Source organism: Gobius niger, assembly GCF_951799975.1.
Source record: "Gobius niger genome assembly, chromosome: 10".
Lineage (NCBI taxonomy): Eukaryota > Metazoa > Chordata > Actinopteri > Gobiiformes > Gobiidae > Gobius > Gobius niger.
In genome coordinates, this window is record NC_136861.1 from 30,643,711 (window position 1) to 30,859,177 (window position 215,467).

Sequence of the window (215,467 nt, forward strand, 5' to 3'; positions counted from 1 at the left end):
TATATTTGACGACTAAAATTGGACTAAAACTAAATCAAAAGTTTTTCATGAGACTAAAACTATGACTAAAATGTCCAGATATTTTAGTCGACTAAAATAAGACTAAATAAAAATGAAAAGGAGAGACTAAAATCATCCAAACTTCTATTGAGCGTCTGAAAGAGCCTCAGATCATGTAAATTCTCTGCCAAAGGAGCAACTCTGAGCTTTGTTCATGTGGAGCAGCTCCATGAAGCAGAGGAACAAGATTAAATATGATTATAATGAATATTATCAATGCAAAGTCGACTAAATTCGTCTTAAATCTATTCGACTAAATTTACTTGCAATTTTAAATCGAATTACATTTTCGTCAAAAGACTAAGACTAAAACTAAATTAAAATATGTTGTCAAAATTAACACTGCAGACCAGACCTACTGAGGCACATTTTAAATTTCTATGCAATACAGTAGTTCTATCGCCCTATTTCTCGCGAATAGTAAAATGGTCTCAACTTATATACCGCTTTTCTACCTGCATTTATAGCAAGGAACCAGTCACCCATTCATACACCAATGTACAGACACTGGAAACAAGGTAAGTGAAGTGTCTTGCCCAAGGACACAACGGCAGTGTGAATCCGATCATGAAACGACCCGCTCTACCAACTACGCCACTGTCGCAAAAACAAAAACAAAAACAAAAACAAACTTTCTCCCTATTCTGTTGCAGTTGAAAATTAACACATAGTAGCGCACAGCGGATTTACACTGGGGGATGTGCTCACTGGCCAAATGGGCATTTCTTTATTTTTCTTTCTTTCTTTTTTTTTTAGTCTCTAATAAGTTCAACAAATCATTGTAAGCTAAGACCAAATTTAGGTAATATCTAAGTGCATAAAACAGAATATCATATCTAATATCTAATAAGTTTGATTGGATAATTCTAGTGTTAGGCGCTAGTCAGTCTTTAAAGGAGCATTATGCAACTTTTTATGCAGAAAAAAGTTTCCATTACAATCGTCTCGACAACGATCCAGGATCAATTGTTTGGAAGGTTTCCACTGCTGACGGAGCCTCTCACCAGAAAACATACAAAACAATTGATCCTGGAGCATTGTACAGACCACCATGATCGAAAGTAAAGGTGCCATGCTGACCTCTCCTACAGCCGCTGGGTCACTACAAGGTCAAATACGAAAAAATATCAACTTTTCCCCCCCCCCAAAAAAGTTGCATAATGCACCTTTAATATGATCCTCATAAACTACACCCAAAAAGTGAAATCTTATGCGTCATATGAAGTGGCTCGTGAGCATACACAACAGACACCACATTTGTCTGGTTGGTGTTTATGTCAAATCCTGGCTTTATAATGCATTTAATTACTTTGCACATGCAGTTGGGACAATTCAGACAGGACCGCCATCATTTTGAGCTTTTGTAATGGCTGTAAAAATGCGATATGACCTTGAGAAATGAAAATCCTGCTGACAAAGCATAAATAGTGCCCTTATATTCACCGAATCCTGACTACTAAAGGGCTGCCGATGCAAATAGTAAATATCTTTCTTCTGCATCTGCCCTGTCTCTCTGCTGCACGCTGATTGTTGCTATGCCTACGTCATTTTGCCGGGAACGTTTTGGTACGTATATATATTTTTTGACCAATCATGTTCGCTGTTTCTACAGAAAGTCCCGCCCTCCCGCTGTTTACCGCTGTTCCCATTGGACGGTCTCAAAACGGAAGTGTTCCCCGCACTTGGGGGACAGTGCACAAATTGAAGAGTGGCGGGAGCTCTTGTCAAGTGGGCTCCTTTGTCGAAAGTAACTATTTACTGATCCCGTTTATTTTCTTGTGTAGTAAATAACCGCTGGACACGGGTGCAGAGGTTGTGCAGGCTTCTTTTTGCTTTGATCAGAGAGTAAGTAGCTTGTGGTTTCGTGTGCATGCTAGCTTGTTGCTATGACAGTTTAGTTATTTCGGCGTCTGCTGGAAATGTTCGTTTTCCTGTTGTTGCACATGTCTGCTCGAGTTAATATGCTGAAAACAAAAGTGGATATAATTTAATATTTGTTTAGTTTAGGCGTGTTTACATTGTGAGCACACCACCTGTCCTGGTTATGCTAGTTGCTGGAAATTGAGTTTCAGGAAATACAAAACCTACATTCCATAGCATGGTATCAACAACCTTTATACTACTTTTCTGACAATCATCCAGGCGTCATTATGTTGCAGTATGGTGGAAAAATACATTCAAGAAAGAAATATCAGATGATCATAGGTTTTATTTCCATGGTTTGAGAACAAGTTCACAAACTAGGAATTTTTCTCGATGCGAATGTGCGATGCAAAACATATAACACATATAACAACATATAACAGCGGGATTGCATTTACAGATGTGTAGGCGTATAAAGTGATAGGGTGATTGCAGTGGATCCAAGTGTGTGTGCTTTTTCCACATATGCACCTTTTTGATGAAATATATAAAAAAAAAGTGCTGCAAAATTATGGAAGAATTCTGTAAGTTATTGGACAGGCACTATTGCAATTACATTTTATTTTTCTAAACAGAAAATTCAGTTCATACACATTGTATTTTAGTCTTCTCTCTCTCAGATGTTAATGCTCCTCAAAGAATCTCAACTAGACTTCTACGACAGGTTTTATTTTTTTTTATTACCCCAATACCTTTATATAACCCTGAGTCTATTTTTCTTCCCCCTTTAAGAGAGGGGTACGGATACTTAAGAGCCCAACGTAGTTTTAAGCAATGCATATTATGTTTTCATGACTCTCTTTAATAATGTTCACATGTCTACCTAGGTATGGATTTCAAAAAGCGTAATGGGGGACCTCATCCTGTCGGCGGGTCCCAGGCCAAAAAGGGCAAAGCCGGGGGAGAATGGGAGGACAGCCCGTCACAGTTTGAAGAGGAGCTGTCCATGTTTGATGATGCCGAGATGGACGTGGAGGAAATGGAGGGACAGGCTGGACACGATGTCATTCCAGTTGGTGGGTCTCATGCTTGAGCATTTGCTGTTGCGGTCGTTTGTAAATTAATCTGTAAATTAATTAGAAATGTCTACTCTATATTGCAAAACATCAGTCAGAATGTAAATGTATACACAGAGACAAAAAATATCACCACCCTATTCATTTGGCATTGCAAGTTGGTTTTGCTGTACAAGATTTAATGAGTTTGTTTAATGTTCTTGCCTTCAACATAACGGCCAATTAGTAACTAGCCTATCATATCTCGAAACGTTTGTTATTGATCCAATCACTGACAAAGTTGTCACAATGGGGAGACAGAATTAACCACTAGTTCAACATTTTCGTGACAGTAAATCTTCACTGTCGCCGTTTTTGACAGTGTTGAGCTGTTGGAATTCTCTGACAATTAAAAATCTGAACCGAGTTGCTGATGACCCCGTGTATCCTGAGTCTAACGTATGTTTTTGTGGCAATAACGACATAGATGGTTCACATTTGTCTCCGCTTTACTGGCCGATGCATCATAAAACCGCTCACTTCCTTGTTTACAAACACGCAGCATGCCGCCTGCGTCATGTCCGGCTTTTCTCTGATTGGTTAAAGAAATCACGCATGGTCCCAGACGACAAGTCTTTGTAAACAATATGAAACACGTGTACCTAAATAGCAATATTACTGGCATGTGTTGTATATTTGGCAGTCAATACATTATATCTTGATCACTGTCTTGATCCTATTGTTGGACAACTTTAAAGCCATAAGGTACGGACAGCCCTTCCTGGTTGCATTGGAAAGGAATACGGGGGGTAATTGGAGGAGCAATGTATTCGAGCAAGCGTCACGAAACTTGGAATAGTTGCTGCGGTAGATTCAAAGATTATGAACACCTAGATTATTGGCTCAAAACACAACTCCATTTTTGCACAATATACCCCTTAATAAAACCCCTCTCTCTCTTCATTTCTCTGTCAGGCGACTTGTTCTCGGCCGACCTGAATCCTCGCTGGAAACGACCTCATGCTCCTAACTTGGACCCGTCTTCTGACACTTTGGTCTTTCAGCAGATTGACCTGGACTATTATTTAGGTGAATATTGTTTTTGTTTTTTTTGTGTGTGTTTAATGCCTTGTCTAAGATCATCTAGTATCAAATTGGTCTTTTTATGCATATACTTTCCAGACACCGCTGTGCCAGGCATGCCCGGGCAGTCACAGGGGAAGGTGCCCATCATCCGGATGTTCGGCGTGACGGACAGTGGCAACAGTGTGTGCTGTCATATCCACGGGTTTGCACCTTACTTCTATGTTCCTGCGCCAACTGGTGAGTGTTTGCTGATTGTGGGTAAATATTTAAAGATAGACCTAATTGTCGCCTTAGGAATTTGACTTTTACCCTTTTCTACAGAGCCACTGGGGGATACTCTTGCACGAAACAAATGTTTAATTATTTTTATTATCTTTTGTGTTTTCAAAGGGTTTAAATCGGATTACTTGGGCGAATTTCAAAGGGAATTGAACTCTGTGGTTCTGAAAGACATGCGCTCCAATAAGGACAACATCTCCATCACAGTTTTGGCTGTGGACATAACTCGAAAAGAGAGTGAGTAAAGCGGGAAAGTCTCGCGTTTTTAAAGCACTATGTTGAAATAATTTATCGCGTCTGTTGCCCTTTAGGTATGTATGGCTACCACGGGAAACGCATTCTTGATTTCCTGAAGATCACCATGGCGATGCCCCGTCTCATAGCCCCAGCGAAGAGGCTGCTGGAGCAGGGCTTTAAGTTTGGCCACTTTCCCATTCAGGGTTACCAATCCTACGAGGCCAACATAGATTTTGAAATTAGGTAACAGTGTAGTAGGATTTGAAGATTTTGTGCATACCACTCAGGATGGAATGTATAAATGTAACGTTGTGGACAAATTCTGTTGGTAAAACGCTACTGACAACACTGTCCCAATCTCTATTCCTTATCCATGTCTCTTCTTTGTCAGGTTTATGGTAGACTGTGATGTCGTGGGCTGCTGTTGGATTGAACTCCCCAAAAACAAGTTCAGAGTCCGGAAAGAGAGGAACCCGGGGGAGACGTCTAAATACACTGGCAAGGTTGGTTTCATTATTAGCTTTATTCTCGTATACTCCTTCTCCTGACCTGGTTCTATTGTTCAGGTTTCCCTGTGTCAATACGAAGTGGATGTGGCCTGGAACGATTTGATAAGTCACCCGGCCGAGGGGGACTGGCAGCGGATCGCGCCTCTCAGAGTCCTCAGCTTTGATATCGAATGTGCTGGAAGGAAAGGTAGGCCGTTGATGCATAAGAAGACCGTTACCTTCTGCACTGTTACTTACAACTGTGTGACATCGCCTCTTGTATGTAGGAATCTTCCCAGAGGCGGACAAGGACCCGGTCATTCAGATCGCGTCGATGGTTCAGCGACAGGGAGAGTCGGAGCCGTTTATTCGCACGGTGTTCACACTGCAGTCCTGCGCCAGCATCGTGGGCTCCCAAATATTGTGCTTTACTCAAGAAAAACAGATGCTACAGGTATTGTGCGGTCATAGCTTTGCGTTTTCACCATAGTACAAAATGGAATGTTGTAGATTTAACTTTACTATAGAAATATGCAATTTTTGGAGGCACTAGCAAACTTTATCCATTACAATATGGACTAAAACATGATTAAAATATAGTAAAAAGTTGTAGCGGTTTTGACAATGAGCTCTGTTAAGCCGATGTAGGTGTATAAACAAAAAACATTTGAAACTTTTCCTGTTGAAGCTGGGGTTTTGTTTATAAAAACGTAATTATGAACAAAATCTCAGTGTATAGAGCCAGGTTTGAAATTCTTCATGTAAAGATGCACTACACAACTTTTTATGTAAAAATAAGAAGTTCAAATTAGTGCGTAATTGACCTTTCAGTGACCCAGTGGCTGTATGTGGTTAGCTGAGCGTCTTAACTTTCCATCCCAGTGGCTCCTGTGATGCTTCAGGATTAATTTGACTTCATTTTTTTAGGATTTCTGGTAGGCTTTTCGGAATGTAATGTATTTGTAACCATGGATCCGGTTCAATCAGCAGTGAAAACCTAAATAATAATTGATCCTGGCGCCTCGAGATGGTTAGTAAAGGTGCTATGCTAAACTCCCAAGCATCTGCTGGGTCAATGAAAGGTCAAATACGAATTAATATCAGCTTTCTTTTTTACATAAAAAGTTGCATAATGCACCTTTAATTTGTGGACATCACAAACCAAAGTTATTGGGAGTTTTGTATTTCTTCGTCTTTGAATTGTGCCATTTCGGGCGGTCGGCGGTCCAGTCAAATGTTTTGAAATATATGTATAAGAAAAGTTGCCACTTGAAGCTGAAAATGCAGCGTCGCGACTTGAACCAATCCCGTTTGTTTCTGCAGAGCTGGGCGGAGTTTTTGCGGACAGTGGACCCCGACATCATCACGGGCTACAACATCCAGAACTTTGACTTTCCGTATCTGCTGAACAGGGCAACTGCTTTAAAGGTGCGCTGGGCTGAGCTCATTATTACCACTTCTGTTCATTGTTTTTTTTAAAAAGACTGTTTTCTATAATGAACTTCCATTGCTTTAGGTCAACCTGTTCCCGTACCTGGGCCGAGTGCGCGGCATCAGGTCTGTTTTGAAAGATCTCAATTTTCAGAGTAAACAGATGGGACGACGAGAGAATAAAACGACAAACATGGAGGGCCGCGTTCAGTTTGATCTCCTCCAGGTACATCATTAAAGTATAGTTTAATAGTACTACTTTTACTAGTACCACAACTGCCATAGAAATACAAAGGGGAAGCAGCGTTTGAGGCGGACAGTTGGAAAGCCAGCAACTACTTTATCAGCGCTCTCATCCCAAATTGTTATTAACGGCCCAGATATTTTTAGCCAACCACATTTAGGTGATCCCAAAGTCTAGTTAGAAATGATCAATGAATGTACGGATCTTTTGAGAGCTGACTTTATATAAGAAGATACATATAAAAGTGGCCTCTCTGTGAAATGCTGAAGGGATTTAAGACTCTACTTTTAACATATTAAAACAAATGTGTAACTGAGGCCTTACTAGGGCTGGGTAACGTTAAACAATACCATTATGGTTATGAAAAAAAAAAAACAGTTTAGGTTCATGTTACGGTACCCAGCCCTAGGCCTTACACAGACAGGCTTTTACTTCTTAACCCCCACCTGAACCGAGCACATTTTGTCCAGTTTGGCTTTACTTAAATCTAGAAGCTTCTTTAAAAAAAGCATCAAAAGAAAAGCAACAAAAACGAAGTAAAAAAGTGATGACAAAGCCAGAAAAAGCTACAAAAGAAAGACAAAACATGGCGAAAACACGCAGATGACAAAAAAGTTCTAATCAGCTTTCTAGGCTGTTGCTTTCAAATTCAACTTTTGGATTTGGGTAAAGCCGAACTTGTTTAGATGGAAAGGTTAAATTCAGACAATTGTAGTTTAAAGCAAACATGTGGCTCAATTGAATGAGAAATGAGACATGAGAAAAATCTGAAATGGGCTGGATTTGTGGCTCAGACTTGGTTTTACATAAAGACAGAAAAACTTTTATGCGATTATAATTTATGATGCGACTGCTACAAATCGTTTTGACTTGAAGTTTGCTTTTTGCGTCTCTTAGGTTCTCCTCAGGGATTATAAGCTTCGCTCGTACACACTGAATGCCGTCAGCTTCCACTTCCTGCAAGAACAGAAAGAGGACGTCCAGCATTCTATCATCACTGACCTGCAGGTAGCCGACACGAGAAGCCGTTAAAAATCAAACACACTCCGTGAGACTAATGTAAATGCTTGGGTGCAGAATGGGAATGAGCAAACCCGTCGGCGCCTGGCCGTGTACTGCCTGAAAGATGCCTACCTGCCCCTGCGGCTGCTGCAGAAGCTGATGTGCGTCATCAATTACATGGAAATGGCCAGAGTGACGGGCGTGCCTTTGACTTACCTGCTCTCCAGAGGACAGCAGATCAAAGTGGTGTCCCAGCTGCTGCGACAGGTAACTGTTAGGAGTCTCTGGTAGTTTTTTTTTTTTTTTTTTTTTAAAGTGGAGTGGATTGGAACTGAAGGGTGTTTGTGTCGATAGGCCATGAAACAGGATCTGGTCATGCCTGTGGTGAAGCCTGAGGGAGGCGAGGATTACACTGGAGCCACTGTTATCGAGCCAGAAAAAGGGTCTGTATTCCTATGGAGACGGTTATATCCATTCATTTTATTGATCTATTCATAATCTTCATTGCCTAATCATTATTTAAAGAGGGCTTATTATTCTTTTTGCAGGTGTTTGGTAATAATAATCTCAATCTCATCTTTATCACCGTTTTACACTTTCATCATCTTTATTTATCAGACTCGAGGTCCATATGAAGACACAACACAGATAAAAACTGTGAAATGCAATATTGCTTTAAAACCGCTAAATATCCAGAACTTTCACTTCCTGATTTTCAAGTGAACTCTCCGTTAGGCCCTCCTCTTGTTCCCCTTCACTGTGCAGCTGTTTCAATAGAGAAGTAAAAGAAGGAAAAAAGTAAAGATGGAGTGGCCCATGTGGCTATAGTGAAGCTATGGCGAAAGATTTTACTCCGTGATGAAAGGATTAAGCTTAGACTTTAGCTTTGTAACATTGTAAAAAGCTCTAAAAACAAAAAGGCTATTTGTACAATACCCATCTTTTTGAGGCTTTTGGGAAAACTGTGAGGGGAAAAAAAAACTACACACGCTTAAGGAACCTTCAACAGAATGCAGAATGAATTAAAACAAAAAGTGAAATGGCCACAAATCGCATTAGTGTACTTGAATCTTAAAGCAGTCCGTAAGATTGCGATATTTACATTTTGCTCCCTCCACTGTGGGTATGTTTTAGATTATTACTTCTTGTAGAATATCATACACTCCCTTAACCTGTTGTATCCCCCTCTTGTGTTTGCAGGTATTACAGCCTCCCCATTGCCACGCTGGATTTCTCCTCCCTGTACCCGTCCATTATGATGGCTCACAATTTATGCTACACTACGCTGCTGCAAAGAGGCTCAGTGGAGAAACTCAAGTAATACATATTTCTAATCTGTGTTTCTTTAATGATGCTAATGCTAAATGCTAATAATGAAACGTTTGACTGTTTACAGCCTCTCACCTGAGGATTTTATCAAGACTCCAACCGGGGACATGTTTGTGAAGAGCTCCGTGAGGAAAGGGCTACTTCCTGAGATCCTGGAGAACCTGCTGTCTGCCAGAAAGAGGTTTTTATACAGTCATTTATCAAGTCTGCCTCACTTTTTAAGAACATATTCAAGACTTATTGTGTGTCCGCAGAGCAAAGACCGAACTGAAAAAGGAAACCGACCCGTTCAAGAAGCAAGTGCTGGACGGTCGACAGTTGGCGCTGAAAATCAGTGCTAACTCTGTGTACGGCTTCACCGGGGCACAGGTTGGAAAGCTCCCCTGCTTGGAGATCTCTCAGGTGACGACCGCGCTCTTCTTTGTGTCATTTACGAACACCACGGATAAGATTTGACCATGCTGACTGTGTTGAATTGCTTTCAGAGCGTGACTGGATTCGGACGACAGATGATCGAGCAAACCAAGCAGCTCGTCGAGTCGAAATACACGATCGCCAATGGATATGAAGCAGATGCTAAGGTAGGTTTGACCAGATTAGTTGATTTACAAATATTCCGCCTTAACCGAGGGCATTTTGTACAGTTGAGCATTACAGTGTATCGCCTCATTTGAAAGCTAAGACCTACAAAACAAATCTAAGCTTCTTCCTCGTTATGATTTTCACATTCCGTCCTTTTTGGTCGTGTTTTCATCACGTTATTGTTGCTTTTTTGACATGTTTTGGTCACATTTTTGTGGCTTGCTCGCGGTAGCATTACACGAACAAAACTAAATGCGGCTAAAACGCTACAAAAAAGCAGTGAAAACATGCCAAAAATGTGAAAAAAAAAGCACACACAAAAACGTGACCAAAAAGCTCTCAAATGAGGCGTTACACTGGCCTATATTTGTAGGAGAAATAGTGCTCAGTTAAGGCGGGGATTAAGGGGTTGAACACGTCTAGGAGCATTTACCTTTGAGCGAAGGATGAACTGCTAGATTAGCACCCAAGAAGCAATGCAAATGTGAATAAAAAGGTTTGGAGATAGAAACACAATCTCTTGGAAAGAGACTGGATATTTTGTTTGGCAAATTGCAAACTGTAGTCATTTAGGCAACTGAAGGGCATACAAATTGCGATTTCTTTTTTGGTTCTTTTTTCTTTTTTGGTACGAATGCCTATACTAATGGCGTTCGAATGGGGGGATTGCCTTAATTAATGTCAATAATTGTCATTCTTCACAGTTCTCTTATTCATTGAAATCCTTACAAATAAGGTTTCTGCTGGGCGCTGTCAAAATTGTGCTTAATTGAGTTTTTGGAAGGGCTGGGACAAAATATCGTTTTCAAAACTTGTATGAAATATGTTTAAAGGAAGAACCAATCTAAATAGTCCTAGTTCATGTTTAGAGCTGCAGTTTTTGCACTTCCAGATACAATGTGCAGATGCTTTTCCTCAAAGCTGTGGTTCCGGAAATATTTTATGAAATGAGAAGCTCAGTTCTTTGTTCTATTTGCAACAGGCCTCTGTTCATGCTGCTTTGTGTTCGGAGGCATTTTAGTCTTTTCTTCAAGAACAATATTCAGCACTTTGTTATATTTTGTTTTGGACACATGACTGTTTTCTATTTGCACATTTATTTACATAATATATAACTTACCATAATTACTTACTGTATCGCAGTATGCATCGGATCGGCCCCTAAGTATCGTGACACGTATCAGATCGTGACAAAAGTGTAACGTTCCAGCTCTCCTTTTTAGAGAGTTTTACCATGTTAGAAGGTTGTTCTCTCATCAAAACTGGACCTAGTGCTATGTTTTGTACTTGCACATCTTTGAGTAGTCTTTTGAATAATCAGTGGCTATTCTTGGCAGCTCTCAAAATGCTCCTTCTGTCCCCGAAGTTGGTCAAAAATACAAAAAAAGGTCTAAAACACATTCAACTGCAGTTATGAGTGAAAGTGTAAACATGTTTTTGACCTTGTGTCCAATTTGCTTTTGAATATTAAAACGTAGCCTCACTCCTCTGTTTAAAGTTGGTGCTAACCACTGCCCTAAACATTGGCCAAATAAACAGTGTAATGACTTCTGCAGGTCATCTATGGAGATACAGATTCAGTCATGGTGAAGCTCGGCGTCGCCACAGTGAGCGAATCCATGAAAATCGGGAGGGAGGCGGCCGAGTGGGTGTCCTCCCACTTCACTGAACCCATCAAACTGGAATTTGAAAAGGTAACTTTGACTAAACTTTGATTTAACATCTTTCAAGCTGTTGACGTTTCCTGCCTTCCTTTCAAAGGTGTACTTCCCGTATCTGCTGATCAACAAGAAGCGCTACGCCGGGCTCTACTTCTCCTCCAGCCCAGACACACATGACAAGATGGACTGCAAAGGGATTGAGACGGTGCGGAGAGACAACTGCCCCCTAGTGGCCAATCTCATCAACACATGTCTACAGAAAATCCTAATCGAAAGGTACAAAAAGAAACCCCAAAACTGCATTACCCTTTTCCCTCCAGTTAAATGAAAATGGTCAGCTGTGCCCCCAGCTCGTTTCTGGCTCTCACAATACCTCTTGCACGTCCTGATTGTATGTGTGTTCATTATTATTGACAAACTCTCACGGTCTCTGTCTGAGCTCCAACTGAAACGTGCATTCAATTAACTCACATGAACAATAAGATGTGAGGGAGGGTCTGTGAGAGCGAGAAACTCATTTAGGCTGAAGCCGAACTCCCTGTAACCTCTGACTTTCACGGTTTGCAAACAGGGTCATTCATGTAGTGCACCTTTGTAAAGTGATGGTCTGTAACTTTAAATGTTTACAGACGTAATAGTGTTTAACTGATGCCCTTCGCCGCAATTTGATGCAACATAAATAATGATAAATAATGATATTTTGCTGATCCAAGACACTTATCAGAATCCCTGGTGCCATCACTTTGACCAATGAGACGAGCTTTCATGTGAACCGGCCTGTTGGGTCCAATCAGGACGGGTGGGGAGAGGGCTTGATCATTTACTTTAAACATTTTCCTTCTCTCTACCCATTTTGCAATCTTACAGACTATCACTTAAAGTTTGTTGCATACACCAGGGTTTCCACGGGGCATTAAAAAGCAAGTAATTAAATCAATTATGCCAAAATTAAGGCAGAAAAAAGGTGATTGAAATGCATTAAATTGGATACAAACTAGCATTAAATAAAAAATTCCAAGAAAATATATAATTTTTCTTTGGAGACAGAACCCACTCAATGACATTGCTCAAATATTTGTACTGCATGCAGTTGTCAAAAATATAAAATACAAACAAAAATCAATCAAAATGTCCCCTCATTCCTGTTTTTAATGTTTACAAATCATTATAAACATGAAATAAACCAAGACTTTTTGCGTATGTGGCATTAAAATGGCATTAAAAAGCATCACCTTTAGAAACCCTGATGCAAGAAAGAATATGGCCACTTTGGGTTGCCAGATACTGACTTGAGGACCAACTAGAAAACCAGAGCATAGACAGGTAAAGATAAAGAAAAAAATCACACATACCCTGCCTTAAAGAGGCATTATGCAATTTGACCCAGCAGCTGTAAATGCTCACATTTATATAGCGACTTTTTACCTGCTCACCCATCCACTCTGTCATTCATTCATACACCAGTGTCTGCAGACGCTGGAGACAAGGTGGGTGAAGTGTCTTGCCCAAGGACACAACAACAGCGCACGACCTGCTCTACTCTACTGTAAATAAGAAAAAGTATCTCCTCTTCTGCGACAGGGACCCTCAGGGAGCAGTGGACCACGCCAAGGAGATCATCTCAGACCTGCTGTGCAACCGCATCGACATCAGCCAGCTGGTGATCACCAAGGAGCTGACGCGCACGGCGCAGGAGTACGCCGGCAAGCAGGCCCACGTGGAGCTGGCAGAGAGGTGACGCCAAACACAGCGAGTTTACAATTATAAGTAATACATGTGTTTCTTTTCCCTAACATTTTGTTTTATTGTGGCAGAATGAGGAAGAGAGATGCGGGTAGTGCGCCCAATTTGGGAGACAGAGTTCCTTATGTCATCATTAAAGCGGCGAAAGGAGCCGCCGCGTATATGAAGTCAGAGGTGTGCACTGTCACTTTACTACACAAAACGATTAAACAACGATTTTTCTGACCAAGTCTTGCTTTTCACTCCAGGATCCTATTTATGTGCTGGAGAACACCATCCCCATCGACACGCAGTACTACCTGGACCAGCAGCTCTCCAAGCCTCTTCTGAGAATATTCGAGCCCATACTGGGGGAGACCAAAGCCGAGAGCGTCCTGCTTAGTAAGCCGTCCAGCTGATGATTTTACGCTAAACGTTTTGCAAAGAACTCAAATAAATGTGTTGTACTTGCAGAGGGCGATCACACGCGCTGCAGAACCGTGCTGACCTCAAAGGTTGGAGGCCTCATGGCGTTCGCTCAGAAGAGGAGCACCTGCATCGGCTGCAAGGCTGTGCTCAAGACAGACGGTGGGTATTGTTTTTTTTGTTTTGTTTTGTGATAACATGTGTGGGCTTCTAGGGCACACAGTGTGGTTTTGTGTGACATCTTTTTCTGTGTTATTGCAGCGGCTGTGTGCGATTTCTGTAAGAAGAAAGAGTCAGAACTTTACCAAAAGGAGGTGAGAGTTGACTGATGTGTATTCGGTGTATTCTTTGGAGATAATGTCAGCCAGGCTTTGTTTGCCTGTAATTTCAACAGGAGCAGTGTAAACTAGTCGGTGCGTAGACGGCTGTAGATCACTCCCAAAATCCAGGAGCATCGCAAAAATAGAAAATAAAATTTGGAGAGATAGTTAGGACAGAAGGACAGAAGTAAAAGTCGGTTTTGTTACTTCAATAAACGTCCAGATACGACTGGTGAAATATGAATCTTTTAAAAGTAAGAGGTGCTCAGTTAAATTATTGAGTGAAAGTACTGAAGTATTGGCAGAAGAAAAAGTGTAAATCAGTTTAAATAACTGTCAAAAACATGAAGATCGTGCCCAAGTTGATCACCCGTATGGCAACACGACGGGGACCAAACTTCTTACTTGTTGGGAGTCATTTGTATTGACTGTACATCTGCACAGCGCCACCTGCTGTTGTGGAGTGTGCATTTTAAAGCGTAAGATTGGCCAAAATATGCTGTCAACTTTTACTTTTTACTTTGGAGCCTTAATAGAAATGTAGTGCCGTTGTGAGTTTATTTCTCAACTGCGACTCGAGTAAAGCACAGATCCCCAGAAATGCTGCTAAAGTGCAGTGCTTGATTCATTTGACTTTGTTACTGACCAGCTCTGAATACAATTAACGCTGAGGAAATCAAACCCCTCTCTGCTAACTCGCTGCACGTCTAATGCTCATGTTTTGTTTGTTAACACACTTCATTATTCCTGAATTCAGATTTTCCACCAAAACGCTTTGGAGGAGCGCTTCTCCCGTCTGTGGACCCAGTGCCAGCGATGCCAAGGCTCTCTTCATGAGGACGTGTTGTGCACCAGGTTTGCTCTTCTTAGTCCACTTTTTAATCCTGATAACTGTCCACACAGCACTTCTGAATGAAGCCTGAACAAACTTTTGTTTTTTTCTTATTTCAGCCGGGACTGCCCCATTTTCTACATGAGAAAGAAGGTTCAGAAGGATCTGGACGACCAGAGCAAACTGGTGTCTCGGTTTGGCTGGTGAGAGCGGAGGCGAGTTTCCCGGTGTGCCTACTCTATTTACTGTGCTGTACCTCTTTTGTAATGATGATACCTCACTATATTTGTACTCAACACTCAAGGACACATTTTTGTAAAATAAATTATATTAAAACTTTTTGTAGTTTTATTTGTAATGTATATATAAATCCCTGCATTTGACTGGGAAGATTTTGCTCAGTGTAGACTTTGACATTTAAGATGTTTTTTGATTTACAGCACAGGGTTTGATATGTCACTAGCAGGTGACATCACAGCATTCCAAAGGCCTATACTATTATATGGAGGAAAAATGTTTTTGAGGAAACCTTTGGTCTTGTACAGAGAGATCATGGACCCAGTGACTGATATTAATCATTTTTTTTAATTCATATATTTTCTTTTTAGCTACGACTTCTGAAAGTGTAATGCTGTTAATAGGAAAAACTGGCTCCTGCCCCCCACTAGGTCCGATGACATCATATTCTAGAACCTGCAACCCAGCTATACATCAGGGTCCGAGCTCTTTGGTCCTTGGAATATGGAACACTTCGTCCCTTCGGTTTTAGATTATTTTAACATGTTCACCGCTCCCCCACTTTTAAAATGATTAATACTTGTACCATTCCTTCTGCTTTGTATCGTGAGTCTTTACTTCCAGGGACAAATCATTTAAAAAATCCTTTATTATCAAACAGACAGGATGTAAACGGTGAAAATCATATGGTACAGTGTGCATTAAAAAAAAAGCACTGGAGCAAATGTGCATTTAAATACAAAGACGACTAGTGCTGCATTGATCTGTGGGCTCTACAAAAGTTCATAATTATTTGAAGTCACTGAAATTAACCATTTCTTTGAATAGAAACATTACAACAAAGCAATCCATTGTGTATTTCATTCCCTTTTTCTTTGTAATCCTGAGAAAAGTAAAAGCACAAACGAAATTAATGCACATGAACTAGTACACAACCATTTAGAACAGCTCTCGTTCAGGAAAGTGGGGGAAAGGTAACACCTGCTTCCTATCGGGTTTAGTCACTTTAAAAGGGCTTTACATGGGACATCAGTGGCCTACTGCACAAAACAATGAAAACGTACTGCTAAAAATAAAGACATAGCTTAGACTTAGAGCATAGAAATAAGTTGTAAAAGTCTCGTGGCGTCAGGCAGATTTTTGTTTTAAAGGTTGGAAGTAAAAAAAAAAAAAAATGTTATTGCTATGGTGACCGTACAGATTTTACATCCATTTTGAAACCCATGGAATGATCCAGAACAGGATATTTTGGTTAGGGCTTATTTTTCACTCAATGTTGCCTGTAATGCGCAAAGTGTCCACCAGGGGCTGCTGGGACGCCCTCAGCACCCCGGGTTCCCATTACCTTGGAATTCTGACGCAAAAAACAGAAAAATTAAAAATGTCGAACACACCCGAACATTTTTATGTTTTAATTTGTCCGTAACAAGGTCCAAAAGCCTGCAATGTTACCCAGATATCTGTAGCTGAGAAACACACACACACTCTTTGATATTATAAAGGATTCGCATATGATATCACGGATATATCGGATATATCGGAAAAGCCGAAAGAGAACAGACACTGAACTTTTAGTCAGTATTTGCTTCATATAGAAGGGCCTGGTTATTACAGAAATATTAACCATATATCAAGTCAAAGCATCTGCATTCTGACGATTAAAAGGATATATTTTACCATAGAACTCTGGCCTGTCCTTCTCCATAATACTAAACTAGACTCTGGTGTGACGCTACATGATTTACTATAAACAAACAGCGTGGATTTGGTCGTCAATGCCACAGACTTATTTGACAATGTGCAAAAAAGTTGGAAAAAGGTTGCAGTGTATCCGGCGTAGAAATACGAGATTACGAGAAGCGCGGGCCGCTATAGAATTGCGCAACGTCTCTGTGTGTTCTTCTTGCTCTTCTTGTTGCTGCGGTTGGTTTCCTTGTATCGCCTTATCTCTCGTACGAGCGAATAGAACGCCTCCTCGACGCCCTGCAAGAAAACCGAGACAGGAGTGCAAAGTTGAAAGCAGAGGAAGGAGCGATTTTGGGAGGATTATAATAACAGCAGCATTCATTTTAAACCTCCAGGATCACTGTTCAAGCGCATGTACGTTCAATATCTCCTGCGCTACCTGTCTGGTTTTGGCCGAAGTTTCCACAAATGGGACGCTGTAGCTCTTGGCCAACTCCTGCGCCTGTCGCGTCTCCACAGTGCGGGAGCTCAGGTCACTCTTGTTGCCCACGAGCACCATGGGAACGCTGTCGCTGTCTTTCACTCGGTTGATCTGCTCTCTGGGGAACAACCAACATAGTAACGTTAAGTTCCAATACTTCTCTGTTTGATAGACATAAACTTAAATATTTACGGCTGCAATGGTTCAAGGATCGCTGTTTGTAAGAGGGGCTTCACAACACGTAACTTTAGACGTGAGAGATGGGATTTTATGTTGACATTCTGTAAATAAGTGCATTCTTCGTGACTTAAACTGTCGCAATTTGTCATTTTTAGTTTAAACAACATAGTTCAATTACTGGCAAACTTGCTGCCTGGCTAACCTTGCATATATTAGAAATGCTGTCAATAAAGGAACAGATTTCATTTACATTTGTAGTACAGACAATGCTCCTGCTGTTTAAATTGCTCACTTAGGAAGTACCTGTAGAGGTGAACGTCTTCAAATGACTTGGTGTTGTTGATGGCGAACACGCAGAGGAAGCCCTCCCCCGTCCTCATGTACTGGTCCCTCATGGCGCTGTACTCCTCCTGACCTGCAGTGTCCAGGATGTCCAGGAGACACGTCTCTCCGTCAATCACCACCTGCTTTCTGTACGAGTCCTGGGACAGACAAGGATACATACGTTTTTAATCTAGTTTACTATTTTTAAGATAAGGCGAAAGTGGCGCAGATGGTAGAGCGGGTCGTCTCATGATCGGAAGGTCGGGGGTTCGAATCCCACCTCCTGAAAGTGCACATTGTCGTTGTGTCCTTGGGCAAGACACTTCACCCACATTGCCCCCAGTGTCTGCGTACATTGGTGTATGAATGAGAGTATGAATGGGTGAGTGGATCCTTGCTGTAAAGCGCTTTGAGTTCCTAATGTAGGTGGAAAAGCGCTATATAAGTTGAGACCATTTACCATTTACCATAAGAAAAGAAAAGCCTTTATTGATCTCACAATGGAGAAATTCACTCGTTACATTAAGCTCTCAGAAACACTCAGGCTGTGCAGAACAGACAGGAAATGTGCAAACAATTAAATAGTAAATAGAGGTATTTTATATACAAAGTCCACCAAAAACTTTAAGGGGGCAAAAAGTATAAACAGTAAAAAAGAAAATAAACAGATTATATTAAAAAATGTCAGTATTAGCAGCGCAGGTTTACAGTCATAGTACAAGTGGTTGAAGAAGTGACGCAGATACAGAGATTATTGCAGGTAGTTTTGCATCGTGGTTGCAGATGCAGATGTTAGTAGTGTTGTACAGTCTGACAGCAGTGGGGGTGAAGGACCTGTGGTAGCACTCATTCATGCACTGAGGGTGTGACAGTCTGCCACTGAAAGAGCTGCTCAGCTCCTCTACAGTCCCGTGCAGTGGGTGGAAGGTGTTGTTTTAGCAACGGCAATCCAACAAATATAACAAAGAACAATGTAAACATTGTGATGTTTCCAAAAAGAATTACCATAACAATGATGATAAACAAGGTGCAGTGTAACAATACTTAGGTCATAATGGCAGTTTCTTCCCTCATTATGACCTAATTGGTCAGGATAATGCTTGTTGTAAGTCTTAATCATAGTCTACACCAGTGAAGTGACAGTTTTATAAGGAAAAAATGTATATGTAATGTTCTAGGATGTTGGTGACACAGAAGGATACTCATTTCTGGTATGGCATGGTAACAGTTTGGAAAATTCTACCTGTGCCTTATTTTCTTTGCACTGAAAAATGTATTTCTTTATTTATATTTCTGATCTAATAATTTATATTTAGATTTATTTCTACTTCTTGCTGTTCTTTTGTTTCACTAATACACCTCTATTCTATCATCATTACTACTTACTATAGCACATTTACCTTGCTCTTCTTTGATTGCACATTTTCTATCTGCACTCCCCTTTGTTCATAAGAGCTTTCTCTCCATTGTGAGATCAGTAAAGTACGAACAATCATTGATAAACATGAGTAAAGTAATACATTTGCATCAACTACGTCCTCATGGAAATGTTATGTCATCTGCACTTTAATATTATAGCCTCTAGATGTAAAGTAGGAGGCTTTGGGCTATGATGGCCGCCTGGTGCACATAATAAAACACATCCCCTTTCTTCATTGCTCTTTAAACAGGTCATAGGGCCGTGCCTCACCTCAATGGTTGGATCATATTCGTCCACAAAGTGATTCTGGATGAGCTGGATGGTCAGGGCACTTTTCCCCACACCTCCTGCTCCGACCACCACAAGCTTGTACTCAGTCATACCTGCAAACACACACACACACAGTAGCATTAAAACCCTACGGCTTTTAAAAGTACATCAGAAAACTAAATGATCCTAAAACCTGCCTTGAATGAATGAATGGCACAGACAGACAGACACAGTGACCCAGATTTACTCACACCCTACTACAAAAACATTAAGAAAGGGAAACCGATCCTTATTAAATGGCTGCTGATACACACACAACGTACAAAGTGTTTAGTTTTCGCTGTTGTGAAGTGGTTTCTTAATGTTCTTACCTTCAGTTCTGTCAAGATGCGAGAAAAACGCTGAAGAAATGAGATTAGCCCGCTACGTTAGCATGCTGCGATTTCCTTGTTGGCTGACATTTGCCGGGAGGGTCTCATTTCTGTGTCGAAGAGCGGCGTCACAAACGTACGGGCTTCCTTCGCTGGGGTTGTGGATTATATAAACGCGGAGTGCAAAAAAGTTTGTCATGAATATATAAGATAAAATCGTGTAACTTCACAATCCGCTGCTCATTGGGGCGAGCGCTTTTGCGTAATCCCTCCCTGAACCAATGGGGGAAAAGAGCGTGAAGAGATTGACAAGGTTAGTATCCAATCATGTCAAGCTGTGAATAGCGTCCCCGCCCATATCCTGAAAACTGGCCAATCACAAGAGAGCAAATATGCACTCCTTAAATGTCGCGGACCAAGCCCAGCTCTTCCCTTTTTTTTTTTGAAGACGTTTTAAAACATTGACTTTGACGACAGCACTGACTTCTTTTTGCTTATGGCGAAAACACTGCCGCTGCTCACTATGCGTTATTTGTGTTTAATTGATGACACAGCAGATAATTCAAGAAATACCGAGGAAGAGTTTATCAGTTCTCGCCGGGACACGTCTGACCTCTAGCGGTCATCAAGTGTAGCGTCAGTGATTACGCATCAATGATGAAGCCCCACCTGAACCGAGGGCATTTCATAGAAATATATATCATTTAATATTAATATTATTTTATATAATGACACTTTCACCAGTTTGGCTTCATCCAAATCTAAAAGCTTATTGGGAAAAATAACAAGAATGAAAAGCAACAAAAAAGTGATGAAAAAGACACAAAAGAGTGACAAAAAAATGTTTGGATAAGCTGCAAAATAACCAGTGTTGTAAGAATAATAATGGAAAAAAAAGACAACATTCCTTCTTAACCGAGCACATTTTCTCCAGTTCAGCTTTACCCAAATCCATAAGGTCACAGCCTATAGGCCAGGGTAACGCCTCATTTGAGACCTAAAAACTCATCTAAATGGATATTTTTTCTTGCGTTGCCGTCACTTTTTTGTCACGTTTTGTCGCTCTTTTGTCGCATTTTATCGTCGTTTTTGTCTGATTTTTGTCGCTATTGTGTCACTTTTTTTCAAGAAGCTTTTAGATTTGGGTAAAGCCCAACTGGTTCAGGTGGGGATTAAGAGGTTAACAAAACTACTCTATTAGAAGTAGGATACTGTTGCATCCAAACGTTCTACAAGAAAGTACATGTAAAATTGTAGTAATACAGTAAGAACATGTAATAATCACAGGTGGGTAGAGTAGCTCAAATATTTACTCAAGTAAGAGTAACTTTATTTTGAAATAATTTTACTGAAGAAGAAAGTTGTGACTTAAATGATGACTCAAGTAAGATAAAAAGTAACTGTTTTTTTTTTACTCAAATAAGAAACAGATACTTCATTATAATATTACTCAAGTAGAAATAAAAAGCACCATATGGTAGAACTAAATGTAGTGTCTAACATTATTATTATTGTGTTATTAAGCTCATAGTTAATCATTGTCTGACAGCTCTTTAGGTGAAGCAGGTTTAACACGCTTGATTTGAGATTCATCACTCCACAGGACACACACCGTCACGCGTAGCGCAGGACGCAGTGCCCCTCCCTTTGGTCCACGAGCTTGGCTTCCCTTGTTCCTCTCTCACGTTTCTCTCTCACTCTCCCACTGAGTGCATCTGCTCTCCACCTAATCTTTGCCTAAAATCACACAGATAATCCGGCATCCATCTGTCCTAGAGGCGGAGACAGACAAGTGACAATGCAACCACAATGTAAGGGGAAAAAAAACAACATAACGCTGCTTTAATTCGTCATCATCCCTTTGTGGGGCTTTGCGGACCACGTATGTGACTGAGCAAATGACATCTATATATATCGCATACATTTTATTTTACAAAGGAATATTTCACATAATACATCATTTGTACAAGTGAGCCACCTGTCTCCACCGTCTCCTACCAAAGGAGCACATTTTCTATAATGAAGGAGGACAACATCGGCAAGACACGCACAGTAACGACACATTAGAAATGAAACAGATCACTTGCACTGTCATTCAGGTTTAAAACATTTAATAAGTGGCAGTGCGCCTTTCGGTAACTTTATCCATAGAGCAAAAGGAAACATTTAGAGATGACCTTTCGGCATCAGTCGAGACCCGCATTCATCTTCCATCACATTTGGTCACGTTTGTCATGAAGGAGTTTCAATGTAAACGCTTGTGTTGATGTGCTGCATGTGGTGTGTGTCGGACAATAATAAATAATACTCTTGTATGAATTAATGAACATACTACCCCAAAAAATACTGTAAATAAATATTTATATAAATATGTATCACTATATTCATCTAACAATCTTTGTACACACGTCCATAACACCGATACGAATACTGTTTGTGTGTACCGCTGAGTTCAGGCCACTTTTCTCCATGTTTGTTTGTAGGTAACATCCGAGAGAGAGAGAGAGAGAGTGGGGTACTGCACGGCTAAGCTCATTTTAACATGCTCACTGCACAATGTTCAGCACCTGCACCCCACACCACATACTTACATCTAAACAGAAAAAAAAAAAAACATTTCAAAAGCTCTGACCCACCGGCTCAAACGTTTCACAACATTAAGACAGCACCAACTCAGAAACGGCAAGAAAGAGACAACAGCGCCCTGTTGAAGAGTGAAAACATGGTTAGGACAGAGAGGAGGTCACACACAGAGGAACGGACCTGCACATGCTCATCAAACTCTGGATAGCAGTGTATCATATTTAACGCTCGTCTCTCTCGCACATGATTCGTCTGATGTGCGTTGTGACCCACATGACCTAGTTAGGTCAGACTCAGGTGAGACAGCGCTGTAAAAACATGCGCTGCACCACGAACATGTGCACATTCATATGCTTATAACAAACACACGCTTCACACGGCCACACCGCCTCCAAGCACCTGCCCTGGCTCTGGAGAAAGGGCTGGCATCAGTCAGTAAAGTGTGACGACTGAGGGACACGCACTCACACTAAATGAGCAGTTAAGTATTGCAAACAAACTGCATGGATTGCAGTAACGATTATGGCCTTTTCCTGAAGTATTGTTCTTTCAGATCTTTGTCAGATCACTGTCATTGCTTTATTATATTACTAATCACCTCCCACCACATTTGTACATATATAAAATCTGCGTCTGTGCAATAAGTTTCATTGCACTGTTTATTCTCCACTTGTTTGTTCAAGCTCTCAGTCGTACAGGAGTTGTCCATTGTAGAGAAGGGTTGTCAAGGCGGAGCCGATGACAAGTCAGAGCCCAATTAAAATCTAGATAGAAATAGAACCTTCAACATTGCAAGATTCAGGGCCGAAGTGAAGAAGGACACTACAGACCTGCCGCTCAGTTTCCTGCTGTTGCCGTGATGGAATGCTAACTGCCATGCTGTTGCTATGTTATGACATCACATCACATGCATAACCTTCATAAATGACCCAGGTTGTGGCTAGTTATTTCAGAAACTGTCCAACAAAGGTCTTGAACAACCCTTCTCTAATATTTTCTTATAGTTATTATTCCCTTTATACAGGGTATGCACATGCATTTCTTTCATCCTGAACAAAACCAAACTTTGCATTTGGCTTCTGTTGCCATGTCAGAAAGTCATCTGCATGACCTCTATATAAGATATATGGTAAGATATGATATGATAAGATAATGAGGATTTTTCTTGATTGCACATTTATTTGTGTTCTTTGATTGCACATTTTCCTGCATATCTGTAACTTACTGTGCTTTTAAGAGCTACTGCAGCAAGTGAATTTCTCCACTGTGACATCAAGTAAGTCTGATCATCTTAATTTGTTCTAGCAATTTTTCTCTTATACTATAAGTGCCTCATATTATAATGCACTGTTCAATGAACATGTCAGCTCCTCTAAAGTACATGTAGTTTAAAATAAATACTCGAATCATTCTCACGCATAAGCCAGATCACACACGCACACTCACACGCACACTCACACGCACACTCACACGCACACTCACACGCACACGCACACGCACACGCACACGCACACGCACACGCACACACACACGCACACGCACACACACAATGTAACGCACACGCTGGATATGTGCAATTATAAATACTAAAGGACTGTCCATCCCATTCTGTAGCGGCAGTGTCCTGATTGTACAAAATCCCTCTTCTTTCTTGCTGTTTCGTCTGTGAAAGGCTCCATAATGTCAGTCTGTCATCTCCCTCTCCTCGCTGCCTTCGTACATTAGGACCTGTATCCAGGTGGCTGGACATACTCCTCAGCCTTGTCCCAGTCCGACACCCAGCCGCTGCCAGCTCCGCCCCCTCCGTTTGAGCCAACTGCTTGGCTCATGGCCCCGTACTGCCCGCCCCCGCGGTACATCTCCTCCGTTTCATTGGCCAGTTCGTCCTCATCGATTATGCCGCACTTCTCTTCACTGGTGTCCTCGATGTCCGCCCAGGGCTGCTTCTCCCCGGAAGCAAAGAGTCCTAACAAAACACAACAGTACATGTAAATAATGATTAATAATGTGGAAACAATTCATGAGAAGGTTCATCGCAAGAAATAATATCTGATTTAATTGGTTTGTACTTCAAAATAATCCACATTTTGACAAGATGACAAATGACACCTGCCTGAAGATCACAGTCTCAGTTTGAAAATGAGAAATGTGTCTCAGACTAAACTGCCATGACCTGTGGCGTTCCCCAGGGGTCGATCTTGGGACCCCTGTTATACACAGCAATAACGTGTCCTACCACAACTATGGAGATGACACTCAGATCAATGTTTCACGAATGGCAGGTGAACACTCTGTCACTGCATCGAACAGGTCAATGTGTGGATGCAAAACAACTTTCTCCAACTAAACTCGTTACTATGTTATCAGTCACTGCGAGTCTCTCTCTTTAAAACAACCCCAACAAGTTTACGAATAAAGCCATGATCATTGGCTCAGACCTGAAATGAAACAGCCACTACTACTAATTTTAATGTCATTAATGATGATATTGTTGTTTTATGGATTGATTTTTATCTGCATTCTTACAATTCCATGTAACTATGAAGGACATTGAATTGCCTTGTGCATGATCGTGCTCTACAAATAAACTTGCCTTGCCATCATCATTGTCAATTTGTATCAAGTTAAACAAATAATGTCTGATGCTTTGTTACATTATTCATGAGACTAATTGCTCACCATAGAAAATCACTCCTCCGTAGTGGACGAGGGAAGCGATCAGGAACACTCCCTGCCATTCCTCTCGGGTCTGAAAAGGGAAATAGAGTTAGATTTATAATAAACTTTCATGGACTCAATCCTTGCATGTAGGGCCTAGGCGTACCTTATGTTTGGTCATTGCGCCCACGATGAGGGGGCACACCATGCCTGATAAGGTGCCCACCCCGTTTGAAATGCCCATCAGGATGCTGGCGTATCGAGGGGCGATATCCAGGTGGTTTACGTTAAATCCTGTTCGCACAAGGGAAACTCAAATTATATAACGGCAAAAATGTCCGTCCGTCAAGCACGCTGGCTGATCCAAGTATGAAAACATGAAAAATAACTAATAAAAATCACACAGGAGACAGAGAAACAGCACCATTTTCTGCCAAATTATTAAACGAGCCACAAATCTGGCAGGCAGACATATCCACACAGGTCACAGCAACGATAGGCAAACCTCACTACGGGAACTGAACCATCAACTATTGAGTTAATTTGTCTGTTCTTTCATAATAGTCGCATTATACTGCATATATGTCTTATGGTAGATGTAGTGCACTAATTCTGTTGCCGATTCATACTACTTCTTACTGCTACTTGAGCGGTGTATCCGAATCTATATAGGAAATAAAGAGTTAGGGGCGAAGGTGGACAAAAAAACAAAAAACAAAAACTATAACAGAAGTGAGCCACTGTTTGCACGTGAAAGTCTGATTTACATGCGTTGATGTAATGTGATTTGAAAACATATTGCTCACCCGAGATTGCAAAACCGCTGAACCCCACGGCGAGCACCAAGAAAGAAATGGCAATGCCTTTGGTGTGCGAGTATCCCACCACGAGTAGGAGTGTGGCTTCCATCCCAAATCCTAACACGTCCAAAAAGAGAAAAAGAAAAAAGAAAACAAGTGAGAAATGCAACAAGAAGACAATGCCCGCACTGTCCAACTGATCTTGATCTGCGGAGCGTTCGAGTAGTGGCACAAACCTCCGCAGTTCATCATCTTGCGGACGTTGGTGGTGGTCATTAGGTTGTGGGTTCGTAGGTAGTCCGCCAGCTGCCCTCCGAGCGGCACGACGATCGTCATGACCAGATGGGGCAAAGCGGACACTATTCCCACCTAAAGGGAAGGCGAAGTGGCCAAAAGAGTAGTCAGGCAAACAGAAGGAGGCGGTTATGTCATCTGCACGATTCAAACAAAGAGTACAAGTGTGTGCAAGGCGGCGCGTCAAGATTTGTTAAAAACTTTGTGGGGCTGTAATAACGACGGCTCGGATTTATGCTGCTCTTTGTAAGCCGAGACAAGTTCATCCAAACACTTGACGGCAGTTTATTACTCATTTACTTGCTACGTGTTTGGAGAGGTCGAACTTACAGGATTAGCTGGTTTTGTCACGGATAAGAACCCATTTTATGTTAGATTTTGTTGTTGGCAAAGTATTCTGTACTTCCTAAACATTTGCAGTCTTTGCCACGGAAATTGAGCTTTCAGTTTGTTTGTGAATAATCTATTAATTATAGTTGTCCTGGGTGAGTGAGTTGTGGCTACTATTCTAAAACATGTATAATATGGTTTCCTCTGTCAGGTCTGGACTTTGCTATGAAAGAGATTCTGAATCTCAGTGGATGATTCATTTGTTGAATAAACAAAATAATATGGGGGATCATTTATCAAGACAAGTGCAAAAAAGGGAAAATAGCACATAGGTATTTGTGGGCATGTTGCACCTAATTTATTCATTTATATTTTAAATTGCCTGTATTTCGGGTGACCACCTCAAACAGTAGTGGAAATGGCATGTGATGATCAGCATTTAAGCCTTTCCTTTGCTGTTTTGGCCCAAAATCACACATACAGATAGAAATAGGTCACAACATATTCTGACCTGGAAAATTAATATTGAACATTTTATACAAAATACAAATTGAAGGATTTTTTAATGCAACAAATCTATGCATGTATCAGTTCTAAAAAATAGGAAACATTAGATTAAGCAGAAAAATAGAGTACAATTTGATTACTCTGAAAATGATTATACTGAAAATGTCATCATAACATGCAGTTAATTGTGCTTGGGATCATACTGGCATAAAAGACCACAAAATGAAGATTTAATGCCGACTTGAAACAACTGAAATGCTTTTCAGTGACATTTAAGGCCGTCATTTTGGCCCAATTCCTTTAATGATTCAATTAAATGATTTAATAATGTGTTATTCTCTATGTAAATCTAACTTTATTGAAAGTGGAACATTATCTAAAGGCCTCAAAGACTGTGCAGTGGGACCAGAGGGATAGGTGGTCACCGTACCTGTATTACAGTTTTAAGGACTCCAAATCTGATGTGTTCATGAGAGACTGCTGTGTGAGTGAAAATGTGTAAATAACTCTGCTGCTGATCCACTTTTGCAAATGCTACTTGTTTTGTGCATAAGCAAACGCTTGGTAACCCCTTAGTGTCTATAAATCACTCTTTGGAGACTAATAAAGTATAATTATCCATACAAGCTTGCAAAGCTGGGAGCTGCAAAGATTTAAACTTGTAATTTTCAGGTGCAACTGCACTGACTAACAGTCAGACAACTGCAGTGATCATTTCAACGTTAATGGACAGCAGTATAATACACAGAAATACTTTTTTGTTTACCTTGCTGATCTCAAACCCAAACACTTCTTCAAAGTAGGCCGGCTGGCTGATGAGCAGCAGGTAGAAGGTCCAGCTTCTGCAGAAGTTGGCCACAATAATGGCGTAGACAGGCATGGAGGTGAAAAAGTGCCGCCAAGGGGTTTTGAATTTCTGCCACACAAATGGGACATACAGGAGTCAGAAAGTGCAGCACATTTGTCACAACTTCATCGCTGTAGATTCCACGGACGCATTATCCCGACTTTTGAAACAACTTACTGCCAGAGGGTTGAGAAATGAGGCGGATTCTCCAATAGCATCCTCTATGTACTTCCTTTCCTCAGGAGTGATGGTGGGATGAGCTGCAGGACTTTCATACGAGACCAGAATCCAAAACAAGTACCAGAAAACACCGAAGCTGCCTGCGTGAACACGGACCACTGTCAACGTCAAGGAGGTATATGCAAACGAATAGATTTTTATTCAGTACCGTGGACACTTACCATAGACATAGAACACAGAAGGCCAGCCGGTGTATTGGACCAGTATTCCAGCTAAAGGCATGGCTACTACCGCCCCCGCATAGGACCCTGAAGGCACCACACACATACACATTGTCAATCACTGGCTCAGACCATGATCAATTACTTCACTGTTAGAGTTTGGTCCAAGGACACCTCTCGTGCTTCCCATTGTGGACATTCCTTACAGAGTGTAGAATGCTATAAATTCACTGTTTCCATGGAAATCTGGCATGATAAAAAAATATATATATAAAGCAGAGAAAAGAAGGAACAACACTGTCAGCTGCCAAGTCAATACTGGTAAATCCATCGAATACACTGTAGTGTGCAAATGTATTTGGCAGTACACATTATATTTCCATAGTAAACTAATGGCGGCTATCGTTGCATTTAGGCAGTGCAGTTGTTCCATGGCTCTTTTCTGTACTTTTTATATAGTTTTTAGCTAATGTTAGTCTTTAGAAACAGATGGCATCTTAGGGAACGCCCACAAGTGGAGGGGGTGGGAAAAAAAACAACTCTTTCACCTATTGCTCCACCACTACTTTAACAAATGCTGATTTATGGATTTGTTTTCTACCAAACAAAGATACATAGACACGGAGAGAAGCAAAGTGGTTCCACGGCCAATAAATACACAAATAACGGAGAATGCTAACCATAAAACTAACATAGTTTAGTTTATTCGAGCAATTCCAAGTTCCAAGTTGGACAAAAGAAACACAATAATGCCCAGAAAGGAGTAGACTTTGTGTGTGCTAAATATGCTTCTAGAGCTTATGTGTGTGATGTCATAATATTGAGTTGCTATGTTTGCAATGTTACTGTTGTGTTATTCTTTGATCTGTCCATTCATTTGAGTTTCCTTTTCTATTTAGATGTAAAGAGAGATAGAATCTGCATACTCTCGGCCAAAAAACATCTACAAAAAAAAAGGCAAACCGAATGATTTCCCCCTCCTGAACAAATGGTGCGTTCAAAGCATAGGGTAACTGGTGTTTTTCCAACTTGAAAATGACAACTTATAACCTCAGAGCGTCCAGCTGAATAAACTCGTATGTAAACAAAACGGTTAATGCTACGACAGTTATCTAAAAATGTGCTAACGTTGTGCTACATAAAGTGACTTGACAACACAGTGGTTTCGTTAAAGTTTTATCATTAGCTGCACTTCTCCACTATTACTGTCCTGATCTCGCATCTGAACTCGGAGCATCCTGGACATATCCGAGTTCACATGTTGTAATAACCACTTGGAGCCTTTTTCCAAGTGGGAGGTCAGAAGTTTGCCGGTTACCAGTTGGCTGGAACGCACCATAACTCCATCGACACCCGGCTTAGTGTTGTATTTGCCCCTCACAAACACTGTTTCTGTTTCCCATTGCATACCATAACTTTATGCAACAATGTGCCTTGGCCAAGTCGTTTCATACAAGCCATGATAGCATTCTTGTCTCTATTCAAAGCCACTCTTAGGACTATTTAAACCTACTCCTGTGGAAGCATGAACTGCACCACAATGTGTTGAGAGTTCATGTCTCTGGGGTCTTGTGTTGATGGTAAATGCACTTTTCCACTAGGACTCTTCATTTCACTCACCACAAAAGGCAGTTGTTGCTAACCGGCTTCTTTCTAAAGGAGGGGCCCACTTTGCCCAGATCCCATGGCAGGCGGGGTACGACACACCCTAGGACGTGGAAAGAAGTTGTGCATTTTATATTTGAATCTGTCCAATGACTGCAGGTTACAGACGCGTGCAGACACTCACCTCGACCAGCCCCTGGCATATCCTCACCAGGATGACACAGCTGTAATGGCAGCGCGCAGCACTGGGGATCAGCATGTTGAGCACTGACGTGGCCACTATTGCAAAGCCAAACACTCTGAGGAACATGACACATAGAAGTTTAGGGTTTAACAATGTCAAAGAATGTGATTTTTGTGAGAATAAGTGGCACCATGAGCGAAATCCTTTTACTACTTGTACAATATTTACATTCTAATGGCTTTTTCTGATTCATATTTGGTAAACAATCCAAACTTTTTTTTTACCTGTTGGCAGCAAATTTTTGACATATAAATCCTCCTGGGATTTGAGTGACGATGTAGCCCCAGAAAAAGGAGCCGTGTATCATTCCCACTGTCTCTGGGTCCCAAGAGAACTGTGCAGCCTGAAACAAGACAAGCATTAGATATCACCAACACATCCAGACAAACAATACACACGCAAACTATTCTACTGTAATCTGCATTTTTTTATTGGTTTATTACCCCAAAGTAACAAATAAAAATGTAAAATGTGCCGTGCTGTGTGTGAACATTTGTACAAGTTTAGGTCTTGTAAACGAATAAAGATATTAAAAGGGATTGGGATTTTTGTCCTAGTCAAAAGATAGAGGGTTGGCCCTAATGTACAAATGGCAGTGTTGTTCCCCAAAATAGAATGAACAAGGGCTTTCTCAATCTTTTTGCACAATAATCCCAAAGGAAATTACAATATTTCAACTGTGAGATTTTACAAAATGTATCTGGAAAAATGTATCTATACTGGAAAAGTACTACAAACTGAATCCATTAAAATGACAGTTGCTGAATAGAGCTGATCATGATTTTTGGCTTTATTGGCTGATTTAATCCAACAAACACAGGTGAGAAATGCAGTATTTTACATTATACTGTATATAAGAAATGAAATTGTTATTTGGGGTTGATGTTGGGTCCCGATGACACACCAGTTCTGTGCAATCTTATTTCTCAAAATCATCTGTGGGGCTAAGGGATATACTATGTTGGAGGGCCAGATTTGGCACTCAGGTCTGACATTGCCGACACCTGGTCTGCATTTTCAGTGTCAGACTTCAGCATAACAGCGCAGCGGTAAATGATGTGGTATGGAGGGAAAACCGTCAAACTCACCACCAGCACTTCCTTGTTGCCTTTGTAAACCGTGTGGTCGTTCACCATGCTGACTATAGCCACGCCGAGGTTACACCTGATGCCGAAGGAGATGCAGAAGCCCAGGCCGGACAGGATGGCGATGATGTAGCGCCGCGGCAGGCCGAAGCAGGTGCAGTCCACGACGGGCAGCTCCTTCTCCTCCACCAGCTCGGGACGGCCCTCCGCGGACAACTCGATGGTCTCTCCATTGGGCTGGCGCTTCTCGATCAATCTGAGGGCGGAAATACATTGGCATTATCCATCTTTATTCACTTTTGACATGCAGTTTCATGTGCTTTCGAGCGTCCATCTTTGAATGTTGACAGTGGCCATGCTCCTGAAATGTCTTCCGAAGCAATTCAGGCCAACGATGTCAGACACCTGATCCAAGAACTCTCCGTAAAAATGAGATAGGACAAGTTTTTCATTCACACATACATCGATTTCTAGTTAAAAACATGCAGCAAAGTGTCCAAATGTATTCAAAAAGCATCATAGTATACTGTATCTAGACCTGCCCACAGCACTATTTTAATCACTATTCTTCTTCTTTACACGTCCAAACCAAGCCAACTATTCTACATCAATCGGAAAAATCTTTTGAACTAAAACTGCACCCTCACTCGCCCTGTCGAAGTTTGCCGCTGTGCCAGACGCAAAACAGGGCTCCCCGGAGATCAGCGACGCTCACTTTTCATGTGTCATTTGAACAAAGACAAAGCGATAAAAGACAATTCAAAATAGCCCGGAATTAAAATAGCCGTAGTGACCCAAATATGAGGCGAATCGCGTTGTATGTTGTTTAATTGGTACAGAACGACTGGAGTCAGTTTTTCCGCAGGAGTCCAACAGTGAAGTCGGTGGAGCAGCCATCTGTGTGTTATCGCTGAAAATAGCACCCCCCACTACCCTGGCACACCGAGCAGTAAGCAAAGAGCTACTATGGTTACACAATGTTGGAAAACAATGCATTATGAGGTGAATGATGCAAAACGCAAGAAATGAAGGCTTTGTCGTACACTAATTCTGTACAATTACTAAATCATGTACTAAATTATTAAACTAAAATGACACCTGAAATGAACCTGACCATAGCACTACTGTAGAAATAACATTCCTTTAGGTGATTTTTCTGTTATGAACGGTGGCTGTAAGAAAATGGTCAACAGGGCTGCTCGATTAATCACATTTAGATCAACATTTGAAGGGTGACATTAGCAAACCACACACAATGCAATTAATTAGGCAGTTACAAAAAAAAACCTTTCTACCGCACTTCATTTCTAAAAAAATACAAATATCAACAAATATCAACTCTTACACACTACTGTAAATATAAGATTTTAGCTTTAAAAACAGTAGTACCTGTGTTGTTTATTCTAGTTTATGGCTTAAAGTATAATACCTGCGAATCAGACCATTTGTTTTTTTTGGTCTACTTTTTGTATTTGAAGAAAGGGGCACTTAGCATAAGCGTTGTCTTCATTGTGCTCCTTTTCAATCATGTATATATATATATATATAAAAAAAAAATCATGTATAGTTGTTGAAATGTGAAAACATGTAACTAACATAACTGAAATAAATAAATAAATAAAAAGGCTTCAAAGCAAAAAGTAAATTCGTCCATGTGTTTTGTTTATTTTAAAAGCCTGATAATGCACACTCCAGAGCAGCAGGTGGCGCTGTGCAGATGTACTGTCCAATGCCACTGACTCACAACAAGAAAGAAGTTGTGTCCCTGTCGTGTTGCCGTACAGGGGGTTAATTCGGGGAATAATTTTCATGCTTTTTAAGGGCTAGGACTGGGCTGGGTATTAAAAAAAGGGGTTAGGTATCAAAAGCAGGTACCGAAGAAAAATATATATCTTTAAAGGTCAGGTTTTGTTGTGTCCAGGGACAGCATCAGGGAAAATAAATGATACAAATTTATAAGAAATGTTTTAAATGGTTAATCTTATAGCACTTTTCTACCTTGATTCGGCCCAAAGCGCTTTACAGCAAAGAACCAGTCACTCATTCACTCGATCATTCACACACCAATGTACACAGACACTGGAGGCAAGGTGGGTGAAGTGTCTTGCTCATGGACTCAAGGACAACAGGAACCTTCAGGAGCTGGGATTTGCACGTTTCACCTCTTTTAAGAAGCAATACTGTCAACAACAACTGGCCGGTTAGTTCACCATCGATAAAAAGGCTATATAATTAGTTGACAAAGTGTTCTTAAAGGGGCTAGATGCAAGTTGGCCATTTTATACTCACTACTGCCACCTCAGGTCATACGCGTATCTGCGCCTTCTATATTAAGCGTCATATCGTGCATGACGGCAAATCGGACCCGAATTAACAGGTCCAAAAAAACAAAAAACAAAAACTATTTCCGTTCAAACATGAATGAATTACTGCTGTGTCTCAATACGTCCAGTCTTTAGCTTTTGAAATAAAAATCTGGAGTATAAGGCATCTAATTTAGGTCCCACTGGTGATCAAACCACAGCACGACATTCGTTCACCGCACAACAGTAAAGCCTTGCTCAGATTTTCGCAGGTAACACAGGCCGCCGAGTTACTTTCCAGTGATCTGTGGTCGTGTTTGTATTTGTGCGTGTCTGTTGTGATCCAGTTACTCAGTGAGCTGGAGAATCACAGAGAGACAGGCATAAGCCGTTCCAACGCTAGTCTCCGAGCAAACAACGTACTAACTTCTTTGGGTTTGCAGCCTTAAGACCTTCCTCGCGCTTCCTTCGCACAAGGCCGTTCAGACGCTGACACTGGTCAATTATTGATGTGTTTTTTCGGTCAAAATGAATAATTTACAGCAGCTTTTACACTATATTTTGGCACTGTCCATCTAAGCACTGGTTTTACTGCAGGCCACTGCCATACATGCCTGTTTAGAGGGTTTATCTAAAATCATAAAGACATTTTCACTTATTATTTTGCCTCAGAACATCACAGAATCACTGAGGTCTTCCACCTGACTGACGTGTACACATTTTTGCTAACACAGCCCAAAACAAAGAAATGAATGAATACATTGTGATTTTGATAGCTAGAAGGTACAGCAAAACCAATGATGAGCAGCCCTATCAACATTTAACACAAAAACTATAAATTATTCGTTTACAGCCCCTCGTGTCAAGCAAGAGTAAAACAATGCTGCGGAATGACTTTATAAAGCCATGGGTTTGACATTTGCCAGAGATTAGAGGCTGAAGCGCGTCTCTCTCTCTCTCCCCTTTCCTCTCTCTCTTAATCTGTCACAACATTCAGATTAGGATTACAAAAATGATTTACTTCCGGAAATGAATATGGAATGGGCGTGGCACGACATGGGGGCTTTAGGCCAGAGCAGCGATAATTTTTTGTGTCAAATTTTACTACACACGTTTTAGGATGTACCGTGTCCTAAAATGTACCGACTTGCCTCCTATGTTCAGTAGCATAACTGTGAAAACAAGCCGCGGGATCCTCATTAGGCCTGGAAACAGATTGTGTCATGACACCTACACTGCTACACATATGCTAGCAGCTAACGAGGCTAGCCCGCAGCAAAGAGGGCTGGTAACTGCTTCCTGCTAAGCATTGCTTTTTATTCATGTGATGGTTTTAAATAAATATGAATTCATAAAATACAACACAGTATAGTTAGTTTATTTTCTTCCACAACTATTGCTCAAAACTAAATTATTGTGCACAATTACAGTTCTTAATTTCTTAAAAAATAAATAAAAATAATGTTGTGATATTATTTTGAAATGGCCATTTTTTGCCAGAATAAAGGCCATCGTGGAACATTTCAGGATTCATGCTACGTCACAAATCCCGAACAAACAAGCTAGCATCAACCAAAAACAATGATGTCCTAATGATCTGCTTAACTGCCTTTGCTCTGCCCGATGCTAAGCAGGGACGGGCCTGGTCGACTGGTTGTTATGGTTATGGAGTGAATGAATAATGAAAAGCTGACAATGCTATTGTCTTGTCTGGTTGTAGTTTTTTTTTTAATTGAATTTGTTATGTGAACGTTTTCCCTGTGTTTTTTTATGTGAAGCACTTTGGTCTGACATGTGTTGTTGTAAAGTGCAGAAATAAACAACATTTATGTTATAATTGTACATGGTCCATTTTAAATAATAATAAATAATAATAATAAAGCAAGCAAAAGGACCTGAATAAGTTTAAATAATTTAAATATTACATTACAACCAAACCATGTAACCATGTAAATGTAATGCAGTCAAAACAAGTCAGTCAGGTCAGGTCTGAGGAGAGGCAAGCTCGGTCACATGAAAGACATGAAGACATTTAGTTATTTTACAAAAAACACACATAATTACATAAATTCTTGTATTTTCATCCCAACTAATGAAACCATGTGATTACTGAAAGTCGGCATTGAGTCTGCCAGTCATGTGACGCCGGTCTTAGCTTATCAATCACAGTCTGATACAGCATGGAAACATTGTGTCCGTTGCGTCCCTTGTCCCCGAATATGACGCCACCATTTTTTAACCGATTGGGTGATGTGGTATTCAGTGTGGCTTTAAGTACAGGAGTCAACTGACTTTTACATTTTGATCAAAAATCATGATAATAGACCCAAAAATGTCAATAATAAAAATATCCAAGTAAAAAATGACGATTGATACCACGCTCTAGCAATCGTGTGTGTTGATTGTCTAACATTGGCCCCCTCCGCAATGGCTATTACCAAAGGTTCCAGCTCTCATATTGACATGACATGGGTCTATATATATGTGTCACGTATATGGCGAGTGTGCAGTCCCAGGACAGTTGCTCTGCGTGAACTTCACCTGGTGCGGCCGCCTCATTACTCCTGATTGGCCTCATCTGGCAGCCATTTAATGAGAAGGACGGGGGGTACACAAGCATAAGCCACCGACCCCTGACCCGCCCAATACTCAGACAATAATCCGATAAGACTCCAGAGATCTTTACAAAAAACACACTTCTGCATTAAACATCTGTACATTTCATGCATGATCCCACCTCCCTCCCACTCAAAGCATACATTATTAACATGTATGGCAGAATGTACACGCATGCAGACTACTTGCTTACAGTGTGGTCAGAAAGGCTATGGCTGGGTTTCAGAAAACAACCTAAACTAACAAAAAAAACAAAAAAATCACAGCACATTCATTTAATTTTAGAAATGTGTTAAATGGAATATGTGGTATGTGGTAAATAGCATATACTGTATAGCTGGCAGAAAGAAAGGTTTTCTTCAGGATTCAGGATGGTATTAGTTCAATTCAACTAACGTCACATCATGATATATTCGACCGGCTCGTGATGCCATACTGGTGCGGCTGTGTCAATCACCAATCAATCGACTTGGGATTGATTGGTGTCATATGACTTTAGCAGTCGCTATTCACATGTCTGAAAAAAATCAGATGTGCCTGTCACGATAACAGAATTTGAGGTTTGATATTTTGAGCCAAATTAATATTGTGGGAAATTATATGATTGAAGAGGTTTAACGCCACAGAAACTAACTCTAAAGCTTCAAAATGACAGTAAAGCTTTGTTTAAAAAGTACTTACTCTTAAGATATCCGAGTAAAACATGACAGGCCAAGGCAGGGGCCACTATTCCTTTATCAATGATATGGTATGTTCATAAGAAACAGAAAGAAACATCTTGAATGTCTGACTTATACATGTTCATTATACTATTGTGTATTAAAATATAATAACAATAGACAATAGGCGAAGCATGGCTTGGACTTGGGTTAGTTAAAAATCCAAGGCATGACACTCAAAATATACCTCATAAACTACTTTTTGGTCGAACATACACATGCACGTTTTCAGACACTTACACAGTATTTTTCATTTGCTAGAAGATAGTAGCTTTTGTATATACTGTAGTATTAGCATCTTAGGCTAAACACAATAGCTGTATTTTATCGTTTTACATTGGCCAAACATGAGTGACCACTTTTACTCGCAGTTCGTCTCACTCTCTGAAAACCTTCTTGTAACTGGATTTTACGATGGCACCCCCGACACCTCTGATGCAGCCGATGACCGGTGACAGTTAGCCTGTGCACTATATTAAATTCACCAATTCAGCGAGCGCTCTGTAATCCGCTCATAAGAGGATGATGGGACTGGAGCATCACACAGTCTATGAAGGGTACGATATTACGTAACAGCAGACGCCGTGGCCATTGTTAAGACTCATTTCATTGACTTCAGTCTTGGATGGACAGGACGTGCAGGTTTCCATGTTCCGCAGCTGTGTAGGTTCGGATTATCATGTAAAAATCGACTCATGATCAAACCCTGTGAGCACAATCTAGGGGAGAGATGGTCATAGCTGAATCAAAAACATAAATCCTTACATTTAAAGCCACACTGCGGAACATTCCAGATTATAAGATCAAGTGAACCGTCGTGAAACTCAAAACCTTCATCCCAGCGATGCCGATGTGCTTCTAATGCTCAGCTTCATGCTATTCATTTTGCACTATTGGTTATCATAATGTATATCAACAGTTCCCAACCTTTTCTGTCCCATTTCAGTCGTTCATTTAGACTACAAGTTCTTTTCAGATGATATGAGTGATTACACAAAGAGTATTTTTTCACTCAAAGTTAGTGGTTGTGCGAAGCCATTTACGGTCAAACAACTGAGTTTGCTCTTTTTAAATCATAATGACAAAAGTGATCAAAAGTTTACACACCCTTGTGATCTTGGCCTGATAAAATGCACACAAGTTGACACCAACGGGTTCGAATGGCTACTAAAGGTAAGGATCCTCACCTGTGACCTGTGTTTGTAATTACTGTGTCTGTATAAAAGGTCAGTGAGGTTTTGGGCTCCTGACAGACCCTTGCATCTGTCACCCAGCGCTGCACTGGTGTTTCTGGATTCTGAGGCCTGAGGAAATGGGAAAGGGTTTTAAAAAGATATCAATCAGCAGTGTTGAAACTCTAAGTGGAAGATGCAGGATTTTGTTGAAACCAAGTTACGGCCATGTCGACCAAACAGAAACTGCATTAACAACTGCCAGGAAATCAAGAGATAACTTCAGCTGGAATACTGGACTCTCCGAAAAAAATCTGGTGTATCTGTTTCACGAATAAGGAGGCACTTGAAGAAACATGGGCTGCATGGTTGAGTCGCCAGAAGAGAGCCATTACTTTGCAAATGCCACAAAGTATCCGTTTACAATATGCCAAACAGCACAGAGACAAGCCTCAACATTTCTGAAACAATGTCATTTAGAATGATGAAACCAAAATGGAAGTTTTTGGCCAAATCCATAAACGTTACATTTGGAGGAGTCAACAAGGGCTGTGATGAACGTCACAACATTCCTACAGTGAAACACGGAGGTGGATCACTGATGTTTTGGGGATGTGTGAGCTTCAGAGAACTTGGTCAAAACTGATTTCAGAATGACAGCAGCATGTTATTAAAGAATACTGGAGGAAAAGTGTCACTCATCAGCCTGGAAGCTGCACATGGACGCACTTGGACGTTCTAACGTGACAACGATCCAAAGCACAAGGCCATGTCGACCTCTCATTGGCTACAGCAGAATAAAGTGAAGGTTCTGGAGTGGCCACCTCAGTCTCCTGACCTCAGTATCATTGAACCACTCGGGGGAGATCTCGAACGTGCAGTTCATGCAAGACAGCCCAGGAATTTACAGGAACTGGAGGCTTTTTTCCAAAAAGAATGGCCAATTTCACCATCCGAAGAAATAAAGAGCCCCATCCAGAACTACCACTAAAGAATCCAAACTATCATCGATGTTAAAGGGGCATTACACAGTATTAAGTTAAGTTAAACTTAATTCATCTCTGTAGAGAAATTTGTTGTACTGGGTTATGGAAACTATTAATCAGGGTAATTTGTTGTTTTGATTTATAAAGAGTCAACTCAGTTGTTTGACCATAAATGGATTCACACAACCACTAACGATGAGTGAAAAAGTTCTGTTATCATTCATATTCTCTGAAATTCTGCCAGGGTACGTAAACTTTTGAGCACAACTATATAACCCTCATGGAGGCAGGCCGGTGATGTCCCGCTCCCAGCAAAGCTACGAGTCTGATTTGATGGGAGACAAACCTGATTATAGTAATGGTATTTTTTTCAACGAAAACTCCCCTTAAAACATCACTTCTTGCAATTTCATCTTTTTTGAGAGTAAAATGTTACACAGTGTGTCTTAAAACGCATAGTCTATTGTAGCAAGTAAAAATACAGTAAAATAGAAATTTAAATAGTTCCTCTGACACAAACTCAGGAGGTAACTGGATTGTTGGCGGTGCCGTCCCAGCTCTGACCAGTGTGCATACTGTTATTGTGTCCTTGAGCACGATACTTCACCCACTTTGCACGGTGTATTGTAGTGGGAGAGGATATTTCGTGGCGCAGTCAGCGACATGGCAACGGTAACTTAGTAGTAACAGTAGTAAACGAATAAATTCAGTGTGAAACGCATCGCAATATAGTCATTAGTTCTATAGCGTTCCTGTTTGCGGCGTATCATTTGTCCGTAGCGCTGCGCTCTACAGTGGTGATTCCCCTTCCTCCAGCCTCCTCTCCCTGAAGTGAACAGATTGGGTCTCGGTGGGACTGTGTCACCCAGGGAGACCCCCACCTCCCCAGCCAGTCACGAAGCACTCTCTGCCTCTGTCCCGGACACACATGTGACCTTCACGAAAACAAATGCAGTTTTATGGTCAACTTAATATCAAATCTCTCTAGAGCTGCAAGATAAAATAAAAACTGAACAGTCGCAATCAGCAAATCTGCACTAGTTTAGACTCTAATGGCATGATTGTGGAATAGATTGAAAAATCAAGATTCATGTCATAGCACACGTTATACAGTAGGTCATCGGCCATTGAGGAGAGACCAACAATGTGATCTAAGCTAAAACAAAAAGCACAAGATTTTCTGAACATGTTTGGGAAGTTTTCCTCATTGTAGGAACTTAAAGAGACAGATATTTTTTTCTTTGCAAAGGATTTTTAGCTTGAGATCGTTCATAACAAATATTCAATCTGCAATTTGATTTGTTTAGAATTGATTGTGCAGCCCTGGTTTCGATTTACTTTGTGTCAAATCTATCTTAGGGTGGCACAGCGGTTAGTACAGGTGCCACACAGCGAGAGTGGCTGAGAGAGTGGTTGGTGGTTGGAGAGGCTGATGGTGCTGTGGCTACAATAGTAGATTACCACCACTGAGTATGGCGTGAATGAATATTGACTAGAATGCGGCAATGCTTTGAGACACAGCCATTATTATTATTGTTATATAGATGTCAAACATGATGTCAAATCCGTTTGAAGCATTCTCTCAAACCTCAAATGTGTCTAAGGTGTAAACACATGGTTGAGCTTCAGCATGTAATATTATCAAGGCTAAAGACCAAAAATCTGACTGATAAAAATAATAATAATCGTAATCTATTTGAGATAGATTTGACACCGTGTGTAAATGATTTCAGATGGAGGGCAGGGGCCTTTATAAGGATTTATTTAAATGATTCACTCATATAAATCTGGTCGCCTAAACTGAATAATGTCACCACTTTTTACAGGATGTAAAGAGGTGTGGACAATCAACCTTTTTGAGTTAACTAAACTCATAAATTGTGAAATATCAATGCTGACTGTTGAGGTGACCAAAAGCAGGTTATGCATGAACAAAAATAAAAATAAAATCACTGTAGCTCCTTTGTGCTAATAGAGAACACTTGAACTTTATGCTAGTTTCTGTTTCATGTGGGTAGACTCAGTGATTACTACAACAGAAATCTGACATAACCTCTGTCTTGAATTTAAAGCATAAGAAAAGAATAAAAATCTGTATATTTTGATAAAGCAATGCAAAAATAACATTGTTTCTGCTTTGAATATAGCATAAATGTGCTGCTCTTGTCGCAGAGCAACATATAAAAAGGAATGTTCCACATTGTGTCTTTAGGCTCATTGCCACTCGAAAACCACCATCTCGTGATTTGAGGAAGTAAAAACTCACTGCCGGCCGACTCCGTGTTAAAAAATCAGAGGGGGCAAGAGCGCAGTTGAACTTTGTGCCGCTGAGCATTTTTGCTAACTTTAGGAGGTTGAAAGTAGAAACAAGAGGGCGAGCGTTCATATGGAGAAATGCCTAAATAATGAATAAGCTCTTGGCTGCTGTCATCGTGGGGGCTCACAGTTTGTCTGCGCACAGTCTCTTACTCGCACCATGCAGGGATGCCCTTTCACAGGCAACACTGTATTAGGCTGCAATTATTTAGGCGATAAAATGCCCTCTACAAAGAAGAATATGCTGTTTCCATCAGGGTCAATTATGTAGGATTTGAATGGTCAAAATGATCAAAGGGTGCAATTATTTAGGGATTATAATGTCCTTCAAATACAAAATATAATAATAATAATAATTAAAGCCGCAAGCGGCATTTAGAGGCCCTCGCGAGCAGCGTTGGCCGGTTGGCGCACGCCGTCGCACGCCACCGCAATAACCGGGGGGCGCTAACGCGCCGTACGTCGTTATGCCATCCCTGCCACCCTCGGTTGAGTTTATAAAAGAGCAAAGGCAAGAAATGCGCCTTCGGCGCCAGATCACGCAATATTTCCCAAAATGGCCGACTTTGTGTGGGTTGCCTAGCAACCACGTAATGTACTTTTTTGTTCGGAAAGTCATGACGAAGGTGTGTACCAATTTTGGTTTGGCTACGTCAAACTTTATTTCGGGTCGTTGCCATGGCAACACGGTGGAAAAATGGGCGTGGCCATAATTTACTTTTTGATCGGGGTCACGTGACGGATGTCTGTGCCAATTTTTTTTTGTCTACGACAAAGTTTACTTTTTTTCTCCATTCATTTTTATTTGGTGCTCTGCAGGGGGCGCTATCGCGCCCATTTTCCAAAATTCCTATATCAAAACATCCGGGGTCGGGGACTGTAGCAACTAATAATTCAAGTTAACTTTTTGCTTTTGCTTTTTGCCCACTGAACTTCTGATCAAAGCAAGTACAAAACAGATCTTGTGCAAATGTGTCGCTAATAAAATAAAACTTCTTGGAGTTTTATGCCACTTTTTTATTTTTAGTCCTAATGCCACTGTTTTTTCCCAGCTTGATGGCATTTCCGTTTCAAACCATTCACTGATAGACCCAGAGTTACAGAAAGTAACTGAGCACATGCATCAGGGCCAGAGGCCACACACATTTATTTTTGTGTAAAGTCAGATATTTGCTCCACTGACACTAAGTCTTTCTGTGAAAGTGACTCTGCAGTCTGTGCAGTGAAATGCAGCTGTGAACTCACCCTTGTGAAAAATCAGGATGCTACAAATATGTTATGTGTTTAATATGTTATTCAATATGAACCACATATAGTGGCCTCCTCTTCCATTATTATTATCAAAAATATTGGGTACTGTGGCTTTAAGGCACCGCGGTGTAAACAAGGAGGCCACGCGGAGGATTGTCACGAACAGCTCTGCACGCGGAGAGAGAGGGAGAGAGAGAGAGAGAGAGAGAGAGAGAGAGAGAGAGAGAGAGAGAGAGAGAGAGAGAGAATCAAGCGTGATAACGTATGTTTTTATATGGTTTGACCTTTCAGCCTATCAGCACTATGAAACGTGAGTGACGTCACGCGTGTGGACCGGTATATAAACTCCGCGGACCCGCCCCTCTTTGGAAGTTTTCAGTTCTTCAAGAGCCGATAACTTTCTCCCTCTGCGTCTCTGAGCCTAATCCTTTTTGGACCAAGCCCCGAGAAGCCCTTTTCAGCCCTTTCTGAGCCTTTTCCCTGTGGATTACTTTGACTATTCTGAGTTGATTCTTTTTTGGATTCATCTCTGAAAACGTCTTAAGGTAAGAACTGTTTTTCTTCTCTGTAGTAGCTCTGGTTTAAGCTAAACGCTGCATTAAAGCAGTAGCCACATGTGTATGCTCTGCCCGGGGCTGTAATAAGTATATTTTCTGTATATTCGAGTGTTATTAAGCGTACATATTGAGCTCTATCGTGGTGACCGTGGGGAAAGCTTGGTTTTGTGCGCTGCTGCCACAGCCAGGCTGATGTAATGTCTGAGAAATGGTGGAAATTAAATGGTTTCTTTGAGCTGCTCGTGTTATTTAAGTCCGTGGCTTGAGAGCATGTGTTTAGATGTGTGTGCCTGTGGTGGTTTTAGTCACATAAGGTGATTGTTAGTTTTATTTTATTTGTTTTTTATGGGTATAAAGAAAGCTAAATACTGAAAAGTCCCGGAGAGTGTGTGCGGGAGATGGTGCCGCGCGCTCATTGGCTGTGTGTGCGCGGGAAGCTTGGGGGACAGCCAATGAGTGGCTCCGTTGCTATGCCGTTGCTATGCCGTTGCTATGCCGTTGCCATGCTGTTGCTGAGAGCAGGGGGAGAGACTCAGGGAGCAGGTATACTGTGTAAGGCAGGACTTTTCTGTTGGAGTTCTAGGTTAGACCAAGTCTTTCACTGTTAGACCTCATGTAGTCCTGGTTTGGTTCTGGTTCTAACTTGTTAAAGCTAATTATGACTTGTTTCTGGTAGAAGTGGCTATTGCATGTGCAGCACAGTTAGTGTAGAGTGAGAGTTTAGAGCCAATCAGAGGAGCTGAGGGTGGAGTCAGCCAATGAAGTTCCTCTGTCCAGCAGCGCCACTTTTGAAGTTCTGTTGCCGTGGTGACGAGTATAGACTGTAGGGGCAGGAAAAATATTTGAAAAATGCACCTGAGGAGGCGTTTCCTAGAGGAGCTGGGACAGGCGGGGGAGGGGGGTGTTTATGTGTGTGTGAGGCTCACAGCAGAGCCAATGATTCAAAATTAAAACAAAGTATATTTTTAACCATAAGAGGGAGTTTCAGGTTAAGACAAATACTCAAGTGCCAAAATAATGACACATGTACACAGTACTGTTAAACACTCATTGTACACAGTACTATTAAACACTCATTGTACACAGTACTATTAAACACTCATTGTACACAGTACTATTAAACACTCATTGTACACAGTACTATTAAACACTCATTTATACAGTTTATGAGCCCAAAAACATTGATTTGGTCATTTACATAGATTATATCTTTGCTTACATTTTTCTATAACATGTTAAATGTTTTCTCATATTTCAGATGCCTCGTGGAAAGTCTTTCCGTCGTTCCCAGGCAGCTAGGGAGAGGTTGGCAGAGCGGACCCCCGCTCCTGTGCAGCCTCCCACAGCTGATGATGCGGAACTTTACCGTAAGTGTTACTCATTTGTGTCACTATCTTAAGTGTAAACTGTACAGTCATATAAAATAAATACATGTACAACATAAAGATTAATAATTGAATTCTTTGTTTTCTTTTCTTATTAGCGAAAGGAACAGGATTCCGTCACAAAGTCCGCCGATGGCCAATGTCCAAGCTGACGGGAAAGCAGCACAAATTGGCCATCCCTCCTCCGAGCCCCAGCAAGAAGGTTTGCCTTTTTTTATTATTAAAGAAAAACATTACAATAATCCTTATGAACTGAAATGACTGTGCATTGTGATATTATAGGTCTAACTGATTTTCCTCTATTTTAAGTGTAAAAAATTGTACTCAATTGGCAGATGATTTTATCTATCTACTCAAATCTATGTTACATCGTATTATTTAAAGAAAATTGGACTTGGTTTAGTAACTTTTCATGTTGTTGTTATTAACTGCTATTATTGTGCTGTGTTTTTCCAGTTTGTTCTGATTGTTGGGGCCAGCCATCTGCGCCACTTCGTAGATGGCTATGTCAAGATACCTGGCAACAAGGTATCGTTTGGCATCAGCTGCACCCCTGGAGCGAGCGCCGCGCAGCTCGAGGTCGAGCTCGCGAACGACAGCCGCCATCCATCGCTCATGGATCGCAGGCCATCGCTCGTGGTCGTGACCGCTCCCTCCAACAACCTCAAGTCCAGCCGTACCATCTCTGAGGCTGGTGTGGACTTTGCCCACTACCTGGCATCCGTCTGCAGCCGCTGGCCTGAGGTCTGTGTCCTGGACTTTCCACCTCGCGGTGATAGTCCAGTTTACCTGCAAGAGCACCTGCGGCAGGAGTACCACCGTGTTGCAGCACGCATGGGTGAGTGTTATAGGGATACATTTAACTATAGAGTCTGATCACCATATATGTTTAATTTTATTTGAGCTTTCATAGACATTAATACTATGTTTGTATTTTTATGTTCTAGGTATCAAGTTCTACCCTGCGGCTGAGTACTTCCCGCTGAAAGAACAGCACTTGCGGTGCCATGACGGTGTAAGTTCTCTGATATAGTTTGAATCAGATGCAAGTTCATCTGCATTACAAGTCTAGTAGAAATAATTAACTCAGTAAAATGGTGCCCAGAATGACTGTTTTTGTCCCATATCTTTCACAGGTCCATCTGAGCGACACTGATGGGGGGATGAAGCTGTACGCTGACCTGCTGTTCCAAGTGTCCTACATCCACATGGAGACACATCCCAGTCCACCCCCTGTGTCTCCACCCCCCCACCCACCAGTCATCAGTGATCCAACACCAGATCCTGATGCCTTCACCCTGGTGGAAAGGAGACGGAGGAACAAGGTGAGACTTGCCTCTACTTTCAAAGCTTCTGCTCCATCAGTGCATGTTATTAAGACTGTGGATACTGTCCTTACAGAGGAGCCAGCTGGGGAGCCCCGCGCACTCCCAAAGGGGTCCCAAGAGGCGGCTGGTTCAGCAGGAGGTTTGTAATATTTCTAAACCATTTGGCATCTTTGTATTATTGAATTGTTATATATTAATGATTGTGTTTATTTTTATTCTTTTAAGGTGGAGTCTGTCTTCTCCATCCCGCTTTCCCCCGTTCTCTTCAGCAGAGCCATGCTTAAGAAGATGGACAAGCTTGTCCCTTCTGGCTCTGTGGAGTGCAAGGTGAGCTCTTGTGCTTTGCAACACAATGTTGAAATAATTGAAGTAAAAGTGGATGATTTGCCTTGTGTACAAATATGAAGTATTTATGGTGTTTTTTTTGTTCTTTAATTATTAGGCGTCACGTGCGAGACGTCAGAAAGCTGCTGCCTCAAAGCCAAGCCAACCCCAGCGGAAGGTTTGTACCTTTTTCTGCTTGATATATTGTATATTTAACCTCTTAACCCCCACCTTGACTGAGCACATTTATTCCAGTGCACCTTTACCCAAATCTAAAAGCTTCTTGGCCAGTGTAACAGCTCATTTAAAAGATCTGCAAAAGTGATCATAACTTTTTTGTCACATTTTTACCCCGTTTTTTTAAGCGCTTTTGCTGTGTTTTCATTGTGTTTTTATGATTTTTCACAGCTTTTTGTCATTTTCATTGTATTTTTGTGGCTTCTTTGTTTCATTGTCATGACTCTTTAGTCGCCTTTTCAGGCCTTTTTTATTGTGTTACTGTTGCTTTTCCGGCATGTTTTTTCCAGTCTTTTGCAGTTTTTTTGAACACTTTTTTTTGGTTGCGTTTTCATTCTCGTTTTTATCTCCATTTTGACACTTTGGTCAAGAAGCTTTTAGATTTGGGTAAATGTGCTCAGTTCAGGTGGGGGTAAAGAGATTAAAGACTGAATATTTAAATACATTTCAGGTGAAGGCAGCAAAGGCAGTGAAGGTGAAAGCCAGTTCACCTCCCACTCCTACAGCACCTGCGGTGCCAGACCTGGTAAGTGTTTTAGAATGTAAACAATGTGCATGTTATTATTATAAAGCCTTTCAGACGTGAACCACAACATTCTTTTCATTTTGTCATTTCTTAAGCGGCCCCCCGCCGAGGTCGTGGTGGTGACACCTGCTCCGTCACCCACCGGTGCCGTGAAGATCCTGGACTTGAAGCTGAAGGACCGGGTAGGTGTCTTTAGTGTGGGCTTACATTATTAGTATATAAGTATTTGTCTCATCGTATTTTGTTTATTTACTGTCCAGGCGGTGCCAGCTGTGGAGGTGACGCCTGGAAGGTCATCTACCAGTGCTGATGTGACCGCCGTTTCCCCTGCTGTGATGGAGAAGGACCAGGTTGGTGTCTTTAGTGTGAACTTATTTTATTACTACCTAATACTGATGCGCAGGTCGACCCGACACCCGCAGTGTTTTGTTGAACGTTTAGTTTTATGGGGTAAATGTATCATTAGTGTTTTTGTTTAGATGTCACCTGGCCTATCACTTCTGTATAACTTTGATCACCACTACAAATGCGGCACATTAGCAGTGCCCAAGCACATACGGGAAACACACATGTGATTAAAATAATGCATCAACAAGACACAAGATAAAACTAAAATAAAAAAGACACAGCATCTTGTTAACCTGAGGAGAGCAACACCTTGTAGCGTTAGGTAAAGGCTGCTCCACTTTAGTCCAAACTCTGTTTAGTTTGACGGAAAGAGATGTTCATAACGTGATAGAAGTAAAGCCTCATGATAGTTTCTGCTCCTTGTTTCATGATAAGCGATTTCAAAGGTTCCTCAGCGGTGCAGTAGCAAAACAAAGCATCAAGTGTTAATTCTCCACTGACGCGCTCCTGTTTAAAGGAATAGGCCACCGTTTTTACATACTGAGATATGTTCTTACCTTAGCTTTGACGAGTTCTTTAGGACCTGTCTGGTCTTCACCCGTGCCTTCAGTCACGTAAACACAGCTCAGACGGCGTTAGCATTTAGCCTCTCTCCCCCTCTCCTCTATAGCTCCAAAACTGGTCAAGATAGAAGCTACCAAGTTCCCAAGGGGAACTATATTGTAAGGCGTAATAATACCAGGGGTAGTTTGGCATCCGCGCAGTAAAGTGAAGATTACTGCGCGGATTTCGAACTACTCCTGGTATTATTACGCCTTACAATATAGTTCCCCCTTTTATCCGCTTAGAAAATCCACATTGTTTAATTTTGTGTAATTATACTTTGTAGTGTAACACTTCACGTAACCATAATTAAATAGGGAAAACGTGGAAGAGCTTGGTAGCTTCTATCTTGACCTGTTTTGGAGCTATAGAGGAGAGAGGGAGAGGCTAAATGCTAACGCCGTCTGTGCTGTGTTTACGTGACTGAAGGCACGGGTGAAGATCAGACAGGTCCTAAAGAACTCGTCAAAGCTCAAGTAAGAACATATCTCAGTATGGAAAAACGGTGGCCTATTCCTTTAAGTCAGAGCAGCTGCAACGTGACTCATGTTGCAGTTTTTCAATGTGTGCGGGTTCGGGTTGGGTTGGCAAACTCTTTTTTTTCGGGTCGGGTGGGTCAGGTTTGATTTACAGTGGGTCAGGAAAGAAAACGACCCGTACTATCTAAATATTTGTCTCATTGTGTTTTATTCATTTACTGTCCAGGCGGTGCCAGCTGTGGAGGTGACACCCGGAGCGTCATCTACCAGTGCTGATGTGGGCGCCGTTTCTCCTGATGCGATGAAGGACCAGGTTAGTGTCTCCAGCATGACCTTTATCCTCTTAACCCCTGCATTAACCGGGCACATTCTCTCCAGTTCAACTTTACCCAAATGTAAAAGCTTCTTGAAAAAAACATATCTTAATAGCGACAAAAACACAGCATAACAGGTGACAAAAAAGTCACGGGTTATGTCCACAACACAGCGGCGGTTGTGTCCACATTGGGAACATTTTAGAGCAGTTTTGTAGGTCTTTGCTTTCAAATGAGGCATTACACTGGCCTACAGGCTGTGAAGTCTCCAATCAAGAAGCTTTTAGATTTGGGTAAAGCTGAACTGGAAAAAATGTGCTTGGTTAAAGGAATAGGCCACCGTTTTTCCACACTGAGATATCTTCTTACCTGAGCTTAGGAGTTCTTTTGTAGCTGTCTGGTCTTTATGTGCGCTCAGTCACGTAAACAGAGCACAGATGGCATTAGCATTTAGCCTCTTCTACGGGACCAAACAGGAGTGAAGTTAGAAGCGACCAAGCTCTTCCACGTTTCCCCTATTTACATACGGTTACATGAGCCTTTACACAATCCAAGTATAGTTACACAAAATTAAACATGACGATTTTGTAAGCGAATAAAAAGGGAACTATATTGCAAGGCGTGGTGATATTACTACGCCTTGCAATATAGTTTATATATCTTTTTATCCGCTCAGAATATGCACATGTTTAATTTTGTGTAACTATACTTGGATTGTGTAAAGGCTCATGTAACCGTATGTAAATAGGGGAAACGTGGAAGAGCTTGGTCGCTTCTAACTTGACCTTCTTTGGAGCTATAGAGGAGAGGGGGAGAGGCTAAATGCTAAAGCCGTCCGTGCTCTGTGAAGCACCTGCACCTGTGAAGACCAGACAGCTACAAAAGAACTCCTAAGCTCAGGTATGAAGATATCTCAGTATGGAAAAACGGTGGCCTATTCCTTTAAGCTTATGCTTGCCTATATTATGGTAAAAATCTGTTTTCATTAACAAAACTTCCAGCATCTGTACATGCAGTGTGATTTAACCTCTTAACCCCCAACATAACCGAGCACATTTTCTCCAGTTCGGCTTTACCTAAATCTAAGCTTCTGTACTGTAGAGCAACAGTGTTACGCCTCATTTGAAAGCCAAGGCCTACAAAACTGATCCTGTTTTTGTCATGTTTTTGTTGCATTATTGTTTCTTTTCTGGCACGTTTTCGTCGCTGTTTTTCTCACTTATTTGCTTAGCTTTTGTCACTTTTTCATGGTCTTTCTTTTTTGTGTGTCCTTTTTCTTATGTTTTCATCGCTCTTTTGTCACATTTTCATCCTCGTTTTTGTTGCTATAACTTTTCCCAAAAGCTTTTAGATTTGGGTAAAGCTGGAGAAAATGTGCTCAGTTCAGGTGGGGGTTAAGAGGTTAAAGCCTGATGTACTAAACTGAAATCTAAAGTCTGTCTGTTACATTTGTTTATCAGATTTGCACAAGTAATATAAAAAGGTTTCTACTGATGAATAGCTTGTACCATTCTGTGAAATGTCCCTGTTTCAGTTTGAAGTAGTGCTTGCTATTAACCTCCTGCATTAGTAAATCATCTTTTGTATTAGTAGAGGTTAATTCACTGTTAATACAGAATTAGTTATTTTGTAGTATATTCTCAACCAAACATAAACTTTCAGGCCTTTGCCATGAAGGAAGCCTGGTTCCCCTCTCAAGTTTTTCCCATAGCATTATGAATAAACCAAGTATTGTTTTTTTCCCTATTACACATTGCTGTATCATTATGCTTTCCCCTATATCTTTTATAGGGCAGGAAGAAGAGGAGGAAGGGTCACAACCGCGGTCCAAGGAAACTCCTTGTTAGGACCAAGAGTGACCAGTCACCCACTGATGACCTGAAGATCCTGGACTCGTTGCTGGAGGACCTGGTCGGTGTCTTTGATGTGAACTTATTTTATTACTATATATTAATACTATGCTCATTGTGTTTTATTCATTTACTGTCCAGGCGGTGCCAGCTGTGAAGGTGACCCCTGGAGCATCACCTGCCAGTGCTGATGTGGGCGGTGTTTCTCCTGCTGTGATGGAGAAGGACCAGGTTGGTGTCTCTAACTTTAAAAGCATACTTTACATGCATAACCTGTCTGTGTTCCCAAGTCTGTTTAAAGCAAATATAGGCTTTACTGATGACTATTGTGATATTATTTACAATTACAAAAACACTCTACACGCTAATGTTTTACATATACTTTTTTTTAAGCCCTTAAAGACATTTATTCAATTGTAGTTCACAATAAGCCCAATCAAGCCCTAATTAGTGCTAGTGCAGCCGAGAGTTGAAGCTCAGTGAGTGAATTCTGGAGGTTATTGTTTTGGTTAATTATATGACTTTATTTACCACATAGACGGAGCCCGGAGCTGGGCCACTTGGAACACCGCCTGCCAACGACGCTGATGTTCTGGTGAAAGGCCAGGTTGGTATTGGAGTGTTCATTTGAGTATTATCATTATAGGTATTATAAGTCAAAAAGTGTTATTCTTGATGAACGTAAAAAGGGTCTGTATAGTGTGAATGTTCTGTGACTTTACCTGATAGCCAAGTGCATTTTCTACAGTTTGACTTTACCCAATTATAAAAGCATCTGTACTGGAGAGCAACAGTGTTACACTTCATTTGAAAGCTAAGACCTACAAAACTGATCCCAACTGCTTTGTCGTATAGCCGCATTTTTTTACACTCTTTTCACTTTTTGTGTTATTTTTGCTTTTTTGGCATGTTTTTGTTGCTCATTTATTGCTTCTTTGTCTCTTTTTTGGCACATATTTGCTTCATTTTTGTCTTTGTGTGGCCTTTTATTTGTAGCTTTTTAGTTTCTGCTTTTGCTGTCGCATTTGTTATATTTTTGTGAACGTTTAATCATTTTTTCGTTGTATTTCTGTCACTTTTTTGTCATATTATTGTTGCTCTTCTGTAACATTTTTGTTCCATTTTCATCCACTTTTTTGTTCTATTTTGACACCTTTTCCAAAAAGCTTTTAGATTTGGGTAAAGTCAAACTGGAGAAATGTGCTCAGTTCAGGTGGGGGTTAAGAGGTTAAAGCCTGATGTACTAAACTGAAATCTAAAGTTCAGGTGCCGTTGTCTGTCACACTCATTTATCAGATTTGTGCAATTAATAATATAAAACAGTTTGTAGTGAGATATCACTTCAAACTTACTATAAAATGACATGTTCTAGATTTAGTTTGAAGTAGTGCTTTACCACCTTATTTGGAGGTAATTCCCTGTTAAAACAGAATTAGTTATTTTTACTATATTCTCAGTCCAACAAACCTTTGTGATGAAGGAAACCTGGTTCCCCCACACTATTATCTCATAGCTTTATAAATATAAATCAAGTATTGATTTTTTCTTTGTATTATACATTGCTCAAGCATATTTATTGTCTTTTTTACAGAAGAGGAGGAAGAACAGGAAGCGTCACATCCGCAGTCCAAGGAAGGCCGATGGAAGGACCAAGAAGACCAGGAGTGATGTTGTTGTCGATGTAGATGATGGTGATGTTGAGATTGTTGGTTTTGGTCTTGATGTACCGGTTAAAGCAGGTTGTAGAAGAGAAGAAGACGGCCCCGGTGTTGCTGAGGTAAGTCAAGGTGAGTCGGTGCCGGTCACTCTTCCACGGAACATCCGTGGCTCCTTTCACCAGGGGAGTAATCGGTTCGCGTTTGCTGGCTCTCAGTGTATGGGGATTGCACTGATGAGTCTTGCTAAGCACACTGTGGGTCGTGTGTCGTTGTGGCAGAAGCAGGACTTGGACCGGACTCTTCTTTTGGGTGATGAGTTGTATAGATACTGCAAAGTTAGTGGCAGGATTGCTCCCGGGTCAAGTATGTTGTTGGTCCCAGAGCTCCCACATGAGTGGGACATTGAGGGACAAAAGGTTTGTTTTGAGTTCACTGAAGGTCTTCCCGGTGCAGTTGGTGTTGACAGTGGGGAGTTTATTGATAACATGATCATTGTCAGCCTGCGCAGTGGTTTAGAAAGAATGTTGGCACTGTATGACACCTGCCTGTTCACCATGTGTGGCAGCACTTGTGCCATCATTCATGATAACGGTGTGTACGCTGTGGTCGACTCTCACTCTCGGAGTGTGAGTGGGATGGTCGATGCTCATGGCAAAAGTGTTGTGGTGTTCTTTAGGTCTATTGAAGATCTGTATGGGCACTTTTGTCGTTTAGCACGTTGTTATAAGCGTGCGGAGAAACAGTTTGAGCTGACTGGTGTTGTTGTAACTGTTGCATCTGAGGATGTTGCCATCAGCGAGGATGTTGCCATCGTCGAGGATGTTGCCATCGTCGAGGATGTTGCCATCGTCGAGGATGTTGCCATCGTCGAGGATGTTGCCATCGTCGAGGATGTTGCCATCGTCGAGGATGTTGCCATCGTCGAGGATGTTGCCATCGTCGAGGATGTTGGCATCAGCGAGGATGTTGGCATCAGCGAGGATGTTGGCATCAGCGAGGATGTTGGCATCAGCGAGCATGCTAACATTAGCGAGCAGATGCAGTCAGTTGGTTGTAGTGTGCCTAAGGTTAATGCAAAGCCTCCAAACACCAAGGGCATTCACACATCAAAGAAATCTAAATCTATCCTCTCTAAAAAGGTTGATGCTGGTTTAGAGTTTATTAGCCACACTCAAAGGACTAGATATTTCAGCCCCATAGATAAGGATATTAGCCAATCTTTGTGTAGAAAGTTAGAAATACAGTTTGAACATATTAATATGTCCCAAATTACCACCAGTAGGTCATTAGGTGCCCCATGCAAAAATGAGTCCATTGTTGCTGATGGGAATTGTTTTTTCCGTGCAATCTCCCTTGCAGTAAGTGGAACTCAAAAGAATCATAGACGAATTAGGATTTCGGTTGTAAAAGAACTCGAAAAGAATTCTTTGAAATATAAGAGTTTATGGTGTCACTATTCCCCCTCAGTTTATGAGTATATTCAAACTAAAAGAATGAAATATGTAGGTAGTTGGGCAACAGAGGTGGAGATACAGGTAACGGCTGACCTTTTAGGGGTAGGTATATTTACTTTCTTTGATGGGAATTGGCTTGAATACACATGTAAGGGTAAAGCACAGTCAAGTCAATCTATTTACTTAGAAAACTGCAATCGAAATCATTACGAGGTAGTTATATGTGTTAAAGATTCTGGAGGGCAGGGTTGTTGCGGCGTTTGCCAAATCAATGGTAATAAAACCGGGTACAGACTCCGATTTCGTAAGGACTCTCCATCAAAAGCTGCACAGGTAAGTAGTCCCAATAAATATGAAGAAAGAGAGAAATTTAGAAAACGGTATGCACAGGGAGGGTTTAAAGAGAAATTTAATGAACTGCGTAGGATAAAATATACACAGCAATCTGTGTATAAACACTATAAAAAAGAAATTAACAGAAACCGGTACCGACAGCAACTTTTGTCAAGAAACAAGTTAAAGCAAAGAAGTATAGAGATGTATAGGCAAAATATGTTACACAGAGAAAAACTTAAGGCATTGAGCATTATAAAATATAGAACAAATTTGCTGCACCAAGAAGGCGTTAAAGCTTCCAGCAAAGAGAAATATACTCAAGATAAGCTGCATAAAGAAAGCGTTAAAGCTTACAGCAAAGATAAATATAGTCAAGATAAGCTGCATAAAGAAAGCGTTAAAGCTTACAGCAAAGACAAATATAGTCAAGATAAGCTGCATAAAGAAAGCGTTAAAGCTTACAGCAAAGAAAAATATAGTCAAGATAAGCTGCATAAAGAAAGCGTTAAAGCTTACAGCAAAGAAAAATATAGTCAAGATAAGCTGCATCAAGAAAGCGTTAAAGCTTACAGCAAAGTGAAATATAGTACAGATGAGTTACATAGAGATAAAAAGAAATCACTTAGTAAGGACAAATACAGAACAAGTCTATCATTTCGGGAGAATTTAAAAGTAGCAAGTAAAAGTAAGTATGAAAATCCAATTCATAGGGAAGGTAAAATAGTGAGCAGTAAAACAAGATATCATACTCAGGAAAATAAAAAGCATATTCAAGAGACTTCTAAAAAACAGCATAAACTCAAATTAAAGGACTTTGATTATGTTGCACAGTGTTTCTTGGCAAAAGTTAAAAAAGGGCCAGAATACATCTGTTCTGTTTGCCATAGGTTATTCTTTGAAAAATCTGTAAAACCTTGTAGCTTAAATAACTATAGAAAGAATGACAGAGTTTTAGATGTAGCTAATACGTGCATTAAAGACACATATTTACATAAATGTAGCAAAGCCTGTGCCCGCCCATGTGCAGTAAAGAAAACGGCCAGAGGTAAGTTGTGGATTTGTTTCACCTGTCATCGTAAGATACTTAGGGGTTGCATTCCACCGGAAAGTTCTTTTAACAACCTGGAACTTGATCCCATCCCAGAAGAATTGGCATTTTTAAACGATGTGGAGGAACTTTTGGTCTCGCCCAATGTAGCTTTGATGAAGATGGTAGCATTACCTAAGGGAGGCCAAAAGGGAATTCACGGGCCAGTCACCTGTGTCCCTTCAAATATAGCAGAAACAGCCAAGTTATTGCCCCGTTCAGATTTGGGTGGAGTTGTGTTGCCAATTAAACTGAAGCGTAAGCTAACATATAAAGGCCATTATAAATATAGGTTTGTCAACACAATGCGCATTAAGTTAGCAATTCAGCGTTTAAAAAGCATTAATAAGTATTTTTCTGATATTAATTTTGATGAAACTTGGATTAATGAATTTTCTAGAGAAGATCAGGATCAATCTGACATTGAAGAAATGGATGTTTCTTTAGATGAAGGTAAGGACAAGTCATCAAATTCACATCAAGAGGATGGAAAACATCCTGAGGTGAACCTTGATGACGAAGTCCTGCATGACCAACAGCGATACTGCATCTTTCAGGATACTTGTTCTTTGCCCGTGAATTTAGGGCAACACATTTTAGATCAGTACTTGGATGGTGTTTTAAATCTAGCTCCTACTGAGGGTAACAACCCTATCAAATTACTTTCAGATAAGGGAAATGAAGCCAAATGCTTTCCTTGTTTGTTTCCACAAGGCCGCGGTACATTTCTTGACAAAAGGCTGATTCGTATAACTTTATATCGTTATTTAAACAATCGTATAATGCATGCCGATGGCCGATTTGCGCGGTGTTTATCGTTCATTTTTTATGCATATTATTTATCGGTTCTTCAGCAAGTGGTCTCTAGTGTATCCATCGCACTTCGGAAGGGTGATACTAATCCTAACCGACCTCACGATCGCGGCAGCAATGATTCGGATCTAAAAGAATCACTTAAGAAGATGGTAGAGCGCGATTGTGGCTATCGTTTTCTTAGGCCGATTAGAGGCTCTCCACCATATTGGGGCGGTGGTAAGAGACACATGATGGCATTGCTGCACAAGCGCGAAAACCCGACCTGGTTCTGTTCTTTTTCCAGCGCAGATATGCGCTGGAAAAACTTAATTAACACTGTTCTTAGACAGGAAGGCCGTGATCAAACTTTAGAGGACTTAGAGTGGGCAGAGCGTTGTGAACTCTTGCAGCGTAATCCGGCTACCGCGGCTAGGATGTTTGATTATCGCTGGCGTATATTTCTCAAGGAAGTTTTAATGTCCCCAGCACATCCTGTAGGAGAAATAGATGACTATTTTTACCGCGTTGAGTTCCAACAGCGAGGCTCCCCACATGTCCATGTACTTCTGTGGATTCGAGGAGCACCTAAATTAGATGTTAACACAGATGAAGAGGTGATCGCGTTTATAGATAAATACGTCACCTGTGAGCTGCCACCAGAGGACGATGCGTTACACGAAATCGTCACCTCTGTGCAGAAACATTCAGAGAACCACTCCAAATCATGCAGGAAAAACAAAACTGTTTGTCGTTTTAATTTCCCCCGTCCCCCGTCTGCGCGCACTTTTATAAAACGATCTAGTAAACCTAGATGCCCCAAGTGTCACAAAGATAATAAAGATAACCCCCAGGATGAAGCCCGAGAAGTGCCATGTATATGCCATAGGACCATAAATGCTGAACGAGCTGCAGCGCTTGTGGCTGCCGTCAAAAAAGCTAGTTCTGCCAAAGATTGCGCATATGTCCTCCCCGAAGATCTGTTTGATTCTCTGGGGTTTAATCAGGAAGTATTTGAAATAGCGTATTGTTCTTTGGGTGGTCGTACACATATTGTTTTGATGAGGAAAGTCAACGCGATTTGGATTAATAATTTTAGTAGGGGGATCGCCAAATTGTGGAATGCAAATTTTGATATTCAATATGTTTGCAATCCCTATGCTTGCATTGTGTACGTAATATCATATATGGGCAAATCGGAACGGGAGATAGGATTATTATTGGCTAACTCTCAAAAGGAAGCTCAGAAAGGGAATCTAGACGCCAAGGAGGCATTGAAAAAAGTGGGTACAGTTTTCCTCCATAATAGAGAAGTATCTGCTCAGGAGGCCATTTATTTATTAACGGGGATGCATTTGATGGAGTCTTCTAGGAAGCTCGTTTTTATTCCAACGGGAGAAAACATAGTTAGAATGAGCAAACCGTTAAGCACCATTGAGGAAACAGATCGAGAGGAGGACATATGGATGCTAAACATTGTGGACCGGTATAAGAACCGTCCTGACGATGGCGCGTTTAATGATATGTGTATTGCGACGTTTGCGTCAGAGTATCGCGTCCTTTCAAACAGCCAAAGATCTAAGAAGTCCATTCAACTTCAAAATGATTGCGGATATATTGTTAAACGAACGAGATCTGAAGCTGCCGTAATCGATCATATGCGTCCTTCAAAAACCAAAAATCCAGAACTGTACTATAGGGTCCTGATTGAACTGTATTTGCCCTATCGTACAGAATTGAAACCGGATACTTGCGAGACGTTTTTGCTGTTTTATAAAAATGGCAGGATTGAGTTCTCCGACGGTTCAATACATAGTGTACGTTCAATAGTTAAATTGAATAGAAGCAAATTTGATGTCATAAAAGAAGACATCGAAAAGCTCCAGGAGGAAATCGTCTGTGACGAAGTCCTGGAGAGCGGATGGGCTTCGTTGTGTCCCGAGCAGGAATCTGAACGTTTAGACTGCATCGAGGAAATAGAACAGCAACGAGCCCAATGCCCTGAAGAAGAGGAGCCTCTTCCCATTCCTGAGTTGGCCGTACGCCACGAGGAAATAGCCCATATAGAAAGACAAAATAATATCCTTAGTAGGCAAGAGGGTTTAGCTTTAGTCCGTTCATTAAATGAACAGCAAATGGCCATTTTTTACAAAATCCGGGCATGGTGTTTGAACAAAGTAGCGGGTACCAAACCAGAGCCATTTCATGTATTCATTACGGGTGGGGCGGGAACCGGGAAGAGTCACCTGATTAGAGCAATACAGTATGAAGCGACCAGGTTGCTGGCACCTTTGTGCCGGGATCCTGATGGCATCAGCATCCTACTTACCGCACCAACAGGGGTAGCAGCATACAATTTAAAAGCAGCTACTATCCATAATACTCTTCACATTCCAGTCCCCCCAACAAAGCCAGTCAAAACATTATTAGAAGACAAGGCAAATACTGTCCGTGTCAGATTTAGGGATTTACAGATTTTGATTATTGATGAGATTTCCATGGTCGGCCATAATTTAATGCTATATATTGACAGTAGACTGACACAAATCAAACAATCAGGTGACTCTTCCCGGTTTGGTAATATTTGTGTAATAGCTGTAGGGGATTTTTATCAGTTAAGGCCAATTAAAGATACAGCCCTCTATAGAGATGGAGACAGTTCAGACTTGTGGGCAAAATTCTCATTTGTGGAATTGACGACGATCATGCGTCAGAAAGATGAGGATTTTGCCCAATTGCTGAACCGTTTGAGAACACGATCTAGGACTACATCCCTGCTAAATTCAGATATTGAATTGTTAAAACTTTGTGAAACCGGGGAAGAGTCTGAGGCTTTGCATATTTATTCCAGAAATAGGCAAGTTGACGACTTTAATCACCAGAAACTTTGTGAAACCTGCCCAGATTTTGTAAAGATAGTTGCAAAGGATTATAGTCGCAATAAGAAAACAGGGAAATTGGAGGATAGAATGACCCCTCTGTTAAATACCGAGCATACATGCTTGCCAGAGGAGGTATTTTTGGGTAACGGAGCACGCATTATGCTATGTAAAAATATAGACGTTAATGATGGCCTTGTTAATGGCATATGCGGTACAATTACAGACATTATTTGGTCAGGTAGAACATTCCCAGTAGCAGTTTACATTTTGTTTGATGATAGCGTTGCTGGTTCTCAAAAAAGGCAACGTTATAGACACCCGTCCCCTGATCTAGCTGGATGTACACGTATTGAACCGGAGGAGGAACGTGCAAACAATCAAGGTGGCATTCGGCGTCAGTTTCCACTTAGACTTGCGTGGGCCTGTACTGTTCATAAGGTCCAAGGCATTTCTGTTGATAACGCAGTTGTGTCCCTTGATCAAATTGATTCTGCTGGTCAAGCATATGTAGCATTAAGTAGAGTAAGAACCCTGTCTGGTCTCACCATCCAAGACTTCAAAGAAAAAGCCATTTATTGCAATGATCAGGTTAAATTTGCTCTACATTTTATGCCTCCCTTCTTGACAGAAAGTGTGTCTCGGCCCATCTACAATGAACCCTTTTTTGTGTTGTTTTTGATGAATGTTCAAGGTTTAAGTAGGCATGTGTCCGATTTGACACGGTGCACACAGCTTTGGCGGCCTAACTGCATTGCTGTGACAGAGACATGGCTAAGTGCTGACTCGTGTTTAGACACGGTGCAAATAGATAATTTCCTATTTCATAGTCGGTCCCGTAGTGATAGTTACAATAGTAGCACCAATCCAGCACTTGTAGAGTTATGTGGCCAACAACATGGGGGAGTTGGCGTGTACTGTGATGTAAATGGGGCTTATGATGTCACAGTACCTCATTTTGATTTGGAATGTATAGCATATAATAATCAGGCTTTCAATATTTTAGTTGTTGTGATTTATCGTCCCCCATCTTATGCCATGTCTTTGTTCATCAAAAACCTGAAGAGGCTATTTAATTGGCTGCAGTCTAAGAGCGGAACCATTGTTATTGTTGGAGACTTTAATGAGGACATACTGAAATCTTCCAAATTGTCCAAATTGATGCTTGATAGAGGCTATATTCAGTATGTTGACTCTCCTACAACCGAGAGAGGGACCCTAATTGACCATATATATGTCAAAACAACACAGTTTGAAGTTCACTCTGTAGTTGTGCCAACATATTTCTCTGATCACGAAGGGATTGCCTGTTCTTTTAAGTATTTGACTGACTAGATTATGTGTTGCTGTTGGTCATGCATGATGTTTGAGTTGTAGATATTGATTATATTATCATGTTTATACATAATCATGTTTATACATTATCATGCAAGATCATGTTTGAGTTGTAGATATTGATTACATAATCATGTTTATTCATTATCATGTTTATACATTTTCCTGCATGATCATGTTTGAGTAGTAGTCACTGATTACATAATCATGTTTGTTCATTATCATACATGATCATGTTTGAGTAGTAGATACTGATTATGTCTAAGGGCTCATTTATACTTCTCAAGACACAAGAACTTCTTGTTCTTGCACTCTGAGCTGCAGAACAAAATGAAGTCACTTTTGCCTTGCAACCATGGAAATGTTTTCTAACTGAGGACAGTTCCACGGTTGCAAGGCAATAATGACATCATTTTGTACTGCAGCTTACGGGTGCAAAAACAATAAGTTCTTGCGTCTTGTGAAGTATGAATGAGCCTTTATATATCATGTTTATACATTATCATGCATGATCATGTTTGATTAGTAGATACTGATTACATCATCATGTTTATTCATTATCATGTTTATTTATTATCATGTTTATACATTATCATGCGTGATCATGTTGGAGTAGTAGATACTGATACATTATCATGTGTAAAGGCTCATTCATACTTCACAAGAGGCAAGAACTCCTTGTTCTTGCACTCTGAGCTGCAGAACTAAATGAAATCACTTTTGCCTTGAAACCATGGAAATGTTTTCTAACTGAGGACAGTTCCACGGCGACAAGGCAATAATGACATCATTTTGTTCTGCAGCTCAGGGTGCAAGAACAAGAAGTTCTTGCATCTTGTGAAGTATGAATGAGCCTTAATACATTATCATGTTTGTGTATTATCATGCATGATCATGTTTGATTAGTAGGTACTGATTACATTATCATGTTTTTTCATAATCATGTTTTTTCATTATCACGCATGGTGATGTTTGAGTAGTAGATATTGATTACATTATCATGTTTATTCATTATCATGTTTATAATTATCATGTTTATATACCATCATTTTTATACATTATCATGTGAAAGCCTTTGGAGTTTGGTGCTTTGAAGGTGATGTTATCTAGATTTTGCCGATTATGGACAATTTTTATTACAATGAGGATTATGGTTGGTTTGATTTGATCAGGGTTAGAGTAGTTTTGGTGTAATGCTCGTTTTGTGTAATGCTTGTTTTGGTCTGCTGTTGTGTTCTGCTTCTGGTCTGGTGTAGTGCTTTTTGTCTAGTCTGGTGCTTGTTTTGGTCTGGTGTAGTTCTTTTATTCTGGTGTAGTCTGGTCTGGTCCTGGTTTTGGTCTGGTGTAGTGCTTCTTTTATTCTCGTGTTGTGCTTCTTTTAGTCTGGTGTAGTGCTTCCTTTTGGTCTGGTGTAGTGCTTCTTTTATTCTGGTGTAGGGCTTCTTTTAGTCTGGTGTAGTGCTTCCTTTTGGTCTGGTGTAGTGCTTCCTTTTGGTCTGGTTTTTGTTTTGGTTTGATCTGATGCTTGTTTCGTCCTGGTGTGGTGCTTCTGTTAGTCTAGTTTAGTGCTTTTTTGGTCAGGTGTAGTTCTTTTGGTCTACTGTGGTGCTTGTGTTGGTCTGGCGTGGTGCTTGTGTTAGATTGGTGTAGTGCTTGTGTTGGTCTGGCGTTGTGCTTGTGTTAGATTGGTGTAGTGCTTGTGTTGGTCCGGCGTTGTGCTTGTGTTAGATTGGTGTAGTGCTTGTGTTGGTCTGGCGTGGTGCTTGTGTTAGATTGGTGTAGTGCTTGTGTTGGTCTGGTGTAGTGCTTGTGTTGGTCTGGCGTGGTGCTTGTGTTAGATTGGTGTAGTGCTTGTGTTATGGTCTGGCATGGTGCTTGTGTTAGATTGGTGTAGTGCTTGTGTTGGTCTACTGTGGTGCTTGTGTTGGTCTACTGTGGTGCTTGTGTTGGTCTGGCGTGGTGCTTGTGTTAGATTGGTGTAGTGCTTGTGTTGGTCTGGTGTAGTGCTTGTGTTGGTCTGGCGTGGTGCTTGTGTTGGTCTGGTGTAGTGCTTGTGTTAGATTGGTGTAGTGCTTGTGTTGGTCTGGTGTAGTGCTTGTGTTGGTCTGGCGTGGTGCTTGTGCTAGATTGGTGTAGTGCTTGTGTTGGCCTGGTGGGGTGTTTGTGTTGGTCTGGTGGGGTGTTGTGATGGTCTGGTGGGGTGTTGTGTTGGTCTGGTGGGGTGTTGTGTTGGTCTGGTGGGGTGTTGTGATGGTCTGGTGGGGTGTTGTGTTGGTCTGGTGTGGTGTTGTGTTGGTCTGGTGGGGTGTTGTGTTGGTCTGGTGTGGTGTTTGTGTTGGTCTAGTCGGGTGTTTGTGTTGGTCTGGTGGGGTGTTTGTGTTGGTCTGGTGGGGTGTTTGTGTTGGTCTGGTGGGGTGTTTGTGTTGGTCTGGTGGGGTGTTTATGTTGGTCTGGTGGGGTGTTTGTGTTGGTCTGGTGGGGTGTTTGTGTTGGTCTAGTGGGGTGTTTGTGTTGGTCTGGTGGGGTGCTTGTGTTGGTCTGGTGGGGTGTTGTGTTGGTCTGGTGGGGTGTTGTGTTGGTCTGGTGGGGTGTTGTGTTGGTCTGGTGGGGTGCTTGTGTTGGTCTGGTGGGGTGTTGTGTTGGTCTGGTGGGTGTTGTGTTGGTCTGGTGGGGTGTTGTGTTGGTCTGGTGTGGTGCTTGTGTTGGTCTGGTGGGTGTTGTGTTGGTCTGGTGGGGTGTTGTGTTGGTCTGGTGGGTGTTGTGTTGGTCTGGTGGGGTGTTGTGTTGGTCTGGTGTGGTGTGGTGTTTGTGTTGGTCTGGTGGGTGTTGTGTTGGTCTGGTGGGGTGTTGTGTTTGTCTGGTGTGGTGCTGTGTTGGTCTGGTGGGGTGTTGTGTTGGTCTGGTGTGGTGCTTTTGTTAGTTAGGTGTGGTGCTTTTGTTGGTCTGGTGTGGTGCTTTTGTTAGTTAGGTGTGGTGCTTTTGTTAGTTAGGTGTGGTGCTTTTGTTGGTCTGGTGTGGTGTTTGTGTTGGTCTGGTGGGGTGTTGTGTTGGTCTGGTGTGGTGTTTGTGTTGGTCTGGTGGGGTGTTTGTGTTGGTCTGGTGTGGTGTTTGTGTTGGTCTGGTGGGGTGTTTGTGTTGGTCTGGTGTGGTGCTGTGTTGGTCTGGTGTGGTGTTTGTGTTGGTCTGGTGTGGTGCTGTGTTGGTCTGGTGTGGTGTTTGTGTTGGTCTGGTGTGGTGCTGTTTTGGTCTGGTGAGGTGCTTGTGTTGGTCTGGTGTGGTGTTTGTGTTGGTCTGGTGGGGTGTTTGTGTTGGTCTTATTAGATCTATTTATTTCCTCTTTAGTGTGGCCCTATTTAGACTCTTTGGTCTGGATGGGTCGGCTTTGACCCTTTGGTCTGATGTTTGTTTGTTTGTTCCTGATTCAATGTTGTCCTTTCTTCTTTTTAGACTCTTTAGTCTTCTTCAGTCCTTTCTCTGTTTCCTTTCTTCTATGTGGTCCTTCTTTGGTCCAGCTTTAGACCCTTTGGTCTGTCCTTGGTCGAGACAGACGACCTACCTTGAGCCGGGGTCTGTCCGAGGTTTCTGGCCGTTAAAGGGAGTTTTTCCTCGCCACTGTTGCTCAAGGTTAGCTTAGAGAGGGATAAATTAGTTCAATAAAACATTTAGGTTAATCTAATACTAAATTTTAACACGTTAATAAAATAATAATAATAGTTATAGTAGTAATAATAAAAATAATAATAATAGTTCTTATAATAATAGCTATACTAGAAATAATAGTTGTAATAAGTTTCAATAGTATATAATAGTAACCGTAATTATAATTGTTCTAATTTAAATTAATTGTAATCTACTGTAAAAAAAAATACTTTGATTAAATATGGTGTTCTAAAAGACTTTAATTGATTACTATTGATGTTTCTTAGGTGTATAAAATAATCAACTAAATTTTGTTCTCTTTAGTGTTTTACTTAAATCTCGTTCCATTTTCCAATTTACATGTATTTACAATTTAGATGTATATAGTTCATATTGTTTGGGTGATTTATTTTGTTAAAACCAAAATTAAAAGTTATTTGCAATCAATGTATCTTTGTGTTTGTTTTCTAATTCATACTTTTTTTTTAATTAAATATTGCTATGAAAACTATATAATGTGTGTCTTTTCTTTATTTTTTCATGTGCTGTATTTCAATTCATTACCTGAATGATAAGTAAATAAATCTATAAAAAGATATGTGTCTGTGTAATTTTGCTCATGTTTTTCCTCCTTTTTTAACTGTTTTGTTGAAGGTGTAAAGCTAAATGATCATTAGTTTATGTCAGGGGTCCTGAATTAAATTTAACTGAGGTCCAGATAAAAAAAAAAGTCAAGCTATGGTCTGGAACATACAGGGTTAATTCAGTTATGTGGGAATTTTAAGCCTTTATTTAATCAATCCTTTACATAGAAAATAATGCCATTCATTGAATCCTGTGTTGTTACTCTAAAGATGTGTATTGGCTCCGAAATATCAGAATTTGTATTATTTAAGCAATGTGCCAATGCAGTGATGTGTTTCTTTACTCCTGGTTATGTCCAGGAAAACAGCCACGTTATTTGCACAATTTTTAGAACGATTATTAGATTCTCCTTGGTTTTGAGCCATATTTCAATAATTTCAGGTCTGGACGGGTTGGCGCATATCAGCACATTTTCATGTTATTTGTTGTGTTTTTATTATTGCAATGTAAAGATTTCAAATTAAGATGTTATATGAACAATCTGGGAAACAAATACACCACATTGTCTTGTGGTGCTGAACTGGACAGCGCTCACATTTGTAGCTTAAATGTCTGTCAGCATTCAGCACCATGGACAGTTCCTGATTTCTTCTTGACAGCAGAAATCAAGGCAAATGACAGGATGCCTCTGATATAATTGCTTGCACCAAACTTGACTTAGATTTTGGGATGTTACCATGGCAACTTATTCAGGGATGGGGCGTGACCATAATTGTCCATCATGTCTGTGCCAAGTTTCATTTGTCTACGACAAACGTTATTTTTTAGTTTTGTTTACTCTCGGAGGCTGGGAGACCACTCACCATCATCTTTTTGCATGGATGATGTGGAGTGGTCATAATGTCACTGCCACCCAAGGATGGGTTTATTAAAGAGTAAAGGCAAGACATGGTGCCTTCGGCCAGGTCGGTTGATTTACCCAAAATGGCCGACCTATTAGTTGCCTAGCAACAATTTGATATACTTTTTTGTTCAGACTGTCACGAGACCCGTCTGTACCAATTTTGATTTGGTTGTGCCAAACCTTAACAACGGGTTGTTGGATTGGCAAATGTTGGTTTGGAGGTCGTTGCCATGGCAACACAATGGGAAAGGTGGCATGGCCATCATTTACTTTTTTTATTGGGGTCATGTGACGGATGTCTGTGCCAACTTATTCCTGTCTATGACAAAGTTCATATTTTTTAATACTGAGGTAGATGATCTGGACCGACCATGGAAGTTGCTGCGTTCAATTCCCCAAGGACGAGTTTGTTCAAATGCGAGGATTTACCCGACCTCCTGTTGGTTGCCTTGTAACCATGTAGTGTACTTTTTTGTTCAGACAGTCATGGTGCACGTGTGTACCAATTTTAGTTTAGCTGTTCCAAACTTGATATCAGGTCGTTGCCATGGCAACACTCTGACTTTTTTGATCGGGGTCACGTGACGGATGTCTGTGCCAAATTTTGTTTGTCTACGACAAAGTTCACTTTTTTTCTTCATTCATTTTTATTCGGTGCTCTGCAGGGGGCGCTATCGCGCCCATTTTCAAAATTCCTATATCAAAACATCTGGGGCCGACGACTCGACCAACGATTCAAGTTACACTAAAATCGGCCACAGTATGTGCGAGTTATGACTCTTCGAAGGTGACGGCGAGCGCCGAAAACGAACGCCAAATTCATGACGTTGCCATGACAAAACCGGAAATCCTATTAGAAAGTTTTTAATAACTTTTAATGCCCCACATGTGTAGATGATCTGGAGCGACAGGGGAGTCGCTGCGTTCAACGCCCTAGGACGAGTTCGTTCAAATGCGAGGGCATGAAATGGCGCCTTCGGCGCCATGTCGCTCTTCTGGCCAATATGGCCGCCCCAAGGTTGGTTGCCTAGCAACCGCGTAATGTACTTTTTTGTTCGGACAGTCATGGTGCACATCTGTACCAATTTTGGTTTGGCTATGCCAAAGTTGATATTGGGTCGTTGCCATGGTAACACGGTGGGAAAATGGGCGTGGCCATAATTTACTTTTTGATCGGGGTCACGTGACGGATGTCTGTGCCAAATTTTATTTGTCTACGACAAAGTTTACTTTTTTTCTCCATTCATTTTTATTTGGTGCTCTGCAGGGGGCGCTATCGCGCCCATTTTTAAAATTCCTATATCAAAACATCCGGGGCCGACAACTCGACCAACGATTCAAGTTACGCTCAAATCGGCCACAGTATGTGCGAGTTATGACTCTTCGAAGGTGACGGCGAGCGCCGAAAACGAACGCCAAATTCATGACGCTGCCATGACAAAACCGGAAATCCTATTAGAAAGTTTTTAATAACTTTTAATGCCCCACATGTGTAGATGATCTGGAGCGACCGGGGAGTCGCTGCGTTCAACGCCCTAGGACGAGTTCGTTCAAATGCGAGGGCACGAAAAGGCGCCTTCGGCGCCAGGTCGCTCTTCTGGCCAAGATGGCCGCCATACAGATGGTTGCCTAGCAACCGCGTTATATCTTTTTTTTTTTGGTTTCATAAGACCAATCACTGTGCCAAATTTTTTTCGTCTGCGACGAACTAAAATTTTCGCGTTTTTCGGGATTTTGGGGGGTCTGGCCATAGGCCGCAATGTTAACGTCGTTTTTCCAGGGGGCGCTGACGCGCCTTTTTTTTTTATTTTTGAAATTTGGAGATGTGAAGTTTTTTCTTTTCACCAAATTGAATTTTGGGCAAAAATTCAGGACTTTTCGTCGGTGGGAAAGTGGATTTCTGGGGGAGAGGAAAAATAATAATAATAATAATTAAAGCCGCAAGCGGCATTTAGAGGCCCTCGCGAGCAGCGTTGGCCGGTTGGCGCACGCCGTCGCACGCCACCGCAATAACCGGGGGGCGCTGCCGCGCCGTACGTGGTTAAAATGACGCTGCCACCCTCGGTTGAGTTTATAAAAGAGCAAAGGCAAGAAACGGCGCCCTCGGCGCCAGATCACTCGATGTTTCCCGAAATGGCCGACTTTGTGTGGGTTGCCTAGCAACCGCGTAATGTACTTTTTTGTTCGGACAGCCATGACGAAGGTGTGTACCAATTTTGGTTTGGCTACGCCAAACTTTATTTCGGGTCGTTGCCATGGCAACACGGTGGGGAAATGGGCGTGGCCATAATTTACTTTTTGATCGAGGTCACGTGACGGATGTCTGTGCCAAATTTTATTTGTCTACGACAAAGTTTACTTTTTTTCTCCATTCATTTTTATTTGTTGCTCTGCAGGGGGCGCTATCGCGCCCATTTTCAAAATTCCTATATCAAAACATCCGGGGCTGACGACTCGACCAACGATTCAAGTTTCAGTAAAATCGGCCAAAGTATGTGCGAGTTATGACTCTTCAAAGGCGACGGCTAACGCCGAAAACGAACGCCAAATTCATGGCGTTGCCATGACAAAACCGGAAATCCTATTAGAAAGTTTTTAATAACTTTTAATGCCCCACATGTGTAGATGATCTGGAGCGACCGGGGAGTCGCTGCGTTCAACGCCCTAGGACGAGTTCGTTCAAATGCGAGGGCACGAAAAGGCGCCTTTGGCGCCAGGTCGCTCTTCTGGCCAAGATGGCCGCCATACAGATGGTTGCCTAGCAACCGCGTAATATCTTTTTTTTTTTGGTTCCATGTGACCAATCACTGTGCCGAATTTTTTTCGTCTACGACGAACTAAAATTTTCGGGGTTTTCGGGATTTTGGGGGGTCTGGCCATAGGCCGCAATGTTAACGTCGTTTTTCCAGGGGGCGCTGATGCGCCATTTTTTTGAATTTTTGAAATTTGGAGATGTGAAAGTTTTTTTTTTCACCTAATTGAATTTTGGGCAAAAATTCAGGACTTTTCGTCGGTGGGAAAGTGGATTTTGGGGGGGAGAAGAAAAATAATAATAATAATAAGAAAAACCCTTACAATAACAATATGGCGCCGCCTTCGGCGGCGCATCTTCCTATTTTCGGAAAGGTCTCACGTCCAGTAATCCACCCGTGAGGTTCATTTTCAAATACGAGCGCGTTGCGCTCGTTTTTTACCTCTTCTTTGTCAATGTTTCTTAATGCGTTTTTTTTTCATATTTTTTTGTGAGCAACTACAAATATGCCGCTTTCGCGGCAAACACCTATATCATTGGATAGGCCTTAATGCCCTGAGTCACTCTAGTAGTGTTTTGGGCATTGGGGAGTGGCCATGGTCGATGACGAGCGCGTTGCGCTCGTCATCGACTACTTTCTTGTCAATGTTGCGCCTTCACTGGATTTTTCACCTTTTTTCACACGAGCAGTTACAAATGTGCCGCTTTCGCGGCACACGCCTATTTCACCGGACAGGGCGTGGTGCCGGGAGTCCCCCCTATTACTGTCTTACATGGGGAGCGCTCCGCGCTCTGTTTCTTGAGCGCTGCGCGCTCTTTTCGGGACGTGCGCTACGCGCACGTCTTTCTTCAGTGCGCTCCGCGCACTGCCGTACAATTACAATAGGCCCGAGCCCTGCCAGGCCGCTCGGGCCTAATAATTAAAGCCGCAAGCGGCATTTAGAGGCCCTCGCGAGCAGCGTTGGCCGGTTGGCGCACGCCGTCGCACGCCACCGCAACAACCGGGGGGCGCTGCCGCGCCCTACGTGGTTATGCCGTCCCTGCCACCCTCGGTTGAGTTTATAAAAGAGCAAAGGCAAGAAATGCGCCTTCGGCGCCAGATCACGCAATATTTCCCAAAATGGCCGACCTCCTGTTGGTTGCCTAGCAACCACGTAATGTACTTTTTTGTTCGGAAGGTCATGACGAAGGTGTGTACCAATTTTGGTTTGGCTACGCCAAACTTTATTTCGGGTCGTTGCCATGGCAACACGGTGGGAAAATGGGCGTGGCCATAATTTACTTTTTGATCGAGGTCACGTGACGGATGTGTGTGCCAATTTTTTTTTGTCTATGACAAAGTTTACTTTTTTTCCCCATTCATTTTTATTCGGTGCTCTGCAGGGGGCGCTATTGCGCCCATTTTCAAAATTCCCATATCAAAACATCCGGGGCCGACGACTCGACCAACGATTCAAGTTTCACTAAAATCGGCCAAAGTATGTGCGAGTTATGACTCTTCGAAGGCGACGGCGAACGCCGAAAACGAACGCCAAATTCATGGCGTTGCCATGACAAAACCGGAAATCCTATTAGAAAGTTTTTAATAACTTTTAATGTCCCACATGTGTAGATGATCTGGAGCGACCGAGGAGTCGCTGCGTTCAACGCCCTAGGACGAGTTCGTTCAAATGCGAGGGCACAAAAAGGCGCCTTCGGCGCCAGGTCGCTCTTCTGGCCAATATGGCCGCCGTATAGTTGGTTGCCTAGCAACCGCGTAATATGTTATTTTTTTTGGCTTCATGTGACCAATCACTGTGCCGAATTTTTTTCGTCTGCGACGAACTAAAATTTTCGGGGTTTTCGGGATTTTGGGGGGTCTGGCCATTGGCCGCAATGTTAACGTCGTTTTTCCAGGGGGCGCTGACGCGCCATTTTTTGGAATTTTTGAAATTTGGAGATGTGAAAGTTTTTTTTTTCACCTAATTGAATTTTGGGCAAAAATTCAGGACTTTTCGTCGGTGGGAAAGTGGCCGAAACGGCCTTCGGGGGGGAGAGGAAAAATAATAATAATAATAATAATTAAAGCCGCAAGCGGCATTTAGAGGCCCTCGCGAGCAGCGTTGGCCGGTTGGCGCACGCCGTCGCACGCCACCGCAATAACCGGGGGGCGCTGCCGCGCCCTACGGGGTTATGCCATCCCTGCCACCCTCGGTCGAGTTTATAAAAGAGCAAAGGCAAGAAACGGCGCCTTCGGCGCCAGATCACGCAATGTTTCCCAAAATGGCCGACTTTGTGTGGGTTGCCTAGCAACCGCGTAATGTACTTTTTCGTTCGGAACGTCACAACGAAGGTGTGTACCAATTTTGGTTTGGCTACGCCAAACTTGATATCAGGTCGTTGCCATGGCAACACGGTGGGGAAATGGGCGTGGCCATAATTTACTTTTTGCTCGAAGTCACGTGACGGACGTCTGTGCCAAATTTTGTTTGTCTACGACAAAGTTTACTTTTTTTCTCCATTCATTTTAATTTGGTGCTCTGCAGGGGGCGCTATCGCGCCCATTTTCAAAATTCCCATATCAAAACATCCGGGGCCGACGACTCGACCATCGATTCAAGTTTCACTAAAATCGGCCAAAGTATGTGCGAGTTATGACTCTTTGAAGGTGACGGCGAACGCCGAAAACGAACGCCAAATTCATGGTGTTGCCATGACAAAACCGGAAATCCTATTAGAAAGTTTTTAATAACTTTTAATGCCCCACATGTGTAGATGATCTGGAGCGACCGGGGAGTCGCTGCGTTCAACGCCCTAGGACGAGTTCGTTCAAATGCGAGGGCACGAAAAGGCGCCTTTGGCGCCAGATCGCTCTTCTGGCCAATATGGCCGCCATACAGTTGGTTGCCTAGCAACCGCGTAATATGTTTTTTTGTTTGGTTCCACGTGACCAATCCCTGTGCCGAATTTTTTTCGTCTACGACGAACTAAAATTTTCGGGGTTTTCGGGATTTTGGGGGGTCTGGCCATAGGCCGCAATGTTAACGTCGTTTTTCCAGGGGGCGCTGACGCGCCATTTTTTTGAATTTTTGAAATTTGGAGATGTGAAGTTTTTTCTTTTCACCTAATTGAATTTTGGGCAAAAACGACGAACTTAAATTTTCGAGTCTCTCCATAGGCGCAATGTAATCCTGATTTTCCAGGGGGCGCTGACGCGCCATTTTTCAACATTTTTTATTGGGATTCATTGACACTGTGTATCGCCGGGATTTTTAATTTTGGGCAAAAAATGGTGAGTTTTCGTCGACGACTCGTCGAGTTATTCCAAAAAAACACGGATAGATGAAAAATAATAATAATAAGAATAAGAATAAGAAAAACTCTTACAATAACAATATAGCGCCGCCTCCGGCGGCCCATATTTATATCGTCGGAAAGGTCTCACGTCCAGTAACCCACCCGTGAGGTTCATTGTCAAATACGAGCGCGTTGCGCTCGTATTTTACCACTTCTTTGTCAATATTTCTTAATGCGTTTTTTTTTCAGATTTTTGTGCGAGCAACAACAAATATGCCGCTTTCGCGGCAAACACCTATATCATTGGATAGGCCTTAATGCCCTGAGTCACTCTAGTAGTGTTTTGGGCATTGGGAAGTGGCCATGGTCGATGACGAGCGCGTTGCGCTCGTCATCGACTACTTTCTTGTCAATGTTGCGCCTTCACTGGATTTTTCACCTTTTTTCACACGAGCAGTTACAAATGTGCCGCTTTCGCGGCACACGCCTATTTCACCGGACAGGGCGTTATGCCGGGGTCCCCCCTATTACTGTCTAATGCATGGGGAGCGCTGCGCGCTCTGTTTCTTGAGCGCTGCGCGCTCTTTTCGGGACGTGCGCTACGCGCACGTCTTTCTTCAGTGCGCTCCGCGCACTGCCGTACAATTACAATAGGCCCGAGCCCTGCCAGGCCGCTCGGGCCTAATAATTAAAGCCGCAAGCGGCATTTAGAGGCCCTCGCGAGCAGCGTTGGCCGGTTGGCGCACGCCGTCGCACGCCACCGCAATAACCGGGGGCGCTGCCGCTCCGTACGTGGTTAAAATGACGCTACCACCCTCGGTCGAGTTTATAAAAGAGCAAAGGCAAGAAATGCGCCTTTGGCGCCAGATTATGCGATTTTTCCCAAAATGGCCGACTTTGTGTGGGTTGCCTAGCAACCGCGCAATGTACTTTTTTGTTCGGAACGTCACGACGAAGGTGTGTACCAATTTTGGTTTGGCTACGCCAAACTTTATTTCGGGTCGTTGCCATGGCAACACGGTGGGAAAATGGGCGTGGCCATAATTTACTTTTTGATCGAGGTCACGTGACGGATGTGTGCGCCAAATTTTTTTTGTCTACGACAAAGTTTACTTTTTTTCTCCATTAATTTTTATTCGGTGCTCTGCAGGGGGCGCTATAGCGCCCATTTTCAAAATTCCCATATCAAAACATCCGGGGCCGACGACTCGACCAACGATTCAAGTTTCACTCAAATCGGCCAAAGTATGTGCGAGTTATGAGTCTTCGAAAGTGACGGCGAACGCCGAAAACAAACGCCAAATTCATGGCGTTGCCATGACAAAACCGGAAGTCCTATTAGAAAGTTTTTAATAACTTTTAATGCCCCACATGTGTAGATGATCTGGAGCGACCGGGGAGTCGCTGCGTTCAACGCCCTAGGACGAGTTCGTTCAAATGCGAGGGCACGAAAAGGCGCCTTCGGCGCCAGGTCGCTCTTCTGGCCAAGATGGCCGCCATACAGATGGTTGCCTAGCAACCGCGCAATATGTTTTTTTTTTTGGCTTCATGCGACCAATCACTGTGCCGAATTTTTTTCGTCTACGACGAACTAAAATTTTTGGGGTTTTCGGGATTTTGGGGGGTCTGGCCATTGGCCGCAATGTTAACGCCGTTTTTCCAGGGGGCGCTGACGCGCCATTTTTTCGAATTTTTGAAATTTGGAGATGTGAAAGTTTTTTTTTTCACCTAATTGAATTTTGGGCAAAAATTCAGGACTTTTTATCGGTGGGAAAGTGGATTTTGGGGGGGAGAAGAAAAATAATAATAATAATAATTAAAGCCGCAAGCGGCATTTAGAGGCCCTCGCGAGCAGCGTTGGCCGGTTGGCGCACGCCGTCGCACGCCACCGCAATAACCGGGGGGCGCTGCCGCGCCCTACGGGGTTATGCCGTCCCTGCCACCCTCGGTTGAGTTTATAAAAGAGCAAAGGCAAGAAATGCGCCTTCGGCGCCAGATCACGCAATATTTCCCAAAATGGCCGACCTCCTGTTGGTTGCCTAGCAACCACGTAATGTACTTTTTTGTTCGGAAGGTCATGACGAAGGTGTGTACCAATTTTGGTTTGGCTACGCCAAACTTTATTTCGGGTCGTTGCCATGGCAACACGGTGGGAAAATGGGCGTGGCCATAATTTACTTTTTGATCGAGGTCACGTGACGGATGTGTGTGCCAATTTTTTTTTGTCTACGACAAAGTTTACTTTTTTTCCCCATTCATTTTTATTCGGTGCTCTGCAGGGGGCGCTATTGCGCCCATTTTCAAAATTCCCATATCAAAACATCCGGGGCCGACGACTCGACCAACGATTCAAGTTTCACTAAAATCGGCCAAAGTATGTGCGAGTTATGACTCTTCGAAGGCGACGGCGAACGCCGAAAACGAACGCCAAATTCATGGCGTTGCCATGACAAAACCGGAAATCCTATTAGAAAGTTTTTAATAACTTTTAATGCCCCACATGTGTAGATGATCTGGAGCGACCGAGGGGTCGCTGCGTTCAACGCCCTAGGACGAGTTCGTTCAAATGCAAGGGCACGAAAAGGCGCCTTCGGCGCCAGGTCGCTCTTCTGGCCAATATGGCCGCCATACAGATGGTTGCCTAGCAACCGCGTAATATGTCTTTTTTTCTGGCTTCATGCGACCAATCACTGTGCCGAATTTTTTTCGTCTAAGACGAACTAAAATTTTCAGGGTTTTCGGGATTTTGGGGGGTCTGGCCATAGGCCGCAATGTTAACGTCGTTTTTCCAGGGGGCGCTGACGCGCCATTTTTTTGAATTTTTGCATTTTGGAGATGTGAAAGTTTTTTTTTTCACCTAATTGAATTTTGGGCAAAAATTCAGGACTTTTCATCAGTGGGAAGTGGCCGAAACGGCCTCCGGGGGGGGAGAAGAAAAAAAATAATAATAATAATAATAATAATAAGAAAAACCCTTACAATAACAATATAGCGCCGCCTCCGGCGGCCCATATTTATATCGTCGGAAAGGTCTCACGTCCAGTAACCCACCCGTGAGGTTCATTGTCAAATACGAGCGCGTTGCGCTCGTATTTTACCACTTCTTTGTCAATATTTCTTAATGCGTTTTTTTTTCAGATTTTTATGCGAGCAACAACAAATATGCCGCTTTCGCGGCAAACACCTATATCATTGGATAGGCCTTAATGCCCTGAGTCACTCTAGTAGTGTTTTGGGCATTGGGAAGTGGCCATGGTCGATGACGAGCGCGTTGCGCTCGTCATCGACTACTTTCTTGTCAATGTTGCGCCTTGCCTGGATTTTTCACCTTTTTTCACACGAGCAGTTACAAATGTGCCGCTTTCGCGGCACACGCCTATTTCACCGGACAGGGCGTGGTGCCGGGAGTCCCCCCATTACTGTCTAATGCATGGGGAGCGCTCCGCGCTCTGTTTCTTGAGCGCTGCGCGCTCTTTTCGGGACGTGCGCTATGCGCACGTCTTTCTTCAGTGCGCTCCGCGCACTGCCGTACAATTACAATAGGCCCGAGCCCTGCCAGGCCGCTCGGGCCTAATTAAAGCCGCAAGCGGCATCGAACGGCCCTCGCGGGCCGTGCCTCCTTTAGCGCCTCTATCTATCCGTGCCACAACCCTACCAAGGGCGCCAGACTGCATTTTATTGTCCTGATGTGCCATTAATCTTTGTGCGTAAACATCTCAGCAACATTTTTAGCCACTCCATGTGAACAATGGCTCCAGCCTGCAGAGGGCGCTAACGCGCCCGTAATCTTTTTAATTTCACAATTAGCATCAGGCGGCCCTAACGGGCCGTACTTCCATGACCACTGTCCCCAAGATCCTGACAGGGGGCGCTAACGCGCTGTAATGTTGTATTATGTGAGATTCATGTGTCAGCCCCATTAGAATTACATGGGGGGCCCTGGGCGTCACCATAGCAACACCGTACAAAATACGGTATGGGTCTCATTGGCTTTTTGGATCGGGACACCATCAACTATTTTTGTACCGAATTTCATCCATTTCCGACAAACTAATTTTTTTCCCATAATGCAATTTTTCTTCTGCACCTGGAGGGGGCGCTATCGCGCCCAATGGCACTTTTTAACAATTGGTGCGTCCAGGGGTGAAAGGTCAAGAAAATGTATATTTCCGATTTTTAATCGGAGTTTGTTTGTGCGAATGGGAGCGATTTTTAGTTTTTGATGAATCGCAAAATACTTCGGAAAGATTGCGGCTTCGCCGCAAACAAACCGTAAGACTTAGCCAAAAAATGTGGATAACTTTTGATGCCCCACATCTCGAGATGAGCTGGAGCGATTTTGAGCTCATTTTGTCAAACGCCCTAGGAGGAGTTCGTTAAAATGCGACGTCAGCGAAAACCATGACTCAGCATTCTCCAGGTTTCCAGTCAAAATGGCGGACTTCCAGTTTGTCAGGTGGCGTGGCCACAATAATATTTTTTGTTTGTCGTCACATGACGAATATCTGTACCGAATCTCGTCGCTCTACGACAAAGTTGACGTTGGCCCCGGTTGGTCCCGCCTCCATCGACGCAATGTATTTAGATTCACCATGGCAACACCGTACAAAAAACGATATGGGTCTCATTGGCTTTTTGGATCGGGATGCCATCAACTATTTCTGTACCGAATTTCATCCATTTCCGACAAACTAATTTTTTTCCCATAATGCATTTTTTCTTCTGCACCTGGAGGGGGCGCTATCGCGCCCAATGTCACTTTTTCACATTTGCTGTGTCCAAGGGTGAAAGGTCAATAAAATGTATATTTCCGATTTTTAATCGTAGTTTGTTTGTGCGAATGGGAGCGATTTTCAGTTTTTGATGAATCGCAAAATACTTCGTAAAGATTGCGGCTTCGCCGCACACAAACCGTAAAACTTAGCCAAAAAATTTGGATAACTTTTGATGCCCCACATCTCGAGATGAGCTGGAGCGATTTTGAGCTCATTTGGTCAAACGCCCTTGGAGGAGTTCGTTAAAATGCGAAGTCAGCGAAAACGCTGACTCAGCATTCTCCGGTCTTCCTTTCAAAATGGCGGACTTCCGGTTTGTCAGGGGGCGTGGCCACAATATTTTTTTTTTTTTGGCGTCACATGACGAATGTCTGTACCGAATCTCGTCGCTCTACGACAAAGTTCACTTCGGCCCCTCCCCCATTGGCGTAATGTATTTTCACTTTTGTAGGTGGCGCTGTCGCGCCATTTTTTTTTTCCCCAACATGAAACACACATTTTAATTAATTTTTCACCGGACCTGAATTTTGGGCAAAGTTTGGTGAGTTTTCGACTATGTTCAGGGGGTCAAATTCCTGCTCAAAGAGCAGAAGAAGAAAGAAGAAGAAGAAGTAGAAGAAAGAATAATAATATTTTTTACAAAAACAATATCGTCGCTTTCGCGACGATATCATATTATACATTTTTGGAAAGCTTTCAACGATCCGCACGCACCCGTGGGGTTCCTGGGTGGATGACGAGCGCTTCGCGCTCGTCATCCACTATATACCCCCATTCACACTATATACCCCCATTCATTTTAATGCAATAATAAGTATAAAGGGCCCACACCGCTGGTGTGGGCTTCACTGTTTTACATGGTGAGTTTACGGTTGACATGGGGACAGCGCTTCGCGCTGTTTTTGTGCGCTCCGCGCACTTAGGTTCAGTGCGCTGCGCGCACTGCGCTGTGATTACGATTACAATAGGCCCTTGCGACGGCAGGCCGCTCGGGCCTAATAATAATAATAAGAAAAACCCTTACAATAACAATATAGCGCCGCCTGCGGCGGCCCATATTTATATCGTCGGAAAGGTCTCACGTCCAGTAACCCACCCGTGAGGTTCATTGTCAAATACGAGCGCGTTGCGCTCGTATTTTACCACTTCTTTGTCAATATTTCTTAATGCGTTTTTTTTTCAGATTTTTGTGCGAGCAACAACAAATATGCCGCTTTCGCGGCAAACACCTATATCATTGGATAGGCCTCAATGCCCTGAGTCACTCTAGTAGTGTTTTGGGCACTGGGGAGTGGCCATGGTCGATGACGAGCGCGTTGCGCTCGTCATCGATTACTTTCTTGTCAATGTTGTGCCTTGCCTGGATTTTTCACCTGTTTTCACACGAGCAGTTACAAATGTGCCGCTTTCGCGGCACACGCCTATTTCACCGGACAGGGCGTGGTGCCGGGAGTCCCCCCATTACTGTCTAATGCATGGGGAGCGCTCCGCGCTCTGTTTCTTGAGCGCTGCGCGCTCTTTTCGGGACGTGCGCTACGCGCACGTCTTTCATCAGTGCGCTCCGCGCACTGCCGTACAATTACAATAGGCCCGAGCCCTGCCAGGCCGCTCGGGCCTAATAAGAAAAACCCTTACAATAACAATATAGCGCCGCCTGCGGCGGCCCATATTTATATCGTCGGAAAGGTCTCACGTCCAGTAACCCACCCGTGAGGTTCATTGTCAAATACGAGCGCGTTGCGCTCGTATTTTACCACTTCTTTGTCAATATTTCTTAATGCGTTTTTTTTTTCAGATTTTTGTGCGAGCAACAACAAATATGCCGCTTTCGCGGCAAACACCTATATCATTGGATAGGCCTCAATGCCCTGAGTCACTCTAGTAGTGTTTTGGGCATTGGGAAGTGGCCATGGTCGATGACGAGCGCGTTGCGCTCGTCATCGACTGCTTTCTTGTCAATGTTGCGCCTTGCCTGGATTTTTCACCTTTTTTCACACGAGCAGTTACAAATGTGCCGCTTTCGCGGCACACACCTATTTCACCGGACAGGGCGTGGTGCCGGGGTCCCCCCTATTACTGTCTAATGCATGGGGAGCGCTCCGCGCTCTGTTTCTTGAGCGCTGCGCGCTCTTTTCGGGACGTGCGCTACGCGCACGTCTTTCATCAGTGCGCTCCGCGCACTGCCGTACAATTACAATAGGCCCGAGCCCTGCCAGGCCGCTCGGGCCTAATAATAATAATAATAATAATAATAATAATAATAATAATAATAATAATAATAATAATTAATAATTAATATAAGCCTTATATAGCGCTTTTCCAGATGCTCAAAGTCGCTTTACATTTTCGTGCATTATTCATTCACTCCATACTCGGTGATGGTAAGTGAGGCACCAGTCTGTGCCATCAGCCACCACTCACTCACTCACTACATCGCCAGGCTTCCTGGTGTTCCCAAACACTCTCCCATCCAAGCACCAGCCTGGCTCTTCCCTGCTTAGCTTCCGAGGCTCGTGCAGAGCAAAGGCGGTATGGCAACACCATTGAGTTACTGATCAAGCGATTTCACTCATGGATGAATAAAATTTGTCGATAAAACCTATGTCCACTCTAATTGCAATACTTGTAAATAAAATGCAATGCATCCAGACTAAGCTGAAGAGCCAAGCTAAACCAAATCACCAATCCCTCCATGACACTAGACACGTGGCCAGTGGCCGGTCAGAGATCCCCCTGATGTGATGTATTAATCTGGCCCAGTTCTGGCCATCACCTACAGGCTGCTGCTCATGCCCTGTATGGTGGTGATGTGACGTTCATCTTTCGATGATCTTTCGAAGGCTGAACACAGATCTTTTTGTGAAGAGATGCAGCAACACTAGTGAAAGCTCTTTGTACCAAACATGCTAGGTATTGTTCAGCAGTTCCTGACGTGAACTACTGAACAATTGAATTGTGGGGAATAATAAAATATCTTATTACGATGTTTTCTGATAATAATGTGATTGAGTTTAGGAATGCGATTTAAGTTTAAAATAAAGATTCAGTTCATTGTGCACATTTTTAGAACGTTTTGAGCTGCAGGCTTTATTTGCAAGAACAAGGAGGTGAAGAGCAGGGAAACATTCAGAAAGCTGTCAAAGCTCTGAACACTGTTCTGTCATATGCGGAGCAGCCTTAACCACTAGACTATTGGCTGCATGGACATTAACATAATATTCAATAGAAGATAAAAGCATAAACGCATCCTGACTGCACTGTTCAACACCAGCTGACCCAGTGAAGCACTCCAGTCCTTCTGTCTTCTGTCAATTCCTTCAAAAGCAACATTAGGTCACACAATACACACATCGCAAAATTGTGCAGCCTTGCTCCCAGCGATTATGTTCTCAGGTAATTTGACCAATCAGACCAGCTTTACCACTCCCATGAAAGAGCCACGAATCCCATCACTGGCTCAGTAGCCGATACCTACAGGCTGCTGCCAGTGCCCAGAGCAGAGAGGGAGTGGAGGAGGGAGGGAGGGTGGATGGAGCGTCCGGAGGAAGTCACAGTCCCGGGATGTTGCGAGAGGGGCGGGGCCTGCGCGGGGATTTGCCCGGCTGACAGCTGGACTGAAAAACAGGCTATTTCAGGACGGGATTTATACGTTAGTTTCTACCTCAAATCCTGAGATAGAGCTTAAAGCATGGGTTATCACACGAGGCTCTATCAGAGAGTTAATCTGTGGTTTCACTCCAGTCGCTTATTACATTACACGTATGCACAATTAACTGCATACTCATTCATGACAAGGTGCAGCACTTAAAATGCATTGTTTAAGTTGACAAAAGAACTCAAATACTTATTTCCAAATTGTAAATTTAATATCTGCATTCAACAAATTCACAGGTAGGCAACAAATGGCAATGATTTTGAATAAGACCTGCAAGTTTAGAGATCTACAAACATGTCATGAAATTATTATTGTATTGTGTCGTCTCTCGATGGTTATTTAAAATGTGCACTGCAAACTTAAATCAATATTTGAATACACAGATATAATCATAATCGTCAGGGGGGAAAGAAAATCTCAATTAGTCCGTTTTCTAACACAATGCAGCCCTAATATATATAGGTTTTATGGCTGGTTAATAGATTTGAAATAATTTGTTAGTAAACCACTTCAACACAGTACATTCAATTTGGTTAAATTCAATTGATCTTAATGGAACAAAACTAATTCAAAACCAAAACAAGGCTGCAATGGAACGAATCCAGGGAAATCGTGACTAAAACAGAAAAAAATGAGTGATCACAGTTTTTTTCCTTAGTTTTAGGATGCGTTTGCGACAAAGCGTGTAAATCTCAGCCAAAAATAACAAGCAAAAAAAACGACGGGATTTTTGTGATATAATTGCGTCTTGCGGTACGGATATTGCATCACAAATACGATCACGATAATTGGGCGATACATCGTGCGGCCGTGCAAGGTTTATAGCCTAGGTGTTGAATAAAATAAATTTATCAAAGGAATGCTCTATAATTACATGGCAATAACAGAAATGTACACGGGCATGGGATAGTTCGGATTTGTCATATAGGCCAAGAACGTAAAACGAGTGGCCCAAAATGCGCACGCCCTCAAAAAAATACTCCCAAATTGAGCAAAACCTGTCAATACTTCAATTCGTCGACTTTCTTTTTCCCACAAATGCCTCACCAAAATGCCAAACTGCAAACTTCGCCCAGCAATAGCCGAGCAGAAATAAGATCTAAAAGCCTGCTGCCTACACGCGCTGAGCCTCAAGCTGCTCTCCCCGTCCGGGCACTGCCAACATCTCGCATCAATATTATGTAATGATACATGGTCTCACGCGTCTCCTCAATCCACTTTGGCCAAATGCTCAAATCGACCAGAGCAAGAAAATAAAACACCACAGACAACGTTTAACAAACAAAACTTGTGAATTTTGGTGAATAAAGCTGTTTCTCCAAGGAATTGCACAAAAATTGGCGCATCACTGACCACTGCGCTCGTTCTACTGCAATTTTTCCCCATGCATTTTCGTTTAAATATTATTAATTGCAATGAAAAGTTTAGACCATTTAAAATCGAATCCATCCAACTTTTATTTTCTGATTTTGGAGGGAGAGGCAACGGCAGAAAAAAAACTATCCTAGCCTGGATAGTGGAGCAAATTTGACACACACACAAAAAAAATCTGATAAAAGTAAAACTTTGGCAAAAAAAAGTGCGCGTGAAAAGTGCCTACCTGTGAATTTTGCCCAGAGTTTTGGCCGCAGAAGCCTTGAACCTGTCCGGTCGGATCTCCATCGTTGCAGCTCCTGGCCCCGGCCGCTGCGCACCGCTCTCTGCCGCCCTCCCTCTCTCTCACCACGGCTTACTTCCTCCTCCTCACGCCCCCCCCCCCCCCACCACCACCCATCACCCCGTCCCTCCCACCACCACCACGGGCCGCTACACTACTCACAGATGGATGAATCGCAAAAAGGTAGGCTGCTACAGTCTTAATGATGAATATTTTATGATTTTCGGAGGCTGCCGGTGACACGCTAGACATTTTCTTCTCCTCACCTTATTTTTTCGGGAATGCTTTCCCTCCTATTTCCCAAGTCTTCGAAAACAACCTGCAAACTCAAATAGGGCGTCATGTTTTAAATGATCTCCTCTAAATGAACAGGTGAGCACAATACCATTAGGTTATCCATCTTAATCATTTGAAATATTATATCTTATTAGTTGAACATATGACCTAATCCATAAATTCACATTTGTAGGTTTATTTATTTATTTACAGCTTTTTGCTTTGCTCATATAAGGCAAACTAATACTAAAGTATCATACAAAATGGTGTCCGTTAGCACAATGAACATTTACAAATAAAAACACATGTACATGTTCGTTCATCTGTGCCGTCACAGTGAGGAGCTCTATACTCAGATGTGTCCATGCAAAACTGTACATGCTTTTCAGCTTCAAAAACTCAGAGTAAAGCTTGTGACATCTGGTAGCTGCATTTCAAATGGCACTTATTACAACTGATATGACGATATGGCCTGGAACAAAGTTTTGTGCTTTTTTCCCTTCAATGCAGCTTGGCAATTCCTTTGGCAAGTTCAAAGTATAATAAGCAATAGAAAACTGAGGTAGACTGAGATATGAATGCACTTAATGCTGTCAGGGCAGTCAACAGTATTGGCCTTTGTGACACAGTGCTCACACCCCTGTGTCCTGCTCCTCCTCGTCCTCCTGCTGGGGCAGGAGCCGGTACAGTTCATGGCCCACAGGCAGAAAAATGGGGCCCACCCTGGGCCCCTCCTGCTCCTCCGTACGGCCCTGATGAGGGAAGTCCAGCTGTTCCACTGAGCCACACTTGGTGTACAGCTCCCTCTGCATGTCAGGACTGTCTCTCTCCTCTGAGTTAAGGCTGCGGATTTTGCGGCTTTGCCACAGAGCGCGGATGTAGGCGATGGGCACAGGCAGACTGGCAAGCACTATAAGCATGACGATCATACCGAGGGCCCAGCCGGGGTACTCCAGAGTCTTCTCAGAGGCCTGTTCCAAAACAAACTGTGTTATAAAAGATCTCTACACACAAAAGTAGTCATATCTTACAGTGTGTTGATTCCAGGACGTGTATGTGGGCCCTTTGAACACCATACGTAGGAAACTGGCAGCCAGAAGACCCCCCATGGCCAGAACACAGACGTATTTCCACAGGTACTTGTAGACCACTGGAGGGCGCCACTTCAGCATCACTTCAATATCATCCATGAAGCTGGAAAGGTATAGTAGTGTGACAATATGTTCCATGTTACAGAATTATCAAACGAATAGACTTCTTACCGATCTGCACCATAAACCCAGGACACGCTGATGGCCTCAAAGATGACCACAATGATTAACGGGAGGGTGGCAGAGTAGTCGTCAAACATGGTGACAAAGTAGTTGCCAGATCGCTGTGTAAACAACAGTCCTATCAAGAAGCCCAAAGCACAACTGGACACTGAAAAACAAATAAAAAGGGCACAACATGGCCTCATGAAATCACCTGAGCAAACTGGAGGTTAGACTGACATACAATACGTAATAAAAATAGTACTCATGCCGTCATGACTTGGCAGAAGACAGAGCAGGGCTGACTGACTGGAAAATAACTAACTGCAATTTTTATTACAAGCATTAAGATTGTTAGAAGATTTTTAATTTTTTCCCCCTGGCAAGACACAGTTCAGATGTGAGACAAACAAATTATATATTATGTTATATTAGTATATAAATAAAATATAGATTTCACTAATAACAATTGTAATACAGATTAATGCACAGTAACACAAACATATTTTATGTGATAAATGTTGCTTATCTGGACTTTTTTTGTTCATGAACCCACCCATTGTCAACTGTCCAATCAGAAATCCTACGGCGCACCATGCTTTTGGGTGCCAGATCCTATGACTAAAACTAGTAGGTAGTGCTATGTAGTAGCAGGTTAAAGTGCATATGACTGATTTTCATATTTTTCTATTTATTATGAGTTCTCTGGGGTAAGTATTTCTCATAGTTTTACATCAGTGAAGTGGTAATCTCACAAAACACTTTACTTTCATGCGCTCTAAAACGGTAGAGAAAAAGGAGCAGGACAAACTTCAAAGAGAAAATGTCCAAATGTTTTCCCTGATCATTATTTGGAAGTGATTGGATTCACAAACACACATGATTTTGAATATTGTCTACACTTTTGGACGCCTTTATGAGACAGTCATGTGACCTTAGTTCATATGTGCTGAGAGAGAAGATGTTGAACTTTCTGACAGTTTTTGTTTCATGTGGATAGGTTCCGCCATTACTGAGATATTAGCATTTTGACAGTTACCATAGTTACCACAATAGAATTTCAAGCTGCACAACCTCAATCTTACATTATAGCCTTTTTAGAATATTGTGAGACCATGGGAACACAACCCACTGGTACAATAAGGTTGAATGGCAATCGTTATGGATGTCTTTGTATGTCACTTCCTGTGCTCAAGGATCATTATAATAAACATCACAAAAATGTTAGTCCAGGAAAAATCTACCTCTTTTGGAGAATCTTTGGAAAATTCTGATGTTTGTCTAATTTGCCACATGCACTTTAGGCAGTCCAGTTTGTTTTTACGGCACCATTTTAAAGGTGCATTCTACTTACCCTACTTAGCATTTGACCAAAGCCTGAAGCATCAACATCTAAGCTAAAGCAAGAAGCATTAGCGAGCGTCATTTCTTCACCAGGCCTGGAGCTCGTACCTGTTAGCAGCGTGCGGTGGCGTCCCAGCAGGCTGAAGTTGTCCATGAGCGGGGTGAGGATGCCCTGCATGGTCCCGAACATAGTGCTCATGCCCAGGTTGAGGAGCATGAGGAAGAACAGGGTGGACCAGAAGGGGCTGCCTGGGAATAGAGCCATCACCTCTGTGAAGGCAATGAACGCCAAGCCGGTCCCTTCCACGCCCTGCACTCACAAAAATGAGAACAGAAAAAGTATTGAGAAGTTAAAAATCAATATCATAAACAGTCCATGCAACAGTAAAGGTTTGGGTTAATGTGTTTGCTGGTGCCTATATTAGAATAATGATTAACCTGTTGGCCATGTTCTGGGGCTAACAGGAGAAACTGAAACTTAACTTGCTGTGACATTGAGCATTATTCGTGCAGTAAGATATTACTGCGTGGCCGTCGAAGTGCTTCTAAGGTGTTATGAAGCCTTACAATATAGTTCCCTTTTTATCCGCCAACCGGTGGAGGCAAAATTGTCTGACTTCTTAAGAAAACGTCCCAGGTGTGTGAAAGCAAAAGGGAAAAGCACATTATGGACTGGGATGGGGTTTAAAGTAAGTTAATGTATGTAAGTAAGTAAGTAACATTTTCTGATCTCAGCAACTAATGGCAGGGTTCATCGGTGTTTCTCAATTGCCTTCCTCCATAGTGCACTTTGTTGACTTCCTTTGGAGTGGGCTCCTCCAAAGCAGAGCCAGGTGTCGCATTTGAGCATATTTGGATCGACCTCCGGAGCGTGCGGCTGCGTCATGCCACATGATCAAATCATATGATAAAATATCAAACTATACTTAGGACAAAACAACTGTTTCTTGAATAAAAGAGGCCATAAAGCTGTTTATAAACTCGCTTTGGTTGGATTTCTAACTAACTTGGAATGTATTAGGTTCAGGTTATCGCTAAGTGTCCACAATTGCAGACTTACGTTAACCATAACCTAATTTTTCAATAAATATAGGCCTATCTATCAGGCCTTTCATTAAGATTAACTTAAAATAAACGAAATTTTTATAGCTTGACTTGCTTACAACACTTCTCTCTTAATGTTTGCACAAATGTACCAGGTGCATCCACTGCAAAAGAGCCAAATGGAGGAGTAGAGCTACGAGGCTGCGATGGGTCCAGGAGAACTGGAACACCACTTGGCGGCGCTGTGATGACGTGAATCATCACGAGGATCCTCAACACTGAGAAACAGCCAATGAGATGAGCTTTCCTGTGCACAGGGAATGAGGAGGGGCTTTCATGCCCAATCAGGAGTGGACATGGAGGGAACTAGATCGTTCACTTTTGAATGTGTCCTCCTCACTTTGCAAACCAGGAGTAGCTTTCAAGTCCGATCAGGAGGGAAGGGGAGGTACTTTTGACTTTAATCTTTCTCTCTTCCCTGATTTTGCAGTATTACAGACTATCACTTTAAATCATTGGGATGGAAAACAATAAACACCGTCGCTGGAATAAAGAGGCAATTGTAAATTCGGAAACGTGCCACTGGGACAGTTAACCGGGATGACGGGTCTTTTTGCCATTTCACACACTTATATACTAAATATGCAGAAACCTGAACTATGTGACTCAAAACACAGTCCCGTGTGTGTTATGGTGGGAATGCAATATTATAACACGTTTAAAAGACCCTTGAGCACATACGATAAAACACATATCCTGTCTTCAGTTGTTTGTTTAACTTTCCTGGTCCTCCTTTGCTTCAGCTTGATGCAATGCTCTGTGGACACCTACTGTATCCAGTAATGTGTTTTCAAACTCCTGTCTCTGGAGACTTTCCATTGCTTTCACAGTCCTGTTTTTAAACATTTTTCCATGTGTAGAATAATATTGTGTTAAAGTAATATGAACTCGCGATGGTGTCAGCCGTTAATTATATTGCATAAGATTAACGTAGACTATATTGTCCGAGGGGCCCTTCTACTCCTCCGCTTGATGTGTTTCCCTCGCGAGGAGAGCCCAGCTGGAGGGTTAGTTTACTGTGCATGTTTTTGCTCGATGGAGAGATCTCACCCGCACACACAGAGAGAACATGCAAACTCCACAAAGTTTATGCATGGTTTGGAAATTTAACTGCGAGGTACCTTTCCCACCATGTGCATGTGAAATCAACGACAGAAGCTTGGAGAAAAGTCAAAAATGTCTAAGGAGTGAACAGGGATGGCATGTTAGCGGAGTGGTCTTGAATGGTCAAAAGAAGTCACTGAAAACTGTAGCCTGGGAATACCCAGACTACTGTGTGCACTCAAATCATTGACCATGGCCGAAACTTTTGCATGGATTTGGGAACCAATCACAGAACGAGGAGGGACGGCAAGACGATGACGCGCTATTCGACATAAGGAAGCTTGTAGTTTATTTACGGATAAAATATATTTTTAAAGTTTATTTACAGATCCAGCAGCGACTCCATATTTTAATCAAGCTTTAGACCATGTTCTAAATAGTTTAGCTCAAAAGTTTACAGCAGGTACATCATACGTCATCTCATACGATGATACGATTGGCTGTGGCTACTTGCAGGTCATGATACACATCCGTAGTGCCCAATTAACGGCTATGGACGATCTTAAACCACACCTCTCCTACGAGAAAATGAATTGGTGGTCCCCAGACTAAATATAACTTGTGATATTTTGTCTGGCGATAGCCAGGCTACCTTAAAGGTGCATTATGCAACTTTTTATGTGAAAAATAAAGGTAATTTTTGTGTGTATTTGATCTTGTAGTGACCCAGCATCCTGGAGCTGGATCACTGCAAGGTCAAATAGGCACAAATATGAACTTTTTTTTCTTGCACAAAAAGTTCCATAATGCACCTTTAAGGCAAAAGCTTAATCATCAAGAAAAGCGTCTTAGTGGCCTATTGAAGCGCAAATGACCAAAAAGGTTGACCAAGCAAGTCAACAATATCACTACTTTGGTAATAACATCAGATAACAGTATGTCATGCTCCATGGGCCCTACCTTGTTCATCTCCGCCTCCAAGCTGCAGTCAGTGATATTGGGGCCCACCATGCTGCTGTAGTGACTGTACCACTCTCTGTAATCCGCGATAGCCACGGAGCTGGGGTCCGTAATGTTGAACCAGGGCCACCAGTGCTGCGTTGATCCCTGTGACGCCATTACGTTGAGCAGGCCGAGATTACTGAAGATTCATTAAAAACGTGAGTTCAGAAAGTATTTATAAGCCTCTTTTTTCCCCAATATCATTATGTGGAGGGATTTAAGAAATTGCAACTTAAAACAATTGCAATTCATTTAAATCCCTCTGCACTCATTGTTCTCGCCGTGAATATTCTTACTTTGCCACACAGCTTTGCGCGATCGTCTTGGCACGGAATCCCAGAACGACGAAAACCACCAGCGAAGCCAGGACTGAGGTCATGAAGTTGATGCCGGACACCATGATGGCGTCCCTGTGACAGTTGTTGTTGACGGGGTTGTAGGAGGAATAAGCTATAACCGAACCGTAACCAAGACCCAGCGCAAAGAACACTTGGGTAGCAGCCTGGCGCCACACCTGCACGTTCCCCCAGATCTCCAGCTGAAAGGAACCACACAGACATTTCAGCAGCATATCAAAATGATCAAATTGGTGCATATTTGATCACACAATTTTAGAAGGAAATGTTCCGATTCATGCACATGATGAAGTACATGTATGTGCGGTGCATTTCTGAAGCATTATCTATCGAGGGGGCTAGTTGTTAGTGTTACTGTGGGATTAGAACTCTGCTTTGCTCCTTGAAAGTTGTAAAATGTGCTTATAAACTTATCCATGTTATAAATGCTTTGGGGGAATTAGGATTGAGTTTGGTCCGCAGCTGAACTTCTCTGCATTCTCTCAGAAAACTGCCACAGGCTCCTTAAAGATGCACTTTTTATGTAAAAAAAAAAAATATATTAATGCTTATTTGACCTTTCAGTGACCCAGTGGATGCTGGTTAGTGCTAGATCGTCTGCTCCGGAGGGATAGTCTGCTGTGAAAACGTGAGATATCATGACACAAATTAAGGTTAGGGCCAGGGAAATGGTTAACCTCTTAACTCCCGCCTGAACCGAGAGGATCTTTTTCCTCACGTCATCAGATTTTTTTTCCAACATTTTTTTGTTGGGTGTTCAACTGATTTTTGTAATTTTTTATCACATTTTTGTAATTTTTTCGTCAATTTTTAATCAATTTTTTGTCACTTTTTTGGTCACATTTTTGTAATTTTTTTTTTGTCACAAATTGTCACATTTTTGACATTTTTTCATCAATTTTTCGTCAATTTTTAATCAATTTTTAATCAATTTTTAATCATTTTTTGTCACATTTTTGGTCCATTTTTTATCAATTTTTTGTCATTTTTTTGTGACATTTTTGCCACTTTTTCATACATTGTTCGTCACTTTTTTGTCAATGTTTTCTCACTTTTTTGTCACATTTCCATCATTGTTTTATTGCTATTTTCACAGCTTTTTTCCAGAAGCTTTTGGAGCTTTAAAGCCAAACTGGAGAAAATGTGCTCGGTTCAGGTGGGAGTTAAGGGGTCAAATTTACGGATTAGGGTTCGGATTAGGATTATTTGCATTTTTAGACAACCAACTCATAGATCTATACAAACTCACAGCAGACCGTCCCTCCGGAGCATACGATCTAGCACTAACCGTGGATGCTTGGGTGGCTAGCATAGCGCCTTTACTTACCATCTCGCTCCAGGATTAATTGTTTTTTTTAGGCTTTCACTGCTGATTGAACTGTATCCATGGTTACATATACATTCTATTGTGAAAACCTACCAGAAATCCTAAAAAAACTGAAATAAAATGTATTCTGAAGCATCATAGGACGGAAAGCATCACCAGGACGGAAAGGAAAGGCGTTAAGCTAGCCACCCGTACAGCCACCGGGTCACTGAAAGGTGAAATACGCGCTAATATTAACTTAAAAAGTTGTGCACCCTTAAATTACTATTGATGTTTACCCTACTTTTTATAGCTTTAAACTGTACAAAAAAAAAGTCAGCTCTAATTTCCATACACACACGTCAACAGTTAGTATGTTAGTATGATCAGTTGAAGGCATTGGCGCTCTTGAGGAGACGTGCAATCTGACTACTCAGTGAAACCAAACACATCCCCATGACAACAGATCATTGAACACGGATACAGACGGTCTCTCTGGGAACGGCCACAAATAATCACGCTCGAAGCTGCCAACTACTACTACTCTATGACTACTTAAATAAATGCTGAATTATGGAGATATTCTCTACTAAATAAAGATACAGAGGTATGCAGAGGAGCAAAGTGGTTCACTGGTCCATAAATACATAAACAGCAGACAAGGCTAACCATAATCCTGACGTTAGCTTCATGCTACATGCTAATGGGTAGCTTGAAGTGCCGCTTTTTCCACTTCTATTGGAAAAATGCTTCCTTTTCTTCTGTAATATTCATAAGGACCCAGTTTTATTTCATTTGTGTGTGCTAAATATGCTTTTAGTCCACCAGAAAATGTCTAAAAGGAGTGAAAAAGTTTGGCTCCTCCTTGGCTAGGCCACACCGCTAGAACTCTTTAATCTCTTAATTCCCGCCTGAACTGAGCACATTTTCTCCAGTTTGACATTACTCAAATCTTAAAGCTTCTTTAAAAAAAGTGTCAAAATACAGACGAAAATGCACTGGAAAAGCGACAATAACAAAATAAAACAGCAACGAAAAAAAGACAAAAGGCATCAAAAAAGAGACAAAATATGCCAACAATGCACCCAGAATGTGAGGAAAAAGCAACAAAAAAATGTCAAATACACATACATAAAAGAAAACATGAAACACAACACAAACGTTTAAAAAATGTGACAAAAACGCAGTGACAACGCAACAAAAATGTTATGTAGGTTTAGCTTTCAAATGAGTCGTTGCACTGGCCTATGAGCTCCAGTCGAGAAGCTCTTAGATTTGGGTAAAGCCAAAATGGAGAAAATGTGCTCAGTTAAAGGGATATTTCAGAATTCTTGACATAGGGCCTCATTCGCCTAGTTATCCAGAATGTTGCTGATTTCTGGAGATATTTTTTTGTTGTAATTCATGCAGCTCTTATATTTGAAGAGTTTCGTGGCGCTAGGCTAATGCAAGGCTAGCGCATTTCTATGGTATCAGCTAGCCTGCATTAAAAACAGTCTGACACACTCCTATACTCCACTTATAACACCATACTAACCATATAAATGTCTGTGTCGATAGAATATTTTTTTGGAATATAGTAACTGACCTGCATCACATGAATGATCGCATTTTGAGGGACTATTTTCTAGCAGATCACTCCGCCGCTGCGTAGCTTATACAACCACGAAGCTGATGCTGCTCAAATATAATGTCTTTTAAATGCAAAATGGTTAAAATTACTCTATCGACACAGACATTTATATGGTTAGTCTGGCGTTATAAGTGATTTGCCTCAGGTGCACTGTGGAGCGGGTCACACTGTTTTTAATGCAGGCTAGCTGATACCATAGAAATGTGCTAGCCTTGCACTAGCCTAGCGCCACGAAACTCTTCAAATATAAGAACTGCATGAATTACAAAAAAAATATTTCCAGAAATCAGCAACACTCTGGATAACTAGGAAATGAGGCCCTATGACAAAAATCCTGAAATATCCCTTTAAGGCGGGGAGTAAGAGGTTAAAGTTAAAGTAGGGCTGGGTGATAATAACACTTATTTTTATTATGATTATGTGTACTCTTGTTTAACTTTATATTGCCTGTATGTAAATTGTGCTTCTTGTGAGAGTTCTCCTCAATAAGTAAGATTAGTTTTGTTAATAATGTTCTAACTGAATATGCATTTGCCACACGGTCCCTTACTTTTGGATAAAACATGTAGGTGACCCCCTCTATGGCGCCATCCAGCATGAGCCCTCTGATGAGGAAGATAAACAGCACCACATAGGGGAACACAGAGGAAAAGTACATCACCTACAACACAGGGAGAAACTTTAGAAAACTTTAATACGCAAATGTGACGAAAACAAAACTAAAACATACCTTTGCAGAAGACTTAATTCCCTTGATCATGGCCAAAGAGACGAGAGCCCAAGCAGCGAGCAAACAGCCCGTCATGATGGGGTTAAACTCTCCTGATTCGTCGATGGAGTTTGTGATGTTCAGGGCTTTCCGGAACCAGAAGTATGACGTGGGTGAACTTTGGGCACATTCTTTAACTGTTGGCACAAAAATAACACCGTGGTGAGGTGGGTTTTGATCTCGAAGCTGCTGTGAAAATAAGAAACTATAGACATTTTACCTGTTGTGTTGGTGTGCACATCGATGGGACACTGGTGCCACGGCAAGGGATACTGGAAGGAATTGCCCAGGTAGTACAGGCTCCAGGCGATGATGACGTTGTAATAGAGAGCCACATAAAAACAGACCTAAAATAAGGATTTTGATTTGTTAGTCCTCATTGATAACTAGTTTAAACATTGTTTACTCGTACATTAGAAATGGTTTAGTCCTGGTGGCACTCCAAAAGTCAAATATTTTCTTTGGTACTACTTGGTGTTAAGATTTTGGGAACCACTTCTCTAAACAACGCAGTTCCAGAACCATAAAGCAGAATGATGGACTATTTGTTTGAGCAAAAGCATATTTTCATCCTTTATTTGTTTTCAGGGATGATAACTTTCTATAGGGCTGTCTCAGAACTTGATATCTGCTCCAGTTTTCAGTTTCAACATGTTTTTGTCCTTCCATATTGGTCATTTTGTTCAAACACACACAGTCTCGACCTCAGATTTTTGATTTGTTGCTTTTTCATGGTCAATGCTGATATAGCTTTTCAGAATCCAGATAGATGTGTGTCTGAGTCTTGGTCATTTTGCTACTTGTGGATGATTCTACCACTCCTTGGCAGGCATAAGGACGGAAATGCTATGGATATATTTCATTCCCCAAAAATAGTAGTATGAGTTCTGAATAATGTGTCATAGTAGCTCCAATATTATTTATAATTTATGACGTATGGATTTGAAAAGTGGTTTTATATTGGAGCACGTCTTGTCCCTGGGTCCAGTTTTGGACCTTCAACCCACCATAACATTGAAGTCAATGTGATTGTTCAAAATATTTTTACAAATGGGGCAACATTTTTAAATTTAAAGGGATATTTCAGGATTTTTAACCCTAACCCTTCATTTCCTTGTTATCCTAGTTAGAGTGTTGTTGATTTCTAGAGATATTATTATTATTTTTCTTTAAATTCATGCAGTCCTTATATTTGAAGACTTTAGTGGTGCTAGGCTAGTGCTAGGCTAGTGCATGTCTATGGTAACTAGTAGCCTGCATTAAAAACCTCTTCAAAATCATGGGGTCGTCCTCCAAACGTTGCCATATTTGTGAATTCCACATGTAGTAATGCCGGCCGCAGGTAAACAAACTACTGTAGATCCGGTAACCGAGCAGATCACTCCGCCTCTGCGTAGCTACAACCAGGAAGCTGATGCTGCTCAAATATAAGTTCCTTTAAATGCAAAATGGTTATAATTCAAGAATTATTCAGTCAACACAGACATTTATATCAGTGGCCTGGTGTTATAAGTCATTTGTAGTATTAAACTCTTCAAACATAAGGACTGCATGAATTTAAAAAAATCTCCAGAAATCAACAACACTCTGGATAACTAGGAAATGAGGCCCTATGTCGAAAAATCCTGAAATATCCCTTTAAGAAAAAAACGCTTTGTCATTTGCAAAAGACTCAGTCACTATGTATAATGTTTAATGTGAACGTGGATTTTTGCATGCTAGAAGAAATGTCATGTTTTGCAAAAGGTTTAATGTGTTTGCACCTTTAATGACAAACACATTAATGGTGCATTATGGAACTCTTTATGCAGGAAAAAAAATCACAGTGGCCTCTACAACGCTCCAGGATCAATCGTTTGGTAGGTTTTCTTGTGAGAGGGTCCGTCAGCAGAGAAAACCTTTCATACAATTGATCCTGGAGCGTCCTAGAGACCGCTGCGGTGGAAAGTAAAGGCGCCATGCTGACCACTCACACAGCCACTTGGCCACTGCAAGGTCAAATACACACAAATATCAACTTTTGTTTGCTTAAAAAGTGACATAATGCACCTTTAAGAAAAATGCCTTGAATTGGCTCGCATCACTTTGAATACGGTTACACAGGATTCAATATAAACATCCTTTTGGGGGAGATTTTTCATTTCCACAACACAATGCCATAATTCCATGATTCCGTGATCACAAAAAAATTCGGCATAATTTAAAATGAATATTAATACATATACAGTACAGTGTGAAGCTTTTAGAATGTTTTGGGAACATTGAAAAAGGGTTCTGTTTGTAGAGTGTGATGGAAAATACGGCAAAAATAATATCGTATAATATACTGAAGGTAGGAAACAGGCTAAAATTGTCCATAGTGGGAGATTCACCCTTAAGGCATTTGAGTGGGTGGGAGTTTTGGGGCCTGGCATGTTTCCATGGGGGGCTTCATGGGAAAAAAAAAGGTTGATAACTTTGTCCTGATAGTGTCTCTACAACAAGCCTCTAAGAATACATGCAACCACATCCACTGCCAGTGTTACGGACGAGCTCAGTTAGTTTCTTTTGGGGGCACTGAAGCTACACAGACTTGCGCTGAAGTGTTCGGACTGGTCCTCATGCCTGAAAAAGCGCCGAGAATTGGTGCAAACAAAAACCTCGGCTCAAATTGATGCGTATCTCTTTTTATGATCTCCAAAGTAGAAGCTTACTGAAACTAGCCAACTCCGCATGGGGAATAATATCCTTTACGGAAAAACACAGAGCTTCTGACCGAGGTATGGGGCGTCCAAGTACTGCTAGTGCTGGCTGTACGGAGAAACTGTTATGTAACCCGCTGCCCGCTCACACAGCCGGCTTGAATGTCATCATCACCCCTTCTCCTATGTATACACACAGGGGAGCTTCCAACACTCACTCACCCCCCCTCCAAGTCGCCTAACTGCAGCTGTGCAGCTTTGGATCATATTAAACTTTTGGCCTCCCTCCGCAACACTCTAGTAACGGTGATATACGGCCTGGAAGGACAAAAAGGCCGACCGATGTATTTCACTGGTTTCCTTAGAAAAATAAATCCCTCGCCGTGCTCCTACAGATGTGCATATGCGGCCCAGCCACGCGCAAAGTAAACAGAGACGCAAGAACTCCTTACCGCTAGGGCTGAGTGAGTTTCCTAAAAACATGGCAGTCTTTTTGGGGCGGCGATCGAGATTAGGTTTGCAATTTACATATTTATAAAGAGCACATTTTAAACACGTCAAGGAGCGTAAACATTTGAGAGAAGACTGAAATGTGAACTGCAAAAGTAATAAAAGAACCACACACACTTGTAGAGGTCTAAACTACAGGGTGAGCAGCTTTAGCACATACAGTGAGTTTTCTGATGGACTATTTAGCACACACAAATAAAGTCAAAAGCGGATCCATATGGATGTTTTCACACAATAGTCCAGTAGAAGTGAAAACCGGCACTAGAAGCTCGGGTTGTTGAACGACTTTGCTCTTCTCCACATCTTTATATCTTTATTTAGTATCAATTATATTCATCATTCAGGATTTGTTAAAGTAGTTTTAGAGCATGTTTTTGCCTCTGGTAACGTCGAACATGGTAATTTATGGCCAATTCCAGAGTCTGTATCTATGGTCACGCTTTCCCAGCAAGTGAAAGTCTATCTATGGTGCAGACCTTTCCATCCGAGAACCTTTCTGTTCCCGGACAGAACCTTTCTGTGTGGAGTTTACATGTTCTCCCTGTGTCTGCGCAGGTTTCCTCCGGGTACTCTGGTTTCCCCTACCATCTGTCTTTATCAGACCATATTTTAACTGGAATATGAACATACATATGAACCACAAAAACACTGCACTAGGCTCTCTTTTATACATTATTTAAACATCTTTACATGTTATGTATACATCATTAATAAACATTTTTTTCTACAACCATTATTTATAATGCTGACTTCATTGATCGAAATTAAAACCTGGGCTTGGGAAAACGTATATAAAAGTCGAATTTTCATAATGAATGAAAATCACAATAGTCTCTCATTAGTTTACTTTAGTTCTTAAGTGGAATGTACATTGATTACTATGCTAATATCATATCTAGAGTTTTATTACAGACCTGTGGCCAGTTGGCCTGCCAAGTGTTACCATGGTGCTTACTAGAGTATTTGACCTCGGAGAAGGTAACATGTAAAACATACTGTCTCCGTGGGGCTCTATTATGCACAGTATAAAAGCTGCTAAACCTCTACCTTTACCTGCGATTCTTGTGTTTGTTTAGCAGATTGTGTTTCAGTCTCTCTCCAATGTAAATGCTCCCCCAGACATTATGTGCAGCAAATTTAATCTCAATTTTACGTACAATAGTCAGAAACATTGTGAATACATATTCATTCCACAGGCCAACGTACTATGCAGCTGGAGTAGCCGATCCCGGCCAGCTTTGGAGAGATGTGCTTCCACACGCCGATGCTGCCCTGGCGAATGCTCTGTCCGGCCGCCAGCTCCATGAAAAACAGAGGTACTCCCACAATCACCAAAAGGAAAACATACAGCAGCATGAAGGCGCCTGTGAGAGCGGGGCAAACATGTAGGAGGATTAGGTCATTTGCTTTACAAACACATCGCTGTTCTATTTTAATCTTGTTTGTTTAAGTAGAGCCAAATACTATACACATTCTTTGCAGTAGTTACTTATAAATACATGTATGTACAGTATCTCATAATAGGGCTACAATATTTTCATTTACCAAATTCAGATTGTTAGAAATTCTACCAACAACACAACAAGAAGTCCAAATGGGACTTTCCATTTAGTCTGCATCTCTCATACTGTCTAATATCTTTGTACAAATGCATACTGACTTGGTTGGGATATTTGTATTTTGAATTTATTATCCTAGCAGGGTTGCCAGGTATCAATAGCCAAAAACTCCCCCCCAAAAACAAACAAACAAACAAACAAACAAACAAAAAACAAAAAAACAAAAAGTAAAAATAAAAAACAAATCCAATGTACTTCAGTGCACACTCCTCCCATGAAGGACCCACTGCCTTCTCTCTCCCCTCACAGAAAGAGCAGCTCTGACTAGACAGACTCAGAGTTTAAATTTGATCATTCAACTACTGAATTAACAATTGTTAATAACATAATTTATGTTATTAACAACATATTTTACGTGGAAAAAGGCACAGCCAGTACACATGGAAACACTCAAATAGCCGGGCAACAGGTTCTGTGCACCACAGACATCACAGAAATACCTTCAATTCCTCCTTGAAATTGTATTTAGTTACTGAATACTTGCCATAAAATGCGTATCTCAATACTTTGAATACTTTTAGAATACTTTCACATTGATTGTCATTATATTCATGTATTTATACATGAAAATGGTATGGAAAGGCAACTTTATTTATACTGCTCATTTCATACACAAGGCAACTCAATGCGCCTTGAATTTGAGTTAGCATTGAGCTCAGCGGACACTTATTCACTAATTTGCATCTAAAGTAAAATCTCAAAATGTCTGTACATTCATGAATGATTTCTACCGAGGCTTTGACCTAAATGTGGTCGATGTTGACAACAGCTGTAAACATCTGGACCGTTTATAATTTGCGATGTTTGGTAGCTAATGCTAACGGCTATAGGGACTAGCTGACTTGCTAACTGTCCAAATACGTTACGATTACGTTACGCCGCTTCTCCTGTTTATGCTGTGCACGGTATGTTTTTGGCTAACTTCCTGTTGGCTAGAGTAAGGTAAAGACTATTTCTTGTTCACATTTTAAAGTGAATAAAAATAAAATAAGGTTAAAAAACTTAAATAAACACTGTCTTTCACTACAATTAGTTAGATGGTGGTGTTATTTTACCATTTGTTAGCATTAGATTAACCTTAGCCTTTAGCTTCAAGGCTAAAACACTAACAGGTATAAACACAGAAGTCTCCCCCAGTGATGCATTTACATCGTTTTGAAATGTATTTTTTATTTTAGCAAGACACGGCGGCTAACTCTCTATAGGAATAAAACACAGACCGGAAACAGCTGTCACTCGGACGTTAGCATCATGGTACAATGCAACATTTCGTGCTGAAAGCCTATTATGGCGGAATACCACAGACCTGGCAACCCTGCTTCGTAGGGTTCGTAGGGATCCATATACTGGAGGGTTAGCATTTTTGGTGTTAAATGATGACGTGGGAAACTAAAAAGGAAAAACCAAGACAAAAGGAGAACATGCATACTCCATAAAGAAATACACCTCACAGTCCCTAGATCCTGGGAACTTCTTGCTGTGAGGCGAGAGAGCTATCACACTGTGGACACTGTGTTTTTGCCTCTTGACAGCACCCACCTCCTCCGTTCTGGTGGCACAGGTAGGGGAACCTCCAGACGTTGCCCAGCCCCACGCTGAAGCCCACTTGAGCCAGCACATACTGGATCTTGGAATCCCAGGCTGGGCGGTCGGCGGAGGTGACCTCAGCTCCATCTGCCTCCTCCTCATCCTCCGCGGCGGTGAGCTGCGACTGAGACTGGCTCTGCCCCATCCACGCCCGCTCCTCGCCGTTCAGAGAGGGCTTCTCCATCTGCACATGAGATGATAGTGCCAGTTACAAGTGAGTGGCATGCTTAATGATTTAGAATTCAAAAGATGGTATTATGGGATAACATTGGTTTCTTTCTTTAGGTAAACGGTTAAGATTTTTTTTGGTTAAAAAAGAAGAAGAAACTATCTGGTCAATTGAGGATGGTTGCAATGACCCAAAAACCTACCAGATTATTTTTATGGCTCAAAGTCCTATATACTGGCCAACATCACACACACTTTTAAGCATCTTTCAGTCAAGGCATTGAACCTTAGTTTAAACCTGTCAAGAGAAGACATTGAGCTCTGAGACCATTTTTGTTTCGTGTGGATTGCTCCTGTAATGACAGAGATATTACCGTCATAAAATTCTTACCTGACCAGCGCCTTGATTTTAAACTATACGTTCTGTCGAATGTCCTGATGTCACTTGAACGCAACATATTGAAGGTTCCCGATTTTTGCAGTGAAAAGAAATTCATCCCTTACTTTCCAACACATTTCTAGCATCCCAATTCTTCACACTGATGCCTAATGAGCACATGGGCTGCAAGGTTTATCGATATCAAAGCGCAATCGAGGTTTTGACTACTGCAATAATCTAACCCCAAGAGGCTGAAGGGTTCTTTTTCTTCTGTTTCTGGTATTTGGGTGATCGGTGTCACCAATCAGAAATGTGGAGCCTCTGATCTCAGGTTCAGCTGCAACAGATAAAGGTTCGTCTGTTTCCTTGAAGCAGATCCTCTACGTGATTCCATCCCGGAATTCTCAGGTATAGGGTCTAAAAGGGTTTATGATGAGTTTCTAGACAACCGTGAAACACACACTGCGACTGATTTGGTTCGTACCAAAATGGCACTTGCTCAGTGGCACCAAACGGGGTTCAGCGCTGACCTCACTGTATCGCCTGACAACGGAAAAGTGTAGCTGTGGCCAGTGGCGTCTGATCTAGGGGAGGTCATTGGCGACTGGCTGCACTCATGGTTCAGCAGGTGACTTTCGAAACACATACGTAGATACACAAGGCAAGGCAGCGGTATGAGAGTTGGTAAAAATATGCACGGACACAAACAGCAACCAGGGCAAATAGGCAGGTCGGGGGGCGAGGGAGGGGCACGGGAAAGTGTAGGGATCACATTGGTTCACGCAGTGGGTGGTGCTGAGGTGTATGGGGGGGTTATAGTTGGTAACAAGGCTGAAGAAAGGCTATTTCAACATCGCAGCTCTCCGTCTAGCCGGAGGGAGTGATGTCTAGCAAGATTTTAGAATATAAACAAGTGGATTCATTATGTCCATACAAAACCATACACAGAGGAAAACACATTTTACAGGAATTGTCCCATCTAAACAAGTCCACAGGCAGATTCTTCTCATTCGTGTCTCTGAATGTTCCTTACTTCCCTTCTGTCCCTTTTCTACCATGCTACAAACGCCCACATCGCTTTTCTTTCACATCGGTCAGCCGAGGTCCATCTCTTGGGAGGATTAGAAAACCAAACAACCGCACAGTTTAGTTCTGAGTGAAAAAAAGAAAAGAAAACCATATGTGCTAGAAAATAACTTTAGCTAAATATGCTAAAAACAGTTCTGACGACTGAAATTTTGACAGCAGTACAGGGGTGATAAATGATAGTGACATGTTTTGTAAGTAACAGGGATGTTGTTGTGTGGAGCCATAGCGCCTCAGTCCTACTCTGACCACAGGAACAAAGAGGGCCTCTATCACAGTATCTGAACAGGCTCAAACTTTACATGTCACTGACATGTTTGAAAAGGGCTCTGTGTCTTTGGCAGTCTGCCAGTGTGGCACTTTCAAGATTTTAACTTATATCCTTTTGTAGTATACACACACGTATATGTATACTTATACACGTATGGCTGTATAATACAAGAGCTTGTCAGGACCCAGCTGCTGACGCTGGTCATGTGTGGAACATGACACTATCTGTGTCACTGTACAATCAATCCTCTTCTTTTTGGAGACAGATAGACCAGCAGGAGTGTAACAGGGCATTCAACAGTCGTAAATCAGACCAGGATGGTTGCACAACATATCGCAACAAATGTTGTATCGCGATATTGAATTATGCAATGTCCGTATCACAAGAAATCAACAACAGCACTAAAGCCTTTTTTAAAACTTTGCCAAAAACAAACAATGCATTAAACCTACAAATGTGTGGAAGTTCAGTTTTAGTTAAACATGTCCTCATTTAGGTCAATTTTAGTTTTTTGTCTCCTTTTTACACAATTTGCTGAAAAATGAGTTAGTTATGATTTGTGTTCGATAAGAATGGAGCATATCGTGTAGAAATGGTTTAGTGAAATATCGCAATAATATCATTATCGCGATATTGCACAGCCGTATCGCATATAACAAGTTACTTCAACATCGTTCAGCGATGGCTGCCCAGGGCTGCTGGAGAAATCACAGAATAAAGACTGAAGCACATCTGCCCTCAGTGGTTTCGAAATCTGTGTGTGAGATGTACAACCTGGATAGATAACATAAATGTATCCGAGGGGAAATTAGCCAAGTCTCCTGCAGGTATACACATGCATTCACACATGTCAGTGTAGCCTCACACAGACACCACTGTTGCATAATCCTGACTCTGAGGAGCTATGTTCAGCACCTTCTCATTCTTATACAGGAAACTGATTACACATAAACTATCTTGATCACACCAAGTTACTACTATAGGTAACATGACACTCACAGCTCCAGACCACAATAGAAAGTGCTAAACACACATGGTCAGTTTTGCATTTTTACTGCTGACCTCCACGTGCTTTGCGTATTCATCTGTTGACTTTAACAACATATCTGATCAAACATGGGAGAGAGCCATCTGCAGAGCGGAGATAACCATGACAAAGGCTGTATGAAAACTTATTGTTGCTCTGACATAGCACCACTCATGCAAAGGTGACTCAGTGGCGAAGCTCAGTCTGGTATAATAAGAGCATACAAGCGCAGTGTTGTGGACATACCACGCTGACAGGGCTCTCACAGCGGAGTAGAGTTTCCAGAAGTCCTGGCTTTCGCTCTTCTCTGTGCTCGCCACGTTGAGTCCCGTTAACAGAAGAAGAACAAAACTTTCCCCTCTTTTTTATTCTTCTCTCGGCGTTAACAACTTAGCAAATCCTCTTTAGAATAAGTTACGTCCAAATCACGCCTGGTTATTGAGGGTGAAACAAAGCGCGTCGCTGACCAGGAGCTGCAGGAGCTTGTGGACAGTTAGAAGCAGAAGCCAATGAGCGCCGCGAGGGGCTGACCTGGCTCCCCTTAAAGGGCGTGTGGGGCTGCTTGTGTGAACACACTGTACTCCTCTGCGCGACGCCCGTCACTCTGCGCGTTTCCAAAAAAACAGAAAACAAAAACGTGCTCAAACGTGCTTCGGTGCCAAAACGCATTGGAAACACGGGTGTAAACAAACAGAGGCGACTCCGCTCAAGAGCTGCTACAGCCTATAGGCCTGTTTTTTTTTTGGGGGGGGGGACGGACATATAACTTGGCCATATCATGCGCGTAAAAATAACACCACAAGAGACCGGAAGGATTTATGGATGTCCTTGTTGGCACTGGGATCGTAGACTTTGGTGTTATTTGTTGTCTCCATCTGTTGATTCCAAAGCAAACAGATGAGCCTGATGTGTATTTGTCGTGAACAGTGTGTGTGATGATGACGCGCTACTAAGTCCTTGGCCTCTTCAGGATTAAACGGACTCTTGATAATAACAAGTCAAGTGCCTGTTTTAGCCTGTTCGTTTGGGTTAACTGAGCATTATTTGTTGTGCTAACGCGTGCGTCTTGAGTGGAAGCAAGAAAAAAAGACAGATTGAGCTGGTTTAAGTGCGACTCGCCCGTATAACCAGCGGAGGGCGCTGTTTATCTGTCTGCAAAAAACACACCTTTCCCTTTTGCGCGCGTTTGCTTCTTCGTTTTCTAAATCAGAGGTGTTTACGCAAGTTGGAGGAAAAAGCTTTCGCCCCGAAAATGATTCAAGTAGAAAAAAAAGTGTGTAGGCCTAAGTGTTGGCCTTTGCCCTTAAAGCCACACCGAATAACATTTCTCCCAACATATATGCATATATGTGATTACAGATACTTTTATTGCTGAAAAATATCTCTCTTCAGCGGGTTCATTTTGACAACATATTTCTTTGACGAAAATTTTGTTTTAATCAAGATTTAGGCACCGTAAAATAATTATCTTCAATTTTAGTCCAGTTTCATTTTTTTTAATGTGCATGTAAATAGTTGACTTAATCGAATATAGTTCAACTTTATAATATTTATTAAATTTACCATATTTATTAATCGCTGTCCCCTGCTTCATGGAGCTTCTCCCTCATGAACAAAGCTCAGTGTTGTTCCTTTGGCAGAGGATTGAAATGTGAGTCTCTTTGAAACTGTCACTGGAAGATTTTAGTCTCTTTTCATTGTCATTAATTTTTGTCAACAAAATTATTTGGAGATTTTAGTCTCCGTTGTAATCTCATAAACTACTATTGACTTATTTTTAGTCAAATTTTAGTCAGCAAAAATATCACTTTTAGTCTAAAATTAACACTGCTCTTCAGACCTGACTCTAACTTTACTGAGTGGGTGTCTGGTACGGTCATCTTTGCTCTCGGGTGTAATGCAATTGTACACTGTCCTGATAAACAAACAAACAAACAAACAAACAAACAAACAAACAAACAAACAAACAAACAAACAAACAAACAAACAAACAAACAAACAAACAGAAAAAGTAAAAAAACAACATTGTTTTGTTTTAGTGGCAACAGTATAATCAAAATATTACACTGTGTGGCTTTATTCTGAAATTAGTACCTCAAATTCTAGGGAATACAACCTATTTAAAGAGGGGGTATTCTGCTTTTTTCAATCCCATTGCACCAGTCTATATCACGCTACAATGATGACCAAACCTTCTGTTGGTCTGTAAATGCAGTAAATTAAAATAACTGCCTTGTATAAAATGGCTCTCCCAAAATGGCTGTAGTGAATGTCTTGAAATAGGCCTCTGTCTCTTTAAGAACCTCTGAGCCTTTCCGACACGCCCCCTCCACACACTGTCTGTGGCATCAGTGGGGAGGGGGTTCTGCTGAGGAGCAGTGGTTGGTTACTGGGCTGGTGACGAAAGCTCGGAGGCATCTCCAGGAGGTGGGGGCGTTCCTAGGAGGACTCAGGCGAACCTATCCCTAAAATGGCCGCCATCAGAGTTTTTACAGATTACTCAAAAATACGTGAATGTGCCAAGGCAACACTTCAGGCATGTTTTTAATGAGGGAATGACATAATAACATGATGCAAAGATTGAAAAAGTCGATTTTGCATAATAACCCCCCTTTAAAAATAAACAATATTGATGATCTAGAGAAAAAATATGTTAGCTTTTGAACCTGGCAACCCAACGCTCATGGGGCTCATTCTGATTTTTGAATGGATTATCAGCTTGAGAACCAAAACTAAAATTGTGAACATAAACTAACATCATGACAAAAATTACTAATTTTCAAATTTTCAAAACATTTCAGAGTGTGGTCCTGTTTTAGTATGTTTAATATCAAAATACAATATTTTCTCACTGAGTCGTGTTAATTCAAGTGATAAGACTGACTATCAACTTCGTAGCAGTAAAATTATAACTGCAGCTTTCACACCATCGAATGCATTGTACAACTAAGTACGTAAAATAAATCTTTCAGTGCATGCGTGGGGCTGTACACTTTGAGCACAGGCACATTACTTTACTGCAAAGGCATGTGATCGCTGTCAGAGGAAACAGCAGGAGAAGCTCCAAGCTCCTGTTCAGACTTTTATCATTTAAAACAGCCCAAAACAAACTCAGTAATCCGGGAGCAAGTCTGGTGCTTTCTAGCAGGTCCTTTAAAGATATGCTATATGTTAGAAGTTCTGTTTAACCGAAAAACATTTGGAATTAAAACACCTTTTTATCAACAGACTTAGCCTCGAAATGAACTCAACCCAAGTTGTCACTATGTGACTTATAGGGGTAAACCTTTTGACACAGAAGGACGACCCTGACAGTAAGAAGATTTTGACTACAAAGATCTTTCCTCCCGTCAAAATAGCCTTGTAGTCAAAATCTGACGACGAACAAAACCAATTCTTTGGAAACAGCAGATTTCTCATATTACTTTTAAATGTTTTGACTGCCCTCAGTTACTCAGTAATATTTACACCACATACTTTTATTTATACTTTAACTTTTGACACAAATTTTTTAGCTTAAAGGTACACTGCGTAACATTTTGGACCATAGCCTACTGTTGCCATCAGTACAAAACATGCTCCTAATAATGCTATTTCTGTAGTGGGTAATCAAAGAATGGATTTGGATGAGAACCTAACCGTTTTAAATAAACAATTTGGAGAAAAATCTTAACTTTCTCTAATTATTCAAAAACTACTTTAACAAACGCTGATATATCGATGTAGTTTTCTACTAAATAAAGATGCAAAGACATGGAGAGGAGCAAAGTGGTTCAACAGCCCATAAATACATAAATAACGGAGAATGCTAACTTGATGCTTCATGTTAGCATCGGGCTAATGCAAACGGTTAGCAAGCGCGAGCTACAACTGCCGTTTTTTCACTTCTACTGAACAATCTGCTGTGAGAAAACATGACTTTATTCATGTGTGATAAATAAGTTCATATTTCACCAGAAAATGGCTAAAAAGAGAAGAAATAAAAGAAAAAGAAAAAATATGTTTTCCAAAAGATTCTATTTTCCCCCCTGGCAAAGCCACGCCCCCTTCTATGACGAGATCCCGTCTGTATAGATCCACTCTCGGTAAAGTTACAGTCATGTCTTAGGAGAGCTGAGGCGCTCACAGCAAAAGCACATGTGAGGTATTTTTCAATGATGAAAATAACCATAATAAAATAAATGCTTGTGTTTCAAATGTATTTATTGGGTAAAATTCTACGCGGTGTGGCTTTAACTTTTTGGAGCTACAGGATTTGAGAAAAAATTTATTACAATGTCAAATAATTGCTATGATGATATTATTCTGATATTTAAAACTATTTCAACACCATATGTGCCATTAAATTAAACAAATATGATAAGCCTTTTCTAATATATATAGTAGCCTATCAAACTGTGTCGAAACAACTTGAAGACTTGAAAATACTAAATCCAGACCAAAACAAGGCTAAAAGAAGAAAAGAAAGAATCAATGATTTTTGTGGCTTCTTGCGATCACCGAATATTGCAATAATCATAAAAAAAACTTTAGATTTAGTACATTTAGCACATACTTTTTTCCTGTATATGGTTAGGGTTTTTGTGCTAAATGGAATTTGTTTCACTAAATACATTTTTTATATTGCTTTATTTTGGTAACATCTATAGTGTGTAAGTGCTGTACCAGAATATATGCACAAATTAATATTATGCTACAACCAGTCTCCCCCTAATTGTGGACACACGGGCACCAGGATGGAAGACATTATAAACCCTTCGGTAAACAATGACCCGATTGAGCCAAACCGATATAATTTTAGAATTCAGCACATGAACATTGTCCTAAATCAGCTAACAAAACCCAGACACCAAATTTGTTGTAAACCAGTGTAAATTGCCCATATATTGTGCCGGCCTTATCCCTCAGTAGCGCTTTAAGATGCCCGCAGAAGAATTGGTACGGGGAGGGATTACTAGTATCAGATAAGTAAAAGGGGCAGGCGACGTACCAGCACCAGGACTCGTTTTTCAGGTTGTTGCAAATCTCGGTAGGAGGTAGGCTGGCCTCTTGCGCACACACAGCTCAGTGCGTGCAGGATTGGGCAAAAGGCTGGTTTCTATGCGCAGGGTTTGAACACAGATAAAGAGGTACAGTGATGTATGGATCTTATGTTTGCTTCTTGCTCATGTGCTTTACTTGTGTTTGTATAGGTTTATATAAAGATGAAGTGTATGTGTCACATGTTTGCCTTATGATGGACCAAATATTTGTTTGTATTTGCATGTCTTGGGGTTTTAGCAGAATAAGTTAGAAAGGAGTGTCAAAGCAAAGAAGATCTATGCAAAGTTGACACTCATTTTGCTTCCGTTGCCGTGGTGTTTCTATGCTGTGACATCACCTGCATACGCTGCATAGAATGTGCAATAGGGGAAACTAAACATCCTAATGGGCTCTTCTTATAGGAAACCTGGAGTTCAGACTTCAACAAACATTATTCTGAATGCATGAGGTTCTTGAATAGGTTGCGTTCATGTGACACTTCAGAGCCTATTGTTTAAAATGAATGTGTAAGGATTCTATGGCGGTAACTATGGTGAATGTCAAAATGGAGATATTTTTGTCCTGGTTCATGGCTCATATCTCATTACTGGGACAATCCACATGAAGCAAAAAATGTCACAAAGTTGTCACGATGTCTTCGCTGTCTGAAAATATAAACCAAATTCAAATTACTTTCTCATGATGGTGGTCCAAAGAGTGGTGACAAGTTTGTGAATCCAATCACTGTCAAATTTTTCACATTTGTCAATTTTCTTTTTGAAGATTTCTTTCAAAAAACATGCATAGACTTGTATGACATCATCAAATTCTAGAATGTGAACGCAATCTATCAGAACAGTATAGACATGCTTTCAGAGGTTGCAACAAAATCAGATTGTCGTGTTTTTCTGGGCTGAAAAGACAGTTTCCAACTCCCCAAATGTTTTTATTTTTTTCTATCTTAACTTTGACTTTTTTTGTTTTAGCACATTTGTTATTCACAGCAGCCCACATGATGCAAAAAGTGAACACATGTTTATCTGCAATGAGCGTTTCAGGGAAAACACTCTGAACAGTGATTAGTGTTTTGCTGCAGCATCTGATCTGTATATGCGCGACAAAATCCATGTTTTACTTAAAAGTAAAGGCTCGTTCATACTTCACAAGACGCAAGAAGCTGAGCTGCAGAACAAAATGAAGTCACTTTTGCCTTGTCGCCATGGAAACGTTTTGTAACTGACAATAGTTTCAAGGCAAAATTGACTTCATTTAGTTCTGCAGCTCAGGGTGCAAGAACAAGAACTTCTTTAGTCCATGGGCCAAACCCCAAAATCTGGCAAATCGGTACCGAAAAGGTGGCAAAGGCTATCGTTGATTTTTAAGTAGGTCCATGTCTGAGGTTTATATTTTTGTATGATAGCCTTTTCAGAGTTACAGCTTTATCATAGTTTTCAGCTGTTGAAGTGAACCAACGCCATGTCAAAAAAGTCGCCTTTGACACTGGTCCATATTTTGGTTGAGGCCATTTCCAGCCCATTAGATACTGATTTACACCATTGTGTTTGGTATCATTGTAAAGAAGACATTTTCATGTTTCATTTGAGCCCAAATGTACTACACTGTGACTATTACCGTGGTAACCATAGCTCCTCAAACACAAACCTGAGGACATTTTTTCACCATTTTCATAAAAACAGTTTTACTATGTTTAACGCTGTTTCTTCAAAGAACATCACAGAGACAAATGTTTGATACTGGGAAACTCTCTAGACTCTGAGGATTCAGGAAATGTATAAAATGTCAGTACTTTCTCAACTTAAAGCCTCACAGTGAGCCACGAAGTAAAAGAATGTCCACTTCACATGAGCCTCTCCCATTGAAATAAGCCTATATCTGCCATTCTAAGGTTGGAACAGCTGGTGAGACTTTCTGTCCAGGACAGGCCAATGCAACTTGAAATTACATTTATAAAAATTACAATTAATCTGTATTATATAACCTGATACTAAATTGTAAAAACAAAAAAACAAAAAAAACATATTATGTAGCCTATACACTGTTTATGCACTCACTCAATCACTTTCACTCATTCACTACTGAAACCACATAATTCTACATTGGTAATTGGCAAATAAATAAAGTTTCTAGCGATATAACATTGCAGACACCATTGTCTTTTGCTTCCAGAGAGTTGTGCAGTCGAATAGCCCTCGGGACAAAGGCAAAAGGGGGTTAACTATTGCTAGATTTTGAGCCAAAAGCTAGGTTAGAAGTACCAAGGTGTTCTACCGTACTAGAAGTGGATTCTACAGAAAATTGACTCAGGGGACATGAAACAAAAAGAAGAACATGCAAACTCTATACAGAAAGGTCCCACATGGCCTGGGATATCCAACCCAGGAATGTCTTGCTGTGAGGTGACAGCTAGACATTCAGTCACTCTTGAATCCCCTTGTACAAAAAACAAATTGTAAGTTTAGCTACAGCTTAAACACAGCCACAGTTCTGTGTCCTGCATAACTCCTGCAGCTGAGGGAGATCTGGGAGAGCTGTCTCCCAGAGACACAAACTGTAGTTGGTTAGACAGTTGGTTATGCAAGAACCAAGCTTTTCCTGCAACAGTTGACAATGGCGACCTGTGGCCAATAGCAATGTTATGTTTTCTTCCAACCAGACTCTGCGACTGTGAAGGGGCAAGGGAGAAGTGGGGGTGAATTTCGGCTGAGTACAGACTGGAACCACAGCAGGACCGGCTTTACATCTTTTTCTCTCAGACACGGACAGTGGTTAGCTCAAGTTTTTTGTTTGATCTGATAGAGCTTATAGAAGCCCATAACTCTAAAGGAAGAACATGAGGCAGCACGATGTAAGCTAGAAAAATAATGTGGGTCTTCTCTTGTTTGGAGCAGCGCTGTCCTTGCGCCAGGTGGAAGATCTGGCCCAAAAATTATTGAATGCGCAGGAGAGATTGCATGCCCTCAGTGGTTAGTCTTAGTGCTTAGCGTTGTCTTGCCTCTCAGTATGAAGCTCAATGTAGGTGTTTTTGTGTGGAGTTTACATCCTCTGTCTGTGTGGACAGATTTTCTTTGGATGCTTTGGTTTCTTCCATTAACATGAAAGATGCTGGTATTGAGATAAAATGTGCACAAGAGGCAACAAGAGCTTTCAGAGGTGGTGCCTGCTGAGCTCCCAAGAGACAGTTTTCTAGTTGCATTTGACTGAGCTCGATATAACTATTGTCAGCCCGAGGTGATGCTGAGCCCTGCAGAGGTGGCTCAGCGAGGGGAGGGTTCTCTTGTAAACGCGGAACATCCATGATGCAGCGTGCAATCTTTAATAAACATGAAAGAAATAAAACTGTCCCTCCGCTGCTGCAGCCGCTCGCTACAGATCCAAGCTGAGCGAGCGGGACAGAGAGGCAGCAGCCTCACGTTGGACACTGTTCGAATGCGCAAAGTTACGAAATTTACAGGGTTTAATTGATCAGAAACTATCATATCGGCTGTAGAGGGGTCAGAGTTATGCAGCAGTTGCAAGAAAACTGTAGCGTATTGGAACATTTGCGCTACAGCTGCAGGATTCTTGGAGCGGCTGAATTGAAAAAAAAAAAACGTTGCTATGCGCCCTGTAAAATGCGCTTCTTTCTTTTGGACTGAGCTGTGGCTACACAAGGAGCATCATCAGGAGGTAAACACTGACACAGAATGGAAATGTCTCCTTAAAACTCAGATCAGACCTGGTGTTGTGGCACTTGAGGCATGAGTGGTTTATTTGTGGAAAACTGTTGTTGTTTTGGTGGTAGGGGTGTGTTTGTTTGTTTGTTTGTTTGTTAACTTTATTGTCCCCGTGGGGAAATTTGTTTGGTGTTAGGGGTGTGTGTGTTGATCTACTGTATCAAAGTAGGCCGTGCGTAACCTACGCTCAAACAGACTTTTCAAGGCAATTTCCCTTTTGTTTTCAATTTGATGTAGAAGAAGACAAGGCAGCGTGATGTAAAGAGGAACATATTGTGAAGGTTGCCATAGAAGAGCAGCGCGAGTGCTGCTTGTAGTGAACCACGCCTCAGCCTCTTTTTCTTAAACAACGCCCTCTCCCTAGCAGCACAGCCTTTAGCGCAAAACCTGCGCCACATGCAAGATCGCACGTGCACCACGTTGCGTTTAGAGTTGCGCACGGACTGTGCCAGTCACAAGATCTGGCCCTTGAACTTTGTACACGGCACCAAGGATTGGCATCGGCAAGTCTGAGGTCTGGGGTTTTAGAGGAGGCATGCTTTGAGTGGTCAAGTTAAAATATCTTGAGATCTAGTTCATAACTAGGGAAGAAAGGATAGAGTATGAGTATAAGGAATACTCTTCACATGAGAAAAGTCGCCCAAACGAATTCATTCAGTCCACACATGGTGGTAAGATAATTAACCCATGGTCAGGTCATGGAGGCAGCAGCAAAGCAGAGATTTCCAGACATCCCTCTCCACTTCCTCCAGCTTTTTTGAAGGGATCCCGAAGCTTCCCAGGCCACATAGAGACAGTGTGTCCCCGAGCCACCTAAGATGGCTCTCCCCGATGGGAAGAAGCAGCGGCTCTATTCCGAGCTCCTCTTAGGTGACTGAGGAAACTCCTTTCGGCCGCCTGCATCTGCGACCTTGTCCTTTCGGTCATTACCCAGATCTTATCACCATAGGTGAGGGCAGAACATAGATCGATCAGTAAATCAGCTCCCTCTTCACCACAACAGTCCGACACAACGATCACTACCGATGTCGCACTGATCTGCCTATCGATCTCACGCTCCATCCGTCCCTCACTCGTGAACACGACCCTGAGATACTTGAACTCCTCCACTTGAGGCAAGGCCTCTCCACCGACCTGGAGAGGGGAAGCCACCCATGGCCTCGGATTTGGAGATGCTGATACTCATCCCACTTCACACTTGGCTGCAAACTGCCCCAGGGCAGCTGAAGGTCCTGATTTGATGAAACCAACAGAACAACACCTGAGATCCTGGGGTTCCCAAACCGGACACCCTCCGGTTCCTGGCTGTGTCTTTCTGTCCATAAAACTAATAATTCATTTATACAGCATATTTCATGTGCACAGACTCAATATGCCTGGGAAGAAAATAAATAAATTACACAACATAAAAAAACTCAAATACATTAATACAGCACATACACAAAAAAACAGAAAAGCTGGAGAAATTCCTCTGTGATTTAGTTCTGGATGAGGCTAAGCTTTAGTTTTGAGTTGACTCTTCATGTCCTGGTTATAATCTATAACACCTCACACCTCACCATCTCCATACTACTATATTTTATTTATTTGTAATGAAATAAAACAACTTTACTGAAATGACCTTACAAAATGTTTTACTTTATTAACTTACTAATCAGTAAAAAAAGGATGTTGTTCAAACGTGTGGTTTATGAAAAATTCAAATTCAACTTCAAATTCAACTTCAATTTCAAATTCAACTTTCAAATTCAACATTAACAACTAAGTTAGTGTCTAGTGTACAATATGGTATTTTTTGGCACAACCATGTGGTGTCTACAAAGACACACTTTTGGAATTATCTTGGATTATTGAGACATTTTAGACAAATGTACAGGACTATGTATAGTAGTGAAAGAAACAGAATGGCATTGTGTGTATATAGCATATTATATGATAAATATCTACAATATATAAAATAGATAAACAACTTTTTGTTGAAAATACAGAACTGTTCTTCTCCACAAATGTAATTTCAAGTTGCATTGGCCTGTCCTGGACAGAAAGTCTCACCAGCTGTTCCAACCTTAGAATGGCAGATATAGGCTTATTTCAATGGGAGAGGCTCATGTGAGGTGGACATTCTTTTACTTCGGGGCTCACTGTGAGGCCTTAAGTTGAAAAAGTACTGACATTTTATACATTTCCTGAATCCTCAGAGTCTAGAGAGTTCCCCAGTATCAAACATTTGTCTCTGTGATGTTCTTTGAAGAAACAGCGTTAAACATAGTAAAACTGTTTTTATGAAAATGGTGAAAAAATGTCCTCAGGTTTGAGTTTGAGGAGCTATGGTTACCACGGTAATAGTCACAGTGTAGTACATTTGGGCTCAAATGAAACATGAAAATGTCTTCTTTACAATGATACCAAATACAATGGTGTAAATCAGTATCTAATGGGCTGGAAATGGCCTCAACCAAAAAAAGGACCAGTGTCAAAAGCGACTTTTTTGACATGGCGTTGGTTCACTTCAACAGCTGAAAACTATGATAAAGCTGTAACTCTGAAAAGGCTATCATACAAAAATATAAACCTCAGACATGGACCTACTTAAAAATCAACGATAGCCTTTGCCACCTTTTCGGTACCGATATTTGGTCTGGCCCATGGACTACTTGCGTCTTGTGAAGTATGAATGAGCCTTAATAGTGAGCAGTGTTTTGGAGAAATGTGTGTTATGTGCAAGAAACAGTCTAAAAGCATATGAAAATGATGTCCAAAATGATCCTAAATTCAGTTTCAGTCTTTCTTCATTTTACTTTACACAAAAAGAGATATTCGAATGTGACTTTAAATTGGAGAATGTAACTATGTGAAACAGCAGTTATTATTCACCAATATGTCAAAAAGGGCCAAAAAAAAAAGTTTGGCTTTACATTGCATCAGAGTTCATTTTCCGAGCAACCAGCGCAGTTTCAGTCAGGTTTGGAGGATTGTGTCACCTGCATACCGCGCATAAAGTGACAGTGGTTTTTCCTGTAGCGTGGAGCGCGTGTCAGAGTGAGGCACTTACCGGATACTTGGCATTCTCGAGGGGAGCTGGAGGAGGAATATCGAGCTCATTCCTCAAGCTCAAACAAATGAGTCAGAATGTGTAAATCATGGGTCTTGTTTATTTCACAATTGGAAAATCAGGGTTTAAAGCATGGTGTTTAACTTACAGTAAATGGCTTTAGAACTCTACGCATGTCTATTCTAGTGACGCAGTGATACACACTACAAGCCGTTGGTTTGAGCTGTAAGTCCTTTTTTACCCACTTTAGGACACCTTAACCTGGGTGTGTTTGTGGTACAGATTAAAAATAATGGCTGTGTCAAAAAAACATAAAACTCATTACAGATTTGGTGAAAATGTAGTTATGAAAAAAAAAAAAATGAAAAAAAAAATGTAGTTATGCAAAATACCAGCAGAGGGCGAAACGCTGCTTCTACCACTGCAGTGAAAACACAAAACTAACTGAAGGTAAATGTTCTGTGCAGAGAGCTATATATCGTGTCTCCACCATGTCTTGCAGCTGTAAACCTCTACAGATAGTTTCACATAGTTTCTAAACTTCGACGTGTGATTGCCTCATGTACGTTCAGCAGCTCGTCTGTACAGTCTTCACTCAAGTATTATGTTCCTGGACGTAAATGTAGAAAACACACCCACACAGGCGGGTGATTCCACGCATCCATCACACGGTCTCAGGTCCCGGTCCCAGGCCAGGTCCAGCTGACTGAAGGGCAGCTTCATCACCAAGCTGTGAGGAAGCTGAACTCTCTCCCTCCCCATTCACAAACAGTGGATCTCCTACAGATCACTGAGCTCCGTCCCGTGTCCTCATTGTGTGCATCTTTTAGGTAATGCGCCATATTGTTTTCACCAAACATGTGTTGCAATAGGCTCAGTGCGCAGAAAGTTTTTGGCTAACTTCCTGTTGGGTAAAAACTACTTCCTGTCCACATTCTAGCTAAAAAAAAAAAGATTTAAAAGATGACAGAAAACGTAAATAAACGTGAATCAGGTGTGTTTAATAAAAATTAGTTCAGATGGTGGTGCTATTGTACCATTTGTTAGCATTAAATTAACATTAGCCTTTAGCTTCAAGGCTAAAACACGCATGTTTTATGACTTATAACACTTTTATAAACACAGAAGCTTTAATCCTGAGTAACGTTTTTTAATGTTTTATGTTGATGTCTAAGAAATTATCCAACAGCTGCTTGATTTCTGCCATATACTGTTTTAATATATCATTATTTTAGCAAGACACGTCTAACTCTCCATTCTCCACTCTCTCTAGACGGGAAGCAGTTGTTATAGTCGAATTTTTATGAAACACACCCTTATTGACGTTTATTTAAGTTTTCGTTTATTTTTTAAAATCTTATTTTATATCTGATTTACGTTAAAATGTGGACAGGAAGTACTCTTTACCCGACGCTGGCCAAACAGGAAGTTAGCCAAAAACTTTCCATGCACTGATCCTATTCACCTTTTTTCTGCCCCGCCCACTTTCACCTCTTTTTGCCATGTATCGGTGCTGTTTGCCGCTAAAATCTGAGGCACTGTAGACTGTAGATTTGTGTAAAATGTCCAATATTGATTTGCACCAACAAGTCAACACTGTTTCTCTGCGTGTTCTAAAAACAGCTTTGTGTCTGTGTAGAAACTGATTTTATATTGACATCTCCAGTCCTATGTAAACTAATAGGAGTGAAGGGGCACAATTCACGTCGGTGGATAAAGGTGAATAAAGCTGACTGGTCACAACTACTTTTCCTGTTTACAGATGTCTGCCCCTCCACCGGTGGTCCCCAGGAAGCCTTCAGGGGTCCGAGTCATGTTGGGCCCAGATGACCCACCACTGCCCAGTGTACTGCCTGTTTACCCCGTCCCAGTCAATGGTACACAGCTACGCATTTCGCACAAGTTATTCACGACTCAGCAGCTCTTGTGTTGTTGTGGATACAAGTCTCACTGTATCTGTGTCCGTCTCTAGAGAACGAGAAGGAACCAACCAACAACAACGGACAGTCGTCAGTCAACGCCGAAAGAGAAGTTGTACGTGCTTTGTGAAATCAAAAACAGAATGGTACAATTGCCCCTGTGATATAACGGTTGTGAATTGCACCACAGGAGATTCTGAATCACTGTTTTGATGATGTGGAGAGGTTCATGCTGCGCCTGCAACAAACTGCTGAGGCCCAGAGCGTCCTCAACCAGAGGAAGAAGAAAAGGCGGAGCAAGAAGAAAGTGGACCAGGGAGGTAAGACGCACAGGGTCTCTGGAAATGATGTGACCCGACACACCACACTTTTACAATTGTGCAACATTTCAATAAGTCTAATCAATATGCACTTCATTTTGGACAGATAAATCATGTCTATGAAGTCCCAACATATCTTTTAGACACAATACCAAGGAGATAGATAGATAGTGACACACAGAAAATGGATGAGTAAAATTTTACTGCACAACAGGAAGATCAAGATTTCAAGATGTCAATTTCTCAGTACATGCTGACTTACAAGGAAACCAAAACACAGTTTCAATCCCCATAGACAGTATCTTAAAGGGGGGGTGTTATGCAAAATCGACTTTTTCAAGCTTTACATCATGTTATTATGTCATTCCCTCATTAAAAACATGCCTGAAGTGTTGCCTTGACACATTCACGTATTTTTGAGTAATCTGTAGAAACTCTGATGGCAGCCATTTTAGGGATAGCTTTGCCTGAGTCCTCCTAGGAACGCCCCCACCTCCTGGAGACGCCTCCGAGCTTTCGTCACCAGCCGAGTAACCAACCACTGCTCCTCAGCAGAACCCCCTCCCCACTGATGCCACAGTCAGCGTGTGGAGGGGGCGTGTCGGAAAGAGTCAGAGGTTCTTAAAGAGACAGAGGCCTATTTCAAGACATTCACTACAGCCATTTTGAGAGAGCAATTTTAAACAAGGCAGTTATTCTAATTTACTGCATTTACAGACCAACAGAAGGTTTGGTCATCATTGTAGTGTGATATAGACTGGTGCTATGTGATTGAAAAAAGCATAATACCCCCTCTTTAAAGTCTTACACATTCAAGATACATGCATAATCAGTATAAATATAAACATGTAGTATGGGCAAAGGGAAAAAGCGTTTACATAGAAGTAAACAGAGTAATATATAAGTTGTGCTTATACGATGCTTCTTTGTGCAGATGAATTGTTGACCATGAAGGCCTGCCCTCCGCCTGAGGAAGAGTTTATGGACATTTACCAGAAGTTCAAATACGCCTTCAGTTTGCTTGTAAGGCTGCAACTGGCTTTCCTAAACAGTTTCATCTGAACTAACCCCCCAAAGTCTTTTTTTCCACATATTGTAACCAACATTGTTCTGTAGGCTGGCAAAGTTTGACTATAGATAGACTATAGATGCTAAATCTGTCTGTCTCTCTCCTCATTTTTAAAGACTACAGCTTTAATCCTACAGTGTTACTTGGATATTCCTTTATAACATGGCCTAAAATCGCACTGTATGTTGCATTTACAGGATCGTCTGAAGTCAACAATATCCAAACCCAGTGCCCCAGAGCTGCTGCACCACATATTTGTTCCTCTCACACTCGTATGTAACAGACACACTTATATTGTGCTTGTCTTTGTTATTGTGTATCATTACCAGTGTTTGTGTGTGTGTGGGGCAGATGGTGAAGACCACAGGCCCAGAGCTGGGTGCCTCTGTGGTCAGTCCTGCTCTGACCTCTGGAGCTGTGTCTCTGCTCCAGGACCAGCTGACTGCAGACGAGAAGGAGCTGTGGACCTCTCTGGGACCCAACTGGACTTCATCACAGTGAGTCAAAGGGAAAGGATTTTGTCACGGTCACACAGGTACAAGATCCTACAACAGACCCGCCAAAATAACAAAAGTGTTGGCATTTTGTTACTGGAAATATTGCGCTAAAAACTTGATTTGAGAGGACCGCTCAAATAAACCCAGGTTTAGAATAGTCGTCTTGTTTAGTTTATAAATTCAGGGGCGTGTCTAGAGAGCCAGTAGGGGCAGGCCACTAGTGGAATATGATCGGCCACTCCACCCAGAAGGGATGTGGGAATCAGTAACAAGTTAATTTCATTTTAACATTTGTAAATGTAAAAATATGTGGTTCACAAACTGGGGTCCAGAGGTTTTCCTATTAAAGCGGTCTGTACTGCACTTTCTAAACTTCCTCGTAACAACTGATATAACAACTGAACACAGCCAGGCTGAAACACAATGGTTGCTTGACAGAATTTTGCACAAACAACAATGATGGATGATATCTCAGGGCCTTGACACCCCTTTAAAAATGTGCCAAATGGTTCAGCCCACGCACCAGCCTAGAGCAGTGTGTGTTTGGAGAAGGTGAGCTACGTAATGCAATGACACAGAGCTGGGAAAGAGAAATATTAAATATTGTTTGGCTCTTACAGCTGTTATAGCTGCGTGCATATGCTGACTTGCCATTATAAATGCGCAGCTTTAATCAAATAAAAAATCAAACTTTTTTCATAAAGCACTTTTCATGCCGAAAGGTATCACAAAGTGCTTTACAGATTATAACATATAAAACAAGACTCCTCTGATTATTATACTATTCAAGATTTGATAGAACAAGAATTTAAGATATAAACTGTGGCCTACACCTATAAATGTAGGATTTGAATATTAAAGATTGAAGATTTTTTATTTGTCAAACCATGTGAATGGTTTGAAATTATATTTCTCTCATCCTTGGAGCGGGAGGTGGGGGAAGAGGGGTGGGAGGGAGGTTTAGGAAGTTCAGCTTCCTGATGGCCTTGGAAATGAAACTGTTCTTCAGTCGACTGGAACTGACCTGTAGATTCCAAAGTCTCCTCCCTGAAGGCATATGGTGAGACCAAAACAGGGTGAAGCATTGGTTTTCTTGTACATGAAGTAGCCACACCTTGGAACACACAGGCATGAGGCAATATATCCTATAATGAATCGTCTAATAGAAACTAGCATGTTAAAGCATGTTAATGCCTATTTCAAAGACTCACATCTGATATACCAAGCAAATATTGCCTGTGTGCCCATTGCAGACCCCTGTGTAATGTGATATCATTAAGGTCTACATAAAACTAATAATTTCAATATGCCTACTAAAGTAGAATGTTCTACTACCAATTTAAACATCTGAACAGCATCACAATTAAGGTGAAAACAGACCTTTACGTTTTCGCAGCTGCAGCCAATGCAGATGACATTTAAAGTCATCGTTGTCTCTTCTCAGACCTGACTGGCAACTGTGCTGGAGTGGGACATCACCAGCTCGTCTCCATGGAGTTGTTGCTTTAGTTTGACAGCAGAACATTAGGTTTAATACGGTTTATACTGGTTTACGGTTTATACTGAAATGCTCCGCAGTGTGGCTTTAAAATTTAAAACTGTCCCAAAACATTGAAGATTCTGAGTTTTGCCTAAAGCTCATCTCTTGGCCTCATAGGGCAGACGTGGGTGTGTCCGTTCCTCCCTACTCCCCTGTCTTTCTGGACGGGTGGCACCCTCAGGCGTTTGACTCGTTTGGTCAGCCTGCGGAAGATCCCATCGAGTCCCAGCACAAGCAGGACGTCCTCACCAAGAGTCTAGAGGCGCTCAAAGTACAGGCTCCTGCGGCACAGACTGAAGGAACAGTGCCCACCGATGAAGGGTGAGTAAATGGATACAAATGTCTGTACAATGTGAGTAATCAACTTCTCTCTGAGCTCAAGACAGCATTATTCCATCATTATTTTGCACTTAAATGAATAATATTTGATGTTTGTCTTTTCAGAGATGGAAATGGTTTGCCAGAAGAAGAGCGACTGTACTGCTGCAGTTATGACTTTGTGGCGAGGAACAGCAGTGAACTCTCTGTGCTCCAGGGGGAAACATTAGAGGTACACGCACACACAGGCCTACATTTGATTATTCATCATGAGTAATTCTTTGTTTCAACAAATCTATTGGTTCCATACCGCAGGTGGTGGATTCGTCCAAGCGCTGGTGGAAGTGTCGGAACCGCTTTGACCAGATTGGCTTTGTTCCTCACAATATTTTGGAGCCTTTGTCTGAGCTAAACAGGAGCGAGAACGACGTGACTGTGATACGGAGGGAGACAAAGGTAAAGAAAAGCATATTTAGCTTGATTTTGTTTGATATTGAATAGATATGGTGACTCTCTTTCTGCAGACAGCCCTGGTCCCTCGCTCCAAGTACTACTCCTATGCCCCCACAAGTCTAGGGGACAGCAGCCCTACCTCAGAGATTCAGCCAGCACGGCCACACAGCATGGTGCTATCTTCAATGCCCCTGCAAGCAGAAGACACTAACAAAGGTCTTTTCAATAGACTATTCTCAGTCTCTTTTGGCAAATCAGCTGTTTGGAACTCTGCCCAACACTAGTTAATTTCATTTGTCGTTTTGAGGTTCCAAGTGAAAGTTACATATGTAACTCTGGTTCTATGACAGACAGACAACTCAAAAACAAGGATAGACTATTATGCAAAACAGCAACAAATCCAACAAAGCCCTAATTTCTAAGCATACAAAACAGCTGGACTCAGTTGGTACAGAGAAGAATTAAGCAATTCCTTGAAAAGGCGAAAAACAAAAGCTTTTATCTCTTAGAAAGACAATTTAAGTCAAATGAAGGGCTGAACTGAGTCATGAGGAAACAGCATTATAACATGAAAGACTCTAAACAGTTGCTGTATTAGCAGAATTTGGGTCCAAGTAAAACTTTGATGACCTCTAGTGGTGCAAGGTGCAAGGCAAACAAACAAAATTCCCACTAGAGTAAATCTCTTGTGTTACAAATATATTACTGTTGGCCATCAATTGTTGTTGCTGTGCAGTGTTGATCATGAACGACGAGCTTCTGGAAAGACTGGCCGAAAGAAGAGGTTCCACGCGCCCTCCGGTCCTCTCCAAAACAGCAGACCCTACAGCCCCGCTGGACTACCACTCCGCTGCTCCGGAGGTCAAGACCTGGCTCACTACCAAAGGCTTCAACGAACAGTGAGTGACCGACCGCTGCGGCGACACACGTCACCCACCTTTGCCTCTGCATGCACAGATACTTTTCATGAGATTCTTGGAGATCAAGAGACTGTCAAATGCCATGATAGCACTTGGCTAGCTAGTTAACTTTTGCATAGTTTAAAGGTGCACTATTCAACTTTTTATGTTTACTGTTTAGTGTGTATTTGACCTTTCAGTGACCCAGTAGCTGTATGGGTGGTTAGCTCAGTGCACCTTTACTTTCCGTCCTGGTGGCCCCTATGATGCTTCAGGATCAATTTTATTTCAAGTTTTGTAAGATTTCTGGTAGGTTTTCAGAATGAAACGTGTGCGCAACCATGGAGGCGGTTCAATCAGCAGTGAAAACCTAAGAAATCCTAAAAACAACTGATTGTGGAGCGTCTAATGGCTGGTGTACAATGCAAATTTTTTTGGTTTAATACTATTTTTAGATTACATTGCATGATGTGGGGATTGTAAAATCATGAGCTGCTCTCGTCTCCACTGTGCGATGGTTCAAAGAGACGATCGTAGCTAAAAGTTTTGGCGTAGCAGTTTCAGTAGTCAGACGGTGTGTGTTTAACTGAGGCGAGTGCCGCATGCAAGCGTGGGTTTATTTTTGCAGAACAGTGCAAGTCGGACCTGATCATGCCTGGCATGTGTTGCTTGTGACTCTGGCAGCGTGTGGTGTTGATGAGACTCTTGACTGAGGTCCTCGTTGCAGCAAGAGGAAAGCTCACTCTGCGACTATGCCGATGTCGTTTGTAGCTCATCTTTGGCTGTACGACGGTTCTATTTTATGTCTTTGTCCCTGTCTCACTGTGCCACCTAAGACCTGCGATTTTGAGCTACAACCTAAGATTTTCCCCACAACGGGTGATCATTCGTCACAGACGGCCAAAATCGCACAGTGTACACCCGGCTTAAGGGACCACTGGGATGGTGAGTAAAGGCGTTATAGGCTCGATTCCACATAGCGCGACTCGTCCGCGCACGCCAAATATGCATTAATGCAAGTTTTTATGTAAAAAGAAAGTTGCATAGTGCACCTTTAAGTAAAACAACAGTCTGGGCTTTGTTTTTAAATATAATCAGAAAGAACTGTCCAAGAAATGCAATCGATTTGCTGTTGTTAAATATTGTATATGTTCCACCATCAGGACAGTTGAGAGCCTGGGCATTTTGAGCGGAGCACAGCTGTTCTCTCTGAATAAGGATGAGCTGTGCACAGTGTCACCACAAGAGGGCATCAGAGTCTACAGCCAAATCATGGTGCAGAGGGCGCTACTGGAGGTGAGGTTACGGTCTGTTTGCTTGCCAGTGTTGGCTTACGCTCTCACATAAAGGTAACATTTATGTAAACCATTCAAAAGTGAATTTAAAAACCCCAAAGCAAAACATATTTTTAAAAGTCAATGCTTTAATTTCCCGTTTTTTCTTTTTTTATAGGATGAACGCAAAGCTTCTGAACTAGAAGCTGCCATGGAGAAACAAAAGCTGAAGATTGGGGCCGTGGAAACGAGCCAGGTGTGAGAGAACAAAAGCTAAAGCCATAAACTTGCCTACATATACTGTGAAAGTGAACTTGTTTAATTTCCGGATTGTTATTACGTCACTCAAATGCACCACCATGGAACTGGTACAATCACAAAGATGATGAAGTGCATTAAGAAACAAGAGACAAGACTGTTTTAAAAGTTGTTGTATGATTGTATTCAGGTTGTAGAATGTGCTGGTCCCTCTCTCAGATGGAGAAGGAGCCAGTACTGCAGTATTGAATATATGGTATTTTAATAAACAGAGTCTGTTGAATCGATACAGCTGCACATTTTCTTTATAGAGCTGGTTATGTATTCTCCAAATGAAAAATCCACAAATATTTGTTTTTGATAATAGTTAGATATAGATAAAGTCATTAGATAGATATCTGTGGTATCAGCAAAACATTTATAATAGTCCTTTTTCCTTCCCACACTTGAATAGGTTATATTATAAGCGAAAAGAATTGTAATATCATCTGGAATCCAGCAATGAGGCACTGGCTCCATACAAAGTGCACTTGTATCAAGAGACATAATAAAAATATCTGTTGGCTCATATATTTTAACAATTACATTGCAAATCAATACTTAAAGCCACACTGCATTACATTTCACCCTGTAAGTACGATAAAATCAAGCGTTTATTTCCTATTTCTGAGGTTTATTTATTTTAGATTCTCTTCAAAATGTTTTGTTTTTATAATTCGAAAATAGCAAATGTCATTGTCTATCTGAGTTTTAGGAGAATGTTTGCTTATGTTTTGAGTTTTATTTGTCGTGATGTAGCCACATATAACCCGTAATGTTTCATAGTGCGGCTTTAAGAACGGAGATGAAGCAGCAGGAGGAGAGGTAGAATTAACAGTTTCTCTCTGCGTTTGGCCTCGGGGCCCTCACAGTTCACTGGTAACACTCCGGTCAATGCAGTCCCACTTCAGAAGATCGTGTCCGTCAAACCACAGCGTGATCTCCCTCTGAGCCCCCTCCGGCGAGTCGCTCGCATGGACCACGTTCCTACACATGCAAATCACAAAGGGAAACACTGTAAAAGTGGGCAAATTAGACTTGTTGTTGGATTTGTGTGTTTGTGTAAGCCCTCAGTCATCCAGAAATGTTCCTTTATGGTATAGGTTGTCTAAGATATTGAGGTGAGGACATTTTCACTCTAAAACAAAGGACTTCTTCAGGAAGTCAGAACTGCTAGCTAAAAACGTTTATATTTGTGTGTATTTGACCTTTCAGTGACCCAGCAGCTGTATGGGTGCTTAGCTTAGCGCCTTCGGTTTTCATCCCGGTGGCTCCTGTGATGCCTCAGGATACCTTTTTTTCCCAGGTTTTTTAGGATTTCCGGTTGTTTTTTTCCGAAGTGGAATGTATACGTAACCATGGATACAGTTCAATCAGCAATGAAAACGATTGATCCAGGCCATCGAGATGGTAAATAAAGGCGCTATGCAAACCACCCAAGCATCCGCTGGGTCACTGAAAGGTCAAATACGTATTAATATCAACTTTTTTCCCCACATAAATAGTTGCTTAGTGCCCCTTTAACCTAACATTTTTACTCCAGTTCAGGACAATGGTTTTGTTAACAGGTGAAAATGTCTTAGGATGAACATGGTCGGACTTGTTTGTACCTCAACTGAAAACAAGCCAGTCCTGCTGACAACTCTGTAAAACTCATCTCCTATGGTTTCATAGATTTGGGCATCATTGTTTGTTTTTCACTTAAAACAATATATCATTATAGAAAAGGCTTGCTTTAAACTAGGCATATAGAGTCAAACATGTTGATGAGGATTTGAATGAATCACATGAGTTTGAGTAAAACAAAAAGTACCAGATGTTTCTGAGATGATGTGATACAACATGAACCCACCGGCTGACGTGAAGACTAAAGTCTGCTCTGATGGTGCCAGCGTGGGCCTCCGCTGGGTTGGTGTGACCCACCATCATCCGGCAAGTCTGCACTATATTCGGGCCTTCCCACACCTACAGCAAATTCACAATGCGCATGAGAAAGACGCTACTAAAAATAAGTAATATATCAGAAATATGTAAATGTGAAAATTGCCATATAGCCTAAAACATGCATTGCTGAATCATACTTAACACAATTATATCTAAGATTTTGCACAAAAAAAAAAAGAAAAAGTACAAATAATAATCATCACCCAACTATCTTTAGTTTGTAATTTCTTTTGTAATGTTTATAGTTTCACTTCCTTATTGGACACTGACAGGACGTGACATAGATAGAGGCAAACTGTTTAATCCTGTTGCCGTGTCAACCATGCTATGTCGATACATTTGTTAACATAGAAATAATTTAAATTATGAGCGAGTCTCACTTATTTATTGAGTCAAACTGCTTTATATCACTTCCTGTCAGTAACTTATTTTTCCGGCCAACATTTCTTTATTCAGTTGCTGCTTCACCGAAATAAAATGACAATTATTACTTACAACAGATGTTATCCATCTAAATAAGTCATATTTTCATGTCATATGCACTTTAAGGTGGCAGTCTCGTTGGTAGTCAGTAGTTAATATAGTAGGATTTGGTGTTTAAAAAGGCCCTCACCATCGCGACCACAGGCCCAGAGGTCATGTACTCCACCAGGTCCGGGTAAAAAGGCTTCTTGGTCAGCTGGCAATAGTGCTGAGACAGGAGGTCCTTGGAAACCTTCACAAAATACAGACGACCACAGTTAGGAGATCTTCTCACGCTTTTGGGCAGGTAGTTCTCACTTTAGCTACAAGTTATGAGCACCTGCAACAGTTTGAGACCGACCAGCTTGAAGCCCCTTCTCTCAAATCGGTGGATAATTTGTCCGACGAGGCGCCTCTGGACTCCATCTGGCTTGACCGCAATGAAGGTCCGCTCGTTTACGCATGGGACACCTGCAAAAAACAAGCGACAAAGCTGACACTGTGTAAAAAAATATCATTTCAAAGTCGCTTTATGGATAAAAAGAAGAAAAGACTTCGAACTTGGCAACATGAACTTAATGAATGACCGCGCGCAATCAATAAATGGGTCATGTGACGCAGCCTGACCCACAGGACAGTCCTGTCCTAGTGTCCCGCGTCTGTCCTCACGTCCTCTAACCTACATTCAGTTCGTGACCCCAGGAGAGCAAGCAAACGGGTTGGACTGCAGACATTGTTCTAAGCACTGAAACACTGCAGGTCATTCGCAGCCCAGAGCGCGCGCGTAAGTTCCGTTGCTTTAAAGTTGTCTCTGAAAGGCGCGCGTGGGCATACATTCCTGCAGCTTTTAATTAAGATGGAAAACTAGGGCTCTAGGGATAATGAGACTCACTTGAATGATTCCTGTATCCGGCCGCAGCTGCAGTCGCGCGTCCTCTCAGCCGTGCGCACTGAGCGGAGGTCGGTGCCAGTCCCGTAGTAACGCCGGCTCCTCTGGTTACCGAGCACACCTGCTTAAAAAGCCTGTGGAGAAGGCACCGCTGGAGGACGATCATCTCTGGACGCGTGTGGTCAGTCACTACAAACACGAGTCAACTCCACTCAATCAAAACTCACGAGTCACCATCCGCCTGGCCCCCGTGACGGGCCCTCCGACTGTTTACGTAAATCTGAGTGAAGTTGTGTTTGCTTTGGCCTTGTTATTTTTTAAATCGGTCTCAAATTCCACATCAGGTTTGGAAACCAAAAAAGGTCACCTCGGGAAATAACGATCTGTTGTGTAACCTAAATGTTGAATCAAAAACTGCATGTACGGTCTTAGCTTAGTAATAATTTGACCAAAAGCCGGGCAAATGTTGTCAAAATAACCTTAAAGAATGCCAGGCCCTCGCTCTAAGTCCCCGGAGACTCTTTAAGCACTAAACATTTGGCTACAGTCAAACAAGACGATTAATGAGGTAATGACTCCATCACACCGGATTTTTACTAGAAAAGCATTTTATTTATTCAAGCAGTTTGTTTTCATGGAATGATAAGAAAGATCTTAAGTTGACAGTGGTCTCCTTTGGAGATGAGACATTTGAAGGCAAATTAATAAAAGCAGACATTTAAAAACTCAGAATGAGTTGAAAGTGCTCAGTCCCAGCCCAGCGCGGTGCAGAGGCATGATGGGACAGAAGGCCTGGCTCAGACTGCTCCAGGTCCACGGCAGACCAGGGTTCTGCCAAATCACCATTGGCAACACGAGGCGGGTGCGTCTTCCGCAACACCCCCTTCTACAGTAGAACTCAAAGACTTATCAGCAGCATCCTGAACCTCCAAACTCTTTTCAGTCCCTTCCTATTTCTGGGAATAGGTCAAGTAAAGCTGAATTTGGAGTGTTCGGCAAAGTGGTCAGCACTAGCAGTCCATAAATACTATCGAGTGGTTCAGTCTTTGTGCTATAGCTTGATGGTGCCGGTGGGTAAGCTACTATTGCACAGTCTGTAGTAGCGAAGGTCATTCACCAGCCGCTGCACACTTTGAGTGAAAGAGGGAAGATCCTACAAAAACAAGTAAAAACAGAAATCATTGAATATACATAGACACATTGCATGTATTCTTATCCAATATATTCACTTCATTCCTCACCCGCTCAAGTTTGAAGTTGCGTGCCAGAACCGCTCGTTGGTTGGTGTCCACCCCCTGACAACTGTTGAGAAACTCTGGCATGAAGGCCGAATAAAAGGTGTCAAAGTCAACTGAGGCCATGTTGTAAATAGCCAGCGTTATTTCCTCCTGGAGAAGATCGTGACTTTTGTGCAGCAGGACCTGCAGCAGCACGTTGATGAAGTGGAACAGCATCGAGGTCCGAAAAAGCTTCTGCGCCAACACAACGGCAAACACGGATTAGTCACTCTCGATTTTTAAAAGAAAGATTCGAAAGGAAAGAACACTTACTCTGTGATACAGCTTGTGCTTGCTGTTAAGAGACTCTAAATAGGAGACGTTCTGTTTGAAAATGTGGATGTCAGGCTGTAGAAAAGACTGACCAAACGCCTGCCGAAACAGATGAGAACATGTCAGAAATCAAGTACGTTTTTGAAATAGTCCGAAGTGGGCACACACACACACACACCTGCATGGCGGCCGTGAACTGGGCCTCATTCTCCATCACATCCTCGGAGGCTCCTTTTTGGACTGTTGTTAAGACTGACGTTTTGAAGAAATATCTCCAGTTTTGGTGCAGAATTTGGTAAAGTAACTCGAACATCTCTGCCTTGACATCTGGGGAGGAACGCTACACAGGAATACGGGGGTCAGTAGTACTTGGGTGAATAATAATTGCCATTTTTCCAACAGACATTGCGATTGGATTTGTTTCAAAAGACCATGCTGATCAATTTAACCAATCTAACTACAGCGATAAATGGCCGTGAGTGGAGGTTAAAGTGGACCAGACAATCACCAACACCAAACAAACAGGAGAAGCGCATGGAGCTTATTGTTACTGTGCCGAATTTGTGCTGAGTAGAAGGCACAAAGGGAAATTGTAGGGATGATCATATAAGAAGAACGGCAGCAGCAGTTCCTGTGCGGACAGTGAGCGCAGAAGCAGCGTGAATGCACCTCCTCGATAACAGCATTAAATATGAAATTAAGAAGTCTGCGAACAGAAATTAATCCGTAAGGTAGTCTACCCTTCTCCAGCTTTTAGACACTTTTTATTTGTCAACAATCAGCCTCACATACACGGTTTAAGCCAAATGGAATCAGGCTACATTTATTTGATAGAAAAAAGAATAAAAGTAATACAAACTTTGAAAGTGTTTTATAGTTATAGTGTTATATAGTTAAACCGATACCGAGAGTTCTGCCGATATCCAATATCTGAGTGAAAAAGTAAATGTTCCTCTCATCTCCATTTTAAGATCAATAAAGTCTTTTTGTCATGATTTTAAAGATCAATTATCAGTCATATCTATTAATAAATAATAGATATAATAATAATATAATAACTTTTTTTATATCCTTGGCTACATGTGCGCTCGAATCATTTCAAATGGCTTTGCAGCCTGGAGACCATGGTCGAAATCTCTACATGGATTTGGGACCAATCACAGAACGGGGAGGGACGGCAAGACGACGACGCACAATTCCACAGACGGACGCTTGTAGTTTGTTTTCGGATCCAACATGACAGCAGCAGACACGAAGCCATCTTTTAATCAAGCTTTAGACTGTGTTCTAAATAGTTTAGCGCAAAAGTTTATTTTAATTAAAAGAACAGCAGCATTTGGCTTTATAATTTATACATGTGTCATCAGGTACAATTGACACGATTGGCTTTGGGCTACGTGCAGACGCATGATAGACATTTGACTATGGACAATCATAACCCACACCTCTCCTACGAGAAAAAAAATGGGTAGTTTCCAAACTAAATATCACTTGTGTATTTACTTACTTTACTTTTCCAGCAGTGGCCAATTTTAGTTTGTTAGGCTACTTAAGGTATTTCATCCATAGTTTTTGATTAGTTTTTGTTAGTGTTAGCATACTGTAGCTAGCCGCTGCATTTTGCACAGCGATTAATAATATGTTTGGAGAGGGTTAACACTACTAAATTCTCCTTAGCCTCAAATGACACACCACAGGCCCATATTCAGGGAGGTTTAGATGGTGAAAGTTTTTTTTTTAAAGCGGTGAGAGCCAGAACAGGCATCGGTTCAGTATTGGATATTTGGAGCCGATACCCAATGTCGTATTTTTTCCAGTATCGGCTCTGATATCGGATACCAGTATCAGATCAGTGCATCCCCAGTTATACTATATAAAGTTAAGAGTAGATTTTTTGAGTTTAGAAAAAAGTAATCATAATGTTGAGTTTATTCTGATTTTTATCATTGTGCAATAAAGTTAAGACAGAAGAAGGTCACCTAAAACACAACACTAAATTATCACTAAATAATGCATAATTTATATGCATAACCCCGGATCCCACTGTTCCCTCTTTACCTGCTAAACAAAACATTCAGGGGACATCTCAACAAGAGCAAACACTTTGTGACAAGCGGCACAAAACTTTATCCTGTATATCGACTTAATGTGGCGTACCGAGTCTTCGAGACCAGAGCTCCACTTTAACCACTGGCCATACGTACCTCGGCCACCACTGGATAAACTTGCTCCATGCACAGAGCCAGAATGCTGGGCAGGAAGGGTTTGAAAGCCTGACCGGGCTCCTGAACCACCACCTGCAAGATCTTCAGGAACTTCTGCACCACCCTGCACCCCGCGCTGCCCTCCTGCAGAATACTCGCCGCCAGCTGTTCCCTGAAACCAAACACACAGCATTTTACGGCGACTCTACCAAATCTTACTTCTAAAACGGAAACACAAATCTAAATTCAAAAGCCTATATGTTTGCGTACCTTGTAAACATGCTAAGAAATGTGTGGATGATCTGCCCGGTGAATGCAACCCCCATTTGCACCCTGAGGGCCTGGAACAGAGTCAGGAAGAAGGCCAGCATTTCGTCTGTCACGTCTAAAAAGGAACAGGAGCAGCAGGTCAGACCACATTCTATTAAATATTTGAGTGAGTGACGGAGGCCCACCTGGCTGCTGGATGAAAACTGGGAAGAGGCTCAGAGACACTTGGACAGACTCCTGCAGACTCTGGTAGCAAATCTGCCGGGATTTTGTGGACTCTCCGGAAATGCTGTCTACAATGTCTCTGAGTACGGGGAGGGTCTGCTGGATTACCAATTTCACTGCAATATATATAAAAAAGGATTGGTTCAAAATGCTACAACCACACACGACAATCCAGGTCATATACAAGAGCTCCAAAACTGAATCAAGTGTGTTCGACAAAAATATTCTGAATAATCAGCAAGACACACATTCAATGACACTTTTGCACCGAGCTGTCAAAGTTATGGGCGGCACGGTGGCGCAGTGGTTAGTGCTCGTGCCTCACAGCAAGAAGGTCCTGGGTTCGATCCCCGACTGGACGGGTCCTTTCTGTGCGTAGGTTTCCTCTGGATGCTCTGGTTTCCCTACCACTAAAAATATGTAAAATAGGTTCTCCTCTGGGGCCAAGACTCCCCTTGAAAGAGAGAGATCCTTAAAGGGGCACATTATGCAACTTTTTTATTGGGAAAAAATAATTAACAAAACATATATTTTATATTTTTGACTTTTACATAACCAGGAAAGTCCCACTGAGATTAAAGGTGCATTATGCACTGTTTGTGGAAAAAAAAAGTTAATTTTAGTGCGTATTTGACCTTTTAGTGACCCAGCGGCCGTACAGGTGATTAGCTTGGCCCCTAGGATGCTCCAGGACTAGGGCTAAATGACAGCAGTATGGTATAAATAAATATAAATACAAAAGTTAAGGTATTAGTGGCATCGGAAAAAACAAATTGGATCTAAAGAGAAATATTTCTTTCGATACCAAAGTTTTGATGCCTGGTGAGTCCGGAAACGGCACCAGAGAAAGTGCCTTGGTTGTTCGAACTGAAATACATGATTAAAACATGAAAAGAAACACTCTTTAGTGGAATAAAACAACATTATCTAATTGTGTTACGGTTCTAGATAATGAATAATGTAGAATATATGCCATTTAGAGACCCTAAAAAAAAGGGAAATAAAATTGGTCCTGGAGCCACCGGGATGGAAAGCAAAGACGCCAAGCTAACCACCCATACGGCCGCTGGGTCACTGAAAGGTCAAATATGCACTAGAATGTACTTTTATTTCCCACAAACAGTGCATAATGCATCTTTAATCTCAGTGGGACTTTCCTGGTTATGTAAAGGTCAAATATACTATATAAAATAATGAAAACATAGGAAGAGGAGATAATAATGTGGTTGATTAATAGACGACGTCTCTCATCATGTGGCCTAGCGAGGGAGAAGAAAGTCTATTATGGAAACAATAATTTTTTTGTGCTTTTTAAAGATGATATGAATGCAGCCACTGGAGCTCCACACCTCCAGAGGAAATGACATCACTTCCACCTTTCCCCCACGCAATTTTATTTAAATGAATCTCAATAAGACGCCGCTTTTTGTTCACAGTAAAGATAAGTTTTTTTTTTTTTTTTTTTTTAGAGATATTTTTAAAGATATTTCTCCCTATTATAACCACCAATAATGAAATGTTACACCGAGTGACTCTGCAGGTCAGTAGATATGCATAGATTTGAGTTTTCTGTCATTTACTGTTGTCATATATATGTTTTTTTTAACTTGTGACATGAAAACTGAGAGGCTAAAGAAGCAAACAAGTCAAAATCGTGAAAGACAATACTGACCGTTATCCGGTTGAGGCGGCGTGACGTTCACAGTCCCCCGTAAGATCCGATACTCTCTGGTGAGCGCGGCCAACAGGCTGGCGTGGTTGCTGGAGCGGGACTGCCACTGCTGCTCGCTCTCGGGCAGGTTTGGCCACGGCAGGAGGAGCGTGTTGGACAGGGCGCGGCACACCAGCATGTGAGCCTGGAGAGTCAAAGCACGACATCAGCTCCGGAGGCGACGCTTTACTGCGGACACGGGACACGTACCTCCTGCGGCAGCCTGCGGGCCTGGTTATCCGTGATGAGGTTGAAGATGTTTCGAACGCCGGGCAAAGTCACCAGGAACACGGGCCGTACGGTGGAGGTCAGGGACACCATCAGGTGACAGGACGACAGCAGCAACTTCTCCGGCACCTGCAAAAAGCACATGAACTGTTAACCTCTGAACCCCCGCCTTTATCCAGTGACTTTTCTCTAATCTTTATATCAGCTTTATCCAAATCTAAAAGGTTACGGCCTGTGTTATTTGAAAGATAAGACCTACAGACCATCTAAATGCCTCTTTTTCCTTGCGTTGTTGGCACATTGCCACTTTTTTTAACGGATCTTTTGTTGCGTTTGTAACTTCTTCGTTTTTTTTGATCACTTTTTCAAATCACTATCACTTTTTCGTCCAGTTTTTGTGACTTTATTACTTTAGAATCACTTTGATCACTTTTTCGTTCTTTTCCAAGAAACTTGATCACTTTATCACTTTTTAGAATCACTTTCAAATTACTTATTTTTTTATCACACTGTGTCACGTTTGTCCTATTTTAAAATCACTTTTCGTTCACTTTTTATTACTTTTTTAACCTCTTAAACCTCTTTAACCTCCCACCTGAACGGATCCCATTTTCCCTAGTTTGGCTTTACCCTAATGAAAAAGCTTCTTGGGAAAAAAGCACCAAAATAGCCACAAAAAATGAGAAGAAAACAAGGATGGAAATGCAACAAAAAAGTGACAAAAATTCAACAAAATGTGACAATAATTCAACAAAAAGTGACAAAAATTCAACAAAATGTGACAAAAATTCAACAGAAAAATGACAAAAATTCAACAAAATGTGACAAAAATTAAACAAAAATGTGACAAAACGCGAGGAAAAAGGTCAGTTTTGTGGGTCTTAGCTTTCAAATGAGGTGTTACACAGACCTATATATTAGACAAAGAGGACAGAATGCATTTGGTTTAGGCGGGTGGTAAGAGGTTAATCACTATTACTTTTTCAAAATAGTTTTTTATCACTTTGTCATGTTTTCGTTCACTTTTTGGCCCACTTTATCACTTTGACAAATAACTTTTTCTCTATTTTGACACTTTTTTTCAAGAAGCTTTTAGATTTGCGTAAAGTCAAACTGGAGAAAACGTGCTCGTGGGGGTTAAGAGGTTAAACTAATATATACACACGCTTCCTGTTTCCATTTCTAATGATCGACACTTGAACTTCTCCTCCAAATAAAGTGATCCAGACTCTCCATTTACCATGATCACGTGTCTAAAGTTTTATTTACTTTGAAGGTAGTAAAGTCCTTGCCCTTTGTGCGTCAACAGTGTAACAGTAACAGTGTAATTTAGTGCTTTTCCAAAAGAAATCACAGTGTGCACCTTAGCTGTGATGAGAGGGCTACAGGCGTCTATCGCAGATGTGATGAGGTTGATGAACTGGCTCTGGCTTTGGCCGTGGACCTCGCTGTAAAACTGTGCGAGCCAATGGGAGTAGGCTTGCAAGGCGGCGAGGGCCTGTGCGTGTCTGGAGCAAAACAAAACGGCAGACGCAGAAGTCAAATCCAGTGAAACGCAATCAGCCCGGGTACTGCGTTTGAAATGCACTTTAATGGTGGCAACACTCACACATCGATGAGGTCTGGTTTTAACACAGAAGGCACAGCGGTCTCCAGGTCGTAAAGGCTCGTCTGGGAACCATAGCAAGTCACTTCAACCAACCTGTACGGGAGAGGACAGACATTACTTTCTTAGCCAAAAACAAGTGAATGCACATGGGACTTAAAATAACACCCCGTAGAAATGTACCCAATAAATAACATTGAAATACAAGCATTTATATCATGACAGATATTTTTATAGTTGAAAAATACCCCAGAAATGAACAAACAGTTTACTTTGCTGTGAGCGGCTCAGCTCTCCTAACACATGACTCTAACTAGTTTCTCATCCAAATCCTTTGATTACCCACTGCAGTAACAGCATTTTCTGTGTTGAGCTGGTCATCAGGAGCATGTTTTGTACTGATAGCAATAATCCAAAATGTTACACAGTGTGCCTTTAAACTAGTCCTAAAACATTGGCTGCATCTAAAAAGTGGCAAGATGGCTTCTTTCTTCTCCTTTCTCCTGTTCCTTAACCTTTGAGGACAACGTCATGAGGTCGACCTTGAGGAACCTTTTGCATCTATAGGAACAGGAGCTTCAGCTGCTCCTTCGGCCCGTCAGGACAATCTGAACCTTTCTAACCCAGCGAGAACAATCAGGAAGTTACGTCGGACAATAACGCTCCATATCCTCCTGTAGGGCTACGAATTTAACGACAATTACCATCCAGACAAATATAACTGCACAAATGTAAGGAAATGTTAAAATAAACTCTCTTTAAACCAGTGGTTCTTAACCTTGTTGGAGGTACTGAACACCACCAGTTTCATATGCGCAGTCACCGAACCCTTCAAGAGGGACGGGTCATCACGAGTCGGGTGTGTGTCTTGACCTCCGCTGAACCCCTGAGACTGACTCACCGAACCCCTGGGGTTTGATCGAACCACTGCTCTAAACTCTTTATACACGGCACTGTTCAATTACCACTTACTCGGAAAGTTTCAAACATGAACCACTGCGACATGAAACTACAGATTGATGATGAAAATACTGTTTCATCTGCTACAGCTCTGTCACAGAAATAACATGCTCAAATATTCGACCAAACCCCGTCCGTGAGCTCACTGCAGACAGCTGCGAAGCATCAGTGGATCTTATGCAAATGAGCCATGTGGCTTAAGTTTCGCTCTTGTAAAATGTAAATAATAGTGCATAATGTTGCTATATAAATTCATTCCCACTGAGATGAAAAAAAAATCTCTTTTTCAGGGAAGTCCTGGCCCCAGAGGGGAACCTATTGTACATGTTATAGTGGTTGGGGAAACTGGAGTACCCGGAGGAAACCTTAGGCTTCTTTAAGGTGCTGCATGACCTGCTTTATACGTACATATAGGGCTAGGATTATTCAAAACTGCCTGAATGAAGTGAAATACAACTCCAGGTATATTTTTGATAATGCTGTCAATTGAGAATAAAATAAATAAATTAGATTCACACCATGGAAATTTGATTAATCATGGTTAATTTCAGTTAATTTCAATGTTATAATAAATATTATTAATAATAGGCCTATTAATACTCTAATGTAAAGAATTTGCACACATTTCCCAAAGAAACGTATTATTACTACATCGATCTATGTGACAAGATGCAAATGCTTACACTTTGTATGTGCTTTACTCAATACAGTATCTTTCAGGCAATGTGTGTTTGGTCAAAACATATGACGCGATTAATCTGTGCCTAATGCATGAATTATTTTCTATTAAGTTGAGTAAACTTTAACAGCCTTGAAGAACATGGTTTAAAGATTTCGCATGATATGTCTCCTTTAAGAAAAATGACAAAGCATTAAAGCCACAGACCTCTCCACAACAGCCAGAGCATCATTGAAGCGCGCGGCGAAAATCTCCCCGATGAAATGTTCGGCCAAGCGCCCGACGGCCTGCAGCTGAGAGCTGAGGTCCCTGAGAGAACAGTGCAGTCGACGGCAGTCGTTCTCCGCGCTGATGTTCAGCCTTCGACCTGCACGGGCACAGCACAGGTCACACCGACATCCTTCCACACAGTCAACAACCAGTCAACCAAAAGAAACTCACTTGTACCAGTGGTTACAATAAACTGCTGCAAACCCATATACACATCCAGGTTTTCTTGGAGGACGGGAAACTTGAGAGAAACACAATATTTGGCTTTAATATATTATTAGAAACGACAGTGAGTATTAACACAGTGAGATAAAAGGTTCTTACCAATGTAGTAAAAGCATGGGATGGAAGCAGCTCCATCACCTTGGCAACCACCTCCAGACTCTGACGCAGGTACTCTTGCCACTCCGTCTGTTGCTATAGTTACCACACAAAGACATTGGGATTGTGAAGAGCGACGCTTTGTGTGTTTATTCTTTTACAGATCATTTAAAGCCATAATGCGGAATATTTCTCCTGAAACAATGACTTCACTACAGGTGTGAAAAACACCTCCAAAAAACATGCGTCTGTACTAGACTCATGAACTTTGCTCTTTTATTTATAATTATCAGGGTTTTACACCACATTAGTCAATCTTGTTGCATAGCGACACATGGCCTGGAAAGTTCCACAATGTGGCTTTAAAACCGATGTCAAATGTTTATCTTACATCATCGTCCAAAGTCTCGTCGTCCAGCTCCTCTAACTGGGCCTGGTTATACCTGAACTGGATGCGATTGAGAACTTCCCTTAGAAGAAGTACCAAGGCATCTTTGTACCTTGGAAAATAAAGATTGTATTTTCATTTAAATGTGGGAAATACAGATGGAAGTGAAAGTGAAGATGCCATTTTGTCCCGCTCACCTATTCAGCACACTTTCTCGGTCCGCGAGCCGGCTTTTGATTTTGGTTGTTAAATAATCTAAGAAGACGCTCCATATATCCAAGCAGGCAAAGTATCCTTCATGTGTGGGCTGACGACGAAACACGCAGCAGTTAGCGTTACAAAGTTTAAAGAAGGTGAAATGCATGAAATACAGATTTGCTGGCATCTGTACCTGGTTAAAGGTGTATTTAAAAAGCAGCGCGAGAAACTCTACAATGGGAAACTGCGGACTGGACTCTATCCGCCTCAAGTGAACACCGACGAAGAGGCGGAGGAAGTCTGTGAACTTCTCCAGGTAACTGTCAAACAAAATGATACAAAAAGTTATTTCAAAAAGTTGCATTATGGAATGTTTTATGATTTATTTTTTTTGTTAGTGCATATTTGACCCCTTAGTGACCCAGCTGTTGTATTGTGGGTTAGCATTGTGTCTTTACTTCCCCTTTCCAACACTGTGGCCTCTCCTTACAATAGAAATAAAAATGAGGCGTTTGATCCCAACGTATTCCAGAGTCTGTTAGCATGCTCAATGTATTTTCCCTATAGCCGTTAGCATTAGCCATCAATCATTGCAAAAACAGTGGGAGGAAAAAGTGAGTACAACGAGTGGAATTTCTTACATTTCTGCCTAAATTGGTCATAAAATGTGGTCTGATCGTCACTAAAATCACAAGAATGATTAAACAGAGTCTGCTTGAACTAATACCACCCAAACATTTACATTTGATCATATTTTTGCTGGCCATAACAAAGTTAATTTAATTAAGTTTATCATGATATTTTGCAGAAAGACCTGAGACTTTCACAACATGCATGGAATAAGTAAGTGAACCCTTGTATGAAATAGCTGATCCTTCTTTTGCAGCAATAACTGATTTTCTGTAGTTGCAGATTAGACGCTCACAACGATCTGGATGAATCTTGGACCATTCCTCTTTACAAAACTGCTGCAGTTCAGTGAGATTCAAGTGGTGTACTTACTTATTCCTCTCTGTCCTGTGAATGTTTACATGTTATGGCAAATAATAATATGATAAAATGTAAATGTTTGTATTGTATTAGTTCAAACAGACACTGTTTAATCATTCTTGTGATTTTAATAAAGATCAGACCACATTTTATGACAAATTTAGGCAGAAATGTAAGAAATTCCACACAGTGTACTCACTTTTTCCTCCCACTGCAATGAACGATCCAGATGATTTCAGCTGTTGTCAACTATCGACCACATTTAGGTCAAAGTCTAGTTAGAAACCATTAATGAACGTACAGACCTTTTGAGATTTTTAGATGTAGATGAGCTAAATATTTCTGCTTTTTGTGGGGTTGGATACACATCCAGTGGCCTCTAAACATCATCTTATAAGATGGTAAAGATAAATAAACCACGGAAATGTTGTAAATGCCATGAAAAGGGCAAAACATACCTCCACATATGTTAGCATTGTGCAGGTCTTCCCTGTTTAATTGTATAAGGATGGAAGGTTCAATTTAATCCGGGTCCGGGATTCAACAGCTAACAAAATATGTGTATTTGTATGAACAGGTTCTGATAGCGAAAGACCTGAGACCTGTGATTTCTATGTCTCTGACTCTCCAGGATCAATTGCTTTTGAAGGTTTCTGGTAGGTTTCTGGATGCGTAGCCACAGAAATGGTTCAATCAGCAGAGAAAACCAACAAAAAAACTTAAAAACAATTAATACTGGAGCGCCATAGAGGCCACTGTGACGGAAAGTTAAGACTCCACACTAAGCACTCATACACCCACGAGGCCGCTAAAAGGTCAAACACGAGGTGATATAAATCTGTTAACATAAAAAGTTTTATAATGCACCTTTAAGTCTCTTATTTATGCATTTTAGTCACATAATGTCTTCTCTTGTTATATTATGGTACAATTTTGAGAGAATATGCAACTGGATTTGAACATAGGTTTTTAAGTTAAGATTGAATTTCCTGAGATGTTTATCCAACCAAACAAACAAAAACCTGCACATTCACAGCAGATTTTTGCCCCGTCTAACACACTAAAGGTCAGGCTCACAGTATATAATGAAACTTTAGTCTGATAAAGACATATGACTTCAGAGGGAAACCATGCCGCTTCATAATGGATGTATTGAGACAGTTTTACCACCTTACGGCCGAATGTGACTGGAACTTACAAGCATAAACGACATTACCTCTCGTCTAGTTCTTGTAGGCGGTTCTTGACCGTGTGGGCGTTGTTCTCGCGCGTCAGCCTCTGCAGAAGGAAAAAGGTCTGCTGGAACATCCTCAACAGATACTCCTCAAAGTCCATTGGCACGCAGTTCTTTGACACCAGCTCGTTGACGCAGGTCATGGCGAGCACGCCGAGCCGGGCGCGCTCCGCCTTGGTCATCTCCGCGGGCTGCCCGGTCCTGCTGCCCCCGTTCGACGTGGTGATGGGATGATGATGGTGGTGGTGCTGCCCGTTAGACGAGGAGGAGTTGGCGATGAAGGTTTTGGCTTTTGTTCGGAGATCGCAGCCGAAGCGTGCGAAGTGAAAGATGGAGGCGAGCAGCGTGGGCGTGATGCTGGTGGACAGCGGGATCCAGCTGAAAAGATGAGCCAGACACTCCAGCACCAGGCAGCAGAGCTGGTGACTGTCACTGTCCAGTGATGCCATGGGCTGGCAGAGCAACTTTGAGTATTGGCTTCCCTGAAATAAGCTCCCAAGCAATTCCACTGGTGAGGGAAAAAGAACAGGGAAGGGATTAAGGAAGGATTGGAGATGATATTACATAAATCTTTTCGGTTTGCAGTACTCACAACTTTCCCCTGAGGTCGGCGATGGAGGTGGAGTTGATGCTGTGATGCTGTGCTTGTCCCAGTACGTCTCAAGGATTCCTATAAAAGAAAAAAATAACTGCACGTTCAACACTGGCCAAAACAACATTACTGAGCAGCCATAGCTAGAGACCAATGTTACCTGTTAACAACCCGAGCACTGTTGACACCTGCTCCATCAATAGTTTCCGCAGCTCGTCTTTCCGGGCAACACTGAGGTCCTCCCGCGGACACGCCAGCTCCTCTGAAGTGGTTTTGAGCATAATTAACCCTAAGGCAGCCAGTGCTGGAGTCTGAATTAACTGCAGATTGTAAAAGATAGTGTTTTGAGTTCATATTGTTCCCCCCAAAGCAAGTGACAAGTTTGTAAGGACACAAAAGTATGGCTTACCTGCAGTGTGTTTGTGAAAAAGTCATGGTAAAACATTGGCCAGTCCTGGCGCCCAATGTCTACTATGACTTTACAGAGTTTATTCCTAATGAAATAGGGGACAGATTTGTGCTGAGTGAGGAGGAGTTTGGGCAGACAGCTTCGAATCTCCATCTTGTCTTGAGAGGCGACACCGATCCACATCCTGTTCACCAGATTCTTAAACGAAAAGACGACAAGTACATTTCACTTTAGCTTTTAGGACACTTTCCCCTTTTTACAGTTTATTGTACTTAGCTTTGTTGTCAATTAAAAAAAATAATGATGTGATTTGCTTATTGCGAACATTGAAAGAGCCATTTAGACTCTACAGCGACTCATTCACTCAAGGAATTGGACTGACTCAAACTGTCAATCCAAACAACGAGTCAACACTACAATAAGTGTGAGATACTTACTTCAAACACTGTGAGGCTGTACATCATGACATACTCGTTCTGTGTGTGGGAGAGGAAGAAGAGGCAGTGGCGCCACGCTCCCGTCTGCTGCGCAAAATTATTCAGCAGCTCCTCTGCGGAGAAAGATCAGAGACGTGCATGAAACGGCCTAATTCATTTGTAGAGTGCTGAGTGATCGGACACAGGAAGTGTGGGGTAAAGCTTACAAGAATAACAGAACAGTCTAGGCTGTAAATAAGTTAGTTTTGCTAAATACAGAAGCTATCAAGCAGAATGTGTTTCGTTTTACTGCTACACACATGAAAGGTCACACTCGGCGCCTTGCAGAGTTCCTCTCCACAACCACTTACCTATTTCTCTCTTGCGCTCATTGGTCGTACAGGTGTGAAAGAACTCTGTCATGAGGTTTTCAAGACCGTGCAGTGATGCTTCCTCAGACGCCTAGAGAGGAGAACAAAGGCGGGTTAACGTTCACCAGCAGAACTACCATTCAGAGAGTTGCTACATTTGCGAGATGTAACATTATCTGTCAGCAGACACTGTGGAGGCCAGCAGCCTCGTGAAATTAAACAGAAGTCATATTGTAGCGAGGGGTGTACAATATATCGTTGCATTATTGTTTTTATTGCAGTATTCAGTGGTGCAATTTACAAATCACAGGAAGTCACTATATAATTGCAATATGACTGAGAAAATCATCTTCAGTCACTCATTTCCAATACAGCCTGAAACAAAAAGGTGACTTCAAATATTAAAGAATTTTCCTTAATTTAGTTCCATGTTTAGATTCTGGATTAGTATTCTTTATTGTTTTGAATAGTAAAAATATGGAAATTACGTTGCTCATCTTGACATAATGAAGCACTATTTTAGAAATCAATTTCCTGCTTGACACGGCACAAGCTTCATTTTATAAACAGAACCATTTATGCACCTAAACAGGGAGCATGTTCAGCATCATTTATGACCAACGACAGGGAACAAACTGCTTTCATAGAAATAAAACGATGGAACCGGAGATCTAGTTGGGACCGTCTACTCTGAAGGCCAGATGGGAGCTCTGGGAAACCTGCCACTTAGTGCAACGGAATGGGTCTGTTGTATAGTGTCTGATTACTAATGACATTAGGACTACACTTTATATCTCCACTTATGGAAATATTAGACAACACACAATATCCATATTGCAAGAAGTAAGAGTACATCTCATTATCACTGAGGCCAGAACAGCATGGCAACATGGAAATGTACCAAAGTCCAGCTTTAGCCAGATTTTGTTCGAATCCGTTCCATTTGAGCTCCGTGTTGGCATTCATAAAAGTCTTGTTTAGAGACACTATATATTGATAGATTTTGTTTGAATGTATAAACCTACCATGTTGAAATGGAATAGTAAAATATTGCATTATATAGTGATTGAATATGATCGCAGCCCTACGCACACTGAAATGGTTTTTCTATGAATTTTGTTCTCAAATATATATTCTTATGCAGGGGTGCCCAAAGTGCGGCCCTTAGACCAATGTCTGGTGGCCCTCAGGCTTCTTGTTTTACTAGGACACATCGCCAGAGATTGAAATGATTAAAATTGTAGTAAAAAGTACAAACGGATTTCGGTTCCAAGCCTGAATAAAGGTGTGGGAACCGTTTAAAGCTTAGTTGAAACCAGCTGAATGTGTGAAAGCATTGACCACCAATCTGTGGCCCTCCATGCTGCATACATGTCAGTATCAGACCCTCAGGGGAAAAAGTGTGGACACCCCCTTATAGAGGAATGAGATATTTCAGAAATACAAAAGACATTTAGGGTCAAATTTCTACATAACAGAACTAAAAAAATAAGTTAAAAAGTTTCCACACTTCCAAAAAAGGAAGGGGTTAAAACCACCAGCACTCATTTGTAATCCAAGTTTACTGGAGCCTCTGGAAAGGTGAAGGTAGGCGACAGGCTCAGCAAAGATGGTAAACTGTGATTGGAAAGAGCAGGCGGGACGGAATTCTTCAAATAAGCCACAACTTGCCGAGGCCTCGCACTCGGGACAAATATGTTGTGCAGAATGGGCGTAGCACGACTGACTGTGAACATCCCCAAAGAGGGTTACCTGGCCACAGACCGCTATGCCTGCGACATCCAGATAAACAAGTGGTTTAGTTAAAACAACAACAACAAAAAGCTACAATGTAACACACAGTAGCCTAGCCTGTGTCTTCCTGCTCAGATGAAAGCCTTCTTGCAACACTTGTGTCACCAGCAAAGAAGACAAGGAAGTCTATATGTAAATAATAAGTTAAACAAAACATTACCATGATTCAGTGGTGATTTCTTCTGGTTTTCAGTCGTCAATGAATCCAGCAGGTTTGCATTGGATTTCTTTTTCTTGCCCCAAGAAGCTGTGCAGTTTGGGTTAGCTGTGATGCTGGAGGCTAACAGGACCACACAGAGATGATATCATCCTGCTTTGCTTCTATATAAATCCTCACGGTTTTTGCTGGCTCCTGCTCTAAAGATAACAGGCTAACATTTTACGACGCTTTTTACATGACACTTATTTTTTTTGCACGCAACTAGTTGTGTGTGCAGAGCTGCTAGCAGCAGCTGCACGACTCTTCACCTCTAAAGGCCCAACTTTGTCTTGAAATCCTCTATCAAAAATACTGTCTGTGATCGCAAATCTCACGGGCAATTCTTAATGTCTGTAGCTTGGCCTGTGCGAGTTGTTTGAAGCCAATTTGTCGCCACTATCGCTAACTAAAGCACAAGGCTTTCCCGATGGCATTTTCCTTTGGCTAGTTGACGCTAGCTGTCAGGCGCAGACATGCTTCGGACTCTCACGATCGCACGCTTCTCTTGCAATATCGTCACTATATGAAAGAAAAGCACACCTACGTTATGGATATACCACTGTGTGAGACTATGCTATGTTCAGCACGCGTTTCTTGCTGTTATTTGTCTCTCTAGTGCATAGGGCGGCTCTGTATTCTGCCCTGCTAATGTTAGCTTGCGGGTTTACAGCAGGGTTTCCTTCGCAACTTCCTCTTCCCTGCAAAACTCAGCCAACCCAGTGCGCACATTAGTCAAGGCTGGAGTGACTCAAAAGCATCAGAATCCGGTAAAGTTCAGCAAAGTACTGGTCAATTAGCAACATGTATGGGAAACCAAGTAAGAAGAATGGTGTGAAATAATTTCAAGGCAATGATGATTTTGATACTGTATGTAGGACCTGCTATAACTGTAACCTTACTTACCCTCTGCACAATCTTGCAAGGTAGTAAGAAGTAATATTGTCAAAAAAACAGAGTACCAAATACCAAAGTACCACACAAAACAAGTAAGATTTAAAACTTTTATCTCAAATAAATAAAGTTTACTTAAAACAACATGCATTAAAGTCACATTCATTGATTTTCTTCTGCTTTTTACAGAGCCGTGTCAATGAGGCAGCAATCTAAGTAGAGATTTACAGACTTCCCAAACCTATGCAAATCTCGAGCTCCCAAGAAGATCCCAGGTCAGCGGAGAGTCCTCCAACCAGCACTAAGTATTCTCCGTAGCATCCGAAACAGATGTCTGAGCCAAATCAGTGCGTTTGTCATGATGCCAAAGAGCAGCAGCTCTACTCAGAGCTCCTCCCGCTTCTCTACATATACTTCCTTAGTTGCGGAGGAAACTCATTTAAACTGTTTTTATACGTTAAGCACAGTTAAGTTGCAAAAGTAGGCTACATAAAAAATGTGTTTTCTTCTTACTAAAACTATTACAATACATGCATTCACAAAGGCCATAGCACTACAGTGCAGATAGATAGGGATTTCCACTTCAATGATTGTGATGCATTTCCACATCAATAATTTACAGGAACCGGAATTTTTCATCCCAAAGTATCCCATAGTCCCATAAATCTGTGTACAGTATAAAAGGCATCTACCCTATAGGGGATTTCAAGGCCTGAAGGGAAAAATATCCCAATGTTTGTTAAAAGCTTGAGAAAAAAATATTTTTATGTCCCAATCTGTCTAACAGAATAAATAAAACGCTGTCATGTTACGTTGACTCCTCTCCTTTAGGAAAGCCGTCAGTTCTTCTTAGAGCTTCTATACTATAAGCCCAGGCTCTGTCCACACCAAGCCCCTCTATTCTACAGGGAGTCCAGTCCGGAAATGGAAAACGACCTGCTATTACCAATGCATCATCAGGAAGTTCCGCCAGCAGCTTTTTTTGCAGTAACGAAAGCTGGAGCAAAAGAAACAAATATATTAAATTTACAGGATACATTTTTGTTACCGTACAGTTGGAGAAACATTGAAATACCCACCACACTAGGGGCCAAGAACACAGTGACGTTTTTGCATTTGGAAAGATCCACCTATATGAAATAAATAGCATGAACAAAGAGCTTATGACCATGTCATAATCAATATTTGGTCATTAGAAAAGATGTCACCAGCAAATGCGTATTATTTTAAAGAAAGGCTCATACCTTCCACAGATCTTCCCTTTTGTATGAAACTTTACTGTGATGATCTGCTCTCCAAGCATTAAAGCGGGACAAATAAATGAGCCAGGGGTTGAGCTCGTAGCCCACAGCAGGTGTGAAACCGCGGCGATGGGCTTCCAAGACCTAAAAAAGGCATGGAAAGTCATTAAGGGGGAAACTTCAGTAGCAAGAGTAGATGATGTGTTTGCTCTCTGAGACTTACAATACGACCATCTCCGGATCCTAAATCTACAATGTTTCCTTTCCGGCCTTTCAGTAGTGTCATTACATTACGTACTTGAGATTGGCTGGCTGGTATATAGGGAACCTGTGGTAATAAACAGAATTAATTGAAAAATACAATGACAACTGGAGCATGATGATGATTCACATTTTCTTTTTACCTGTAGTTTTAATGGAACTCTTCGAAAGCCAGGCTGAAGTATTCCCACCCACATGGCATAGACAGCAAGGCCAGTGCCAGCTGCTATTTGAGCAACGCCTGAAAGTCCAAGTGATTTGGTCCTGAGCTCAGCTAAAGCCTCTGAATCGTCATCATCCATTTCTGTGGGGAAAAAAAGTATGTTATAGAGGTTGTGCGTGTGATGTCATAACATAGCAACAGCGTGGCATTTAGCAGTTTATCATGGCAACAGCAGCAAATTGAGTGGCAAGTCTACAATGTTTACAAAGTCTTTAATTTGCCACTCAATTTGCAATGTTGAAGGTTCAGTTTCAATGTATATATAAAATGTTCCTATCCTAAGAGCACAACCCAATAATTAATGCTAACAGTGGGTTGTGTAAAAACGGGCGAAAAGACAGTTTGGTCAAACTTTCATACATGACCCATTATCAGTTATTACTGCGGTGGTCCAGGGGTTAAGCAGGTCACAAGCTCCATCTTACAATTACTACGGTAAAATATATAAAGAAACACCTCAGCTTCAGATGATTATGTGCTTCATTCATACCTAAAAGTGTTAAATAGTCATAGCTGAAATTAAATAAAAAACAAACCTAAGCGTCGGAGGACAAGTCTCTCTGTGGGACTGGTCCGTCTGTAAAACAGTCCGTGTTCGTGCGAGACGATAGTTCCGGGCTGGTTATCAATACCATAGAAAGCAACACTGTACCTCAAAAATGTCAACGCAAATCGTTTATAAAATGGTTTATTTATATGCCAAGTAAATTTTGAAATACACTGAAACATTGATTTTTTTCAAACTTTGCAAGGAAAAAAAGACATTATAAAAATGGATTATATTACATTGGAATATTTCAACTGAACCGAGTGCATTTTCCCCCCGTTACGTATTGTTACCCAAATCTAAAAGCTTTTCAACTGGAGACCAACAGTGTAATGCCTCTAATTTGAAAGCTAAGACCTACAAAAGTGGTCGTAACTTTGTCACATCGTTCCCGCTAGTGTTTTAGTCGTTTTCATTTCTTTTTCATAGCTTTTTTGTGTCGCTTTATGGTTGCCTTTTTGTCACATTTTTGTGTCATGTTTCCGTCACGTTTATGTGGCTTTTTTGTCATGTTTTTGTCACTTTTTTAGCGCATTATTGTCGCTATTTTGATGCTTTTTTTTTTTAAAGGTTTTGGGTAAAGCCAAACTGGAGAAAATGTGCTTGGTTCTGGTGGGGGTTGAGACGTGAACTGTGTTGTTTTAGTCACTCTCCCCATCATCGCTGATTATTCCCTGAAGGTTATTCCAGTCTGTTTTTCTCTGGCCTTTGTGTGATTTTTGCTGGTCACTGTCAGATCCAGAGTCCACTGTTCGCTGATAAGTTGAAGATCGTGGCTCTTTTTGCTCGTGCCAGGGTAGGGTTGTGCGCCGTCTGGGTCGTCCTAAAAGGAAAATATGTTATTTACGGCCTATGCAGTCACTGTACTTCGGGCACACACAATACCTGTTATTATATTGCTGGTATCAAGCTCAGCTACTTCTTGGGCTTTTTCCCTTTTCTTACGGACTTTTTTACACTTTTCTATTGTAGGTTTTCCTAAAAAAAATTAAAATCAAAATACAACCAATCATTATCACCAATTAAGTCATTTTAAAATATATTGTGCATTGTGTAAATATATATATTTTTTTGTATTGACACTGACCCTGAAGTCCAAGGTCTTCCAGCTCTTTTGTGAGTCTCTCGACAATGGAGCGGACAGTCCGGCAGCCCTCCAGCATCTTCTTATAATTCCGCCTGACACCACAAAGAGCGATGTAGCGTTTGAGCCTCACCACAGATTTGTGCTCCTCCTGAAACAGTTATAGTTGGACACTTTATTCTTTGCTGTGGCCAAAATAACTTCTTTAGTCTCTATGCACGCGAGTGACTTCCAGGTGCGATCTCCGGACGCTGCTGTTCTTTCTCTCTCGCCATTTTCCCAATAAGGATTAGCAACGTCTTTTCTTAATGTGTTTGCAACATAACTGTACGCAGTATTACACTCGCATAACTGAGTAGAAAAGTACAGAAGAGAAAAGTATGCAAAGCTCAATGCACCACACACAAACACACATCCAAGGTGAAGTCAGGAGAAACAAATGTTGCAAACAAAGTACTGGACAGTCCAGACACACAGGCATTGTCCTAACTGATACATTAGGCGTACTCACTCTTGCACGAGTTGACCACTTCATACTAGGTAATCACTTTCGACTGTATAAAAAAAAAGGACATCACGTTCAGTGCCCAGAGCTCTCCCGGGAAGGCACTCCGAGGACGAAGCAACATCTACGAATCTTTTGTTTTATACTTTGCAAAGTAACTTGAGTTGACTTTTAATTAAATCTGTTTAACTTTTAATTATCTCAGTGAATTTTTGCAGAGTATTTTACATGAATCAACAAGGTGATCAAAGGATCGGGTCTTATATAAAGGTGGACTTGTTAAAAGGGGTAAAAAGGGTATATGCTTTTTAACAGATGCTGATGGGAATTCACTGGCTACGTGTTAAAACCTTACGTTGGGTGTAATTACTTGACTGCAGGAAACGTCTGTGTTTGTTAAGGTAGGATTTTTTTTTTTTTCAGAGCTAGTGCTGAGTATTAAAGGAATAGGCCACCGTTTTTACATACTGAGATCTTAGCTAAGACGAGTTCTTTTGTACCTGTCTGGTGTATGGCGTAATACAGGACTAGTTCGGCGTCAGATTTCAAACTACTGCTGGTATTATTACGCCTTAAAAACATAGTTCCCCTTTTAATCAGCTTAGAAAATCCACATTGTTTAATTTTGTTTATTATACTTTTATAGTAACACTTCACGTAACCATATTTAAATAGAGAAAATGTGGAAGAGCTTGGTAGCTTCTATCTTCACCTTGTTTGGAGCTATAGTGGAGAGGAGGAGAGGCTAAATGCTAACGCCGTCTGCGCTGTGTTTACGTGATTCACGAGTGAAGACCAGGCAGGTACAGAAGAACTCGTCTAAGCTCAGGTAAGCTCTCAGCATGTAAAAACAGTGGCCTATTCATTTAAAAAAGCTAAATCTTGGTGCCAATTTAATTTTTATTTAGTGTTAGCCGTTTGCTTCAAGACAAATACACCTACCTTCATAAGCATGGAAGTATCCTCCAGTGAAATCTGGGCTGCTGAAGTGATGTTTTTAACCCCTTAACTCCCACCTGAACCGAGCACATTTACTCTGGCATTACCCAAATCTAAAAGCTTAAAAAAAGCATCAAAATAGCGACAAAAACATCAAAAAGCGTGAAAAAAGGGACAAAAACACGACAAAAAAGTTGCGATCAGTTTTGTAGGTCTCCGCTGCCAACTCGTAGGGAAATAACGGGACAGAACAGCAGCGCCTCCTGAGGACCCACACGGAACTTACAGCCCAGTTAAAAAAAATAAAAAATTGAGATCCGCTCACCTTGTTGCTGGATTTCTTTTCTTTCTTCTCCTTTTTCTCTCCTTTCTCACGCTTTTTCTTGGAGACTTCTAGCTTTTCCTTTTTCCCCCTCCTTTCTTTTTTATCGTCAGGTTCATCTTCCAAAGACGGGAGTGAAGAGGAATCGGAGTCGGACTCATTCGCTTTTCTCGCTGATCCATTCTCTGTAAGCACAAACCAGGAGCACAATGCGATTTTCGTGAAGCCGATTTGACTTTGTGTCTTTGGAGCTGCACAATTCACCCCAATTAAAAGCCTTTTTTTTTTTTTAAATGTTGCAATATTAGCAAATCACAATGACTTTTTCTCCAGTATCTATAGATTAGAGCCGACCACCCAAAACACACTAATGTTCCTTGACTTATGCAATGTGAACTGAATATTTTAATCATTTTTACTTAAAGCAGAACTAAGTAACTCATGTCCCTAGAGGCCATAAGCGCCACTGCAGGTGTCGTAGCATGTTGCTGTTTTTTACTCATTACTTGTCCGTGAGATTTAATACTACGCTGACAGAAAAGACAAAGAGAGAGAGGAATATTGTACATTCAATTACACAATTTCACTCAAACTTGGCTGTTAATACTGTTTAAGTGGTGCTATCCCGGAGCTAGCTATGTCCGCTAGCCTGTTTCTTCGTGATTCCATTAGTGTGTATTGGTGACTCTGACCCGGAGGCAGGAAAGTTGCAATTGTGATTTTCTGGCCAGAGACACTGGGGGAGTTGAAAGACCCCTCAATCATCCCATTAACACTTGCATTACCCCCAGAGGGAGTACGGAAAGGATTTATTAAGGTAAACAAATTACTTCGTACTGCTTTAAATTGAAATACTATATGTTCATATACATACCCTTTTCACTGTCATCCGACGTCACAGCCTTTTCATTCATTTGATCCTTCTTGTCCGATTGGTCGGAGTCATCTTCACTGTCATTCTGTAGCGTCTTTTCTTTGTCTTTTGCCTCCACATCGTCAGATTCCTCACTGCTCCCTTCATCATTTGATTTTTCTTTCCCTTCCTTTTCAGAGTCATCGCTGCTGGCGTTGCCTGAAACACTCGTCTTCTTTGCGGGTTCAGTTTCCTCTTCCATCTGATCATCACTATCTTCACTGGTTGCCTGTTTTTCACTCACCTTTGACTTTTGCTTTGGTTTGGCAGTTTTCTTACTTCGGTGGCCATTTTGTTCTTCATGGTCAGACTCGTCACTGCTGCTTTGTTGTGCGTCGCTGCCTCCCTTTTTCTTTGTTTTGCCTGGCTTCTTTTTCGAATTATTAGACATTTTCTGCTTGTTGCCACCCGACTTTTTACCCGCCCCCTTCTTCACAGATCCAGTTCGCCCTTCGTCGTCGGAGCCGTCGCTGCTCACAGCCCTTTTTTTCTTTTGCGTTTGTTTCACGGAAGCTTTCTTTGCTTTCTCTTCATCAATTTCATCTTCCGAGCACTCACTGGATGCTTTGTCATGTTTTCCTTCTGACTCTGTTGAAAAAAACAAAAACATATCATTATATTCCACTTATTTATGGGTCACTTTTTTTTTAAACTACTGAAACATACCAGATGAGGATCCCGACTGTCGGCGCGTTCTTTTCGCTCTGGATTTCCTCTCAACATCACTCGAGCTCTCAGCACCATCGCCGACGTCCCTTTTCCTTTTCGAGGAAGAGGCCTTGGACTCAGTCTTCTTGGGGCTGTTCTCTTGCTCCTGTCAGTGAACAATAAAATAAATACATCAAATCAGATGGAAACAAAGCTGTGACGTACAAGTTAGAAAGGTGAGAAGTCATTTTGTCACTTGTAACTCTGAGTAAAATTGTATAGTTTTATCACTCTTAAGGCCGCACAGTATATCGCAAAATTAATAGCAATAATAGATGGCAAAATAATCATAAAGGGGCAGCTGTGGCTAAAAGTAACTAATAGAAAGTGATATGGATGGTGGTTAGCTCTTTCATGTCACTTTCTATCTAGAGTGAATGAACACTGCAGAAAAATGGGTGAACTGTGTAAGACTATTAATGCATTATTATTAGTTCTTTCTTGTATTTCCACTTCAGATGTAAACATTATCATTACTTAAAAGAACAGGCCACCGTTTTTACATACCGAGATGTTTTCTCACCTGAGCTTAGACGAGTTGATGCGTACCTGTCTGGTCTTGGTGCGTGCCCTGAGTCAAGCAAAACGACCAAAGATGTTGTTAGCATTTGGCCTCTCCCAGCATATTCCTATAGCTCCAAACGGGGGTGAAGTTGGAAGCGACCACGGTCTTCCACGGGCACAAAGACCAGACAGGTACGTATCAACTCGTCTAAGCTCAGGTAAAAACATATCTCAGTATGGAAAACCGGTGGCCTGTTCCTTTAAACTCAATTTTATTAGAGTTCATTTGTAAAAAAAAAAAATCTTTTTGTTCTGATTTTTTTTCCGAATTGTTGTGGAAATGTGTTACTGTACTCTACTGATGACACATGTGAGACAAAAGTTGTGTAAGTTTGATTACAAGCTTTCGTTGAGTTTTATTTCCCAGTGTTCTTTTTTTTTTTTTTTTATAATATTTTTATTATTTTTCTTTTAACTTCATTAGTTGTACATGGGAAATGATATTGTTTAGAACATAGAACAGATACAAAAAAGGAAGAGCAAACAAATGGAAAGAAAAAAACAACAACTAAATAATAAGAAATATGAAAAAATAAAAAATAAAAATAAAAAAAATAATACTAATAACACAGTCACACACATTCTCTCACATACAGGTACAGACAAAGGCTAATTCATGGGCTATGGATACGATTCGTTGTACATATGTATTAGAAAGATTAAGTGTTCTTGAACTTTTGTTTACTCACCTGCATTTTGTCCAGCTCCTCTTTAACAACCTCCTTCATCAAATGTTTTACCTCAGAGCTCATTGTGTCAGACCCGATGTGGGCCAAGTACCGCTGCTTTAAAACTCCTATGGTCAGAGTACTGCAAAGAAAACAGACTGAGCGGTTAGCAGGAAACCAAACCGTACATTCATGTCAATGTTAAAGCAGTAACACAAGCATTAATGTGTGCAGGGGTTCCCTGTTAGCCTGTTTAAGCAGCAATGTAGCTAAACGCTCGATATTCAGTGCTGTGTTTTAAACGTGTCACCCAGACCTTGTGAAAGAGAAAAGCTGGAAACCTTACCTGAGATCAGGCTCATTGCTGAGTTGAGCACAGACAAATGTACGAATGTTTTCAGCATGGTTTTCAGACTCTTCTGTCATTTTGGTGAGACTTCGCGGGTTTGCGTTGCACGTAGGAAGTGACGTCAGTGGTAGACCACGCCCACCACAAAAACAACCAAAAACATTTGTTTCAGCATGAGAATCATCATCGCGTTAAAAACCACGGGGAAAAACTCACGGCAAAAATTAACTTTCTCAAATAATTTATTAATCAACTTTTGACAATAAATTGGACGCAATTTCGATTAGTGCAATATTTCAAAGGTGACGTTCTGAAAAGGGTTCCATTAACGTATTGCTCCAAAACACATTATTTATTACTTACAAGCCATAAAAAGTATTAAATAAAATAGAACTTCTTTTAAAATCACAGTTTATCTAATTTGTGTGAAAACCTTGGAGAAGTTTTATGTAAGACATTGGAATATTTATGGCTCAGAATAAAACCGGGAGAAAGAACAAGTATACAACAAATCATAAAATGACAATAACAAAATTAAGTGCATCTTTCACATGTTAACACAAATTTTGAATATTGTACAAAAGTTACATATCAAACAATAAATTAGAGATATAAATTAATTCTGTATAAACATCTTGAAAGAGCTGCTCAACAACCACAATTCCAGTGTTTTAGCCAAACTAAAAGCCTTCCTCTGCCGATTGAGCGAGCAGCATGTAAGAAGAAGGCAGAAACCTGGTCAAACTGAATTAGAAGGCTTTTAGTGGAAGCTGTTAACACATTATAAACGAGCTGAAATGTCAGTGGACGAAGCCTCTTCAGTAGCCTTTGAAAAACAATACTCAAGCCAGTTAAAAGAGATTTTACATGTACACTTTCCTATTATCGTATGGTACACATTCATGTAAACATGCATTTACGTACAGACCAAAGTCATCATACTCCGAATAGGCTGGGTTCACGATCAACGATTTGAGGATGGAGGGGCAGGGGGCAGCACATGAGAGTTTGAGAGGCACAGGTTTTGACAGAAATCTCAAAACAGAAAATCTTGTCAATATTATTAGGGATTAGGTCCACAGATCTGTCATATTCTCTTATGGCTTAAAGTCCTTTCAGGCCCTCCAACACAATGTTAAACTAGAAACTCTATAGGATATTATGATGTCCCGTGAACCCAACCGATTCACAAGCCAGATCACACATTCAAAGTAAAACAAATCGTTGCTATTGCCGTGATTAGCAGCCTCTCCTTCATTCCCCAAACAGACGAGACCGTACACATGTGCACGGTTGGCTCTGGCACGCTTCACTTCACTAGTCTTTGTACACGGTCTGCTGCCCGGGCCCCCTCTCGTCGTGCATGATGTGCCTTCTTACGTGAATGCGTCGGACTCTCCTGTCTCCCCCTCCCGTGGCGCCCTCCTCCTCCGAAGCTCCCACCGACGGGCCTTTTGAGTCCAGAAGATGAACGCCGCCGGAACCCCGGTTGTTTTCGTAAATTAGGATGTTCAGGGTTTCTTCAAATATTCGGGCCTCGGGGAACTCGACCTAAAGAGAAAAGCCTTGTTACACTCCAGTAGGTTCAGGACGTAAGGAACCCGAAATTAAGTTGATATTAAGCTATAAATCACATCCAAGGCTCCCCTTTACCTTGGTCTGCTTCTTCTCTGTGGCATAAACAATAGAGGTGCAGCAGACCTCGGCGATTTTGCGACCTTCTCCGTAAAAAGACCAGCAGCAAATCTCGTCTCCGAGGACATCCTTCACAAACAGGACACGGCCATTGAATCTTAAGACTAGTTTGTCAAACAGTTCAATGTTCTTCAGTAGGTTGTCGTCCGAGTTACTAAGCAGAAAAACAAAACAACAGAAATTAATGTGGTTTGGACAATAATGCACTGTGTATGTGCATTGTTGGCTCTAATAGGTTACCTGGTGTACGAGTATTTGTTGTTTCCCCGATTGTTTTGCAACTTTACAACTGGCTGTAAAGAAATGAAAAGGTAAAAGCAGATCTTCAAATGATGACCTTTTTATGTATGCATATTGAGTTTATGCTATGTTGTATGCTGACATTTAAACTACTTTGGACTCCTTAGCCTTGGTATGTCTTGTAGTAAAACTTTAAATGAATCATGTCCGTGGCAAAACAACGGCTCCAGGACAAACTTGTGAATTTAAGTGGGGCTGCACAAGATATCACTCAATTATCACAATTGGGTGACCTCCTCCATATTGTAGTAACGCAAAATCACATAGGTCTTTTAGTCAGTAAACAAAACACTACCAGAGGGGGAGGCTAGTCGCAATCAAGTGCTTGATGGAAAACAAAACTGTTCAGTAAAGCTAACAACAGAAGTATCCATCCTGTCAAAACATGCTAAACAGTGTAGGGAAGACTATATGACCAATGAAATGAAGTCTCAGATGGTAAAAAATGTAGGAGCTTCATGACTGTGATGACACAGGACAAATATGTATTTTGAGCGAGGTAAGAATGACACAAAGAAACTCAACTCCAGATATGTTTTGATGGGGATACGTTAAAAAAAAAAAAAAAAAAACAGCTCAATAGATTCAGCTTACTATAGGTCATTTAAATCTATTGGGATGATTAAAAAAAGTCACCTTTCTACAAGTGGCGATCATCTTCTGTTCTTCCTTGACTGAGGTGATCATTGGGATGCGGCACACAGTTTCCAGAACATCTTTCTGCTTCTGAGAGAAAATAAATAAATTTTTAGCTTCCAGCTACAATAAATGTAAGATTCATGGCCTATTAAGTAAGATGACAACATTAATTTACCTGCATGGCACTGAGGCAGTGCTGGACAAGGCCCTGAACTTGATAGTACTGAGCGTCCTTTAGAATCTCATCCAGCTCCCTGTGGTCCTCTGGAAGGGGGATTGACCCATCTCGGAGAAAGTTCAACACTATTGCAAAATGTCGACCGCATCGATCCAGAACTACCCAACCTGAGAGGGGAAAAAAACAGAAGGTTTACCACGCGGGACACAAGACAATATTAAACTAGTTGTTTGAGAAAAGGATATTTTATAATAATTTATTGACAAGTCAGTTGTATTTTTGAGCAAAACATCTGCCTAAACTAAGATGTTTGATTAATGACATCAAGAAAGCCAAAAAAGTATTGCATTGAAAATGATTTTTGCTTCTATTGCCCCTCCCCTACAAAAGAATGAAATAGAGTGGAAGATCTCTAGAGATCTATTAGTAACAAAAGAAGACACACCTTCAGAGTCTATAGTGACATCTGTTTCTCCATTACAAATGCTCCTCAAGAGACTCTCCTCCTTGCTCAAAGTCTGGACTGTTGTATAATGCAAAGAGCCACCAACATTTAGCTTGACATATTTGCTCCCGAGAAGACCCCTGTTTGGACAATCCTCTGTGTTCGGGCAGACAGACCGAGCAGTGTCAGCAGCATGACTGCCGGCTGAAGCCTCAGCAGACATGAGGAGGAAGAGTCACCTTCTGACTGTACAGACAAAGAACACGCGCATTAGAATATGTACATATAGATAACAACACAATACAGAACATGAAAGAAGAAGCATGTCCAAAAGTCACATTTTATAATGGCTAACAGAACAACAACAGCCCGCTTATGGTTGTACTGCACGGTCATTTAGAAATCTTCCTCTTTAAGTCTTCCCCAGTTCAACCTTTTTAAAAAAAAAATGACCATAGGCAATCCACTACTCAGTTATGTGTATGTAAATGCAGTGTGACATCTTACATGTGTAAATGGCATATGTATAAATTGTGGATGTCCTCCCTCGCCATGTTTGAATCATATCATTGCCACCAATATCAGTGAGTTAAATAAGTTATTTAGTTAATCCATTAACTCTAACCTATTGAATCCAAGTATAGAACTTTTTGAGGTTGTCATACAACATAAAAACAACTGGCAACAACTGAAATAAACCTAATAAACGACACGCCTTATTTGCAGGGAACGATAGCCGAATAACGAAATCTTAAACAAACAAGTCACATCTGGCATATTATCGATATGAATTGGCAATAAACTGTACTCACCAGACTTAGCATCCAAGGAACAGCGGCAATCAGCTAAAAACAAACAATGTCTGACAATTTAATAATTTCTATTGGATAAAAAAACCCAACACTCCTGGTTTAAACCGTTTAGATTTGACAGCTCATTTCATTCTCAGGCAGTACGCAGTTAGCATGCTAGCCAATCAAAACAGCTAACAACACAGAACAAGATTAAATCCCCTTATGTTACGAGTCACTTTCCAGGAAGAACAATAGATTTAAACGCACAAAATATGCTGCTAAATTACAATGGTTGAAATGACAGAAGATCGTACAGATGTTGTGGCATTGCAAATAAAATAACTTATGCTAACTAGGTCAGTGTCGTCTGCTAGCTAGTAGCTAGCCTTCTTCTTCTGCTGTAAATATGCTGCAGAGAAAACGGAACTACGCCCTCTAGATTCACCGCCAATCACAGAGTGCGTGTGTGGATTTTATTTTGGAAATGAAAAACAGGAAATGAATGTTATACAGACCGTAAATGGTTAAATGGTTATTTTTAACTCTGAAAGTTGATCATCGAAGCCCTGTTTTCCTCATTGATATAATTGCCACATAGATAATAATAATAACAATAATAAAAACAAGAAAAACCTGCCCTTACTAAAAAATAAATAAAACAAACTATCTCTAAAGTAATTTCTAACAAAACATTATAAGAATCCATCATTTTTGCACCAATCACTGAGGTACCCAAGCTTGTTTTAAGTCTCACGTTTGGGATGAAAATATTGCAAATATCTTCGTTGAATGGGTTTGAAATAAATAGAGCAGTTGTTAATACATTGTTTGTTTGTTTTTTACTTGATTTCCTAATGGAATTGATGTATTTTTTAATCCATTTCCATGAATATGAAAGTATGCTGTAAAAAAAAACACACAGACACACGACTGCTTTTTTTTTATTTTATTTTTTACACCATTCAACAATGACTTTATTTCCTGTTCAGCAAATAGATTACTGCCTTCAAAAAGTGAATATTTGTATGAAGCAAAAATGCTACAGGTGAAAAGAGAAGTCTACAAAGCAACAGTCTCCAAGATTGTTCATTGAAAACAGCAGATGAGACTAGATCCACTGCCCAAACAATCAGGTGTAAATAAATACGTAATGCATTACAGCAAGCAGCCAAGTTTGTAGTTTTTCATCAACAGAGCGCATACAACATCAAGTCTGATAACAATGGAGTCTGTGAGTAATGATAATCAGAATGTTAAGATTGAGCAGAAGCAATATAATTTACAATCAGTGCATGCTTTAAGCATAATGACATTCATGTCCCGCCGCTCCGTTTTGGTCATGTGACACAGGGTGATGGTGTGCAGTGTTAATTTTGAGAGCAAATAGTAAATCCGGACTAAACATTTTTTGGGTTTATTTTATTCAAGATTGCAGGTTGCCCCATCAATTTTGCAAAGGTCAAGTGCAGTTAAAGCTAAGTTAAAGAAGTTGAAGTCAAATTCTTTCCCCAGAAGCTTGGATGTTGCTTCCGTTTCTCCCTTCATTGCATTGTTATCTAATTTTCAATAGTTGACCGGAGTATTATGATATTAAGTTTTACAGTCTTACAAATACACTAGCTGACAAAATCAACACTGCTGGCGTGCTTCCGAAACAGCAAAGAATAAAAGAAACACTGCCTTTGTAAACACTAGTCCAACAGATGGAACACATAAGAGACGCTAACATATTACACGTTTATATTTTGGCACTGAATTTTCCATTATACTGTAATGAAAATAGATAGCCTCCCACCGCCAAGTAGAAGCGTATACTGTATATATGTATGAGGCTTATACGTGTGTGTGTGTACGTGTGTGTACGTGTGTGTTAGTGTGTGTGTGTGTGAGCATATTCAGCCTCATCAATAAGTCACATATTTACATTCAGTTTGTGTTGGCTTTACACACAAAGTGAAGAACATTCCCCCCGATACAGAAGAACATCCCCCTAATAATCGTTATATAGAATCCAAAATGGAGCGTAATAACCAAGAGCCACTTGAAAAATAAAACATTCAGTTCATGTGTGTGCACCTAATGCGGAAAATGTAGCAAACAACATATTGCCCAAGTTCATGAATATATTTGGCCGATTATAAATAAGTAAATAAATACATTGATAAATAAATAAATAAATAAGATAAATAAGATACATTAATAAACAATAATAAATAAAAACAAAGCCTCACTGGTCTTCATTGTTGTCATTTCTATACCCTTTATAAGGCACCAGTCTTGACAAAAATTCATAGTTGAGCCAATAAAAAGTACTTTTACAGCGTTTTGGAATCATATGATGTCAACAAACAAAACTGAAGTGAAGCAAAGCAAAGCGAGGCCTCATAATTGAGAACAGTAAAGAAAAATGTTTTTTTAAAGGGCTATATTACGCTTAAAAACTTACTTGTCTGTGTTTTTTTTAAATTTTGTTGCCATGATATTATTTTGTCATTAAAAACAGAACTGACCTCAAGTTGTGTTTGTGTTATCATTTTAAATGTTTTCTAAAAGTAATCAATTAAATGCCAAAATCATAGACATGAAAAGGAGAAGCAGCGTTAGCAAACCTTTCAGCATTTGTTTTTTTTCAGCCTACTCAATGTTTTTTTCCAATAGCTGTTGGCATTTAGCCACCGAACATGCGAAATTATGAACAATCAAGATGTTTTCAGCTGTTGTCATCCCATCAACCACATCAAAGCCTAGATAGAAATCATTAATGAATGTACAGATCTTTTGAGATTTTACCTTAGATAAGAATTGGCATATAAAAGTGGCCACCGAGCAAAATGCTAACTCAAATTCAGTCAAGTTTCTGCTTCCTATGGGGTCGGAAACACTAAACATCATCTTATTACATGTTAATGATAGGGAAACCACAGATATTATATAAAAGCCATGAAACAGACATGTTGTTCCTTGCCATACTTTAACATAGGGGCTGGCTTCACCATTCATTTGTATGGGGATAGAAGGCTCAAACAGGTCCGCGAAGCCATTGGCCAAAAGTTCGCATTTGAAGGAACAGGCTCAGATAACTAACGACATTTCTTTGATTTCTGCGGCCAACACAAAGTCCAAAGGGTAATATTGTTCAAAAAGTAAGCAAAAGTCTATTTAAACGGCTTCACTCTCCTTCCCAATACACCAAATACCTTAATAGGTATAATTTTAAGGTGCATAATATGAATCAAACGCGAATGTCTCTGCAAGTACTTGAAAAAAAAAACTTCAATAAAGCATAATATAGGCCCTTTAAAAGTCTGATTTTTTTTTCCCGTGCCCACAAACCTTTTAAATAGAAACTTCATATTCTCGTGTATCCTGTAGGCAAAAGGAAAAAAGATCAAATAAATTCCTAATTTAATTTTGTCTTACAACCCAATGTCTCTTATCTACTTACCCCTGCCTCGTAGAGTGGGTTGTTGAAGTCCGACTCGACTGTGATGGGGCTGTAGGAGTGTGTGTGGGAGAGAGACTTCCAGAAGAGCGGCTTCCATTCTAATCTGCAGATGCTGTTACGGTTAAGGTAGGAATTACTTCACACGGTACAGAAACATCTCAAATGAATCAATAAAATAAAATGAAAGGCAACACTTACTTTGTATAGTACATGTAAATGCCTCCAATCAAAAGAATGACAAGGATGATGGGTAGAATTATAGCCAAGGCAATGTTCTCACTCAGGATCTGGTGAGATGGTTCGAATGACTGAGACACTGGGAAAACAACACAGTGATTAGCATTACTATTAGACTGTGAAACAAAAAATAAATCCCTCATCCACTAGCACACCTAAGCCAAATCGCAAATTTAAAGGTACACTGTGTAACATTTTGGACTATACTGTTGCCATCAGTACAAAACATGCTCCTAATGACCAGCTCCACACAGAAAATTGCTATTACTGCAGTGAGAAATCAAAGAGTGGACTTGGATGGGAACCTAACCTGTTTAAATCTCAAATTCTACTGACTTCAGTCGACATCTCCATGGAAACGAGCTGGAGATGTACCCACTCCCGATAAATTTATGTCATCTCTTAGGAGAGCTGAGGCGCTCACAGCAAAATCACATGTTTGTTTGAGGTATTTTTCAATGCTGAAAAAATCTGTCATACAATTAAAGCTTGTATTTCAATTTTATTTTTGGGGTAAAATTCTACACGGTGCGGCTTTAACCAAGACTAAACCAAGACCATTACTGTGCTACATTAGCCCTGGATTAAGTAGACCGGGACTACAAACGGCCCCCTTAAAATTCCAACATTTGATTTGAGATTCGACAAGCATTTTTGCTTTTGATTATGCCAGTGCATCTTCTGACTTTAGATATCCATTCTTTGCAGTTCGGTAAATCGTGGCCCCCTGAAAGTACTTTAAAGCTACAAACTGCCCTGATTATTACTATAATCACGACAAATACTTTTAGTTTCCTGCAATATGGCTAGCTGTGACTGTAATAACATATATTTTGTGATTCCTGTAAAGCTCTATTACTTATTTTATCCTTCCAAGATTATCTAAAAATAAACAATCGTGCTAAAATCTAGGTCACTACTTACCTTCCAATTTGTGATCCTCCAGCAGCTCCTCATAGGCCACTAAAATCAAAGCATTGTATAATATTAGGGTGCACTACCGACACGGACACCCGCAGTCTCTTTGAAATCGGCTCTTGTACCTTTGCAAAATGGCGGCGGGCTGTTCCACTGTGACGGATGGCCGGGCACGCAGGTGATGATGACCTCTCCGATCAGCTCGTAGCCCTCGTAGCAGAAGAAGCGCAGCGTCTCCCCCGCCTGGTAGCTGTGCTTGTACAGTGTCTGGTAGCCGTTGTCGGGCACGCCGGGGTTCGGACACGGGTCATATTTCACTGCAACGCAAATGCATTAGTCAAAGAAAAAACGCTTATGTAATTAGATGTGAAAGTTTAATAGACCAGTATCCCATGTGGGTCAGGAAATGTAATGATGTGGAGGCTAATCTAATAATGGCGTAATAAAATGGTCTGTTATGATGATGCAGCGCTGTTGCCTTCACAATTAGATGAATTGGAACAACTCCCGGCCACAAACAGAGCAATGTGGTTTTCTCAATTCATTGCAAGGGAGTGAAGTGCAAAAGAGCGTTATATTGGAGAAACCAGACAACAGCTGCATAAGAGGCTGTACCAACACCACAGAGAACGCTGTAGTGACCCTCAGTCTCCATTTGAAAGCCACTAACTACTCCTGGGAGGTTAAAATGTTTAGCTAATAAAACAAGATGGTTTTAGAGAGAGGTGAAAGATGCTATTTTTGTGAAGAAATAGGGACCTAACCCAGGGTAGATTAATAGACAAGTAACAAGCAGTGACCGGAGTAAATACAGTTGTTAATAACAACTTATAAAACTTGCCTTTGTAGTTGAGAGTAGTTTTTAGAATACAGACGGCCAGTACTAATACAAGTTAAACACCTTCCACTGTTTTTTTTTTTTTATAATCCGCCTACCGCCAAGACTAAAGCCATTAGTGTTGCTGATGAAGATGCAATTCTAGTTGTTTTGTCTTCATTTAACATGATTTCATTAACCACCTGGATGATTGAGCAGGTCAGTCTCACTCAGGAACAATAACAGCTACTGTGGCTACAAAAATCCAATATTGGCCTGTAACTTTTGAACAAAGACAAACCACACTGGCCAGTGAGCAGAAAGAAATCTTTAGAAACGATTATGCTTAAATTGATTTTAAAGTGCTTTGTAATGTTTTATTCTTCCAAACACGGCACAAGTTGTTGGTTTCATTTACATGTTTGAGCATTTCTGTTTCAACATTGACATGAGGATGTTCAGAGTTTTTAAAGTCCATCGACTACATCTGCAGATTTGTTTGAATGATTTCAGAGCTTAAATTGCTTCACTACAAAACACCTCCTGGCATCACGTTGACAAAAGCACTGCTGCTAATATGTCTTTCAAAATGCTTCACCCCCGACAAAAGCCAGTAGAGGGTATGAAACAAAATGAAACAAAATGAGCAAAACCTCCAACAACTTACAGACACATTTTGGGCTGCGGTCGCTCCATTTGGGGGTCCCAGTGTCCCGGCCGTGGCAGGAGATCTGGCTTGGCCCTTCCAGCTGGTATCCTTGGTTACAGGAGAAACGGACCACAGTCCCGACGGCAAAGCCGGCTTCAGGGCGAACTGAGCGCGCTCCGTTGACAACCTCCCCTGGGTCTGGACACTGCTGGACTGTAGCGGGCAAACAGAGGAGGAGTGAGGCCACAAACCAGCGCTATTATGCAACCTCTATAAGTCGTTTTACATCACTGTTTCTTGAACAGTGGTACAAAACATATGTAGAGTAATCCTGTTTACTCTTTCATGTCCACGAACCATGATTGGACCCGCTCTTAGCAGATCTAAACTTAGGCTACATTTATAATGGTAAGTTTGTATTTATTTTTTAAGAAAGCAGCCTGCAGAGGGCGCTCCAACTACAAAACAATCTGTGTGTCTTTTCAATACATATCAACTATTATGATTCATATGATGTACAATATCAGTATGGCCATTTTATCCTGACCATTTCATAGTAATTTCAATATTTGAAGGAAAAAGTTCAATCTGATGTTGTTTAAAACTAGTTTACACCCTGTTTTATTCCTATCTCCTCTGCAGTTTGGTCTAAATGGGAATATAGCCCCAATTCTACTTTTGTGACGAGGTCATTTAAAAAGCGATCTACTTGACCCTTTTCGGCGCTTACCTTTGACGCAGGTGGGCGGGTTGCTGCTCCAGGACAGATCCCATTGGCAGGTGATGATGTCAGTGCCGCTGATGTCGTATCCGGGCAGACAGGTGTAGGTCAGCACGCTGCCTCTCACGTGAGAGGGGTGGGACGAACTGATCCACCCAAACTCAATCTGAGGGAGGGTCGGGCAGGTGTCGTTCGGCTCCACCTCTGCCAAAAAATATAGAATAAAATGAAAATTCCAAAAGTTCATTTTGGTTACATAAAGCTGGGGTTTGATTTACCTGCAGTAGAGTAAAAACAACCACATTTTAAAGGAACAGGCCACGTTTTTTACATAATGAGATATATTCTTACCTGAGCTTAGACGAGTTGATGCGTACCTGTCTGGTCTTTGTGCATGCCCTCTGTCACGCAAAACGACCAAAGATGTTGTTAGCATTTGGCCTCCCCCAGTATATTCCTATAGCTCCAAACGGGGTGAAGTTGGGAGTTACCACGCTCTTCCACGGGCACGCACTAAGCCCAGACAGGTGCGTATCAACTCGTCTAAGCTCAGGTAAGAACATATCTCAGTGTGGAAAAACGGTGGCCTGTTCCTTTAATAGCTAACGTAGAAGCAAGAGTCTATCTGCTTTTTAAATTCGATAAAGCTAATTGAATTGAATTGGAAACACAGCAAAGACATCTGAAATATCCGTACCCCTGTAGTGGATGAGGAAGCCCTGGCTCAGGATGAAGCTGGAGTCGTCGGGGTCGCTCTGGAACTGGATGGTGATCTCTGAGCCCCCGGACACGACCTGGAAGCGCTCTTTGGAGCCCAGGTACTGACCGATGACGTGAGACATCAGGTCCCGTCCGTCGAACACCGTCAGGACGTCTGTTTGTCGGATGTTCAGGCTTCAAGAGCAAAAAGGACATAATAGTATCTAAAGGGCAGTTTTCTCATGCTTGAAAAAACCTACATCGAAAATACATGAAGACCTTAAACAGAACTAAACTGCTAAAATCATGACTAAAATGGAACTTTTGCATTTTTAAGTTATCATGGTTTTTGTTTGAGAGTCGAAAACACAGTCAAAAATGTAACTTTTATCACAAACCAGCATCTCCTATCTCACTGATTTCCCACACGACACTGTTTTGCATCATTATTTTTGTCGAACTCACATGTGGACGTCCAGCTCGATGCGTTTGTCCTCGCTGCCGTGAATCTGCCACACACAGTCCAGGCCTTTGGAGTAGCTCTGGGGCCAGTCCGGAGACAGGATGGTGCCCGAGGGCTCGGTCAGGTCCCCCCCACACAGGGCTGATCACAGAAACAAGTTATGGACATACGGTAAAAAGAGATGTGTGCTGTATCATGGCATTATAGAGCTGAGCATTGAAATAAAATGTTAATGTTTTTTGTCGATCATGTAATTTTTGTAGTTCTTGGGTATAATAACTGTACTTGAAACCAAAACGTGAGCATTTTAAATCTCCTGAACATGTCAAAACAATCGTCTAACTGCATTACTTCACGTGTGCTCTTTGTTCTTTTTTCCTCTTTATTAACCAGCCCGCTCTTGCCAGACACTCGGTTTTCACAACAACAGCTCGGCATGTGACACGGCTTCGCAGCTTCTATTTTTGAAAGCGTAAGCGTTGTGCCGAGAGGCGCTACCTTTGCACACGGGCTCGGTGTCGTTCCAGTGCGGGTTGCTTGGGTCCACGCACTCGATGGTGGCCGAGCCCTGCTCCAGGACGAAGCCGGGGGAGCAGGTGAAGCTGACCGTGGTGCCCAGCTGGAAGGTCAGGTCACTGCTGGTGTAGTTCCCGTGGGGCATGTAGGGCTCCCAGCAGTGCTCGTCGTCAAAGGCTGAATCAGAGGGAAACATGATCAGCCTTTATGCTTTATTGCTTTTGATTTGAGTTTGATGAGATAATGAAGGACAGACTTGAACTATTACTTAAAATGGGCACTATTTTGTGAGCGTGCTGCTTATTTACCGTTAGAAGCTGTGCATGTTTAAATAATCATTTTGGTAACACTTTGTAATAACTAAACCTTATTCACCCTTAATAAATAATGAATCAACACTTAACTAATGAATTGTTCATGATGAATTAGGTGTGACTAACACTTAATAACTACTACTACTGCAGTTAATGCTTCATAATGAATAGTTCTTCACTTACTTCACTTATTCATTTGTTAAGTGTTAGTTACACTTAAAGGAATAGGCCACCGTTTTTATATACTAAGATATGTTCTTACCTCACTTTAGTCGAGTTAATATATCCCCGTCTGGTCATTGTCCGCGCGCTCTGTCACGCAAACGGAGCACATACGCAGCCTCTCCCATATGTGACATAGCTCCGAAAAAGCTCACGATAGAAGCTACCAAGCTCTTCCACGTGTTCCCTATTTAAATAAAGTTACGTGAAGTGTTTTCATGCGAAGTATATTTACACAGAAATGTAACGTGTCGATTTTATAAGCAAATAAAAAGGGGGACTATATTGTGAGGCGTAATGATACGAGGAGCACAGCGTCCGCGTAGTAACTCCTAAAGACTTCCCCCCGCTCACTTCCGTCAATAACCTTTAGGAGTTACTGCGCGGACGTTTTACTCCTCGTATCATTACGCCTCACAATATAGTTCCCTTTTTATTTGCTTATAAAATCGACACGTTACATTTCTGTGTAAATATACTTCGCATGAAAACACTTCACGTAACTTTATTTAAATAGGGAACACGTGGAAGAGCTTGGTAGCTTCTATCGTGAGCTTTTTCGGAGCTATGTCACATATGGGAGAGGCTGCGTATGTGCTCCGTTTGCGTGACAGAGCGCGCGGACAATGACCAGACGGGGATATATTAACTCGACTAAAGTGAGGTAAGAACATATCTTAGTATATAAAAACGGTGGCCTATTCCTTTAACAAATGGATTGTTCATGATTAATTAAGTGCAAACTCATCATTTATTAAGGCTAAATAAGGCGTAGTTATTATAAAGTGTGGTACCCAGTATTTTAAAGCAGTACTAAGTAACTCTCTTGCCCCTAAAGGCCATAAGCGCAACTGCAGGTGTTGTAGCAAGTTGTGATTTTTTTTACTTATTAATTGTCCGTGAGAGTAAATACTACACTGACAGAAAAGGCGAAGGGAGAGAGGGTTACTGTGCATCCAATTACACAATGGAAATATTTGTCTTCACTCAAACTTGGCTGTAAATACTTTATAAAGTGGCGCTAGCCCGTAGTTAGCTTTGCCCGTTAGCCTGCTAGCTTCTTTTTGGTGATTCCATTAGTGTGTATTGGTGACTCCGACCCGGAGGAAGAAAAGTTGCAATTTTGGTTTTCTGGCCAGAGACCCCAAGGGGAAATAAAAAGACGCTTGTATTACCCCCAGAGGGACTGCGAAAAGGATTTATTAAGGTAAACAAGTTACTTAGTATTGCTTTAATATAGTATGTCTAAATCATAAAGCAGTGGTTCTCAACTGATGGGTCGGGACTCAAAAGTGGGTCGTGCAGCCGTTTTCAGTGGGTTGCGAGCCTTTCTCAGAAAACATTTATTTTAATATTTATGTAGAGCAAAAGTATAAAATCACTACTTGAGTACTACTGTTATGTTTTTTCAAAAATCATAATTTCAGCTTTTTAGCTTATTTAAAGCTGCATAATGCAACATTTTATGTGGAAAATAAAGTTGATATTTGTGCATAGTGACCTTGTAGTGACCCAGTGAATGGTCAGCATGGCGTGGCATTACTTTCACTCTAGGACGCGTCTCTAGGATGCTCCAGGATCAATTGTTTAAAAGGTTTTCACTGCTGGCGGAGCCTCTCACCAGAAAACCTACAAAACAATTGATCCTGGAGTGTTTGTAGAGGCCACTGGGATGGAAAGTAAAGGCGCCATGCTGACCACTCACACAGCCACGGAAAAATATTTTACAGATCTAAGTCGGAGTCGCCTGGGCTGACAGGTGAACGGGTGGAGCAGCCGAGGTGCCAGTTGAGGCTGTACCTTCGTAGCGCAGGGCCAGGAGGAGGGGGATCGATGACGAGTCCACGGTCAGCTCCAGGTACAGGGCAGAACTCTCACTGAGGAGGCCACGCTCCGGAACGTCATCTGCATCCGAGTCGAACAGAGACGGAGACACTGAGCTATTCCCACTACGGACTATCAGCCTGGATAAATACAGAAAATAAAGAGTACTGTCTCCTGCCCCCATTTCAGACAGGCACACCATCAAACAACCCACCACCACATGATTGGCGTCACAGCCTAAATGTGAGATGTGGCTTCTACCTGTCTTCATCTTCGTCCAGAGCGATCCTCTCGAAGTGCAGGTGCAGGCGGTGGCCCTCTTTGGCCTCGATGAGCCAGTGGCAGCTCAGGTTGCTGACAGTGGGAGGAGGCGGGGACAGGATGCGCCCGACGGTTGCGTTACGAATCCATCCTCCGCAGGACACGGCTGGAGAAACATCCAACAATTTCATTTTTTAACAAGAAAGACAAACAAGGGCTGATGAGTTGTTTATTATTGAATAGACAGTTTCGAACTGGCCCAATATATACAGTTAGTATATTATATCATCAGTCTTTGGGCTCTTCATAACAGCATGCTACCACGAAGTCAGCCTGATGAAATAGATACGGTATATATCGATGAGAGTGGACTGACCGACACACTGGGGTTCTGCGGTGCTCCAATGCGGCTCGGTGGCGTTGATGCAGGAGGCGACTTCGTGACCTCTGACTTGGAAGCCGGGGTCACAGTGGAAGTGCGCCTGACCCCCAGGGTGGATGTCCGTCACCGTCACTCCTCCGTTCTCGGGGGATCGAGGGAACGGGCAGGACAGCACATAGGCTACAAGACAAAATAACACAGACTCATGAAACAAATGACTAAAGTCTAAAGGTTAACATTTGGTCCTGCTCGTGAAAATCGGTTCATTCTGATCCTGTCCGTGGTCAAACCATCTTGCTTGTACATTAGATTAGAATGTTTGTTACTACATCTTGAAACATTTTAAAGGCACTACACATGATTTTTTTGGATGACACACAGAGCTGGTTTTTCCTATAGACAAGCTATGCAAGTTACATAGGGCCCCTGGAGCCGCAAGGGCCCCGCATCTCAGTCAAACTACGGTGTTGTTACACTGATTAATCAACGCGTTGTTAATGAGTTGAATCCACACGTTTCTCATGCATGCAGTTACTTACAGTAACTGATTTTTGCTTAGGGCCCCCGAAGGGCCAGCACCGGCTCTGATGACACAATCCTTTATACTGTACGGGTAGGCAAGTATGCTCAGTCGTAGGCCGATTTTTTGTCATAGTTAAAGTACGAAGGGCTGAACCTCCCCAAACTGGCCCAAACTCAAATTTTGCTATGTACAAATATAAATGTTGTGATCAGGGTTGTCTTCCGGTCCTCCATTGGATTTTTTCAAAGAAATTGACAATATTGTATGTATTTTGATAGTACTTTAGAAAAAAGAAATTCTTTCTTCTGGACTTCAAGTGGTTTCTATTAAAACCTTTCAACAGTCATCCAACTGTCATCATCAGTTTGGTCTTAAAAGGACTAGATAGAAGTTGGTCATTTTATACCACCTCAGGTCTTACGTGTAACTGCAGCTTCTATATTAAGCTCGTGCATGACGGCACTTCAGACCCAAATTAAAACATTTTGGAGTGAAAGTGCAGGATTTTAGAGGCAGTTGTGGTGAACAGGTCTGGGCTCATTCTACACATTAGGACATTGTTGGAACAAGTAGGGGGAGTACTTAATTTGAACAGTTTTAAACTCTGTGCATAGTCCCTTTAAGACTGCGGGTTCTTGACATTGATACAAATTCTTTATAATTAGATTCATTGTGTTTTTCCCCACAAATGTCTACAATATACTAAAAAAAGGACACATTTAACAATAAACAGTAATGACAAGTATGTATGAGTGTGATAATGGGAGGAGCCGTACCTTGATAGTGAAGGCTGAACAGGGCGTGGTTGTTCTGGCCCCGCCTCTTGTAGTAAATAAACACCTGATTGGTGGTGCTGCGGATCACCTTCCCCTCGCTCATCACTGCTTTGTCGGCGATCAGCTTCAGGCCCTGACTTCCGTACGTCAGGATGGTCAGGGACTCCTCTGCGGGGATTTCTAACTTCTTCACCTGAAAGAGTGGAAATATTCAAACGATAAATGCAAATAACAAGCAAAGAGCCATTATTATTTGAACCCTCACTGCTTCACCACTCAAACTGCCCTCACTGCAAGACAAACCCTGCTAATATCGACAGTAGCTTCCATTCTGCTGCAACAATGCTACTTAAAATGCACAGTAGGGCTGAATTGCTTATTATGTATTAAAAATGAGGTAGTACCTGTATTTCCACGCCGTAGCCTGAATAGACTGTGATGCCGTAGATGCAGTCCAGAGGGGACACAGTGGCTGGATCTGGTGACTCAACCACATCCTCCATAGCGAAGAAGGTCGCATTGCATTGTGCTGCGAACATATGGAGAAAATAAAGAAACCACAGCGCATACGCAGAAAGAGGTCAAGCAGTGCGCGATTGTACGTCTTTTTTTAAAGAAGCCATTTAATGCTTGGCTGAGCTTTTCACCGTTTTATAATGCTTCTTTATCCCAAGCATACCTGAAGTTGCATTTTGTTTCATTCATGAGTTCACGTTTGAGTAAATTCTTTCACAAGTCTATTCAATCTGCCTTGACAATTACTGGAAACTATTGGTTTGGCTTTTGTGGGGGTGCAGCGATCGTCCTCTAACCAGACGATCTGCGGTTCGATGCTGATGAGTGTCCAAAGTTAAGACGTTCTTACCTGGACCGTGCATGGTGGTGATGGTGGTGGTGGTGATCAGAGTCGTGGTGGTGCCCTCCTCCACGGGCAGAGAGGACATGGAGCTCCTCAGGGCGCTCTGCCTGGACGGGCTGGTGGTCAGCATCCCCGGAGAGAAGGCTTCAGCCGTGGGCTCGCTCTGCTTCAGCCTCGGCACTGCCTGGGTGGGGTCGGTGGTCGTGCCTGAAAGTCCCGAGGGACAATGGTGAGAGAAGACATTTGATCTCAGAGCGTATTTCAGATTTTATAATTGTGTTGTTCTGTATCGTAACAACAAACAGCATCTATCTGCGAGCATCCTGTTGACAATAGCCATGCTGCTCATTTTTCATTCAAATTAGTCCACTATCCACTGTTACCAGCAGGAAGCGCCAGACAATTATTTTGAGTGCTCAAATGGAAAGTGAAGAACATGTTTTGAATACTTTAGTTACCTGCATGACCTACCACCAAAAGTACAAAATGTTCCGATTACGTAGACATAATGAATAATTGACTAATTAAACACTTCTTTGGGTTCCTCAGCATTGATGTTTTACATTTTAAAATTTCAATAAAAGTCTACAAAAAGACCAGCGCGTGAGATATTGGGCTCATCAGCCTGGAGCTCCCTCTGCAGGCCGTGGGGGAGTGACATGTTACAAAACAGAGAAAACATGCTTTCAATTTCATCTGCATGCTAGCAAATCATTGCTGCCAGGATGAGCACAAGGTGAACTTTAAAAACGATGTAACAGAATCCAGGAAAAAGAGATCAAAGTGCTTCAGCAGTAGAAGAAGAAATGGCGAAAGTAAACAGGATTACTCATGAAGCGATACACTACTCCTGCTATGTTGTGATGAGGGAACAACATTGTTAAATGCTCAAAAAAGCAATTAGTTTTGCAAGTGTCTCCTTTAACATTTAGATTATTTTAGTTTTTTTTCATGTTTTCTTTAATAATATGTATATAATTTGAAAAGATATTCTAAAATGGTGTGAAGAACATTCAACAGTGTCAAAGCCGCGACTGGAACTCACAACATTGACTGACACAGAAATGTAAATGTGCTAAATTACATTACAAATTAAACGTACCTTCACAACAAAGCATATATGTGTTAGCATGATGTTGACAATAGCCATGATGCTAATTTTTCCACACCAAAATGGATTACTAGAATCCACTGTGACCAGCCAAATCCAAGGAGAAGGGTCTGGATACAGCTGATGGAGGGGTGATTAGTGGAGCTCCACTCCTCCACAAGACAACACTAGCTTAAAGGAACAGGCCACCGTTTTTACATATCAAGATATGTTCTTGATACGCACCTGTCTGGTCCTGTCTTGTGCGTGCGCTCAGTCACACACAAAGACCAAAGATGTTGTTAGCATTTGGCCTATAGCATATTCCTATAGCTCCAAACGGGGGTGAAGTTGGAAGCTACCACGCTCTTTCACGGGCACACACAAAGACCAGACAGGTACGCATCAACTCGTCTAAGCTCAGGTAAGAACATATCTCAGTATGGAAAAACGGTGGCCTGTTCCTTTAAACCAATCCAAATGAACCCTAAACCTAACCTTAAGGATAGTGGCGTTTACAAAAGGCGTCCTATTGAGATTAACTGAAATAAATGTTGTGGGAAAAAGTGGAGGTGACGTCATTTCCTGTGGAGGTGTGGAGCTCCACTCCATCAGCTGCATTCAGACCCTCTTGAATCCAAGAGGAAAGTGAAATTATTGCTATTTTAAGGTTTGCGATAGATTCAGAGGGCAAAGGGGAAAAATAACTTCTCTTTCACCAATTACTCCACCACTACTTTAACAAACGCTGAATTAAGGATGTATTTATCTACCAAATAAAGATGCAGAAACACGGAGACGGATAAAGTGGTACAATGGCCCGAATTTGTACATATAACAGTGAGTGCTAGCCAAAACATGCTAACACTAGTTTCAAGGGTTGTTTTTTAACTTATAGTGGGCAATTTGCTGTGTCTAAACATCCACATGAACCCCATTTTGACTTAACTTAATAGACTGCCAGAAAACGCCCCCTTATATGATGTTGCCATCTGTATCTATACAGTTTGACACTACTGTAAGATAAAACATAAACATACAATGCAAAAGTATGCAAAGTTTCGTCAGCGTGTCCCATTAAAGCGACAGTAAGTGAGTCGTGCTGTCTTTGCTATGCACCTGTAGCGGCTCGTCCTAGGTACTCCTTGCTTTGCAGCGCGGCGTGGAACAGTTCTCCAGAAGAATAGGAGTCTGGGCTGGGCGTTGGTGGTGTATCAGATTCAGGGGTTGCGAAGGTCAAACCTAAAAGAGCCATTGCTTGTTACGGTAATTGATTTTTTTCCCAGGGTTGACTTACAAGACAAGCAGCACACACTTTGTAATGGCACGTAATAGGTCCCTTTACATTGTAGGCGTCGATCAGGTGGTAATTTTAGATGGAGGGCAGGGGTTAATGCGATGGTTTTCTTGAAAGAAATCTACAGACTGAAAATAAACATTGAAGCCAAACTGCGTGACATTTCTTGTGGTAAATCCAAAGAAATACATGAATTAATTTAACTGGGGGGGATTTTTATTGGGGAAAATTTCCCCTAAAAGCATGTTACTGAGAGCGGGCTCGCCTTTACCGACTTGTAACTTTGCCGGAAGCGGGACATCTCCAGCTCGTCTCCATGGAGATGCTTTGACTGTTTAGCAGTTCTTTTGTAACATAGCAACATAGTGGATTTTAGACACTTCCTGTTACGAACGCCGTTTTGAAGACTGGAAGAGTGGTGCTGGAATTTCATCCTTTTGCCCATACATAGCCCTGAATGTTGCGCAGTGTGGCTTTAACCTGATTGTTGTTTGTTCTGACTGACAATTTTAGTTTCATGTGGATAGGTGCAGTAATGACACACTTAGTTTTGCTAAATTAATTGTAATCTAAATCTAATCAAAGTTGCAATTAGCTAAATGACGGCCTTCTGTATTATTGTGCCTCCATCCCCAACCTTATGTGGAGGGACACACCAGGTATAACAAAGACTTTGCCACCAGGTTTAAGAAGGTGCAGAAGAGGCAACACGACAACAAAGAGATGTTCCATATTATGATTTAAGGCAAAGAAGCCAAAAAAAATAATCCATTCTTAGTTTTGGGAGACATGCATTCTCAAATAACTTTTGTACACCTTCATCTTACAGTGGCAAAGCAGTGTTGGGGAGCTACGTAATACATATTTAGCATAAGTAACTACATTCTAGTACAGTTAGTTTAGTTTAGTTTCCTTTTAGGGTATTTAGAGTACAGTTACTTTCCAAACACTCAATCATTACATTTCAGATTAATCCATGTGATCTGCTCCTGGTGCAATTCTAATTAGTGGTAAATAAATTCACCCAAGGCATTCCAACAAGCGTAGCCTACGTGTTTAGAATCATATCATAATGACAACCTGCACTATGACTGTAACTCTGCACTGCCAATGCCGACCTGGATATTCTACTTTTTAATAGTTTGTTCTAATTTTTATTCTATTTTTATTTTATTCTTTATTTCCTTTATTGTTATATTATTATGATTATATTTCTGACTCTTAAGATTCTTGCTTTTAATTATTGCACTTTTTTTTTTTTTTTACTATTTAACGGTTTGCACATTTCCTGCTTATTTTGCACACCCTGAGTGATCTCACTAAGTGCCGAATGTCACACGTGAAATTCTCCATTGTGAGATCAATAAAGGATTATCTTATCTTGTCTTAATGCGAATCCTGGTGAAAGTATTCTGAATACAGTACACTGACTGGACAAAGTAACAGAATACATTTAAAGCACTTATTTAGAGAATATAAAGTCCCCTGAAAACAACAAAATATACCGTCCAATGCGGAATTCATCGTATATTCATCCTACCATCCCTATTAGTCCAGTTTGCTTCTGAAATACATGTGATTTTTGTATTTGTTCCAAAGTTCATGCCACCATGTCTGAAAAATCACAATTTGCTATTTTCTCATCCCTACATTCGCATTTTCACATTTTAATGCCAAATTCAACCAGAGAATCCTGAGCCGCTCCGCCTCCGCCTACATTTGAAACGACATGGGCTCCAGTGGAACGTCGAGAGCACAACCTTCTGGCATTGTCTCCACCCGGACTCACACACATACATTTACACATGGGAGAAATGACACCAAACCCGACATACAAAAGGGAGCTACCTGATACCACGTGGATCATAGTGACAGACAGCATCACCATCAGCCGTGTGGCCCCCATGGTCATGAACGAGGACGCACTGAGGAGGACAGAAGAGGGTTAGTCCACACAACAAGGGCGAAGGGATGGGAAATCAAAACAATACCCGGGATCTAAACGTTATTGTCAATTGGCAAACCGTAAAGTTGATTGTAAAATAAGGGAATGTGTTCGACAAACGGCAAAATGTACGGGCTCTATGAGGTCTTATGAGGCTGTTAGGAATAAAAACTACACCTGTGGTTCTTCAGACCTCCACAAGCATGTTCTGAAATGGAAGTGATTCTTGTATTAGTTCAGCGGCTCACATTTCAGTCTGCTCTCAAATGTCAACAAACTGAAACACTGCGATATGAATTTTTAAAACACATGTCGTGAATGTAATCGCAATCCATTTTCCAAAAGCATTCAGGATCACACACTGTTCAGGAAACTTGACAACAGAGGAGGAATGTACACACACTGTGAGAATATATTAAATTCTTAGATATATAATAAGCGTTGCACTAATAAAGCCTCTAAATTCAGAATTAGGACACATTCCTGTAAGCATTAACAGCTTTTTGGTCATATTTTGCTTGTGAATGATCATATTTTTTGCAATAAAGTATCATTTGACTATCCATTTGGCACGTTTTCGCTCACACCCCCTCTCAGCCCAATTGCTGTGGATGAGAGAACGCTTTTCTTAGAGAATCCACAGACCAATAGCATATTCACAGCCTCCCGTAGCAACAAAAACACAGCCCTGAAGATAAATACAAGACACCGTGTACCCCCCCGACCACCCGATTCATACAGTGCATTGTGCGTGAAAAATCTGAGCGGAATAAAATAAATGCCCAAAGCGCACAAAACGAACATGTTGTAAAGCCCCGTGTTTTGACCGGGCCCGCTGCCCCTCCAATGCAAGCTGACATCTTTTATCCCTGCACCCAATTTTTTCGCTCCCCTCCAAAAAAAAAAATGTACCCGAATCCGCTACGGTCCAAAAACGGCTCCATCTTTTTCGCACAGGTGCACCCCCCACCTCCCCCGAAACCGTTCAAGGTTGCAAAACATGGGCATCATTTCGTATCTGTGAAGGCGTTTCCTCGGTGGAGATGAGCGGCTGTGTGGGAAAAAAACTGGGATGTGAGGAAGAAGAAGAAGAAAAAAAAAAAAACTGCCCCATTTTTTGTGCGGCGGATGATGTTGTATGTTAGTATGTGCCGTCAGTAGGACAGCGCCTTACCTCGCTCTTTTCCCAGGACGTTTGTCGTTTGCGCGTTTTCGATGCTCCCCCGACCCTGTTGCGTGGTTAGGCCCCCCAGAACACAGCGCGCACTCAGGGGTCTCTGTGCCGATAAAGTGCCCCCCTCTTCTTTCTTTTTTTTTTTTTGCTGCTGCTGCTGCTGCTGCTGCTGACCGCGCGCTTGACGCATTCAGCTTATGATGTGAGGGCATTTGGAATCACGCTTCGGGCGCGCTCTAGTGGACGCAGGGGGTAAATGCAAGCTGAGCGGTGGGAGCTGCGGGAGCGGGGGGGGAGGGCTGCGGGGCGGAGGAACTGCAGATTCAGGACCGCGGCCAAACGCACGCTACATGTAAGGCAAGGCGAGGCAAGTTTGTTTGTAGAGAACAATTTATACACAAGGCAATTCAACGTGCTTCACAGTTGCATAAATATAAGAAAACAGATACAATCAATAAAAACATCAACATAGAATTATCAATTACAGTAAGAGGCAAGAGTGTAGATAAAATACTTTCAGTTATATGCATTTTTAAGTCTTGTTTTGACTCCCTCTGTCTTGAGCACTGTTTCGCTCTGTCTTGAGCACTGTTTCGTTCTGTCTTGAGCACTATTTCACTCTGTCTTGAGCACTATTTCGCTCTGTCTTGAGCACTATTTCGTTCTGTCTCTGTCTTGAGCACTGTTTCGCTCTGTCTTGAGCACTATTTCACTCTGTCTTGAGCACTATTTCGCTCTGTCTTGAGCACTATTTCGCTCTGTCTTGAGCACTATTTCGTTCTGTCTTGAGCACTATTTCGCTCTGTCTTGAGCACTATTTCGTTCTGTCTTGAGCACTATTTCGCTCTGTCTTGAGCACTATTTCACTCTGTCTTGAGCACTATTTCGCTCTGTCTTGAGCACTATTTCGCTCTGTCTTGAGCACTATTTCGTTCTGTCTTGAGCACTATTTCGCTCTGTCTTGAGCACTATTTCGTTCTGTCTTGAGCACTATTTCGCTCTGTCTTGAGCACTATTTCGCTCTGTCTTGAGCACTATTTTTCTTGCTCGTTCACACAAAGTCACCTAACCTCTGTTTTGTCGCTCCTTCTCCTCTGGACATCAACATAAAAATTAATCAATTACAGTAAAAGGCAAGAGTGTAGATAAAATACTTTCAGTCATATGCACGGGCAAAAAGAACCGTTTTCAGCCTGGATTTGAACATTGTCAGAGTTGAGGCCTGTCTCACATCCTCGTGACTGTTCCAGATTTTAGCTGCATGAAACTGAAACGCAGCCTCACCGTGTTTATTATTGGCTCTGGGAACCACCAGGAGGCCCCTCCCTGAGCTACTTCAGTCACCTTTTGAAGTAACTGTACTTTTGCAGGTAGTTTTTGATACAGTACTTTTTGCTTTTACTTTTTGAGTAAATATTGAGTAATATTAAAATTACATGCTGCATCTGTACTACTTGAGTAAACAAAAATAGTAACTCGTGCCTCTGTGAGTAAATCCCTAAGTGACAAATCTTCATATTATATAAATCTTCTTGTATTTGTGTTTTGTTTACTTAATTCTTAATGATGGTTTATTTTTCTATGTTTTTAGGGTATTCCTTTTGAAAATATTAAAATTTTCACATTTCACTTTTACGCTCAAACAGTTACTCACAATACTCAAGTAACATTTTCTCCAAGTACTTTTTATTTGAACAGAAACAATGCAGATGAATCAACATTTCTGTAAATGTGCCAGTTTTAGTTTTAAAGGGGAAATGGCTTACTTCAATAGAAATCTGGGCCTCTACTTTTTACTTCTATTTGAGTAAAATTATTTTGAAGTTACGTTGCTCTTACTTGAGTAAATATTTTTGGCCACTCAACCCACCTCAGGAACCACCCATGACATTTAGGAAATAACAGCGTTAGATGTAAGCATTCAATCATCAATGTAGAACTGGGACTTTAGGATTTTGAGTGTAAATGTCTTTCTAGAGCGAATATCTGTAATTTAATTTCATTTAATTTATTAATTTATTTGAATGGGACAGTGCATATTAATGAACAGACAACTAGTGCTGCAAACATCCCGGATTTAGTCCCATCCATTCCATCCGCAGTCCCATGTAATATATTCCTGAACATTATATTATATTAGAGTTGCAAGTTAGAAATCATCATTTATTTTTTACATTTTATGTCATGTTTGTGCTACATCATCCCACACTCCTCTATAGGTTAAGCTGCATATGACAGCTTTTATTAGCTATTATTTCTATTATTATTATTTTTGATATTTTTTTTTGTAAATAATGACTTATACTGGGAGAATAATGCCTGTGGTAAGTATTATTTCTACACCAGTGAAGTGACAATTTTATAAGAAAGGTTGAAGAAACGAGTTACACAAATATACTACTTTTTTCCAGCAACTAAGGAATATAACATATTACTAACACAAAATACGGGAATATATTAGTCATAACATTTCAAGTAACCCGAGTTACAAGAGCATTTAAATGTCTGAGTGAAAAAAATGCCAAACTCCACCCAAATAAATTGCAGAATGCCAGATCAAGTTGGACACTGGTGTGAGATCTGCAGCTGCGTGTAGTTAACGTCGACAAAACAAAACACAAGAGAATGAGGAAAGAGAAGGAAAAGAAAATCTCTGACTGCCCTTTTTCTGTCATGGTCTGCTTTCTGTTGCCCTGTTTTGGTTTGTTTTCTTGCGTTTATGTCCTTGGTGTTTTATTTTGACATGTCTTTTTGCTCGGTTGTGATTTTCTGTTATTGCCCCGCCCTAATGTGACTCACCTGTGCCCCGTTTCCTCATGTATTTCTACCCCTGTGTTTCCATTGTTCTTTGTCAGTTCATTGTCTTCATCATGTCCCCGTCTGAGTTTGGTTTTCAGTTGCTCCTGCTTTATTTTTGTTTTTATGTCAGTTTCTTGTTTCTTGATTTTGCGTTTCGTTGCAGTCTGCATTTTGGGCCATTTCTGTCTTATTTTTACTTTAAATCATGACATTTTCTCTGTGGTTTTATTACTATAGCTATTCAGTTTATATTTTGCCAAAAGTAACTCAAAGTAGTGTAACTCAGCTACATTTCAGTATATGTAATACAAACATTACATTCTTAATGCATCGGTTTTATATAGCGCTTTTCTGGACACTCAAAGACGCTTTACATTGCATTATTCATTCACTCCATACCCGGTGGTGGTAAGCTACTATTGTAGCCACAGCTGCCCTGGGGTAGACTGACGGAAGTGAGGCAACCAGTCTGCGCCATCGGCCCCTCCGACCACCAACCACTCACTCACTCCATTCGCTAGGCTTCCTGGTGTTACCAAACGGTCTCCCATCCAAGGACCGACCAGGCCCTTCCCTGCTGAGCTTCCAAGGTCTGACGGGATTGGGCATCGCAAAGGCGGTATGACCACATAATATAGAATATATGACACATTTTAAGCAACGTGCCCAACACTGGACACAAAGAAGTAAACTACCAAATCTATTTTAACTCTCGTATAATCCAATTCATTGGCTGTAGGTTTTGATTTTTGATTTGTCTCTCTATATGAGATATGCTTTTCGCTGTCAAAGTAAGGTTCTGACGCGACAAACAAAAATATGAATCGAACAAAAACACACAGATCGTAATAAATCGTCGGTCTTGCATCCGCAGCCGCTCCTCCGCTCTGCAGCTTCCGTCGCCCTGCATCCTCCTTTACCTCCAGTATTTACGCTTCGGGCGCCCCCCAGTGGACGCGGGCGGTCACTGCGGGTAAGTTTAAAGAGCTGCGTTGCTTTCAGAGGCTGTGTGGGCGCCGAGAGGAGCCGTCCACAAAACAACCGCAGCCCGCACCACAGTTTAGTCAAGGTAAAGTCGGCTCAATGCTTCATGGATGTTATCGTGCGCGCGCGGAACCCTGCATGTGCCCACGCGTTTCGCATGGTCACCGGGTAAAGACGGCAAAGATGCGTTTACTGAGCAAGAGGTGGATGAAGTCAACAGTGAAATAGGCAGCGTGAACCTCGGAGGAAGTCGACGCATGTCTGTGGCGTGGTCTGCGGGGTGTTGCCAGCGGGGTCGGCTCATCGGCGCGTCAGTGCTGCCAATACGAATGATCCGATATGTGATAAACCGATCAGGAATGAAGCGAGCCCTCCTCCCATCCGTGCGCGCAGACCCTGGCCCGTGCACGCAGTTTGCCTGTCAATCTGTCAGCCAATCAAATCCACGTTTGGCTTCTTTTTTTGTGTTGGTGCCGTGATATAATAAATCAGATTAAATATCCCAGAGGCCAGGTCCATGTGACGCTTGCCCAATCTGTCTCGCGCTGACCTGCTCCCAGCTGTTTGCTGCTCGTCCCATGCCGTTATGTAACGTTGTCGTCCTGCTGTCATTATCTTAATCACATTAGAGCCATTTGGAGGGAAACAGATACAGTCCGTTTTTATGTGGTTTTGATGAGAGCCAGGAATGACAAATGTTGTTTTGTTTACAATATCACTGTCAGTTTGGTGGCAATCACCGAATCGCAACGTGATGTGAGGAACGATTCAGGTGTTACACAAAGGTTAATATATTCTTTAAAAGAGCAATATGGAAAGGTTAAAGAATGTAGGTAAAAAAACGAATAAACCGGACCGGTAATAACTAGAGAAACGGGTCTTTGTCATTTGGTGCGACCGCTCATCATGTGGTACAAATAATAGAAACATTCTAAATAAAACATCAAATATCTGTTGCCGAAATACTATTATTGTGGTGCACTTTGGTGAATGGTGTTCTTAAAAGCTTTTGAGCAGTTTGATCCAATTTGCGGGGAAAAAAGTCTGTGAACTATGTTTAAGAGGGGGATTATGATCGGATACAATAAATGCTTATTTTATTTTAAACGAAAACTAAAGTAGTATAAATACGTTGTTTCCCTTTAGTTTAAAATGATAGAGAACATGTAAAATAAAATCGAGGTGCATTGAGGAAATGTATTCCGTAGTCCCTCTGGGGGTAATACAAGTGTTAATGGGATGATTGGGGGGTCTTTCATCTCCCCCTGCTGTCTCTGGCCAGAAAACCACGCTTGCAACGTGACTGCCACCGGGTCAGAGTCACCAATACACACTAATGAAATCACTAAGAGGAAGCTATCGGGCTAATGTGCAAAGCTAACTGCGGGCTAGCGCCACTTAAACAGTATTTACAGCTAAGTTTGAGTGAAAAAAATGTATCTCCATTGTGTAATTCGATGTACAATATCCCTCTGTCCCTTTGTCTTTTCTGTCAGTGTAGTATTTACTCTCACGGACAATTAATAAGTAAAAAAAAAAAACGCAACATGCTACGACACCTGCAGTGGCGCTTATGGCCTCTAGGGGCACGAGTTACAGCTTTACGGTGAATCACAGTCGCACCACATTACTTTTCATTACTTACAAAACACTCAACTCTCTTAACTTCAGTAATTTATATGACGGTTATGGTTAAAATACATTCTTAATGTTTGAACAATAGCATTATATAATATTTCTTTTTCTATTTTAATCCTTTTTTAAATCCTTATACGTCAATGACCCAAACACAAACCCTTTAGGGCAGGGGTCACCAACGTGGTGCCCGCGGGCACCCATGGGCCCTTTGGGGCATGTCCAGTAGCCCTTGGGACTTTTTCTAAAGTGTAAAACACTTCATTTTCTTGAATCTAATTCTTAAAATTACAGTTATTTCGGTTCTTGTGACTCGGTATGAGTTTAAAATAAAGCTATTTTAATATAATATGGGGTCAATATCCTATAAGTGAACAGTGTACGTTTAAGTCTTTAGGATTTGTTTTTAACTGGTAGCCCTCGAACAACTTAATGCTCTTAAAGTAGCCCTCAGCTGAAATAAGGTTGGTGACCCCTGCATTAGGGGATGTCTTGTCTGCCAAGAAGAACAACGTTACAATATTTTTTCAGGGCTAAACAATTCAGTGAAATAAATCCTTTTCCCCCCCCAGCCTCCTGCGTGTGGACATGCACTGGCCCGTGAGCACCCTGCCCCTGCCCCTCTACAGCGACCTGGGCGCCCATTCCCTGAGTGGCCTTCTGTGGACCTTACTGCTCCTCTTCCTGTGGCACTGCTACCGAATGGGCACCGATTCGCCCTCGCACTCGCCCATGCTCAGCTCGCGGCGATCAATGAAAAATGGAGGCGGCTCAAAGTCCTGCGGCCGCTCCAAACTGTCCAGAGGCGATCAGATCGGCCACTTCATCTCCATGGAGACGGAGGAGGAGGAGGATGAGAGGGGACAGGGCTACCTCACCCCGGTGCTGAGTCACGCCTTGTTCCCGGCCCAAGCGTCTAAAGAGGCCAAGAAACTGTACGCGGCCCTGCAGGAGTATGCCAAGCGCTACAGCTGGGTGGGCATGGGCCGCATTCACAAGGGCCTCAGAGAACAGGTGTTACTTACCACTATTACTAATACTTCTACTGCCACTACTACTGGTATTCCCACCCTACTACTACTTATTTTCTCATATAGCTACGGATGTTTGTCCTTGGGCAGGAAATTATGCAAAAACAAACCTGGAGCAGTATTTTTTATTTTTTTCTTCTGCTCCATGCCATACTTGGTGGCAAATTCTATATTTTTGAGCTCAATATTTTTCCTGCCGAGACGAGCATCGTTGTCACGCAAAACAACTGCTTCGCTCCCTTTGCTTTCCCAAAACCCACACGGTAACCTATTTCAGCAGCCTTGTTGTCACTGTTATATGCAGAAGTTTACTTATTTTTTGTAGGTTGTACTGTGAATACTGTATCTAAAAGCTATTTTGATACGTAGGCTATAGTGACGCAATGTAGGCTAGACCTATACAACAGAACTCACAGGCTTCGTGTGACATACATTTACATCTGGAGCACATGTTTCTCTTTTAGAAATTCATTTTATGGCGTTCAAAATGAATCGCGATTAATCACATTAAACGAAAACACAATTAATCACAATTAATCACATCATATGTTTTGACCAGACACACTTCTGTATCTGAGCACACATGACCTGAAATACAATACACTGGTGTTAATTACATATTGTAAGCCAGGAGTCTCCAAGCTTTTCACACGATAAGGCACTTTTTTGAAACAAAAGTGTCAAAGAGCTACTTATGCATCAAAAAGGCTTGTCTGATTATCCTATTTCAACATAAATGATTATGACTATACTTTATGAACCTAAACGTTTGCAGATTCTGTCCCAAATGTTCAACACCAAAGAAAATGTCTCTAAAATGAACAAGCCTTGGGCGAGCGACCAAGACAGGGCTGAGCTGTTGGGCTTTTCCCTTAATTATGAAACTGTGAATATTTGGTTAATGAAATGTGCAATCAATAATCAAATGATTTAAATGTAAGTGTTTATGTTGGACAAGTATTAAAAATGAATATAATTATTGGAGAAAAATTAACCACATTTATTCAAATTTCACAAGTGTGATTAATCACGACTAGAAAAATGTATCGAGTGACAGCCCTAGAAATTATATAAAGTTTTCACATTAAAATACGTTGGGGCATTTTTTATTGTTTATTTATTTAAAAGGGACCATGTACAATCATGACATAAATGTTACCATTTGATGCATTGTACCAGAGTCCCAATAGCATAATTATATTACAGCAATGACAATGAGGCTGAAATAAGATACTTGTGGATTGTGTGACAGAAAAGGGATCACGGCTCTCTCAGTCGCTCGCATGTCTCGAAGCTGCTGTTTTGCCTGAGAGGATGCACATCTGGACACTGGAAATTAGGCCGCCAACTTTGCGTTAATAAGATGCCACTGTTGAGTAAGATTACTGAACTCGCTGTTAAAAGCATTGTGTGTCAATTTAGCAAGGAGAGGGTAGGCCCAAAAACTGTTCTGAGGGCTGCATTTTGCCCTTAGAAAACCGTCACTGATTTATAATGTGCCATTCCCACTTCTGCCAGCACAGGGCACTCCAGACCAACAACATTTTTTGTAAAACACTTTTTGAACAAATATGACAAACACAAGGCCCCTGACTTGTAGAGAGTAAATTCCTTAAAGAAATAACCAGAATGCTCATTCCAGCCACAAGAGGGCAGCTTTAATTGGAAAAAATAAATGAATAAATAATTCTACACGTGTCCAGCAGAGGGCACTGACATAATAAGAGATCAGGATATCAACAACACATTATAGCCATGTGGTAAATGGTCAGTCTGGCCCAGGACATCTGTGGCTACAATAGTCGCATACCATCACTGAGTGTGGTGCATGAATGATGACTACAATGTAGCACTTTGAGAAACGCAGTGACACAGGCTTGTAAAGTGCAATTCAAGTGTAAGCTGCTACTACAGTTATTGATTAGGCCACAGTTCTGTCGAGCTTTTGACCAAATCAGCACTATTTCACAATCACAGCTCATTATTTTTCATTTATTGGATATAGTATTTTTTATAGTATTTTCCTGTTCACAATACATGAGGTCTATGACCTGCTGTGGGAGCTGAATTTCGGCCCACAACCCAAATTAGTTCGACACCCTTGCTTTAGTTGTCAGACAAACTCATACAAGCTGGTACCAGAGTGCACAAAAATGCTTGAAAGCTCACGCACCATGACAGACACCCGTTTTATTACTGTAACTTTCTGCTGCCCTGTCTTTTGTTCATAGGAGAGACTGGCCAGTCACTCGACCATACAGAAACCTCACCTCTTCTACCTGCCAGACGTGCCCAGCGTGCCGTTCTTCCCGCGGGACGCCCATCGGCACGACATCGAAGTGCTGGAGGCCAATTATCACGTCATCCTAGCTGAGTTCCAGGCGGTTTACCAGCGCGGCATTGACTCCAAATCCGGCTGGACATGCATGGGACCAAAGGTAGAACATGCCGTGACTACAAAATCGGCAGTGAAATTGTAAACAAAAACAGTTCACACAATCCAGAAATAAAAAGTGTTTTTTGCCCATGATTGAAAACTGACAATGTTTTGCAGTCCATGACACAATCTACTATCACTGCTGCAATCCTATGACCTCTACCACAACCGCAACAGAAGTACATCTTGTTGTGTGCTTATACAGGAAATAAAGCTGAGTCACTGCACACTGACATTAGTTGTTAGTTCAGATGCCCGTCTCTTTGACCCTTTGAGACTAGATTTACCACAGCTGCTGCTACTCTACAACTACTACTACTGCTGTCATTCACTGTGACTAGTATATACAAACTATAGCGTAAGCCCTTGCTCAGCTGTAATAATTAACATTACATTTACAGTGGATATCTCATGAATAATTGAGGCCTAAAAACATTCCCTTTAGGTTCCTCAACATTAATATTTTACGCTTTACAATAGGTTCATGACATTCTAGAATGTCACATTTCAGTTGGAGCAGGGGCCTGTAACTCGATGTTAAAGACACAGTTTTGTAAAGAAATGTTCAAACAGAAAATCTGCAAATGTTTTTACTGATCATTATTTGGAAGTCATTGGATTCACAAACCTGCCACATTCATCTGAAAGTCCTTTCATCTGACCAACATCCAGTACATACTTTTGAAAATTGTCACCACTTTTGGACACATTTATGAGACATTCATTTGATCTTAGTTCACATGTGCTGAGAGAGAAGGCGTCGAACTTTGTGACAGTTTTAGTTTCATGTGGATAGGTTCAGCCATTATACAGACATTTACCGTAAAACTATAGAAAATTGAGCACTTTGTCCGTTACCATAGCTACCACCATCGGGTTCTTAGCTACAACTATTCGATTTTAAATTACAGGCTGTTTAGTATGTTGTGATGCTTCATAAACGCAGCCCATTTGAAACAATGTGTAAGCAAAAGACAAAAAGCATTTCAAACAGAGCTGGAGCTCCCTCTGTAGGCACTAGTGGGAATGACGCCAGGATGCAGCAGTGAAAACAAACTTTCGCTTTCTGTTTACACATTCGGGCAAATCCATTTTTGAACACACACAGGGTCCAGTTTTGTGTCACCTCTATGATGTAACAAAAACCAGGAAGTACAGATTTAAGCATGTTAGCAATAGGAGAAGAAGTGACTAATGTGAGTAGGATCACTAATAAGGGACACTTCGGTATAACATTGACAAGGGGACAATGTTATAACACCGTTAAAAGCTAGAAAGAAAAAACAAAAGTTGATTCTGCGTGGTATGTCACCTTTAATATTCATAATTAAATCAATTTCTAACTGGATCGATACTAAAACTTAAATATGCAGACTATTTTATGTTTTTCTTTATTGCTTGGATTTACTTCGCTTATTTGTTCAAAAATATAAAATGATTTTACAACAAGATCCTTATATTACAATTTCCGGGACATGACGTAACATAGTATTCCTACTCTGCTCTGTTCTATGGACTCTACCACAGTTACTAGAAGTAGAAGTACATCTTACTATGCACTTTTACACAGGAAATCAAGCTGACTTGCTGGTTTTGCGCTTATGGCCCGACTCTTTGACCCTTTGTGACTGGATTTACAGCTGCTGCATCAACTGTTCAGACTAGTGCTATTACTGTCCCTACTTCTGCTAAAACCACTATTGCTACTAGAACTACCAGACGGATTATCCTAAATACCAAACCAAGAATAGCATGAATGCTGTACTTAAAGCCATGATGCATAAAATTTGACCCAGTAAACAGATTCACAAGTTTATTATGCACGTTTTGGGAGGTGGAACAAAAATAAATGAATAAATAGATGAATACATATGTGCTTTTACTCAGTAGCTTATTGATTAAAAAATAGGTTAGGTCTTTACTTTGATAGCCAGGGCAGAGAAATATACAATCATGAATGTTCCATATAATATAATAGTGTGGCTTTATAATAGTGGTATTTTGTCATCCTAGCACAGTGTTTAGCTAATGTTTTCAGGAATTAGGCCTGCATGATATGGGAAGAAAATGTAGAAAAATTGAAATTTGCATTTGTCTAGTAGTGAATTTTCATCAAAATGTTGACATTTAAACACATTTATATTTCACTATAATAATGTATTATAATGCATTAGTCTTGTATAGCGCTTTTCCAGACGCTCAAAGTCGCTTTACGATTTTGTGCTTTATTCATTCATTCATTAATATGCGAAGCAACCAGTCGACCACCACCAACCACTCACACCCTACATTCGCCAGGCTTCCTGGTGTTCCCAAATGGTCCCCCATCCTAGTACCAGCCAGGCCCTTCCCTGCTCAGCTTCCGAGGTCTGACGGGTTCGGGCATAGCAAAGGTGGTATGGACATTGTGATATTTACATTTATGGTTGAAAGATTTTCTTTTTGCTCATAATAGTATATACATACACATCACAAACTCCGTCATACCTTCATAGTTGTACCTTTCCATCGTTTCTATTGGAAATCTACTTTAGCACATTAGGATGAGTGCGCACAGATAGAGGCTAAAGCCAAAGTTACATGCAGTAAAGGAAGGCCCGCACACCATCAATCCTTGCAGAAGATTTATTAATAAATATGAAATGTTTGGACCGGACAGGTTCCTCCTCAGGCAAATGATTTAGTTGTGAAATGAAATAGTTTTTTGCAATAACGAATATTTCTATAAAAAAAGACATTTAAGTGCTGTGCATCTATAGCCTTTTTATTGTTTTAGTCTATTTTAGTTGTGAAACGTGCTGAAAGTTCATCCAAAAGTTAGGAATGAAACCGAAAAACCAAGAGTCCCAGAAAAATGTCCGTGTTGACAAAAACATTTATTTGATTCCATTCTATTCCACAAAAACAATGTGTGTAATGTATGAATTGAATGTTCACTAACTAACTGACTAAGTGATTAATCTCTGACCTAATGCATGTAACATCGGGCTGTCTTTTGCAGGGCCAGGCCGTGTTCCCCTTGTACAGTGCGGGTGTGTGCGTTGCAGGGAATTGCCGCTCTTGTCCGTGCACTTACCGTACGCTGCTGTCTCTGCGGACGTTCATTAACAGTAACTCGCTGGGGTCAGCTGGCTTTTGGATCCTGGGTCCTGGGGCCACCCTAGGGAGCTCGTACGGCCCCACCAACACCCGACTCCGCTGCCACCTGGGTCAGTAAGAGTTCACCGAAAATAATTTTTGAATGCAACAAATTTGTATTTTCAGTTATAGTGTTTTCTTGTGCAAAAAGTTGATATTTGTGCATATTTGACCACCTCACATTGGTCTCTACAACGCTCCAGAATCAACTGTTTTTGTTGGTTTTCTGGTAAGAAAGCAGTGCAGCCCTTCCAAACAATTGATCCTGGAGCGTCCTAGGGATCACTGTGATGGGAAGTAACGGCACCATGATGACAACTCATACAGCCACTGGGTCACTACAAGGTCAAACACACACAAATATCACTTTTTTTCCCCACATAGAAAAATACTTTAAGGAAAAGAGAGGAGAGAAAAAGCAGCATCTAAACTTGAAAAAATGCTACAGGGGAGTTATAGCCCAATGTAGTAGAATATATATGTTGTCAAGACGGTCTTTGAGTGAACACTGTAATAAAAATGTGTTGGACCCGCCACTGCTGAACTGCAGGTTGGTGAGGGTTGATGTCAAGTAGGGCTGAAAGATATATCGTTATCGTATCGATATTGAGATATGAACATTCAAGATATTCATATAGAAAAAGCAAGATATAAACAATATAGATTCTCATCAATAAAACTGCACTCTTTTGTGTTATGATGCTTTTATTTTTCTGAAAATGCTTAGTTTTCACCAAACCCGTAGTTGTATCGTATCGTGGGATAGGCAACGTCAGGCCCTTCATCATCAAACTCTGGGCCACGAGATGATTTTGAGAAATATTGTGACCCAGATCGGAGATCAAATGCCTGTTAAAGTACTCTAGAAATGTGAAAAAATACTGTCAATTCCTTAAAATGTCTTAGCAGAGCACCCTTTTAGTCCATAATCCTAAAAGAATAATCATCTAAGGAAGAAATTACTTAAATCTACTTGAATTAAGAGATTAAATCTAAAGTTTGAGTAGATTTTGCCTGGCCTTAGAGCAGATAAAACCTATTCTTGCCAATGGAACAAACACGTTTTGTTCATGTTTTTTCTTAATTCAGATTATTTTGTATAATTTCAAGTGATAAATAAATATTTTTTTAAAGTAAAAGTTAATTTGTGTGATTTCCAGTGGGATTTCTATTTGTTCGATTGGCATAAGCATTTTTATCTGATTTTAGATTAGTTCAAACTGACTCAAATTTATTAAAGCGATTTTAAGTAATTTATCTAATTTAAGATGAACATTTTCCCAGCGTACAGTATATGATGTACAACACTGGCATATGTAGAAAGTCAATTGCTTCACTTGGAGGGTCCGGCCTTTGGTCTTTTGACGATGAAGACAACCGGCCCTCCACCGAGCAAACTTGCCTACCTGTGGCATGAATATCGAGAAATTCAATTTTGTCCGTATCGTTCAGCCCTAATGTCAAGCATCGGTTAGAACTGTTTCCCAACTTTGTTTATTTCTGTGTCTTAGTGAAATAAATGAATTAATATTCAAAATCTACGTGGCTGAAAAACATGCGGTTGCTGCTGCTGGATAATAACTTCCAACATGTTAAAAACTTTACACAGAAAGTAAATAAGCTACTTAACTGAAGGAGTGCTCACAGATGTAAGTGTTTTAGCCTTGAAGCTAATGGCTAAAGCTAGCTTGATAAATGGCGCCACACTCTAAACTAGATTTTGAAATATGCCCGGGTTGATGTTTATTTGTCATTTCTTTTGCGCTCTTATTTCAATTTAAATGTTCGCTTAAAGGAATAGGCCACCGTTTTTACATACTGAGATATGTTCTTACCTTAGCTTTGACGAGTTCTTTAGGACCTGTCTGATCTTCCCCCGTGCCTTCAGTCACGTAAACACAGCGCAGGCGGCGTTAGCATTTAGCCTCTCCCTCTCTCCACTATAGCTCCAAAACAGGTCAAGATAGAAGCTAGCCAAGCTCTTCCACGTTTTCCCTATTTAAATATGGTTACGTGAAGTGTTACACTAAAAAGTATAATTACACAAAATTAAACAATGTGGATTTTCTAAGCGGATAAAAGGGGGAACTATATTGTAAGGCGTAATAATACCAGGAGTAGTTCGAAATCCATGCAGTAATCTTCACTTTACTGCGCAGTAATCTTCACTTTACTGTGCGGATGCCAAACTACTCCTGGTATTATTACGCCTTACAATATAGTTCCCTCTTTTATCCGCTTAGAAAATCCACATTGTTTAATTTTGTGTAATTATACTTTGTAGTGGAACACTTCACGTAACCATATTTAAATAGGGAAAAGGTGGAAGAGCTTGGTAGCTTCTATCTTGACCTGTTTTGGAGCTATAGTGGAGAGAGGGAGAGGCTAAATGCTAACGCCGTCTGCGCTGTGTTTACGTGACTGAAGGCACGGGGGAAGACCAGACAGGTCCTAAAGAACTTGTCAAAGCTAAGGTAAGAACATATCTCAATATGTAAAAATGGTGGCCTATTCCTTTAAACTGTGAACAGGAAGTAGTCGTTAACCTGGACTTAACAGTAAGTTGCCAAAAAAGCTAAAAACAGCCCGTGCACAAAGCCCCCGTGATCTAAATCTTTGACCAGTCAGCTCAAATTTTAGAGAGTTGCTAACTTTAACTAAGATTGCACAATGGGAAGGATCTTCACATAAGGTTGGCGGGGACAATTTGTTTGTTCCTAAATACCGACCCCTTTGCAAACCTACGCCCATGTTCCTAGCCCTGCCCATTACATAACTAATTTCCTCTTCCTTCCTTCTGTCTGTCGCTCACCCCGTTTTGTGGCATGATCCTTCCACTACTAATCCTCTCTTATTGGAACAAACAGTTCAAGAGTGCTCGCCCTCCTTATGTGCGCGCCACACTGAGCTCTATGACACCGAAATCCCCGGTTGTTGCGGTGTTTTGCAGGGCTGCAGACTCCAGCGGCCTGTGAGCTGGTGGTGGGGGGGGAGCCTCAGTGCTGGTCAGAGGGACACTGTCTTCTGGTGGACGACTCGTTCCTCCACACCGTCTCCCACAAAGGTTGGTAAGAACAGCACCAAAAAAAAAAAAACCCGCAATGATTTAAGTAAACATGGGTAATCTGGACCTCTGTGTAAAGCAAAGTAGGTTGGATTGGATTATTTGGGGGATTATTTGACTTTTTTGGGTTTTGCTGTTAACATGGCCTTTGTTCCTGTAGCTGAGAAACACAAATAATCTCTGCAGGGGATTCACATCTTACGAAAAGAACAAAATAAAAGCTTGTTCTTCACTTTGTTGAAAGAGAAGATGTTCTCAGGGTTTTGTCTGTACTGCGTTGTTGAGGACTTTTTCGCCTCTCATCCCAAGTGGCTTTATCAGCAACTAATGATCTTTAAGCTTCAGGCAGGACTTATCCAAATTAAAATGGTTAAAAATCACGACAGGTGCATATAGAACTATCTAATTTCAGAAAATGTGTTTAAAATGCATGTTGGTAAATATTTTTTTATGTTGTTTTTTTTTTTTTACTGAGGGGGCGGAGCCTGACAACAGCATGCGCAGGTGGGGAATCAAGAAAAAAAGTTTGGGAACCACTGCATTAGAAGGTCTTATATTGAATACGAGCGATCGCTGTTATTGTTTACTTCCGCAATTTTCACCGGATGTTTGGTAGGCAGCTGATGCAGACAGGCCTCTAACTCGGTTTTATAAAATGATAGATCTGTTACAGCGCAAGAGAAGCAATGCCCTGTTTATGGACATTGTTTTTGCTGATTATAGGATTTTAATAAAATGTTTATCAAATATGAAAATGTAAAATGCCTACCACGGCCAACGGATGTGACGACATCGCGATCGCTCGTATGAATTACAAGATCTAAGAGGCAAGACTGAAGTCAAGCTTTCGTCCATATGCCAAGATACACTTCTGATACACATCTGCTATTTGTTATTTATGTTCACAAAATCTAATTTCAAAATGTCATGTGGAAATGGTATGTCCCATAGTGTGCTTGTTTCAATAGGACGCATATTTCAAAAATAGGCATATTTTCAAGTTATTTCTTAAAAACTCCCATCCACCTTCTTTTTCCACATATTGAATATTTTTTGTATTGTCTTAATTGTAAAAATTGAAGTTGGTGGCCTTTACACTTTTTTAAATAATTGGAGTCAAAAATGCCTGTAGAGGCTAAAATGTCAATTTTTTCACAAACTTCCCGGCTTTAGTAGCCAATTTCTCATTAACTGCAGGGAGTCTGCGTGTGGAACTTTTTGTGGAAGAAGTTTAACTATTGTACTTGATAAAAATAAAAAGTACTTCCTATTTCCTGGAACAAAAGTCAATTTCTAAGCCCTTTCTGAGAGCTAGTCGATGGCCTATTATAAAGTTCTAGAAGGGAGTTTAGCTTTTATTGTTTTTTTAAAATATGAAAGTGCACAGACATGACCACATTTTTCTTTCATTAATGTTTGATCACTCTGAAGGAATGACATGGCAAATAATGACAGTAACCCAGTACGGCATTGTCTAGTACTTTGTTTACATAAACCCAAACCCAAGTATTGGGCGCCTCCTTCCGCATTTAAATGGTTGTTGATGTCAGTAATAATGCAATTTTGAACTATCTTGTCCATGTTTCTGTTTGCAGGTTCACAGGAAGCCGGCCCGCGAGTCATTCTGAGCGTGGATCTGTGGCATCCCAACGTGGCCGCGGCCGAGAGGCAGGCCTTGGACTTTATGTTCAGCCCTGAGCTTTAGAAGTACCTGTGCTTTACCAATGCAAGGCAAAATGAGTCCGAATGTCCACCCTAACCCCGGCCTCAATCACTTTAATAGCCCCACTCTATACAGCGGGCGATGTATGTGACGCTCAGCTCAAGTAACAAGTCATTATGTTGTTGTAACAGTCGCGGATCACATGAACACATGATGTTAGTGTCTGGATAAGTCCGGGAAATATATTTTTATGCAATAATGGATCCATCAAATACCCGTTCAGTCAATAGGCTAATGGTCTATTTTAGTGTAACCTAAAATAATGTATGGGTTCAAAAAATACCCATAGGACTTAAAGTATTATGAAATGTGGTTATACAAAGCACAGGCAGAGGGTACAAACCTGTCCCTACAGCGGCATTGAAAAGGGAAGCAGTTCAAAATGAAACTTAAAACAATGATAGCTACTTGCAAACATGCTAATCAGCACAGGAAGGAGAGTTTTTTTGTGAAGGTGTATAGACAAAAATTCTTTTATGATTTACTTGGATTATTAATCTGTAAATTAATCTGTATAACAATATAGTCCATTTGATATAGATAGGGCCAGGGGCTACAACATTAGCGACATTACATTACAGCAAATTTAAGGAAGGGTTTATTCAGAATGTGAGCGTTACTGGCTATAGATACAGATGGAAACGCATCATACAAGGGGGCGTGTCCTAGCCTAGGAGGAAGAAAACCTCTCACGGGAATCAGAACTTTTTCCATTTTTAGGCGGACTATAAACATATTTATCACACACACAAATAAAGTCAAGCCAAAATTGGGTCCATATGTAAATGTATATATTTTTTTCATATTTTGTTCTGGAGAAGTGAAAAACAGCACTCGTAGCTAACGTTAGCATATGTAGAATGAAGCTAATGTAGCTTCCTGGTTAGAATTGTCCTTTTTTGTTCAGTATTTATGGGCTGTTGAATCACTTTGCTCATCTCCATGCCTCTGTATCTTTATTTAGTAATAATCTAGCGGTAAATATTGACATATTTGGGGACAATCGCTGTACTGTGTACAAGGTTACATTGTGGGGAATTGCCCAGTGGTAATTCGGACACCTCTACAAAATGGCGTGACCCCTGTAAAGCACTATTTAGGGATTATGATGGACATTCGGACACAGCCTATATATATAAACTGTATCTATCCTGCTGTGCTGGGTCATCCGGCAACATCACTGTGTGAAAATGAGGGGCGTGTTTTACAGGCTAAAACCAGGAAGTGCCGCATTCAGTTAGCATGCTGTAACAAAATCATGTAACAAGGACACAACAGAGTTACATGTAACATCTTATTTAAAAACAACAGATACTAATGGCATGCAGTAATAGCTAACTTTTTTTTTTATTACAAGTGCTGCATGTGGGAAAGTGTTTACAAAAAAACATAAAAAATGCAGTTTACATCTACCAACAAACTGTGAGAATCATGTGCTTTATAGGCATCACTGTCAGCATGGTGAGCTCCTGACACATCTATGGATAGTGGCATCACTTGGAGGGCAGCAACCATGGACCTTTGTTGAACAGTGCTTCAAACAGTGCAGGAACATTGACGTGCTAGCTTCCCAAAAAAAAACCTTCCCAAGGCGCTTAGTGTTTTGATCTCTGAAAATGTTGTATGAAAACTGTCCATAAGTATATGACTGATTAACAATGGCTTTTGGCTTTTGAAAATGTAATGTCAACTTGTAATACAGTGATTTATTTTGTTTATTTCATCTATTTTTCTCCCAGTCTTTGATATAATATACAAAGCAGCTGAAATATTAATTAAAGAGAGTCAAATCAGCCTGCTGTTGTTTTTAAAAGTCCAATTGTTAAAAGTGTGGCAAATTCTGTCCTGGTACTGTGCAACGGTTCTTGTAGGTTTTACTTTGAAGCTTTATGTAGTGGAACAGAAAGTATTATTATTCATCTTTCATCTGTAGTAGAGTAAAAGTAGCAAGTTATACTACTCAGGTAAAGTAGCGATACTCAAAAGCTCTAGCAGTAATTAAGTAAATTGACTTTAGGTGACCACCTCGGCTCCTGAATGTACACGCGTTTGAAAGTTGAAGCTTACATTAGATTAATTTTATTTGTTTATTTGTTTTTACTTGTTAAGTTGCTATTCACCCCAAATCTAATTACAAACCTACTATTTCAGGGCTTGACAACATTAACTAACCAGCAAGACACTGGCAATTTGTATTTTGGCCTAGACTGGAAAAGTGCTTTTTTTTTTTTTTTTTTAACTAAAAGTAAATATCTGATTCCAAGGGGTTTTTATGCTTGTTCCATTGGCCTTAGCATTTCTATCCTGGCTTAGATTAGTTAAAACCGACTCAAATTCAACCTTTATTCAAGCAATTTTAAGTCATTAATCTCATTTAAAATCCAGATTTCTTCATCATAATCTACATAAAACCCAAACCACCAATAGGTTATGTTATATTATAAGTGAGAAAAAGGTTTATACAGCAGTGCATTGATGCTGTGGCAGTATTGTAATGAAACCAGCTACAGTGGCCTGTGTGCAAAAAAAAAAGTTTACTGCAATTTGATAAAGTATTTTTTTCCAAATTGTTCTGTTCCCTGCAGGTCATAGGTGATATTTTAATCTGGAATAGCTTTTTGGTGACTTTTCCCCGTTCCAGTTAGAGGGGAATTAGAATGATGATTCGGCCCGACCTGCCATCTGTTCCACTGAGGGTCCCATGATGGGGATTACAGTGAACTAATCCAGGCCAGAACCTAGACATAGATTAAGCCTCTCAATGTTGTAGTCGATGTGATACTGTATAGGTCCCGGGTAATGACATGTAGGTCCTCTGTCTCACATTTAGCGCCTTTTTTTTTTAATCGAAACAAGCCTATTATGCACTACAAAATGACAGTAATCTGGTAAATATACACAATAACATGCTTCTGGATCAGTCAGCAATGAAAAATGTAAATTTAATTTACAATGTTACACAGAAATGGCAGAACAAAAATGACAATTTCGGGGGGAAAAAATCATCAAAAAGTTATTAATGCATACTTTCAAGATACTTTTATATATTTCCATATATTCGTCAACTACCTACAACTACCTAGACAAGTCTGTTTTGTGGTGGTTCGATTTTCTTCCTTGTCAAAAGATCAAGGGCCGAATTTCAGAACCATTGCCCCAAGTAAACACTTAAAATCGCAGTGATGTACATATCACCTTACGGGGTCTGGAATTTAAAGTAGTTTAAAGGGTATTTGCTTACTGATGTGTGCAATAATGTTTCTCAACATCGGTTTGGGGGGACCAGAGCGTCAATGCTGGAGGACCAAATTTTGCCCCTGGGCCTGACGTTGCCGACCCATGATATGTATTATTGGTACCAATGATTTCAGGACAGCCGTATACAAAACAGAGGCACAGTAAAAATTACAATATATATTTTTTAAAGTATCTTTTTTTTTTATAGGTTTTAGCTACTTACAGTCAATCTATTGTTAATTAAGCTATAAATATTGCTTATGGGTGACATTTTATAATATAATATAACCTTACCCAGGGACAACATGAATATTGACACATTTACATGAATTAATTAATTCATGTGTACTGTCCCTGTCAAATAAACTCATACACAATTTAATTAATAAATGTAAGGTATATAAAACCAAAATGGTGTTTAAAGAATAAACCCTGACAACTGAACTTCCATTGCTTTGGATTGTGTTATTAAAACTGCTAAGTATTCTGGGAAAAGGAGCACATATAAACTTATAAAACGTATTAATAAACTAATGTAGATGGTAAAATGTAAAACACTGGCGTCATCGTTCACTTATTTGGACCTACAGTGTGTCAGATGTGTTTACCTACAGTGTCCCAGCTAATGGAGCTGTTTCACGGCTCTTTTTTTCTTTTCTTTTCATTTTTTTGCTAGTCCCACTTAAAATTGCGGATTTCCATGGTTAAATCTTTTGTATAAGGCTGCCTTCACATTCATTCTTGGGATGAACAAACAAAGCTACCCAAAGAATGGCAGTTTTGGAGCTAACCTCACCACTGTAAGTTCAGTTGTTGGATTGTTTAACAGTCTTGCAGTCTGCATGTCTCTGTGCTTTATCATAAAGACTCAATCATTTCTTTGCTTCAAGCTAAAACTTAGAGAGTGCTGTAAACTACATTAAAATGTGGCTGCAGTAACCAAATACCTAAAATAAGTAATATTGTCATCTTTTTCGGTCCCACGCATAAGAGTTAACACAATAACTAGAGATAATCTCCACCCAATTACATTTCATTTACATACATTTCATTAATACATGCATATTCAAATGAGTAGTTCATTCAGCTACAAAGTTATGTTTTAACAATATACAAGCTGTTGTATGAATACAAAACTATTTATATGCATATTATAATACATGTAAAAATGATTTGTTTTACACACTCCGTTTTCATTTTTGTGACATCATCTTCACAAATTCTGCAAAGAGAGGAACATTACTTTGTTTATTGGTTCTTATAATATTTGTATTTTTACATTAGAGGGGACATAATAGGCTTTATTCAGGCTCTGTAAAATAATTATTGACAACCATATTTTTCCACAAATGTACTATAATGATGTATTAACAAAGCTTCTTTCACTACTGTTTACTGTCCACACGCCAAAAACAAGCTTCGTACGTCCCCTTTAATCTCACACACTGTCTCACCTTCAAAGTCCACGGTCCCGTCCCCGTTGTTGTCGGCCTCCTTCACCACCGCCTCGATCTCCTTCCGGCTGGTCTTCTCTCCCATCAGCTTGGTCATGGCGTGCCGCAGCTCATCGATGGTGATCGAGCCGTCCCCGTCAATGTCGAACTGGATAGAGGACAAAGTGTGTGTGAGCTCTCAGTTGTCCAGGAGATTTCAAGTTGTCAACTGGACCGGGCCGTTTTTGAATTGCTCACGTGACACATTCAAAACATCAGAAAATATATTGTATGATTTGCAACTTAAAGCCATACGGCGGAACATTTCACCCCAACAAACAGAAACAAAGGAGCACGAGCATGGCTGAAAACACACTTGATTTTGCCAAAGATCTGCCTCCACTCTAAAGACAGAATAAAGGCATCCAAGAGTTAACATAAAACCTTTCTGTGCTATTTTGACATTTTCTGCTCACACAACTTGCTAGCTGGTAGCATTGCGTTAGCCTCCACGCGGTAAACAACAAGCTCTGTCAAACTGTAGCTTCCAAGACCAGACCTTTTGATTGGGTTATATATGATTAAATACACTTGAGCATAAATGTACATATATTTGTCATATTTAACCAAATGCTTGCCTATTTTGGTGGTCAGTGTTGAGTTTCGTGACAAAGGGAACGTAATGTTGAGGTGTGACAAAGCTAGCTTTGCAACACCAGTTTCCTGTTTGGCAGGGATGCCAGGTCTGGGCAGCCCAAAAATATCTGAAAACCGCGGAAAACCCGCGGACATACAGCGCGGCTGGAATTTTCAATATTGTTTACTAGTTAACAGAGCCCATGTGCTCCTGCGATGATGAAAAACCGCCCCTACCTCACTCCCTTATTGAAAAAGCAGCCTACACAGCCTTGGATTTGCCTTCGAAATAGTGATTTTGATCAAAAATAAGATAGAAATAGAAAATTTGACATTGATTACAGCAAGGCAAAAAAAGGTGGACAGTTTTTTTTCACCCGCGGAATGGCTTTAAAAAACGCCCAATTCTGCAGTTTAACTGCGGACCTGGCAACCCTGCTGTTTGGGGACTGCTGAAGAAAAAAATAAGGCCTCTCTCTTTGTTTGGAAACCTTTAGAAAGTATCTAACACTAGTGAAATCCTTTATGAGTTGTTAAAATGCAGTAAAAAGGGGCAAAGATGTGAAATATATAAGAACTTGTCAAAAAGCAGGAAGTAGCTCTCACTCTGCATTTACCGGCATGACTGTAGCCCCACAGCGCCCCCTGTTGGTCGGTCTCGACCAGTTTCTCCTAAAGGTGCTTGAAATGCAAAGTCACAAGGGGCCGCCCCACCCTACAGGAGCCGGTCTCAAGTGGCCTGTCCCATAAGCTTTCTCTTGAGGGTTAGGGTAAGTTTAGGGGTTAAGATGTCTGCCGTCCATAGAAAAAGAAATATTGTTTTTATCCAGTTTTTACTCTAGGGCTGCTAATACCTTTCACAATCAACCTCCCCTGCGGAGAGAGGTGTTCAATGTCAAACGTCGTCACACTCCCGATTACCCAGCACTGGGGGGGGAGGTCCAGCGTGTGGCGCCAAAGAGCAGAGCTCCAGCTCACCTCTTTGAATGCATCTTTGAGCTCCTTCAGGCCAATCATCCCTGCCGTCTCAGCCAGGAGCTTGGGCGTCATCAACTCCACAAAATCTTCAAAATCCACGCGGCCTCCCACTGCGATGAGAAAATTTATTCGGATTTAATCAAAGTTAAGCCCAGACATTGATTGTAGCGGCAAAGTCACCGCCACACATAGTGTTTGATTGCACGCACTAAAATGTAAAACGCTGTAATCTCCGTTTCTGCCCCTCGGAGAGTTTGCATAGATCTGCCGTACTGGGTTTTTGCACCAGATGTTCCAGTTGGAATTTGTCATTGTGAGGGACAGGACCAGTGCATTAGCAGAGGTCATTTAAATTTAGATTAACCTCGATGTAACACAACAAAAACAGAAAAAGGTAAATATAGATCAATCATAATAATAAACCAATAGAGACTTTAAAATGCAAATAACATACACAGCATTTGGACACACATTTATTTAAATGGAAGCTAACAGTTGTTCCACAGCTCTTTTCTTGACTTTTTATGCTGTTTCTAACCATGGACATTGTTTGCTAGTATCGCCTACAGTGTACGCCTCTGATTAGTAGCTGATATCAGAAAAGGGATGAAAAAAAAAAAAAGAATATATATATATATATATATATATATATATATATATATATATATATAATTATTATTATATATATATATTATTATATATATATCATTATTTCATTAACATGAGTTAATATGACTCATGTTACGTCAAATTGCAGGCCCAGGTGGTCAATTTGGGCAATTTACTACATTTGTAAAACATGTAGGGCCCGATCTTGTGCATCAAAACGGAGACGATAGTGTGACATTTTGCGCTCAGTAGAAGCGCACTTTGTGATCTTGCCACTCCAGACTTAGCGCATTTAAATGGGTGGAGACACACATTTTCCTCCAACCAGATCGACTCCGCGTCCAGGAGAGTGGTTGTGTGGGAGTGGGGGGTGAACATGTGCTTTTGTTTTGCTTTGCGTTCACGCCGAGCGCGGCCGATCCGCGCCACAGCGGACGCTGTAGCTCTTTTTCTCTGGAGACGTGAACATCGTTTAGCTCACGATGGGGTAAATAAAGTTTTTAGTTTGACCTGTGAGAGCCTAAGGCTTAAGAAAGAACGCAAGACAGCGCAATGTAAACGAGGAAGTGAATGTCAGCCGTGTTTCCATCAGTGCAGTCACCTCCTCTTGTGACGCCCCCTCACAGGTGGCGGAGGCGAATGGCACATATAGCGCCGCCACTCGGAAAATAATTCGCCAAAAGCCTGCGCCGCCCCGTGCGCCGCCACAAGATCTGGCCCTTAAACTCACAGACTTTCACTTTAAGACCACAGCAACAAACCAGTGTCGTCATCCACAAAACACCACTACAATAAATGATTAAAAAAAATACACTGCTATGTTGTGATAATCCCCCAAAGATTGGCGGTTCGATCCTCTGTGAATGCATTAACGCGACAGTGGTGACGATAATCAGAAATCCCCAGGTCAGTCATGGTAGCTTACCGCCACTGAGTGCTACGTGTGAATGAAATAATGGACCGTTAGAAAGTGCTTCGAAAGAGCTTACGAAGATGGAAAAATCGAAGCCATTACCATCTGAAAATAAACAAAGTTGCTTAATACTCGCAGTAGGCTCACGATACTGCATTTGTTATTGTTATAATCTCAGATAGACGTGTCAGTGAGATTTTACACAACACATTATGTACGTACCAGAGAATATTGACCTTTCATGATGCAGATGTTTTGGGGTTCATCTTTGCAGTTGGGGGGCCTAGCCACATAAAACAAAAACGGGCAAAAAAATCGACTATCTCAAATAGAATTGAGATCAACTCATTTCGTCTCTTGAGTATCAAAAATGGGTGGCATCATAAACACAGGCTGTCATTGAGCCTCGATTTAACCACACACAAATAATGATGACGGAAATATTTATTCATAATGTACACTGGCCTCTATATCCTCCGTTTGAGATTTCAATGTGGATATATCATGTATAATTGTGGCACATAAACCTGCTTTTGAGCTGGCTGGAGCAAGTAATTATTGTGAACATAATCACCACAGAAAGGCTATGTTGTCTCAAAGTTTGCTGATAAAATGTGCTAAAAATAATATATGAGACTCCATTTTTTTATACCCAAAGGTATGCTAACAAATCAATGGCACAGTGATAAGATGAATTTTGAGTCTGGTGATGGTTTATAATCTTTAAAAATGCAGCAGAGACTTTTGGAGTTGTTTGAATATGTAAAAGTCCAGGAAATAGTCGGATATTCTGCAGTGGAGCAAAAAACTGACCAAAGTGAACAGTATTCTTCAAAACTGTATGAAAAAGTGAAAGTGAAATACGACCTCAGGAATGATTTTGATAAGGGAACAATGTTGTAATATGAAAATGAAACCACATTTTTGCAAAGTTTATACTAAAAAAGAATGAAATAGTAGATTTTTGTGGCGGTGTAAATGAGCTTACAGTTCATGTTGATGTTCTGGCTCAGCTCGATTAGCTCCATCTCTGTCGGCATGTAGCCCATAGTCCGCATTAGGTTCCCCAGGTCTTTGCAGCTGATGTAGCCGTCCTTGTCCTTATCGAACTCGACAAACGCATCCCGCAATTCTGGAAACGGCAAAAGGAATGACACAAACACAAAAAAAGCATGTTTTAAAAGAGGTCAGAGTTGCAATTTTAAATGCAGATGTTGTGGTATAATTGGATAATCCAGGAAGATTAGACCTTGAAAATGATCCAATTTTTTTTAAATTATATATTTCTCATTTAAACTCTAAAAATATTAAAACTAACAAAGCTTTTTATCATTCCGTTTCCAAATTGACATATTCTTGTTTCTGGCAATAGACGATAACGTTTGTAAAAAGAGGTATAGACACATTCTGGCTCGAAAATCAATTTCACTTTTTAAAAATGTACCTACCATCAATTTCATCATTGGTAAGATTTCTCTGCAAAAAAAACAAAACACAATACGGTTTATAGGATCATTTACACACACACATATCGCTTCAAATTTAAATTCTGTGCATAAATTACAAACAGTAGCTTACATGTCTCTTGGTGGCTCCTCGGATGAAAATGCAGGGCTGTTTCAAGCTCATGATCTGATCTGTTGCTCGCAAAAAAACCAGAACAAAAAACAAAATTCAAAATTCAATCTAACGTGTCTGTCGCTGTGCTGCGGCGTCCCTTGTGAAGCATGTGTCGGCAGCGGCTAAATGAGTTGCCCGGAGAAAGATGAGTTCTGGAGTGGATTATCTCGGCAGCTTTGGTCCAGAAAAGCACAGAGACACAGTGCGGGCTTAACACTGGCCATGCATCACACGCGCACGGTGGGGTAGCGGCAACCAAACATCCAGGACTTGATGTGAGTGCTGATCTCGACTTTTGTGTGTTTTTTTTTTTTTTCAATTTTCAGGCATGGGCTTAGGATTGCGAGTTGAGCCGTAGCGCACTCTGCCACCGATAAAAGAAATGACAAAATGTAAAACGGCGAAAACAAGCTTTCACTTTCAGCTAACGGCTAGCAAATCGATGGCGGCGTGAAGAATACACTTAAAGGAATAGGCCACCGTTTTTACATACTGAGATATGTTCTTACCTTAGCTTTGGCGAGTTCTTTAGGACCTGTCTGAAATCCGCGCAGTTATCTTCACTTTACTGTGTGGATGCCAAACTACTCCTGGTATTATTACGCCTTATACCATGGTCTGGGTGAATACTCGATTCTGATTGGCTGGTGCATTATTTTGGTATAACCGCACACGTAGTCCGGTAGTTAAATCACTGGGATATCACTCCGCTGTGGGCATCACCATAGCAACGCATGACACAGCTGAATCAGATAAACATGTAATTAGTGACTGACAGGAACGTATGAGATGGATTTTGTTTAATTTCAACGTTTTTGGCCGAAACAAAATGTTTGATAAATGGGAAGTAGAGGAGAGTGAGCAGCTAGGTTAGCTACTGTTAGTAAAATATGAGCTTTCCATTTCTATTGAAAACGGTTAAGGCACTATTCATGATTTTCAGGCGTACATAAAATGATCTCTGCATTTAAACATATTTGGCTGGATTAGTAAAGTCAAATATAAAAGTTTCAGTTCGTGGGGCCCAGGTGTGAGCGACTCCACCGCAGCTGTTTCCATAAACAGTTGAGCTTGTTGAGCTAGCTAGCTAGCTTCAGGTTAAACAGCGTAAAAGTGAAATAACTCCTGCCCACGAGTGCCGCATATCGGTGTTTACTTCCACGGAAAAGTGCCGTCTTAGTCCTGTTGTGTTGTGATTCTGTGCTTATGTTGTTTCGTTGCGCCTGACTGAGATCCTCGTAATAGCTGCGGAGAATGACTCGCTCTGAGACCAGCCTTCAGTGACCGGCTAATAACCCACACAAAATAGTCCCGTAGTCTGGCATATTTAGTGACTTTAGTAAATGAAACAAATATTTATTATAAATGTTACGTTTGTGGGACCATGGTATAAGCGGATTAAACAACGAGGAGCCGTGCATTAGACGGTTATAATGCACTTCGCGGAGTAACACCACTCCGCTGCGCGTCGTGGTGTTCTTGACTCCGCGTCGTGCATTATAACCGTCTAATGCACGGCTCCTCGTTGTTTAATCCTTACTTACAATATAGTTCCCCCTTTTATCCGCTTAGAAAATCCACATTCTTTAATTGTGTGATATTATACTTTGTAGTGGAACACTTCACGTAACCATATTTAAATAGGGAAAACGTGGAAGAGCTTGGTAGCTTCTATCTTGACCTGTTTTGGAGCTATAGAGGAGAGAGGGAGAGGCTAAATGCTAACGCCGTCTGCGCTGTGTTTACGTGACTGAAGGCACGGGGGAAGATCAGACAGGTCCTAAAGAACTCGTCTCAGTATGTAAAAACGGTGGCCTATTCCTCAGCTAAACTGCTAAGAACGTGTCCAGTGATGGAGAAAGGACAGTTCTGTGTTCCCTTTATGATGTCATAAAATCCAGGAAATGCAGATCAGAGCGTTTCAGCAGTAGAAGAGGAAACAACCAAAGTAAAGGGGGACAACTCAAAACTGCGTGAAAGAAGTGAAATACTATTCCAGGTATGTTTTGGATGAGGGAGCAACGTTAAAAAGCTAAGCAAAAGCTAAAACATGTTTTTGCTTGATATCTCTCCTTTAAAGGGGCTATGCAAGTTTGTGATTCTATGCTCACTACTGCCACATCAGGCCTTATGCGTAACTGCAGCTTCTATATTAAGCTCGTGCATGACGGCACTTAGGACCCGAATTAACACCTTTTTGAGTGACAGAGGCAGTTGTGGTGAACAGGTCTGGGCTCATTCTACACATTAGGACATGGCTGGAACATGTGGGGGGAGGAAAATACTTCATTTTAACACTTTTAAACTCAGTATAGTCCCTTTAAAGAATGAGCAGCAGCCCAAGTGTGACCGCTTAGATCTGCTTTTTGTGCACACCACTGCACACTGTAGAAACTGCACAATGTCATTCTTGATTCAACGTTTTGATTGATGGTTTTGTATAAGATGGGCAAGGCAACTTTATTTATAGTAAGCACTTCACACACAAGGCAAAGAACATGAACAAAAACATCAAAACATGGGAAATACACAGTACACAGGGTCACGAGTTGGACATTTTTCTCGGGTAGGGGAGGGGCGCCCGCCTGTCGACTGGAGGGCGGTGGGAGGGGAATTGAGAAGAGGTCATGAACGCAGAAGGATTGGGGCGTGGTTAGGGAGGCCATGCGTGTGCTGTTATTTGCATGGTGCAATGGGTTTATAATGAAGTCCCGTAGCCTCAGTCCGTAGTTTAGCTCCGTGACTTCAGGTTCAAATGACTATTGAAAACACATTTTCTGATAGAAAGCTACGTTTGTTTGTGTGTGTGCATATATGTGTAACTGAGGAGCGGTTTGTACGTGAAGTGTTTTTTCTCAATTTAACTGTATTATGTGAATATGTAATTGCTTGAAGCGGACCCCAGGAAGAGTAGCTGTCCAATTGGAGAGAGCTAATGGAGATCCAAATAAATGAATAAACAAATAAACAAATAAACAAGGGGGAAAATAATGATTCCAGTGGTTCATAATTTATGATGAATTAGCTTTTACTCGGTCTCAGCATTAGTTCAGTTCTCCAGACAGAGCAGGTTCATCCCTTTTCCTGCCAAGACATGATAAATATGATCCAAACACTTATTCACAAAGTCACTATCCTATTTATTATTTTCTATATAGTTTTTACAGAAGTTGGCAAACAACAGTGTTAATTTTGACATGTTTTAACCTAGTTTTTGTTTTAGTCTTTTGATGAAAATGAATTCATTCAATTCAATTTGAATGGAGATTTAGTGAAAAACTCAATTTTAGTCTCGTTTTAGTCGACTGAATTTAAGACACATTTTTTTAAGACTAAATTTAAGACACATTTAGTCGACTTTACATTTATAATCTTCATTATGATCATATTTAATCCTCTGCTTCATGGAGCTGCTCCCACATGAACAAAGCTTTAGAGCATTTCACTTCATTTTTATTTAGTCTTATTTTAGTCGACTAAAATATCTGGACATTTTAGTCATAGTTTTAGTCTCATGAAAAACTTTGAATTTAGTTTTAGTCCAGTTTTAGTCGTCAAAAATATCACTTTGACTAAAATTAAGACTAAATAACGCTGCTCCTGTAAAGAACACATAACGACGTACAAAAAAATCTGATCTATACAATAATTCAATTGCATAACCCTGAATGCGTGATGAAATCAAAGTGTTTTGCATGAGAGTATCGGGAGAGTTTGACATGCAACAGTGAGGATCAAATGATTTGCGTCGGCTTGGCATGAGACACAGTGGCGCATGCAAACCGCTTAATCGTGACACTCCGGGGACAGCGCATGTGCGGCGATTTGCTTATAGGATCCGCATTAGTGTGTTATGCAATTTGAGGGCATGCAATCGTGTGGTCGAATTTACACTGGCTTCAGGAGATTCGCTTTAATTCATTCACAATGTAGCTTCGAGCCCGCTTCGACCACCGGGGGCAGTAGAGCGTGGGAAACGTCCACGCTCGGCTGGTCCGTGTGAGAAACGCAAAAAAGAAAAACGTACTGAAATTAGCAAGTGATTCTAAACTGCAGCTGGACTTGTGGTTTCTGCTTTCTGTTTTGTGCGTTTTGACTGACAAATGCTGCGACCACTATTCCCAGCGGTTTATCGCAGGTGCAACATTTGACTGCAAAAGGACATCGAGGGTGCGACTGTTTCTGTGGAGAATCACCAAATCATAGGAATATGTTTAATTTTTTAATTAAAGGCCCTGTACACGATTTGGTCTGCTTTTAGTGAAAGTACGCCTGTTCACTTCTCCCTCAGTATACTAATATGCAGTGGTTTGTGGAAAAAACAACACATTAAAGTATGTTTTATCGATTGCGCATTTACAGGCTAGCTTTGATCTCATTACTGTGACAGTGACCCTGAAAAACTGCTCATGAGACTCATTCCTGTGCAAATTGGCATGTTGAAAATGTATTGTGTAAATAGTGTGAATGAGTTTAGATCACAACAGTTTAAACTACCGCTCCCTTTCATTGTTGTATGCATTAAAAAAATAAAGAAATAAAGAAAAGAAAATCAGGTGAAGGATCAAATGGCTTGGGTTTGTATCGCGCTTTAAAGCTTGCGTGACAAATTTAATTCATTTCTAGATCCATAGACTGTAAATTAAGAATGGACTGATTCTTGCCTCTTTGTTCCTGAAGCTGTAACAAAATGGCGGCTGGCTCCGGTTGTTATAGGCTCTTGTGGACTTGACATTGAATCGTTTTTGTCGACTCACTGGGACCTCCACGTGTTTGTCTTAACACTCGCAACATCGTCCAATTTTTTTCTTTTGCCATTCTCAATGATGGGTCTGGCTCCAAAAACCCATCTAAACTATTAGCATGAACGGGCTTCAGTTAGCCCACACTGAAAGCCACCATCACTTGTTAATTTAAAGTCTATAATTAATCTGTTGGTAGACTAAGCACAGGGTCGATATCTCTAACCACAACTTACACCATCACACTATACATTTTAATACAGAGAATGTGCGTGAAGCCTGGAGACTCTGCAGTTTACTACTGTGCCCGAGAGCCACAGTCACACAGAGGATATGTGGAGCTGAACAAAAACTCTCACACTGTCGGAAAACACCAAACAAACACATTCTTGCATTCTATAAAGCATTTGAAATATGTCTCCTTGCTTTATATAAGACATTATTGCATTACAATCAGAGAGGAGGTGTATGGAGTGCATTGTTTGCGGCCCTCCAACTGGAGATTTGTCAGTGGGTTATATACAGTTGAGCTCAAAAGTTTACATAACCTGGCAGAATGGTTTTGACTATTTTTCAAAGAACTCACAGATAGTGGTTGTGTGAAGCCATTTGTGGTGAAACAACTGAGTTTGCACTTCTTAAATCATCATGAAAAAATAATGACCCCGATCAAATGTTTACATACTCCAGTTCTTAACACTGTGTACTGACTTTAACATCAATGACAGCTTGGATTCTTTAGTGGTAGTTGTGGATGGGCCTCGTTATTTCCTCGGATGGTAAAACCGGCCATTCTTTTTGGCAAAAAGCCTCCAGTTCCTGTAAATTCGTAGGCTGTCTTGCATGAACTGCACGTTTGAGATCTCCCCAGAGTGGCTCAATGATATTGAGGTCAGGAGACTGAGATGGCCACTAAAGAACCTTCACTTTATTCTTTTGTTGGTCGACTTGACCGTGGTTTGGTTTATGGCAGAATCCCTAATTTTGTACTTCTTAATTAGAGTTAGAACACTGCTGATTAATACTGTAACTGGGTGGGAGCTATAGGGTTTACATTATTATTTGAAGTTACTCTTTTAGCTGTTCCCCATGTTAGGATAAGAACATACACCCCACAAGGCTCACAGATCCGTAGACTGAAACAACAGAGACAAAAAACATTTCCATTCATTTACTTATAATATTTGAAGTTGGTTTTGAGTTTGTTTCACATTTTCCAAAAGGTAGCAACAACGCTGCGCATATCAGAAGGCATGATTAGATGCTCTTGGTTGTTGATAAATGGATGACTTGTGATGATGATGTGGGGGTGATTTCAATCAGTTTTAGTGGCTGTTGCCCTTGGTTTCTTCAGTGAGTTTCTCCCATTGATGTAAATATACTTCAATGTGTTTCTCCTGACAAGACACCTTTGACTGAAGGCAGGGGTCTCCTACTTATTCCTAAAGTCAACAAAAAGACTCATGGTGAGGCGTCGTTCCAATATCACGGCCCTCACCTCTGGAACGACCTGAGGAGGAGCTCAGGGCTGCAGAGAACGTTCATGTTTTTAAGAGCAGGCTCAAGACCCGCCTTTTTAGCTTAGCCTTTAACTGACATCTATTTATTTATTCCTAATATATAATATACATGGGAGGTGATGTCAGGCGTATTGTTTTAAATGTTGTAATCTGAAAAGCACTTTGTGATACCTTTCGGTATGAAAAGCGCTTTATAAATAAAGTCTGATCGATTGATTGACTGAAGGTGTATGCATTTAGAGCCCGCTGAATCATTTGCATGTCCTTTCCTGGTCAAAGCCCTCTCATATAGACTTAAAGAGAGCAGTATATATGAGCTCCTCACAGTCCCATGTGCAGTCTCAGGATGAACACTCTCAGGCTGTTGGTGGCTGCTCTCTGTCTGCTCTGTGAGTTTTCCTCATTCACTCTCAACATCAGCTCTATTCACACACAATGCTCCTGTTACTGAGGCCTCGACTGAACACGTTTGTGTCCACAGGTGTGAAGAGTGAGACACTGACACAGCCATACACTATGACTGCGCCACCTGGAAGCACTGTGTCCATCCGCTGTCTTGTCTCCTATTCTGTGAGCAGCTACTACACAGCATGGATCAGACAGCCTGCTCGGAAAGGCCTGGAGTGGATTGGAGACAAATCCACAGGAGACTCTAACTATAAAGATTCACTGAAGAATAAGTTCAGTATACATGCAGATTCCTCCAGCAACATGGTGACTCTGAGTGGAACAAACATGCAGCCTGGAGACTCTGCAGTTTACTACTGTGCCCGACGACGAGCACAGTCACACAGAGAATATGAAGAGCTGAACAAAAACACTTCAGTGTCAGGCTCTTGAGATCCAGTAGGAGGCGCTGTCACTCTGTTGAGATTTGTTCAGGCACCATTAAACTGTCAGCGATAACAGCAGCTGGACTTGTGGTTTTAGTTTCCTCTTTACCTCAGACATTTATAGAAAGAAGGTAGAGTTTTTATTTTAGTTTTTTTCAGTGGTAAAACATTTACTCTGTCATCATGTTTCTCTGAGTCAGAAATCATTTGGGTACCTAAAGTGTGGCTCAGGGGCAAAATGTGGCCCTCAGACCAATTGTTGACGACCCTCAGGCCATCACCAGAGAGGATGCTTTTTAGGTAAAGTTTAATGATTCTACACAGTTACAACCTCAACAACTGAGGCTTTACCAAACGCTGTCACATGATTGATTACTTACCACACTCCATAGTGGTGCGTTCCAGGCAACTGGTATTTTTCCCACTTGAAAATGACACCTCACGACTTCAGAGCTTTCCAGGTGATTAAACAGATGTAAACAAAACAGCTAATGCGACAACAGCTAGCTAATAAAGGTTACATGAATGTTTCTCTACAAAAGTATAACTCAAGACATACTAAATAAAATTATATTCGAGAATAATACCAAACGTAATGTTCACTTCACTGGAGCAGTGGTTTTGTAAAGTTTTGTCATTAGTTGCGCTCATGGGGATTACTGTCTTCATCTTGCATCCGAACTCGGAGCTCTCTGGACGTCTCTGAGTTTACAAGTGGTAATTACCTGTTAGAGCGGCGTTCCAAGGCATTGTTCCTATTGTCGGAGGTTGGAAATGTACCTTGCCTGGAATGCACCATAAGCTGTTTTATGTATTTCCTTCATTAATTTCTTATCTTGGATAGATCCATAGACTGTAAATTAAAAAGAGTCTAATACTTGCCTCTTTCTTCCTGAAGCTGTAGCAAAATGGCGGCAGGCTCAGGAAGTTCCTGGCTCTTGTAGACTTTCCATTGAATTGTTTTTGTCGACTCACTCAAACCACCACATGTTTGTCTTAATAACACTCGCAACATTGTCCTATTTTTTGATCTAAATGATGGGTCTGGCTCCAAAAACCCAGACAGTTTGTCTGGGTTTTTGGAGCCAGACCCATTAGCATGAAAGCGCTTCAGTTAGCCCGCGCTGAAAGCCACCATCACTTGATATACAGTCTATAATGAATCTATTGGTAGACTAAGCACAGCGTCGATACCTCTGACCTCAACTTACACCATCACACTCTACATTTAAACACAGACGATGTGCGTGAAGTGTCTGGACAGTAGAGTCTGCCAACCTGATCTATGGATGACTACTCCAACTGAAGAACCAGTGTCAGCCCAAGCTTCAGATAGATGGAATTGATGAATTATTGTATCAACACATCAGGTTATTTCAACAATAAAACATGAAGGACATTTTTTATACTTTTCAGACCCAGAATAAGCTTCTTCTTCATGTTCAAGATTAAATAACTGAATGAGACTATGAGACTTTTGGGGGTTTTGGTGAAAATTGGGATTTGTTCATGGATCTATGGATCACTAAATGCACATAGGACTCCCAAACAGCATGAAGCACAATGTCACAAAGAGCTAGAAGGGCCTGGTTTTCTTTATGCAAATCACACTCTGTACTAAAGAGTAGTCAGAGAGAAGAGAGTCAATGAGAACAGCACCAGTGAAACCATGAGGAGTGTGTGTGTGCTGCTGCTGCTGGCTGTTGGACACAGTGAGTTTGACTGAATACAGCAGACTGTTGACTGGCTCACACTCACTGTGTTTCCTCCACAGGTGTGAAGAGTGAGACACTGACCCAGCCAGACTCTGTGACTGTGCAGCCTGGAGGCACTCTGTCCCTCACCTGTACTGTCTCCTACTCTGTCAGTACAGCTACAGACTGGATCAGACAGCCTGCTGGGAAAGGCCTGGAGTGGATTGGGGAATACTGTGCTCCTGGATGCACAATGTACCTGAAAGATTCACTGAAGGGCAAGTTCAGCATAAGTGTAGACACTTCTCGTAACACAGTGACTCTGACTGGAAACAACATGCAGCCTGGAGACTCTGCAGTTTACTACTGTGCCAGAGCTCCACAGTCCCTCAGAGAATATGTGGAGCTGAACAAAAACCTGTCAGTGTTATTCACTACAGTCGCCAGAGGAGGAGCTCTCACACTGTCAGAAAACACCAAACACATTCTTGCATTCTAGAAAGCAGTGTTTTTCAACCACTGTGCTGTGGCACACTAGTGTGCCGTGAGTTATTGTCTGGTGTGCCTTGGGAAATTATCCAATTTCACCTAGTTGTTTTTTTGAAAACAAATGCATTATTATCCCCAAATAATGTACTGTTTTCAAGTGTCCTCTGTTGTCTAGTGATCGGCAGAGTACCCATATAATACTCTCCATATCAGGTAGTTAATTTCTTTGAGACAAGAGAATTAGTGATGCATTGAGACACTGTGGCGAGCGAGACTACACAGTGTTCCTATTCAAGACACTTTGATGAGAACGACTGAATATAGGCTACAGAGTTAAAATTGTTAACATTTTCTGCAGGTGGTGTGCCTTGTGATTTTTTCAATGAAAAAAATGTGCCTTGGCTCAAAAAAGGTTGAAAAACACTACTATAAAGCATTTGAAATATGTCTCCTTGCTTTGTATAAGACATTTATTGCATTACAGTCAGAGAGGAAGTGATGATCCTTTTGTTTAAAAAAAATCACCTGTGCATGGAGTGCATTGTTGGCAACCCTCAAACTGGAGATTTGTCAGTGGGTTATACACAGTTGAGCTCAAACGTTTACATAACCTGGCAGAATTTTATATATTTTTTTTTACTATTTTTCAAAGAATATGAATGAAAACACAAAAAAGTTGTTTTATTTGCTTTGTTTTTATTTTATATTTGATCTTCCAGAGTTGCTCAATGATATTGAGGTCATGAGACTGAGATGGACACTAAAGAACCTTCATTTTATTCTTTTGTGGGTCAACTTGACCGTGCTTTGGTTTACAACAAAATCCCTAATTTTACACTTCTTAATTAGTGTTTGAACACTGCTGATACATAAGAAGACATGATTAGATCCCGCACGGTCCATCTCATTCCTTTTAGTTTATAAACGTTCGTGTTTGTGCTCCAAGAACTGAAGCTCCATGTTTTTTACCTCCTAACAGCCTTTTACTTGGGGATGTGATTACTCCGGCCCTCATTAGGCGGCCTGGTCCCCACTAACTAACTAACCCAGCGTTATCACAGGAGCAATATCTAGCTGTAGAAAGTTTAAGAAAATTAGGGACCAGCCTCTAAAGTTATTTTTCACGTGTCTGAAGTCCAATGCTTTCGAATGGGAGACTAGCGGCTATATGGAGGCACTACAGCAGTGGCGGAGCAATGGCAGCTTCTAGGGTCGTCGTCGCAAGGCAAAGCAGCCAGCGGCCATCGGTGCTGAGCCACAGGCCGAAGCCACAGGAGAGGAGAGTCACAGGTACAGACATGGGAGCAGTGGAGGGCATAAAACACAGAGGAGGCCCACTGCCAGCAGGAGCCGAAATAAACATAGACTAAATGTAAACAACTGCAGTTTGTACATTTTAATGATAGTAATAGCAACACGGTAGATTTAGCAACATACGGAGGTCATGGGGCGCCCCTTGTGTTCCCCGCACCAACACAAGCCCTCACGCCAAGCCACTATAAACCCGCATTAGCCACATGCAAATCAGCCAATTTTCACCGGATACTAGCCCTACTCACCCGATACTCGCGGCACTATGGCATCGCTGAGCTAGATGCTTTTACAAACAGCGACAGTGCGCCTCGTTGTAGTACAGTGGACAGCTGTTGTGCCGCCATGACACCGGCTCTGATGGCGTGTAGCGTAAGGGGTCAGAGGTGGGTGGGGCGGAGAAAGGAAACTGAACCCCCGTTTATAGTCCGCGGGGCACACGCAAAATCCACACTGTCACAACACTCTCAGTGCCTTGGATGTTTTTTTTTTTATATCCCCTTCCTGTTTTATGCAGTTCAACTACCTTTTCTCGCAGATTCTTTGACAATTCTTTTGCTTTCCTCATGACTAAAAAAACAGAAACATCAGTGCAGCACTAGATGAAGGACGCAAGGGTCTGTCAGGAGCCCAAAAACTCACTGACCTTTAGTCCCCACTCACTGATTACAAGCAAACGGGTCAAAGGTGAGGATGCCTATCTTTAGTAGCCATGCAAAACCCCTTTGTGTTTAATCGTGTGCTTTTTCTCAAGCCAAGATCACCAGGGTACTGTATATAAACTTTTGACCAGGGTCATTTTGGAAGTTTCTTTTTTCACTATGATTTAAAAAGAGCAAACTCAGCTTTAAAGTAAAAAAAAAATCTAAAATTCTGCCAGGGTTCGTAAACCTTTAGGCGCAAGTGTATATTGGTTGCTTAACACGGACATTTCCAGTGGTAATTTTCACTGGTCAAACTGGGCTTGAGGTACTAATACTAACTGCATCTTTGACTGAGGGTTTAGGCATTTAGAGCTCATTTGCATGTCCTGTCCTTGTCATGGACCTCTCACATAGTTTTAAAGAGAGCAGTATATATGAGCTCCTCACAGTCCCATGTGCAGTCTCAGGATGAACACTCTCAGGCTGTTGGTGGCTGCTCTCTGTCTGCTCTGTGAGTTTTCCTCTTTCACTCTCAACATCAGCTCTATTCACACACAATGCTCCTGTTACTGAAGCCTCCACTGAACACGTTTGTGTCCACAGGTGTAAAGAGTGAGACACTGACACAGCCAGACTCTGTGACTGTGCAGCCTGGAGGCACTCTGTCCATCACCTGTACTGTCTCCTATTCTGTGAGCAGCTACAGGACAGCATGGATCAGACAGCCTGCTGGGAAAGGCCTAGAGTGGATTGGAGACAAATACACAGGAGAAGCTCGCTATAAAGAATCACTGAGGAGCAAGTTTAGAATTGATTTAGAGGCTTCCAGTAAAACTTTGACTCTGACTGGAACAAACATGCAGCCTGGAGACTCTGCCGTTTACTACTGTGCCAGGGAGTCACAGTCACACAGAGAATATGAAGAGCTGAACAAAAACACTTCAGTGTCAGGCTCTTGAGATCCAGTAGGAGGCGCTGTCACTCTGTTGAGATTTGTTAAGGCACCATTAAACTGTCAGCGGCAACAGCAGCTGGACTTGTGGTTTTAGTTTCCTCTTTACCTCAGACATTTATAGTAAAATCAGGTCGTTTTTATTTTTGTTGTTTTAGTCATCATGTTTCTCCGAGTCAGAAATCATTTGGGTACCTAACGTGTGGCACGTAACGTGTTTATTTATCTCAAGTTTAATGATTCTACATAATTATAACCTCAACAACTGAGGATTTATTGTGAGACAGAGCTGGCATTAAGGGTTTAAGCATGAATAAAGCTGTGGGGCGTGGTTTAAACTTGTGCTGAATACACCCAGTCCAAGGTTTCACAGCACTGACCACTGATCTGTGGCCCTTCACCTGTGTACGCTTAATATGGCCCTCCATGACAAATGTTTGGACACCCCTGGCTACAGATTTATCGATATTGAAACTCAATCGAGGTTTTGACTTCTACAATAACCACAAGAGGCTGAGGTTTGTTTGTCTTCTTCTGTCTCTGACATTTGAGTGATTGTTTATTTGGTCGGGACAGTGCATGTTAATGAACATACATGGGACTCATGCATGTAAACACGCCACGATGTATTGTAGCCTTGGGCTGATTTGGATCTGTTGTCCAAAGCTCGCAATCTGAAACACACTCTTATTTATCCTGGCCTATTGTACATGTTTTTAGTGCTCGGAGGAACTTATCAAATAGCTTTGTGGCTTAATGGTGCGTTCCACGCAACTGATACTGGTATTTTTCCAATTTGACAATGACAACTTACGACTTCAGAGCGTTCCAGGTGATTAAACTTTAAATATATGTAAACAAAACAGCTAGTGCTACAACAGTTAGCTAATAAGTTGCAACGTTACATGAATGTTTGTCCTCCAAAGTATGACCCTAACCCTAAACTTAACCCTATAAAATGATATTGAAGAATATTATCAAGCGTAATGTTCCCTTCCCCCCCAAGTGTTATCATTAGCTGTGCTCCTCCACTGGGGATTACTGTCTTCATCTCACACCCGAACTCAGAGCTCTCTGGACATCTCCGAGTTTACACGCGGTAATTACCAGTTTGAGCGGCGTTCCAAGGCATTGTTCCGAGTCGGAGGTTTGAAATGTACCAGATGCCTAGAACGCACCATAAGCTGTTTTATGTATTTCCTTCATTAATTTCTTATCTTAAATAGATCCATAGACTGTAAATTAAAGAGTCTAATACTTGCCTCTTTCTTCCTGAAGCTGCAACAAAATGGCGGCAGGCTCCGGAAGTTCCTGGCTCTTGTAGACTTTCCATTGAAACGTTTGTTTGTCGACTCACTCAAACCACCACGTGTTTGTCTTACCACTCGCAACATTGTCCTATTTTTGTATCTAAATGATGGGTCTGGCTCCATAAACCCAGACAAACTATTAGCATGAACGGGCTTCAGTTAGCCCGCGCTGAAAGCCACCATCACTTCTTAATTTACAGTCTATAATTAATCTGTTGGTAGACGAAGCACAGGGTCGATACCTCTGACCTCAACTTACACCATCACACTCTACATTTAAATACAGACGATGTGCGTGAAGTGTCTGGACAGTAGAGTCTGCCAACCTGATCTATGGATGACTACTTTATTGTTGAAATAACCTGATGTGTTGATACAATAATCATCAATTCCATTTATGTGAAGCTTGGGCTGACACTGGCTCTTCAAGAAAGAACAGGAGAAGCTTCTCCTTCTCCTTCGTGTTCGAGTTTAAATTACTGAATGCACCAATAGTAGACAATGCACATACAAAAGACTCCCATATGAGCAAGTACATTTTGTAATCTTGTTTTTGCAATAATGATGAAGTGCTTATGAGACTTTTGGGGTTTTTGGGGAAAATTGAGGTTTGTTCATGGATCTATGGATCACTAAATGCACGTAGGACCCCAAACAGCATGAAGCACAAAGCCACAAAGAGCTAGAAGGGCCTGGTTTTCTTTATGCAAATCACACTCTGTACTAAAGAGTAGTCAGAGAGAAGAGAGTCAATGAGAACAGCACCAGTGAAACCATGAGGAGTGTGTGTGTGCTGCTGCTGCTGGCTGTTGGACACAGTGAGTTTGACTGAATACAGCAGACTGTTGACTGGCTCACACTCACTGTGTTTCCTCCACAGGTGTGAAGAGTGAGACACTGACCCAGCCAGACTCTGTGACTGTGCAGCCTGGAGGCCCTCTGTCCCTCACCTGTACTGTCTCCTACTCTGTCACCAGCTACTGGACACACTGGGTGAGACAGCCTGCTGGGAAAGGCTTGGAGTGGATTGGACAGAAATGCACAGGAGGCGCTTACTATAAAGATTCACTGAAGAGCAAATTTAGCATTGATTTAGCCGGTAACACAGTGACTCTGACTGGAAACAACATGCAGCCTGGAGACTCTGCAGTTTACTACTGTGCCAGAGAGCCCACAGTCACACAGAGAATATGTGGAGCTGAACAAAAACACTTCAGGATGTTATTCTCTTAATGTCCCATAGGAGGCACTGTCTCTCCATTCATTTGTTGAAGCACTATTATTCTCTCGGGGTAAACTGCAGCTGGACTTGTGGGTTTAGTTTCCTCTTTTCTCTCACCCATTGATTGTAAAATAAATGTAGAGTTTCTACAGTGGTGAATCCTGTGTAACATAATGGCACATGAGCTGTAAAATAAACACACCATAGTGATCAGGTTAGGAGCTCAAGTGTCTCAAGGACAGGTGTTTTTCATACAAATAGAGTGGTTCTTATGAAGTTCCAGTGAATGGCTCTATTCTGAAACAAAAAGTAAAGGTGATTCAAAACGAGGATGTTGTCACTTTTGCAGGTCAGTTCCTGTGACTGGAGATGTCCTTTTGTGAATTAGAGATGCACAGACAGGGCTGCACTGGCAGAAAAAATCGGCCCGGGATTTTTGGGTCAAGACCGGCCCTCAAAAAAAAAAAAAAACTGTCATGTTCAATGCAAGTCTAGGTGATGAGCAAAACCATAAGCCCTTTGGTTGAACTAAAACAGTATATGAATGGAGGACAATAGTTGCATGTTGTTTCTGCCGAAACACTTCATAGCACTCAACACTTTAAAGCAGTACTAAGTAACTCTTGCCCCTAGAGGCCATACGCGTAACTGCAGGTGTAGTAGCAAGCTGCAATTTTTTAACTTATTAATTGTCTTGGAGAGTAAATACTACGCTGACAGGAAAGGCGAAGGGAGAGAGGGATATTGTACATCCAATTATACAATGGAAAAAAAAAGATTTCCCTCAAACTTGGCTGTAAATACTGTTTAAAGTGACGTTAGCCCGCAGTTGACTTTCCCCGTTAGCATGTTAGCTTCTTCTTCGTGATTCTATTAGTGTGTATTGCTTGCTCCGGTCAAGTTGCAAACATGGTTTTCTGGCCAGAGACACCAGGGGGGGATGAAAGACCCTCCAATCATCCCATAAACACTTGTATTACCCCCACAGGGGCTACGAAAAGGATTTATTAAGGTAAACACGTTACTTGGTACTGCTTTAATCTTTTCATTTACAACTTGAAGGAACTTTTGTAAAATTACTTAACAATCTTAAAATGTGCGTTAATGAAGTTCCTCTCGCGACTGCAACACAAATGAACTTCTCAAAACCAACCAACTGATCCCAAGGTCAAACATTGCAAATCCTTTCAATGGAAACTAGAAGATTTCCAACCTGCACTGACGACGAGGGGCAAGACGGAGTCACCTGACAACTCCCAGCATGCACTTCTTTGCAAACATTTGTCTAAAATGTATAAGAAATAGAGGTCTGAGGTTCTGTGGGTCCTGGAGGGTAGTACAATAAACAATTTCCTCTT

The 215,467-nt window shown here is 41.3% G+C and overlaps 13 protein-coding genes across 14 annotated transcripts; 3 read left to right on the forward strand and 10 right to left on the reverse strand.

Annotated features, from left to right (window-relative positions):
* Window positions 1–1,564: 1,564 nt before the first annotated feature.
* On the forward strand, window positions 1,565–14,824 carry pold1 (polymerase (DNA directed), delta 1, catalytic subunit; the record flags this gene model as incomplete). Its single annotated transcript, XM_079565098.1, has 27 exons — window positions 1,565–1,905; window positions 2,811–2,999; window positions 3,954–4,067; window positions 4,161–4,301; window positions 4,455–4,580; window positions 4,655–4,823; window positions 4,972–5,083; window positions 5,147–5,276; window positions 5,356–5,522; window positions 6,392–6,496; window positions 6,585–6,725; window positions 7,641–7,751; window positions 7,821–8,012; window positions 8,100–8,188; window positions 8,946–9,062; window positions 9,142–9,255; window positions 9,329–9,476; window positions 9,560–9,655; window positions 11,213–11,350; window positions 11,418–11,593; window positions 12,899–13,051; window positions 13,132–13,234; window positions 13,309–13,441; window positions 13,514–13,627; window positions 13,727–13,779; window positions 14,543–14,640; window positions 14,737–14,824. The coding sequence occupies exons 2-27, from the start codon at window positions 2,813–2,815 to the stop codon at window positions 14,822–14,824; spliced, it is 3,315 nt and encodes a 1,104-aa protein (XP_079421224.1). The 5' UTR covers window positions 1,565–1,905; window positions 2,811–2,812.
* Window positions 14,825–16,453: 1,629 nt separating this feature from the next.
* Window positions 16,454–19,829, reverse strand: LOC306969526 (GTPase KRas). The gene is made up of 5 exons (XM_079565160.1): window positions 19,587–19,829; window positions 19,216–19,328; window positions 17,505–17,683; window positions 16,980–17,139; window positions 16,454–16,837 (listed from the first exon to the last, which is right to left on the reverse strand). The coding sequence occupies exons 2-5, from the start codon at window positions 19,324–19,326 to the stop codon at window positions 16,724–16,726; spliced, it is 564 nt and encodes a 187-aa protein (XP_079421286.1). The 5' UTR covers window positions 19,327–19,328; window positions 19,587–19,829; the 3' UTR covers window positions 16,454–16,723.
* A 3,496-nt stretch (window positions 19,830–23,325) lies between these two features.
* Window positions 23,326–81,120, reverse strand: slc17a7a (solute carrier family 17 member 7a). Its single transcript, XM_079563859.1, has 13 exons — window positions 80,982–81,120; window positions 30,944–31,196; window positions 30,080–30,198; window positions 29,796–29,910; window positions 29,627–29,714; window positions 28,007–28,093; window positions 27,783–27,925; window positions 27,525–27,674; window positions 25,864–25,996; window positions 25,634–25,744; window positions 24,994–25,121; window positions 24,849–24,918; window positions 23,326–24,135 (listed from the first exon to the last, which is right to left on the reverse strand). The coding sequence occupies exons 1-13, from the start codon at window positions 81,041–81,043 to the stop codon at window positions 23,891–23,893; spliced, it is 1,704 nt and encodes a 567-aa protein (XP_079419985.1). The 5' UTR covers window positions 81,044–81,120; the 3' UTR covers window positions 23,326–23,890.
* Window positions 81,121–81,676: 556 nt separating this feature from the next.
* On the reverse strand, window positions 81,677–100,963 carry slc6a16a (solute carrier family 6 member 16a). The gene is made up of 12 exons (XM_079563954.1): window positions 100,700–100,963; window positions 97,475–97,706; window positions 95,523–95,680; window positions 91,346–91,472; window positions 91,087–91,262; window positions 90,907–91,017; window positions 87,358–87,599; window positions 87,020–87,200; window positions 84,020–84,221; window positions 82,577–82,736; window positions 82,346–82,508; window positions 81,677–82,285 (listed from the first exon to the last, which is right to left on the reverse strand). Exons 2-12 carry the CDS (start codon window positions 97,704–97,706, stop codon window positions 81,947–81,949), a joined length of 2,091 nt encoding a protein of 696 aa, XP_079420080.1. The 5' UTR covers window positions 100,700–100,963; the 3' UTR covers window positions 81,677–81,946.
* On the forward strand, window positions 97,615–121,001 carry eps8l1a (EPS8 signaling adaptor L1a). The gene is made up of 14 exons (XM_079563955.1): window positions 97,615–97,736; window positions 114,024–114,138; window positions 114,234–114,295; window positions 114,371–114,500; window positions 115,435–115,523; window positions 115,767–115,841; window positions 115,921–116,066; window positions 117,724–117,927; window positions 118,051–118,156; window positions 118,240–118,380; window positions 118,449–118,593; window positions 119,114–119,276; window positions 120,440–120,572; window positions 120,729–121,001. Exons 2-14 carry the CDS (start codon window positions 114,024–114,026, stop codon window positions 120,810–120,812), a joined length of 1,593 nt encoding a protein of 530 aa, XP_079420081.1. The 5' UTR covers window positions 97,615–97,736; the 3' UTR covers window positions 120,813–121,001.
* Window positions 121,002–121,622: 621 nt separating this feature from the next.
* Window positions 121,623–124,366, reverse strand: nme4 (NME/NM23 nucleoside diphosphate kinase 4). The gene is made up of 5 exons (XM_079564689.1): window positions 124,146–124,366; window positions 123,594–123,724; window positions 123,405–123,506; window positions 122,700–122,812; window positions 121,623–121,834 (listed from the first exon to the last, which is right to left on the reverse strand). Exons 1-5 carry the CDS (start codon window positions 124,306–124,308, stop codon window positions 121,714–121,716), a joined length of 630 nt encoding a protein of 209 aa, XP_079420815.1. The 5' UTR covers window positions 124,309–124,366; the 3' UTR covers window positions 121,623–121,713.
* Window positions 124,367–124,751: 385 nt separating this feature from the next.
* xpo6 (exportin 6) lies at window positions 124,752–141,463 on the reverse strand. The gene is made up of 24 exons (XM_079565472.1): window positions 140,719–141,463; window positions 138,765–138,855; window positions 138,415–138,527; window positions 137,978–138,175; window positions 137,729–137,888; window positions 137,569–137,646; window positions 136,959–137,484; window positions 134,946–135,072; window positions 134,752–134,861; window positions 134,558–134,666; window positions 134,170–134,262; window positions 134,017–134,086; window positions 133,783–133,942; window positions 131,940–132,032; window positions 131,694–131,838; window positions 130,313–130,459; window positions 130,064–130,247; window positions 128,352–128,507; window positions 128,167–128,281; window positions 127,897–128,068; window positions 125,871–126,032; window positions 125,693–125,791; window positions 125,384–125,614; window positions 124,752–125,295 (listed from the first exon to the last, which is right to left on the reverse strand). The coding sequence occupies exons 1-24, from the start codon at window positions 140,719–140,721 to the stop codon at window positions 125,194–125,196; spliced, it is 3,444 nt and encodes a 1,147-aa protein (XP_079421598.1). The 5' UTR covers window positions 140,722–141,463; the 3' UTR covers window positions 124,752–125,193.
* Window positions 141,464–142,405: 942 nt separating this feature from the next.
* Window positions 142,406–143,946, reverse strand: antkmt (adenine nucleotide translocase lysine methyltransferase). The gene is made up of 6 exons (XM_079564672.1): window positions 143,910–143,946; window positions 143,294–143,454; window positions 143,113–143,217; window positions 142,893–143,033; window positions 142,728–142,778; window positions 142,406–142,645 (listed from the first exon to the last, which is right to left on the reverse strand). The coding sequence occupies exons 2-6, from the start codon at window positions 143,450–143,452 to the stop codon at window positions 142,457–142,459; spliced, it is 645 nt and encodes a 214-aa protein (XP_079420798.1). The 5' UTR covers window positions 143,453–143,454; window positions 143,910–143,946; the 3' UTR covers window positions 142,406–142,456.
* A 544-nt stretch (window positions 143,947–144,490) lies between these two features.
* On the reverse strand, window positions 144,491–150,071 carry hirip3 (HIRA interacting protein 3). The gene is made up of 8 exons (XM_079564671.1): window positions 149,970–150,071; window positions 149,645–149,765; window positions 148,350–148,497; window positions 147,645–148,271; window positions 146,774–146,955; window positions 145,008–145,155; window positions 144,806–144,898; window positions 144,491–144,743 (listed from the first exon to the last, which is right to left on the reverse strand). Exons 1-8 carry the CDS (start codon window positions 150,047–150,049, stop codon window positions 144,562–144,564), a joined length of 1,581 nt encoding a protein of 526 aa, XP_079420797.1. The 5' UTR covers window positions 150,050–150,071; the 3' UTR covers window positions 144,491–144,561.
* A 198-nt stretch (window positions 150,072–150,269) lies between these two features.
* On the reverse strand, window positions 150,270–154,481 carry kctd13 (potassium channel tetramerization domain containing 13). Of its 2 annotated transcripts, none has more exons than XM_079564886.1 (7): window positions 154,042–154,481; window positions 153,230–153,475; window positions 152,782–152,951; window positions 152,604–152,690; window positions 151,908–151,960; window positions 151,626–151,821; window positions 150,270–151,523 (listed from the first exon to the last, which is right to left on the reverse strand). In XM_079564886.1, the coding sequence occupies exons 2-7, from the start codon at window positions 153,450–153,452 to the stop codon at window positions 151,290–151,292; spliced, it is 963 nt and encodes a 320-aa protein (XP_079421012.1). In that variant the 5' UTR covers window positions 153,453–153,475; window positions 154,042–154,481; the 3' UTR covers window positions 150,270–151,289. The 2 variants fall into 2 exon arrangements, with proteins under 2 accessions (XP_079421012.1, XP_079421011.1); XM_079564885.1 differs by having other exon boundaries at window positions 150,274–151,523; window positions 152,604–152,693; window positions 154,042–154,424.
* Window positions 154,482–156,654: 2,173 nt separating this feature from the next.
* Window positions 156,655–177,257, reverse strand: sez6l2 (seizure related 6 homolog (mouse)-like 2). Its single transcript, XM_079564992.1, has 19 exons — window positions 177,178–177,257; window positions 171,885–171,961; window positions 169,859–169,981; window positions 167,656–167,856; window positions 167,195–167,319; window positions 166,791–166,983; window positions 165,486–165,671; window positions 165,110–165,275; window positions 164,825–164,988; window positions 162,471–162,665; window positions 161,975–162,113; window positions 161,508–161,704; window positions 160,820–161,014; window positions 160,108–160,302; window positions 158,749–158,940; window positions 158,630–158,668; window positions 157,667–157,784; window positions 157,469–157,580; window positions 156,655–157,389 (listed from the first exon to the last, which is right to left on the reverse strand). The coding sequence occupies exons 1-19, from the start codon at window positions 177,240–177,242 to the stop codon at window positions 157,360–157,362; spliced, it is 2,712 nt and encodes a 903-aa protein (XP_079421118.1). The 5' UTR covers window positions 177,243–177,257; the 3' UTR covers window positions 156,655–157,359.
* On the forward strand, window positions 176,893–190,125 carry asphd1 (aspartate beta-hydroxylase domain containing 1). The gene is made up of 6 exons (XM_079564991.1): window positions 176,893–177,023; window positions 179,146–179,587; window positions 181,836–182,042; window positions 185,043–185,250; window positions 188,130–188,243; window positions 189,839–190,125. The coding sequence occupies exons 2-6, from the start codon at window positions 179,162–179,164 to the stop codon at window positions 189,946–189,948; spliced, it is 1,065 nt and encodes a 354-aa protein (XP_079421117.1). The 5' UTR covers window positions 176,893–177,023; window positions 179,146–179,161; the 3' UTR covers window positions 189,949–190,125.
* A 4,263-nt stretch (window positions 190,126–194,388) lies between these two features.
* Window positions 194,389–199,402, reverse strand: cabp5b (calcium binding protein 5b). The gene is made up of 6 exons (XM_079565187.1): window positions 199,351–199,402; window positions 199,221–199,248; window positions 198,761–198,904; window positions 196,251–196,360; window positions 194,658–194,805; window positions 194,389–194,425 (listed from the first exon to the last, which is right to left on the reverse strand). Exons 1-6 carry the CDS (start codon window positions 199,399–199,401, stop codon window positions 194,397–194,399), a joined length of 510 nt encoding a protein of 169 aa, XP_079421313.1. The 5' UTR covers window position 199,402; the 3' UTR covers window positions 194,389–194,396.
* Window positions 199,403–215,467: the final 16,065 nt, after the last annotated feature.

What these genes read in the sequence shown, in the direction of transcription:
- LOC306969526 (XM_079565160.1), bottom strand. Translation starts at nt 19,326, where the DNA reads ATGACTGAGTACAAGCTTGTGGTGGTCGGAGCAGGAGGTGTGGGGAAA. An exon ending in GAAGACGTTCACCTCTACAG is followed by an intron (nt 17,140 to 17,504) that starts GTACTTCCTAAG and finishes GTTGTTCCCCAG; the next exon opens with AGAGCAGATCAACCGAGTGA. An exon ending in CTTCGGCCAAAACCAGACAG is followed by an intron (nt 16,838 to 16,979) that starts GTAGCGCAGGAG and finishes GTTTTCTTGCAG; the next exon opens with GGCGTCGAGGAGGCGTTCTA.
- slc17a7a (XM_079563859.1), bottom strand. Translation starts at nt 81,043, where the DNA reads ATGGAGATCCGACCGGACAGGTTCAAGGCTTCTGCGGCCAAAACTCTG. An exon ending in TTCTGTGTTCTATGTCTATG is followed by an intron (nt 27,926 to 28,006) that starts GTAAGTGTCCAC and finishes GTGTTCACGCAG; the next exon opens with GCAGCTTCGGTGTTTTCTGG. An exon ending in CGGAGGAGTGATTTTCTATG is followed by an intron (nt 24,136 to 24,848) that starts GTGAGCAATTAG and finishes GTGTTTTGTTAG; the next exon opens with GACTCTTTGCTTCCGGGGAG.
- slc6a16a (XM_079563954.1), bottom strand. Translation starts at nt 97,706, where the DNA reads ATGGAGAAGCCCTCTCTGAACGGCGAGGAGCGGGCGTGGATGGGGCAG. An exon ending in TGTGCACACCAACACAACAG is followed by an intron (nt 91,263 to 91,345) that starts GTAAAATGTCTA and finishes TTGTGCCAACAG; the next exon opens with TTAAAGAATGTGCCCAAAGT. An exon ending in CCACCGCACGCTGCTAACAG is followed by an intron (nt 82,737 to 84,019) that starts GTACGAGCTCCA and finishes TTTGTTTTTCAG; the next exon opens with TGTCCAGTTGTGCTTTGGGC.
- eps8l1a (XM_079563955.1), top strand. Translation starts at nt 114,024, where the DNA reads ATGTCTGCCCCTCCACCGGTGGTCCCCAGGAAGCCTTCAGGGGTCCGA. An exon ending in TCAACGCCGAAAGAGAAGTT is followed by an intron (nt 114,296 to 114,370) that starts GTACGTGCTTTG and finishes ATTGCACCACAG; the next exon opens with GAGATTCTGAATCACTGTTT. An exon ending in TGATACGGAGGGAGACAAAG is followed by an intron (nt 118,381 to 118,448) that starts GTAAAGAAAAGC and finishes CTCTTTCTGCAG; the next exon opens with ACAGCCCTGGTCCCTCGCTC.
- nme4 (XM_079564689.1), bottom strand. Translation starts at nt 124,308, where the DNA reads ATGATCGTCCTCCAGCGGTGCCTTCTCCACAGGCTTTTTAAGCAGGTG. An exon ending in CGGATACAGGAATCATTCAA is followed by an intron (nt 123,725 to 124,145) that starts GTGAGTCTCATT and finishes TGTTTTTTGCAG; the next exon opens with GTGTCCCATGCGTAAACGAG. An exon ending in CTGGGCCTGTGGTCGCGATG is followed by an intron (nt 122,813 to 123,404) that starts GTGAGGGCCTTT and finishes AATTTGCTGTAG; the next exon opens with GTGTGGGAAGGCCCGAATAT.
- xpo6 (XM_079565472.1), bottom strand. An exon ending in CTACAAGAACTAGACGAGAG is followed by an intron (nt 135,073 to 136,958) that starts GTAATGTCGTTT and finishes TTTGTTTGACAG; the next exon opens with TTACCTGGAGAAGTTCACAG. An exon ending in TTTATCCAGTGGTGGCCGAG is followed by an intron (nt 126,033 to 127,896) that starts GTACGTATGGCC and finishes ATTCCTGTGTAG; the next exon opens with CGTTCCTCCCCAGATGTCAA.
- antkmt (XM_079564672.1), bottom strand. Translation starts at nt 143,452, where the DNA reads ATGGATGATGACGATTCAGAGGCTTTAGCTGAGCTCAGGACCAAATCA. An exon ending in GAGTTCCATTAAAACTACAG is followed by an intron (nt 143,218 to 143,293) that starts GTAAAAAGAAAA and finishes TTATTACCACAG; the next exon opens with GTTCCCTATATACCAGCCAG. An exon ending in TGTTCTTGGCCCCTAGTGTG is followed by an intron (nt 142,646 to 142,727) that starts GTGGGTATTTCA and finishes CTTTTGCTCCAG; the next exon opens with CTTTCGTTACTGCAAAAAAA.
- hirip3 (XM_079564671.1), bottom strand. Translation starts at nt 150,049, where the DNA reads ATGACAGAAGAGTCTGAAAACCATGCTGAAAACATTCGTACATTTGTC. An exon ending in AGGAGCTGGACAAAATGCAG is followed by an intron (nt 148,498 to 149,644) that starts GTGAGTAAACAA and finishes GTTCACTGACAG; the next exon opens with GAGCAAGAGAACAGCCCCAA. An exon ending in AAAAGAAATCCAGCAACAAG is followed by an intron (nt 145,156 to 146,773) that starts GTGAGCGGATCT and finishes TAACTGTTTCAG; the next exon opens with GAGGAGCACAAATCTGTGGT.
- kctd13 (XM_079564885.1), bottom strand. Translation starts at nt 153,452, where the DNA reads ATGTCTGCTGAGGCTTCAGCCGGCAGTCATGCTGCTGACACTGCTCGG. An exon ending in ACTGCCTCAGTGCCATGCAG is followed by an intron (nt 152,694 to 152,781) that starts GTAAATTAATGT and finishes ATTTTCTCTCAG; the next exon opens with AAGCAGAAAGATGTTCTGGA. An exon ending in TGATCGCCACTTGTAGAAAG is followed by an intron (nt 151,961 to 152,603) that starts GTGACTTTTTTT and finishes ATTTCTTTACAG; the next exon opens with CCAGTTGTAAAGTTGCAAAA.
- sez6l2 (XM_079564992.1), bottom strand. Translation starts at nt 177,242, where the DNA reads ATGAGCCGACCCCGCTGGCAACACCCCGCAGACCACGCCACAGACATG. An exon ending in TATGATCCACGTGGTATCAG is followed by an intron (nt 169,982 to 171,884) that starts GTAGCTCCCTTT and finishes TGGCTCTTTTAG; the next exon opens with GTTTGACCTTCGCAACCCCT. An exon ending in CCCGCCCACCTGCGTCAAAG is followed by an intron (nt 160,303 to 160,819) that starts GTAAGCGCCGAA and finishes TGCCCGCTACAG; the next exon opens with TCCAGCAGTGTCCAGACCCA.
- asphd1 (XM_079564991.1), top strand. Translation starts at nt 179,162, where the DNA reads ATGCACTGGCCCGTGAGCACCCTGCCCCTGCCCCTCTACAGCGACCTG. An exon ending in CCGACTCCGCTGCCACCTGG is followed by an intron (nt 185,251 to 188,129) that starts GTCAGTAAGAGT and finishes GGTGTTTTGCAG; the next exon opens with GGCTGCAGACTCCAGCGGCC. An exon ending in CCACACCGTCTCCCACAAAG is followed by an intron (nt 188,244 to 189,838) that starts GTTGGTAAGAAC and finishes TTCTGTTTGCAG; the next exon opens with GTTCACAGGAAGCCGGCCCG.
- cabp5b (XM_079565187.1), bottom strand. Translation starts at nt 199,401, where the DNA reads ATGAGCTTGAAACAGCCCTGCATTTTCATCCGAGGAGCCACCAAGAGA. An exon ending in TCAAAGATGCATTCAAAGAG is followed by an intron (nt 194,806 to 196,250) that starts GTGAGCTGGAGC and finishes TCCTCTATCCAG; the next exon opens with TTCGACATTGACGGGGACGG. An exon ending in CGGGACCGTGGACTTTGAAG is followed by an intron (nt 194,426 to 194,657) that starts GTGAGACAGTGT and finishes CTCTCTTTGCAG; the next exon opens with AATTTGTGAAGATGATGTCA.